The sequence below is a fragment of the Musca domestica genome, unplaced genomic scaffold (genome assembly GCF_030504385.1).
Source record: "Musca domestica strain aabys unplaced genomic scaffold, Musca_domestica.polishedcontigs.V.1.1 230, whole genome shotgun sequence".
In the NCBI taxonomy this organism is placed as follows: domain Eukaryota; kingdom Metazoa; phylum Arthropoda; class Insecta; order Diptera; family Muscidae; genus Musca; species Musca domestica.
In genome coordinates, this window is record NW_026712268.1 from 68,648 (window position 1) to 357,005 (window position 288,358).

Sequence of the window (288,358 nt, forward strand, 5' to 3'; positions counted from 1 at the left end):
ATATTTGTAGAAATTTCTTATTTCCTTTGGACCATAGCTACATTTGTTCGAATTTTATTTCTTCTGCATACAGTTTGCATTGTTTTTTGCTATAAATCTATTAATAAAATGTCGATCACTCCGTTCACACATTTTTTCTAGAGCTGACATTGTTTTGCGCAGAGTAGAATTTTTCAAACATATTAATTCCACGAAGTTCGAGAATTCGAGAATTGTGGAAAAAGATTCTGAGTGTAAGTGGCATTGGGGACTGCACAGGCTGACCATTTTGATGTCGTTGAGGATAAATACGATAATGCATTTATTGCATACCATTGGTGTTTGACCACCATAAAAAGCACCTTGACCGCCTAAAATTTCCAATCTGTGATAATTGTTCCCCTGCTGCGGCTCATCAGTCCTTACCTCTTGAAAATAGCACTATTTCACTTAATAATGATAATGTGACACCACCTTCAGGTTTGCTTTCGAGCGTATCTCTCTTATCGGTTCATGTGCAGTTTGCTTCTGCTTGTTGCAGAGTCATGTTCAAAATCATTTCTGGTATCTACCAATATTAAAACTCGCGAATCTTCAATGTTTTCACAAAAAGTAGTTTTGAAATCTAAGAATTCACCTTTGGTCTTTAGCAAAGTCAAAAGTCGAGGCTCAAACTCCCCTCCGGCCTTTAGCAAAGTCAAAAGTCGAGGTTCAAAGTCCCCTCCGGCTTCTACGAAGTTTAAAAGTCCAGGTCCAAAACCCTCTAAAACGCACCCACTCTCTGCAAAAATAATTCGAATGACCAGTCTCCCAACACCGTTCAAGAAAATGTGCTCTTGGGAACTGCACTAGTAAACATTTTTCATAATTGTAAATCGTACACTACTCGTGGAATTGTAGACCCTTCTTCTAAAGCATCAAATGTTAAAAATAAACTTGGTATTTGAACTCTAAAGCTGTTGCACCAAGAGAAATCGGTGCCCGGACATAGCCCCCAGAGACATAACCCCCATTTTTTGGGGGGCTTAAGTCCGTTTCATAGCGCGGACATAACCCCCAATTTGACTGGGGAATATGTCCGACGTATGGGACGGACTTAATCCCCAAAAAATATACGGACATAATTTTGGGGGTTAAGTCCGCGCTGAAAAACGGACATAACCCCCAAAATTTGTTTTTTCAATATTTCACGAAATATTAGTTTATTCATAATTTAACAATTTACCGTTATAATTCTGCATGAAAGAATTAGATTTCGAGTATTATTTACGTTTTTTTATCACAATTATTTAGTCGTTGACGAGATAACATGAATACAGAAATGGACTTTGAATACCTTACGGGTGCGCGTAAAGGTAGCGTTTTAGTGTATTTAAAAAACGAAAAGCAGATTTTTGCGTTCAAATCTAAGTATTTTAATAAAAAGACAAGTGAAAATATTAAAAGATGTGAATGCTATCAAAGTAAGTGTAAAGCTTCAATCCTAATCTTTGAGGTAAATGGAAAATGCACTGTGCGAACTATCAAAGAAGTTCATCTGGAACACGGAGATCAATTAAAATCAAAACTGAAGTTGCTCAACCATCTTTGCAAGCTAACAGAGTTAGAGAGGTATTCAATAGTGCATGCCAGAACAACGATACTGCAAAATCGCTGGTTTTTAGTAAAATGCAGCGCCACTTACGTAGGATTGAGTGTGAAAAAATGCCAAGGGTACCTCAAAGTCCACAAGACTTCATAAAATTATTTAAAAATCCTACCATATTTAATGAATTCGGAATGTGTGCGAGTAATAATAAAGAAAAACTTTATCAAACAACTGTGACAGAAGACGATTTTTCATACACGCTCTTTTTGTCAATTCCTATGCCGAAATTGATAAATGATAATATTAACTGCGATGATCGACATTACTTAATGGATGCAACATTTGCGTTAGTTCCAGGATGCGGATACAAACAGCTACTAATAATACATATTGCCCAGGATAGACACGTAAGTAAAGTGTATAAACAAAAGCTAAGTGAATAATTTTTACAATTTAGAAATGCAGATATGTTATGAAAAATTCTCATAACAATAATTTTAACAGTTTTCCTATGAAAAATTTTTCATATAAAATCGCGCGATTGTAAAAATGAAAAATTTTTCATAAAAAATCGCGGGATTTTTTTTTTTTTTTTCGCCTACGGCGCTTCTTTTACAATTTTGAAATGCAGATATGTTAAGAAAAAATTTTCATAACAATAATTTTAACAGTTTTCCTATAAAAAATTATTAATAAAAAATCGCGCGATTTGCAGATATGTTATGAAAAAATTTTCATAACAATAATTTTAACAGTTTTCCTATGAAAAATTTTCGATGCGGCGTCGTCGTTTTGTTTACTTATAGGAACAATTATAAATTTGAAATTAGAACGTATAAATATATTGCATTATTATTTAAATATTTACAGACTTTTCATTTTGCTTTTGTTCTTATGTCAAATAAGAAACAAAAAGCATATGAACACGTGCTGCAATACATTGATTCAAATATTTTCAAATTTGATGCCATCCTTTCTGTTTTTCCACATACAAAAATTAAGGGCTGTTGGTTTCATTTTTGTCAAGCTGTAAGAAGAAAGGCTTCTAAAATAAAACAACTCTCAAGATTTATGCAAACATCAACAGAGGCAAAGCGAATTTTTCAAAAAATTCTTGTTTTGCCACTTCTGAAAGATGTTATAATTGAAGAAGCCTTTAATATTTGTAAAATGGAAGCATATGCTAACCCCTTGTTTGCTACAGCAAATGAAAATGTATTTGAACCTCTTTTTAAATATTTTGAGGTACAGTGGTTAAAAAAGGTATATTAAAAAATAAATAAAATAATTCCATAAACATTAATATACAACATTTTATTTTGATAGGAAACTCCCAAAAATATGTCCCTTTACAAGGAACATATTAGAACGACAAGTGCATTAGAAGGGTATAATAGCTACTTATCGACGCGATTTCCAACACATGGAAACTTCTTGGAGTTTTTCAAAGTTTTGAAACATGATGAGAGTCGACAGTTTAATGAATTATCGCAAACCCTGGATGGATTTTATGAAATTTTTGAAAGGCCAAAAAAGAGGAATAGGGACCGACATGATTTAATAAATGAATTAGTTTCGAAGTATGATTTGGGCGAAATTACTCTTAAATTTTTTTTTATAAAGTATGACAAATAAAAGCAACAACATAATGCGTGATAACGAAAATATTTCCATTAACTTGGACTCGGAAGCATCAGAATCCGAAGAAGAGGACGAAAAAATTGCAGATGGACTTTTGTGTGAAGTTTGCTTTACAAATAAAAAGAACATAATTCTTAAACCATGCAAACATGGAAAAATTTGTCGGGCATGTTTTGATGAAATTAATAAAACAGTGTTTGGCTTGCTTGTTTGGGATACCATAGTATTTTGTTGTTGCAAAAATCGTCAGGCAAAATCCCATTATTGTTGTTTTTATAAAAACAACGTTTGTTTATTAGTGGAGAACGATGGTAATGTTTACCAGGGGGTAAGGCAGGGAATACCTAGGTTTCGGAAAGAGCCACCAATCCTCATCAGTTCCCTTGTTTCTTGTCTGGGATATTCTCCCCAGAAGTTATTTAAAAAATAACTTCTATGACAAAAAACATTTTTTTACCCAAGTGACGAGATCGTAAGCTCAATAGAAGAGGAACAAAAGAATTACATAAAACTAAAATTCTTTTGGAAAATCTTCTAAATCTTACAACCGCACTTATAAACATTTACATCTTTCTCCACTTGTTATGTTTTCGTTCAACCTGAACGAAGTAACATAACCATGTAAGTTTGTTTTGTCTGTTACAACAAAAACCCCTTCGTCGACCGTGCCTGTGTCTATTAATAGAACAGTGTTTGGCTTGCTTGTTTGGGATACCATAGTATTTTGTTGTTGCAAAAATCGCCAGGCAAAATCCCATTATTGTTGTTTTTATAAAAACAACGTTTGTTTATTAGTGGAGAACGATGGTAATGTTTACCAGGGGGTAAGGCAGGGAATACCTAGGTTTCGGAAAGAGCCACCAATCCTCATCAGTTCCCTTGTTTCTTGTCTGGGATATTCTCCCCAGAAGTTATTTAAAAAATAACTTCTATGACAAAAAACATTTTTTTTTTACCCAAGTGACGAGATCGTAAGCTCAATAGAAGAGGAACAAAAGAATTACATAAAACTAAAATTCTTTTGGAAAATCTTCTAAATCTTACAACCGCACTTATAAACATTTACATCTTTCTCCACTTGTTATGTTTTCGTTCAACCTGAACGAAGTAACATAACCATGTAAGTTTGTTTTGTCTGTTACAACAAAAACCCCTTCGTCGACCGTGCCTGTGTCTATTAATAGAACAGTGTTTGGCTTGCTTGTTTGGGATACCATAGTATTTTGTTGTTGCAAAAATCGTCAGGCAAACTTACATGGTTATGTTACTTCGTTCAGGTTGAACGAAAACATAACAAGTGGAGAAAGATGTAAATGTTTATAAGTGCGGTTGTAAGATTTAGAAGATTTTCCAAAAGAATTTTAGTTTTATGTAATTCTTTTGTTCCTCTTCTATTGAGCTTACGATCTCGTCACTTGGGTAAAAAAATGTTTTTTGTCATAGAAGTTATTTTTTAAATAACTTCTGGGGAGAATATCCCAGACAAGAAACAAGGGAACTGATGAGGATTGGTGGCTCTTTCCGAAACCTAGGTATTCCCTGCCTTACCCCCTGGTAAACATTACCATCGTTCTCCACTAATAAACAAACGTTGTTTTTATAAAAACAACAATAATGGGATTTTGCCTGACGATTTTTGCAACAACAAAATACTATGGTATCCCAAACAAGCAAGCCAAACACTGTTCTATTAATAGACACAGGCACGGTCGACGAAGGGGTTTTTGTTGTAACAGACAAAACAAACTTACATGGTTATGTTACTTCGTTCAGGTTGAACGAAAACATAACAAGTGGAGAAAGATGTAAATGTTTATAAGTGCGGTTGTAAGATTTAGAAGATTTTCCAAAAGAATTTTAGTTTTATGTAATTCTTTTGTTCCTCTTCTATTGAGCTTACGATCTCGTCACTTGGGTAAAAAAATGTTTTTTGTCATAGAAGTTATTTTTTAAATAACTTCTGGGGAGAATATCCCAGACAAGAAACAAGGGAACTGATGAGGATTGGTGGCTCTTTCCGAAACCTAGGTATTCCCTGCCTTACCCCCTGGTAAACATTACCATCGTTCTCCACTAATAAACAAACGTTGTTTTTATAAAAACAACAATAATGGGATTTTGCCTGACGATTTTTGCAACAACGAAATTAATAAAAGAAATCTTAATAACGACACACTCACATTATGTCCATTTTGTAAACAAGTAGTTGGTCATGTGGAAGAGTTCTATATTTAACATAATTATATATAAATTTATTATCTAATGAAATCTAGTTTTTTTTACATTAAAATATTCATTTTTTGTTGAAAAATAATAAAATTATTTACATTATCTTACCTTTCTATAACGTTTAATGCTAAAAATAAAATCGGTCATAACCCCCATTGGGGATTATGTCCGCCAACTACGTCGGACATAGCCCCCAGTCAAATTGGGGGTTATGTCCGCGGTATGGGACGGACTTAAGCCCCAAAAAAATGGGGGTTATGTCTCTGGGGGTTATGTCACGGCACCGAGAAATCTGTTCTCTAAAGTTATCTTCCCCTAAAAATTCATTTAGAATTGTCAAAACTAAAGCGTTAGTCTTACCTAAAATCAAGGAGAAGTTGTTCTCGTCACCATCTTTTTGTAATTAAAAGACTTAGCCGATTCTTTCGATTACAGCCCTATGGACTTGGTACTTGCGCTAACCTATATCCTAAGATACTCGAGCTAATACTTCCCAAATGGTTTTGGATTGGTTGTTGGACCAAAAATTTTTTTCGAGTTATCCTCACCGGTTCTGTACCTCCCTCGAATGTTACATAATTTAGCACACAGTATTGATCGACCAATCAAGAAAACCATTGTATCTTTAAAACCCATTTTTTTTTTTTTTTTTTGAAATAGTCACTTGCGCTAAACACGGAAAGAGAAATCTGAATTTACGTTCTTTCCTAACTTTATATTATCTGCTAGATTCGTAGTTCTAACAAGGGTCCGGAATATACAAGTTCGATACGTTCCACCATAACTTCCCTTGCTCGATCAATCACGGATTGGCGCACTGGCATCTCCTCTACAACTTCCTTGGCGGAGACCGTAGCAGATGGCAGCTGGGCAGTTGTTGTTGTCGGTTTGCTCTCATTGGAAGTAGTTGTAGTTGTAACTGTAGACAGACAGGAGACCCTTAGCGGTAACTCAGAACCATTGCGATCACTTGTCTTGTAGAAACGAAAGCAGACGGCCTCTGTCGCCATCCTAATAACTAAAGGTAATTTTTTAGTTGTGTTTTATTTTCTTTTGTGTGGCATTCGTAATTCACCACTGCACAGTGGGAACGTATATAAAAATTGTGAATTTCAAAAAAAAATTCTTAAATAATATTTTTTTTTTCAAAAAATTATTGCTCAAATTGAGTTTAGAATATTAGAGAAAAAAAAAATACCCTACTTTTGGCCGCTAAGCAGCACATTTAAATTAGTAATTTGTTTTACTATAAACAATTTGTCACTACAATTTATTAATTTTCGGGAAAAATGATAATATTATATAGTGGCGATTGTGACTCCTCGAAATACTCATGCCTATGACAGGAAATTGTCTGTGCAGGTCCAAGTATTCGTATACACCCCATATAACGGTACCTCCCAATATTCGGTATTTTGACGATTTTTGCGTCATTATTCACCGGAGTGGTTTCTAATTACATATTTAGAGTTCGTAATGTGAACTGCAGTCTGTGACAGAAAATTGTCTATGCAAATCCAGGTCTTCGTATAGGCCCCATATATCAGTTCCAATACTGGCAATATGTCGAGTCATAGTTTAAATTTGTCTTCTTTGTCTAACTCTGGTCACCAAGATATTCAGAACCCTATTGATATATCGATTTCTAATTGGAGTTTGCCGTTTCCAATATAATGAACAGTCTCAATCTACCTCCGTGTGATGTCGATATTCATCTTTCGGGACCTTTTTTCGCAATGTATATCAATAATTCTCGGTTAAGCGATATTGAGAGGTTATTACACTTAGTACAAAAAAAGAAAGGCGAAGCTAATCTTAATTACCACCAACGCAAAAAAGTCTATCTCTGGCTTGGAAATCGCTTCAAGATACGTACGACAACAAAAGAGCTCTTGTAAATAGCCATTTGAAACCTTTTTGAACTTCAATCTCTATCAAGTGAAACGAGTTATGGGTTGAAAACTTTACAAATGGGAATAAATGGCTATTTGTCTGCTATGTCAGTTTATGACATTGTTTCGGATCATTGGGATCCCATTCTTGTTTTTATTTGTCTGCCAAACCTTACCGTGACACTCTGAGAACAGAGCCTCAAAAATAAGTCGTCCTTATCGTTATGGTCCGAGCTCGATTCTTTCCTAACAGAGAGAATTCAAACGCTGGCCTGTTTGCGTGATATGCGAGGTATAGGGGATTCTAGGCCAACTTCAGCAATGTTAAGACCCACTTGGCGAAAACTTCGACTGATACCATAAAACCATATCCTAAACAACGCTGTGTATGCTGCCCCAATGAAAATCATGCTCCTTACTCTCGTCCTCGTTTCGAAACACTGTCCTTCGATCAGAAACTAGTCATTGTAAAAGAGAACAATTTGTGTTTTAACTATTTATCTAGAGGTCATTCGTCAAATAGGTGTCCTAGTACATTTAAATGTAATATATGCCGTGCAAGGCATCATACCCTGTTAAATAAGCCAACTAGAACAGCGTTCACAAGTAGTAGCGTTTCCAACACAACTCCTTCGGCTTCCAGTACTCAATTGAGTTCAAAACTAGATAACGTTTCGTCTACGTCCTCCGTTGCAATCCCTACAACAGTCAATCATCAAGTTTTCCATACTTCACACAGTGCCAAAGTTCTTCTAGGTATTGCTAAAGTAAATCTTCTTCACGAGGGTACATCTTATCCTGTGCGAGCCCTTATTGACCCTGCAGCAGAGCTATTTTTAACAACTGAGCACCTCCAAAACAGAATCAAATTGTCTTGTCGCTCACCCTTGCTAACATTTCTGGGGTAAATGGTTCTACTTCAGTCACCTCTAAGAAAAATTTTCTTATTTGTGTTACTTCCCGATTTTACTCCTCAATCTTGTTGAATACTGAAGATTTTGTTCTCCCTAATATATCTGGTAATCTTCCCTCCTTTTCGGTAGATCCTTCTTGCTCACGAGCATTGCCTAACCTTCGCCTAGCAGATCCACATATATTTGATTGTCGTCCAGTGGATTTGTTGTTGGGTGCGGACTTATATCCACAAATTTTGTTGTCTGGGGTACAACAAAACATCTTCGGCTCATTACTGGCGTAAGATACTGTCTTCAGATGGATCCTTTAGGGTCAACTTCCCTGCTCACCTTTGCAGGTCTTTACAACTACCTTGAGTGTTAGTGAGGAAGACAGTCTCAACAAAACTCTTTTGCAGTTTTGGGAACTTGAGGAGGTTACTAAAAGCAAAATTCTTTCGCCATCGGACAAGATCTGCGAGGAGAACTATCGGTTCACCACCTTGAGGAACTCGGAAGGTTGTTATATTGTCACCCTTCATTTTCGTGCCGAATTTCTTCAGTCATTGCAACTTGGTGGTTCCCGTCAGAATGTCTTAAAACAGCTTGTTCGAAATTAAAAGTCACTACTATGCAAACCTTTCTTTAAGGAAATGTATGACGCAGTAGTACGCGAATATCTTGATTTATGTCACATGCGACTTGTTTCCCCCTCACAAGCGCCAAATGTTTGTTATTTACCCCACCACCTAGTAGTTAATATAGAAAAACGAACTTCTAAATTACGAGTAGTATTTAATGCGTAAATAAAACATCTACAGGCGTAAGTCTAAACGATATTTTGCATGTTGGACCAACTCTCCAAGCAGACTTAGTTCCCTTAGTTCTACGATGGCGCCTATTTTGATCTGTGTTTAATTGTGACATCTAGTGAAAAGTCTATTCTTCCTTGTTTACCCCATAGTCATTTAGTTGACGCACAAGTAATATCCTTTGTAGAAGCAGGTAGCTCTAAACCATTGGGCATAAGGTGGAATGCCAGTTTAGATTCTTTCTATTTTTTGAGTGAATCTAATTCCTATTAAATCTGACTATTCCAAGTGGGAAGTTCTTTCACATATAACAAAATTGGACAGATTCAACTATTGTGTTAGCGTGGTTGCGTAAAACCCCCACTTCATGGACTACATTTGTGGCAAATAGAGTTTGTCGAATTCAATAATATGTAGGAAGTGCCTATTGGTTAGGTCTGGGGATAATCCGGTTGATTTGGGATGTCGTGGTATTTCCCCTTTAGAGCTTGCTAATTCCTCCCTTTGGTGAAAGGGTCCTAGTTGGTAGATTTTATATAATTCTGCTTGGAATATTTCGGACCCTGATCACATTGAAGCAGACCTTGAAGCTCGTAGCGTCGAAACTCATTTTTCATTCTTCTCGAGTCATGAGGATCTCCTCGAACTCTTTTCATCTCGTTATAGGGCGTTGCGAGTATTATCGTATGTCGTCAGATTTTATCATAGAACTCACCCAAAACGGCGTGGCCAATTTGTAATTGAATCTGCTGAAATTTGTAGAGTGAAAACTCGTTTAGTTATATTAGCGCAAAAAATTCACTTTGCCAATGAGTACAAATGCTCCTGGAAAAGCGATCCTTGCCCTCTAATAGTCTTTTCTATCTTTAAACCCTGTTTTAGACGAATTAGGTGTTATGCGATTGCATGGACGTTTAGTAAAGTCTGCTATTTTGTCCTACGCAGAAATATATCCAATTGTTTTCGTTTTATACGCCACTTTATTGATTTCACTCACACCAAATCAGCCCATGGAGGAAACCAACTTATGCTATTGGATACCTCGGGTAAAAATTCTAATTCGAACTGCGATCAGTCGTTGTAAGGTTTGTCGGGCAGGTCCTCCACTCATGGCTGCACTTCCACCGGAAACAACTTCAGTTAATCGACCTTTCACTACCACTGGTGTGGACTTGCGGGTCCGTTTGATATTAAGTCCTCTTCTGGCCGTGCTTGCCGTATTTCCAAAGGGCACGTTTGCGTCTTTGTTTGTTTTGCAACCAAAGCAGTCCATTTAGAAGCAGCGTCTGATTTATCAACTGCCACTTTTCTGGCTATATTTCAACGATTTCTGATAACGGAATCAATTTGTTGAGACTTCGTGTGAAATTGAAAATAACTTTAGAATCTTAATTCGTGAATGTCGTAATACAGTTTGTTCAGCTTAAGGTTATCAGGAACTTACTTGGCAGTTCATACCTGCTGGGGCTCCCACATGGTTGGTCTTTGGGTAGCGGCTGTCAAAAGTTTTAAAGTGCATTTTGATGGTTTCGCAAGAGCTCTGTTCTTCGAAGAGTTTTTTGCATAAGGTGAAAAGAAGAATACTTATTATACCCTCAAAGAAGAGTTGAGATCGGTGATTTAGTTGTAATTCGACATGAAAAATTGCCACCCACTTCCTGAAAACTAGGTCGTGTTGTTGGTATTCATCCCGGTGATGACGGTCGTGTTCGTGTAGTGCATGTACGAACGGACCAGGGTATTGCCAAGCGACAATTCGTTAAGTTGGTCGTCTTACCACACTAAGCATCCCAAATTAACTATCATCCTTGTGTGTTATCGTGTTTATTTGTAATAGTTAGGGCATCGCAGGAACTTTTTCCAGAAGTTGTCTTGTCTGACTATGATGATGCAATGATGTCCGACCGCGAGGTAGAAGCGGAATTGAGGGCAACCAGTCAAAATAGTTCTGTGCCAGATAGTGATCCTGTGGTGAAACTTGTTCCAACCACCTCCGCTGTTGACATTCGTGCGTCCATTACTGAACCCCTCCAAACAGTGGCTACAGCAGTCCTGTGTCGGCTGTGAACCCAACCTCACTCGCTTCAGAAATGTTCGGTATTCCGAAGGATGGCGTTAGCAAAATGTATTCGGACTGTAACATAACACCGTTGCTGCTATAACAGTCTACGACCGGAATGTATCAAAATTCTGCCCAAATACTTAAATGTTGTAGAAAAAAGCACCACCTACTCTTGCATAAAGTTCCGCGTACGAAGAACTTAGTCACGGCACAATGCACCAACAAATCCATTGTTCCGCGAGGTACATTTCCAGTACCACCAAGCCACGTTTTACCCACATTGACGTTACCGATAGGTCGCATTAAAACCTCTGTTCCCCACTGTTATTGTTTGTCTCTGTTTGCCATAGTCAACCGTTGCTGTACGGGTGTTATTAGATCCGTGTTGTACCGTAAGTCAAGTCTGTGTGTCACTTGTTATTGATCTTCGTTGGCCTACCACGACAGTTAATCATATGACTTACGCGGATTTTATGATTATGTCACGTTTCGCAGAGATAATTCGTAACCGCTAGCGTCGCAAACATAACACGTAGCGTAACACCTTCCTTTTCGGCTCCTCCTAACATACGCGAGGTCTCGAACGCGCTGGCCCAATCACTATTGTACTAGGGCCAGAAATTTATTATAAAATCGTAGCACCTCGCGTTATTTCCAACCCAGGGTTTCCTACAGCCATATATACTAAATTTGGATGGATAATATCGGATCATGTGCCATTATCAGTATAGCTTTGTTTAAACTGGCATTTTTGAAAAACCAAGAATGATTAAAATATGAATTATATCTTAATAAAATGCTCAAAATGAACTGGACTTACGTCAAACGTGTTTATATGAATGTATTTATTTAAATGTATATATAGTTGTGTACTATCTCTACGCATATGTTGTTGATTCATATGGATGTATGAACTGTCTAATATAAGTTGTTGTTTTTGTTGTTCATCTCGATACACTCAAATAGTTGTAAATGTACTAAAAATGAGACAAGGGATCCTCACCGATCACTTAGAACCTCTGCGTTGTCTGTATTTGCATATGTATTATAAATAGACAAGGGATCCTCTGCGATCACTTAGAACCTCTGCGTTCACATGTCTTTTAGTATGGAAAGCTTAACCATCAAGGCCTCTGTCGCCATTTCCCATACCAAGAGGTAATTATTTGTTGAAAATAAATAAATCTGAATTGAATAAACCAGCAAATTTATTTGGATTGAAAACTAACCCTTTTTTTTAATTTTTTGTCCCTTTTATTAGAAATTATTAGTAGGAATTAGAATTGTAAGGGTAATCCACGGCTAGAAATGTTGCCGTGTCGTCTTTAGCCACTTAAATCTTCTGGCTAATTGAAGAATTATTGTTGGGTCCGTTCTAGAGAATGAAGAAATATCGTGTGACAGTTGTTCGTCCACTAAGCTGTGTTTCACTTTAATACATGCTGGTGGCAGAGAAAATTTTCGATCGTCTCAATTCCTCTTCTTGACAGATTCTGCAGTAACCAATACCATTGCTGTCCCATTTCGAAGTCATTGCCCTCACATTGCAGTTACCTGTAATAATGCCCACTACAAGTTTTAAATCAGGTTTCGACAAGGACATTAGCGATTTTGTTCTCTTGTCAGAGAGTATGGGCCAGATTCTCTTGGTTGGATATTACGTCCCCTTTCATCTACACATTTTTGTTGAATTCTCCCAGAGTAGTGCCTATGAACTACCGTGAAGAAGTGGCACAGGAGTGGTTTATCCAATGATAGGTGATTCGGAACTCAGCCTAGCCAATTAGTCTGGAATATTATGTAAACAGGAACCCATCACAGCTTAATGGACAACCCAGTGCTTTTCAAAGATCTTCTGTATTCCAAAACAGCCATAGACTTAATAGTAAAAGTGTATAAAGTTTTCAGTGCCGCTGGGTTATCGACGTATATAGTCATCGAACCGTTCTTCGTTATTCCTCGTGACCAATAAGTCTATGGCTTTTTTGACCGCAAAGATTTCCGCTTGGAACACGCTACATTCGTTTCTGAACTTGTAGGATTCACGTCACAGTAGACTCCAGCACTCGTTCCGCATTCCATCTTTGAAACAGCTATAAATAGCTATGCGGAAAGGTGGGTTGCTATTGGTCAGGTGTTCTTGTCGGGAATGTGGATTTGAGGTGGGTCAAACTCAACCGTGTTTATATGAATTCTCTTGGGTTGCCTTCCCCTCCCACATTCCTTACACGACCTAAAACCGCAGAATGTCCAAAGGATTGACTGCGCCATTGATTTAGTTCTCTGAGTCGAAGAGCCTGTCCGTTTATGCGTATGCTTTGTGGGCTTAAGCACAATGGGGTGTCTAGTACAGCCAGGTACAGGTGTGCTATTGAAGGCACCTGTTATTAGTAAGGATGCAGATCTTTGAATTTTGTCAATGCAGCGGAAATAAGATGACTTATTCAAGGAGTGCCACCAGACTAGAGCTCCAATGAGATAGGGCAGGGCGAACAATTGACGCATACACCCATTTAATTAAGTGTGGTTTGTGGCCCCAACTTTTAACTATAGAGTTCTTACAAGAATAGAGTGCAATTAAGCATCTCCTTGCACGTCCCTCAGAGTTACTCTTCCAATTTAGTTAGCGGTCGAGGATGGTGCCGAGGTACCTGGCTTTAGAGGAGAGGTTAAGTCAAGTGTTACATTGTTGATGGCTCCCTCAATATCGAGAAATGCTGCCAAAGTGAACAATGAGTCATTCATGTTTTTCTCAATGTATCCGAAGATGACGTACTACACTGTTTTAACGGATTTACTTTTCATATAGGCCTGTTGAGCAGTGCTGATGGCAGTCGGGGTAGTAAAGATCTGATTTATATGTCGATCAACCAGTATTCAATAAAAACGATGAGAGACTAATTGGTCTGTAGTCCTTAGTGAGCGAATGACATGGTTTCCCTGTTTTTGCGATGTTAGTATCGGTGACTTCCCTCCGCAGTACCAGGATGTGGGAAAGGCACAGACTAGCTTTGAAAACTTTGAAAACTGTAACATGGCGGGAATGATGGTATTCTGGTCCGGGTGCTTTAAGATCGAACGTGTCGATCGCGCACCTAATTTTGGAGATGCTTGCAATTCTGTCAATCAAACCGCTTTATACTTCCTATGGATTTCGGATGCTTCGAAAGAGCTTTACGGAATATGGCAGTGTCATTGACGCCTTCTATTAACTCAGTGATGCATGTACGCCTGACCTGCTTGATTTCACTGTTGTACTTGTTGAAGAATGCTTTATAGGCATCCCATTCTGTACATTGTTTGGTCTTGTTGGCACTATTGTATGAACGCCTACTATCCCTCTTTAAATTGGCATTTCTTGCCTGGACGAGTAAGCGGACAGATTTTTCATAGCACTCAAGCAAGGTGCTCGTTATCGCATTTACGGAATTTTCTATATCAAGGGTTGAGGTTAGGACTAAATTATCGGGCCGCTCATACGGCAGGTAGAGAGATATGAAGATGAGGACCATAAACTAAAATTACTAAGGAGGACTAATTTTAAACTCTTTTTAGCAGCAATGGACGTCCTTACCTAATCACCATTGGTGGCTACATAAGAGTCGTACTGCCCACTCCCTAGCCGGTCACCTTATTGTTGTATATATGGTTTCGGAAACAGCGCTATGTTGACTTCAGCTTCCGAGAGGAATAGATGGAGGTCAGTAACAGTAGATTTTTTAATGATCAGGCACCCCCTCATTTTTTAGGGTCCCCTTCTCCCACAAAGACCATTTTCCTCAGACGATCTTAGATTAGTAGCCATCAACTCTCTCTGATTTTACCTTCCAGTTCAGCCTTGTCGATGATGAGGTAGATGGTCTGGGAATGCTTCATCTGCTGACTCTTCCCTTTCTCTTCATTAATTTGAAGAAATCCGTCACGTTATTTCTATGAATGGGTAAAGATGCCAAAATGAGAGTTTTGATGTTTCGAAGCTCGTTCAGCAATCTTTGTGGGGTTAGTAGCATTAGACTTATACGATCATGATGAGCATCCGTTAAAATATCGATGATGTTATCCTCTAAATATTTCAACCTTGATGAAAGTAGCATGAGCTGCGATGTGAGGAGTATAATTAATTTAATTTTCCTTTTTCTTCACTTTATTTCATTAATTTCTACTTGCATGTTGGCGAAGGTTCTTTGACTCATATCTTCATTCTTTCTGATTATGTTGATTGTTGCATCAATAATAGACGAAAGTATAACCCAACTTTTATTGCCAACAGCACAACTCCTGAAAGGTTCCTATCCCGGTAGAAAAATCTATAATAAATTTCTTTTAAACTCGTGTTTGTTGAACGACTGACACGAACATAGAGGTAGGAATAATAAAGCCACAAGCTGTATCGATATTACCTTACTGCTTTTTACACGGGCTAAAGTTTTTCAAAAGACCTTATGTTCTCCACATGATATGGAATTGTTTGAAATTCGGGTTGTATTTTTTTCGAAGTCTAAATACTCCTTCCTGTAGTAATGTATTAAGCTGTTACTGCGTCTAAGTTGTCATTGCTAAACTGTCAGACCGCACATGCAATCGTCAACGAAATAATTCTTTCGAAGTACCAGCACCCTCAACCATTTTTTTGTTTGTTTGCTTCTGCTAGCCTTTTCAGACATCTTGTAGCAAGATATGGGGTGCATGTCGTACCAGATGTTAACTTATACAACGTGTAATGACATTTACGATCCCTTTTGCCGACTATCACTCATCTATACATCTTCTCAATGTGAGTTGTGAAGATAAATCTCGGTAGTATGAACCGCAACAACTTTCCAAACAGATGTTCTTGAACCATCGGACCTGAATGCAAAATATCATTGAGTGACCACCCGGTGACCAAGATGCTGATTTTTGGGCGTAGGACACAATGATGTGGAATGTAGTAAAGGTTAATACGCACCGCTCTTAATTGTATTTTTGTCATGTGTTCCAGATCCTTAAATACCTTCATAAATTTAGCATACTGCTTGGGAAAGCTTGCTTTCTTAGATAAGCGACGTTCCAACGCAAAGAATCTGGAGGCTGTAATATTTAAGGAATCAGATATCTACTCAGTACCATCTGAAAACGGTAATCGCACCTCAAACGGCCATTCTCATTGATTGTTGTATTTTGGTTGAAGTGATTTGCATACTGTCCTTCAGCTATTGTCAACTTCTAATCACCAGAACTTTTTTACTAAGCCTTCCATAGTTTCTGATTCTCCCCGAATTCTTTCACTAGCAATCCACCCTAGCTTCGAGCTCTTCAATATAGGAAGCTCCTTGGACATTCGAATTTCTTGTGATAGAATCAGATTGAAGTAGATCACTGCTCCAAGTAGTACGACAATCCTGGTTGCTTAACAAAATTGGGGATCTGCTTGTTTTCTTGAATTGGCCATAATGTAATGTCGTTGTCAGCGCTTGGTTAGGGTGGCACTATATTTAGTAACACAAAATCTTCTAGGCGTATTCTAAATTTGCTAGTAAGTGACTGAATTTCCACGTTGACACTGTCCTTCGATACAGAAGGATGCTTGAATGAGTTCGATACCCAACCTCTGCACAAGTCGTTCTGACAACAAATTAATCTGTGAGCCGGAATCCCGAATCGCTTAAAACTCATATCTTCTTTCATTTTTGGCCTTGATAGTAACCCGTGCAGTTGCAAGGACTACGTATATTCGCCGATGCCACTGCTGTCGGTTTCTGATCTGACACGACTGCTGAATGGTTGTCTGCTTGTAGCCTTGTGGGAAAAATGAAAAAGTTTTTTGTGCTTTTATTGACACTTCCAGCACGTCCCATCTGTACACATTTTTACCTGATGATAATCCTTAAAGAAATTCAAACATATCTTCTTTCTAGAAACCTATTTCTGTTCTTCGGGTGCTGTCATTGCCAAGAATTGCTTGCAGTGCAATGGGGGGTGATCACCGTTGCACATTTGCCATCTACGGTTTGTTATGGAAGCAACCGTCGCTACTGATTTACTTTTCTGAATCTCCTTATGAGCTTATCGGCTATCCCAGATACGTTGGCCTTGATATACCATGATGATAATTTTCTTAAAATTGTCAGCAAACGTTTGCCACTTCAAAAAAACCCCATTGAATTGAGGGATTGTTATTTTTCGCAGAATAACTTTAGTTGCCAAGTTCCCGCTCGATTTTCGCTGGGATGATGTAAGATCGACCTTTGTTAACGTTGATATTTTTCTTTGAATTTTAACGTCTCTTCCTTTAAAATAATATGTGCTATTGCATTGTTCCCCCCCAACGTTGGGTCATCAATATTCTCGAACATATTGAAGTGGATGTCTTCCACTTGTGAGCTCACGTAAACCCATTGGATTACCTATATATCCCTTCCACTGTTTCTGAGGAATTTGTTCATCGTTTTTTTTTTTTTTTTTTTTGATATGTGCCTCGATGTTGTAGATTGTAGCTCTATATTCTTTTCCAAGAGTGCTTCCATCTTCTTTAACTTTTTGCTGTGGAACACTACCGTTCTTCTATCCAATGGAGCCTTTTTCACAGTAGCAATCGCCTTCCTCAAACTCGGCAATTGCTGCTTGTTGTTGCTCTATTATTGTAGGTAGCAATATATTGAATATGTGTTACGCTGGTAACCTTCCTCACAAATTTGATCTTTGTCAAGTTCAAGTCGTGGTCACACAGAATTATTTATTAATGTAAAAGAAAATAGATGTACACAACACTCGAATTGTGTATTCTATATTGGCTTACAAGTTCTCGCAGTCTATCAAGAATATTTATTTTTTCATGCTATTTATACATTTGAGTGTCATTTGAGTTGGCATTTAACGTAAAATAAGCAATAAATTACTTCAGTCAATAACCAAACCAATAGAAGCGTTTCTTTATTTTGGTTTATTAGCCTGCTTGAAAATCATTTAGGCCGGTTATTTATTAAAAAGTAAAAATATTTATGAACAAAAAATCATGTTCTTTTGAACACAAGAGTTCAAGTGCTTCATCATCAGGAAAAGGAGATTTGATAACAACAAAAGAATATCGAGATATATTCCTTGCTAATTTATTAAAACTAGAGAACATAAATCTAAAACTATCTAAGAAACGAAGCTCTAATCTTTTTTATACACTTCTTGCTGCAATTCTTCAGAATTTTCATTACTTGAATCTTCCTCTTCACCTACAACAATCATAAAAAAACAATTGTCGGTTGTATCGTTATCCATATTAAAAAAAATCAAATATTGTAATTTACTTATCTTTGTCTTTAGGGCTGACTCTTATTTCACCACCAAATTCAACTAATTCTTTAAAGATGTGGCGAAGAGAAGTTGTGACAAATATCGGAATAAATTTAAGCCGCTCCACGATATTGTCCCGGTAAGTGACAATGACCTTTAACCCTATCAGTACCTAAAAAATCGCTACATATCCATTATAAAAGCTGTTTTTTCGGATGTTAAAGTATTTATAGGTTGCATCTTGGTGTGGTAAATACCCATTGTTGTCATCTTCTGGTACGTCTTCATGTATGCCCTCATAGTCAGCATTAATAACAAAAGCACTTTTTTCTTTTACTTTGAACTGTCAACTAGATTATCTTCATTATTTGCCAACAAAGCTACTGCTTAAATTTGTATTTAGAACAAAAACTATTATATTTTATTTTATTTTTTATTTCTTACTTCATTTTATTTATTGGAGCCCAAATTCGGTGCATTTACATTTTGGTCCAGTCGAACCGTACGCGAGCCTTGGTAAATATTCTCATTCGTTTTCGTTCCCTTTATATTTTCGCTGCATAATCAACAACGACACAACCATCATCTATAAAAAATAAAAAAACATCAGGTTTTATTCGTGAGATCTCATTTCAAAAAAAAAAAAAAAAAAAAAAACAAGTTCACGTTTGGCCTTAAATCCGTTTTTATATTTGAAAGGCATCATAAAAGCCAATGGAAGATTGGTACAATTTACTGACATAACATACAGTGAACGTCATATGGAGCAATTTTTAGTTGTTGGTGGACTTTGTTCATAAACTCACTTTGCATGGCGGAAATCAGTTGATGACTCGAATAATAAGGTCCGAATTCTGGATGAAAGTCGCTGGTCAAGAAAACTCTTCGTCGCTGTAAAATATGTATTTTACATAAATAAAGTAAAAGGCAGTCAGTTCGGCCTGGCCGTAGCATCCAATTCGAATTTCAAATACGACATCCCAAACAATTTCGGTGGGTACTGTACCTAAACTCGTCAACATACCGAATAAAGGGAGGTACTGATATATGGTGCCTATACAAAGACTTGGACCTGCGTAGACAATTTTCTGTCACAGACTGTAGTTCCCATCACGTACTCCAAATAAGTAATTTGAAACAAATCTGGTGATTAATGACGCTAAGATTGTCAAAATTTCGAATATAGGGAGGTACTGATATATGGGGCCTATACAAATTCCGTGAGTAATGTCGCTAAAATCATTAAAATACCTAGTATAGGAAGGTACCGTTATATGGGGGCTATAAGAATACGTGAATTTGCACAGACAATTTTCTGTCTTAGGCTGTAGTATCCACTACGAACTTCAAATACCAAACTTGAAACAATTCCGGCCAATAATGTCGCTAAAATCATAAAAATACCTAATATCGGGAGGTACCGATGTAGGGGGCTATACGAAGACGTGGACTTGCATAGACAATTTTCTGTCCTACATAGCCCATTTACGAACTTAAATTGCCTACTGGAAAAATAAACATATGTGCAAAATTTTAGCTTTCTATCTTATTTCCTTTGAAAGATAGCGTGATTACAACAGAAAGACGGACATGGCTAAATCGACTAAGAATTTTACGCTGATTAAAAATATATATACTTTGTTGGGTCTGACATGAGTATTTCCAGGAGTTACAAATGGAATGATAAACTTATTATACCCTCCATAGTATGGTGGAGGGTATAAAAACATTAAGTTTCGGCTGGTCCGAATTCGAGCGTGTTTCACTTTAAACTTCATATACCAGTAAGACCGTTTGGCTAATGCAGTTTAACTTATAAAGAAAAAAACATGAGGAGGGTCAGGGCGTTATATTGGACCATACCAAAACGGGAACCTCTATAGATAATTTTATACTTCTAGCATTGTCATCTATCAAATCTTCCAAAATACCAAATTTGAAACAATTATGTGGGTAAATGTGACTAGGATTATCAATACACCGAATGTCGGTGGGTACAGCTATATGTGAGATATAGGAAAATGTCGAACTAAATATTCAATGTTTTGCCACCGGGCTATAACCCATTATGAACTACAAACACAAATTTTTAGAAAAAATCCGTGGAAAAATGTAGCAAAAATCTTCAAAATACCGAATATCAAGAAGTACCGTTATATGGAGACTGTACCAAAACGTTGGCCGATATATCTCATTTTCAATACCAACCATCCTGGACACAATACAAATTTTTCTGCTAAATTTTGGAGCTCAACGTCAAATAATGTGGGCTCAATCGTGATTTCAACAGAAAGACAGTCGGACATCGTGAAATTGAATTTGAATTTTATGCTGATTATGAATATATATACTTTATAAGGTCTACGACGAATATTTAGGGATGTTATAAAGGGAATGACAAAGTTAGTATATCCTTTCCAAGGTGGACGGTATAATTAATAATAATAAACAAATAACAGGTAAAAAAGCAGATAAAATGTAAATGAAAACTGTTATATGGAGACTATACGAAGACGTGGACCTGTTTACGGAATTTTTTGTCATAGGCTTTAGACCTATTACGAACTGCAAATAGCAAATTTAAAACAATTCCGTTGAATAATGTCGCTAAAATCATGAAAATACCGAATATCGGGATGTACCGTTATATAGGGGTTATACGAAGACGTGGACCGGCATAAATTTCTTTCCATAGTTTGTAGTACCCGTTAGGATCTTAACATGTGAAATTTCAAACGATTTCGGTGAAAAATGTAGCTGAAACCATCAAAGAACCGAATATCGGGAACTACCTTTATATGGGGGCTATACGAAGACGTGGAACCTGAACCAACTCCGGTTAATAATGTCGCTAGAATCATCAAAATACCGAATATCGGGATGTAGAGTTATATGGGGGCTATACGAAGACGTGGAACCTACATGACCCATTTACGAACTTAACCTGCCTACGGACAGACAGACAGACAGGCAGAAAGACGGATATCTCTAAATCGACTTAGAATGTTACGCTGATCAAGAATATAAATACACTTTGTTGGTTCTGACACGAGTATTTCGAGGAGTTAGAAACGGAATTACAAAGTTAATATACTATCCATAGTATGGAGGTGGAGGGTATAAAAATACCGAATATAGCCGTTATATTGGGGTCTATACAACGTGAACCTACAATTTTCTGTAATAGGCTGTAGTATTCACTACGAACTTCAAATACCGAATACCAATCAAAATACCGAATATCGGGAGGTAGCGTTATATGGGGGCTATACGAAGACGTGGATCTGCATATACAATTTTCCGTCTTAGGCGGTAGTGCCCATTTCGAACTTCAAATACCAAATTTGAAACAATTCCAGTAAATAATGTCGCTAAAATCATCAAAATACCGAATATCGGGGGGTACCGTTATATGGGGGCTATATGAAAACGTGGACCTACATGGCCCATTTACGGACTTAACCTGCCTACTGGAAAAATAAGCATATGTGCAATATTTTAGCCTTCTATCTCATTTCGTTCGAAAGATAGCGTGATTACAACAGACAGACAAACAGACAGACAGACATACCTAAATCGACTTAGAATTTTACGCTGATCAAGAATATATATACTTTGTTGGGTATTTCGAGGAGTTACAAACGGAAACTTAACCTATATTGGACCCTCCTTTCCAAGGTGGAGGATATAATAAGAAAGTTGCTTTACATCGCACTGCGTACTCCTTTTCTCGTCACTTCATTTTTTTCGGTTCAAAGTAATTATTATTGACTAGCTAAGATAAATATTTATTAGAAGCGAGTTAAAAATACAGTAAGTTCGGCCGGGCCGAACTTTGAATACCCTCCACCAGTTGGAAAAAATTTAGACATTTTCAAAATATGAAATCCGTTAAAAAAATACAGAATACAGCCGTTATATTAGGGTCTATACGACGTGGACCTACATAGGCTTTGTTTGTCATAAGCATTACCATATTCAAATTAGAAACTTGAAATAAACGGTGAATAATGTAGCTAAAATCATCAAAATACCTGGACCTGCATAGACAATTTTCTGTCACAGGCTGTAGGATCCTATTCGAACTTTAAATACGAGATCCCAAACTATTTCGGTGGGTATTGTACCTAAACTCGTCAACATACCGAATATAGGGAGGTACTGATATGGGGCCTATACGAAGACCTGGACCTGCATAGAAAATTTTCTGTCACAGACTGTTGTTCCCATCACGAACTCTAAATACGTGATTTGAGACAATTCCGGTGAATAATGACGCTAAGATCATCAACCAACTTATAGTTAGTTCATGAAGGTGTTATTCTACAACTAACTACACATTGGTTAAAATGTCATCTGTAGATCAACCAGTTGTGGCCACTTAAATGCATACAGATGAAAAAACTGCAACCAACTTCAGACTGCTGTCATTTCAGAGCCACTTGTCCGAAAGCTGTTAAAATTATCCTACTGACAGCTCATTATATTGTTTACAAGCGTACAAAAGCATTTTGGTGAGAATTTTTTCAGAAAAAAAAAGTTATTTGTGATTTTGTGATGGCTGGAAAACCACAAGTGATTATCGTTACAGCAATTCAGCATTTAAATGTGAATAAATCTTTTGTGTCTCGTGCCATCGCTCGTTACCGTGATACTGGTTGCGTAGCCTGACGTCAAGTAAGTGGACGGAAGAAATTCCAAAAGTACAAGAACTTACGCCGCAACAGAAAGAAAATAGACCTAAAACATAATAACAATCGTAGCCAAATTTGCCATATTTTTCACAATATTACACCTTCATATTTAATATTTTTGAAATATTATTACTTATATTCAGAATTTTTGAATTATTTCGTGATTTTGAAATTTGTATACATTTTTTTGGCGTTTTTAGGGGAAAATAGCTTCTTTCCAGATCTTCGTATAGCCCTCATACAACGGTACCTCCCGATATTCGGTATTTTGATGATTTTAGCGATATTATTCGCCGGAATTGTTTCAAATTTGGTATTTGAAGTTCGAAATGGATACTACCGCCTAAGACAGAAAATTGTCTGTAAAGGTCCACGTATTCGTGTAGCCCCCATATAACGATACCTCCCTATATTAGGTATTTTGATGATCTTAGCGTCATTATTCACCGGAATTGTTTCAAATTACAGTCTTTGACAGAAAATTGTCTATGCAGGTCCAGGTCTTCGTATAGGCCCCATATAACAGTACCTCCCTATATTCGGTATGTTGACGAGTTTAGGAACAATGCCCACCGAAATTGTTTGGGATTTCGCATTTGAAGTTCAAATAGAATGCCACAGCCTGTGACAGAAAATTGTCTATGAAGGTCCAGGTCTTCGCACCTATATACGATATTTTGATGATTTTAGCTACAGTATTCACCGTTTAATATGCTAATGACTTATGACAAACAATGCCTATCTAGTTCCACGTCGTATAGACCCCAATATAACGTCTATATATTTGGAATTTTTAAAAATTTAACAGAAATTTTCAGGGCTTTTATTTTTTGAAAATTTCCAAATTCGTTCCAAATGATGGAGGGTATTCAAAGTTCGCCCGGCCGAACTTACTACTTTTTAACTTTTTGATCTTAATTTTTTTACAAAGGCTCACTAAAATTATAAAAACTTTATGGGCATAGAAAGCTTTTTGTCGAAACGAATTTAGAACGAATTCATGTACCTACATCATATTTGAGGAAATTATCAGGACGAAAATTCTAATGTGGAAAACTCTCATAATCACATGGCTAGTATTAATTATTTTCGTTGTCCTCATCTTCGGCAAAATAACTGTTGTTTCCTGTGTCTCTAAAATGTCTCGCCTGGGTTTTCTATAGTGAAACATCGTAAGTTATGTGTAAATTGTTTGCGTAAGAGATATGTCAAGGGCAAAAAATTGTATTAGTCAGCATCGGTGTTTGAAATGTAAGCGAATTCATCACACCTTGTTACATCGGAGTGACTCTTCCCCAAGTCTAGTTTCGTCGGTTAGCCAGAATCCGACGAATCCAAAATATCGGAATCATCTTTTCTGATTTACGATTTTCAAAAGAAGTTCACATTTCTGGCATGTCCAACTGATGCCATTATTTCTGTGTGACGTATATTTCCCAAAAAAAAATCCCTCGTTAACTGTTACCTCAGATTTAAGAGTTCAAATGCCAAATATTCCCCTAGCAGATCCTAAATTATTCGACGATTCCATCGTCGGAAATTCGCATAATTGCCACTACGGTTGACGTAGCGGAAACTTATACAAAACGTTTGTTGCGCTTTTGGGAACTTTGAGAGATTTATAAACGGAGAATGATGACTACAACATATCTTACCAGTGAGGAAAATTATGTCAGGTGCACGCGATAGGACTCGGATGGTAGATATGTGGTGACACTACCTTAGCGACCTGAGCTCAATAAAAAAATTTGGGCGAATCTCTCCCGAACGTCCTAAGACAATTTATTCGTAATGAATAGGGTGAATGCGCCTAAGTTCGGCATGTCCCAGTAGTCGGCAGTTTTGAAATTTAAGCTTAAATAACTGAGAATAGAATTGACCAAATAATGAAATAATTGCACAAAAACGTCAACAGTGTTCTCTGCTCTCTTCCTGTAAAAAAACAATGAGCTCCGATCATTTATTACGAGAGAATAATGGTTTTCGTCAGTGAGTGTCTTCCAACGTGTGGGATAGTGCTTGTTTGTAAAGAAAACAAGTAAAAAAGCTGTAAGTTCGGCCGGGCCGAACTTTTAATACCCTCCACCATTTGGTACAAATTTGGCAATTTCCACAAAATAAAACCCGTTAAAAATTCTGTTAAAATCTTAAAAATACCGAATGCTTATACGACGACGTGGGCCTGCATAGGCAACTTTTGTCATAAATTATTACAATATTTAAATGCGAAACTTGAAGAAAAATCTGTTTATAATGTAGCTAAAATCAAAATACCGAATATGGGGGATACCGTTATATGGGGGCTATACGAAGACGTGGACCTGCACAGACAATTTTCTGGCATGGGCTGAAGTATCCATTACGAACTTCACATACGAAATTTGAAACAATCCCTGTAAATAACGTCGCTAAAATCATTAAAATACCGAATATCGGGGGGTATATGGGGGCTATATGAAGACGTGGACCTACATGGCTCATTTTTTGATTTAGGATGTAGTATCCATTACGAACTTCAAATACCAAATTTGAAACGATTCCGGTAAACAATGTCGCTAAAATCATCGAAAAACCGAATATCGGGGGGTACCGTTATATGGGGGCTACAGGAAGACGTGGACCTACACAGATAATTTTCTGTGTTAGGCTGTAGCATCCATTACAAACTTCAAATGCCAAATTTGAAATAATTCCGGTGAATAATGTCGCTAAAATCATCAAAATACCGAATATCGGGAGGTACCGTTATATGGGGGCTATATGATTACTTGGACCTACATGGCCCATTTACGAACTTAACCTGCCTACTGGTAAAAAATACATGTGTGCAAAATTTTAGCCTTCTATCTCAATTTGTTCGAAAGATAGCGTGATTACAACAGACAGACAGACAGACAGACAGACGGACAGACAGACAGACAGACACACAGACAGACAGACGGACATGGTTAAATCGTCTTAGAATTTTACGCTGATCAAGAATATATATACTTTGTTGGGTCTGACATGAATATTTCGAGGAGTTACAAACGGAATGACAAAATTAATATACCCTCCATAGTATGGTGGAGGGTATAAAAATAGGTGGCGTCAACTTAATAATCGATTTAAGTAAATTAAATTTAATACTTTTTGGATCAGAAATATTATATAATAGTAAATAACAGTCAGAAGATCATTTTATAACTTAAAAACATACAAATCAATATTTTTCTGTTATATTATTTAATGCCGACATTAGGAACAGAAAAAAAGATATTTTCCAATAGTCGGCAGGGGGTGCCGATTACTAGAAATATATCATTTTTGACCAATTTCACCAAAACTTGAGAAAAGTATAAAAAAATTATCCAAAAACTACTCTAATAAAAAAATAGTTTTGAGTCGGCAGTTGCTTTTATTTGTGCTTTTTGACCAACTTTTCTAAATTAAGTAAGTTTTTTTCAAATCAGCTATAGTTTTAAAAAGCGGTGGCATTTTTGAAAAAATGTTGGCTATCTAAAGGAAGAAAATCAATTCACAAATTCCAAATGTGAGAAAGGTCCTTTTTTTCTTTTTTTTATTTAAACTCATTTTTATTTTAATTGAAAATCCATACGTTACTAAAGGTAACCATACTATTCTTGATTTTCTACCTATATTTGGTTTAGAATATTAATTAAATAAAATACTTTTTAAAAACGAAATTAATTGAAAATTTTGGATTAAACTGTGAATTAGTAATATAGCATTGTTTTATACTATTTGAAATAAAAAACATGCAAAATAATATTTTTTTAATGAAATACCATACACCGCCTACTGGCAAATAGACATGTCGAGCATTGGAAAATGGTAAAAACTACTATTTTAGTAAAATTTCAAATTTTGCCAATTTAATAAAAACAAATTTAATTTTTGTTTATTAGTTCAAAAACTAAACAAAATTTGGAATCTGAACAAATGTATTTTTCTGTAATTGAAAGATTTCGCTCAGAATGTTGAAAGATTGAAAATCCTTAAAGTGCCGACTACTGGTACACTTACCCTAGTCGTTATCTTAAAAAACATCATCCATAGTTTGTATCAGCCGTTTGGATCTTCTAAAATGAAATTTGAAACGATTTCGGTGAAAATTGTTGCTTAAATCATCAAACAACCGAATATCGGGAGCTATCGTTATATGGGGGCTATACGAAGACGTGGACCTGCATACAAATTTGTTTGTCATGTTATTGTCATATTCACTATATATTCGGTTATTTGCCTAAAATATTTATGTACACACAGTCATGTTCTATTGAACACAAGAGTTCAAATGCTTCACCATCAGAAAAATGAGATTTGATAGCAAAAAAAGAATATCGATATATATTCCTTGCTAATTTATTAAAACTAGAGAACATAAATCTAAAACCATCTAAGAAACGAAGTTCTAATCAATTCTATTTCTTCTTTTTTACCCTCTTCTTGCTGCGATTCTTCAGAATTTTCATTACTTGAATCTTTCTCTTCTCCTACAACAGTCATGCTGTTTAAAAAAACAAACGTCGGTTGACTCGTTTTCCATATTAAAAAAATCAGATATTGTAATTTACTTATCTTTGCCTTTAGGGCTGACTCTTATTTAACCACCAAATTCAACTAATTCTTTAATATCGGAGTAAATTTAAGCCGATGGTATTGCACATTGAAATGGTTATTTACCGCTCCTCGATATTGTCCCGGTAAGTGACAATGACCTTTAACCCTATCAGTGCCTAAAAAATCGCTACATATCCATTATAAAAGCTGTTTTTTCGGACGTTGAAGTATTTATAGGTTTCATCTTGGTGTGGTAAATACCAATTGTTCTCATCTTCTGGTACGCCTTCATGTATGCTCTCATAGTCAGCATTAATAACAAAATCACTTTTTCCTTTTTCTTTGAACTGTCAACTAGATCATCTTCATTAGTTGCCAACAAAGTTACTGCTTTAATTTGAATTTAGAACTAAAACTATTGTGCGTTTTTATTTCTTACTTCATTTTTATTATCGGAGCCCAATTTCGAAACGTACGCGAGCCTTGGGAAATAATCTAATTTTGTTTTCGTTCCCTTTAAATTTTCGCTGCATCATCGACAACAACACAATCATCAACATCATCATCATCTATGAAAAAAAGCATCAGGCTTTATTCGTGAGCTCGCGTAGCTAAATGTAGCTAAAATCATCAAAATTCCGTATACAGGGACGTACCGTTATATCGGAGCTATACGAAGACCTGGACATGCATAGTCACACGCTGGAGCATCCATTACGAACTTCAAATACCACATCTCAAACAATTTCGGTGGGTATTGCACCTAAACTCGTCAACATATCGAATATAGGGAGGTACTGATATATGGGGCCTATACGAAGACCTGGACCTACATAGACAATTTTATGTCACAGACTGTAGTTCCAATTACGAACTCTAAATACGTAATTTGAAACAATTCTGGCGAATAATGACGCTAAAATCATCAAAATACCGAATATACCAGTTTACGAACTTAACCTGCCAACTGAAGAAATAAACATATGTGCAAAATTTTAGCCTTCTATATCAATTCGTTCGAAAGATAGCGTGATAACAACAGACAAACAGACATGGAATTTACGCTGATCAAGAATATATATATATATAATTTATTGGGTCTGACATGAGTATTTGGAGGAGTTACAAACCGAATGACAAACTTAAAATAACCTCCATGGTATGGTGGAGGGTATAAAAATACCGAATACATAGGCATTGTTTGTCTTGAGCCATTACCATATTCAAATCATGAAAATATCGTATATAGGGAGGTACCGTTATATCAGAGCCGTGCGAATACCTGGACCATCATAGGCAATTTTCTGTCGCAAACTGTAGTTCCCACCAAAATCATTAAAATACCTAATATAGGAAGGTACCGTTATACGGGGACTATACGAATGCATGGACCTGCACAGACAATTTTCTGTCTTCGGCGGCAGTATCCATTTCGAACTTCAAATACCAAACTTGAAACAATTCCGATTAATAATGTCGCTAAAATCATCAAAATATCGAATATAGTGAGGTGCCGTTATTTGGGGACTATACGAAGAAGTAGACCTGCACGGACAATTTTCTGTCATAGGCTGTAGTATCCATTTCGAACAAATAACAAATTTAAATAATTCCGGTGATAATGTCGCAAATACCAAATATTGGGAGGTACCATTATATGGGGGCTATATGAAAACGGTAGATGGTATAAAAACACCGTCAAATTACTATAGTCATTGCTTGTAATATTCTTTTGTGTTTCTCTGTTGAATAAACATAATTATACTTAATTATTAATTACTGCGATGTTCCAGGAAGAATCAACTCTGTATTGCTTTTAACTAATTAAAAACAAGTTACTTTTGACCAATTTATAGTCAGTTACTTTTAACTAACTATAAACTAATTACATTTAAACCAGTCATCTTAGTTTTAGATGCATGATGTTCTAGATGATTTTTCAACCAACTTATAGTTAGTTCATGAATATGTTATTCTACAACTAACTACAAATTGGTTAAAAAGTCATCTGTAGATCAACCAGTGGTGGCCACAAAAATGCATACATACAGGGTGAGATGAAAAAACTACAACCAACTTCAGACTGCCATTTCAGAGCCACTCGTCCGAAAGCTGTTAAAAGTATTCTACTGACAGCTCATTATACTGTTTACAAGCGTACAGTAGCATTTTGGTGAGAATTTTCCAGAAAAAAAGTTATTTGTGACGGAATTCATGATGGAAAACCACAAATGACTATCGTTAGAACACTTCAGCATTTAAATGTGAAAAGATCTTTCGTGTCTCGTACCATCGCTCGTAACCGTGATGCTGGTAGCGTAGCCCGACTTCAAGGAACAACATCAGCAGAAATGCTTCGGAAAGTAAAGAGGCGACTTGGTCGAAACCCGCGTCGCAGTGCCCGAAAAATGGCTCGCGAGCTCAACGCAATATTTCATTCGGCAAATATTGAAAAATGAGCTCAGGGGAAAAGCCATTGAATTTTCAAAACGTACAAGAACTTACACCTCAACACATATTCAATATTTTTGAAATATTATTACTTATAGGCAAAATAACACCTTTTTGCAAGTTTCTACACCTGTTCTCTAATTTTGTTGCTTTTTTTAACATTTTCGATTTTCTAATTGAACATTCGACTTTTTTTTAAATTCTTGTTGTTTGTATGGAATTATTTGGCTGCTTTTATCTATTCGCAAGACTTTAACTATTTTATCACATCGTTTATTGGAGTATTCAACTTTTTTAAAAAAACGTTTGTATATTTTCTAGGTTTATTTATTGTATTTGTATTAATCTCAGCATCATGGTTATAAATTTATTTTATTAATTTATTTAAAAATCCTCTCAATAACTTTACAAGAGTGTCAGATAATATGGTCAAAATTTTGTGCAAATCTTGAGGACGCGAAAGAAGAAGATTTAGATGTGATTGTGTTAGAAGTGAAAATACCGAGTTGAATTGGCAACCGTTCTAGCCTCTATGTCCGAAGTCTGATAGTTCGTATGAACTAATAGCTTTGACACGAAGTGATTTATTGATTCGTTCTCCTCCTCGTTCTGTATTATCTGACTAAACTTTGTTGCTCGGGAATAGGTTTCGAAAAGTACAGACCCTTGATCATTTATTTAAAAAACTTGCAGATGCGATATAAGTGAGGGCCTTTGAGTCTGAAAGTGGAGTGTTAGATTGGTGCTACACAGGTGTTTGTAGTTAATAGAGCTATTATATTTTTAACTCGAATATTCAGAGTTGCTCCAAAGACGCCTTCCATCGCATCGCAGAATTCATAAATCTAAACTGGAACCTCTAATGTAAATGTTATCTTTACTATTTTTCACAAAATTGTTCTATTTCATCTGGATTATTGGCTTCAATTGATAATCCCAGACAGCTTTGGCTGCAACGACTACTGGCGCCAGCCATCTACATGGGTTAAACAATTTGCTGTTGCTGATAAAACTTTTCATTTTAAAGATCATTTTTTTGTTTTTCATTAAATGTGGTGCAAAAGAAAAATATTTATTCTATCGTGTTCCCAACGTCTTGGTGGACGTATCATCGGAAATGTTTAACCATTCGATTTTTTTTTCGATCGTTCAACCGAGAAGGCCACATCCCCATAACGTAGGAAGCACGTACACACCATAGTTCCGATTATAGGGTGTTCATAGACCTGGGGAACAGGCCACATTGATGAATCAACCGGTTAACAACTAAAAGATTAAATTATCTAAACTAAACTACAGTACTTACTAAGTTCTTATAAACAAAGTCTGGCAACAGTTTTACATACTAAGAACGTAGGATAGAGTTTTTTATGACATGGAAGGGTTCATACAAAGAAATCATCTTATATAACTTGTTATAATCAGCACATAAATTTAAATTGAATGTAATTATGCGTACTTTGCAAAGGGACATTGACTTTCATTTCACGGGTTAAAAGCTCAGAATCAATTTGGCCGCAAAAACGTTGATGATAAAAATACATCTAAGCATCTAAACGTATTTTCTATAGTGTAGGATAATCAATAAGTTTAAGGCGTTTCACATATGGTAGAATAAGTTCATTTGAATTCCATCCTAAGCCTCTAAGAGAAATCAGAAGAAATTTAACTTGAACAGATTCTATCTTTTTTGAGTATATTTAATAGAAAGAACTCCAAATTACGCATCCGTATTCTAATGTAGGTCGAACAATGCTGATAAATAAGCGCATTGTAGAAACTATTGTGTATTTGTAGAATACATGGTATTACGTTATTATCATTTGATGCTCATTTCCTATGTATAAATCCAGCGGAGTCTAAAGCGGCTATTAATTCTTTAGTTAATGGATTTCTCTTCCGTGTGGCTATCACGCACGTATAAATGGTTCATTTCTATAAAGTTCAAACTTATGTTTGTAACTCTTAGATAAACATCTTTTATGTCTTCTGCTAGGTTAAGAAGTGCGTGGACATGCACAGACAATTTTCTGTCATAGGCTGTAGTATCCACTACGAACTTGAAATACCAAACTTGAAACTACTCCGGTCAATAATGTCGCTAAATTCATCAAAATACCTAATATAGGGAGGTACCGTTGTATGGGGGCTATACGAAGACGTGGACCTGCACAGACAATTTTCTGTCATTGGCTGTAGTATCCATTTTGAACTTCAAGTACCAAATTTGAAACACTTCTGGTGAATAATGTCGCCAAAATCATCAAAATTCCGAATATCCGGAGGTACGGTTATTTGGGGGCTATATGAAAACGTGGACCTACATAACCTATTTACAAACTTAACCTGCCTACTGCCAAAGAAACATTTGTGTAAAATTTTAGCCTTCCATCTCAATTCGTTCGAAAGATAGCATGATTACAACAGACGGAGAGACGGACATCTAAATATCGACTTAGAATTTTACGCTGATCAAGAATATATATAATTTGTTGCCGCTCAGTACAATTATTGTTTTCCAAATAATTAATAGAAGAAAGAAAAAAAATTGGGAAAAGTATGTTCCTAACAAGAAAGTAGAAGGTATACATATATGAATAGGTGAGTAATAACAAGTTAAAAAGCACCACCATTTGGAACGAATTTGAAAATTTACAATAAAAAAAATCATTAAAAAATTCTGCTAAAATTTTAAAAATGCCGAATATAGCCGTTATATTGGGCTCTATACGACGTGGACCTAGCTAAACTCATTAAAATATCGTATATAGGGAGGTACCGTTATATCGGAGCTTTGCGAAGACCTGGACGAGCATAGACAATTTTCTGTCACAGGCTGTAGCATCCAATTCGAAATTCAAATACGACATCTCAAACAATTTCGGTGGGTATTATACCTAAAATCGTCAAAATACCGAATATAGGGAGGTATTGATATATGGGGCCTATACGAAGACCTGGACCTGCATAGACAATTTTCTGTTACAGACTGTAGTTCCAATTACGAACTCTAAATACGTAATTTGAAACAATTCTGGTTGATAATGACGTTAAAAATATCAAAATTCCGAATATCTGGGGCTATAAGAAGACGTCGACCTGCATAGACAATTTTCTGTTTTAGGCTGTAGTATCCATCACGAACTTCAAGTACCAAATTTTGAACAATTCCGGTTAATAATGTCGCTAAAATCATCAAAATACCGAATATCGGGAGGTACCGTCATATGGGGGCTATACGAATACGTGGACCTGCACAGACACCTTTCTGTCTTAGGAGGTAGCATTCATTTCGAACTTCAAATACCAAATTTGAAACAATTCCGGAGAATAATGTCGCTAAAATCATCAAAATGCCGAATATCGGGAGGTACCGTTGTATGGGGGCTATACGAAGACGTGGACCAGCATAGACAGTTTTCTGTCGTAGGTAAAATACATTTCGAACTTCAAATGCCGAATTTGAAACAATTCGCGTGTGTGGTGTAGGATAAAAAGAAAGATAAATGCAAGAAACAAAACACAGAAATATAATTAGTGTAATTCAATATATGATTTCATAGTTTTATTGGTGTTCTTTTTTTTCAACGACAAATTACCTTCAGTAATTGGGGTGGCGACAGAGGCCTGTGTGCTTTCGCTTTCGTTTCTCCAAGACAAGTGAACGCAGAGGTTCTAAGTGATCGCGGAGGATCCCTTGTCTATTTTTAATACATATGCAAATACAGACAAGTGAACTCAGAGGTTCTGAGTGACCGCTGAGATCCCATGTTTGTATATTATTACAACTACTTCCAATGAGAGCAAGGTGAGCCTACCGCCAACAACCAATACCCAGCGGCGAATCGCTCACTACGGTATCCGCCAAGATGTTGTAGAGGAGATGCCAGTGTGCCAATCAGCATCCGTGATTGACGAGTATTGGAAAGTTGTGGTGGAACGTATCGAACTTATACAATCATCAAAATATCGAATATCGGGAGGTACCGTTATATGGGGGTTATATGAAAACGTGGACCGACGTGGGCCATTTACAAACTTAACCTGCCTACTGGCCAAATATACATGTGTGCAAAATTTTAGCCTTCTGTCTCAATTCGTTCGAAATATAGCGTGATAACAACAGACAGACAAACGGACATGGCTAAATCAACTAGAATTTTACGCTGATCAAGAATATATATACTTTGTTGGGTCTGACATGAGTATTTCGAGGAGTTACAAACGGAATGACAAACTTAATGTACCCTCCACAGTATGGTGGAGAGTATAAAAACGATATATGTATATTTAATATTCAATTCCATTTGAATGTAGTTAATATTGGTTTTTAGGCCAGTCTTATGTACCCTAGGTATGCATTCAAAATCTATTCTATTTTATTTATTTCTATTCAATTTTATATATTCTATTTTTTTCTACACAGGATGATCTGCTATGTATTCGGAAATTAACTAAACATGATTAAATAAGTGATCAGGATGTCCTGTATATACCTTTTACTTTGTATAATCATTGTAAATCAAACTTCAGTTCACTGCAACATTTCGAAATATAAAAGCAACTCCACTTCTATTCCAACAACGGCATCAAGACGACAAAGTAAATTTTTATTTGACTCCATTTTTCGGATTGGTTCTGGTATTTCGAATGTATTTGGTGAGGAAACAGCCGATGTTGAAGATTACGAAGATATTTATATAGAACAGTGCGAATGCGGTAAGTTAATTATTTGTAATCTGCTTTGTGTAGCTAAAAAAATTAAAAAAAAATTTCAAAATTCCCACTTTTTTCAAGTAAGAAATATGTTATGAACTTTATTAAATTGTACATCGCATAAATCTACATATTTATATTTAAGTTTTTGCAAAGTTAATATTTAGAACTTATTTATAAATCCAAAGTGCGATAACACTTTTCCTAATATCATCAAAAAAAATCCACTACAATAGCACATACCAAATTATTCGATGTTCGTTTGCAAAAAAAAAAAAATATAAAAAATGTTTGCATAATAAATTTGCCGCTTTAGAAAAACTAACAGTTGTAAGTTATATTCATATTCAATTCATATATAAGAAAAATGTAGGAAATTTTAAAACAATAACACCATAACTAATTCAGACCAAAAATCACTTTGCTCAATTGCAAAGGGTGGACGGCGATGATCCAAGTGCAGTCAAACCACCTGTTCCGCCAATAGAAATAACACTTTGAAAATGCAAAATATAAGAACTTTGTGAAATATGTAGTCACTTCATCATCATCATCATCAGGTATATTTGGTGTGGATAAGGGCTATCAAGGTCCGTTCTTTAAAGAATAGTATTTATTTCGAAGTTATTGAATTAGAGCACAAGTGAATAAAATACCAGAAGTTCAACAAATCTTTTTCAGAGCACTTCTCATTACTTCCTTTGGGCGATGGACCTTTTTCCCGTGGTAAATAATTGCTTCCAGTCATTTACATTTTATTATGCTGTTGTAGGAAGGCGGGTTGACGACTTTTAACTTTAAGATGACAACGAACTAATTTCAGCCAGGCTAGCTGAACAATTTATTTTTTTGCTTTGGTAATGTTTTTTGTTAATTGCATTACTCCTTAATTCTTCACACAAAGGTGAGAGTGCGTAAGCAGGGCCGCACTCTAATCCTGCAGTCGTTTCCCTTAGTATTTTCTTTTAATTAAGAGAATACTCCTGGGCATTTGATCGATGACGCCAAAAAATACACTATGTATTCATTAGTTACCCGATTGGTGCTTAATGATGTATATGATATCTGTTCCATTGTTCGCAATCAAATAGCTCACGTGAGTGATTTTTTGACGAACTAATGTTGAATTGTTCTTAACGGGCGATCATCTATGGCGAGTATGATCGGTTTGATTCATCCTTGTAAAGTGTGTGATTTGATTAAAACACAAAAAATGGAATCGGAGCAAAATCAGGATTTTAATTTTATTAACTATTTCATAACTAAAAACAGTACCCATTGAATAAGGTGGTATAAATTGTATTTAATGATATATTAGACTTCAGTGACTTATATCTAAAAAATAAAGAAATATATTATTTATTATTCTTTATTTATTATTATACCCTCCTCCTATAAACTTTGTCATTTGAGTATTTAATAGATAAAGATCGTTGTAATATAAAGTTGTCTGTATAGGCATTCGTTTTGGTATAGCCCCATATTACGGCTTCACTCACTTTATGGTTTTTTTTTGATAACTTTAACTGCATTATCCAAACGGTTTTACTGGTATATGGAGCTTAAAGTGAAGCACGCTTGAATACAGATACATTTATATATAAAATGTTACTTTTACCAGAAGGTGGGGGTTATTTAAATTTCGACCCGAATAATTTTGAAATATATATATATATATATATATATATATATATATATATATATATATATATAAACTGGAAATATATATATTTGATTTTAAAATATCGATAAAGGTTTTTGACCTTTTTGTTTACCAGCCAGTGTGTAGTTTCTTCCTGCAACACTTGTGGTTGCATTATCACTCAATTTTGTTCAATTTCAATTATTATAAAAGTCAAAACCGTCTTGATTTAATCGTTGAATAAGCAACGATGCTGAGAAAACTCGATTGTAAGAAACAATTGTAAGAAAAATTTCAGTTGTGATTTTCACTTTAATTCACATATTTGACAAGCAACTAATGCTATAGAACACTCAAAATATTATGTAAAAAATTTATATTAAAAACTTAATGTGTTTATTCATACTGGCGATTGTTTGCAATGAAAATAATGCATGTATCTGATTTTAAGTTATTATCACGTTTTTAATGAATTACCATATTTTGCATTTTAAGCTTTTTTTGTTATTGTTCGAATGCAAAATGTAAACAATGACTTTTCCGAAATATTTGCCACATTCGACCATTTAAGAGCTTGACCTGCCTATTCACAAAATACAACGGAGGGACAGACAGACGAATATCGCCAAATAGCTGATGAAGAATATATACATATATTTTTTGGGGACTAACGAGTGTACTTCAAGGAGTAACAAATGGATTAACAAACTTAATAATCCTTTATATTATGGTGGAGGGTATAAAAAGAAAATAGACTAAACTGGAAATAGATTGTAAAAGAAATGAATAATTTAACAAACTAAACTAAGACAGGAAACAATTGTGAGCTAACTTTGATGTTAACATCGGTGCCTTGCACAAAATATATTAATGTACAAAAATATTTATTTTGATTATATCTGTAATTTGCAAATATGAGCTATTACATTTTTCCTTGTGATAGCGCTCATTAATTATGTCGAATCCAATTGGCGACATGACCAACACATTTGCGTATATCCGAATCAGAGCAGGGATTGATGGGCAGGCGAGCATGGAAATAATGAAATGTTTTCTTAATGAAAACCTAGGAAACTCCTGGTCAATACGCACTTCCATCCTTTTACACCGGAATAATAAATACAACAAAAAGAAGATAGAATTTTTAATTTATACAAAAAATTAAACCTTAAAAAATACTTATCATTAACTTTATTTTATTTTTTTTATAACATTCTCGATTAACACGTAACTGAACGTTCAATTTGTTTGTTATAATATTCGTCCACTGTGTGTTGAAAATATTGCGAGAAAAATAGTTTCCGTTCCCTATAAATATGAACATTTGTTTTCACATAGCAGAAAATGATTTTTAATAATTTTTTGTGATTTGTCAATGCGAGCATCAGTGGTTATGATTTGATTTGTTTATTTTAATGTGGATGGTATACAAGTGGCTTAGGCGAATGACTGCAACATGCTGTTAAACGTGACACCTAGGATCTTGGGGCAGCTCGTGGTCGGTATTATATTTCTCTCGAACTGCACATTCAGCTCTAATCTCATCTCTGCAGACCATGTGGCGGATATTTTCATATTCCTCGTGTGGAAGTAGACGGCAAGCTCCGCAAAATAGGTGTTAAAATCTACACATATATCGTCAATAACATATATCGTCCCGACGCCGTGATCGTATAACCATATGTTACGATCTCTATACCAAGCATAACCAAGGTTCGTCGATTTCTTCGATCCCGGCAGGGGCCAAAAGAAAATTTGGAAACATAAACTTGTATACACTGAGGTGGCAGCCGATTACCGAAAAAGAGTTGTTGTTGTTCTGGGTCTATTCGGCATCGTAGAACCCGCTTCCGTGGAATTATCGCCTGATTGTGAGGTGAACTGCTGATTTTCAGTTGGTTCGTTGAGCACACCATAACGTCAGCCACTGTTACGAACATTATGCATCGGCACACTCTTCTTATTTCCTTACTACATCCATACCCTAAAATGGAATGTAAGTTAAATGTGTCATGTTGTTTGCAACACCAACGACATCGGACAAAGGCCACTTCTACGCATAGATTTTGACAAAAGATGATGGCTGATCACTGCTAGCGCTGACGCCGCCAGCCTGAACTTGAGGGCTTGTTGTCTTATGTACTGACTTCTGCTGTTGTATTGACTGTTAGTCGAACCCACCATATTTGCCAGCATAATGGTCTATTTTATTATTACGATTATCAAACTGTCTGAATCGCCTTTAAATAAAAGTTCTAGTTCCCGCAAAGTGTATTATATATTCTGGTTCAAAACTATGTCGATTTAACTCTGCCTGTCCGTCAGTCTGCGCGCAAACGAATGCAGTACTGTCCGCCGACGGACTTGAATTATTTATTTTTCAACGGAATTTAATGTTTGAGTTGATATTAGAGGGAAATGGAAATTTCCTAAGAGATATAGAATATAAGACCGTCACATTTTCAATGCGTTTGAGCTCGTGAGAACTGTTTAGAATTTTCTCCAAATGGTTGTCTGGACTGTTTATTTTGTTATTCGTTTGTTTATGTTATTCAAATCAAAACTAATTTTAACATGATTTTTTTAGATTCTATAACAACAATGTTGTTATTGTAAGATGTTAGTTATTGTTGTAGCAGTAGTACATGCAAGTGTTTGCGTTCTGCTAATCTGGTTCCAGCTCCAGGTTTAGAAATTCGGCCACGTTAATAGGCTGTAGCCAGAGATCTTCTGGAGTGAGTTGGGTAGGTTTGGCTGTGCAATTAAAGAGGTGCAGCGTATTGTGCGGGTCTGTATCACATGCCGGACAGGCATAACGCACATCTTCATCAATTCGTGCCCAATACGAATTGAGACGACTACACCATCCTGATAATTGCCCCAAAACTACCCTGGTTTGTCTAGGCAGCTGACGTTCTTCAGCTGCAATGGATGGGGTGGACTCCGAGGACGGCATTCATTTTATAGCTGTTAATAGCATCCGCGACTGCATCGGTATGAATGCCACTCAGACCTGCCATATAGACGCCTTGAGGACCTTGTTCCTAATTTTCCTCTTGTCGCAGATAGCTGTGGCTTGCGCGGACGACTTGAACATGCTGTCGAATGTCACTCCTAGAATCTTGGGGTAGTTCGTTGTTGGTATAAAATTTCCCTCGTCCTGCACATTCAGCTGTGTTCCCATCTCCGCAGACCATATGGTTAAGAGTGTGGCCGTTGATTTCGTGGCGGATATTTTCATATTCCTCGCGTGGAAGTATGCGGCAAGCTCCGCGAGATAGGGGTTCAGCCTTTCACATATTTCATCGAACACTGGGCCCGACGCCATGATCGTTCAATCATCTGCCGTCAGGAGGGCGAATAATTTCGGAAAGATAGAGGTTAAACAGTTCCTTAGATATCACCCACCTTGGGGAACTCCCTGTTTCACGCTACGGGCTTTGGACTTCTTGTTCCGGAATTCCACGGTTTTCCTCAATCCCGGAACGGACCTGAGCAAGTATTCCGGGATATGCTGCTCCCAATGCAGAAAAATAAACAAACACAAACATATACATACTGGATTGGCAGATGCTGGCCGAAACTGGGATCTTGTTTCTTTCGGGTCAATCCAGTATCGTAGAACCTGCTGCCGTGGGATTGTGAAATATTAGTTGTTGTATCTGATGCATAATTCTTATTAATTAACCTTGTATATGAGCATATATCGGTCTACGTTTTCATATAGCCACGATATTGATCATTTTTTTAGAAACGTCGGATACAACGTGGAATTGAGTTATATGAAATGTCAAATTCGCTGCTTTACAGGTTTCACTTTTACTCTCCCAAATTTGTAGTGCTAAATGTTTCTAAATATAAATTGAATTTTACGTCGCTCACCTTGTGCAAAAATTGAAATTGTAAAATTGATGAGTAATAATAAAATCAAGAAACTAACTCATAATACTCTCCACCATTTTGAGGGATCTTGAAAAACCTCCACAAAATCCGCTAAAAGGGATACCGTAATATGGGGGGCTTTACAAAGACGAGGTCCTGCATATGTAACTTTTTGTCATTGGCTGTAGTACCCATTGCGAGCCTCAAATACAAAATTTGAAACAATTTTTGTGATAGGTTGTAGTAACCATTACGAACTTCAACTGCGATAAACAATTCCGGTAAAAAACGTCGCTAAAAACATCAAAAAACCGAATATCGGCAAGTACTGTTTTAAGGAGGATATACGATATCGTAGACCTATATATACAGTGGGTAAAGCATTCGCAAAGAATTCATTTTGAACAATTTTAAAAATATGGCTAAAACCATCAAAGTACCGAATTTCTTCGAACTTTTCCTGCATGCATACAAGAGACTGAACTGTGCAATATTTATTAAGTTTCGTATCTTAATTAGTTTTGACTCCAGCGTGATAACAACAGACAGACGGACAGAGCTAAATCGCTGATCAAGAATCTCTCTGGCAACTCTGCTCGATTGAAAGTGTTTATTTTCTGTGTCTTCGCTTAACAAAATAAAAATTCATTTTTTTGTGTGATTAAAGCGTCAAAAAAAGTGTTAAATTGTAATATTTAAATTAACACTATTTATCTTTTTTCCAAAAGTGTGATGTTTTTGTGAATAAAGTGTTTTTTCCTGCTTAATAAGTTTATTTAATATTTTCCGCGTAAAACATCAGTGTTTTGTTTTATTTTGTGCTTACATTTTTGTTTTATTTTCGTCGTGTTTTTGTTTTTGTTGACGTTTGTAGCTGATTCCCCTTTAGCAGTTCTGTACGTAATAATAGATTTTTAGCATACTTTTAGGCACTAATAGTATATTGATTATTACACCGTATTCACAGTACACAGTTTACCTTCTTATTTCATATACAAAATTATTTAACTGATATTTTCATCTAATTTGTTATTTTACAAAAATGGCTTACTCTTTCAAAGACTGTTCAGTTAGAGACATCAATGAGAGTCTTATTTCTTGTTTTATTTGTGATCATTTTATGCATCTTAAATGTGCTGGTTTTAATGGTATACAGTATGATTTTATTACTGACAAGACTAAAGGTCTACGACGGTCTTGTTTTGATTGTAGAGATCTTCAAGTTGATTATCATTGCCTTTTAAAGAAACTAAGGCAGAAATCGATAAGCTAAAAAAAGTTTTAATTTAACTTTTAAAAAATTTGAAAAAATTGAAAAATTGGTTAACAGATTTGAATTATCTGATTGTTCTCCAAAGAGGAAAAAAGCTTCAGCTGTTGTTAACAATATCGAAACAAACAATTAAGATCTCGATAATTTAATCAGCTTAAATTCTCCGATTTCGCCAAATCCTCCTCCTAATAGTAATAAACTAGTTTCTCATCATAATCGTAAAGACTTGGATGTTACTTCCAACGCTACAACCTTAATCTCGAATTGTACGACTTCCAAAAGAGCATTTTCTAACCCACCTGCAATTGTGGTGCAAGCTCCTCCAAACCCTTCGGCTGCTGTAAATGTTGATGATCCATCAACTTCTAATCAGCTTGTTGTTGTCGCACGTCGCAAAACAGATTTTATATCCAGACTTCATCCGAAACTTCTATCGTTAATATCCGTAATTATATGAAATCTAAGTTACGTGACGTAAGCGATAATGACACTGTTGTTAGTAGTTCGTTTTGGCCCGATGATATATTGGTAAAAGAATTTGTTTTTAGAGAACGCTCCAATGTAGATAAGTCTGTAAACATCGTAACTGCGCCAAAAAACTAAATGACGTCTGTCCGATTCTTTATCAAAATGTAAGATGATTAAACACTAAGCTTAGAGATGTTTTCCTTAAAAGTTTATTTTCTGAATATAAAATAATTGCTTTCACTGAAACGTGGTTAAAACCTGGACACTGAGTTATTCTCTGATAATTATCAAGTCTACAGAAAAGATAGATTATCGAAAGAAGGTGGTGGAATTCTAATAGCAGTTCATAACTCGATTCCTTCAGAAATGATTGATGTCTCAGCGGATCCTAATATCGAATTTATCTGCGCAAAATTAAATATCATTGGTAATACCATTTTCTTAACTTATTCATATATTTCACCTTATTCTGAACTTGAAATTTATCTTAACCATGCAGATTTATTTGCAAAGGTGTCTTCGTTGCTTACAGATAATTCTGCATTAATTTGTTAAGGGGATTTTAACCTTCCTTGGGTATCTTGGACCTCAGGTGACAATATTCTAGATTACATACCTCTGACTTACCCAACAAGTTTTGATAACTTTTGGGATAAGATATTTGAGTTTTGTCTGTACCAAGTAAACCATGTATTAAATGTTAAAGACAGGTTGTTAGACTTAATTTTTTCACCTTCATTGAATATTTCGATTTCTAGATGCTCTCCCTATGTACTCCCTGAAGACAGTTATCACCCTACACATTCGATAAACCGCGAATTAAGAAACGCTTCCCTGAATTCTAAATCTGTTAATGCTTCTATTGATAGGCTAACTTTGGGAATACAAACCTTATTAAACTGCGCTCTATTTTATCTAACATTATATGGCATCTAAGTGATGACATATGTGTCTCAAAACTTTATTAGCAACTTAATTTTGCATTATCTAGCTCTGTACCTATAGCAAAACAAAATTTAGATCAGGGTCCTGCTTGGTTTACCCCTTCACTGAGACGTTTATATAATTTGAAAAGCAGATTATTCAAAAAATTTAAAATGTCGAATACTGCACTGAACTATTCAAAGTATTCTTCCGCAAGGAGTAGATACAACTCTGAAAACTGCAAATGTTATTCCCAATATTAAATAAAAATGAAACAAAACCTGCTACATAAACCCAAAAACTTTTTTAAATTTGTAAATTCCAAAAGGAAGGCACATAAATTTCCTAGTAGTATGAAACTTGGCAGTAGTGAATCTTCTGACAACTTATTGATTTCTAATTTATTTGCTGAGTTTTTTCAATCTTCTTATACCCAGAATACTTTTAATGGTTCTTACAGATATAATATTGAGAAATTTAATCATTTTCCCCGTATTATCCTGACAGATGACGAAGTTTTCTATGGGTTAAGAACACTACGCTCCTCATTCTCTCCAGGTCCTGACGGCGTTCCAACGTACATTTTAAAATCTTGCGCTAGTGAAATTTCTGTACCTCTCACTTAATTTTTTATTTCACCCTATCTAAAGGATATTTCCCATGCTTTTGGCAATCGAGTTTTGTTATTCCTCTGCATAAATCAGGAAATAGGTGTGTCATCAGTAACTATAGGTGTATCGCTAAATTAAGTGCCATTCCTAAACTCTTCGAACTTTTGGTATCACTAGGAATATTACACTACATTAAAAGCATAATTTCACCTTGTCAACACGGTTTCATGAAAGGTAGATCTACAATTAATAATCTATTAGAATTTGTTTGTCAAGTTCAAAAAGTTTTTGTGAATAAGCAACAGACTGACGTTATTTACACTGATTTTAGCAAAGCTTTTGATACGGTAGTTCATAAGCTCTTGCTTCAAAAACTAGACTTAATGGGTTTCAACATCACTTTTAAACTGGATATCCTCCTACTTACATAATCGTACACAAAGAGTTATTTTTAATGATGTCTCATTGAGGAATATCATTGTTTCATCAGGTGTACCCCAGGGAAGTCACTTGGGCCGATTACTGTTTGTTCTTTACCTAAATGACCTTCCAAACGTAGTTCGTTTTTCCAAAATTTTAATGTACGCTGATGATGTGAAGCTTTTTCTTCACACAAATTCACTTAGTGATCAAATCTCTTTACAATATGATTTATACTCACTCGTAAACTGGTGTAGTACAAATGGTATGACCCTTAATCTAAAAAATGTAAAAAGTTGTCTTTCCTTCGATCCCAACCTTTATTATCTAATTACTTTATTGGCTCCCACAAATTGGATAATGTTGATTCGTTCGTTGATTTGGGCGTAATATTAGATCCCAAGCTTCGGTTCCATTTGCATATTGACTCTTGCGTTAATAAAGCGAAATCTTTACTAGGATTCATCAAGCGCTGGTCTAAAGAGTTTGATGATCCTTACGTAACTTAAAGATTATTTGTTAGCTTAGTCCGTCCAGTATTAGAATATGGCTGTATATTGTGGAGTCCATTTTATAAATTTTACTCTGATAAAATTGAATCAGTACAAATTCAGTTTTTAATTTTCGCTTTACGTGGTTTAAACTGTAACGTTTCCGAACCTCTTCCTCCTTATGAGAGTCGGTTACTGTTAATTGACCTTCCATCACTTGAAAGAAGACGTTTTATGTTAAGAGCACTATTTATCATTAAATTGATTCTCCATTTCTTATGGGTGAAATATACCATAATGTTCCTTCTCGCAGAACTCGTAATTTCGAACCCTTAAAATTATCGTTTGCGAGAACCAACTATGAGCTTAACAACCCTATGAGGTCACTTTGTGTTATTTATAACAGTTTATTTAACACTATTTGCTTAAGTAATCCATTAAATACAATAAAGAACTATATTCTACATATGTAATTTTGTTTGTTTAATGAGTATTCGTTAATTGTTTCATGTCTTTATTCTTAATTCTCCAAACTCATTTTACGGCAACTTATCTACATCTCCCCAAACGGAACTAGTAGAACTCGCCTTTGAGTAATAGTTGTAAACAGTAGATTGAAATTCTGTTATAAATTACTAAGCTGCTTGATCATCTGGCACTTGATCTACATTTCCCTTTGCGTTACAGTAGACACAGCCAATGAGCAGTGATTTTTAAAATCTGTACCTTTTTAACTTTGTTTACTAATCTGTGTGTGTCTGTGATTTTTATTATTTTATTTACTGGCTGATGTAGTTTCTGTAGCCAGTGTGAAACCATTGCTAACCCGCCTTAATCCGGACTTTGGTGTGTACGCGCTCTCTACGTATAGGGAGGTGGCCCCCTCGATCGGCAGGGGCGGGTGTGAGAGGCGTGGGAACGAACGAAAAAAGAAATCTATAATTTATTCATGTCCTTTTTGTGATAAAAATATTGGAAAAGTCTACATTGTTGCTCTATTGTCTCGATTTTTTTCATCCGGCATGTATTGGTAAGAGCAGCAATGAAGTTAAATTAAAGAAACGATTGGTGTATAAAAGCAATAAATGTTCACAAAATATAACACATAACATAAACCATGTTACTGCTGTTGTGAATGATATAGCTTCAGTATTGAAAACTAAAATTTAACAACAAAGGCAAACATATGTTGGCGATTTTCAAAGGGCTTTGTCGTTGCATCTTTTCGGGAGGAGTTGCTGGATGGGTTGCGCAAAGTTTCGGATGATGTTAAGAAATGTGAAGACAGGATTGGTTCATTATCTTCAATGCTAAACAACATGGAGTATTAATACTCCTTGTCCTTTTGAGAGACAATATTATGGATAATTACCGTCGATGTCCTCCCATTAGTTTGAATGCCGTTACTGGTGGTAATAATCAAACCAATGTACGACGAGCCTGGATTTAATGTTTTGCTCCCAGATGGCAATGAACGATATCTTAAAATTGATGATTGTGAGGCATTATGCAATAATAGCTAAATTGTTTAATATTTGAATGGATTTTATAATCTTTGAGTAGTTATTAATGATTCTTCCTAAGGCGAACGTTATATTATTTTTTCTTTTGTTTTTGTTTTTATTTTCATAATATTATTATTATTTTGTTTCCTTTGAATATGTTTTTTGTCTTTTTTAATAGATAATTTCATTATGGTCTCAATTAGATTCCCCAGTATATTATTTATCTTTATTTCTAATGATTTCAAACAACCTCTGTCATAAACAGATTGGGTCAATATTCAAATTGTATGTCAATTGGTCGTCTAAATTGTCAAAGTATGCATACTTCTATTTATAACACCACCCTTAGTGAGCTTCATAATCTTATTTGTAATAGTGGCTTTGGCCTTTTCGCTGTTTCCGAGACTTGGTTGGAACCTTATGTTTCGTCGAAAACTGTTGCGATTCCGGGCTACTCATTTGTCCGCAATGGCCGACCTGGCGCTGGTTGGTATAAGTTTTTTTTTCGCTCTGAATATCCTGCTGTTTGTGAGTCGTTACTTATAGAACTTATTTTTGGTTTTGGTTTTGGTCCTTTTTGGTGATGTTTATCTGCCACATAGTAATATTCACAAGTTTGAGGAGATACGATTACAAATACGATTCTATTATTGCTGTGGGCGACTTTATTGTAACTTGTTCGACATTTCCAATTCGTCTGAAATAAGAAATGTTTATTTCCGTCTTGATGTATATCTACGAGTATTACACATAACTCGTTGCATACCCATTTGAATATTGCTACCGAATCCGTTTCTCTGTTCTCTTATCTCTTTTGATTAAGTAGAATGTCCTTCTATTTTTTGGCATCACTAATATAAATTTCACATCTGCGGAACATTTTTTGAGTTTCGGGACTATAATGATATTAATTGGGACGGTCTGCTTGATTATCTTGTCTATGTTGACATATAACTCGTCTGATATTTATTTACTCTTAGGAACCAATCTAAGTCTATTCTAGAAAGTAGCGAAAAAAATATTATGAAATGGACTAGATGCTACTCAGGTCTGAAAGCAACTTCATACCGACGGTATCATTGACAGGCACGTTAATTTTTAATTTTTTGAATGCATATTCTACTCAAAACAATGGTGAGGGTAGTGCTGTTGTTGATGTCCCAGATATTGATAGACAATGTCATACATTTTCATTTAATTGTGTGTTTCGGGATATATGTTTTTGAAGCCTTTCAGCAGGTTGAATCGAGGTCTGTAGGTATTGATCTATTTATATATTTCTAGACATTTCACCTTTATTTTTACTATCAAGTTTACAACATCGACCTTTTCGCACGACTGGAAGATTGCTAGAGTTTCCCCCATTAACTAAACTAAAGAAATTAACATTTATTGAGAATTTGAGAATTAATTATCATTTAGGCGTGAACTCAGCACTACTTCAATTTTATTAGACTTAACCGGCCTGATTAGACCGACCTGTTGCGCTGGATATATCCAAAGCATTCGATTGTGTGGATCATTCAATGCTGATAGAGAAACTGTTCTCTTTATATGCATTTGACAGTAAGTCATGTAAATTACTTGATTCTTATTTATCTGGACATTCTCAGTATTTTTCTGTAACGGCAAGGCTTCTAGCTTACGTAATATTTTCAGCGGGGTACCTCAAGTTAAATTTTAGGTCCGCCTCTTTTTGTATTACATAGTAATGATATGATCAGCATCCTACCTAATTGCGGTTGCGATCCGCTTATGTGCGCGGACATTCATTCCTTTATTTCTCAACGGAAAATCAAGCTTTCAATTAGAGAATAGCATAAATACAACATTAGGTTATATTTCACTTTGGTTTAGTAACAATAATCTAGTTATAGCTGTTTCTAAGAAAAAAGCAATGATGTTTGTCCAACTATGCCGACTAAATATTATTAGGTTATATTTCACTTTGGTTGAGTAACAATAGTCTAGTTATAAGAAAAAAGCAATGATATTTGTCCAGCCTTGCCGACTAAATAGCAGTATTAATATAGCAGTGGATTTTGTTGAAGGCATAAATTGTTTATGTGTTGTCCTTGATGCTAAACTTAATTTTTCTTTCCATATTTATGCATTGTACCATAAAGTTATAAATATGCTCCGAAAATTACACCCAACGGATTTCTATTTGCCTTTCTTTGTAAAAAGAAATCTTGCCTTTTATATGTTATTTACGGTAATTTACTATTGTATTGAAGTGATTTCTGTTGTATTGTGTTGTATATGAGAATTTTATGAAAATAGAAAAACTTTTTAACATATAATCTGCGTCGCTTTGACCATATTTCTGCGCATGCAGTCCCCTTTCTAGGAGTGTCACTCACTACTTTTTTAAACAGCGCGTGGTTTTATTTCTATCTAAGTCTATCTCTTTAAATCCTCCCCGGTCGACTTGTGTTCTCTTGGTCTACTGGGAATACGCAAATAATTTTTCTACATATCTATATGCAAGATCTTTCATGGTGCTTTCCGCACGAATCTAAAATCAGCTTCAGCTGAGCCGAGACATTTTTCGTATTTCGCTGCATATTTGAAAACATTGCAGAGACAAATGGAGGTTAACGATTTGTTTCTTTGCATGTTAACAATTTGTTTGTTAATGATGTATGACGATACTGTATTGTTTGATTCAATGTGTGTTTTCTATTACCAGCAAATTTTTTTTTGGACTGGGGAGCCTTGTTGGCCATATTTTTTTATATATAATTACATATGCTACTTGAAGATATGCTATGCACAAATTTTAAGATATGTTTTTTTATTTTTATTATGGAGTACACACTTGTATTTTTTCCGCTTGTTGTGATACTTATTGGCGTTTTCATTACAAATAAATGAAAAATGATGTGGTATAAATGCCACCTATACATTTCATTGGGAAATATGGCCTCAAACTTAAGCATGATTCAATTCTTAATAGAATAAACAATTTGCAACATATAAGAGCTGCTTTCCACAGACCACCATTACGTCAAGGACCAACAGCAATGGAATTCCATGAGATTTCTTGGCATTGCACTTCGGAACATACCCGCTCACAAATGCAGTGTGGTAACAAATTGGAAGGGGTTTGGGTCGGAGTCATAAGACTTCGAAATTTGACCTATCACGATACAAAAGAGTGTGACACTTGTCACAGCTATGTTTATTGACACAGTTCTTAATATCGTGTCCTACATGTCCAACATTTAAACAGCAGTTGTATTCACGAAGTACTGAACAACGATCATAGATGGCCTGACAGAAATTGTGACGTATATGACATACTTCTCCGAAGTATTATATATACGTCAAATAAGTCGTAATCCTAGGCAAATAATAAGAGTTCTTGACTAAAACGCGGTGAATGAATGTTTGTCAAGGATATTATAATTGTTTATGCCCCCATGTCTATCATCTGAGCAATCATTTCGTGTATTTCAAACCTTCTGTCTGGATGCAGGGAGAAATGCACATAATCAGTCTTATTTTGCAACAACAAAATACAGGAAATCTGAAAAGAAAATCATAATAAAAAATTGGGTTCATCCCATATTTTCAGCCTCCGGTTTAAGCCCCTAATGTGTCTCTGCCAGATTTGGAAGATTGACTCAAGGAAACTACAATCATGGTATGGAGGTTTCAATAATACGACCTTAACATTTATCAACAATCTTGGGATGTATTATGTATGATATAGTAATATTATAAATGTTTATGGCGTTTTATATTTTTTCTACGCTTTATACAGGACGTTTTAATTTTCGACACTCGCAAACATAAATAATTACGCCTTCTCATGACACCAGTGGACAATCCACATGAGAAGGCCAAGGTCCCGTATTCCGTACGACAACATAGCCATATGCTTTCATTCCAGTAGCTGTTTCGATGTGGTAGATAATACTCTCCCACCCAGGCGTGTCAGGAAGGAAATTCATTATCTAGAAAGGGAGGTACAATGTTACAAGAGAGAGCGTCTAGATTAAAAAGGCAGCTCTGAGAGCTCTGGAGTTTGAACCAGATTAGCAAAACTGTTACAATAACATAAATAATTGCCAAGCGGACCATCTCTGATGACGATTCTCTATTGGAAATTTTATAAACTACAGACACAAGGGAAACACGTGAACTATTTTATGATAAACAAGTAAAAAAGGCTTTTTAAACCCTCCACTACTATGTCTATCAAAGTGATGAAAAGAATAGAATATGTTAACTCTGAATAACAATCCCATTTAATTTAAATAAAAAAAAAAATTGCCCCAATGTCGAAACCCCTATTATCATCTAATTTGGTTAGAAACTGTGGGAAAAACTTTCAAAATGCAAAAAATTGGGAGGTACCGTTATACGGGGGCTATACCCATTAGTGGACCTGTAGCGAATATATTTTGCAGGGATTCGAACTCAAATTGCCAAGATTAATCTGATTTTGTGTGAAATTTTGAAGGTTTCTGCTTCAAAATACCGAAAATTGGGAGGTACTGTTATACGGGGCTATACCAATTTGTGGAACTGAATCGAACATATTTTGCAAGGATTGAGCAAAATTTCACAGGTCTTAATTAAATAATTTTGACTCCAACGCGATTTCAACAGACAGACGTACATCGCCAAAACACCTTATAATTTTATTCTGATCAGGAATTTTTCGAGGTTTTGCAAATGGAATGACAAATTTAATATACCCTCTGAAAACACCAGGGAGCCGTCGGTAAGTTTCCTGTAAAAGATAAAAGCGCTTAAAACCCGAACCAAAGAAATATATCTCTCAGATGTATTTCGGGATGAATCATAAAAAAGGAAGAAATAAAAACTGAAAAATCTTTGAAAAAGAACAAGGAAAACCTGAGTTTCCAGAAGCAAGGATATTTTCCTTCCATCTAAAATTTTGACATCAACATCGCCGCCCACCTTGCAGTTACACTGCAATGATAGTGTCGGCAGTTTACCTCTCAAAGAAGTTTGGATCCGCCAAGCATAAATTAATAAAATTTTTCTTGACGTCGGCGGGCAGATTTATAGTCTGGGGGTTGATGTTTATCCGACTGTTCCACCGTAGCATTACCTCGACTGAACGCTCGGGATCAAAACTACATTTTAAAGTTAAGGACATAATGACTCGTTGTCTCAAATCAGCGTGGTGAGTTTCAAAGAGTCTGTCAAAGAGTCTGATAGTAGAACCCGAGGAGACATTTATCGGTCGATTTTACCTTCCCATCAGTAATGCACACCCTAGACAAATGAAAATATAGACAACGAAATGCTCTCACCGTTTATCTTCGATAAAATCGGATCAGCAGATGTCGTCTATATCGTTTCAGGGGTTTGAGTGAGGATATTGAAGCCACTCAATTCTAAAACGTTAAAAATAACAAAAACTGTAGGATATTTTTCAGTTGAAAATTGTTCCATAATAAAAGAAATGTGAAATGTACGTGATGACATCGGAAAATCCCGAAATAATCATTCGAGTCGAATGGGTTGAGCGCGTAAATCAGCATGTTGACTATGCAAAACATGATGAGAGCCACCTGGATAAAAAAAAGCTTTTCGTTGTCTATATCTTCATTTGTCTATGTGCACACTTCCACCGTGGGTACTAAAACGACAGTGTTTTGGCGCATGAAGGATGATAATGTCTGGCTGAAAATGCATCTGGAAGTCGATGCGGTAACTTCGGGACATTAACTAGATTCGAACTGGGAATGACCTTCGGGTTTCAACCGACCTTTCGGATTGAAGAAGTCGTTGATGTTGGTTGCGTTTAGTCGATGGGTGAAGAAAAGTGTGGTGTGGTGTATGTGGCACATTTTGCAGCCCTGCGATGAAAAGCAGTGTGCTTTGGTTCGGGTTTTAAGCGCTTTTATCTTTTACAGGAAACTTACCGACGGCTCCCTGGTGTTTTCAGAGGGTATATTAAATTTGTCATTCCATTTGCAAAACCTCGAAAAATTCCTGATCAGAATAAAATTATAAGGTGTTTTGGCGATGTACGTCTGTCTGTTGAAATCGCGTTGGAGTTAAAATTATTTAATTTAGACCTGTGAAATTTTGCTCAATCCTTGCAAAATATGTTCGATTCAGGTCCTCAAATTGGTATAGCCCCGTATAACAGTACCTCCTAATTTTCGGTATTTTGAAGCAGAAACCTTCAAAATTTCACACAAAATCAGATTAATCTTGGCAATTTGAGTTCGAATCCCTGCAAAATATATTCGCTACAGGTCCACTAATGGGTATAGCCCCCGTATAACGGTACCTCCCAATTTTTTGCATTTTGAAAGTTTCTCCCACAGTTTCTAACCAAATTAGATGATAATAGGGGTTTCGACATTGGGGCAATTTTTTTTATTTAAATTAAATGGGATTGTTATTCAGAGTTAACATATTCTATTCTTTTCATCACTTTGATAGACATAGTAGTGGAGGGTTTAAAAAGCCTTTTTTACTTGTTTATCATAAAATAGTTCACGTGTTTCCCTTGTGTCTGTAGTTTATAAAATTTCCAATAGAGAATCGTCATCAGAGATGGTCCGCTTGGCAATTATTTATGTTATTGTAACAGTTTTGCTAATCTGGTTCAAACTCCAGAGCTCTCAGAGCTGCCTTTTTAATCTAGACGCTCTCTCTTGTAACATTGTACCTCCCTTTCTAGATCATGAATTTCCTTCCTGACACGCCTGGGTGGGAGAGTATTATCTACCACATCGAAACAGCTACTGGAATGAAAGCATATGGCGATGTTGTCGTACGGAATACGGGACCTTGGCCTTCTCATGTGGATTGTCCACTGGTGTCATGAGAAGGCGTAATTATTTGAATATAATGCATTTTGACACAACTGATTTAGCTCATCGCTAGTCAAAAGGCCAGATTTAGGTAGGAACTTAGTACGAAAACTCGGATGCGCACGAGAAATGAATCGATAAACCAGAGCGAGGGCAGGGCTTTACTAAAGCATGAGAACACTTCTAAGACATCTCGGAAATCAGAAAAATAGCCAAAGTTGATGTGAATTGACCTCTTTTCGAGACTTGTGTCCAGAATTGAAGCACCACCTGCTCTATGTTGCGCGCAGCCAATTAGGTCCCCGCCACCATAAGTCATTACAAATAAAGTCTGACGGGAGAACGCCTCTGCTTGCCAGATCTGCTGGATTTGTCTCAGAAGAAACATGACGCCATTTGCATGAATCAGCAATTTGAGTAGTGTTGGAAATTCTATTTTCCACGAAAGTTTTTCAGGCACAAGGTGGTTTAGCCAACTACGAAAAAAACAATTTATGAGTCCGTCCAGCAGAATATGGTATAGGACGGGACATCCAATGACGGATGAAGACTATCGATCATCCCATCGTATGCCTAACATTTTGTCCGTACTACTTTCTTCAAATTCAAGAAAGTCCTGTCGAAGGAGATGCTCAGGCGCAATATCGGCCAGAAATGTTTTCAAATTGGATGTCCGCTTTCGTAAAGAAAATCCAGTGGACTTCAAAGCTGATTGCACTTCTGAATAGAACGTAAGGCTAAAGGAATAGAATGAGCTCCAGGGAGTACATCGTCAACGTACATGAAATTGCAAAGAATGTCGCTAGGTCTTGGAAGCTCTGAAAGAACATCCTCAGTTAACTGATGCAGAATTCAAATCTCCAGATAAGGTGCGGAATTGACACCAACATTAACGTCACTGTCTGTAATTGAAAGTCTTGAATTTCCTCATCATGGCTGGAACGATATAAGATCATCTGGAAGTTAGCATGATCTGGATGAATTAGGATTTGCCTATACATTTTCTCAATGTCGGCATTAAAAACGAAGCGAAAGAATCTCTACCTCAACATTAACGTGGTTAAGTCTGATTGCAGAATTGGACCCGTATGAAGAATATCATTGAGACTCAACCCGCTGGAAGAAGTAGAGGAGGCATTAAATACTACTCGAATCTTTGCAGATACGCTTTTAGGCTTCATGACGACATGGTGGTGGTAAAAAACAAATAGGACCGGATGAAAGGGTCAGCCAACGAAATATTTGGAAGATCTTTGATAGAAGTAGTCGGAATAGAATGACTTGGCAGCTTCCCCGAAAGTTTTTACGAAGGCAGTAATTATTTATTCAAAACTGTGGTCAAATTGAAATAATAAAAGTGCACTGTTTACGAACACTGGCAGAATTAGAATTATTCAAAACGGAAATTTGAACACTCGTGCGACTATAAGGCAGTTTACTTTGTAGGTACACTTTGTCATTTTACTTTACATTTAGTTAATTATATGCATCCTAGTTCACATTGCTTCAATTTTGACATTTGTTTAGTTTGTAAAAACATTTTCATTCATTCCAATTTTGAACTTAAATAAAATATTATTCATTTTTATATAAAACAAATTGTGTCACCACAATTGGCGATCCTGCTAGGAGCAGCTTTGGAAAGCGATTATTTTCTTTAAACATCTTAAAGGACTACAAATCTGTGGAAGCGATTGAAAGAATCTAGTTGAAAGAATTGTCTGCAATTAAGAATTTTGAACAAAATTGAGAAACAGCCACAATTGCAGAAATCTGCTCTGTGTCCTGGATATAGAATATGAATATGCAAATTTGTATCTATTTGGAATCCTATCGATTAACGATTGTATCAACAGTATAGAATTTAAATCTGCAATCAATTATTCGCGCCTGGTTGGAATCATAACAACAATAAACCATTCGTAAGTTTGCAGAATTTGGAGATGTGCTGAATTGTATTCCTTACTCTCTGTATCTATTATTTGGATTAGTATTTTAGTAATTATTTTTAACATTTCTTCTGTTATTGTTCCATATTTTTTTTTCCATTTCTTTATTGTTGTGTAAACTCCTTCCCCGAAGCATCATCATGTTAAGATCACCTCAACGAGCAGATGGTCGGGTTTCGAGCGAAAATGATACATCGGATAGTAATGGCACGTTAGACAATAATCCAAACGCACAATCGGTGTTATCAAATGGTTTTAATATGACAGGTCAATCGAATAGGTTTGAGGTTTCTGCTGCTTCTATAAAATTGCCAGGGTTTTGGACAAATTGTCCGGAGGCATGGTTCGTTCATGCTGAAATGCAATTCGCAACTAAAGGGATATCTTTGGATAAGACGAAGTACGAATATGTGGTTACAGCTTTACCTCAGAAGGTTATTATGTCTGTTTTGGGTGTCATTAAGAATCCAACAAATAACAACTACTATGAAGATTTAAAAAGTGTGTTGATAAAACGACATTCTTTGAGCGATAGCCAACGTATAGATAGGATGTTAGCTGATTCTGAAATGGGAGATCAGAAGCCATCAGAATTTTACAGATCCATGTTATTAACGGCTGGAACTCAGTTTAGTCAGGATGTTTTAAGAAGACTCTGGTACGAAGGTTACCAAAAAAATCTCAATGTTGCATTAATGGGATCAAATTTGTCTGACATGAACCAGCTGATTCAGTTAGCGGATAATATTTGGGAGGTACTTCAGAAAGAGGAGTTATCTGCGCTAGGAGTATCCGCTGCATCGGGAAATGCATCGCAAGTTATAGACATGGGTAAGGTAGTAGAAGGCTTGGTTCAGGCTACGAGTAATATTTGCCAAGGGTTTGACAAACTTTCGTTTGAGGTTTCCACAATGAAGCGTCAGTTTGAGGCATTGCAACATCGGGGAGGGATTTAGAGGAAACAGGCTTACGAAGATCAATATACGAATTTACTCCTCATTGACATCAGAGCCCGACTATAGAAAGCCGGTCAAACATTCGACTATGCATAAGATTGTAACTAATGGGACGTTACCCTACACAAAACCCAGGCGGTTGGATCATATGAAGTATAAAGTGGCTATGTCTGAATTTGAGTATCTAGTTAAATGCGGTGTTTGCCGACCTTCTGATTCGAGCGTGGCTTCTGCTCTGCATTTGGTCCCCAAGAAGGACCCAGATGATTGGCGTCCTTGTGGTGACTTTAGACAATTAAACGCCGTCACAGTCCCGGATAGATATCCTATACCACATATACACGACTTAAACATGAACTTAAACGGGAAACGAGTGTTTTCAACTATAGATTTAGTTAGTATCATCAAATTCCAATGGCTCCAGAAGATGTACACAAGACAGCAATTACGACACCATTCGGTATGTTTGAATTTGTTCGAATGCCCTTTGGGTTGAGAAACTCGTCTCAAACTTTCCAGCGCTTCATAAATGAGGTTTTCAAGGGCCTAGATTTTGTATTTGTTTACATTGATGATGTATTAGTTTTTAGTGAAAACGAAGAGGAACACTTAAAACATCTGAGTGTGGTATTTAGTAGGCTACAGGAATACGGATTGAACATCAAGCCAGGCAAATGTGTATTCGGAGCAACAAATGTCGATTTTTTAGGACACAATGTTTCAGAAAAGGGAATTAGGCCACCAGACGAGAAGGTCTCTGCCATTCGCGATTTTGAGAAACCAAATACAGTTAAATTAATGCAGAAATTCATGGGTATGATCAATAATGTATGAATCAATAATGCATTGAATAATAAGAAGAAAATTATTACGTGGGATGATAGAGCTGAGAAAGCATTCGTCGACATAAAGAAAGCCTTCGCATCACGAATAATGTTGAGTCATTTTGATGGTAAATCGAGACTAACATTGACGGTCGATGCATCAGGCACTGCCATAGGAGGGGTTTTACAACAAGAACGTGGTAGTGTTACGGAGCCTTTAGCATTCTTCTCAAGGAAATTGTCCGATACAGAAGCAAAGTATAGTGCATTTGATCGCGAGTTACTGGCGATTCATGACAATATAAAACATTTTCGCTATATGCTTGAAGGAAGATGTTTTACTGTGTATACTGACCATAAGCCATTGATACGTGTTTTGGAGTCAAAAACAGAGAGGAGTCCTAGACAGATCCGACAATTAGAATACATTTCCCAATTTACGAATGATATTCAATATGTGCGGGGGACCTCCAACGTAGTAGCTGATACGCTTTCAAGGACATTTGATATAGGTGCCTTGAATAGCTCCGATTTGAATTTACAATTATTGTGTGCTGAGCAGCAAAAAGATGACAATCTGGCAGAGATTACACGAAACAAGGAGAAATATCATAATTTGAAGTTGATTGAAATTCCGTTATTTAACGTCAATGTTTGGTGCGAAGTGTCGCAAGGGACACCGCGACCATACGTACCACTAGCGATGCGTAGAATTATATTCGATAAGATGCATTCTGTTTCCCACCCAGGTGTTAGAGGTACCCGTCGGATGATTTGTAAGAGGTATTATTGGCCAGGCATGAGCAAGGAAATAAACGTTTGGGCAAAGGAGTGTATAAGTTGTCAGAAATCGAAGATTACTAGGCATACAAAATCGCCAGTGACAAAAATTGATATTCCGAAGGGTAGGTTTGAACATACACACGTCGATATTGTAGGTCCATTGCCACCGTCACGCAACCATCGTTATCTGTTAACCGTAATTGACAAGTTCACACGTTGGCCTGAAGCATATCCGCTGAGGGATATTTCGGCTGAAACAGTAGCTCGGGTATTATTTACTAAATACGCTTCTCGTTTTGGGGTGCCTCTCAGAATAACAACTGACAGAGGTACTCAATTCACGTCAAAAATGTTTACAGAATTGACAAATTTACTTGGTAGTCACAGAATTACTACTTCAGCATATCACCCTCAAGCAAATGGCATGGTTGAGAGGTTTCATCGGCAGCTTAAGGCTGCGATAATGGCAAGCAATCAGCAAACAAAGTGGTCAGCTCAGATGGTTTATGGACAAGGCTTACGGTTGCCGGGGGAGTTAGTAGTGCCAAGCTCGACGGAGTACAGTACCGAATTTGTAGATAAGTTGAAAGGATATTTCAAAGACATTCGACCCAATATATCTCATCATAAGAATACTACTAAGGGTACTTATATATCCAAGGATCTTTCTAGTTGTAAATATGTTTTTGTTCGGGAGGAAAACGGTCGATCTTTACAGCATCCATATGAAGGACCGTATAAAGTAGTAGAAAGAGATAAGAAATGTTTCAAACTAGAAATTGACGGGAATATTAGAACTATATCGATAGATAGGATTAAACCGGCCTTTATCGAGAATACCGAAACTCAGAATGAGATTAAAAAAGTCAAGCGAGTTACCTTTAATTTGTTGGACATTAATGCTTCAGGAGGGGGAGTAGTGTAGGTACACTTTGTCATTTTACTTTACATTTAGTTAATTATATGCATCCTAGTTCACATTGTTTAAATTTTGACATTTGTTTAGTTTGTAAAAACATTTTCATTCATTCCAATTTTGAACTTAAATAAAATATTATTCATTTTTATATAAAACAAATTGTGTCACCACAACTTTTATTAAACAATCGTTCTGAAATAAAAGTTCCCTCAGAACCAGAGTCGAAGGTCGCACGAGCAGACTATGTCCGCCATTATGAACAATTTGTACCATCGCAGTACCTATCAATACCCCCTGAACACCAGTAGAAAAATAATTTTGTACAGTCCCCACTCTGCTGCTAGCGGACTGTAATTCAGAATGTGGAAATGGAGTGGAGTTGGGATTGAGGTTCAAATTTGGAGCAGTGTTAGATGTAGGTGTTGCTGAAGAGGAAGAAGACTGAACAGAGTTTCAATGCAGAAGAGTATTGCATGTGTAGCAGCTATGTTTGCTAGGACAATCCTTTACGGAATGTGTTTTTCAAAAGCAGTCGACACACAGACCCTGCCCTTTGATCGCAGAAATGGGTGCATCATAATTCATCTTCAAGAACTTCGGACATTTGCGAATTATGTGAGCCTCGGTTGAAATTTGGGATCAGAGACCTAACTCTGTAACGAACTTAACATTTCGGACGAACTTTCCCTTTGACTCGAACCTGAAAGACCTTTTCGCATCTCTGAAACAGACTCTTCAGTTCGATATCTATTTGTTAGGAATGTGTCCAATTCTGCCAACCGTGGATTACTGGACTTGTCAGAGAGTAAATGTGGAATCAGGTAGACGGCTAGAACAGACATAGACGAAAATGGGATCCTAGATAGCCACGTCAATATCGTAGGTCTTCAGAATACAAAACTAATTGGCGACCCCTATATTTAGTGAAATACTAAGATGTACTAAAGGTCGACACATAGGAAGGAGATGTGATAAATAGAACGGGAGAGACAATAACAACAATCACACACTGCAATATCACCAAACAGCGGGAATGGACACAATGCGAACGCAAAATATTAATTGTTTACTTTCTATTTTTAGAAATATTTATTATAAAAGTAATAAAAGAACGAAAGCGCAAACTTACCTTAATCTTGAAGAGAAAAAAATGAAGTTGTTAATCCAAACTGGAACAGAACTTTCAGTTTAAACTAGAATCCGGTTCGTGGAGGACCAAATGAAATCACGAGAGAGTCGTCGGTAATTTTCCTGTAAAAGATGAATTAGTAATAATACATACATATATGAATAAGTGAGCGGCAATATCAAGGTGTATGTGAGGAAAATCTTTGAAAAAGAATCAGGAAAACCTGAGTTGGCAGAAGCAATGATATTTTCCTTTCACATACATTAACACCCTCCATTGTATGGTAGAGGGTACAAAAATGGAGGATTTACCTGGAGAAGAAGGCGATGTCTTTGTAAAGATAGTCTTGGTGAAGTTGGATGGAATAATTGTTGTTATGAGTCGATGGCCTGAATATATCTTAGTCTTGTAAATGTCTGTATTCTCTCTGAAAGTAGTCCAACAACTTCTTCTAAATAGACGATGCGGATTTATCATTTACTGTTTGTTCCCATAGTCTTGATCAAATAGATCTTAATATAAGATCCAGTTTGTTTTTTTTAATTGCCATTTCCTATATACACCCATCTACTATTTGTTTTATATGTTATATATGAACACGTTTGCGAACATTGTCATATGTTGCCTTGAGTTAAAAGTTATTGGTTTAACTAAGTTTCGAAAGTAGTTTTTGGACCCTTTCGGAAGTCATCAAGTTTCCCAGTAATTAAAGCTGGACTCTTAATATAAACTTCGAAACCTGTTTGATATGTATTTACCCCCCGCCATCAAAGGTTTGCATATGATTGAAACATTTATCAAGTATCTCCGTTATTGCATGCCACATTTCTCAACTTCACTGGCTTGAAGTTAAATTGAACAAATATTAAAATCTTCAATTCGCTTCAAAATAAATTACGAAATAAAATAAATATGTATTTTTGACTATGAATGTAATAACAAAATGTTGTGACAGCCTGAATATTTATATATTTAAAAAAATAATAATAATACTAAAGTTTCGAGACGAATTTCAATTGAAACGGAGTTATTGAATGGGAATATTTCTATTTTGTTTAAATAACTCAGTAATTTTAATATTGTTTCAATAAGCCCGCTTACAGATTTGCGGTCTGTGTTATCTGAAGCCCAATCGGCATCTACGAAAAAAATAAGCTCTTCATCACTAAAATTATCCTGGTAAACCATGTCAAGTTCTTTAGATCCTTTAATGTAGCGAACACTTCTTTTTAATGCAGACCAATGTATCTCGCCTGGACTGTTGGCTTCCCAGCATTTCACGAAAAGTTTTGTCCGTTAACTTTTAGGTTTCTATTGGAAACTCCTTTTCCATTGGGGTTTTTGTAGGATTGCACTCTTTCATGAAGAAATTTTCTAAAATCTTTACAATGCGATTTTTCTGATTCAGTTTCATTGTGCTTTTAGTTCTATCATATTCAATCTTCGTTCCCAAGTAATATTGTAGGGGTCCACAAACAGATATTGTGAATGATGCACGCATATTGGACTTTGTTTAAGTCCATAAAGCGACTTTCGTAACTTAGGTTTTAGGACTATTAATCCGTCAGGAACTTTCATGTAAATATCTTCTTTTATATCCCCATAAAGAAGTACAGCCTTTACATAAAGCTGGTGCAAATGTAAATGTCTCTTAACACTCACCTACTAAGTTTCGCCACCGGTGAATAGGAATCTTTAAAGCCAATTCCGGCTCTCTGAAGGAAGCCTTTCGTTACTAGTCGAGCTTTGTATCGGGATTACCATTTGCATCCTCTTTGATGCGAAATACCCATTCGGACTTCAATACCTTACGGTTGACAGGGCGTGCAACCAAATCCCAAACACGATTTTCTTCAATAGAGCTAAGCCTTTTCTTCACAGCTTTCATCCAATTATCTTTAAAGGAATCCATCATGAGTTATTCATATGCTATACAATGGGAAATTGCAGAAATGGCATTTCCTGTTATATAACCTATTAATTTCGCCCTTAATCTTTCGCTTCTTCTTGGCTCCAATGAAACAGCTTCAGAGTTTGGTGGTACAGATTGCGATTCATTCCACAATGTTTGGAGAATCTCGTTCCTGCTGAATATTTCAGTAATGATGAAAGTAATTCAAATGATGCATAGATTTCTGCAGAAAATGATAACTATATCGTTTCAGCTGATTAAGGAACTACTATTAACTAAACTTAAGCCACGGCTACGCAAGAATGATGAGTACATTTGCAAATACTGCACCGAATTTGTGTGGGCAGAGAGAGCAAAATAATTACATATGGGATTTTGAGTGAACCAATTAGTGAAGTGTGACTTTACCCTATTTTGATCAGATCTGGACTATGAATCCGATCCCTTAATGTCCCGTAAACAATCGAGAATCTGAATTCTCTGTCAAAAATGTATCTAAATCTCAGCATAAGGATAATGCTGATTTATTCCATATGTATTGTTCCACAATGTGACAGTTACCCTTGGCAAACGTTAAAGAGATACCAAAACCGTTTGAATATCATAAACAGCCATTGCCGACAAACAAGCGCTTATATCCCGTTGAAGCATTTTTATATACTCCACCATACAATTGAGGGTATATTAAGATTGCCATTCCGTTTGTAACTCCTCGAAATACTCATGACAGACTCAACAAAGTATATATATTCTTGATCAGCGTAAAATTCTAAGTCGATTTTTTCATGTCCGTCTATCTGTCTGTCAGTTGTAATCACGCTATCTTTCGAACGAATAGAGATGGAAGCCTAAAATTTTGCACACATGTTTATTTTGCCAGTAGACAGGTTAAGTTCGTAATGGGCCATGTAGGTCCACGTTTTCATATAGCCCCCATATACCGGTACCTCCCGATATTCGGTATTTTGATGATTTTAGCGAAATTATACACTGGAATTGTTTAAAATTTGGCGTTTGAAGTTCGAATAGAATACTACTGCCTAAGACAGAAAATTGTCTATGCAGGTCCACGTCATCGTATAGCCCTCATACAACGGTACCTCCCGATATTCGGTATTTTAATGACTTCAGCGACACTATTCACGGTAATTGTTTCAAATTTGGTATTTGAAGTTCGAAATGGATAAAACCGCCTAAGACAGAAAACTGTCTGTGCAGATCCACGTCTTCGTATAGCCCCCATATAACGGTACCTCCCAATATTCGGTATTTTGATGATCTTATCGTCATTATTCACCGGAATTGTTTCATTCATCGGAATTGTTTCATCATCATATATCAGTACCTCCCTATATTCGGTATGTTGACGAGCTGTATTTGAATTTCGAATTGGATGCTACAGCCTGTGACAGAAAATTGTCTCTGAAGGTCCAGATCTTCGCAAAGCTCTGATATAACGGTACCTCCCTATATACGATATTTTGATAATTTTAGCTACATTATTCACCGTTTAATATGGTAATGACTTATGACAAACAATGCCTATGTAGGTCCACGTCGTATAGAGTTTATGAACAAAGTCCACCATCAACTGGCTAAAAATTGCAAAATTATTTGATAACGTTCACTGTATGTTAAAACATTAGAATGTACCAATCTTCCATTGGCTCTCGAATCTAAAAACGGATTTAAGGTCAAACGTAAACTTGTTCAATTTTATCTAGTCTCCCGATCTACCGTAGTAAGGTCAAATAAATTTCTTAGATGACAATTCACAATAACCCTTAAACCGTCCTAAGCTAATGTGAAACTAAGTTAGATGAGTGGAAAATGTTTAAAATGTTTTATGTTTATCGGGAGAAGATACCCCGGATGTTTTCTGTACTAAATGGCAAAGTTTGTCAATATCATACAAACGGGAATTGTTTATGTAAACCGTAATATACAAATCCCAAAAAAAAGGTCATAAAAAAACTTCTTTAAAAAACTCAATATCGAACGGAGTAAGGGTAGGGTGGTGAACATTTTCCAAAGGAAACCATCCTGAGACGTTGTATCAACTTCAGAAGTAATTGTTTCGACCTGCGTTCCCACATCCTTATATGCTCGAGACGACGAACTCAAATTGGAAACTGCGTTTCACGAGTTTCGACTTTCGATACAATAGAACCACTTACGGTAGAATGGGAAGGTGGCGGCGGGTGTTTGCGATATTTGGTAAGTCTCCGCTTAATGGCCGAATAATATTTATTATATATCTAATGTGAAACCTCACATTTGCTGTCTACTGAATCGACATCCTTTTTCTGTGAATATATCGACGACATCAAATACTCCGGGCATTTATCAAACATTTCGAATCTCTAGCCCAAATTATCTATTTCCTCATCGCGCAAAAAGTTAAAGCATGCATTAAATTTAATAAGAGCATCCGGAGCTTTAAAACATGTCTAAACACGTCCAATTTTGTGGATGGCATGGTGCATAATTAGAACCAAAAAAGAAAAGAAAATATTTAACATTTCAGCGTAAAAAGTATACAAAACACTTATTAACTGCAACAAGTCAAATTGGCTTTTTTATACCCTCCACCTTTATGTTTATCAAAGTAAAATAAAACAATGAACAGAGTAGTAAATGTTAACATATAATATCAGCCCGATTTAATTAAAATACAAAAATAACCTGATATTATCTAATTTGCTTGGGAGGTAACGTTATATGTGGGCTATAGGAATTAGTGAACCTACATCGAACATTTTTTGTAAGGAGCCAAAACGTAAAGTTCAGTTTATTTGGTTGGAAATTCTGGCGATGTCCTAAAATACCAAAAATCTGAAGGGACGTCTATATGGAGGCTATACCTAAACGATAACCCATATAGCATATTTTTAGTATAGTATCAGCCTGCATATAATATAAACATTGCGCAAAATTTCAAAGTCTTATATTAAGTAATGTAGATTCTATCGTGATTTCAACAGACAGACGGACATCGCTAAATCGCTTAAAACAGCTGATCAGGAATATATGCACTTTTTGGGGTCCCCGACAAATAAATGTTCGGTATTAAAGAATAGATTTGAATCACCGCAACTACGTAGTGTATCAGATAATTTTATAAACAAATCATGAATTTTACTACTCCAAATTCTCTTAAGCATAACAGAATCAGAATGACTCAGCGTGTGCCACTGATTACCACCGAATTACATTTTTGTTGTCAAACTCTCAATTTGATTCATTAGTAAATGAGGTTGATCTACGAAGTACTATTGAACTTTGCTGAATAAAAACAAACACCAAATGAATAGAGAGAATAAAAATAATACTGAGTATAGAGAACGGGAGAGCCGAATAAAAGCAAATGCAAAAAAAAAACAAGTTAAAAGCAGTAAGTTCGGCCGGACTGAACTTTAAATACCCTACACCAATTGGAAATTCTCAAAAAAATAATAAAAAAATAATAAAATAAAAATAGAATCTGTTAAAGATTCTGTTATAATCTTAAAAATACTGAATATATGGAGCTACAGTTATTTTGGGGTCACAGGCTGTAATCTGCACTTCGCAAATACGAAATTCGGAGAATAATGTAGCTAAAATCGTTAAAATTCCGAATATAGCTAGGTACTGCTATTTAGGGGCTAAACGAAGACCTGGACCTGTTTGGAATCTCCAAACAGGCAACTTGAAATAATTGCTGTGAATCATGTTGCCAAAATAATCACACACTGTTTTACACATTATTAACTTCAAATAAGAAATTTGAAACAATTCCGGTGAATAATGTCGCTAAAATCATAAAAATGCCGAATGAATGGAGGTGCCGTTATATGGGGGCTATACGAAGAGGTTATATGGGGGGAAGACGAAGACGCAATTTGTGTCATAGGCTTTAGTACTCATTAAGAATTCCAAATACGAAGTTAAAACAATTCCTGAAAACAATGTCTCTAAAATCCTATAAGAATGCCCAATACCAGGGGGTACCGTTGTATGGGTGCTATACGATATCGTGAGCCTATGTAGACAATTCTCTTCCAGGGTATAAAGTGCTTAAAGAAATTCTTTTGTTGATTTCAGATAATTTCATTGAAAATTTTGGCTACAATCATTAAAATACCGAATATCGGGGGTAATATTATATGGGGGCTATATGATATCTTGGACCGATACTTGGACTGAACTTGTCCTGCCTACAGACAAAGGACTGATCTGTTGAAAATTATTATGATTACAACAGACGGAAAGACGGACAGGTCTAAATCGTCTAAGAACTTTGCGCTAATCAAGAACATATATACTTTGTTAAATTATTAATTCTATGGAATAACGGAATAACGAACTTAATATTCATTCCATACTATGTATGGTAGAGGCTAAAAAACGAGCACTAGATATGTCAGAAATATCTGTTTGTGTCGAAATGATGTTTGAAGACCGTGAAAAATAATTCCAACAATTATATTTTTAAACTTTCGATATGATCGTCTGTTTTCATGCGATCCACTGTGCGGCGAAATAACGGAAATAGAAAAACTTAAAAAAACACAGTCCATACTAAGCGAACGTAGGCTCTCCGGATCTTGTAGCAATATACAATTCTAACTTAAACACCGGGTAATTATTATTTTTTCTACCTTTCCTTATTCATACTATCTTATACATTATCGTGTGCGACACCGCACAAAGTCACTAAATAGTAAACTTTTATTTTTATTGTATGAAATATAGCCTTTATACCTTATTATTAGTTTTCCCTATTGTCTGAACCAAACTCAATAATATGTATAAAGTATTTTGAGTATTCTACCAGGTGGCTTAAATGTATGTTTGTAGTGGTCTGCTTTAAATTGAGAAATAATAGTTTGAATGCAATAACTATGTTCATGAATTGACCATTCGGAGGGGGCGAGGATAAAATGATAAAAATCTTAAAATTGGTCCAATAAAAAATAATTAATATTTAACATTTTATTAAAGTTTAGATTTTTATTCGAGCATTGGTATATTTGTGGGTACAAGTCTGAGGTAACAGCAACCCTAAAAGTCATTTCTATATCGTATCTCTCAGACATAACCAACCACCTTAATTTTTCACTAAATATTCATCTACACGATCACAAAAATCTATTAGTTCCTCATGAAGTGCTTTTCCATAGGTCAAGGTCGATTTGTGCTGGAATTCATGTCTTGAACTCGTACCCCAAGATGTGAACTTCTTCAAAATGTCATAAAAAAAACTAAACTTCATTTCGATTCAAGCTTACATTTGGTATCTTCTGTAGTTTAACGAAGCTATCCAATTTATCACTGATATTCCCTAACATGGATTTCATATGATACTCTTTATTTTCCTGGATACGTTGTTTTCTTCAGGAACCCTTCCTCTTATTCTCTGTTGTAATCTTCCCTTTTTCTACGTACGTTAATTTCTTCCAATAGTTCTTCATGTGTTAGATAATCAATTTAATCGGAAAGCATGTATCCTAACGGGGGCTTTTCTCTCCCCTATATTGCCGATAATAGGCAAATATCGATATTTAGCTTTCGCATGGCTTGGTAGATAGTTTTAGTAGTTCCTTACGCACATTAACTGGTACTTCCTACACCTCTTCGCTGTTTACCCTTTTAAAGCTAGATGTCGACGTTAATAGTAGAAGTAGTTTGTCAAAATGTTGACAACCTCCTCCACGTATTTATTAAATTGAGAGTTTAAGAGATTTGTGTCTACGGCGTGTTAACACATCGTCTTTGGTCATTTTAGTCGTCTGGCAAACTGAAGGATAACTGTTGGCTCAGTGTCGGAGAGGGAAGATAAATCCGACAGTATTTGCCCATCCAGTAGTCTATGTCTTGCTCCTGTGAGAGGTTTCTTCTTCGTCCTGACAAAGCCTGCAGTATTCAGTATCGTCATCCCCCCTCCCCATTTGGATGTCATGGCCTTAATGTTGCAGTGTCCTGTAATTAGGCCTACCACAAGTTTCAAGTCCAGCTTCGTCATGGATAAAAGTGACTTAGATCTCCTTTCGGAGATCACTGGCCACATCTTTTTGGAGACATTACATCCCCTTCCAGATAGCCAGTTTTGTTGAAATTTCTCATATTAATGCTTATGCAGAATTGTGAAAAAGTGACATAAGGGTGGTTTCACTTAGCTCTCAATCTCTAGATCAACGGAATCAGATCCACGCCTGGCCAATTCGTCAGCAGATTCATTTCCAGGTATGTTACAATGTCCAGGGACCCAACATAGTTTAATAAACGATTTAGTCTTTTCCAGAGCATTCCTGCAATCCAGAACCGCCTTAGATTTGATTGTAAAAGAATTCAAGGCCTTCAGGGTCGGTGGACTATCGACATATATAGTCACCGGTCCGTCCAGTTAATTGACTCTACTTGCCAGCAACTCTATGGCCTTCCTGATAGCGAAAATTTCTGCCTGAAAAACACTACAGTCGTTGTTTAATTTGAAGGATAGTCGGATATTTAGACTTTCACTGTAGATTAGGCCCCCGTTTCACTTTCCATCAGTATAAACAGCTATACCGTTAAAGGTGGAGTATCACGAGTCCAAATGTCTCTGTTAGGTATGTGAATATCAAGTGGTTCAAAGCTGTGCCTAGGTGATATATAGTCACTAGTTATAGCCTTAATGACTGCCTCCATTTCAGTTGAAATGTGTAAGTACTTCTCCAGTGCTGATAAAGAATACCGAGAAGCTATGTATATCATAAACAAAATGAACTTTCTTATTCTTTGCACCCACAAAAAAGAACAGAAAATTTAATAATTTGTATTATCTTATAATTAGTACTGCCTTATTTTTGGACCTATTGTCATCACTATGAATTTAAAGTTTTACGTAATTGTTTTGATTAATTGAATAAATTTTTATTTTGACTTTTTGCTAAAAACTTTACAAGTACCTGTTAATTGAATTATTGATATTAATAAATACATTCATAAATACATATATTAAAGCTAATTTTTCTGTATTATTTTCCGATATAAGTGTGAATATGGTAAAACTGTTAAATTTGCGTAGCAGTAGCATTTCTTATGATAAAAATTTATGCATAATAATCTATAAATTATTATTTATCGCGATAAGCGCTAAATAATAACAGTATTAACAACAAGCATGCACAATGTTTGCTTTGAAAAATGAAAGTGTTGGAAATGAACAAAACACAAAATAATTGGGCTTTTATGTCAATGCAGTCGTGGACTATATATTTTATTTACAGTTATTCGTAAAATATCTAAATTTAAGTTTCTTACAGGACTTAGGGATTCTGATCCTTGTAAAAAAGCTCGAAGCTAATTTTGTTTCTACGTTTGTCTTTGTCTAAGAAGTATGCTACCGTTATCCGTATCATCGCCGTTGGTACAAAACCAAACCTCGCGCTAAGGCTAGGGTGGTGACAGCTTCCATGTTGAGAGACACATCATGTAACTGAGACGCGTCATGCAGTAGCATAAGGTGCCGGTCGTTGCATAAAATAACCACTTTTTATTTTGCTCATTTATTATTATTATTATTATTATTATTATTATTATTATTATTATTATTATTATTATTATTATTATTATTATTATTATTATTATTATTATTATTATTATTATTATATTATTATTATTATTATTATTATTATTATTATTATTATTATTATTATTATTATTATTATTATTATTATTATTATTATTATTATTATTATTATTATTATTATTATTATTATTATTATTATTATTATTATTATTATTATTATTATTATTATTATTATTATTATTATTATTATTATTATTATTATTATTATTATTATTATTATTATTATTATTATATATTATTATTATATTATTATTATTATTATTATTATTATATTATTATTATTATTATTATTATTATTATTATTATTATTATTATTATTATTATTATTATTATTATTATTATTATTATTATTATTATTATTATTATTATTATTATTATTATTATTATTATTATTATTATTATTATTATTATTATTATTATTATTATTATTATTATTATTATTATTATTATTATTATTATTATTATTATTATTATTATTATTATTAGAACAGTGTTTGGCTTGCTTGTTTGGGATACCATAGTATTTTGTTGTTGCAAAATCGTCAGGCAAAATCCCATTATTGTTGTTTTTATAAAAACAACGTTTGTTTATGAGTGGAGAACGATGGTAATGTTTACCAGGGGGCAAGGCAGGGAATACCTAGGTTTCGGAAAGAACCACCAATCCTCATCACTTCCCTTGTTTCTTGTCTGGGATATTCTCCCCAGAAGTTATTTTAAAAAATAACTTCTATGACAAAAAACATTTTTTTACCCAAGTGACGAGATCGTAAGCTCAATAGAAGAGGAACAAAAGAATTACATAAAACTAAAATTCTTTTGGAAAATCTTCTAAATCTTACAACCGCACTTATAAACATTTACATCTTTCTCCACTTGTTATGCTTTCGTTCAACCTGAACGAAGTAACATAACCATGTAAGTTTGTTTTGTCTGTTACAACAAAAACCCCTTCGTCGACCGTGCCTGTGTCTATTAATAGAACAGTGTTTGGCTTGCTTGCTTCCCAGACAAGAAACAAGGGAACTGATGAGGATTGGTGGCTCTTTCCGAAACCTAGGTATTACCTGCCTTACCCCCTGGTAAACATTACCATCGTTCTCCACTCGTAAACAAACGTTGTTTTTATAAAAACAACAATAATGGGATTTTGCCTGACGATTTTGCAACAACAAAATACTATGGTATCCCAAATAAGCAAGCCAAACAAATTCCGTTCGAAGTTGCAAAGGAATTCAATGGCAGCGTTTAATTCAATGTCAAATTGAGTTCCTTTTTAATACTTTCATCCATTTAAGAGCGTTTTTAGTTTCATGTCTTCCTACTTATTAAAAACAAAGTCAAACAACACATCAAATTCTTCGCCTCTTCGTCTAATACCTAATGTTGAACTAAATGTTAAATAAATCTGCGTTTACACAAATACGTGATATTTTCCTGGTATTTCTTTTTTCTCTATAAAATCGATAATTTATTTTCCTTATTCCGTGAGCTTCTTCTGATATATTTCCTATTGGAACTAAATTAAGCTTTATGACGTCTGCTCCATGGTATACGGTCTGTTGCACTGTTACACGCATATTTTTCCATCCATGTTTTGATATATTCCTAAAATTTTATTGTATTAATTTTTTCTGGGTATATTGCGACTTAAGAGACCTACAGACATTCACCACACGTACTACAAAATAAATTTGGAGGTAAACGCTCACGTGAAGAACTTTTTGATGAATTACGAAGCGTGACGTTTAGAACAAAAACATTAGATGGCAAAAAACAGGCTGCATAGACTAAATAACAATTTGGTAGTTATTCTATGAAAAATCGAAGCAATTAGACTAAGAGCGAAGAGCAACAAGGGCACAGCTGTCGTCTTTCAAAACAAGAACCTTGAACCAATGAAATCCATTTTTATTCCGTGGGAACCCAGAACAACCAATGAACATACGGTTTTAAGCCCGATACGCACATATAGGGCATAACATAAAAATCATTTAAAGCGTTGGAACCATAAATATAGAAACAATACACAATACAATATTATAATAGGAATAGAAATCAATGTGGGAACCCAATGCCTTAAAATAACAGAAGAGATTACCAACAGCCTCGACCATACCAAGAACCACCCCAACCATACCAAAAACCATTCCAACAACTCCAACCATACCAACAAGAAAACCCACAAAGCCCCAGTACTCAAGCTCCAAAGACCAAATTTGAGAAAATAATCAAGGCCCATGGACGTAGGAAAAAAGTTGTGGCCGAACATGTTCAGGAATCAGCCTCAGAAATAAATTAAAATCTATAACAATAAAGATAAGAATAGTTTTTTAACTATGCGAACCCAGAAGATCTCATAGAACAGGCTAACTCTTAATTGACATCAAATTTACACCGAAGAAAAAGCCATAATACCTATGTTCAAAGAATTTAGCGACAACGGAACACTACAATTCTATATAATAAGATTTCATAACTTCTTTGACAGTTTAATAGATAACGATATATTGAGGCCATTAAATGCCTGTATTGACTATAGAAAGAGGGAAATAAACATCGGTAAAAAGATACTCCCTATGCACTTCGACCGATTTTAAATATTTGATGCATCCAACGCGACATGTATGTACGATTCCAATAGAGACGAAAGAGAGACGAAATTTAGTACCAAAAAAATTGAAATCGGTTGAGATTTGGGTATAGCTCCTATATACATATATTTCGGCCGATTTCATGTATGTTATGTACCAAACACGATATGTATTTCCGATATATATATATATATATATATATATATATATATATATATATATATATATATATATATATATATATATATATATATCTTCTCGCCCGATTTCACAGCAAACAATTAAAAAAGCTGTAAGTTCGACCGGGCCGAACTGTGAATACCCTCCTAACCATCGTTCTCCACTAATAAACAATCGTTGTTCTTATAAAAAGAACAATAAAGGGATTAAGCCTAACCATCTTGCAACAACAAAATACTATGGTATCCCGAACAAACAAGCCAAAACTGTTCTAATTCTGTTAAAATCTTAAAATAAACCGAATGTAGCAGTGAATAATGTCGCTAAAATCATCAAAATATTGAATATCGTGAGTTACCGTTATATGAGGGCTATACCAAAACGTGGACCTACATGGTCCATTTTCAATAGTCCTGCATACATAACATACATTTCAGTAAAATTTTATCAATCTACTTCAATTCGTTCAGAAGCGAGAGTGATTTCCAAAGCTGGACGGACAGACATAGCCAAATCGACATAGAATTTTATGCTGATCAAGAATATATATTTTGTGTGGTTTAAAATGTATATTTTTAGGTGTTACAAACGGAGTGAAACACTCAATATACCCTCCATACTATGGTGGAGGGTATAAAAACTACAGCTACAGCTGTTCCTGGCATGTTCACGCGTTGGTAGAACGAGCTGTTTGTTTGTTTAAGCATAAAAGTTTATAACACAATAATTAATTTTTTTTGAAATTTTTGAATTTGTCTTTTTTTTTGTTAAATAAACAAATATTCGTATAAATGCATACCAAATCAAAACGGCTAGCGAAGCGCACCGGGTTCAGCTAGCTGTAATATATTTTACCAAGAAAGCGATAGAGTTCCATTTACTTCCACAATAAAACATAGAATTAGAAACAAACAATGTAGCCATTGTTTCCAAGTCAAACAGATATTCGAACATACATAAAAATAAGTTACAGATCAAATCCACGAAATGTTGAAGAATGGAATATTATCTCTCTCACTCTTTCTATTCCGCCCCAATTTTGATAGTGCCGAAGAAAGCCGATACCAGCGGGAGACCAAAGGTTTCCACCAGATCGAGATAGAGGAAAAGCAATGCTTAGGGCTTACCGGTTACTACTTGATAAAGGCTACTATAAAGGATAAAAAATAAATATAAATGGCCCAGAATACAAAAAAATATTATCACCATTGAGACCCTCCTAATGCATGAACCAATTTTAGCATACTCAGACTTTTCTAGAACACTTACATTGACAACAAACGCAGATAATTACGATTTAGTACTTTCCCAAGATAATCACCCAATATGCTAAACAAATCTTACCTTTAACCCACAAGAAATAAATGATAGTACTATAGAGAAGGAATTATTATCTTTGGTCGCAAAATTATAATTACAACTGATAACATGTCATTAACATATTTTCTGTAAAGGAACCCTATTCAAAACTTGTTAGATGAATACGATTCCGAAACCCGACGCGTTGTCGAGAATTGAAACCCAACATTAATACACTAGAGTGCGACAGTATGACAATAAAAAGTTCTACTTCACCAATTAATATGTTCAAATCAAGTAGTCATTACGAAAACAACCTCTGGATTATTAAAGATAAAAAATAAATCCATTTTCCAAAAGAATATAGAACAGCATTACAATACTGAAATTATTAAAAATAAACACCTGCGCGAAAAAATTTAGTCCTAAGTTGAAGCAAAGAATAACACAGTTTAAAAATAATTGTGAATTCTGTAGCTTAGAATAATATGAGAAGAAACCTGCAAAAATCTCCGAAAACAAAAACAACTCTAAATATTGCAAATAGACGTATTTTATACTCTTTATGACAGTAATCGACACATTTTCAAAGTTCGCCTTGGTTTAAAAAAAGGTAGGAACTGAACGGAAGGCTGTTATAATAATACAATACATAGCACGACGGGCATTAAACCAATCGATTTTGTAAATGGCAAAATACATGAGAATAGATATAAGTATGGAAATTTATGACATTATGAGCGCAGAAAAGGAAAAATATATCCGAAAATTAAATGAAAATAGGAGGAACCAAATAACCACTTTAAACTAAAACACTTTTGGAAAATCTTACAACCGCACTTATAATCATTTTCTTCTCTCTTCACTTGTTATGCTTTTGTTTACCTGAATAAACTAACATAACCATGGAGTTAGTTTTGTCTGTTATAACAAAAACCGATTCGTCGATCGCGACTTGTCTATTAATAGAACAGTGTTGGCATGTTTGTTAGGGACACTGTAGTATTTTGTTGTTGCAAAATAGTTTGGCTTAATCTCATTGTAGTTGTTATTGTAAAAACAATTTTTGTTTCTTAGTGGAGAAAGATAGTTATTCGGAAAGAGCCACTAATCCTCATCAGCTCCCTTGCTTTTTGTCTGGGATATTCTCCCCATAAGTTAATTTAAAAAAAACTGATTTACCCAAGTGACGAGATCGTACATATCGTAAAATCACTAAGGATACAAATTTACATCAAAACACAATTCGAAATTATTTAACTAAATTCAAAAATATCATAGGAAGTACAATTTCAACCAAGGAAGGAGATTAAATTTTAAGAACACATATATCAGATTAATAATGATATCACACTCTTACATCAGCATTTATTGACATCGGACAACTTATCTTTTCCTAAAAACTGGGAGCTATCTTCACAAATATCCTTACTAAAACCGAACTTAACCTTATCTCAGACTTCGAAAATTATTCCAACATTAGAGAATTTTATAGACTGCAAAATCAATATATTTATTACATATTTATTATATGCATATTTTCCAATGAATCGTAATTTGCAACATACAGCAATATAATATTATTTAAGAAGATAGAAAATAAAGATTTTTATTATTGGGTTTTTAAACATCAAACAAAGTTATTTTTTGTGTGATCCTCAGTTCGGTAAAGTGTAAAGCAGATAAAGATAAAGTCAAAGCACATCAAAGTTAGGAAAAAATACCGGTAAAAAATAAAAATTAACATTCCTAACTTTATGACATACACAGCATCGCTGTATGTGCATACTGGTAAAACGTAAGAAAATAACTAATTACACATGTTAAAAAGTGTAAACAGGGCGGAAAAGTATACATAGGCTGAGAGCGGACATCATCAGGAACGAAAATGAATATTTCTCAACATTTTGGTATCTGAGGAAAAATGAAATAAATTGTCATGTAAGTATTACCGCAATTAAAAAAAATATTTATAAAGGCAACAATTCTACCTACCTATCAATGAACGCAATACTTGTCATAGTTCTCGAAAATTAGCAGAAATGACTTGTCAGTATTTTGAGCTAATTAGGTTTCTTACTCTCAATATGTTCACTATCAAATCTCATATAGAAATTCAAAGTCGTTGACAAAAAAATATGGGGTTTTGGATAGAAAAAACGATTTCTGAGCTTTTGTGCGTCGTCGACGTACATGCACCTACGTAGTATGCGTAATTGGAGACCATATCGTCAGACTAGTGGAGTATGTGCCGCGTCGACATGGATTTGAAATTTTTGTTTATTATTTTTTTTTTGTTAAAACCTAAGTCTAACTGAGGCCGTTTAACACAAATAAATAAAATGGAGAACAATTACAAATAGTAATGGAGGCAGGATCCATTAATGCTCTGGCAGTGTACGTGATACCCTAATGAATGATGTTCACCATTGACGTGCCTATAAGGACATTTTGACTTTGGGCGGCATTTAATACCTGTCTATTAGACGAGCTGGAAGTTTTAAATGAAGAAGGAGAAGGATAATTAAATGAAACTACGTTCCTAGCTTTAGAAGTTGCTGCAGTTAAAGGCCTGGAATACACTCAGGGTTACAGAGTATGACGTCTTGTATTACATTTACTACAGTTGTATGGTTTGCTGGAAGTCTTTTCAGGAAGAAAAACTGACTTATCTTGATGCTTTGGTCCCTAAGTGTGACACTATATTTCGGAGTCTTTGAAGACAGGGCCCCGACTTCAGTAGGCACATCATAATAACAGTAATACACTTATTTATACCCCTCTGTAGCTCCTTTAAACCTGTGCTAGTCTCACTGTCTAATACTGACAGATCAAAAAAGGTTTTTGTGGGTAATTAAATCCAGTGGACGTCGCCACTTGTCTTATTGTTTAAATTGCAAAGTTAATGTACACTAAGTCTCAAAAGGTAGACCAAGAAAGAAAGACACCATTAAATATTTCTATGTCACAAGGCGGTAGATTCAACCTATGAGCAGAACTATCACCACCACAGGATGTGAGTGGTGAGCGGAATGAGCGAAATCTTCAAAATGGGAGCTCTATACTCCTAACGAAGACTGTATTAATTTCGGAAAGAGATATAGTCTTATTACCTACGCTATCCTGAGGAAACGATGTCACCATTGATGACTTAGCCGGAGCCCGAAGGTCATCTAACTTTCTTTTCAAATGTTCCTTTATCAAATATGGTTTTCACATTTCCCCATAATGTTCTGACCTCAACTCCCTGTAAATCTAAAATATAGACATCGAGCATTTCATCCCATTGAGAACTGAATTTTGCATGAAATTTAACCAAAGCATCAGTAGCATCGGATTAAACAAATGAACGTAATTCAGCAAAAAAATTAAGAAACGTCTGAAATTTTCGTCGAGAATTGTGTTTTATTTTAGAAAAACTATCGGAATTTTAGCGGTAAATTTTTTTCAATATCAAATGTTCGCTCAAAATTACTCCCATTTCAAAGTTTCGGCAAACGTTTACAATGTATCGTTGACTTAAACTTTGACAGAGTATCAAAAATAACAATTGCCAACGGACAATTAAAAATGTCATAAGGTGGCAACAACCCGAAATAGAGAAAAAAAGAGGTGGCGGTATTGCAATGTTCGTCAAAAATGACATTTAATGTGAGGAAATACAACATAAAATGGAATCGGAGTTAATTCTATTTAATTTAACAAAAATAAACAAGTAAAAAAGCTGTATGTTCGGCCGGGCCGAACTTTTAATACCCATTTGGTACAAATTTGGCAATTTCCAAAAAAAAAAACCGTTAAAAATTCTGTTAAAATCTTAAAAATACCGAATGCTTATACGACGACGTGGGCCTGCATAGGCAACTTTTGTCATAAATTATTACAATATTTAAATGCGAAACTTGAAGAAAAATCTGTTTATAATGTAGCTAAAATCGTCAAAATACCGAATATGGGGGGTACCGTTATATGGGGGCTATACGAAGACGTGGACCTGCACAGACAATTTTCTGGCATGGGCTGAAGTATGCATTACGAACTTCACATGCGAAATTTGAAAGAATCCCTGTAAATAATGTCGCTAAAATCATTAAAATACCGAATATCGGGGGGTACCGTTATATGGGGGCTATATGAAGACGTGGATCTACATGGCTCATTTTTTGACTTTGGATGAAGTATCCATTACGAACTTCAAATACCAAATTTGAAACGATTCGGTAAACAATGTCGCTAAAATCATCAAAATACCGAATATCGGGGGGTACCGTTATATGGGGGCTATATGAAGACGTGGACCTGCACAGATAATTTTCTGTCTTAGGCTGTAGTATCCATTACGAACTTCAAATACCAAATTTGAAATAATTCCGGTGAATAATGTCGCTAAAATCATCAAAATACCGAATATCGGGAGGTACCGTTATATGGGGGCTATATGATAACTTGGACTTACATGGCCCATGTACGAACTTAACCTGCCTACTGGCAAAATATACATGTGTGCAAAATTTTAGCCTTCTATCTCAATTTGTTCGAAAGATAGCGTGATTACAACAGACAGACAGACACACAGACAGACAGACGGACATGGCTAAATCGTCTTAGAATTTTACGCTGATCAAGAATATATATACTTTGTTGGGTCTGACATGAATATTTCGAGGAGTTACAAACGGAATGACAAAATTAATATACCCTCCATAGTATGGTGGAGGGTATAAAAACAAGAAAACTACAATCGTTCTTATAAACATTTTTAAAGGAATGGGAAAATGTGATCAATGGTATAAATATAAAAAAATAATTTTATAATAATGGGAGACTTAAATATCGTCACGACGAAACAAAACACAACCACATCAAACTACTTACATCCTACATAGTAATATCAATAATGTGACTAGGGAAGACAAAACTAAGCAATCAATTACTTGTATTGACCACTTATTTGTCAGATGGGATAAACCAATGCAACAATGTTTTGGAGCAGTAAATAAAACTTATATATCTGATCATTTCGCGAAATTTTGTAGTGTAGAAGAAACTGAATTATCCTCGAATCAAAAACAAAATACATACTATTGTGAAAACCACCTATTAAACAATCACAGTGCTAATCAGTTGATAAATAATTTTAACTGGGCAAAAATAATTCTTACATCTGGTAGCACAAATGAACTCTTTAATAATGCATACAACAAAGTTAATTACATATATAAAAATTACAACACACATAAATCAAAACTAAAAAAGACAAACCAATATCCATGGCCTAGTGACCACATTCTAAAGTGATGTGCAATAAAAGACCACTGGTATAAAAAGGGGATACAGAAACAAAGCAATAGAGTTAATAAGAAAATATTCAAACATTTTAATATTAAATTAAATAAAACAATTATTGAAGCAACTCATAAACAAAATCACATGCAAAAAATTTGAGAACGTAAATGAATAGATTAAAAAATAATGAAAACGACCACTAAAAAATCGCCGATAAAACTTGAAGTATTGCAAATAGACGTATTTTATACTTGCGACAAAAAAATCTTTATGACAGTAATCGACACATTTTCAAAGTTCGTCTTGGCTTTAAAAAAGGTAGAAACTGAACGGAAGGCTGTTATAATAATACAAAACATAGCACGACGGGCATTTAACCAATCGATTTTGTAAATGACAAAATACATGAGAATAGATATATGGAAATTTATGACATTATGGGCGCAGAAAGAAAAAATATATCCGAAAATTAAATAAAATAAGAGGAACCAAATAACCACTTTAAACTAAAACACTTTTGGAAAATCTTACAACCGCACTTATAATAATTTTTATCTCTCTTCACTTGTTATGCTTTTGTTTACCTGAACGAACTAACTTAACCATGGAGTTAGTTTTGTCTGTTGTAACAAAAACCGATTCGTCAATAGTGCCTTGTCTATTAATAGAACAGTATTGGCATGTTTGTTCGGGACACTGTAGTATTTTGTTGTTGCAAAATAGTTTGGCATAATATCATTGTTGTTGTTTTTGTAAAAACAATGTTTGTTTCTTAGTGGAGAAAGATGGTTATTGGAAAGAGCCACTAATCCTCATCAGCTCCCTTGCTTTTTGTCTGGGATATTCTCCCCATAAGTTAATTTAAAAAAATTGATTTACCCAAGTGACGAAATCGTACATATCGTAATATCACTAAGGATATAAAATTACATCAAAACACAATTCGAAATTATTTAACTAAATTCAAAAATATCATAGGAAGAACAATTTCAACCAAGGAAGACGAGATTTAATTTAAAGAACACATATATCAGATTAATAATAATATCACACTCTTACATCAGCATTTAGATGACATCGGACAACTTATCTTTTCCGGAAAACTGGGAGCTATCTTCACAAATATCCTTACTCAAACCGAACTTAACCTTATCTCAGACTTCGACAATTATACCAACATTAGAAAATTTTAAAGACTGCAAAATCAATTAAATTTATTACATATTTATTATATGCATATTTTTCCAATGAATCGTAATTTGCAACCTACAGCAATATAATATTGTTTAAGAAGATAGAAAATAAAGAATTTTACTATTGGGGTTTTAAACATCAAGCAAAGTTATTTTTTGTATGATCCTCAGTTCGGTAAAGTGTAAAGCAGTTAAAGAAAAGACACAAATTTGTAATGGTTTGCTTTTTTCAAAGCACATCAAAGTTAGGAAAAAATACCGGTAAAAAATAAAAATTAACATTCCTAACTTTATGACATACACAGCATCGCTGTATGTGCATACTGGTAAAACGTAAGAAAATAACTAATTACACATGTTAAAAAGTGTAAACAGGGCGGAAAAGTATACATAGGCTGAGAGCGGACATCATCAGGAACTATTTCTCAACATTTTGGTATTTGAGGAAAAATGAAATAAATTGTCATGTATGTATTACCGCAATTAAAAAAAAATATTTATAAAGGCAACAATTCTACCTACCTATCAATGAACGCAATACCTGTCATAGTTCTCGAAAAAACACCTATTTCTTTCTTCCGAAATTAGCAGAAATGACTTGTCAGTATTTTGAGTTAATTAGGTTTCTTACTCTCAATATGTTCACTATCAAATCTCATATAGAAATTCAAAATCGTTGACGAAAAAATATGGGGTTTTGGATAGAAAAAACGATTTCTGAGTCTTTGTGCGTAGTCGACGTGCATGCACCTACGTAGTATGCGTGATGGGAGACCATATCGTCAGTCTAGTGGAGTATGTGCCGCGTCGAGACGGATTTGGCGGTTCAACTGTGAAATGACGCAGTTTATACATATTAAAATAATCTCCACCTAAAAATAGGGAATTCTTATTTACCCACCCGAAGTGCTTGTCGTAATTTATAACTGGATGGTGCGGGAGGTAAAAAACCGAAGAGTTTGTTTGTCGACAACAACCGCCTTATGTACATCAAAGCTATGCCACTTGGTCGTAGACTGCCTTAATTTTAAGTTTCTGAAGAAGAGTTAGGAGGAAATTTCGTTTATTACTATTTTGTTAAAACCTAAGTCTAACTGAGGCCGTTTAACACAAATAAATAAAATGGAGAACAATTACAAATAGTAATGGAGGCAGGATCCATTAATGCTCTGGCAGGGTACGTGATACCCTAATGAATGATGTTCACCATTGACGTGCCTATAAGGACATTTTGACTTTGAGCGGCATTTAATACCTGTCTATTAGACGAGCTGGAAGTTTTAAATGAAGAAGTAGAAGGATAATTAAATGAAACTACGTTCCTAGCTTTAGAAGTTGCTGCAGTTAAAGGCCTGGAATACACTCAGGGTTACAGAGTATGACGTCTTGTATTACATTTACTACAGTTGTATGGTTTGCTGGAAGTCTTTTCAGGAAGAAAAACTGACTTATCTTGATGCTTTGGTCCCTAAGTGTGACACTATATTTCGGAGTCTTTGAAGACAGGGCCCCGACTTCAGTAGGCACATCATAATAACAGTAATACACTTATTTATACCCCTCTGTAGCTCCTTTAAACCTGTGCTAGTCTCACTATTATTAATTAAATCCAGTGGACGCCGCCACTTGTCTTATTGTTTAAATTGCAAAGTTAATGTACACTAAGTCTCAAAAGGTAGACCAAGAAAGAAAGACACCATTAAATATTTCTATGTCACAAGGCGGTAGATTCAACCTATGAGCAGAACTATCACCACCACAGGATGTGAGTGGTGAGCGGAATGAGCGAAATCTTCAAAATGGGAGCTCTATACTCCTAACGAAGACTGTATTAATTTCGGAAAGAGATATAGTCTTATTACCTACGCTATCCTGAGGAAACGATGTCACCATTGATGACTTAGCCGGAGCCCGAAGGTCATCAAACTTTCTGTTTATGAAAGCCAAATCTTCAATATAACATGTAAATTTCGACATCGTATTGGTGTCAGCGGCAGTGATCGTCTCTCCTGAAATGTCTTCTTGAACAAAATGATTTTCAAATGTTCCTTTATCAAATATGGTTTTCACATTTCCCCATAATGTTCTGACCTCAACTCCCTGTAAATCTAAAATATAGACATCGAGCATTTCATCCCATTGAGAACTGAATTTTGCATGAAATTTAACCAAAGCATCAGTAGCATCGGATTAAACAAATGAACGTAATTCAGCAAAAAATTAAGAAACGTCTGAAATTTTCGTCGAGAATTGTGTTTTATTTTAGAAAAACTATCGGAATTTTAGCGGTAAATTTTTTTCAATATCAAATGTTCGCTCAAAATTACTCCCATTTCAAAGTTTCGGCAAACGTTTACAATGTATCGTTGACTTAAACTTTGAGAGAGTATCAAAAATAACAATTGCCAACGGACAATTAAAAATGTCATAAGGTGGCAACAATCCGAAATAGAGAAAAAAAGAGGTGGTGGTATTGCAATGTTCGTCAAAAATGACATTTAATATGAGGAAATACAACATAAAATAGAATCGTCGGAATTAATTCTATTTAATGTAACAAAAATAAGGAACAAGAAAACTACAATCAATCTTATAAACATTTTTAAAGGATTTGGAAAATGTGATCAATGGTATAAATATAATACAAAAATAATTTAATAATAATGGGAGACTTAAATATCGTCACGACGAAACAAAACACAACCACATCAAACTACTTACATCCTACATAGCAATATCGTATAAAACTGATGTATCTGATCATTTCGCAAAATTTTGTAGTGTAGAAGAAACTGAATTATCCTCGAATCAAAAACAAAATACATACTATTGTGAAAACCACCTATTAAACAATCACAAAGTTAATCAGTTGATAAATGATTCTAACTGGGCACAAATAATTCTTACTTCTGGTAGCACAAATGAACTCTTTAATAATTTATTATATATTTAAAAATCAATTATATATTTAAAAATTGCAACACACATAAATCAAAACTAATAAAGAGAAACCAATATCCATGGCTCGGTGACCACATTCTAAAGTGATGTGCAATAAAAAACCACTTATATAAAAAGGGGATACAGAACAAAAGCAATAGAATTAATGAGAAAATATTCAATTATTTTAATACTAAATTAAATTAAACAATTATTAAAGCAAAAAATGAATATTATTATCACCAATTTGTACAAAACTATGGATATATACGAGGTACCTGGCAACTCATAAACAAAATCACATGCAAAAAATTTGAGAACGTAAATGAATTGATTAAAAAATAATGAAAGCGAGCCACTAAAAAATCTCCGATAAAATTATGGAAATACCAAGGAAATAACATGAAATATTGCAAATAGACGTATTTTATACTTGGGACAAAAAACTCTTTATGACAGTAATCGACACATTTTCTAAGTTCGACTTGGCTTAAAAACGGTACAAACTGAACGGAAGGCTGTTATAATAATAGGAAAATACATGAAAATAGATATATGGACATTTATGACATTATGAGCGCAGAAAAGGAGACATATATCCGAAAATTAAATGAAAATAAAAGGAACCAAATAACTGCATTAAACTAAAACTCTTTTGGAAAATCTTACAACCGCACTTATAATCATTTTCATCTCTCTTCACTTGTTATGCTTTTGTTTACCTGAACGAAATAGCTTAACCATGGAGTTAGTTTTGTCTGTTATAACAAAAACCGATTCGTTTATCGTGCCTTGTCTATTAATAGAACAGTGTTGGCAGTGTAGTATTTTGTTGTTGCAAAATAGTTAGGCTTAGAATTTTTATAAACAAGAATTTTTAAGAACAAGAATTCATGTCTATTTTATTAAATCAAATATATAATGCTTGTGATATTCACATTTGCTTTGACCAGTAAAAAATGTTTGTACGCGCTAAAGGGGAATTCACTTAAATCTTTAAGCTAGTGTTCGCAAACTATTGATACTATCGATGGTTTCAGACTTTTTTCTTTCATAAATACTTTTTTGTGATATGAACATACTTCGCAAAAATTAAATTTGACAAAAAAAATTAAGTACATAAAATTTCAATTCGTGCTAAATGGAATAAAATCGTGTAAAAAAATTAAAAATATTCAATTTTCAAACCGTGTTATATCAAAACCGTGTACAAAAAGACCGTGTAAAAACAGACTTAGGTGTACAACAATATAGAGTGCCTGCGCAAAGGCAACAACCGCCAGAATCAGCAATACATTGACAACTGCACCTCGAAACTAAAAATGGTAGAACACAAATAACTTGAAATCCCTCTCGACGATAACTTAAATTGGAAATCACATATCCAATATCTTCAAAGTAAACTGCGACAATACGCATACACATTATACCATCTCGGCAACTGTGCTCCTTATAATATAAAAAAACAAGTTTATTTATCGCTAGTTGAATAGGATCTCAGGCATGGAACAGCTTGGGGCAACGCGAGTAATTCTTGACTCCTCCAAATCGCCCAAAAACGGATTTTGAAAAATATTAGCAAAAAAATGCAATGTAAATGGCCAGAAAACAACATAAGTTAAACGGATTTCTCAACTATTCAAATAGTTAAAACTGTAATTAAGTCTTTAAAACTATAGCGAAAACACAATGAAATAGGAAATCTCTGTTATTTGGCGTGTGTTGTTTTCAGTGTGAAAAAATGAACGACACACACAATTGTTCAGAATAGTGTTTTTCTGGTCAATATTCAGTTACTTTCGAAAGAAGACTGATATTTTCATATAAGGTAACGCAATTAGATTTCAGAATTAAAAACGATAAGGTCACAGTATATCTTTAAATATTTTGCATTAACTATTATTTTTGTGTTTATATCTTCCTACTTATTACAAATAGTTAAAATCAATAACATTATCTATAATAAATAAAAAAAATAAATTTTTTCAATTAAAAAAAAAAAAACAATTAAAAAATCATTTAAAAAAAAATAATTTTTTAATTAAAAAATACTGCTTGGTTCCTGGTATTTCCCTGGTATAAAACTAAAATAATCACATAACAGCGGAGGCACGCGCAAGGGGTTTTAAAACAAAATACCAACAAACTGACACACAGGTGACTGTTTGGATGTTTCTTCGATTTACAGATGATGAGTTCTTAATTGAAAATGTGCTTGTAGTCAATGCAATTTTCTGTTATGAAGTTTATTGGGAAAAGCAAGAAGTGGCTGTGATTCTCATTCACATATGAATGATCGACACTTGCTTTTTGCCAAAGGCATCACATTATATTTCATTAATTTTTCTTACATTATATTTACAAAAACTTGTTTTACATTTGGTTTGAAGATTTCCTACATATATTGATACGCTTTTTTCCTGAGCTTCTTTTGATAGAATCTTTATGACGTATTTCTCTCTCCATAATTTTATTTCAGATGCTTTTGTCGGATCTGAAAAGAACCATCTAGCTTTATAACCATCATTTGTATTGTTCGTTCTTTATTCTGGTTTATCTCTAATGAGATAGTCAGTCATTATATGTAATTTTTTTCTGCTTCTTAACTCCTTGTTAGAGTCACTGCTTCTCATCGAGCATATAGATCGAAATACCAAATCATAACTAATTTAAACACTATCACAATTGAATAAGACGATTCTTATAGGCAACAATCCTAACTACCAATGAACGAATATCTTTTTTAACTGTCGAGAAATAGCTATTTCTTTCTCCCGAAATTAAAAAAAAAATATTTTTCAATATTATGAGCTAATTTTTTTTAGTTTTTTTACTTTCAATACGTTTATCTCATATAGAAATCTTATATAGGACTTAAAAGTTGGTGATGAAAAATATGGGTTTTGGCTACGAGTGCAGAGGATATTCATCATCAGTGTCGTCATCTAATTGTAAAAGCGTTCAAATAATAACAGGGCGCAGTTTTCGCTGCGCCATGCAACTCAAAATCCGGGTTTTGAGGAGAATTTGTTTTTAATATTTTGCACCTATTAAAGAGCGTGTTTCTGTTTTTTATATCCTTCTGCTTATTAGAAAAAGTCGAACGACAATACATTAACAATAATAAAAACAATATATATTTTTATAACATAAACATGTTCAAAAAAATGCAATTAAAAAAAAAATACTCCATGGTTCATGTCCTTATCATTTTTATATAAAAACTCAGAAACAAAAATACGTGTGCGTAAAATCTGTTATTTTTTCTTTAATTTAGATTTGCAGAAAATTTTTTCTGATATTGCATTTACAAAAACAAATTTATGTTATGTTATATCTGTAAAAACAAGAAGAAATATCCGGCTAGTAAGTCGGAGAACAGCTTAACAATATTGGTTAAAAAGTTATGGCGTTGCCAGATGGGTCCGTCGAATATGGGCAACCCTGTATACCATCGAATGAAATGTTACACTAATTAAAGAATAACACAGCATTCACGCATTTTGTTGTATGTGACAAATTTCTTAAAACCACAGTTAAACGTTCCAAACGAGCTGAATGTAATCACAAGATGGTGCGACAGTGGCTTAATCATAAACGCTTCCAAAACGAAAATAATGCATATAAGACCAAGAAGCAAACCGAAATCTTCTATCAGAACCATATACAACAACATATAGTGCCTGCGCAAAGGCAACAACCGCCAGAATCAGCAATACATTGACAACTGCACCTCGAAACTAAAAATGGTGGAACACAAATAACTTGAAATCCATCTCGACGATAACTTAAAGTGGAAATCACATGCCCAATATCTTCAAAGTAAACTGCGACAATACGCATACACATTATACCATCTCGGCAACTGTGCTCCTTATAATATATAAAAACAAGTTTATTTATCGCTAGTTGAATAGGATCTCAGGCATGGAACAGCTTGGGGCAACGCGAGTAATTGTAGACTCCTCCAAATCGCCCAAAAACGGATTTTGAAAAATGTTAGCAAAAAATGCAATGCAAATGGTTAGACGGATTTCTCAATTTTTCTTTGTTCAAAAACATGGAAATATTAAATATAAAGGAACTACTTTCTACTACCATAGTAAAAGTATTCATTATTAATGGAAACCTAGCGAAGAAAATCAGTCAGAACACTAGAAGCAGATCGCAAGGCAAGTACATCATCCCGAAATGCCGTAATGATTATGCTAAACATTCGATAATTGTCAAACTATGTAAAAACTTAAATGAGTTGCCGAAGAAAGTTTTAAATGAAAGAAAAAGTTATGTCAAGAGTAAATAAATTAAAAAAACACTATTCAAATAGTTAAAACTGTAATTAAGTCTTTAAAACTATAACGAAAACACAATGAAATAGGAAATCTCTGTTATTTTGCGTGTGTTGTTTTTAGTGTGAAAAAATGAACGACACACACAATTGTTCAGTATAGTGTTTTTCTGGTCAATATTCTGTTACTTTCGAAAGAATACTGATATTTTCATATAAGGTAACGCAATTAGATTTCAGAATTAAAAACGATAACATTTGATAGTTCAGTAGTTGCAGAGGAATTTAAGGTCACAGTATAACTTTAAATATTTTGCATTAACTATTATTTTTGTGTTTATATCTTCCTACTTATTAAAAATATTTAAAATCAATAACATTATCTATAATAAATAAAAATATATATATTTTTTCAATATAAAAAAAATTAAAAAAATCATTTAAAAAAAAATAGTTTTTTAATTAAAAAATACTGCTTGGTTCCTGATATTTCCCTGGTATAAAACTAAAATAATCACATAACAGCGGGGGCACGCGCAAGGGGTTTTAAAACAAATACCAACAAACTGACACACAGGTGACTGTTTGGATGTTTCTTCGATTTACAGATGATGAGTTCTTAATTGAAAATGTGCTTGTAGTCAATGCAATTTTCTGTTATGAAGTTTATTGGGAAAAGCAAGAAGACTGTGATTCTCATTCACATATGAATGATCGACACTTATAGAGCTTGCTTTTTGCCAAAGGCATCACATTATATTTCATTAATTTTTCTTACATTATATTTACAAAAACTTGTTTTACATTTGGTTTGAAGATTTCCTACATATATTGATACGCTTTTTTCCTGAGCTTCTTTTGATAGAATCTTTATGACGTATTTCTCTCTCCATAATTTTATTTCAGATGCTTTTGTCGGATCTGAAAAGAACCATCTAGCTTTATAACCATCATTTGTATTGTTCGTTCTTTATTCTGGTTTATCTCTAATGAGATAGTCAGTCATTATATGTAATTTTTTTTCTGCTTCTTAACTCCTTGTTAGAGTCACTGCTTCTCATCGAGCATATAGATCGAAATACCAAATCATAACTAATTTAAACACTATCACAATTGAATAAGACGATTCTTATAGGCAACAATCCTACCTACCAATGAACGAATATCTTTTTTAACTGTCGAGAAATAGCCATTTCTTCCTCCCGAAATTAAAAAAAAATATTTTTCAACATTATGAGCTATTTTTTTAGTTTTTTTACTTTCAATAAGTTTATCTTATATAGAAATCTTATATAGGAATTAAAAGTTGGTGATGAAAAATATGGGTTTTGGCTACGAGTGCAGAGGATATTCATCGTCAGTGTCGTCATCTAATTGTAAAAGCGTTCAAATAATAACAGGGCGCAGTTTTCGCTGCGCCATGCAACTCAAAATCTGGGTTTTGAGGAGAATCCAAGAAAAGTTTCTGTTTTTTAATATTTTGCACCTATTAAAGAGCGTGTTTCTGTTTTTTATATCCTTCTGCTTATTAGAAAAAGTCGAACGACAATACATTAACAATAATAAAAACAATATATATTTTTATAACAAAAACATGTTCAAAAAATGCAATTAAAAAAAAATAGTCCATGGTTCATGTCCTTATCATTTTTATATAAAAACTCAGAAACAAAAATACGTGTGCGTAAAAATCTGTTATTTTTCTTTAATTTAGATTTGCAGAAAACTTTTTTTGATATTGCATTTACAAAAACAAATTTATGTTATGTTATATCTGTAAAAACAAGAAGAAATATCCGGCTAGTAAGTCGGAGAACAGCTTAACAATATTGGTTAAAAAGTTATGGCGTTGCCAGATGGGTCCGTCGAATATGGGCAACCCTGTATACCGTCGAATGAAATGTTACACTAATTAAAGAATAACACAGCATTCACGCATTTTGTTGTATGTGACAAATCTCTTAAAACCACAGTTAAAACGTTCCAAAACGAGCTGAATGTAATCACAAGATGGTGCGACAGTGGCTTAATCATAAACGCTTCCAAAACGAAAATAATGCATATAAGACCAAGAAGCAAACCGAAATCTTCTATCAGAATCATATACACCTAAGTCTGTTTTACACGGTAGATTGGTTCCAGAAGAAGCCGTGTAAAAAATAAACCGTGTAAAAAAGACATTGATTTTATGGGTGATTTGTTCCTAATTTCTAAAACCTATTAAAATTAGTGAAAAACAAGAATTTTTAAGAACAAGAATTCATGTCTATTTTATTAAATCAAATATATAATGCTTGTGCTATTCACATTTGCTTTGTACGCGCTAAAGGGGAATTCATTTAAATCTTTAAGCTAGTGTTCGCAAACTATTGATACTATCGATGGTTTCAGACTTTTTTCTTTCATAAATACTTTTTTGTGATATGAACAAACTTCGCAAAAATTAAATTTGACAAAAAAATTTAAGTACATAAAATTTCAAATCGTGCTAAATGGAATAAAATTGTGTAAAAAAATCAAAAATATTCAATTTTCAAACCGTGTTATATCAAAACCGTGTACAAAAAGACCGTGTACAAAAAGACCGTGTACAAAAAGACCGTGTAAAAACAGACTTAGGTGTACAACAATATAGAGTGCCTGCGCAAAGGCAACAACCGCCAGAATCAGCAATACATTGACAACTGCACCTCGAAACTAAAAATGGTGGAACACAAATAACTTGAAATCCATCTCGACGATAACTTAAAGTGGAAATCACATGCCCAATATCTTCAAAGTAAACTGCGACAATACGCATACACATTATACCATCTCGGCAACTGTGCTCCTTATAATATATAAAAACAAGTTTATTTATCGCTAGTTGAATAGGATCTCAGGCATGGAACAGCTTGGGGCAACGCGAGTAATTGTAGACTCCTCCAAATCGCCCAAAAACGGATTTTGAAAAATGTTAGCAAAAAATGCAATGCAAATGGTTAGACGGATTTCTCAATTTTTCTTTGTTCAAAAACATGGAAATATTAAATATAAAGGAACTACTTTCTACTACTATAGTAAAAGTACTCATTATCAATGGAAACCTAGCGAAGAAAATCAGTCAGAACACTAGAAGCAGATCGCAAGGCAAGTACATCATCCCGAAATGCCGTAATGATTATGCTAAACATTCGATAATTGTCGAACTATGTAAAAACTTAAATGAGTTGCCGAAGAAAGTTTTAAATGAAAGAAAAAGTTATGTCAAGAGTAAATAAATTAAAAAACACTATTCAAATAGTTAAAACTGTAATTAAGTCTTTAAAACTATAGCGAAAACACAATGAAATAGGAAATCTCTGTTATTTTGCGTGTGTTGTTTTTAGTGTGAAAAAATGAACGACACACACAATTGTTCAGTATAGTGTTTTTCTGGTCAATATTCTGTTACTTTCGAAAGAATACTGATATTTTCATATAAGGTAACGCAATTAGATTTCAGAATTAAAAACGATAACATTTGATAGTTCAGTAGTTGCAGAGGAATTTAAGGTCACAGTATAACTTTAATTTTGCATTAACTATTATTTTTGTGTTTATATCTTCCTACTTATTACAAATATTTAAAATCAATAACATTATCTATAATAAATAAAAATATATATATTTTTTCAATATAAAAAAAATTAAAAAAATCATTTAAAAAAAATAGTTTTTTAATATTTCCCTGGTATAAAACTAAAATAATCACATAACAGCGGAGGCACGCGCAAGGGGTTTTAAAACAAAATACCAACAAACTGACACACAGGTGACTGTTTGGATGTTTCTTCGATTTACAGATGATGAGTTCTTAATTGAAAATTTGCTTGTAGTCAATGCAATTTTCTGTTATGAAGTTTATTGGGAAAAGCAAGAAGTGACTGTGATTCTCATTCACATATGAATGATCGACACTTATAGAGCTTGCTTTTTGCCAAAGGCATCACATTATATTTCATTAATTTTTCTTACATTATATTTACAAAAACTTGTTTTACATTTGGTTTGAATTTCCTACATATATTGATACGATTTTTTCCTGAGCTTCTTTTGATAGAATCTTTATGACGTATTTCTCTCTCCATAATTTTATTTCAGATGCTTTTGTCGGGTCTGAAAAGAACCATCTAGCTTTATAACCATCATTTGTATTGTTCGTTCTTTATTCTGGTTTATCTCTAATGAGATAGTCAGTCATTATATGTAATTTTTTTCTGCTTCTTAACTCCTTGTTAGAGTCACTGCTTCTCATCGAGCATATAGATCGAAATACCAAATCATAACTAATTTAAACACTATCACAATTGAATAAGACGATTCTTATAGGCAACAATCCTACCTACCAATGAACGAATATCTTTTTTAACTGTCGAGAAATAGCTATTTCTTTCTCCCGAAATTAAAAAAAAATATTTTTCAATATTATGAGCTAATTTTTTTTAGTTTTTTTACTTTCAATACGTTTATCTCATATAGAAATCTTATATAGGAATTAAAAGTTGGTGATGAAAAATATGGGTTTTGGCTACGAGTGCAGAGGATATTCATCGTCAGTGTCGTCATCTAATTGTAAAAGCGTTCAAATAATAACAGGGCGCATTTTTCGCTGCGCCATGCAACTCAAAATCCGGGTTTTGAGGAGAATCCAAAAAAAGTTTTTGGTTTTTAATATCTTACAACTATTAAAGAACGTATTTCTGTTTTTTATATCCTTCTGCTTATTAGAAAAAGTCGAACGACAATACACTAACAAAAATTAAAACAATATATATTTTTATAACAAAAACATGTTCAAAAATGCAATTAAAAAAAATACTCCATGGTTCATGTCCTTATCAGTTTTATATAAAAACTCAGAAACAAAAATACGTGTGCGTAAAAATCTGTTATTTTTTCTTTAATTTAGATTTGCAGAAAATTTTTTCTGATATTGCATTTACAAAAACAAATTTATGTTATGTTATATCTGTAAAAACAAGAAGAAATATCCGGCTAGTAAGTCGGAGAACAGCTTAAAAATATTGGTTAAAAAGTTATGGCGTTGCCAGATGGGTCCGTCGAATATGGGCAACCCTGTATACCATCGAATGAAATGTTACACTAATTAAAGAATAACACAGCATTCACGCATTTTGTTGTATGTGACAAATCTCTTAAAACCACAGTTAAAACGTTCCAAAACGAGCTGAATGTAATCACAAGATGGTGCGACAGTGGCTTAATCATAAACGCTTCCAAAACGAAAATAATGCATATAAGACCAAGAAGAAAACCGAAATCTTCTATCAGAACCGTATACAACAATATAGAGTGCCTGCACAAAGGCAACAACCGCCAGAATCAGCAATACATTGACAACTGCACCTCGAAACTAAAAATGGTGGAACACAAATAACTTGAAATCCATCTCGACGATAACTTAAAGTGGAAATCACATGCCCAATATCTTCAAAGTAAACTGCGACAATACGCATACACATTATACCATCTCGGCAACTGTGCTCCTTATAATATATAAAAACAAGTTTATTTATCGCTAGTTGAATAGGATCTCAGGCATGGAACAGCTTGGGGCAACGCGAGTAATTGTAGACTCCTCCAAATCGCCCAAAAACGGATTTTGAAAAATATTAGCAAAAAATGCAATGCAAATGGTTAGACGGATTTCTCACTTTTTCTTTGTACAAAAACATGGAAATATTAAATATAAAGGAACTACTTTCTACTACCATAGTAAAAGGATTCATCATCAATGGAAACCTAGCGAAGAAAATCAGTCAGAACACTAGAAGCAGATCGCAAGGCAAGTACATCATCCCGAAATGCCGTAATGATTATGCTAAACATTAAATGAGTTGCCGAAGAAAGTTTTAAATGAAAAAAAGTTATGTCAGGAGTAAATAAATTAAAAAACACTATTCAAATAGTTAAAACTGTAATTAAGTCTTTAAAACTATATCGAAAACACAATGAAATAGGAAATCTCTGTTATTTGGCGTGTATTGTTTTTAGTGTGAAAAAATTAACGACACGCACAATTGTTCAGAATAGTGTTTTTCTGGTCAATATTCTGTTACTTTCGAAAGAATACTGATATTTTCATATAAGGTAACGCAATTAGATTTCAGAATTAAAAACGATAACATTTGATAGTTCAGTAGTTGCAGAGGAATTTAAGGTCACAGTATAACTTTAAATATTTTGCATTAACCTTTATTTTTGTGTTTATATCTTCCTACGTATTACAAAATAGTTAAAATCAATAACATTATCTATAATAAATAAAAAAAAAAAACAAAAATTTTCTATTAAAAAAAAAACAATTAAAAAAATCATTTAAAAAAAAAATAATTTTTTAATTAAAAAATACTGCTTGGTTCCTGATATTTCCCTGGTATAAAACTAAAATAATCACATAACAGCGGAGGCACGCGCAAGGGGTTTTAAAACAAAATACCAACAAACTGACACACAGGTGACTGTTTGGATGTTTCTTCGATTTACAGATGATGAGTTCTTAATTGAAAATGTGCTTGTAGTCAATGCAATTTTCTGTTATGAAGTTTATTGGGAAAAGCAAGAAGTGACTGTGATTCTCATTCACATATGAATGATCGACACTTATAGAGCTTGCTTTTTGCCAAAGGCATCACATCATCACATTATATTTCATTAATTTTTCTTACATTATATTTACAAAAACTTGTTTTACAATTGGTTTGAAGATTTCCTACATATATTGATACGCTTTTTTCCTGAGCTTCTTTTGATAGAATCTTTATGACTTCTACTCCATTGTATAGTACTATGTGCACTGTTGCAGACGTATTTCTCTCTCCATAATTTTATTTCAGATGCTATTGTCGGATCTGAAAAGAACCATCTAGCTTTATAACCATCATTTGTATTGTTCGTTCTTTATTCTGGTTTATCTCTAATGAGATAGTCAGTCATTATATGTAAATTTTTTTCTGCTTCTTAACTCCTTGTTAGAGTCACTACTTCTCATCGAGCATATAGATCGAAATACCAAATCATAACTAATTTAAACACTATCACAATTGAATAAGACGATTCTTATAGGCAACAATCCTACCTACCAATGAACGAATATCTTTTTTAACTGTCGAGAAATAGCTATTTCTTCCTCCCGAAATTAAAAAAAAAATATATATTGTTCAATATTATGAGCTAATTTTTTTTAGTTTTTTTACTGTCAATACGTTTATCTTATATAGAAATGTTATATAGGAATTAAAAGTTGGTGATGAAAAATATGGGTTTTGGCTACGAGTGCAGAGGATATTCATCGTCAGTGTCGTCATCTAATTGTAAAAGCGTTCAAATGGTTAATAACAGGGCGCAGTTTTCGCTGCGCCACGCAACTCAAAATCCGGGTTTTGAGGAGAATCCAAAAAAAGTTTCTGTTTTTTAAGATTTTGCACCTATTAAAGAGCGTGTTTCTGTTTTTTTTATATCTTTCTGCTTATTAGGAAAAGTCGAACGACAATACATTAACAATAATAAAAATAATATATAATTTTATAACAAAAACATGTTCAAAAAATGCAATTTAAAAAAAAATACTCCATGGTTCATGACTTTTTCATTTTTATATAAAAACTCAGAAACAAAAATACGTGTGCGTAAAAATCTTTTATTTTTTCTTTAATGTTGATTTGCAGAAAATTTTTTCTGATATTGCATTTACAAAAACAAATTTATGTTATGTTATATCTGTAAAAACAAGAAGAAATATCCGGCTAGTAAGTCGGAGAACAGCTTAACAATATTGGTTATGGGTCTGCTTATATTGCCACCAGAAGTCCGTATATCCATTACCCGGGTATTTTGATCCGAGCCCTGATAAAATTTTTCAACGCGACCCAACTTCCACTCGTTTGGGGCGAGTCTGTCATCCTTAACCACTACTTAATCGCCCTCTTTACGTTTTCTTTGTGATATTTCCATTTGGTTCTTCGATGGAGTTCGTGCTAATATTCTTACTTCCATCTGTTACAAAAATAGTGGGAAATCACTCTGTTGTAAATTCCTCATACGTTAAGTTCATTTTTGGTAGACTTTTTTTAAATGAAGTTCAAATGACTTAACTCCTGCTTCCCACAGGCCACCCATGTGCTGCGCAGCAGGTGGGATGAATTTCCAATTAAGATTTTGGGAAAAATTGCTGTCAATCGTATTTGATTGGAGGCTTTTGATAAGCGCAATTCTATATCTTTTTATTAAATCGACAGCACCAACGAAATTGGTTCCATTGTCGGAATAAGTTCAAAACGGACACCCTCGGCTGCTAACGAATCTTGAAAAAGTGCAAGAAATGCGTGAGTTGAAAGGTCGCTTGTGGGGTCTAAATATATTGCCTTGGTCGCAAAGCATGTATTAAAAAAACACAGATTCGCTGCATTATCAGTTTTGCTACATCCGCCATCCACAAGGGTCAAACAATTTGGCTATTGTTAATAGGACTTCTCTTTATGTATATCTTTCTCGATTTTCCATTTGTGGTGGCGTAAGGCCCCCACTCAGTACATCAAAGTATATATTATTCAATAATATATCCGCTGCTCAGGGTGCGAATGATTCACATCCTCTGCTAATTTAATGAGAGTTCTCAATGCCAAAAAAGGCGAGCAATATACTCCAAATGACACTGTTAGTAATTCGTAATCCTCTACATGGTCTGATTGTGATTTCCTGATATTTTGTTTGACTTGCGTATAAAAGTATTTGCCGATACATCTTAGTAATGTCGGCGTTAATTTCAAAGTGTAAGTATTTTCTCAATAGATGTTGTGTTTAACAATGCAATATGTTTTCGTTGGATAGCATTTCCAGGTATGGATAACAATTCATACAAATTTTGGAATTGGAATCCCAAGCGTAAATATAAAAGGTCCTATTCCATACCGATGAGTAAATCATCGGTCATCATGTCTCCACTCGAGATAGGTATGTATTTGGTATTTGGGTTTCCGTTCTCTTGTGTAACAAATATGATGTCTCATTGTGCAAGTTCGACATCCAAATCGACTTTTACAGTCCTTTACACCATGATGCGCTGACAAGCAATTATAGCATAAATGAGATGTTTTCACGATATGAATTCTATTATTTACATTTCTTCCTAAAAACTCCGTGCAATCTCTGACAAAGTGATAAGCTTTGCACACTTGATGCTGTTTAGAACTTGATCATCATCCCAAAAACTCCAGGTAGATTAAAAAGTGTTTTTATCTTTTCATTTACATGCATCCGTTTATTTTCATACCTCTCAGTAAGATTTTTCCATGCAAGTTAAAATCAATCATTTGTCAATGGCACGTGAATAATAATTTCCTTTGCTTCCCCAGTGGTTTTTTGTTTTAAGTGAAATAGTTTTTCTACATTTATGTATACGTAGTGACGGCAACTTTCCAAACAAATTAGCATATAGAAAACTGTATGTACAAATATGGCAAAGTTAAATGCCTGAACTCCACGTTCAGCTAATTTCCAAGAAAAAAATGACGTTTACATATTTGTAATGACGCCAACTTTCCCAAAAAAAATTCCACAAACTATTTTGTGTGAGTCTTTTATACTAATGTCCGTCCGACCAAAAGGTCACAAATGTAATTTTTTGTCAATTTTTAGATTAATATTCCCGAAAATTCCCCAAAAAATGTCAATGAGGCAAGCAGCAGATTCCATAAAAGGGTCAAAGAAATTTACACATATGGCTCAAAACAAATATATTAAGTGATTTGACAGAGCCAAAAATGCTTTTTGTCTCTTTAAAAATACAAAAAAAAAAAAAAAAATCCACAAGTACTCACTTTGACGAATTTCTGGGTCCCTTCTTGGCTTTTTCGGGACTTTCTCCTGAAATATGCTGGGTCTCTTTTTTGTTTTTTGTAAAAATGTTCTTTTTGAATGTTTGTGGGTGTTCTTGTATTTTGTAGTTTTATACCACTTTGCACTGTTCGCTGTTTGTAGGTATTTGTATTTTCTGTAAAAAATTGTAATGTTTTTTGTTTGTAATTTTAAATATATTTCATATTTTTCCAACTGTGTTCCACTATGAAAGGTCCGTTTTTACACCACTGTGAAACGACAATTCGTTTTGTAGTATTATTTTTAGCAATAACACTTTTTCCACTTTGCGCCTCTGTTCTTTTTTTGTACTATTTTACCCCGGTTACCACTATTCAATTTTTGTTAATAATCTTTTTTTTATATTTTGTAATTTGTTATAAAATGCTGATAAAGGAAAAAAGACGGTTGCAATGCACAAGATGGACTGCGACATGAAAATAAAAACTATTTTAAATGATATGTGTACCTATACAAGGTTAAAGCAGGATCCAACTACGACATTACAGAAAAAAACAACAAATTAGTAGATAAATTATATCAAATGGGAGAAATTGATATGATGGAGAAAAATAAATTGACAATCAATACTGCAAATGCGCCAAGAATCTACGGGCTAATATAATACATAAAAAATTTCACCTCTAAGACCAATATGTTCTTCAATAAATTCACCAGCTCACGGACTTTCCAAGTATATTATATATTTTAGAACACTTGACTGGGGATTCAACACATAACATTAGGGATGCAATTGATTTTAAAACAAAGATAATGAATTTGGAGATTGATGAAGATGATACCGATTAACCTAGCTTTAAGAACAATAGATGAAAAGTGGAACATTTTACAAAAGGACACGAAAATACCTAAATATTCTTTTAAAGAAATACTTTTGTATAAAGGACTGTAGATATTTCATATACTCGAACAAGTGTACGAACAATGAAAAGGACTTCCTATGGGTTCACCAGCGTCACCGATCATTGCTGACACCGTAATGGAGGAATTATTGGACGCTTCTTTAGAAAATCTGATGACAAAGCCGAGAGCAGTAACTAAATACGTAGACGAAATTTTTGGTATAATGAAGAAGTCGGAGATCAACACCACATTAAATATTCTAAACGCATTCAAACCAACCATACAATTTACACACGAACTGGATAAAAATTATAGGCTACACTATTTGGACGCAATAATAATCAGGCAAGGAAGAAAACTTAAACGACGAATAAAAATAAACACAGCGACTAATTTTATCAAAAGAATTTACAATGTAAGTGATGAACCATTCCACTTAGAGAACGAAAGAAAAATACGCCACATATTAAGCCAAAATGATTTTCCAAGAAGCACCATTGACGACCTAATTATACACGCAAAAACAGACCAACAAAAGGAGGCAAGACAAGAAAGGATATAAAGATATAAAGCTGTTACTTACATCCCGGGATTCTCAGAAGGACTTTGTAAATCAAACATCTTTAATAAGGACCACTATCAATTAGCGTTTAAATCATGTAATTATATCGAAAATCTAAAATAAAGAAGTAGTAGTTTATAGGATAACATGTAATGGGGACGACGCTGAAGTATGCCAAAAGGCATATGTCGGCACGACAAAGACGTAATTAGAAACTAGACTTTCCGGACATAAGTCTTAACAAAAAAGTGACAAGCCTCCCGAACAGAAAACTGCTCTAGCTGTCCATTGCACATTGACAGGACATAAACCCAACCTTAAAGCCGTCGAAATATTAGCACAAGAAAATAATTACAAAAGACGATTTTCATTGGAAATGTTACATATTATAAGTTTACCAAATGACATACGAATTAATTATAAAACTGATACAGACCATTGTGCTCGCATTTACAGAAGCCTAGTTCATAAACACCGACGAAAGATAGTGTCTTTTAAACTGAATAGGCGAGCTTTTACTTTAAAAATGTTTGTTATTTATTGTATTATATATTGCTAAAATCAGTTTGTAATTTGTGTGTGTTTTTTTTAAACAGATCCCTGAAGATGATTTCCGGAGGAAATCAACATATTCAAAAATAAAAAATTTAGTTCCTCCTTCAGCATTTGGCATTCGGCGTTTTGAAAAGAGATTTCCGCCATAGGAGCCGATATTCCATCCTTTACTTCTTCTATATCCTGTTTTCTTCCAGTATCTCATTCATCGTAGACTTCATGATTTCCATCAGTTCATATATGTCCATATTTCCTACAAGTTTCATTGCAATGTTTCCCATCTCTGGAGATGTTTCAAATAATTTCCTTTTCATTTACTGGAGACGTTGCATACTTTAGGGTATTAGTGAGTGGAGACTATTGTTTATTCAGTTCACAAACTCAGTACGTCAACTTCTAGCTTGATAAATGCAGGGTTATCAGGCTAATCTAATGCCAGAACTTGGCACCAGTGTTTATTATCGGAAAACCAAGACAAAACAAAACACGGAAATGACAAAAGAAGCGAAACAGCAGTTATTACTTAGTACAAAGTTCTGAATAATTTAACATTTGCCGGTTAGCAGCAAAAAACTACCTTCCAGTGATTATTGGATTTTTTTTTGCCAAACTCACAAACTAAAAAAAAAACGCGTAGGTTTTTTTAACCGCACAGTTCGAAAGAAATAAATATTTGTCTAAAGAATCGAAAAAAATTTAAAAAAATAAAAAACTTTCAAATATTTTTCTCAAAATTTAATATACACTAGTAAAAAAATATAATTTGTTTTCTGTTCTGTAATGTGTTGATTTTACACCCACCATGCTTTAATTCTTAAAACAAGTAGCATGTAAGCAGAAAAATTCAGTCAATATTCAATTACAGATCACAACATAATATGGTGCAGACGAAGAACAGGACTCGGAATAACATTGAAGGAAAAAATGAAAAAGAGAAACATTGTGAGCTCTAAGTACAATACAGAAAAATATTGCAAAATAAACAAATACTTGAAACCTTTCCATGCATATGAGACCATTACCTCTTCCATTATTAAAAATAGTTTATTCATATACTTATAAAGCAATGAATTTGCATCCAAATCGTTGCTTACACTTACGTATACATCATCGACAAAATGGGTAAAACAACATATTAAATATGCTTAATCAATATGAATTTAGATTTTTTTCTAGACTATAAGCACGACAAATCTTTTTTGTCACTTTTTGATGAACTCTTCGTGTTTTTATCAAACAAATAACACTCATATTTCCTAGAAAGGAATGAAATAGTGTTTCAAAATGTAGTTCAGATTAAAAAGTATGAAGGGTATTTTAAGTTCGACATTCCGGTTGTAAGTCATCGAATTAATAATTTTAGACCCAATAATGTATATATATTCTTGATCAGCGTAAAATTCTAAGATGAATTCGTCCTGTAATCACGCAAAACATATTAATATAGGATGCTAAATTTTGTACTTTACTCCCTGAAAGAGAATTTTCTATATAGGTCCACGACATCATATATAACCCATATAACGGTACCCCCGATATTCGTCATTTTGATGATTTTAGGCACATTTTTCGATGTAATTGTCTGAAATTCTACACAAGGATTTCTTCGTGGTAATTTTACTCATATATCGCATACCCCCGATATTGGTCATTTTGATGGTTACCTCCCGATATGGGGTATTTTGATGATTTAGCCACATTTTTAAATGGAAGTGTCTGAAATTCTACACAAGGAGTTCCCTGTGAGTACTTTAAAAGAAAATGAATGAGAATTGTCTGTATAGGTCCATGATATCGTATCTCCCCCATATAACTGTACCTTCCGACATTGGGTATTTTGATAAGCTTAGTCACATTTTTTAATGGAATAGTCTAAAAATCCATGCAAGGAGTTCTCTCTGAGTACTTTATTCCCTGGAAGAGAATTGTCTATATAGATCTACGTTTTAGTATAGCAATCATACAACGCTACCCCGAGATATTCGGTATTTCTACGATTTTCGCAACATTATTCACCAGAATTGCGTCAAATTTCGTATTTTCGTAATGGGTACTACAACCTATGACGGAAAATTGTCTATGCAGATCCACATCTTAGTATAGCCCCCATACAACAATCTATGTATCTATTCGGTATTTTGATGATATTAGAGACATTACTCAACGGAATTGTTTCATATATGGTAATTCAAGTTTAGAATATATACTATAGCCTATGAAAGAAAATTACTTATCCAGCATCACGTCTTCGTATAGAAATTAAAAAGGACAAGGCGGGAATGTATCCATATCTTAATGGTCACGAATATCATAAGTTACAACAAATTATAAGTTTCTAAAATGGACAGGGTTTGCTAGGAATATTGAAAATGAGGATGAATCGAATACGAATTTAATCCATAAAATTAAAAACTGCGAAATATGCAGTGGTGGCAACTATGATCACTATCCCGTTCGTTCGCAAATTTGTTGGGAAGAAATTAAATTTTGATATTCATTTTACTTATTTGGTTAATTGCTTGGCTTAAGGTCATTAAGAAACTATGTTTTATTTTTGAATTTTTCCTTTTTTATTCATCCAATATTTCTATTTCCTCCGGAAATCATCTTCAGCGATCTGTTTTACAAAAAACACAAATTACAAACTGATTTTAACAATATATAACACAATAAATAACATACATTTTTAAAGTAAAAAGCTCGACTATTGAGTTTAAATGTCACTATCAAACTAAGTTTTCTTTCGTCGGTGTTTATGAACTAGGCTTCTGTAAATGTGAGCACAATGGTCTGTATCGGTTTTATAATTAATTCGTTTGTCATTTGGTAAACTTATAATATGTAACATTTCCAATGTAAATCGTCTTTTGTAATTATTTTCTTGTGCTAATATGTCGACGGTTTTAAGGTCGGGTTTATGTCCTGTCAATGTGCAATGCGCAGCTAAAGCAGTCTTCTGTTCGAGAGGCTTGTCACTTTTTTGATCCGATTTATGTCCGGAAAGTCTAGTTTTTAATTTCGTCTTTGTCGTGCCGACATATGACTTTTGGCATACGTCAGCGTCGTCCCCATTACATGTTATCCTATAAACTACATTGCACTTATCCTCATTCTTAATTTTAGATTTTGTTTTACTAAACAGACTGTCGACATTATTACGAGATTTAAACGCTAATTGATAGTGGTCCTTATTGTAGATGTTTGATTTTCCAAGTCTTTCTGAGAATCCCGGGATGTAAGTAACAGCTTTATATTTCTTTTCTTGTCTTGCCTCCTTTATTTGGTCCGTTTTTGCGTGTATAATTAGGTCGTCAATGGTGCTTTTTGGAAAATCATTTTGGCTTAATATGTGGCGTATTTTTCTTTCGTTCTCTGAGTGGAATTGTTCGTCACTTATATTGAAAATCCTTTTGATGAAATTAGTCGCTGTGTTTATTTTTATTCGTCGGGGGTGTTTAGAATAAAAGTTAATCAATCGTCCTGACGCCGTTGGTTTTTGGTACCAATCTAATATAAGTTTTCTTCCTTGTCTGATTATTATTGAGTCCAAATGGGGTAGTCTGTCATTTTTCTCCAGTTCGTGTGTAAATTGTATGCTCGGGTTGAATGTATTTAGGATATTTAATGTGGTGTTGATATCCGATTTCTTCATTATACAAAAAATGTCGTCTACGTATTTAGTTACTGCTCTCGGCTTTGTCATCAGTTTTTCTAAAGAAGCGTCCAATAATTCCTCCATTACGATGTCAGCAATGATCGGTGACGCTGGTGATCCCATAGGAAGTCCTTTTCGTTGTTCGTACACCTTGTCCGAGTATTTGAAATATCTACAGTCCTTTATACAAAAGGTCAGTATTTCTTTAAAAACATCTTTATGTATTTTCGTGTATTTTTGTAACATGTTCCACTTTTCATCTATTGTTCTTAAAGCTAGGTTAATCGGTATGCTGGGAAACAACGAAACTACATCAAATGATATTAATACCTCGTCTTCTTCAATCTCCAAATTCATTATCTTTGTTTTAAAATCAATTGCGTCCTTAATGTTATATGGTGAATCCCCTGTCAAGTGTTTTAAAATATTTACAATATACTTGGAAAGTCCGTGAGCTGGTGAATTTATTGAAGAACATATTGGTCTTAGAGGTGTGCTTTCTTTATGTATTTTTGGAAGCCCGTAGATTCTTGGCGCATTTGCAGTATTGATTGTCAATTTATTTTTCTCCATCATGTCAATTACTCCCATTTTATATAATTTATCTATTAATTTGTTGTTTTTATTCTGTAATGTCGTAGTTGGGTCCCGCTTTAACCTTTTGTAGGTGCAAATATCATTTAAAATGGTTTTCATTTTCATATCATAGTCCATCTTGTGCATTGCAACCGTCTTACCCCCTTTATCAGCATTTAATATCAATATATCTTTATTTTCTTTTAAAAATTGTTTTGTTCTACCCACTGTGTCCATTATTAGTTTATCTCTTATACTCAATTTTGTCTGTTGTAAGTGGTCGTCAATTAGAGAGACTATTGCATTTCTCGCGTTCTCTTGATCCTCTTTGTCGTCTAAGTAAGGGGAATGCCGTTTTTGTTGTTGGCAAAGCATATTTGGGTCCCATCGACAACAGCCACTGAACGTCGTTTGGTATGCTTACGTTGGTGTTGTTGGTGAACCATTGGCTGTTGTGTTGAATATTCAATATTGATAGTTGTTCTTGTTTTAATTTTTGGTATTTGTTGATGTGTCTTGTTTTGTTTTTGTTGTCGTAGCTGCGACGGAGAACATTTTCGCTCTCAATGTATTTGTTGTAATCTTCTTCGTCCATTACCTGCTGCAGTTTCGTTTTAGTTTTTTTGAGTATAGTTTTGTTGTTGTGGAGTTCTTTATGTTTTTGTTGTATTATAAGCTTTAATATTTTTATGTGGAAATTGTAATTGTATTTTTCGAGTGTTGATAATAAATTTGGCGGGATTTTCTCATTTGTTTGGAATATGTTGTTGGTGTTTTTAGTAGTGTTAGAGATGAACTTTGGAACTACTCCTAGCTGTCTGCATTTTATTAAAAAGGTTGTTGATGCTGTCAAAGTTGCTGTTTGCCGGTTACGTTTGGAATATTGCTTGATGTTATTAATCGTGTTTGTGTCATATTTTTGTTTAATTTCTTTGTATAAATGCATTTTTAACGTATTTCTCTTAATTATGATGCGGTGTGCCTTCCGTGTTAAATGTTGTTGTTGTATATTGTTGACCTGTTATATTTATTTTACTTATTTGGTTAATTGCTTGGCTTAAGGTCATTAAAAAACTATGTTTTATTTTTGAATTTTTCCTTTTTTATTCATCCAATATTTCGATTTCCTCCGGAAATCATCGTCAGGGATCTGTTTTACAAAAAACACAAATTACAAACTGATTTTAACAATATATAACACAATAAATAACATACATTTTTAAAGTAAAAAGCTCGTCTATTGAGGACTTCCTATGGGATCACCAGCGTCACCGATAATTGCTGACATCGTAATGGAGGAATTATTGGACGCTTCTTTAGAAAAACTGATGACAAAGCCGAGAGCAGTAACTAAATACGTAGACGACATTTTTTGTATAATGAAGAAATCGGATATCAACACCACATTAAATATCCTAAATACATTCAACCCGAGCATACAATTTACACACGAACTGGAGAAAAATGACAGACTACCCCATTTGGACTCAATAATAATCAGACAAGGAAGAAAACTTATATTAGATTGGTACCAAAAACCAACGGCGTCAGGACGATTGATTAACTTTTATTCTAAACACCCCCGACGAATAAAAATAAACACAGCGACTAATTTCATCAAAAGAATTTTCAATATAAGTGACGAACAATTCCACTCAGAGAACGAAAGAAAAATACGCCACATATTAAGCCAAAATGATTTTCCAAAAAGCACCATTGACGACCTAATTATAAACGCAAAAACGGACCAAATAAAGGAGGCAAGACAAGAAAAGAAATATAAAGCTGTTACTTACATCCCGGGATTCTCAGAAAGACTTGGAAAATCAAACATCTACAATAAGGACCACTATCAATTAGCGTTTAAATCTCGTAATAATGTCGACAGTCTGTTTAGTAAAACAAAATCTAAAATTAAGAATGAGGATAAGTGCAATGTAGTTTATAGGATAACATGTAATGGGGACGATGCTGACGTATGCCAAAAGTCATATGTCGGCACGACAAAGACGAAATTAAAAACTAGACTTTCCGGACATAAATCGGATCAAAAAAGTGACAAGCCTCTCGAACAGAAGACTGCTTTAGCTGCCCATTGCACATTGACAGGACATAAACCCGACCTTAAAACCGTCGACATATTAGCACAAGAAAATAATTACAAAAGACGATTTACATTGGAAATGTTACATATTATAAGTTTACCAAATGACAAACGAATTAATTATAAAACCGATACAGACCATTGTGCTCACATTTACAGAAGCCTAGTTCATAAACACCGACGAAAGAAAACTTAGTTTGATAGTGACATTTAAACTCAATAGACGAGCTTTTTACTTTAAAAATGTATGTTATTTATTGTGTTATATATTGTTAAAATCAGTTTGTAATTTGTGTTTTTTGTAAAACAGATCCCTGAAGATGATTTCCGGAGGAAATCGAAATATTGGATGAATAAAAAAGGAAAAATTCAAAAATAAAACATAGTTTTTTAATGACCTTAAGCCAAGCAATTAACCAAATAAGTAAAATAAATATAACAGGTCAACAATATACAACAACAACATTTTGATATTCCAATCAAGTGTTTTTTTCTGTCAGTAATATACACACGAAAGCTTTAGTTCTCCTTGTATTTTTAGTTTTTGATGGTTAGGTTTGGGTTAGGTTAGACAATGCGAGGTTGCTTATAAAAACCGCTCCACTCGGAGACCTGCTTGTCGACTATGTTTATCCAATTTTAGAGAGAAGAGAAAGGAAGAAGAAAAATTGAGAAGGAATATTATTAATATTAGTATTGAAATGAGGAGTTTCCAAGAAGAGATTATCGTGTCGCCTTTAACCACTTTAGTCTTCTGCCTAACCGAAGAATAACTGTTGGCTCAGTTACGAAGAGCGAAGACAAGTCATGAAGAATGTGCTTACCCATGAACCTCTGTTTGACATCCCCCCACCACTTGAAAGTCATGGCCAAAATATTATAGTCACCTGTGACTAAACCTACTACAAGCTTTAGTTAGGATAGTCGGCTAAATTTTCTTGGAGTTATTACATCCCCTTCCATTTAACCAGTTATGTTGAAAACCTCCGGAGTAATATTTATGTATTACTTGGAGGAAGTGTCCCATGGGTGGCTACGCCGAGCTCTTAATATCTAGACCATTTGACTCGTAACCACATCTTGCCAATTCAACTGCCGATTCATTTCCAGAGATCTTCAGTGTCCAGGAACACAACAAAGCTTGAAGACATAACTTTTTCAATTTTTTGTAATTAAAGTATATGAAAGAAAATGTCAGAATGAAACGATTGTAAGAAACTTAAAGTTTTGAACGGAAATTGACTGCTACAAAATCAATCAAAAATTATATTTTAACAATGGGATTAGTTTTTTTTAAACATCAGCATTCTTCTAGCGAATAATACAGGACAACATTCTTCAAATGTTATCTAGACATTTCTTAATCTTAAAATTTATTGTGGTTGCCAAAAGCAGCACAATTCCTAATGGAATGTAAATACTCACATATAAACTTTTCGGGAACGAACACAAGCTTTTAAATTTTTTATATTTATATTTTATATTTATTTTTTTTATAAAAAACAGCCTATGAGCACGTGGCTAACTAAAAATATATTTTGATATAACGTCTTTACTAATCGCAAAATCTTTCGTATATTTCTGTGTTTACTTTGGAATCGGATGTTTGGTTAGGTCTTCAAATTATGCAGGCTGTGGGTTAGTTTCATTACGGGTTAATCGAAAAATTAAATAAACTACATCGGATTTTAAGCAACTGCATGTATTAATATAGATTACCAAATTGTATTTATTGAGTTTACCAAATACTTGAAGGAATTTTTGTTATTATGGTGTACAAAACTTTAAACAGAAACTATCTTGTCTTCTACATAAAGCAAAACTTCAGAAGAAATTGCTATCCTCACCGCTCGAGTTGAAACTACAGTTCAAAAATATTTTGTTTTTCCAAGTCTTTATAAAATATAGTCTAATCGTGATAACGCCTGTTTGGTACTAACAATTTTGTCATTTAGCTTCTAAAATCAATAACCAATTTTCATTCTAATATTTTTCTTTCCAAAAATTCTTGTACTTGAGAATTTAGTGAGTATGAGTGAAGATCATTGTATAATTTTTAATATATACTAGATAAGGAATAATACTACTTTTTCGTCCATGGGTAAGGTACTCACAACTTTCAGAAGAAACAAAGTCCGTTTAAAAAGTAGCCGAAAAAAACAATTCAATTAACTAAAAAGTGAAATACTTGGCGATCAGAAAAATTATAAAAGTACCAATTAAATGCATAAAGAAAGTATCAAACTATTTCAAAACAAAGAGAACAAAAGTCACCAAAACAAAAGTATTTATTATTTTAAACGTTGACGCCAAGGAAGTAGAAAGCCGTACTATCACTGTAGTCCTTGCTCGGTCTTGGCCAAAATATTATAGTCACCTGTGACTAAACCTACTACAAGCTTTAGTTAGGATAGTCGGCTAAATTTTCTTGGAGTTATTACATCCCCTTCCATTTAACCAGTTATGTTGAAAACCTCCGGAGTAATATTTATGTATTACTTGGAGGAAGTGTCCCATGGGTGGCTACGCCGAGCTCTTAATATCTAGACCATTTGACTCGTAACCACATCTTGCCAATTCAACTGCCGATTCATTTCCAGAGATCTTCAGTGTCCAGGAACACAACAAAGCTTGAAGACATAACTTTTTCAATTTTTTGTAATTAAAGTATATGAAAGAAAATGTCAGAATGAAACGATTGTAAGAAACTTAAAGTTTTGAACGGAAATTGACTGCTACAAAATCAATCAAAAATTGTATTTTAACAATGGGATTAGTTTTTTTTTAAACATCAGCATTCTTCTAGCGAATAATACAGGACAACATTCTTCAAATGTTATCTAGACATTTCTTAATCTTAAAATTTATTGTGGTTGCCAAAAGCAGCACAATTCCTAATGGAATGTAAATACTCACATATAAACTTTTCGGGAACGAACACAAGCTTTTAAATTTTTTATATTTATATTTTATATTTATTTTTTTTATAAAAAACAGCCTATGAGCACGTGGCTAACTAAAAATATATTTTGATATAACGTCTTTACTAATCGCAAAATCTTTCGTATATTTCTGTGTTTACTTTGGAATCGGATGTTTGGTTAGGTCTTCAAATTATGCAGGCTGTGGGTTAGTTTCATTACGGGTTAATCGAAAAATTAAATAAACTACATCGGATTTTAAGCAACTGCATGTATTAATATAGATTACCAAATTGTATTTATTGAGTTTACCAAATACTTGAAGGAATTTTTGTTATTATGGTGTACAAAACTTTAAACAGAAACTATCTTGTCTTCTACATAAAGCAAAACTTCAGAAGAAATTGCTATCCTCACCGCTCGAGTTGAAACTACAGTTGAAGAATATTTTGTTTTTCCAAGTCTTTATAAAATATAGTCTAATCGTGATAACGCCTGTTTGGTACTAACAATTTTGTCATTTAGCTTCTAAAATCAATAACCAATTTTCATTCTAATATTTTTCTTTCCAAAAATTCTTGTACTTGGGAATTTAGTGAGTATGAGTGAAGATCATTGTATAATTTTTAATATATACTAGATAAGGAATAATACTACTTTTTCGTCCATGGGTAAGGTACTCACAACTTTCAGAAGAAACAAAGTCCGTTTAAAAAGTAGCCGAAAAAAACAATTCAATTAACTAAAAAGTGAAATACTTGGCGATCAGAAAAATTATAAAAGTACCAATTAAATGCATAAAGAAAGTATCAAACTATTTCAAAACAAAGAGAACAAAAGTCACCAAAACAAAAGTATTTATTATTTTAAACGTTGACGCCAAGGAAGTAGAAAGCCGTACTATCACTGTAGTCCTTGCTCGGTAACTTAAAAGGAGAACTATAAGTCATCGAATGGAAAAGCGTATACAAAGAATGTGCCAGAACGACTAAATAGAAGAAGCAAACCCCTCATGAATTAAGAAGTTTTTGTATTTGAGTGATGACGGTCAGCAGTGGCGAAAGTATAAGTTACAAAGATGGTTTATGGTCTGAAAGGTAAAGCCAGCTGACAAAGAAGTGGAGTCATTTTGTGGTGAACGTTCTCATCGTTTTGAAAATTAAAAAAATACAAACACTTACATGTACTACGGCTAGAACAACAACGAAAAACTTTTGACTTTGAGAATATGAGAGTATTAGAGAGTAAGCACATCACAGCAAAAACAGAACATGATGGAGATGCTGAATATTTTACATATACCAACAACAAAACATATGAACTTTAAAACTGACGTTGACAACAGCGCTTTAAGCTACAGACGATTGATAGGCAAGGCAAAGAATATATATAGATCGCAATCCAAACGAAACAACAGGGCAATGTTTACAACACATGACGATGGAAGTGATGCTACTCTATTTTTAAGTAAATGTTTTAAATTTAGTAATAGCAAGCGATGCTTGCTATGTTTCAAATTCGAAAGATAAAAATTGCAAGTACCAAACTGATTGTATTGGAATCAAAATTATAGCAGGATGGATGAGAAATTAAAGTTTCATTTCGAAGAAATGTTTGATCTTATCCTACAAAATTCTGTACAAACATTAAGTTATTAGAAGCCCTAGTTGGAATTGATACCTCGATTTTTATAGAAGAGGTCAAGCCGAAGAAAGAACGTCAAATCTGCTGAACTATTACAATCGCATGTTTATTTTGCCAGTAGACAGGTTAAGTTCGTAAATGGGCCATGTAGGTCCATGTTTTCACATAGCCCCCATATAACGGTGCCTCCCGATATTCGGCATTTTGATGATTTTAGCGTCATTATTCACCGTAGTAGTTTCAAATTACGTATTTAGAGTTCGTAAAGGGAACTACAGCCTGGGACAAGAAATTGTCTATGCAGGTCCAGGTCTTCGCAGAGCTCCGATATAACGGTACCTCGCTATGTACGGTATCTTGATGATTTTGGCTACATTATTCACCGTTTATTTCAAGTTTCGAATTTGAATATGGTAATGGCTTGTGACAAACAATGCCTATTTAGGTGCACATCGTACAGACCCTAATATAACGGCTTTATTCGGTATTTTTAAAATGTTATCAGATTTTTTGCGAATGTTATCTTTTCCGAAAAATTTAAAATTCGTTCAAATTGGTGGAGTATATCAAAAGTTCGGCCCGGCCGAACGTACTGCTTTTTACTTATTTCTATTTTTATTTAAAATGTATAATATTTCTATAGTTAAGATTTGAACATTTAAATTTTGAATAAATATTCACAAAAAAATCAGGATATAAATGCAAAATCCTGAATTTAGTAATACCTGATTAAAAATCCTGCTCATGTCTATGGACATTCGATAAATTGAAAGTGTACAAAGATCGATAACAAAGCTGCCAATTAGAAAAACATGTGGAACAGCCAAATCAAAAGCAAATCCAAACCGACGAAAATTCTCTTTGTTTACTTTTTTCGTAAGTCTGCTATTTTATAATTTTAGTTTGGTATTTCTTGCATGCTTGGTGCTCTTTGCAGCTGCGTGGTGATGATGAGTTGCAATAAGGGGAGTTGTGTTTTCGGGTCAATATCAAGTTAAAATAATAATAACAATAATCTTTCTGCGAAAATTTAGAACCCTAATATTTCAATTGTATTTAAGTGAGATATAAATTTGTGATTTTTTAATTCCAATTTAAGACATTCGATTTCAAGAGGTTGGATTTTAAGTTTCAAAACGAGGAGAACGTTTACCACAAAATGACTCCACTTCTTTGTCAGCTGGCTTTAGCTTTGTAACTTATACTTTCGCCACTGCTGACCGTCATCACTCAAATACAAAAAATTCTTAAAGCATGAGTTGTTTGTTTCTTCTTTTTTGTCGTTCTGGCACTTTCTTTGTATACGCTTTTCCATTCGATGACTTATAGTTCTCCTTTTAAGTTACCGAGCAAGGACTGCAGTGATAGTACGGCTTTCTACTTTCTTGGCGTCAACGCTTAAAATAATAAATATTTTGAGTTTTGCCTTGTTAAGGCGAAGATCATATGTTTTATGATTTATGTGTTTGTTTTCTCTTTCGAGACGAGCTTAATGATCTGAAATTTGCAGTGAAAAGGAAAGCCAGATAGACACTATCACACACTCACCACTATGCGACGCGTTTCGCCGTTGGTTAAGCGGCTCATCAGGCATATTTGGTGTGGATGATGGCTTACAAGGGCCGTTCTCTGGAAAGTAGTATATATTTCGAACTTATTGCAAATTAGCATATGCGAATTATACACTAGAAACTCTCCAGGTTCGACTCAAGTTCTATTGGCAGATCTTTTTCACAGCAAAGTTTTTGTTTTTGTAGTGATGGATTTTTTGTCCACAACAACTACATTGCTTCCAATGCATACACTTGTTTTAGTGCTGCTTTAGGAAGACGGGTTAATGGCTCTGAACGTAGAGACGGCAACTTCTAGTTGGCTGCACACCGAGGTCCGCGGTTCAAATCCCACAGCCAGGCTCGGCTGAATTTTTGAGTTTTGCCTTGTTAAGGCGAAGATCATATGTTTTATGATTTATGTGTTTGTTTTCTCTTTCGAGACGAGCTTAATGATCTGAAATTTGCAGTGAAAAGGAAAGCCAGATAGACACTATCACACACTCACCACTATGCGACGCGTTTCGCCGTTGGTTAAGCGGCTCATCAGGCATATTTGGTGTGGATGATGGCTTACAAGGGCCGTTCTCTGGAAAGTAGTATATATTTCGAACTTATTGCAAATTAGCATATGCGAATTATACACTAGAAACTCTCCAGGTTCGACTCAAGTTCTATTGGCAGATCTTTTTCACAGCAAAGTTTTTGTTTTTGTAGTGATGGATTTTTTGTCCACAACAACTACATTGCTTCCAATGCATACACTTGTTTTAGTGCTGCTTTAGGAAGACGGGTTAATGGCTCTGAACGTAGAGACGGCAACTTCTAGTTGGCTGCACACCGAGGTCCGCGGTTCAAATCCCACAGCCAGGCTCGGCTGAATTTTTGAGTTTTGCCTTGTTAAGGCGAAGATCATATGTTTTATGATTTATGTGTTTGTTTTCTCTTTCGAGACGAGCTTAATGATCTGAAATTTGCAGTGAAAAGGAAAGCCAGATAGACACTATCACACACTCACCACTATGCGACGCGTTTCGCCGTTGGTTAAGCGGCTCATCAGGCATATTTGGTGTGGATGATGGCTTACAAGGGCCGTTCTCTGGAAAGTAGTATATATTTCGAACTTATTGCAAATTAGCATATGCGAATTATACACTAGAAACTCTCCAGGTTCGACTCAAGTTCTATTGGCAGATCTTTTTCACAGCAAAGTTTTTGTTTTTGTAGTGATGGATTTTTTGTCCACAACAACTACATTGCTTCCAATGCATACACTTGTTTTAGTGCTGCTTTAGGAAGACGGGTTAATGGCTCTGAACGTAGAGACGGCAACTTCTAGTTGGCTGCACACCGAGGTCCGCGGTTCAAATCCCACAGCCAGGCTCGGCTGAATTTTTGAGTTTTGCCTTGTTAAGGCGAAGATCATATGTTTTATGATTTATGTGTTTGTTTTCTCTTTCGAGACGAGCTTAATGATCTAAAATTTGCAGTGAAAAGGAAAGCCAGATAGACACTATCACACACTCACCACTATGCGACGCGTTTCGCCGTTGGTTAAGCGGCTCATCAGGCATATTTGGTGTGGATGATGGCTTACAAGGGCCGTTCACTGGAAAGTAGTATATATTTCGAACTTATTGCAAATTAGCATGAGCCGCTTAACCAACGGCGAAACGCGTCGCATAGTGGTGAGTGTGTGATAGTGTCTATCTGGCTTTCCTTTTCACTGCAAATTTCAGATCATTAAGCTCGTCTCGAAAGAGAAAACAAACACATAAATCATAAAACATATGATCTTCGCCTTAACAAGGCAAAACTCAAAAATTCAGCCGAGCCTGGCTGTGGGATTTGAACCGCGGACCTCGGTGTGCAGCCAACTAGAAGTTGCCGTCTCTACGTTCAGAGCCATTAACCCGTCTTCCTAAAGCAGCACTAAAACAAGTGTATGCATTGGAAGCAATGTAGTTGTTGTGGACAAAAAATCCATCACTACAAAAACAAAAACTTTGCTGTGAAAAAGATCTGCCAATAGAACTTGAGTCGAACCTGGAGAGTTTCTAGTGTATAATTCGCATATGCTAATTTGCAATAAGTTCGAAATATATACTACTTTCCAGAGAACGGCCCTTGTAAGCCATCATCCACACCAAATATGCCTGATGAGCCGCTTAACCAACGGCGAAACGCGTCGCATAGTGGTGAGTGTGTGATAGTGTCTATCTGGCTTTCCTTTTCACTGCAAATTTCAGATCATTAAGCTCGTCTCGAAAGAGAAAACAAACACATAAATCATAAAACATATGATCTTCGCCTTAACAAGGCAAAACTCAAAAATTCAGCCGAGCCTGGCTGTGGGATTTGAACCGCGGACCTCGGTGTGCAGCCAACTAGAAGTTGCCGTCTCTACGTTCAGAGCCATTAACCCGTCTTCCTAAAGCAGCACTAAAACAAGTGTATGCATTGGAAGCAATGTAGTTGTTGTGGACAAAAAATCCATCACTACAAAAACAAAAACTTTGCTGTGAAAAAGATCTGCCAATAGAACTTGAGTCGAACCTGGAGAGTTTCTAGTGTATAATTCGCATATGCTAATTTGCAATAAGTTCGAAATATATACTACTTTCCAGAGAACGGCCCTTGTAAGCCATCATCCACACCAAATATGCCTGATGAGCCGCTTAACCAACGGCGAAACGCGTCGCATAGTGGTGAGTGTGTGATAGTGTCTATCTGGCTTTCCTTTTCACTGCAAATTTCAGATCATTAAGCTCGTCTCGAAAGAGAAAACAAACAAATAAATATTTTTGTATTAGTGACTTTTGTTGTCTTCTTTTTGAAATAGTTTGATACTTTCTTTATACATTTAATTGGTACTTTTATAATTCTTCTGATCGCCAAGTGTGTCTTCTTAACTTCTTGCCCATAGAATGAATTTTACTTTTTAGTTAATTGATTTGTTTCTTTCGGATACTTACTCGTTAACTCCCAAGTACAAGAATTTTTGGAAAGAAAATTATTAAAATCAAAATTGGTTATAGATTTTAGAAAGCTAAATTATAAATTAGTATCAAATATGGGTTAACACGATTAGACTATATTTTATATAGATTTGGAAAAGCAAAATATTCTTCAACTGCAGTTTCAACTCAAGCGATGAGGATAGCAAATTCCGGATAAGAATCTGAAGCTTTTCTTTATGTAGAAGACAAGATAGTTTCTGTTTATAGTTTTGTACACCATAATAATAAAAATTCCTTCAAGTATTTGATAAACTCAATAAATACTATTTGGTAATCTATATTAGTAAATACAGTTTCTTAAAATCGGAAGTAGTTTATTTAAGTTTTCGATTAACCCGTTTGTAACTAACCCACAGCCTGCAAAATTTTAAAACCTTACCAAACATCCGATTCCAAAGTATACACAGAAATATACGAAAAATTTTGCGATTAGTAAAGACTTTATATCAAAATATTTTTTATAAAAAATTTGAAAGCTTTCGTTAATTTCCGAAAAGCTTATATTTAAGTATGTACATTCCATTAGGAATTGTGCTGCTTTTGGCAACCACAATAAATTTTAAGATTAAAAAATGTCTAGAAAACATTTGAAGAATGTAGTCCTGTATGCTTCGCTAGAAGAATGCTGATGTTTTTAAAAAAATCTAATCCCATCATTAACATACAATTTTTGAGTGGTTTTGTAGCAGTAAATTTCTGTTCAAAACGTTAAGTTTCTTACAATCGTTTCATTCTGACATTTTGTTTCACATACTTTTATTAAAAGAAGGGGGAAAAGTTATGTTGTGTTTGTTGTGTTCCTGGACACTGCAATATCTCATCTGAATCGGCAGTTGAATTGGCAAGACGTGGTTACGAGTCAAATAGTCTAGATATTAAGAACTCGTTGAAGCCACCCATGGGGCACTTCCTCCAAGTAATACGTAAAGTTTGCTCTTGAGGTTTTCAACATAACTGGTTAAAAAATTTGGCTAATTATCCGACCTAAAACTTGTATTAGGTTTAGTCACAGGTGACTATAATATTATGGCCATGACTTTTAACTGGTGGGGGATGTCAAACAGAGGTTCAAGGGTGAGCAAATTCTTCATAACTTGTCTTGACTCTTCGTAATTGCGCCAAACGTTATTCCTCAGTAAGCCAGAAGACTAAAATGGTTAAAAGCGACACGATAATCTCTTCGTGGAAATTCCTAATTTCAGTACTTATATTAATAATATTCCTTCTCCATTTTTCTTCTTCCTTTCTATTCTCTCTAAATTTGGATAAACATAGTGGACCAGCAGGTCTCCGAGTGGAGCGGTTGTTATAAGCAACCTCGCATTGTCTAACCTAACCCAAACCTAACCATCAAATTTTAAAAATACAAGGAGAAATAAGGCTTTGGTGTGTATGTTACTGACAGAAAAAAAAAAACACTTGATTGGAATATCAACATTTAATTTCTTCCCAACAAATTTGCGAACGATCGGGATAGTGATCATAGTTGCCACCACTGCATATTTCGCAGTTTTTAACTTTATGGATTTTGGGGTTTAGATGTGGCTGCAATGTAAGTTTTGATTTTTTTGAAAAATGTCTAGAATTCTTCCTCATTTTCAATATAACTAGTGAACCTTGTCGATCTTAGATACTTATACTTTGTTGTAACTTATGATATTCATGAGCATTAAGGTATGGATATATTCCCGCCTTGTCCTTTTTAATTTCTTTACGTAGTATGTCGAGGGTTAATAAGTTATAAATGTCATGTTTATCTATATAAACAATACTCGTTGTGAGACTGTGTCTAAAATCCGTACGCTGTAGTTTAAGTCCTCCGTCAGCTGTAGTTTCGTTATCCGTCAGCTTTTATTCTGCTTAGGATTAGATTTTCTTTAATATAACTGAGGGAATGGTTGTACTCTCCCAGAAGTATTAACCATCCCTGAAGTCATGAACTAATACCCTGCTGGAATTTTTGATCATTATCCAACAAGAGGTTACTGGTCGCCTCCGATTTCAAATTCGCCAATACATATATCGCAGTTAATAGATTTATGGGATTGGAGTTTGTAATGTTCAAAAAAGGTTGAGTCAAGCTTAGAATTGAATTCTTTTGTTTGTCAAAACCCAACCGTTGAAATAATGATTGTATCAGAAGATGTTAAAGTTCGTTAGTTTGCCATATGTTTAAAAGAGACGGTGGGGGCCATTTAAATTAGCTATCAGTCGGATATGGGTAGGTTATTGTCCCTCTCAACACAACGAGTACAATCACCACATAAACAAATTATATTTTCAGACTCCCGAGGTGAAAGCTGTGTTCCTACCCATCAGACTAATGTGGCGTTTCCACTGCACTTGATTCGCTCTCTATTCGTTGTTTGACCCTTAACTATGAAAAAACTACTTAATTCTTCACACAAAATTTCCTGAGCGAACACTCATATTTGTACATTGTTCAAATCAAATCACTCTCAGAACAACGAAAAAATATGTCCCATCCCTAACAAATGAGAGCATTTATCGAAAAAATTAATTATGACATTTAAAAATTGAAAATAGAAAAATTTAATGAAATTTTGAAAAATTTTGGGAAGACTGAAATTTATGAATGAAAACTACAATGTAGAATAGCGTATGTACACTCAAACGAAAGTAAATTTTGTTTTCTCTCTCATCCGAGGTACGCATTTTGTGCACGAGTTGAAATTGCCATAGAAAACAGGAAACAAAAGAGGCAATATTTTCAAAATGTTTGTATCGGCAGAAAAAATGTTTGACAAGTGTCTCTCCAGCAGAATTTAAAAATAGAAAAATACAAAAATATGTTCAAAATGTCAACATTCACACAAAAAGTTGGAAACGTGAATGAAAATTATAAAATTAATGTTTTAATAAATCTTTGGGAGAAAAATAATCATTTCTTCTACTCATATTACTGAGAATTAAATGTATTTTAGTATAAATTCCCATTAAAATCAACAAACAAAATTTTGAAAAAAATGAATTATTTTACTATGAATTACGAATCGTGCCGTATGAACGGGTTAATTCGTGTACCTAATTCTGAGAGCGAACAACGTTGTTCGGTTTCCAATGGAAACATGCTATAATTAATTATAAAGCGAAATTATAAACTATATCTCAGGTATTTATCAATTGATATTCATATGTTATTAAGCAAAAACTCTACTTACCATATTATTGTTGAGGTTTCTGCTGTTGAAACGGGAGAAGATATCACGTTCTTATTGTCCAGTTGTCTCCGATAATTTTGGAGAAACAAGGTTAGCTTCTTTGTTCAGGCCAGAACTCTTAGACGTACAGAATAGCTTTGTGAACTGGTGACATCTTTTATGAAAATTTGCTTTACTTATCGCAATTAAATTCAATTGTTGGAGATCATTCTTTAAATATATTCAACATTTGTTGAAACTTTACATTTTTATATCAAACCGTATATTGACCAAAATATTGCGCAGTGATAGCAGTAAACAGTTCAGTATTAAAAATGGAAATGAATGTTTTGTCAAAGTTAAATTATAAGAAGCCGTTCTTAATAAAAGCAGACAAAATTCACTACTAAGATTTTAGATGAAGCTCTCGTACTACAAATTGATCTCGGCTACAGAATAACATTACATTCCTTTAGCTAACCCTTCTACCTAATAAAAAGTGATGATATGCATTAGGCTGTTTTATGGATTAGCAGACAATGAGGTTGTTGGTGGTTGATTGTAACATTAAAAAATAAGGGCGTGGAATATTGACCTTGCTCAACTAGTTTATACCCCTGTGGTGCCCTTTTATCCTTTGATTAAACATTATTATAGAGGTTATTCGTGACTTTCCATAGGTTAAACTTGCAATGTGGTAGGGGTTTTAATAATCTTATACTTAAACGCTTCTGGTTTCGTACAATTTCCTTGTCAAATGTTACAATAAGAAGTTTACTGACGCAATTTGCTATGTAACCTTTGCAAGATCAACAGCTAGATGTTCTTGGTTCAAGCAATGAAATACCGAACTGAGCCTATGTTTCTCAGTTAAGAACAGTAAAAATAACCAAAATAAGAAAATGCTTGAGGTAGGAAACGAACAGAGAACTTCTGAAGCCTGGGTCCGATGACTATGCCCTAGTCTACTGCAGGTCTGCTATTGGGTGGGCAAATCTTATTAGTTATTACCTTCGTTTACTTCCACACAGTTTTAGATCACAGGTTTAGTTTGCATGTTCATCCATGCACTGACACTGACAAAAGAGGGCAAAGACAAAATATGTGTAAAGCAAGAATATGTCTGTCTGCCAATAACAAGGTTACAACTGATAACAGCTTTACAACCTTTTACAAGAATGTTACAGTGGGAACTCTATATTACAAGCTGGTAATATTAATAAATTTATGCAAATATTAACAGGAGATACATTTTATTAGGACCTAATATCTTAAGATTGTAGTAGTTACTTCCAATTTTGGATAGTACTTTAGCTTTAATGAACACTGGTGCTAACTTGGCGTTAAAGTGATTAATATCATTGCTCTGGGCAATGTTCCGACGATAAACAATTTGTCCCTGATTGTAAGTTGTGGTCTGGGTCTAATATCGTAGCGCCTTTTATTGATATCATGGCTAACTAATATGTTATTTCTAATTTCTTTTCTTATTAGTGCCTGTTTAAAGATATAGTAGGTTCGTCTAATAGATTCTCACTTCTTAATAACTTATATGACTCGCCATGTGTCATAGGAAACCACAAAGTAGAAAAATATGGGGAGCAGTTAATAGTGGTGTGTAGTGAATTTCATAGGGCGCAACTTATGGTGCTTATATGCTCATCCCACATTTTGTGATCGCTTTTCCGGTATGAACGAGTTCCTGCAATAATAGAACGATTAACTCCTTCCGACGCGTTGGCTTGTGGTGAGTATAATGATGTATTCACATGCGTTATACCATGTTTGGTAAGAAAAGAGTTGAAATCGTTCGATTTAAATTGGGAACCGTTGTCGCTCACAATATGTTAGGGCACCCCAAAAACATGATAAATGTCTTTGAGTAGGAATTCTTGTATGGGCTTCGATGCTAACTTTTTCAACGGACATAAGCAATAAAATTTGGTAAGATGGTCCAAAACTATTAACAAGCCAATATAACCATACTTTGACCTTGGTTATGGACCTAGGATATCCACATACTTCCGTTGGAATGGACGTACAATTGCCACTGGTTTTCTCATTTCCGGACGAAGAATAGTAGTTGGGTGTTTGGACCCTTTGCATACTTCGCACTGCTCTACATATTTTCGGACGTCGGATAATATACCAGGCTAGTAAAAATTATCCCGAATCAGATCGACGGCCTTACCCACTCCGCCATGTGCAGTGATTGGGAATTTTTGTATATTATCCTTTATTTTTGTTTTTAGATCGGTGTAGTCTGGATCAAAAAAAAAAAAAAAAATAATAAAAATAAAAACAGCTAGAAGATAAATCTTTTTATGGTTCCACTAATTCCAAGCTAGATATCTCGTCAATTGGTATTCTCGAAAGCGTCGCAATGTAAATAATTTTTTTAGACAAGGACTGTTGCGGTGGTCAGCTGCTTCTTGACCTTAACAAAATCCGCTTGAGCCTCCTGTGTCCAATTAAACTTTCTTTTAAAAGACAAAGTCTGCGATTGGAAACGCCTGTACCACCCAGCCAAGCCTAAGAAACCTAGGACTTGTTTAATGGTTTTGGGTATGGGCCAATTTGTGATGGAGAGTACTTTATCGGTGTAAGTTTGTATACCCCCATGACCCAAGATACTTCACCTGGGTTATGCAAAATTGGTATTTATCAATATTGCGGGTTAGATTTGCCTTCCTAAACTCTGCTGCGATACGAACCATGTTTAACTGGCCGTTATTATCCAACGTCAATATCGTGTTCTATAAGCTTAGTTCTTCCCAAGCCTTGTACAGAGATATCGGGAATAATTTTATAATTGCATTTAGCTGAGCGATTTGTGTAGACATTAAGGTATATTTTACATTGTCATTATCTCTGATGATACTTAGGTTGATTCTGAATTGAATTCAATATTTATATTTTATTTATATATATCACCATCCGATATGAATGCTGAATGGAAAACGTCGGCGGCCAAATTGAAAGCCTTCCAAAAAATCGAGTCCAGTATTTACGAACTCCTTTACGTTTCTTATTGTACTTTCTCAACCTTAGTGTTGGTCTTTTGGGCCGTTTTTGTAATAGCTATCAAACTCCAAATTGCTGCTTCCTTTTAAGAGTATATTCCTTCCATCTTTCATGGTAAGATTTAATACGATATAACCTCTTAGGGACAACTGAGTAATCATCAGACTCACGTTGTAGTATTTCAACAGTACGAGTTATATTAGGAGTTAATGCACTTACAGGGATTACAGATAAGGGTGTTACGATGACGATTCTGATGGGGATTTTGACTCAGTAAGTCTTTTGAAGCAGATAATTTTTGGTTTGATCAAGAACATTGAGGCTTGAACACATTTTTGGTTCCGCAATCATGGCAAAATATTGTACGATCACGCAAGCGGTCGTCCCAAAAACGTTTATCCTCTTCACAATTCCAACATTTGGGTATGTTACTGCTGTGGCTAATAGCATGGATTATAGAATCTGTGTTCGATTCTGTAGTTATATCTTCCGGATTTTGGATTTCCCCGATATTTCTACGAAAACAAGCATTACCTGCGAGAGTCTGTCTACTAGCGTACTTACAGCATCTTAGAACATTTCAAATGTCTCACCAGCTTACATATTCCTCCATCGAATTTCTCCCTTAATGTCAAAACCAGATCGCATATCCTTGTATTGACATTTAAGAGCGGCACAGAAGGAATACCAATGAAGGAAGTCTACCTGCTTGTGGTATCTCCAATACCATTATCTTGCCTTACCAGTCAATAGCACTGGTAGATTCTGGTAAATAACCTTAAAATTATTGTCGAGTTGTTCAGCAGTCAAAGATTAAAGGAATTATGCCTGACCATTTTGCAACAATAAAAGACTAAGGTATCCCGAACAAACAAAACCAACACTGTTCTGATTTTGTTCTATATAGGAATTCGTCTACTGTTTTCACGATGGCTGTAATTTTTTATGGACGCCTGATGGAGTCTTGGTTATTGTGAATGGATACGTTGGAAGTGTTTCCTACAAGTGAAGGGATTTCCTGATTTCTTCCGGAACACTGGGAATTTAGTTGTTGTGAATTTGATGATATTATAGGACGATTGGACTGGAAATTTGTTGATAATATCAAATTCGCCAGAATTTTAAATATGTTGCTCTCTATTATAATATTAATTCGAGAGTAATTAATTTCTATAGTATTTTGAAAAGGTTGTTCCACAACGGTTTTGTTGTGTGAAGGAGAATAATTTCTTTGAGGCAATGGAGCAATTGCTATCCCAATGTCAAGCAAATTACGGTCATTTGAACAAGCCGTATTTCCCCGATTATTCAGTTTGTTAAGAAATAAGGTTTTACTTATACTTCTTGTGTTTGGTCGGAAAGATAATGCTCAATGAGCCTTTCCTCCTTTAGGCGGATTACGTGGTTTTTAATAGGTTCATCTTAATGGTTCTCTAATAAAGCATTTTTACTTTCATTGTATTTTCTTGAATCTGAAAGTTCTCATGGAGTTTCGTAATGTGGGCACTCCGAAGAGGAGGATAGCGATTGTTACACACATTGCCGATGAAAAATATGATCACAAGTAGAAATAATATAACATTCTTGTGATTCATATAATAAAACTTGATCACATATCGATCACTGGTCTTCAGTCGATGTGAAATTAAGCGAGAAGCTCTGAAGCTACCGATGTAGGTGGAGTTCTCTATGCCATTTTTTCTGAATATAGGTTTATAACCATAAAATGTTTTAAATTTTTAATAGTATTCATTTATAGCTTCTCATAAGAGAATAACTGATGTGTTTTATAAAAACGCCAGCTGCATTTTTTAATGAATAAAAATACATTAGGGGAATTTGGAGAGTAGGGAATGTATGGCAATTCATTTAGATACAGAGTTTATTTCAAGAGTCTGTTAAGGTATTAACAGTTGTAAAAAACATCTTGATTCGAACATCATATATATTGCAATGTTTAACAAAAAATGTTATAAACCAAACATAACTAAAGTTAATTTAATTTTTTTATTATTAACAATTCTAGCAGATTTGTACTATCCCTATTGTTTGTTTAGATTATTAGAATTTTTCAAAAGCAGTCGTGGACTGTAGATTTTATTGTACATTTGTTCGTGGAACAATTAATAATTACCTTTTTTACATTTCTACGCCCTTAAACGGACACATTTATATGTCTAATGGTATTGGGCTTTGATGCTAGCTTCTTGATCAAAGAACTAAGAGTTTGTTATATATGCACTAAGTGTTAAAGGGGGAATCAGTATGTGATTGTGTTAGATCACAATTATTTTTTGATATTACATGAAATATTATGTTTTTTTTTTGATATTAATGACGTTCGAGTTCAGAGAATATAGTCGTTTTTGTAATAAGCTGGTAAGGCTTAATATCTAGTATTATTTAACAATTTTCATCAATTCTTGGGTTTGTATTCTTTTTGTTGTAACAAAGAAATTAAAATTTTCTGTTACTTTGATTGATATTCATATGTTATTGAGCAAAAACTCTACTTACCAAAATATTGTTGAGGTTTCTGCTGTCGACAAGACCTTGTAAATCAGGATAGCTCAGCAATTTGATCATACATTAATCGTGGTGTAACCTTTAAAATTATAATTAAAGTAGTCGATAATGTTGCTGAAATTTATGGGTATAATTTAGTTTGAATTCACAGAATTGCGACGTTTTACATGATGAATTTTTTCTTTCCTAAAGCTCTTAATGAAATTTTAGCTTCCACGACTTTGAGAGTTGTTCTGCGCTTGGAGATAGAATGACGTACAAAATGGCGATAAGATCCTCCGATTACGTTAGTAATGTGAACTCTGCCAGAACTCTTAGACGTACAGAAAAGCTTTGTGAGCTGGTGACATCTTTTTTCAAAATTTGCTTTACTTATCGCAATTAAATTCAGATGTTGGAGATAATTTTTTAAATATATTCAACATTTGTTTAAACTTTACATTTTTTATCAAACCGTATATTGACCAAAGTGTTGCGCAGTGATAGTAGTGAATAGTTCAGTATATATATTCTTAAAATAGAAAATAATGTTTTGTCAAAGTTAAATGTATACGAAGCCGTTCTTGATAAAATCAGACAAAATTTACCACTAAGATTTTTGATGAAGCTCTCGTTATACAAATTGATCTCAGCTACAAGATAACATTACATTTCTTTTGCTAACCCTTCTACCTGTTTTATGGATTAGCAGACAATGAGGTTGTTGGTGGTTGATTGTAACATTAAAAAATAAGGGCGTGGAATATTGATCTTGGTCGACTAGTTTATATATAGAGGTTATTCATGACTTTCCATAGGTTCAACTTGCAATCTGATACTTAAACGCTTTTGGTTTCGTACAATTTCCTTATCAAATGTTACGGTAAGAAGTTTACTGACGCAATTTGGTATGTAACCTTTTCAAGATCAACAGCTAGATGTTCTTGGGAACGGGAACCTCTATAGACAATTTTATACTTCAATGATATATAAAATTATATATTAACTCCTTTAAAATGCCAAATTTGAAACGATTATGTGGGTAAAGGTGACTAGGATTATCAAAATACCGAATATCGGTGGGTATCGCTATATGTGCACTATAGGAAAACGTGAAAGTAAATATTCAAAGTGCGGCCACCGGGCTAGAACCCATTATGAATTAAAAATACCAATATTTATCAGAAATGTGAAAAAATCATCAAAAGACCGAATTTCGGTAGGTACCGTTATATGGTGCTATACAAAAACGTGGTCGTATACATGCAATGTTTCGCCATAAGAGCTAGAACCCATTATAACCTGCAAATGCCGATTTTTAGACAAATCCGTGAAAAAATGTGCAAGTATTATAAAAATACCGAATATCGGGAGGTACCGTTATATGGGTGCTATACCAAAACATGGACCTATACATACAATGTTTCGCCACACAAGTTAGTATCCATTAAGACCTACAAATACCTACTTTTGGAAAAATCCATGAAAAAATATGGCAAAAGTCAACGAAATACCCAATATCGAGAGGTATCGTTTTATGGGGACTATACCAAAACGTGGACCGATATATCTCATTTTCAATACCAACTACACTAGACACAATACAAATTGTTCTGCTAAATTCGTTCGTGATTTCAACTGACAGACAGAGAGACAGAGGCACAAAGCTAAATTGACTTAGGATTTTATGCTGATTATGAATATATACACTTTACGGGGTCTAAGATGAATATATATGTTACAAACGGAATGTCAAAGGGTATACAAATCTGCTTGAGGTAGGAATCGAACGAAACTTCTGAAGCCTGCGTCCGACGACTATGATCTAGTCTACTGCAGGCCTACTATTGGGTGGGCATAACTTATTAATTATTACCTTCGTTTACTTCCACACAGTTTTAGATCACAGGTTTAGTTTGCATATTCATCCATGCAGATTTCAATGGCAAAAGAGGGGCAAAGACAACAACAGGAATATGTATGTCTGTTAATAACAGCAACTAATAACAGCTTTACAACCTGTTACAAGAATGGAACAGTGGGAATTATAGGTTTAGATATAGATATAGACAATACATTATTCATTTTACTTTCTCATATGTAGTGTCAATGTCACTTTTTTGTTTTTGTGAATGATAGAAATTTGAGCTTTCACTGCGTCCTCAGTTTCAATATTATTCCTAGTAAAACTTGAACATTTTACAAACTTAATGTGGGGATTTTCGCAGTATGGGATATGGGAATATTCCCACCTTGCCCCTTTTAATTTCTCTACGTAGTATATCGAGCTTGGGTTTTTTTATACCCTCCACCATACTATGGAAGGTATATTAATTTTGTCATTCCGTTTGTAACTCCTCGAAATACTCATGTCAGACCCAACAAATTATATATATTCTTGATCAGCGTAAAATTCGAAGACGATTTAGCCATGTCCGTCTGTCTGTCTGTGTGTCTGTCTGTCCGTCTGTCAGTTGTAATCACGCTATCTTTGGAACAAATTGAGATAGAAGGCTAAAATTTTGCACACATGTATATTTTGCCAATAGGCAGGTTAAGTTCGTAAATGGGCCATGTAGGTCCAAGTTATCATATAGCCCCCATATAACTGTACCTCCCGATATTCGGTATTTTGATGATTTTAGCAACATTATTGACCGGAATTGTTTCAAATTTGATATTTGAATTTATACTACGGCCTAAGACAGAAAATTTTCTGTGCAGGTCCACATCTTCATATAGCCCCATATAACGTACACCCCTATATTCGGTATTTTGATGATTTTAGCGACATTATTTATCGGGATTGTTTCAAATTTCGCATGTGAAGTTCGTAATGGATACTTCAGCCCGTACCAGAAAATTGTCTGTGCAGGTCCACGTTTTCGAATAGACCCAATATAACGGTACCCCCCCCCCCCCCCATACTCGGTATTTTAATGATTTTAACTACATTATAAACAGATTTTTCTTCAAGTTTCACATTTAAATTATTGTAATAACTTATGACAAAATATGCCTATGCTGGCCCACGTCGTCGTATAAGCACTCGGTATTCTTAAGATTTTAACAGAATTTTTAACGGATTTTATTTTTTGGAAATTGCCAAATTTGTACCAAATGGTGGAGGGTATTAAAAGTTCGGCCCGGCCGAACTTACAGCTTTTTTACTTGTTTCATCTACAAGAATGAGCTGTGTTTTCAATCTATTCACACTGTGTACGCTGTAACCTATGTCCTCTTTCAATAATGGGTACGTCTTGGTTATAGTTTTTCGATAGCCAACAGTGTATTTCGTTTTCTCGAATTCAGCTTAGGAAGACAGCTATATAATAATTTTCCCTTTTCTATAACTGAGGGATAAGTTGTGCTTTCCAAAAGTTATTAACCGTATCTGAAGTCTTGAACTACTATCCTTGACTGTGTATTTGTCATTAACCACAAAGGTTGAGGATCACCTTCTAGATGAAATTTTCTACCAAATTGAAACATTTATTTGTGAATGGACAAGCACCCGAGTCATCTGGAGCACTCAATCTAAACATTTGTGACGAAGATTTGACGAAAATACAATCATGAGAGTTGCGTGGAAATCATTACTACATCTTACGTCCAAATAACAGCACAACAAAGCTTAGAGATGTATTCGATGTGTCATGCAAGTAATCATTTGTGTGGTCACTCAATGATATTTTGCACTCAGATAACAGGGCTCAAAGAGATATGTTAGGAATGTTTTTGCGGTTCAGACTACAGAGATTTGTGTTCACAACAGACATTGAGAAGATGTATAGACAAATGCTAGTAGACAAAAGGGATCTCTAATATCAACTAATACTAAGAGAAACACCTTGATAAGGAACTCGAACATTACATGTTGAACATGCTCCCCATATCTTGCTACAAGATGTCTGAAAGGGCTAAGACAGGTACGAACATACAAAAATATGCATTGAGGGCGCTGGTACTTCAAAATAGATTTTATGTTGCATGTGCTGGCAGTTCAGCAACGGCAATTGAGATGCAGAAAAAGCCTAAAACTTAACTACTGGAAGCAGGATTTAGACTACGAGTTCATCCAGAAGATAGAAAATTAGATATCAGTTTTGACAAGTCACCAACCAGGGTTGTGGGATAAACATGGATTTTCCAAGCAGACCGATTTTGTTTGAAGAGTGATGTGAATAAATGTACGGTGGATACCTTATAATACGACTCAAAACACACGATGTTGTTACTATACAACGACCCAATTGTAAAACTCATCTTTGGCATGATTCATTTGGAAAATAAGCACTGTGGTTCACAATTGCTACCCGCAACCTCAAGACAGAAATATAGGATGAGACGTTGGTCTACAGAATACGTATGTACTCTTCAAGAAAGAAGGAAATGGAGTACACCATCGTCAAACTTTGAGCCTCGTCAATTGGTCATCATTTAGGAAGACAACATCCGTGGTTGCAACCCTTCTCGCATAGAAGTATTTTTTCTGCGTGTCGTTAATCGAATTTAAAAAATAATAATTCTTTCATAGTTATTGTTTTCTTAAGTCTTAAATAGTGATTCTTCAACTACTACTACTTTAACACTTCATTAATTTCCCAAAGTGTGAAGATTTCGTGAAATAAGGCCTTTTGTACTGCTTTTCTAAATTCAATATATTTAATATTGTGTGCATAATCATTGTTGTTTATATTATTTTATTTTTGTTATTTACGAGCAGTGTTGGTTTCCTTGTTTACTTTTAGGCACTGAACAGTGATTATAATAAAAAATATAAAAACTAATACCGCCCAAAAAAAATTAAAAAGTGATTGTCTCAACTGAAATGTTAATTAAGTTCCCAGATGTTCAGGGAAATTGCCTCTATACCCTCGACAACCTTAGACCAAAATGGCATATTTTGATATGGACCCCAAAAATACATTTCAACTTATTTCTATTTTGGCATCCCTATAAGCATGAAAACGTCCTATTAAGACACTACCAATTCATTTTGAATTCACTATAAACATTATTCAAATCATAATATTTAAATAGAATGTTTTAAATCTGTATGCAATTTGTTATATATAATCCACCAACTAATAAACTATTTGTAAGTAATCTAATTATAACCGCGATTGCAATGAAAATAAATAAATATATAAAAACCTTTAGAGGGTTAATAAATCAATATAAAAGTAATCTCAGCAGATATAAATATCACCACTATACATTGGAATACATTGCTGAGTATACCGTTCGTTTATGAAAAGAGCACATAATTATTAAGAGAGAGAGAGAGAGAGAGAAAGAGCATTTTTCATATATTTTGTTTTAGACAATTCTTAATACAGTGGTGAACTCTCACCATCCAAAAATCAAGTAAAGAGATTATATTACTTTTTCTCCATCTTCATGGGTGCTCTTTATAGTAAATAAAAGAAATTAAGAACAAGATTTACCTTACAATTTGCGAAGCTGTCCGGTATTGATGAAGGCCTTCTCCAATTCTGGAAGTTGCATTTTTCTTTTTATGTTGGGCTTTCTTACTGTACGATTTTATAAATGTATATCATGATACGCAATTATGGGGTTTTTCAGGCAATAACATTATTATGAATACAATTATCTTCTAATGAGCATGACAATATAGATGTTATGATCTAAGACAAATTCATTGAATGTATTTAAACAGAAATATTCAACTAGAATCATTTTTAGTTCAATTGACTTTAAAATCCAAGAAAAATGTATATAAAAAAATATTGTATATCGTGTTCACTGTTACCATATGTAATTTTAATATTACACTTAGTAGGAAAATCAGGGTATCATCATAGACATTTGTTGATAATCAGCATGAACAGAGCCAAAAATGTTGTATTGTGGAAAGTAGGTACAAGTTCCAGGTTTAGTGAACCCTTCAAGGTGCCCTCTTCAAACAGGTGTGCCTGAACAGCGATCTGGATATTTTGATATTTATGTCATGTCATCTATTCATTCCTTAGATGGAGTTGGGAAAAATAGAATTGTCCAGATAACTCCCCGGATAACTGAATCTCATCGAATTTGGTATGATCATTCACATTGTAGGTTATGGTGTTGGAAAATTTAGTTCATCATAGTTGGAATAGCAGAATTTATAGATGCACGACTACACTGTGGGTAGAGTGATCTGGAACTTGAAAACAGTATAACCAAGACTTCCTCGATGTTGGGTACGGAATAATTTTTTGAGTAGATGAATCGCAGTTTGGACACAGGGAAATATGATGTATTGGGTCCTCGACTTTTTCAGAATTGTGGGTTTGAGATTAGACTTCCAAGAAGAAACAATTTGGTGTTGACTTATTTGGCAGTGATCCACAACCACGAGGGTTGTTTTAATAGGAATAACTATGCGGTATATTCTCCACAAATTTCCCTTAAATTTACTGGGTTACACGAATTTCACTTTTTTACCATAAAAACATATTACCTTTTTGAAATATATATCTATTTAACGTAGAATTGGTTTTTTTTAATAATACAAATTTCACTATCACTTTATAATAATAAGTGATTGGTAAGATTTTTGTCGATTTTAACTATGCAATCTCGATCTTTATTCTCTGAAAGTCTTAAATGAAAAGAAATAATGTTTCTGGAAGATATGATACTAGGGTTAAGTTGGCTGCAGCGAAAGAACAGAACAAAGTAAAATGTTAAAATCGATATTTACTTATGATCAAAATGTTGCCAGCACAAATTAAGTGTTATCGAAACACATAAAAAATATTAAATTTTCAAGAAAATTTATCTTGTCTACCAAAAAAATTGTTGTTGAATTCAAAAATTACATTTGTTTATGTACCTGGGGACTAGATAGGGAATTAATTGCAATTAATTTATTTTTGGAGCACTGTGAATGTTCATAACCCAAGACATAAACCTTTCGATTACTAGTGTGGTGAAAATAAAATGCTACTGATTAGAAATTATGAATAAAAGCGTAACAATAAATGAATGTCAATGAAGATCGAGAATTGCAAAAACAAAACAAAAACTTGTTTTCGCCATTATTTTCCTTCTATTCTATTGAACTCGTTCTCAATATGGTAAAGAGATTTTAATAAAAAATAATAGTGAGATATTACAAAATAAAGAGATATTTCTCTATTGCTGAATTTGGTGTGGAAGCTGCAATCTCTATGACAAATGTCCACCACAAACGCTATAATTCGACAAGGTTTCCGCAGGAAAATTAGAGTGACAAAGGACGTCTTAACTATTTATCTCCTTTCCATGATACGTTCCAATAACTTTGCCGTCCATGTCTTTTAATAAATAATAGTGTTGGCCTAATTCTAATATATTATGGTGCAAGCTTAGCTTGGACGCCTTTTCCTGATTACTTTGAACGAAATTGCGTCTATATACAAGTTGGCTAATTGTAAAATATTGAGGTCTTGTTCGTAAATTATATGAAGCTTGATTTTTGTCATAAGCTTTTTTAATGTGGTCTCGTAGGTCATGACGAATTAGTTGAAGACCATCATCTCTTGACAAAGTGAATGTTGGTTCGTTTAGTAATTTCAGTTGTCGGGGGAGTCCATACGAAATTGCGTGGGTAACCATATCAAAGCCGTATAATGCTCGATAAGGGGAACATCGTATAGACTGGTGGTATGAATTCCTTAGTGCACAGCTAATGTGGCTTAATTTGTCATCCCACTGTTTGTAATCCTTATCCAAGTATACCTGTATTCCCGCAATCAATGAACGATTGACTCATTCCGAAGCGTTCGATTGGGGAGAATAGAGGACAGTGTAAATTTGGTTGATTCCGTATGAATTGGGGCCTTTGTGGATTTGCATACATCACAATTGCGAACGTATTCGCGGACCTGGCCAGAAAAAGGTTCTTCTTAGAAGGTCAAGGGTATTTGCCATTCCACCATGAGAAGCTTCAGGGAAGTCATGGACCTTGGAAATAAGTTGAGTTCGCAACTTCTGGCGAATCCACATTTCCAACATAGTTGTTCCTGGGATTCATCGCCAGAATAATATTCAGTCCGGTAGTATACATATTTGTCTACGATTTTAATATCAGGGTACTTATTGAGTAATTTCACAATGGTGTCTTTTAACTCGACGTAGTCACGGTCATCAAAGTGGGGTGAATTAAAGTCAATTAGGGGGTCAACAATTTGGAGGGCGGAAATATCATTGGACCATATGATGTTTTCCTTTACGGCGGCTGATGGTGAACCTGTAGGGTTGCAATTTGAACACCCATCGAGCCAGTCTACCACTGAGATCAGGTTGGCTCATGAGCCAAACCAAACGCGAATGGTCCGTAATAACTTCAAAATCCTAAAAACGCAGTTTGATAGGAGTGGCATCGCCCACATCGATTGTGTGCTGAATGAGATCTGTTCTGCCGAGACCCTGCTTTTCGAAGTTGGGAAACAATTCAATTACAGCATTCAACTGTTTGCGCTCTTGACAGGTTAATGGAAAGAATGTGTCATGTGACTCCTTAAAATTCTATATATCAGTAGGGATATCTATAGAGGATACGTCTGAGTACAAATTCCATTAGAACCTGTACCAACAATGTCCGTCACTCCTAATAATTTAAAAACTTTCCAAAGAGCAATCCCTAAAATCAATCTTTGTGAAATAGTGGAAATGATGAATAGTTTAAGGACTTCGGTTCTGTTCATGAAAGAAACATTTACTTGTAACCAACCCACTACATGCTGACGACTGCCATCAGCAGTGTTAACATAGGATTTGAACTCGAAAATGTTCGGAAATTTAGAAAAATTGTTCTTTGTCAAATCCCCGCCAATACAGCTGATGTTAGCCGCTGTATCTAGGGGACCATATTCATTAAAATCAAGAAATGATACTTTCGCGTAGTTCCGCACATCTTGTGGGTTAGATACTATCGTTGACACCTGAATTTTAGAGCAAAGTTTTTTAATTTTGAAATACTTTCGTAAACGTAGGGTAGATCTCTTGGTGTGCTTACGAGATTCTAGAGAAGAGACGTTAAATATATTTCCCAACGCCTATGGAGAGGAAGCTTGGGGTAAATGACATTTTCCAGTTCATTTTCAGTTGTATTCTGACAAAATATTGGGTCTTTTAAGGATGGTGATCGATTTTGAGTCGGCATTTTTATGATTTTGATTTTGGCTATAACTAATGTTTGGAATTGTATATTCAGGTTTTGGATTTGCTGATATTACTGAGGGTCCCTCGTTAAGGCATGGTCGTTTTGAGGGCCCACGGGTCTCAAGTTTTTTGAAGTATTTTGATTACGTGAGATGCATTTTGTGCATTGGGGCGTGTACACGTTCTTAGTGCCACATCCATAGCAAAATATGGACCTTGTCTCGAGGCAATCTTACCAATGGTGTCCAGAGCTGTCACAATTCCAACATTTAAAGTGGGAATCACTATTTTGGACCGCGTCCACTATTTTATGGAACTATTTATGATGGAAGAGACTTTATCTGCAGGCATACTCTTAAAATTAGTAGCGCTGGACGACAGATTGACAGGTTGATTTGCGGTGGGATATTGATTAAATTGGTGGTTAACATTGTCATTATTGTTGGGAATAGGATCCTGATTGATGGTCTTGTTTTGATTGTGGCTAATGTTAGCGCTAGCACAAGGGTGTGGGGGATTAATAAGAGGATTGTTGTTGTCCTACTATTATTGTGAATAAAACGTTGCGTCTCTGCATTATTTACCCTTGAAGTATTTTGAGAAATATTTAAATTTTGTAAAATCCTTGATATAGAGATTTTAATCTTCCTACTTATTTCCGTATAATCAACGGCAGGGGGATTTACGGTTTGACTGGCATTAATAGGAAAGGGTGATAAAACAAAATTATCATTATTCAGATAATTATAATTTTGGGTTGAAACTTGAGGTTGTTTTGGGTGTGGATTTACATCATTACTAAAAGATGTGTTCTGCATATCTAGAAATCAGTTTCTACTGACATCCTAGTATTATAGGTACAAGCTATTGCTCCTCTACCTTTTCCTCTTTTGCTCTGCTGAGGTAAAGGGATTTTGCTCTGCTTGGACAGATGTGACTCAATGCAGTCTCTGTGAAAAGAGTGTAAACATTGGCTTATAATCAAGCAATCTTGTCATTCACTCATTACAAACCTGACAACCATTTGATAATGCATTAGCAGGAGCTGAGGGCTCTTTTGGTAAGCAAGATGCTTGTTCTGCCATTTTTTCTGCGAAAATACTTAAATTTTTCAGAAAAATATATTATTTTTTTTAATGTATATAAACAGTCAGTTACCGTAAATATATAAGAAAATGCTTGGAGGGGATATTAGAAAAAATAAAATGTATATATTTGAAATAATAAAAATATTATTAGTATTAGAAAATATTCATATACTTAAAGTATTCGATGTCGATTTTTCATAACTATCTGGACGTTTCTTTCTAGGTAATGTTCAAAATAAAAAGAGTGTATACAAAGCTTGCAATTGAGACAAGAGGGAAAAATATAGGTCTATGGATTTTGTATATCTATTGTAATATTATTATAACTAACACACCAGTTTAGAATTTTAGTTAACGTACCCTAATATCTCTCTTCTTTCCACCAGTGGTCACTAAATCGCTAAGTGGTCACTAATGCAATTCCAGCTGAATAGAAAGGTGCTGATTTCTAAATCAGAATTATAATAACTCATAGAAAATATATCAAAATGAAAGGGAAGGGAAAGGGGATGTTATACTAGAAATACATAGGAATAGAAAATATTTCATTTATATCTTCGGTCATTCATTCGAAGTAAACTTCAAAGGAACGAAAATCCAGAAGAAAGCATGCAAGTATTCTATATCAAGATTTCTTGATATAATACCAAATTTAAACTTCTAAAAAAATATTCAAAATTAAAATAAAAACGGATTAAGAGCCGAGATTTAAAAGACTTCCAGGCCCACGTTGGGCGCCAAATACTGTAGTGTACGGGTAATATTTATTTTACATCATGGATGTATTCTGTCCTTTGGTTGTATGGAGGACTTTTGGGAGCCATTAAGTGGTAGCTACAGTCGGGAATCGGGGGGTTCTTGTCCTCCTTCAACCAATGCAATACTCCTTTACAGATATTAAAAAAATTATATAAGGTATTGTCTCAACTGAAAGGTTAATAATTAAGTTCCCAGATGTTCAGGGAACCTTAGACCATAATGGCATATTTTGATAAGGACCAAAAAATACATTTCAACTCATTTCTATTTTGGCATCCCTATAAGCAAGAAAACGTCCTATTAAGACACTACCAATTCATTTTGAATTCACTGTAAACTTTATTCAATATGCAATTTGTTATATACAATCCATCAACTAATAAACTATTTGCAAATAATATAATGATAACCGCGATTGCAATGCAAATAAATAAATACAATGATCCCTTAAAGGGTTAAAACATCAATATAAAAGTAATCTCAGTAGATATATATCACCACTATGTGGAATACATTGCTGAGCATACCGTTCGTTTATGAAAAGAGCATATAATTATTAAGAGAGAGAAAGAGTATTTTTTTCATATATTTTGTTTTAGACAATTCCTAATACAGTGGTGAACTCTCACCATCCAAAAATCAAGTAAAGAGATTATATTACTTTTTCTCCATCTTCATGGGTGCTCTTTATAGTAAATAAAAGAAATGAAGAACAAGATTTACCTTACAATTTGCGAAGCTGTCCGGTATTGATGAGGCCTTCTCCAATTCTGGAAGTTGCATTTCTCTTTTTATGTTGGGCTTTCTTACTGTACGATTTTATAAATGTATATCATGATACGCAATTATGGGGTTTTTCAGGCAATAACATTATTATGAATATAATTATCTTCTAATGAACATGACAATATAGATGTTATGATCTAAGACAAATGCATTGAATGTATTTAAACAGAAATATTCAACTAGAATCATTTTTAGTTCAATTGACTTTAAAATCGAAGAAAAAAGTATATAAAAAAATATTGTTAGTAGGAAAATCAGGGTATCATCATAGACTTTGTTGATAATCAGCATGAACAGAGCCAAAAATGTTGTATTGTGGAAAGTAGGTACAAGTTCCAGGTTTAGTGAAACCTTCAAGGTGCCCTCTTCAAACAGGTGTGCCTGAACAGCGATCTGGATATTTTGATATTTATGTCATGTCATCTATTCATTCCTTAGATGGAGTTGGGAAAAATAGAATTGTCCAGATAACTCCCCGGATAACTGAATCTCATCGAATTTGGTATGATCATTTACGTTGTAGGTTATGGTGTTGGAAAATTTAGTTCATCATGGTTGGAATAGCAGAATTTATAGATGCACGACTACACTGTGGGTAGAGTGATCTGGAACTTGAAAACAGTATAACCAAGACTTCCTCGATGTTGGGTACGGAATAATTTTTTGAGTAGATGAATCGCAGTTTGGACACAGGGAAATATGATGTATTGGGTCCTCGACTTTTTCAGAATTGTGGGTTTGAGATTAGATTTCCAAGAAGAAACAATTTGGTGTTGACTTATTTGGCAGTGATCCACAACCACGAGGGTTGTTTTAATAGGAATAACTCTGCGGTATATTCTCCACAAATTTCCCTAAAATTTACTGGGGTTACACGAATTTCACTTTTTTACCATAAAAACATATTACCTTTTTGAAATATATATCTATTTAACGTAGAATTGTTTTTTTTAATAATACAAATTTCACTATCACTTTATAATAATAAGTGATTGGTAAGATTTTTGTCGATTTTAACTATGCAATCTCGATCTTTATTCTCTGAAAGTCTTAAATGAAAAGAAATAATGTTTCTGGAAGATATGATACTAGGGTTAAGTTGGCTGCAGCGAAAGAACAGAACAAAGTAAAATGTTAAATTCGATATTTACTTATGATCGTAATGTTGCCAGCACAAATTAAGTGCTATCGAAGCACATGAAAAATATTAAATTTTCAACAAAATTTATCTTGTCTACCAAAAAATTGTTGTAGAATTAAAAAATTACATTTGGTTGTTTACCTGGGGACTAGATAGGGAATTAATTGCAATTAATTTATTTTTGGAGCACTGTGAATGTTCATAACCCAAGACATAAACCTTTCGATTCCTAGTGTGGTGAAAATAAAATAATACTGATTAGAAATTATGAATAAAAGGGTAACAATGGATGAATGGAATGCCAATGAAGATTGAGAATTGCAAAAACAAAAAGAAAACATGTTTTCGCCATTATTTTCATTATATTCTATTGAACTCGTTCTCAATATGGTAAAGAGATTTTAATAAAAAAAAATAATAATAGTGAGTTTACCAAAATAAAGAGATGTAATCTCTTGGTGAATTTGGTGTGCTTTTTATTGCAGCTTCATGAATTTTATTAAAATAAGTTGAAAGGGTAGTGTCTGCTGAAAGCGAACAGTGGAACCTAATTAGAAATAACACTGGGTATAATATTATTTGTCTATTTCATCTCTCTGACAAATGTTTACAACGTCTTATGGACTACCATCGCATAGTAATTCAGAATCGTTTTTTCTTCGTAAAAATTGTGTAATATTGGAACAAATGCATACATGTTCATAAGTCTTTTGTCCGAAATGTAACACAACCGGCTCTCCGCTGAACCAAAAACGATAATATTCGGGTCAGTAGTTTCAGAGTAATTCAATTCCACAGTTAAGTTTTGAGTTTTTATATCCTCCACCATACTATGGAGGGTATATTAAGTTTTTAATTCCGTTTGTAACTCCTTGAAATACCCATGTCAGACCCAACGAAGTATATATATTCTTGATCAGCGTAAAATTCTAAGTCGATTTAGCCATGTCCGTCTGTCAGTTGTAATCACGCTGTCTTTCGAACGAATTAAGATAGAAGGCTAAAATTTTGAACATATGTTTATTTTTCTAGTAGGCAGGTTAGGTTCGTAAATGGGCCATGTAGGTCCACGTTTTCATATAGCTCCCATATAACGGTACCTCCCGATATTCAGTATGTTGATGATTTTAGCGACATTTATTACTGGAATTGTTTTAAATTTGGCATTTGAAGTTCGAAATGGATACTACCGCCTAAGACAGAAAATTGTCTATGCAGATCCACGTCTTTGTGTGGCCCCCATACAACGGTAACCCCGATCTTCGGTATTTTGATGATTTTAGCGACATTATTCACCGGAATTGTTTCAAATTTGGTATTTGAAGTTCGAAATGGATACTACCACCTAAGACAGAAAATTGTCTGTCCAGGTCCACGTCTGTCTGTCCAGGTACCCACCGAAATTGTTTGGGATGTCGTATTTGAAGTTCGAATTGGGTTCTAAAGCCTGTGACATAAAATTGTCTATGCAGGTCCAGGTCTTCGCACAGCTCCGATATAACGGTATCTCCCTATATACGATATTTTCATGATTTTAGCTACATTACTCAACATTTAATATGGTAATGACTTGTGACAAACAATGCCTATCTAGGTCCACGTCGTATAGACCCCAATATAACGGCTATATTCCGTATTTTTAAAAATTTAACAGAATTCTTTAGGGACTTTATTTTTTTAAACATTTCCAAATTCATTCCAAATGGTGGAGGGTATTCAAAGTTCGGCCCGGCCGAACTTACTGCTTTTCTTTAATTTTGCATCAATTAATGAGTGAATTTTGCATCAATTAGTGAGTATAAAAGATCAATTAATTTGATGTTCATAATAGATAGCACGGTCAATGACAGAAAATTGTTGGTGCAGGTCCACGTCTTCATATGGCCCCTCCCGATACTCGGTATTTTAATGAATTTAGCGACATTATTCACTGGAATTGTTTCAAATTAAGTATTTGAAGTTCGTAATTAATACTGCAGTCAATGACAGAAAATTATCTGTATAGCTTTACGTCTTCGTATGGCCCCCATATAACGGCACCTCCCGATATTCGGTATTTTGATGATTTTAGCTACATTATTCACTGAAATTGTTTCAAAATTGGTATTAGAATTTCGTAACGGATACTATAGCCTATGACGGAAAAATGTCTGTGCAGGTCCACGTTTTGGTATAGCCTCCATATAATGGTACCTCCCTATCTTTGGCATTTTGATGATTTTAGCGATATTATTCACCGGAATTGTTTCAAATTTGGTATTTGAAGTTCGCAATGGATACTACAAAAAAACCAATATTTGAGTCAAATCGGCCAAGCAGTTCTCAGCAGATGTATTACTATACTTTTTTAAACTTCGTACATGTAGCTTTAAATAAGTATGTATGGCCAGTTCCTCTGACCCTAAACAGAGGGAGCGTCAATAGTACTTCATATGATACCTACGAAACTGATATCTTCATTATTTTGGCAAATATTAAGATCTTAGGAAAATCGAAAAAAAGTGCGCGAAAGTATGCGTGGTCATTTTTTCTGTACATAAAAACCTAACTCGGGGTAGGAGGAACATTTAAAAAAATATATATCCAAATCGGTCCAGCCGTTCTCAATTGATTCAATTACCAACAAACAACAATTGATTTTTATACATATAAATTAAGAAGTAGGCGTGGTCAGTTCCTCAGCCGCCAAGTAAGTACTTAGTGTTGGATGGAAAGGCAACAGTATGTCGTGTAATAATTTTCAAACCGATATCTTCATAATTTTGGCAAATATAAGCATTTCAGATAAATCGAAATAGTGGGCGTGAAAGTCGGCGTGGTATATAGTATAGTAGTATTATTCTAAATCTTGTAAATTTAGGAAGCAGGACATATAAGACTTATATAACTAATGTTGTATCGCTGTTCTAACGACGAATTTATCTGTTATTAGGCAAAAATGTGTTCATATCGCCCTTACATTGAAATTGTATATGAAATGTAATGTAATGTAATGTAAAAAAATATCTGCAATAATGAATATATATATATATATATATATATATATATATATATATATATATATATATATATATATATATATATATATATATATATATATATATATATATATATATATATATATATATATATAAATTTACAAAATTTAGAATAATACTACTATACTATATACCACTCCGACTTTCACGCCCACTATTTTTTTCTTTTATATATATAAATCAATTGTTGTAATGGAATCAGTTGAGAACGGCTGGGCCGATTTGCATAATTTTTTGTACAAACGTTCGTCAAAACCTGGGTAAGGTTTTAAAAGAAAAACAAATATTGACCACGCCTACTTTCGAGCCCACTATTTCGATTTATCTAAAATGCTTATATTTGCCAAAATTATGAGGATATCGGGTTGAAAATTATTACACGACATACTGTTGCCTTTCCATCCAACACTAAGTACTTACTTGGCGGCTGAGGAACTGACCACGCCTACTTTTTAACCCGCCAATGGTGACGCTAATTTGACTTTGATTAATGGTGACGCCGGTCTCATACACCGGGGTTTTCAACTGAAGTTTTTTTCGAAACGTATGACTAATAGTTAATATTTTTTTTTTTTATTATCTATCCCCTTTGACAATAAAATAAAGATATTTAATCAGTTTAAGCTCTTTTATTTCAATATTAAAGCTCACAGACATTTTTAAATAGAGCATTAAAAATAACAATGTATATATGTATTCATTTTTTAAAATAAAGAAAAAATAAAAAAATCACATATTAATTCAAGAAAATAATGTTAATTGGTCTTTCGACAATAGGAACTTTTATAAAATGAACAAAATTGGTACCCTTTCAAAAAAATAAAAAAAAAAAAAAAACAAAAAAAGCAAATACATCTTAAAAACGCTGGAAGCTTTCATAAGACATGCTGTAAAAAAATTTATATTATAAAACACATACATACATACGCATGTAAACACACAAGTACACATATATTTACAATAAAACAGCAACAAATTATAATAAACTTAATAAAAACGCTAATAGTAAAAAATAATTCTTGATTATTTTACTTACACAAACGGTGACTCACGGTCTCACACACCAGGGTAGAACAAAAATACACGAACTTGTGTTCACCAAGCAGTTTCGTCATGAACTGACGATGGGGGCTGTACTTAGCTACAGCTACTCGAAATCGCAACAAAAACGAATAACGGTGAAAAGAGTTATACGAATTTTTTAACACAACCGGTCTCACAGACCAGTGCGTCACCATTGGCGGGTTAATATATAATACAAATCAATTGTTGTTTGTTTGTAATTGAATCTATTAAGAACGGCTGGACCGATTTGGATATATATTTTTTTAAATGTTCGTCCCCGCGTTAGGTTTTTATGTAAAGAAAAAATGACCAAGCCTACTTTCGCGCACATTTTTTTCGATTTCCCTACGATCTTAATATTTGCCAAAATAATGAAGATATCAGTTTCGTAGTTAGTATATGACGTACTATTGACTCTCCCTCTGTTTAGGGTCAGAGGAACTGGCCATACATACTTATTTAAAGCTACATGTATGATGTTTAAAAAAGTATAGTAATACATCTGCTGAGAACTGCTTGGCCGATTTGACTCAAATATTGTTTTTTTTTTTTTTTGTAGCATCCATTGTGAACTTCAAATACCAAATTTGAAACAATTCCGGTGAATAATATCGCTAAAATTATCAAAGTACCGAATATCGGGAGATACCGTTATATGGTGGCTATACGAAGACGTGGACCTCCACAGACATTTTTCCGTCATAGGCATCATCTTAATACCGAATATCGGGAGGTGCCGTTATATGGGGGCCATACGAAGACGTGAACCTATACAGATAATTTTCTGTCATTGACTGCAGTATTAATTACGAACTTCAAATACTTAATTTGAAACAATTCCAGTGAATAATGTCGCTAAATTCATTAAAATACCGAGTATCGGGAGGGGCCATATGAAGACGTGGACCTGCACTAACAATTTTCTGTCATTGACCGTGCTATCTATTATGAACATCAAATACCAAAAAAAAAATGCATTATACCCTGATACTACGGGCCAGCAACTAATTGTATTTTTTTACGCACATATTTTTTTCTTAATTGATCTTTTATACTCACTAATTGATGCAAAATTCACTCATTAATTGATGCAAAATTAAAGAAAAGCAGTAAGTTCGGCCGGGCCGAACTTTGAATACCCTCCACCATTTGGAATGAATTTGGAAATGTTCAAAAAATAAAGTCCCTAAAGAATTCTGTTAAATTTTTAAAAATACGGAATATAGCCGTTATATTGGGGTCTATACGACGTGGACCTAGATAGGCATTGTTTGTCACAAGTCATTACCATATTAAATGTTGAATAATGTAGCTAAAATCATGAAAATATCGTATATAGGGAGATACCGTTATATCGGAGCTGTGCGAAGACCTGGACCTGCATAGACAATTTTCTGTCACAGGCTTTAGAACCCAATTCGAGCTTCAAATACGACATCCCAAACAATTTCGGTGGGTATTGTACCTAAACTCGTCAACATACCGAATATAGGGAGGTACTGATATATGGGGGCTATATGAAGACGAGGACCCTCACAGACAATTTTCTGTCATAGACTGTAGTATCCACTGGGAACTTCAAACACCAAACTTGAAACAATTCCGGTTAATAATGTTGCTAAACTCATCAAAATACCTAATATAGGGAGGTACCGTTATATGGGGGCTATACGAAGATGTGGACCTGCACAGACAATTTTCTGTTTTAGGGGGTAGTATACATTTCGAACGTTAAATACCAGATTTGAAACAATTCCGGTGAATAATGTCGCTAAAATCATCAAAATACCAAATATCGGGGGGCACGGTTGCATGGGGGCTATACGAAGACGAGGACCTGCATAGACAATTTTCTGTCTTAGGCGGTAGTATCCATTTCGAACTTCAAATGCCAAATTTAAAACAATTCCAGTAATAAATGTCGCTAAAATCATCAAAATACTGAATATGGGGAGGCACCGTTATATGGGAGCTATATGAAAACGTGGACCTACATAGCCCATTTACTAAACTAACCTGCCTACTGGAAAAATAAATATTTGTTCAAATTTTTAGCCTTCTATCTCAATTCGTTCGAAAGATAGCGTGATTACAACTGACAGACGGACATGGCTAATTGTACTTAGAATTTTACACTGATCAAGAATATATATACTTCGTTTGGTCTGACATGAGTATTTCGAGGAGTTACAAACGGAATGAAAAACTTAATATACCCTCCATAGTATGGTGGAGGATATAAAAACTCAAAACTTAACTGTGGAATTGAATTACTCTGAAACTACTGAACCGAATATGATCGTTTTTGGTTCAGCGGAGAGCCGGTTGTGTTACATTTCGGACAAAAGAATTATGAAAGTGTCTGCATTTGTACCAATATTACACAATTTTGACGAAGAAAAAACGATTCTGAATCACTATGCGATGGTAGTCCATATGATGCATTTGGTTCTAATTCCCTTATGTAATTTCCTGTTGGTCCAAGGATTTTTTTTTATTATTATAATGGAAGTGGACAATTCGGATCATTGTAGTTTATCCGTGGGTTTTAAAGCTAATATAGCCTCTACGGGAACTGCGAACGCTGTGACCGAATGCCCCTTGTCTAATATATTTAATTGGCGATGATGTGTTTATTGCATTTGTTTTAACCCTTGTTGTTGTAGTTTTAATTGTAGGAGTTTGGTTAATTACAACAAATGAAAATCCCTCATACTAAAAAACTATAGGTAAATCCAAATCCACAAAGAATATATACCAAATATATTTTAGTTAGATAGATAGATAGATGAAATAGAAATACTTCAGCCAATACCCAATGCAATGTGAAACCTATCGAGGTATTTCTGTATTTAGGTTATTGGCCTGCTTAAAATAAGCAATAATTATTTAGGCCAGTTATATGCTGTCATAAAATAAAACTATTAGATAATAAAAAAATATGTTCTTTTGAACATTCTCCCACATTATAAACAGGAATTTTTCAAGAAACTGTTTGGTCAGTGCCGTATAAAGATGACACTGATTGCCGTGGTATAGGTGTTGATTTGAAAGGTTTTGGAATTTTTAAGTTGTGTTGTGGCGAAACTTGACTGTGACGTATATGGTAATTTCAATTCCATGACAAAGAGCTAGATAGCTGATGTTAAGATGGTGAATTGCGGTCGATTTCATTAGTTGTGGAAGGCTTCCAATTTCAACTTTTCTAGCTAGATGGCCCTTTACCTCTACACTATCTATGCATCAGTTGTGGGGATTCCTTTTCATTTTCGCATAAAGGAGCTAATATGTTCTCATATAGTGGAAGAATTCCATTCGAGTTCCATCCTAAGCCTCTGAGAGCAAATAGAAGAAATTGAACCTGAAAAGATTCTATCTTTTTTGATTATGCTTTATAGAAAGGACTCCAAAGTTCGCAACCATATTCTAAAGTAAGTCGAACAATGCTGCTAAAAAACCGTTTGATCACATAAGTATGATACTTAGTTCCTTAGACCAGCGTTTTATAATTCCAAGTAAAGATTTGGTTTCGTTAACATAAAACTCCATATGTCAGTTAAAACTTAATTTATTTTCTAATATGACACCATGATCAAGAAACGAATCAACATTATTCAATTTGTAGGAACCAATAAAATACCTACAGGTCACATGCTGAGATCTGTACAAAGACATTTTTTAAATTTAACGACATTCCAATTACACTACTCCAATTCGCAAGGGAATACAAGTCATTTTGCAGATTAAGTGATTGGTTGTAAAAGTACAGTAAGCTAAACATCATCAGCAAACATTAATATTTTGGAATGCGAAAAAAATAGATGGAAGGTCGTTAAAATAAAGTGCAAAAATGAGCGGACCTAAACGGCTACCTTGAGGAACACGAGAAGATACTGCAATATTTTTTGAGAGAATATCGTTAAATTATTTTAACGATTTGGGTACGGTCATTTAAATAAGATTATATCCATTCTAGAAAAGCTGAAGAGAACTCCAATGAATTAAGTTTATATATTAATGAATTATGCAAAACCGTATTAAAAGCTCTACTGAAATAAGTAACTATAATATTAGTTTGGGGTTTACTTGAGAATCCGGCGTGAACATGACAGTTCTAATAAATTTATCAAAGTTGATCTTCCCTTGACAAAACCATGCTAATGTGGTGATACTATAGATGTAACAAAATGAGTTATTCTGTATGTAATCATCACTCAAAAACTTTGGGAATTGCACTCAGTTCAGCAATACCTCTGTAATTCTCACTAAAACAGTTACGAAAGAAATTGATGTTAAAAAGTTTTCGACATTTTATCGGCGCACTTGATCCATTCGCTATAAATGCAAGTTGTACAATTCTTGAAGAAAATCAGGATATTTTCCATTTGTCTGGATCGTAGACTTCCGCAGACACAGTTGGAAAAAATAAATAAGCAAGTCGATCAGTAATGGGTTGAATGCATCTTCATTCCTCTATGTGAATGAGGTAACCTTTTCTGGATTTGGACTGGTAGAACACAAAAAGAACTTGTGAAATTTTTTAAAAAAATGCGTGAAATTTACCTAAGACAGTTTTTAGAATTTTTATTGTTATTCTTTAAGGATAGCTTACAGTAACAAAAACAAAACCAAAACAAGCCTGCCGAGCACAGTCTTGTTATGTTTTTCATATCGCACATTCTATCATTTATAATAATGAACTATTTGCCGGCATTGTTAATGGAATATTGCCCACATTCTGCAATTGCAAAATTAGTACACTGTCCTTCCATAGATCGACGCAAATTGCTGATTAAATTGGTAAGAAAGCACGAAGCTATATAATTTCTACATTGCAGGTAGTTTTCATTGATTGTGGATGAAACAACGGTCCGTGTTGTGAGTAATGGAAGTTGTCGAAGGAAATGTTGTGTCAATTTATAATTTAGTTAATGATTTTTTTGAATCGTTCGACGTTGACGTCTTTATTAAGCCTCGAATTGTATCTTTTTACATAAAATGTACTTGCCATACAATACATCTTTGTACCTATACTTGCAAACATTTAACAGGATCAAGTTTTTCTCCCACAGACAAAAAGAAGTTAACCAGCTCAAAGAATTGCTAGATTATTATTCAGTGAAACCTCACAATATTCTAGGTATATGTAACACATTTTTACTAGAGGCAGTGATTTTAAGAATAATAGAGCAGTGGAGTACTTTAAAATTATAATTTATTTCTTGCTTTTTAGAATTTCAGGGAATACGACGTGTATATATTGCAGAAAGAATGAGTAGCAAGACCAAATGTTAGTTCTAATTTTTAGCTTACATTCTACCCATTAATAACAATCTAAATAAAGTTTTTCAATTCGAGAGTTCGCGCTTGACCTATTTATAATCGAGCATGAAGTCGAATTATCTTTAAATTTTAAGCAATTTTATTTGAAGAAAACCTGAAAAGTGTCTAAAAACAATTTCAATGGTTGTTAGTATCTTTTCATAATAAAAAAGCGTACACAGTGATTCAATAACAAAAGAAAAAAAGGCTAAAGCACAGGCACTCGTCGAGCCGCACAGCAGTGACCATTATTGTTGTTATTGATGTTGGATGGTCTTCTCACTTTTCCCACTCACCACCAGTTAAACACACGAATAGGGTTGCCATCGCGTTTTGATAAAAATTGGTATATATAAAATTTTTGGTGGGAAATTTTTCGGTTGGATTTTCGATAATATATTATTCTAATATAAACGCGAATAATATTTTTGATTTTTTTGGAGGAAATATTTCTTCTCTCAGGAAAAGTTTTAATATATTTGGACACTTTAGTGTTATAATTAAAACTTTGTATATTACGTATACACTGAGGGAAATTTCTGGTATTTTCAATACACTTTGAAAAATTGGTTTTTGCTTTTTTATCAAACTTTGAGCAGCTTTCGCTACATTTTGACAAAAAAATCTGTGTTGTATTTACGATACGTAACACAAATAGATAACTTTATTGGTTTACTAAAAGAATTTCGTTCTCTTACAAGATTTTTATCTTTATTATATACACTGGTGGCCAAAACTAAAGCAACTGAAATTACAAGGAGAATGAATGCCCTGTAACTTTTTCAAAAATTAAGAAAATGAGAAAGTTTTTCTTGTTTTAAATTAGGTACTTTATTCACTTTTTAAAAACCTAAAACATAAAACCAAAATTCATTTTTATATAAAAAATAATGTTTGGTAAAGTCAATTAACCCGATTTTGGCTTGGACAAAACAAAAGCAACTCTGTTGTACATTCATATAACCGCTGCAATTTCAGTGGTTTTTACTGTGATATTTATCGCTTTTTGCTTCCTTCGACAATTTTGCTTGTCATAAATCCTTTTTGAGAAGTTTTTTACAACAGTATGTGTTTTTCTTTTCGTTTTTTAAGTACTGCCAAAAAAAATTTTAAAATGGCTAGAAGCAAATACTGTACCTGAATAAAACAGCAAATTATCAGTGATTATCAAAACAACATATCACAGAAAATGATTTCCGAGAAATATTTCATAAATATTTATGTGATTTCATAATTATGTCTGTGCACTAAGTCGGTTTTTTGAAACTGGATCAGTAGTAACAGTCCATAACGGATGAAGGCCGTGAAGAACTTCAGCCCATACTGATCCACAAATTGTGAGAGAAATAAAAAACAACTATTTAAGAGTTCAACAGGATTGGTGAGAGAGCAATCATTGGATATAAGCTCGAGATCAGTGCGTAGGCGAGTAGTGGCAGCTGGTCTGCATGCCCGTAAGACATCAAAAAAACCATTTATATCTGAAAAAATCAAAAAGGCTTTCGGAAACAAAAATATTAAGTGGAATCAAGCTCAATGGAAAAAACATTATTTCTGGGATGAGTCTACGTTTAATATTAAAGGCTCAGACGTGAAAAATTTTACGGTGAGAAGACCAAAAAATGAAGGACTCAAGCCGCAGTGTTGCAAAGGTACAGTGAAGCATGGGGGAGGGTCAAAAATGGCGTGGCGCTATTTTTCTTTCTATGGACTTGGGTCTATCCATAAAATAAAGGAAGTTGTGGATCCGTTTGTTTACAAAGATGTGTTGGACATCACGTTGTTCCCTTACGCTGAGTAAAATATTGGGCTGATTTGTGTGTTTCAGCATGACAATGATCCCAAACTTGTATCAAAACTTGTCAAATATTGGTTGCGGGAGTCAAAAATTCATGTTTTGTTATGGCCGGCACAATCACCTGACCTAAACTCCTTAGAAAGCCTTTGGAGTATCGTAGATAGGAAGATCAAGAGAGATTCGGAAATAAATAAGCACAACATTTTCTAAAGAATTCGGGGTGCCTGGGAAAGCACACCCAAGGATCAAATTGAGCGTGTTATAGATTCAATGCCTCGTAGGTGTGCAGCTGCTATCAAAAATAATGGTTATGCTATCGACTACTAGCCAAAATTTAATTATTTTAAAATAAAAAATCAAAAGTTGCTTTAGTTTTGACCAAGCAAAAATTGGGTCATTTTAGTTTTCCACATATTATTTTTCGTTCAAACTTATTTTTGTATTTTTATTTTTAGTTTCTTGAAAGTGAATTAAACCCCTCATTTAAAACTGGAAAAATAATTACGATTTGTTCATTTTTGTAAAAGTTACAGGACATTTATTGTCTTTGCGATTTAAGTTGCTTTAGTTTTGGCCACCAGTGTATCTTATTTTTGGTTTATTTTAGCATTTTCATTTGTTTTTTTTTTTTCTTATTCTATTAACTTTTGGTTGTTTAATTTTGAAAGCTGTTGCTTATTTTTTGCCATTTAAGTTTTTATCTACGATAGTTAACTTGTTTTTTCGATTTTTTTGAGATTTTTTACACAAATCACTAAATCTTCCAGATGTTTCCACTGGTTTGATGAATGATAGTTTTCTACATAGTATCAACCTTCCTCCATGTGATATTGATGTTTTCGATGGTGATATTCTTACTTGGCCAACATTTAGATATCTCTTTTCTGCGGTCTACATTAATAATTCTCCCCTCAGTGATATAGAAAAATTGTTCCATCTTCTGCAAAAACACAAGTGGTGACGCACGAGAAAGTGTGAAAAGATTTCCGCTTACTCATAAAAGTTTTAGCTTAGCCTGGAAATCGTTAAAAGATACTTATGTTCGTATTCTGGTTAACAACCAACTTAAGGCTCCTTTTGATCTTCCTGTGCTCGATATCGAAACTAGCTCAGGTTTAAAAGATTTGCAAAGAGGTATTAATGGTTGTGTCTCTTCTATTTCAATTTATTATGTTGCTACAGACAATTGGGACCCAATTTTAGTATTTCTTTGTTTACAAATGCTTCCCAAAAATACAGTTACGCTGTGGGAACAAGGTATGAAAGATAAATCAGCGTTGTCCTTCTGGAACGACTTGGATCTTTTTTTGACAGAAAGAATTCAGACGCTCACCTGCCTTAAAGATATAAAGGGAATAGATTCCACTCAAAAATCAGAGAAAAAGAAAGTTAGGACACATTTTACGCATGCTGCTCCATCTAAGCCTTCAAAATCTTCCTCTGATAAGTTCTGTATATTCTGTCCTAGACAAATCCATCATTTACGTGTATGCCCAAAATTTAGAAAGCGCACTTCAGCAGACCGGTAATGATGTTAGGAACTGCACCAGTTCCCATAGTTGCTCAAAATGCTACTTCACCATGATACAGTGCAAATAAATAGTTCTACGACTACGTCACAACCGTCTTCTCAACTGATTAATTAACGTTCCAATCAAACTAACCAATCTAATTCTAATCCAAATATACCTTCTACTTCATCAGGTCAAACGTCTAATGCCTTAACTAGGCAGGTATTCCTCCCAAAACAAGTCGGTTCTATTGGGCACAGCAATAGTCAATATTATTCATCAGGGTGTTACGTACCCTGCTCGTGCTCTTTTTGATCCTGCTTCTGAAGCATCATTTGTCTCAGAAAGGTTACAGCAGCGTCTTGGTATAGCCACAATATCGACAGTTTCAGGAGTAAAGCAAGCAGTTTCAATAATGTCACGAAAATTATGTTCTTTATGTGTGGGATCTCCTATAGATAGTACTCTCTTCATGGAAATTACAGCTTTAGTAGTTCCAACAATCTCTGGCAATCTTCCTTCGTTTTCTATCAGCAGGGAACTTGCTTCAAATATGTCAAATCTACGTTTGGATGATAAGAATTTGTTTGGCTGTCGTCCAGTAGATATGTTAATAGGGGCAGATTTATACTCTAAAATACTTCTTCCGGGAATACAATCCCATAGTTTAGGATCCTTTGTTACCCAAAGGACTGTTTTCGGCTGGGTTATTACAGGTCCAGTCCCTACTCGTGACATAACTTCCACTAACGTTACTTATTCCCCTGAAAGTAAGCTTAGTCGAACACTTCTTCGTTTCTGGGAACTAGAAGAAGTGCCCAAGTGCAATTTATTGTCTTCGTCAGACCAATATTGTGAAAATAATTACAAACGAACCACATATAAGGACTCTACTGGTAGATATGTTGTATCTCTTCTCATAAAGCAAGAGTTTATAGGCCAAACCGATCTTAGACACTCTAGGACAAATTGTCTATGACAGTTTCTTCGTAATGAGGCGTCACTACTTAAAAAACCTCAAATAAAGGAAATATACGATGGCGTGGTTCGTGAATATCTAGATTTAGACCATATGAGGCCAGTTTCGACTACGACGGCAAACTCTACAGTTTGTTATCTGCCTCATCACCCGGTTATAAACCTTGATAAATAAACTACTAAATTTCGGGTGGTCTTTAATGCTTCCAACCAAACATCTAATGGGAAAAGCCTCAATGACATTCTTCACGTCGGTCCGACTCTACAACTTGATTTGGTCCTCCTCATATTACGATGGAGATTATATAAATTTGTTTTTAATTGTGACATCACCCAAATGTGTCGTCAGATACGGAGAGACCCAGCTTATACTTTCCTTCAAAGGATTTTATTTCGGGATTCTCCCAATAATCCTATTAAAGATAATGAGCTGCAAACTGTAACTTTTGGAGTTAATTGTGCTCCTTATTTAGCCATTTGGACATTATTACAGTTGGTCGATGATACTCAATTCGATTTCCCCCTAGCTGCACACATCCTATGGAAGTGCGTGTAAGTTGACGACGTGCTAGCGGGATACCACGATTTGGAGACTACACATAGGTCTAGAGATCAACTTATAACTGCCTTAGGTTCCGCCAAATTCGAATTGCGGAAATGAACATCTAATGTCCGCTCTATCCTATGGAATGTTCAGTTAAATATGTTCTATTTTAATGGCAAGCCCCTTGTTCGCAAAAATAGTTATACAAAACGGTTGGTTGGTTAAGGCCAGTAATTATAGTGGCAAATATTATGATGCAACGCATGTGGCTAGGTAAGGTTGATTGGGACGATTCTCTTCCGCATTCGACGGAATTGAATGGAACAAATACGTTGACACATATTAGGATCTAAATTCGATTCAAATACCTGGTTGGATTAAATATGTTCCTGATTGTAAAGCTGAACTCCCCATTTTTTATGATGCCTCTGAAATGGCATCAGCCGGGGTAATGTACATCCGCATAATGAAGAAATATTTACTAATTTGCTTTTCAGCAAAACTAAGGTGCACCCATCAAATCAATTTCACTTCCTCGACTAGAATTATGCGGTGCAGTTTTAAGGTCAGAGTTGTATAAAGCCATTGCCGATGAAATCGACGTTGTTTTTTCAAAAAAAAAAAAAAAAATACTGTTGGACCGATTCTACGATCGTCCTTTCCTGGCTAAAGAAAATCCCTTCTACTTGGACAACCTTCGTTGCGAATAGGGTTTACAGAATTCATGAAAATTCATGAATAATTGGTATCATGTGCGTTCTGAAGACAATCCTGCCGACTTAGCCGAGGTCGTTCACCCTCAGAACTGTTATCGTCACAAATTTGGTGGCATGGACCACAATGGCTACGTCAAAATAGTTCGCAATTGGATATTCAAAATCTAGCTCCTTTAGAAACCGATATTGAAAGGCGTCCTATCAAGTGTCATGTCTCTTTCTTTTTGCAATATCAGGATGTGTTAAATAATTACTCTAATTTAGACACAGCATTACGCGCTATAGCTATGGCCTTTCGTTTCTTTTATAAAACGAATCCATCTCATATACATTTCAAGAGATATACCTTACGTACACTGAAATCGAAAGGACTAGATTATGCCTTGTCAACATAGCTCAGAAGCTTCATTATGCGAAAGAGTACGATTGTTTGATGAATAACAGGCCGTTAGATCCAAAAAGTTCGCTTTTACCCCTGAATCCTTTCCCAGATGATATAGGAGTTATGCGACTTAATGGCCGTTTATCTCAATCACAAACTCTTTCATATTCAGAAAGACATCCGATTTTACTACCCTACCATTCAAAATTTTCGCTTCTATTGGTACAAAACTTACATATGGTTTCCATTCACAGTGGAATTCATTTCGTTTTGCGCATGTTACGCATGCAATATTGGATGACCAGAGCAACTTCGTTGATTTGTAAGGTAATTAGAAATTGTAAACCATGCATTTTAGAGAGAGAACAGTAGAGAACAGTCACTTCAAGACCATTCGACACTACAGGCATAGATTTCGCAGGTCCTTTCGATCTAAAATCCTTTACAGGGCGTTCTTGTAAAATCACAAAGGGCTACGTATGGGTATTTGTTTGTTTTCTACGAAAGCAGTACATCTTGAAGCTACCACAGATTTGTCGACGGCAACATTCTTAGCAGCTTTTCAAAGATTTATTTCTCGTCGTGGTTGCCCTCAAACTATATTCTCTGACAATGGTACCAATCCGTTGCCGCTTCCAGAGAATTAGAGCGTGAGTTTAAAAAAATACTTCGTGAAAGTCGTGATAGGGTTTGTTCGCTGTATAACTTCCAGAGCTTTCATGGAAATGTATCCCAGCAGGAGCACCACATATGGGCGGGCTCTGGGAAGCTGCCGTCATTTTAGATACATTTTAAGATACATTTTAGAAAACACGCTAGCAACTTTACATATACTTTCGAAGAGTTATTAACGATACACGCTCGAATTGAAGCGTGCTTGAATTCAAGACCTTTACGTCCAATGAATGATTGTCCAGAAAATCATGTAGCATTAACACCAGGTCATTTTCTTATAGGGTCTCCTTGCTCCTCCTGAGACTTTAATAGAAGAATCTCCGTTGCATATCGTGAACCGGTATCGTAAATTAAAATCGCTTACTCAGCAATTCTGCTTACAATGGAAAGAAGAGTACCTTAGAGTCTCTATAAACGATATAAATGTCAGCGCGATATACAAACGGATGATATTGCAATAATTCGTCGCGAACAATTACCTCCCACAGCGTGGAAATTAGGTCGTGTAACTCACGTTCATCCCGGTACAGACGGTTGCGTCCATGTTGCTGATGTTAAAACGGAAAACGAAATTGTAAGGCGACCAGTAGTCAAGTTAATCATTGTGACCAATTAGAATATAATTTTTAATTCTTCTCACTTCGCGTCTCTATCATTTCACAGAAAAGAAAATATTGGTTAGATAACCGCTACTCTGCCCAATTATTCCCATGTCCGACGAAGAGAGAAAACACAAGAGCACAAGACCATCTCAGGATTCACCAAATACAAATATGAAAATGACCCCATCTACCCCAAGTCTTATTGAAGTGAAATCAGCTGCTGACTCTCCCATGGAGGGGATACCACCAGCGCCCTTGTTCCAACATATAGAGGAGCCAAACCAGGCCGGGAGCACTGGACCTGCCTCTCTTTCAGAGGTAGAAAAAATGCGAAAACGAGCCACCAATATATATATATATATATATATAATTTTTGGTGGCACGTTTTCCCATTTTTCATTTTTCGTATTTGTCGATTCCATTATATAATTGTTTGAATTTAGTTTTAATTTGCCAATATTGACTTAGGTTTTATTGTGTAATTTTAAAGATATTGTCGGAGATAATATTGTTACCTGTTTTAATTTAATATTGTTACCTGAATTAAAAGCACAAAGTTGTACTCAACCGTAGTACAATGCTTAATTGAACATTGCCGCCAGCCTTGCAACATCTACTTATGTTGCAATAATGTAGTATAAAATAATAAATTAATAGGTGTAACCTTTATAAATAACATATATACTTGGAACTGATGGGGGCCACTGACAGACTAGAGGAAGCTGACGGACGTACTCGATGCTGAATTCTTTTTTGTTTTCCTTTCGCGATGAGCATTGATGCAGAAGGGTGTTGTGTTTTTCGTTGCACTACTTGCACATCTGCTCACTCGTGCACTCTCTTAAAGGAGTGGGATGCGCCAAGGCAGTTGGAGCAGATGTTGCGGGAAAGCAAGTTCGTATTTTCTTCTCTAGGGACATGTGACGACAAAGAGGGCACCCTGATGCTTTCAAATCAACATATGAGGCTGAACTGTGTCGAAGTTGAAAAGCCTGTGGTACCTCAATATGCACACCCACAGAGAAGGCTGAACTGTGTCGAAGTTGAAAAGCCTGTGGTACCTCAATATGCACACCCACAGGTATTACACTGGGACCCGTTTCTACCTCTGAAAGAGAGGCAGGTCCAGTGCTCCCGGCCTGGTTTGGCTCCTCTATATGTTGGAACAAGGGCGCTGGTGGTATCCCCTCCATGGGAGAGTCAGCAGCTGATTTCACTTCAATAAGACTTGGGGTAGATGGGGTCATTTTCATATTTGTATTTGGTGAATCCTGAGATGGTCTTGCGCTCATGTTTTCTCTCTCCTCGTCGGACATGGGAATAATTGGGCAGAGTAGCGGTTATCTTACCAATATTTTCTTTTCTGTGAAATGATAGAGACGCGAAGTGAGAAGAATTAAAAATTATATTCTAATTGGTCACAATGATTAACTTGACTACTGGTCGCCTTACAATTTCGTTTTCCGTTTTAACATCAGCAACATGGACGCAACCGTCTGTACCGGGATAAACGTGAGTTACACGACCTAATTTCCACGCTGTGGGAGGTAATTGTTCGCGACGAATTATTACAATATCATCCGTTTGTATATCGCGCTGACATTTATATCGTTTATAGAGACTCTAAGGTACTCTTCTTTCCATTGTAAGCAGAATTGCTGAGTAAGCGATTTTAATTTACGATACCGGTTCACGATATGCAACGGAGATTCTTCTATTAAAGTCTCAGGAGGAGCAAGGAGACCCTATAAGAAAATGACCTGGTGTTAATGCTACATGATTTTCTGGACAATCATTCATTGGACGTAAAGGTCTTGAATTCAAGCACGCTTCAATTCGAGCGTGTATCGTTAATAACTCTTAGAAAGTATATGTAAAGTTGCTAGCGTGTTTTCTAAAATGTATCTTAAAATGTATCTAAAATGACGGCAGCTTCCCAGAGCCCGCCCATATGTGGTGCTCCTGCTGGGATACATTTCCATGAAAGCTCTGGAAGTTATACAGCGAACAAACCCTATCACGACTTTCACGAAGTATTTTTTTAAACTCACGCTCTAATTCTCTGGAAGCGGAAACGGATTGGTACCATTGTCAGAGAATATAGTTTGAGGGCAACCACGACGAGAAATAAATCTTTGAAAAGCTGCTAAGAATGTTGCCGTCGACAAATCTGTGGTAGCTTCAAGATGTATTGCTTTCGTAGAAAACAAACAAATACCCATACGTAGCCCTTTGTGATTTTACAAGAACGCCCTGTAAAGGATTTTAGATCGAAAGGACCTGCGAAATCTATGCCTGTAGTGTCGAATGGTCTTGAAGTGACTGTTCTCTCCGGAGTTGGAGATGCCATAATTTGTGAACACGACCTTTTCTTTCTCTAAAATGCATGGTTTACAATTTCTAATTACCTTACAAATCAACGAAGTTGCTCTGGGCATCCAATATTGCATGCGTAAGTAAGTTTTGTACCAATAGAAGCGAAAATTTTGAATGGTAGGGTAGTAAAATCGGATGTCTTTCTGAATATGAAAGAGTTTGTGATTGAGATAAACGGCCATTAAGTCGCATAACTTCTATATCATCTGGGAAAGGATTCAGGGGTAAAAGCGAACTTTTTGGATCTAACGGCCTGTTATTCATCAAACAATCGTACTCTTTCGCATAATGAAGCTTCTGAGCTATGTTGACAAGGCATAATCTAGTCCTTTCGGTTTCAGTGTACGTAAGGTATATCTCTTGAAATGTATATGAGATGGATTCGTTTTATAAAAGAAACGAAAGGCCATAGCTATAGCGCGTAATGCTGTGTCTAAATTAGAGTAATTATTTAACACATCCTGATATTGCGAAAAGAAAGAGACATGACACTTGATAGGACGCCTTTCAATGTCGATTTCTAAAGGAGCTAGATTTTGAATATCCCATTGCGAACTATTTTGACGTAGCCATTGTGGTCCATGCCACCAAATTTGTGACGATGACAGTTCTGAGGGTGAACGACCTCGGCTGCCTAAGTCGGCAGGATTGTCTTCGGAACGCACATGATACCAATTATTCATGAATTTTCATAAATTCTGTAAACCCTATTCGCAACAAAGGTTGTCCAAGTAGAAGGGATTTTCTTTAGCCAGGAAAGGACGATCGTAGAACAGTATTTTTTTCTTAAAAACAACCTCGATTTCATAGTTATTACACTATTTAAATGCGAAACTTGAAGAAAATCTGTTTATAATGTAGCTAAAATCATCAAAATGCCGAATATAGGGGGTACCGTTATATGGGGGATAAACGAATACGTGGACCTGCACACACAATTTTCTGCCTCAGCCTGTAGTATCCATTTCGAACTTTTAATGCCAAATTTGAAACAATCCCGGTATATAACGTTGCTAAATTCAAAATACAAAATATCGGGGGTACAGTATATGGGAACTATACGAAGACGTGGACCTACATGGCCCATTTACGACTGGCAAAATATACATGTGTGCAAAATTTTAGCATACTATCTCAATTCGTTCGAAAGATAGCGTGATTACAACAGACAGATGGACAGACACAAAGACGGATAAGGCTAAGTCGTCTTAGAATTTTACGCTGATCAAGAATATATAAACTTTGTTGGGTCTGACATAAGTATTTCAAGGAGTTACAAACGGAATGACAAAATTAATATACCCTACATGTAAGGGAATAAAAGGTCGTGTTCTCAAATTATGCATCTCTCCCTCCGTGCAGAACAGTAATTTCAAGACCATTCGTCTACCCGTATCTGACGATACATTCGGGTGATGTCACAATTATGGAATCGAAAAATACGCTAGCAACCAGGTGAACTTCATGCCATGGCAATGTCGAAAAACGTGAGACGATTCGTGTGCGGCTCTGAAATCCCATTATAATATATCAAGAATATGCCACCAACAAAATTAAAATTATTTATTTAAACAAAAAACTAAAAATTGTTTGACCTGTTTAACACGTTTAATACTGTGGGAGAAAAATTTGATCCTGTTAAATATTAACAAACGTACCTACAAAGATGTATGCCAAAATGAAAGCCAAGTACATTTTATTTAAAAAAAATAAAATTAGATGCTGAATGAAGACGTCAATCCAACAAACCTTCAATCAAGCTATAAGATTCATCATCTACTGTTAGAACAATAAAATTGCTTAAAGGAATGTTGAACGGTTCAAAAAATCTTTAACTATATTATAAATTGACTCAGCATTTCCTTCGATAACTACCACTTAGGACAACAAATTATCTTGAATCCTAAAAAAAGGGATCAAAATAACGCACTAAACGGATTGTTGTTTCATCCACAATCAATGAAAACTACCTATTTTAGTTGGCAAAACTAACCAATGTAATCAGCAATTTGCGTCGATTTTGTCCTTCCACGGTGTAATAATTTTTCAATTGCAGAATCGTTGCGCAGATTCAGATTCCATTAACAAAAATGATAGATTGTGATCATTAGTAAAAATGATAGATTGTACGTTATGAAAGACCTAACAAGAGTGTACTCGACAAATTTGTTTCGGTTTTGCTTTTGTTGGCAATCATTAAAAAAAACTTCTCAACCTTTATATGTTTTTTCTGTCGGTCGTAGTTTTAAATTAGCAATGTGGTTTTTTCGTGATCCTTTAAATGGGCAATACAAAACAAAAGCCGACCCATCATCTTCTTTACGCCGTGTACAACAAAAGAATTCACACAGTACATATGATTTTTTCAAAATCATGTATCGACTTTCGCAAAAATTACAATTAATAATCTTGGCTGTTTAAAATTAATGTTACAACAGAGCCTAAAATCGACAAATTTAGTTTGATTGCCCTTCCAACCTAATAAAAGTTTTTAAAAGATTTCCGACGAAATTTGATCGGTAATTACCAAAACAGCAACACTGTAGGCTATCCTTAAAGAATAAAACTTCTACAAACTACAAATGTTAATCAGCTGAATAGGGTAGTTCTCATGCACTCATTTATCGTTACATTACACAAATAAAATAAGTTTTGCTTATGTAAAAATTATTTTGTTCAATATATATTAATTAATTAGAATTCTTCTTTTATCAATTTACCATTTACATCCATTACAACATTTATATATGTCGAAATATGATGATTGATTTCTATTGATTAATGCTAATAAAACTAAACAATCTTCAATTACTTTTTGTTAATTTGGAGATTTGGGTTTAGATTTTTTTTTTAATTTTTGATTTTTCACAATATTCAAAATCTAAGTCCTTGTTTCATTTCATTACAAAAATCTTAAACATTATACCAAAACTCTTTTTTAATTTCATTATTGAGTAAATATGGTAATTTACCAAAAATCATCTCATAAGGAGAAAGTAAGTCTATGGATTTGAAAATCATCAATCACCATCATCATCCTTGTTTCCAGGCTCTTTTTTGGTTTTTTTTTTCATAAATCAACACCATGTGGATCGAATTATCGATGTTGTCCAATCTCAATTCTTGATTTCCTCTTTTTTTGGTGCAGTGTAAATTTAAGTTCTCTTTTATTCTTAATATAAGTGATATACATTTCAACTCAAAACCGGATTATGACTTTCGCGACGATTGCCATCATGTCTGTTATTATTACCCCGGTTGCTCTTTGCTTCGATAATGGTATGAATTACACGGTCACATTCGGGTTCGGGCATTTAACTGTAAATAATCTGCACAAGTCCTCATTGTGATCTCTCAGTCCAAAGCCAAAAACGGCTGTCTCGTCCACTTAGAGGAATGAAGGCGCATTCAACCCATTACTAATCCACTTGCTTAATTATTTCGAGTGTATAATTTTTTCGCAGCTACCAACGATCCAGACAAATGAAAAATATCCAGATTTTCTTCAAGAATTGTTCTACTTGCTTTTACAGCGCATAGATCATTTCTGCCTATGCATTGTTGAAAGCTTTTTGACATCAGTTTCTTTCGTAACTTTACAGTTACATATATGTGTTAATTTTTTAAAGAGTTTACATATTCATCGATTGTATTTTATATCTTATTTTGTTTGTTTCCAAAAATACGTTCCTCCATCCAGACCTCAATTTTCCATGGTCGTTATACCTCTTTGGGTCGCCTTATTAAATTTCGTCGGCAATCGGAAGACACTTATACTATAATAAAGGCATTATCTCAATTTGAGTGTTTAAGTCAATCTCTGCTTTTTGTTCCTAAAAATGCAACTCTTGTAGTCTGTCCAAAAAATTTCAACAGTGCTTGCATACTGTTTACTTATATTTAAAAATGGCTGTAGACAGAAATAAACGAACACAAGTCTTTGTGTAAAAAATTAATTTTATGAATGCAGAAAAGAAAACAAAACAATACTCATCTGACGTTTAAAGTAGTCTAAATTCCATAGCTTTAAACCTACCAACAATAAATGTTGTAAATTGTAAAATTTTCAAATTACAAACACTCATGGTTTTTGTATTATTTCTTTCTATTTTTAATATAAATGTAGAAATTTTTCAATTTTTCGATTTTGCACGCTCGACCTTTTTTGGTACCACTCATATGAATACAAGTGTTTTACTTGTTAAGTGGAAAACGTCTAACGAATACCTCGAATTTTTGGTTACGCTCATGGTACAATGATATCAAGGTAGGGCTATGAAACCATATGATTTTAATTTTTTATTTTCTTGGCTTAATATGTCATCTTTATTTGTTTATGTATGTGTTTTCTTTTCAATAACAGAAAAATTGTTCAGAAAATACTCAAATTCGGGCATTTTCAAAATGTTTATTTTAACGTATGCATCGACAGAATCTAGAGTTTTTGTAGCGAAATAATAATTTAGAGATATATAGTATATGATTTTAAAAAGAAGTGTTGAACTTTAATTCAGTTATCGCGTTTTTCAATTATTTATTCAAAATAAATGCAACAAGTTGTTTGGTTTTTCGATTTTTTTGATAGTAATTCTGACATTACAAGCCAAACAGGTAGACCTCTATACTTGCAATTTTTTCAATGTTGGCCTACCTTCTCTTCATTGTACCATGGTTACGCTGTTACAAATCATTATTAGCATTGTTTCATTTATTATTACATTACAGTACTTTCTAATTTTGATAACAAAATATATTATTCTAATACCGGTAACAAAATATATTATTGGCATACTTACAGATTGCGGATTTTCTAACGAAGAAATACGTATTGTGGGAGGAAGACCAACAGGAATTAATCAGTACCCATGGATGGCTCGCATTGTGTATGATGGAAAATTTCACTGTGGTGGTTCTCTTTTAACAAAAGATTACATATTAACGGCGGCTCATTGTGTAAAAAAATTGCGAAAGTCTAAAATTCGTGTTATATTTGGTGATCACGATCAAAAAATAACTTCAGAATCTAACGCTATACAGAGAGCTGTTGCGAGTATAATAAAGCATAGAAATTTTAATCCGGATACATATAATTATGACATAGCTTTGTTGAAACTGCGGAAACCAATAGTATTTTCGAAAATAATAAAGCCCATATGTTTACCCCGTTTTAATTACGACCCCTCAGGTAAGCTAAATAAATACAAAATCCAAACAAATTAGAGTAACTTATCATTGTTGGTGCATTAGTTTCATAAAATACCCTATAGCCAAATCTGAAAAGATTAAACATTACTATATGGTTCAAACAAACACGCAAATTTCTAAATCGGGCAAAGAAGCAACCTATAATATACTTGAATACTGGAATTAGTTGTAATAAAAAGAGACAAGGTCACTTAGAATCTCTGCGTTCACTTTTCTTCTAGTACCGAAAGGGAAAACATAAGGCCTCTGTCGCCACACCTAATCACTTAACGTAATTTCGTGTATTAAAAAAAAGAATCACCAATGAAATATTTCATTTTATTTCTTTGCACACCATTGCATGAAGAAATTATTATTATCTTTCACCACCACCAACATATTCGACTAAGAAACAGGTGCGTAAATTCAGATTTATATTTGAAACTGTTTCGGTTTGGTCTAATATCAGTTGCTGTACGCGAGTGTATTTGTTATATATCATACAGCCCACTCACGGTTTTTGTTCGTTCTACATTTTCTTTTCGAAACAAGTCAGTGAAAACAAGTCAATGTATTATATTGCTTTCTACTGACCAACCTTCGTTGTGTTGACCACACAAAAATTGATACATGCTATTGTTGCTACTTATCAACTGGACTTTTTAGTTACCTTTCTCTAATTCGAAATAATAGCAGAGCCTATATTTGGTTTTCTGCTGCACAATTTCTCGCCAACCAAACATATCCAGTGTTTTCATATTTTGATTCGATCATTTCTCCAAGTCCTTTGCATGGTAACATAATTGCAATGACAACGTATTTGTTTTAACAAGGCGTCCCTTTTTCCATACTCCTCTTCAACCATACTTGCTTTGTTGAATTTCACCTTTATTTTCTAAACGTATAAATTTTCTCTTGAGAATTTATATTGCAGAAAATTGCAACAACGACACTCCCTTTTAAGGGTCGGTTTGATAATTAGTTAAAACTCCAACAAATTGTTATTATCTGCAAATGTCACTGTTGCATCGTTTGTGGCGTCAGTTCTTGTGTAAGTACGTAGCTGCATAATCGTTTCTCAGCTGGCGTTACTTGAGTTTTCTTCCTTGAAAAAGTGCGTAGGGTTGTTGTATTTTTGGACAATATTTACTTTATGGGAGCAAAGTATCAAAAATAAGTCGTTGTTGCTCTTCTCACAGAAAAAATACAAATTTGGCAATGATGTCAACATATGCGTAAAAAGCTGCTCACAAATATTGTACACCTCCCAGATCTGCTATTTCAACTCGATCTATGGCTAACAAACACAAAGCTACTGCTCACAGAGAAGTTTTTCTCTGAAATTGTCTTCCTCTAAGAACTGCCTGAACTGTCGAAACAAGAGTGTTAGTTAAACCTAATTTCAAAAGAGAACTGCTTTCCCTTCCCCAATGAATAACTGAAAGACTCGAATTCCAATCCTGGATTTAGAGGATTCTTGCGATGGAAGCTTAATAGACTGGCAAAATACTAGAGGCTGAACATCCTAAAATCGTTTTAGATTCGTCGATTCTGGTTCAGTACCTAATCGAATGTAACATAATCTTTCACCATCAATTGAAATCAACCAATAAAGAAAATATTCGTATATTTTATGCTGTAAGCTGTGTAATAACCTAAATAAAACAGACACCTCCATCGATTTCACATTGCAAGAAATTGTTGGCCTATGAAGATTACACAATTCAAGAGTTATGTAAATTTACTTTGCTTTATATTAATAAATTCTTTTGGTGACCTGACGTGACCCTGATAAGCATCAAAGTCCCTGATAAATTTTAATTTCACCCACACCAGCAGTGTAGCTGCATAAGACGCCAGAGGGTAGTCGATTCAAAGTTTTATAAGGGGCAGTTCATGTCAAGCTACTCCCTGTCAGATAGTAACTGCAATTGAGAAATTGCGCTCACATGTGGAAGACATCCACTTCTATGAGTAGGTTTTTTGGTATATCAAGGCAACGTGACTGGATAAGCTGAAAGCTCATAAAGTACCTTCAGTTGAATGAGGCCAATTACGACATTTCTTGGAAAACACTTCAAGATACATACTTGAAAAGATATTAGTCCTGCCTAAGTGAAAAACTTTCACGAAAGTCTTAATGAAATGTTTTTGGCACTAGAAGGTCTGGGAGTAAAGCCATAAAGCTGGAAATACATAAAGCGCTTATCTGGCTGGCTTAAGTCATCGGCAGGCTTCTTCGTAGATGAACAAAGGAGTTTTAGGTTGACCTAGTTCGATTTTGGCCCTAGGCTCCTTTGTTCATTTCCAAAGAAGCCAGCCGATGACTTAAGCCAACGAAATATGCTCTTTATGTATTTCCAGCCTAAGAATGGGATCGATTGTGGATACCAAAGTTTGAGTTTGACCAAATGTTTGAGGAGTTGCTTCGAATCATCACGAAGCAGTGAACGGGATTCAGAAGAGCAAATCAGAAGAAACAATTCTTTGCAATAACAGAGCCCGAAAAAATAAATGAGTTTCAGAAACAAGATGTGTTTTTGGATTGATTTAAAGATGTGCAGGAAGTGGCAACAAAAATGCTATAAACTTTTGAATTTTTTCACAAGAAGGCATTGGAAGACTTATTAAAGAGGTTCCGCGAAAAAGATGAAGTTTTTGAAATTCAGAAGTTGAAAATAGTTGAAGAACAGTGTAAAAATCACGTCAACGAAAGTACAACTGTCAATGAGAATAACCGTTTTGTGGTGATGCTAGTGATAGCAGACGGTCTGGAGAAGATATGCGAATCTTTAAATATTGCAGACTCCAGATTCTTAGCGTTGGAGCGTTGCTTATAAAAGGATATAGGGCTTCGCGTAAAGTATGCTAAATTTATGAAGAAATACGAGGATCTGGGACAAAACGAAAATAAAATTGTATTTTCGTGTTGCGTCATATGTTCAGATAGGAACACGACAAAAGTCAGGTTGTATTCCCAGTGATATTTTGTACTCAGGTCCCAGGGTTCAAGAAGATCTGCGGAATCTTGTTGCGCTCAGATTGGTGTTCACAACAGACATTGAGAGGATGTATAGACAAGTGCTAGTCAACAAAAGGGATCGCAAATATCAATTAATCCTATGGAGAGACAACCCAGACAAGGAAATTGAACGTTACATGTTGATTATCTTAACATATGGGCGCTGGACAGTTTAGCAACGGCAATTGAGATGCAGAAACAGCTAAATGCGACACTTCTGGACCGATTTTGTTTAAAGACTAATGTGAATGAAGTCACATCTGATTTGGCAAGATTCTTCGACGCACCAGGAATTGCAGGTCCTGTGGTGTCAGTATGGAAGATGATTATTTAGCAGCAGTGGTCGAAAAAAAATTAGCTGGGAAGAGGAACAGCCAGCAGAAAATGCAGTATATTGGTGGTCGTACCAAGAGTGTTCAATGGAGAAAAACTATCAAAAATTGAGATACATACATTTGTGGACACTTCATAAAAGGCATATGGAGTTGTGAAATATCTTCGGGCTATGCTATCAGATGAAAGGCTTATAGCCCGACTCATTTGTTTAAAATCGAAAATAGCACCAAAAAGGCTCTCTATCAGATTTCAAATCCAGAGGCATGAAACCGGATCGGCTGGCAGGATGTCTGGTGTGGTTTTATGGACCCACATTTATACATGGAAATGAATCTCTCTGGCCGGATCCTTTGATCTTGAATTTAAGACGAAATGCACTGTGTCAGCAACTGCAAGGACAAACATAGAACCTCGACAGAAGTATTGACCCCTATGGAGCTGTCTCAGGTTACATAACTAATAGTCAAGATCATCCAGGTGTCGGATTTCGCGAAAGAAATACAACAGTTGAGGAAACATGGAGCATTGGACAAATCAAGGTCTATACACAGATTAACTTCGTTTCTTGATGGTAGAGCGATACTTAGAGTCGATGACAGGTTGGAAGAGGCAACCATACAACCAATAGTAAAACTCATCCTTGGCATAATTCACTTGGAAAGTAACTAATGAAATCAACAGCCATTCATCATCATACCATCAGCTATCTAGCTCTCTGTGCTGGAATTGAATTAGCCATATATATCACAGTCAAGTTTCGCCACTACACATTTTGCAACAACAACATCAACCCAACACCTACCTTCGGCAGTCAGTATCATAATTATACGTCATTGTCCAGACAGTTTCTTTAACGATTCGTTCCGCTCAATGAGAATGTTCAAAAGAACATATTTTTATAAATATTTTTACTTTTTCATTATTTAATAGTTTTATAATGCCAGGTGCAACAGACATAATAAATGTTATTGTTTATTTTAAGTAGGCCAATAGCATAAATAAGGAAACACCTCCATTGGTTTCACATTGCATGTGTTATTGTCTGAACTAATTTATTGATTACTTTACATTTAATGCTAGTATTAATGATATTCAAAATCTATAAATAAATATTCTTCTTATATTGCAAAAAATTACACAATTCAGATGTAGTGTACACCTACTTTCCTTTACATTAATAAACTACGTCTGTGTTCACTTGTCTTTTAGTAACGAAAGCGAAAACATACAGGCCTCCGTCGACACATCCAATTACTTAGTGTAATTTTGTGCATTGAAAAGATAGAATCACCAATAAAACTATGAACTACCCAACATACCAAAAATACAATGCAACTTAAGAATAATATTATAAAAATAGTTTGGCATAAGAATTTTTCAACTTTGCTGGAGAAACACTCATGTTGCACAAAATTTTCTCAAATCTGACCTTAGCTGACAAATTAGTTTCAGTTTTTTTTGGGAAAATTGTCATCTAAAACTAGTTTTCTTTGGTAAAAAGCAATATCACGCGAATTCAAGACCCATTTCCGGACCGAATTCTTAAGGTAATGATGGAAAACAAATCTGGGAATCTGTGGCATATATTATTTCAATCTCATTTCAGACTGGAGGCATCAAAAAAGTTGTAGGAATTCAATAGAATTGTAGTCTTAGTGGAAGAGATGCACAAGCTCAAATAAGGGAGAAGAAAACTTCAGGCTATCAAGGCCACTGGAAACAATGACAACTGGGATGCCCATCGATGAAATAAAATGTGTAAAATGATTAAAAATTAACAAATAAATGTTTTATACTATTACAAAAATAAGCTTAATATAATATTACTTCCCTAAGCTTATTCTACAATTATAATTACATGCTTATAAATATGTGTTGAAACGGACAAACAGAAACATTTTTCTATGTTTTCTCAAGCTTAAGGCCGATGTTCATATGCTTATTGTAATATTATTCTCAATCCATTTTGGTAAGTTGCGTAATGTACAATTATTCTAATTATTCTTGTATTTTGAACTGTGTGGAGAGAACTGGATTATATGCAATCAGAACATAATTCTATGCATGTTCCCAAAAGGAACCAATTGTCTATCGCGTTTCCTTTTGCATATGAACAAATGCACGAAGACATAACACTGAGTACCTTTCCACGGCGGACATACACTGTTATGTTGAATTTGATATGTAAATAAATACATTGTTCACCAATTGCTTATATTAAATTTTGTTAAACTTATTTCTCTCCGTTTTAAAACTCATAATTTGTTGATTATGAATTAAACATTTCTCAGTAACACGATTGTCGAAATTGCTCTATCGATATCCTTACGGTCTATAATAGTATTTTAATTTTTTTATTATACTTTCTGTATTAATTTGTCACGCAATTTGTCTAACTCTAGGCCTGATTACGTTTAGTGTTTGACCATATCCATTAAATTTAGAGTTTATTATTATTATTATTATTATTATTATTATTATTATTATTATTATTATTATTATTATTATTATTATTATTATTATTATTATTATTATTATTATTATTATTATTCTTTATATATATAATTCAATTGCAACGGACTCCAAGGTCAAGGACTCCAACGTGTCATATTTCTTAGGTCAGACCATCTCCCAATAATCGACTCCATTGGCAGATCGCCCGAATTCATGATCTTTAAACGCCGCACTTTTCTTAACCAAGCACACTGGCTAGAATTCGCTTCAGAGAACTGTCTAACTCATCTGTAGTTCTTGTAACAGGAAGTATGTTTAGAATTATCATCAACACTGCAGCGCTTGCTATATTCCTGCTGAAATACCAAATGTTAATATGAATCGGACCTAGTGGGATTCAGTTCAAACACATAAATTTGAACTGGCACTTACAGTCCTTAAAATTCTCCTTACAAGCACATAAACTTGAAGGAAAGACGATGTTTATTAAACAAACCCAAATTGGTTATGATCGCTTCATAAAAGACAACTCTTCATTATTTTCATTCTTTTATACAAATAATTTCTTAGAATAATTGATGAATTGCATAAAGTAAAACTATATCAAATATTATTAATACAAAGTGAATAAATGAAATTATTAAATATTGCAAATAGTCAATGAACCTAAATAAACGTTAATAAATTACTTACATGAAAATGCTGAATTAACAGACTAGAATAAAGCTGTAATTACGTCACAACTAAAATACAACTTAAATATAAATATGTATGTAGATACGTATGTGTTAACATTCTCCGCCGCGTTGACAGTGCTCAAGCAGAAACGGAGCCATTTGTCGCTGCTTGGTGAGTTCTTACAGCTGGAGTAGGTGTAAATTGAGCTGGTTTGTTGAACCTTAAATGCATTCTCCAACTCAGCAGAACAAGCAGAATAATAATGCAGCAACATAACGGGGTGTAGCTAACTGCATGATGGTGAAGACTGGTGGAGTAAATAAGTTGTGGCAAATGCTTAAGTTGATTAGCCTTGATTACGTTCATTTCTTCTCTCAATTGATGAGGAGACAGTAAAATGGACTTATTGTGCCATTATGTGTATCGGTAAGTACACTAATGATTCCCGACTCTACTCTCTGCAGGTTCTTGCGGAGAATACCAGGTACGTTGATAAGAGTCCGACAAGCTGTGAGTTTTTTAACTGGGAAGACTCTTTAGCCACATAATTATTTATTTTCTCAACCATTTCTGAGATCTCTTGTATCTTTTGTTGACTGCTGATTTCATCCTGTTCCAGCATCAAGGACACCAAAAAGTGAACGCGCAATTTTGCCGACTATATTGAATGGAGATCTTTTAAACCGTCTGTTGGTAAATAAATCCTTTTCCTGTAGTAGTTCATTTTTTATGTGTTTGAGATTGCTCACGAACATGTCACACATCTCGTGTTGCTAAATTACAGGACACATCTGCTGCAGCGATTGTAAACCGGTTGAAAGCGACTTTATTTCTGATGCAAAAGGCGTTGAATCATAATACACCAACATTTTCCATTCTGCCGTGTTAAGTTTCACTGTTCCCAAGCCTTCAAAATATAATCGCGGAACATTGTGAAATTGAGTTATTTTCAGCATGTCGCATAAGACCACAGGCATTAGAAGCAAGGCTAATATTACTGATAGCATTATGGGGCTATTTGCGATTTTCATTCTTTTCCTCGGGATGGTATCTTTCCCATCTTCCTCTTGCCTAGCAGAGACGATGTCACCCTGCGTTGTCTGGTCTGTGGATAATTCACTATGCTCATCTGGAAACAGTAGAGCCAGCCTCTAAATGGCCCGTTTGTATACTCCAGTTGATGTTTTCACATTAGCAACTCGTACACCTCTATCATCACCAGCGAACGCATTGAGAAATCTTCCCAATGGCCACTTCATCGGCGGTAAATTATCTTCCTTGATGATGACCATATCACCTTTCCGAAGATTGTTCATTTCTCCTCCATTTGTTCCGTTGTTGCAGTTCGTGGAGGTATTCATCCGACCATCTTCTCCAGAACTGCTGCTTGATATGTGAGAGCAGCTGTCTACTTGTGTAGTTAAAACCTCCCCGATTAAAAAGTGTCATGGTGTCAGTGCTTCAAGACAATCAGGATCGTTTGACAAAGGCGTGAGCGACCGGGAATTATGATAGATTCCAATTCCTTATGTGTTAGGTTTTCCGTTGACACGCTACGTACCAAGAGGCGTTTCACGGACTTCACTGCTGCTTCCCATAAACCTCCGAAATGCGGTGCTCTTGGTGGGATGAAATGAAAGTGAATGCCTTTAGCGCTTGAGATTGAAATAATTGATTCTTGCGCTTTATCCGAATATATATTTTCAGATAGCTCCGCTAAATTATTCTTGGCTCCAACGAAGTTCGTAGCATTGTCGCAATATATGTTTTGGCAGTGTCCACGCCGCGCAATGAAGCTTCTGTGGATAAATCAGACACAAGTTCTAGGTGAACTGCCTTTGCCGCAAAGCGGCAGAAGACAGCTACATAAGCCTTGGTTGGTCGCTTACCCCTCACTTTGTAATGTATCCAAAATGGCCCACAATAGTCAACTCCAGAGTTTATAAATGGCCATGCGGGAGTTACTGTAGTTGCTGGCAGCTGTCCCATTATTTGTTGATACAGCTGGGGTCGTGCTCTGGTGCACCTTATACATTTTTGAATCGTTGATCTGGCAGTTATTTTCCCTCTGATTGGCCAAAATCGTTGTCTTATTGTGTTTAACAGCGCTTGAGGTCCAATTTTACTAATGGACCGTTACATGGAAATATTATTGGACGTTTTGCCTCCGGTTGAAGCATAGAATGTTCCAATCTTCCACCTACGCAAAGGACACCTTCTTCATCCAAGTACGGCGGCAGGCTGCATAGAGAGCTGTGTTTGCTAATTTGCTTCTCAGCTTTCAACTCTTTTATTTCAGTTGCGAATTCTGTCGATTGTATAGCATGAGTAATTAACCGGAGGGAGTCATCTAACTCCTCAGGGTTAAGGGCCTTACTTCTGGGCCGCTGAGACCTTTGCATCCGCTGAGACATTTGCATCTGAGGACGTATGACACAATCCTTTGTAGTCTCCTGAAGGAATTTTTGTGATCGATTCCATCTATGAAGTGGATGTCAGAGGTTACTATGGCAGTCGTAGCGGCAACCTTTAGCTCCATGTTATTTGTAAGAGCATTTTGAGGAGGCCATTTAGCACGCCACAACTCCTCCTTTCCGTGAAGAAAAACTGGACTATGAAACCATAATCGGCTCTTATATAGGTCTACTGGTTGCAGGCCTCGAGAAAGCATGTCGGCAGGATTCTCCTTTGACGGAACGTGCTTCCATTGCTCTGGTAATGACAATGTTTGAATGACAGACACCCTATTGGCCACAAATGTCTTATATAAGGTTGACTGGGATTTTATCCAGGCAAGGATAATTTCCGAGTCGGTCCATAAAAACATGGGATGACCTTGAAGCTTTAAGTCAATCCTTACTCTATTACCCAGTTCAGCTGCTACCACTGTGGCACAACGGAGCAATTCTGAATTTAGCGCAGATCAGGCGTACAGCTACGAGACCATCCTTTGTAACAAAGCGAATGTATACAGCAGCGCCAAACGCTTTCTTCGACGCATCGGCAAACACATGTGATTGCACCTTTGCCGGAATCTGCCCACCGAATACATGTCGTGGTATTTTGTAATTGTTGAGACCTTCCAACATGCTTCGAAATGTTTTCCAAGTAGAACAAAGTTTTTCGGGTAATGGTTCATCCCATCCTAATGCAAGTTGCCACAGCTGCCGGATAAACATCTTTGCTTTTACAACAATTGGTGCAAACAGACCAAGTGGATCAAAGAGTTTCGCTAGCTCAGACGTAACTGATCGTTTCGTTATTACTTGACAATGATCAATATTTGCCTTCACGCAAAAATGGTCGGTCTGAGGCATCCAAAATAGTCCCAAAGTCTTTATCGTTTTGCTTTCATCAAAATCTAGACTGACTTCCCGATCACTATAAGGTATATCCTTTAGCAATCTTGGACTGTTTGACGGCCATTTTCTTAAGTTGAAGCCGTGCTTTTTCAAAGCTCTCTTTTAGCATTTCTAAACCAAGGGGATAGCGATCCAAGTTGTCGTCTGCGATTTTCTGTAGACACTTTGTGGCAAGGTACGGTGCTGCACGAGTTCCATATGTAACAGTATTGAGCTTGTAATAGCTAACTGGGTGCGATGGGTCTTCCCTCCAAATGATTAGTTGCTATTTCTGATCATCGGGCTGAATTAAGATTTGTCTATACATTTTTTCAATGTCAGTTGTGAAGACAAACTTTGGTAATCGGAACCGTAGCAGGATAGAGAACTGTTCGCTTTGCACAGTTGGTCCTGTGTACATTAAGTCATTTAACAAATAACCCGATGACGTTTTCGTGGATGCATCAAATACCACCCTTAATTTTGTCGTGGTACTATCCGGTTTAAGCGCACAGTGATGCGGAATGAAATATTTAGGGTTCGACACTATATTCACGTCAATTTTCTGCATGTGTCCTAGCATTTCATATTCCTGCATGAACTTGATGTATTGCAAGCGGATATCATCCTTCTGAAGAAGCCGACGTTCAAGACTCATGAACCGGTTATACGCCATCGCATGAGATTTTCCCAATGTTGTTGGAGATTCTTGAAAAGAAAGACTAACAATGAATCGACCGTTCTAATCCGTCTGGACATGCTGATTATAATGAGACTCGCAGCGGGTTTCCAGCGGAGACATTACCCTTTCTGTTGATGCTACTTCCTCGAGTTTCCATACTTCTCAATAGCTTGTGCCAGTGAAGTTTCACTATCGAAAATTGCTAATGTTAGCGCTGCTGATGTGACGTTCGTTGATGATTGTTTTATTAAGTCGCCTACAATCCAGCCAAGCGCTGTATTCTGCAGAATTGGTTGATTATTATTCATTTTTATTGTACCCGGTTGGATTAGGCTGAAGTAAAACTCCGCCCCGAGTAGGATGTCAATTTTTCCTTGAATATTAACATTTGGATACGCCAATTTAATGTTCGTTGGAATCTGCCAGTTAGATATGTCCAAATCGTGATTCGGTTGTGCAGGTATAATCGTTGGTAAAACGAATGCTTCCAAATAAGATGAAAATCCAGAATTGTTAGACAACATTTGCATGTTCACACGATAATAAGCCTTCTTCTGGATTTTTCCAACTCCGTCAATAGACAAAGGGGTCTCTGTTGTTGCAATTGATAACCTTTTAATCAGCCGTTCTGTAACAATACTTACCTGTGAACCGGAATCAAGCACAGCTCTGAACTCGCCTGACATACCATTTGCAGCTTTTATTTTGGTTATTATGGTGACTCTCGCAGTGGCAAGAATTACGTTCTACTGATCTTCTGCGGATGCCGAAGAAATTACAACAGTATTGACTGGTTGATTGCTACTTGTGGTTGACGTTTAAATGTAACAACGTATTGTGTTTATTATTACATTTCTTGCAGTTATCAGATGTGCAGTTTTTCGCTATATGATCAGCCTTAAAACAGTTCACGCACATTTTATGTTGTTGTACCCATTGGAGTCTTTCGGATTCCGACATCGCCAAGAATTGCTTACACTGATAAAAACGATGTTGACCATTTTTGCATAGTTTGCAATTACTGTGATTCTCCATTGATGTTATGTACGAAAGATCTTTGCTTGAACCTTTGTGAGCAGTTGCCACTTTCCCAATCGATTCCATCGACTCAAACTGCAATTCCAAAAATGCAAACAGTTCTTTCATGGAAGGGACCTCCTTCGGCCTTTTTAACGATTGCATAAACCGTATGTACAACGTATGATCCAACTTCTTCGTAATCAATTGGATCAATAGCGCGTCCCTCGTCGTATCATGCAAAGCTTTGATAGAAGCGGTTGATGAGGTTCCTGTTGGCTGGTTCAGAATACGTTCTACCAATGTTGAAACAAGAACCCGTTTCTTATTGTACCGTTCTTGGAGCAACATCCATGCAGTTGCGTAGTTGTCCTCTGTCAAGACTAAGTGGCTTATGAGTTTTCCAGCTTCACCCGACAAATTTGTTCTTAAGAACCACATCTTTTGGACATTAGGAAGATGCTGCTTTTCCACCATCTCCGGAAAGTGTTCATAGAACTGACGCCACTTCAGACAATTCCCATTGAATTGAGGGATTGTTACTTTCGGTAGTGGAAGTGAGCTGTGTGCTACCAAGTCAGTTCCCAATTGAGGTGTGCTTGTTATATTGCCACCGCATTTCTCTTTCAGTACTGCCAGCCTTATCAAGTTGCTTTGAACCGCATCTTCTAGGCTATCGTAGTTGTCTTGATTCAGCCCGATTCTTGAAGGATCCTCGACCTGTTGCCAAATTTCATCATACAGGCCTGTAATTTGACTCCACAGCCCTTTAATCGACTCTTCTTTTATCACATAGACTTGGTTTGACTGTCCCGTCTCTATATTTTCCAAACTCTGCAGAAGGCGACCGAGGGCTGTCATTCTCGCTTTTACCCATCGGGCCAGTCCCTCAACTTGAGCAGACGCAGGTTCCTTAACCTGGGCTGATGCTTGGGGTTCTGAATCATTTTCTGGTGATCTTGCCTTTGCGGGTTTATCTGGATTGACCTTGGCAGACTTCAGCTTCTCCAACTCCGCCTTTATATAGTCCACTGTTGCATTTAACTTTTCTCCTATGGCCTTGTGCAGATTCTCCGCTATATACGGATCTGCCAATGATGGATCTTTGCGGATCTGGTTTTCTGCCGTTTCAAACGTCTGCCAAAGCTGCTCTAGCTGCTTACGCTTGCCAATGTAGAATTCCTCAGTTCTTCTTTTATGCGGTGCCTTCTTAATTGTAGCTATGAATTGTTCGAAATTACTGCCCCTTACTTCTTGTTGGACTATAAGGTCTTGAAGCGATGCCATTGTTGATATTTAAATTTTTTCCAAAGAAATTTGTATACAAGATGCGTGTGTATTACGTCTTACAGAACCGGATATATGTTGCCAAGTCCTTTACCACTTGTGGGACAGAAGGCTGTGTTTAACGACATGTATCTCGATCAAACTCTTTTACCACTTGTGGGGTAAAAATAATGTGTGTTAACGAACGCGTATAACGGCCAAAATCCTTTACCAATTGTGGGGTAAAAGGATGTGTGTAAACGAACGCGTATTACGATTCAAATCCTTTACCATTTGTGGGGTAAAAGGAGGTGTGTTAACGTACGCGTATTACGATCAAAATCCTTTACCACTTGTGGGGCAAAAGATGTGTGTAAACGAACGCGTATTACGATCAAAATCCTTTACCACTTGTGGGGCAAAAGGATGTGTGTAAACGAATCGGGGTCACCAAAAAATTTTAATATAAATCGGACCTAGTGGGATTCAGTTCAAACACATAAATTTGAACTGACACTTACAGTCCTTAAAATTCTCCTTACAAGCACATAAACTTGAAGGAAATACGATGTTTATTAAATAAACCCAAATTGGTTATGGTCGCTTCATAAAAGACTATCTCTTTATTATTTGCATTCTTTTATACTAATAATTTCTTAGCATAATTGATGACTTGAATAAAGTAGAACTAGGTCAAATATTATGAATACAAAGTGAATAAATGAAATTATTAAGTCAATGAACCTAAATAAACGTTAATAAATGGCTTACATGAAAATGCTGAATTAACAAACAAGAATAAAGCTGTAAATACGTCACAACTAAAATACAACTTAAATATAAATATGTATGTAGATACGTATGCGTTAACAGTATGCTTGTAAACAATATAATGACAGCAGTATGAAGTTGGTTGCAGTTGTATATCGTGGTTCGATTTTCGTGATTTAATCACGGCAATTAATTTAAAAACAAAAGGCTCAGCTTGGTAAAGAAGTAGAGCTTCTCATGTTTTTCAAAAAAACGAGCGGAAAATCGAGAGAGATAAATCGCCATACTCCTTTATCGGCGGAAGGTTTTACGATTGCCTGGGACAACCTACGTAAAAAAGAATCTCGATAAATTATCAGATAAGAATCTTGTTTAATTTGGCTCAATTCGGGCAAAAAAAAAAAACTGCAGCGAGATGTGACAAATTGTACTACGATTCTGTAGCTATACAATATTGACGTAAAGTCATGGGATCCAATTTTTGTTTACCAATGTTCTTCTAAGATGCCCAAGTTTACTCTGTCTCTATGGGAACAGTCATTGGCAAAGAAAACTGTGTTGCATCGTTGCGAGGATTTAAATACATTTCTCAAGGAGAGATTTCATACTTAGGAGCGTATCAGATATGACTTCCTCAAATGTGGCTCAACAAAATCAGGGACCTCGGCAAAAGTTTACCCAATTCGATAAACCAAAGAATTTAAATTTTCATCATAATAAAGTAAATGAGAACAAATGTAATTTGTGTAGAGGGTCTCATTATCTGAATTCTTGTCCAAGATTATTTAGCATGGATTTTAGGGGCAGGTTAAATGTGGTAAAGTGAGAGAACAAATGTATGAATTGTTTTACTCAGGGTCAAAGAGCAGCAGAATGCAAAAATCAAGGTTTTACAAAGTGCAAAGCAAAATATCATATACTTTTGCACAAGTAAAGAAACGCTCAAAATATTGGCTCTTATTTAAATGAAAGCCCCAGTTGTATATGTCGATTCAAAATTCTACAGGAATTACAGGCACATCTGCTGCAGCGATTGTAAACCGGTTGAAAGCGACATTATTTCTAATGCAAAAGGCATTAAATCGTAATACACCAACATTTTCCATTCTGCCGTGTTAAGTTTCACTGTTCCCAAGCCTTCAAAATATAATCGCGGATCATTGTGAAAGGACCACAGGCATTATAAGCAAGGCTAATATTACTGATAGCATTATGGGGCTATTTGCGATCTTCATTATTTTCTTCGGGATGGTATCTTTCCCATCTTCCTCTTGCCTAGAAGAGCCTGTAATAAATTGAGACTTTATGTTTTGTTGGCTTTGCTAATAGAGCAAGCTTGATGGTTGTCAGCACAAGTCTGACCTCTTTATTTTTGCCTTTTCGTATTTATAATAAAATTCTTAATTCTAACAAAAATTCTTAAATCTAGATATCACTCAATACTCTTTTCTGTTAACCAATCAGAAAAGAGTTCTTACAAAACTATTTTACAATGAAGTATATTTGTATGTGTGTATGTGATGTTTTTACATATGTTGTCATGCATTTCATATTTTCATTCATATTCATATTTTGGAATTTCACTCAATCAAATTTACTATTGGGATATTCTTCATTCCCATTGGCCGAACTCTGATTCATTACAATAGTATTTGAGTTTCCAATTGGAAACTCTAAACTGTCGCCCAACATATGAGTAAGCATAAAGCAATGAACTTCATATGAGCAGCGCTCTGAAAAACAAAGAAACAATGAAAGCAATGAACTCGTTGTGGCACTGACCAACTCAACAAAACAAAATACTGAATATCAAAATGCATGGCAACATAATGTGATGGTGACACACTACACCCTCACCCTTAAAAGAAATGTATACAATTTTTTTTTTTGTGTGCATAAACAAATTGTGTACATTTTATGACAAATTGTTCAGGTTTCAAGTAACACATAATTTTTGTTTCTTTTTCTCTTTTTTTTTTATAAGTAGTTACATAATTATTTTCATTGAATATGATCTTAAGTGGGCTAAGTATTTTTTTTTGTTCCTTTTTTTTTTTTTTGTATCTGATAATAAAATTTTTTTTTGTTACATTCATACATATTAAGTGTTTTGTTTAAAAATATTTTGGCTTAAGATTAGTTTTGATATTTCTTTAACAAATTCTTATGAAATATTTTCTCTTTGTTATTAATTCTTATAGTTACATTTAAATTTTCAATATTGATTACTTCATATGGACCATGATAAGGTGATTCATTTTTTCTTCTATTCTCCTTTTTAACTAAAACTAAATCTCCTATTTTAATATCTATTATATTTGTATTACTTAATGAATTTAAACTTCTCTTAATTTTAGTCTGTTCAATTATATTCCTAGCATTCTTTAATGAAATTCTTAACCTAAGCTTCATTTCCTTAGCATAATTTTCTGTATCATATATTTGTTCATTATTCATTACTTTTTCGCCTGGCATTGTTGGTAATTTTCCGAAAATTAATTCAAATAGTGAATACCCTGTGTCAACATGTGGCGTTATGTTGTATGCAAAAGCATAATACGGTATCCATTCACTCCAATTATCATTATTAACAAAAGTAAGAAAATATTCATTTAGGACTCTATGATTTCTTTCTACTGAACCTACTGTTTCATGATGGTAAGGTGTGGAAAATTTCTGTTCAATATTCAACAGTTTACACATCTCATCCATCAGTTCATTAACAAATTCTGAGCCTCTGTCAGATTTTAGAGTCTTAAATATTCCGTACTTTAATATTAAATGTTCATTTAAACTTCTAGCTATTGATTTAGCTTCTTTTGTCTGCATTGGTACTGCTATTATATATTTCGTTAATTCACATTGCATAGTTAAAATATATCTATAATTATCTGAGGGTCTCAACGGTCCTACAGTGTCAATTACCACTGTATCAAAACTGCTTAATGGCGTATCAGTTTTCATTAATGGTTCTTTGGTATGTCTAATCTGTTTATTTCTTTGGCACAAATCGCATGAAGATACGTATTTCTTTACCATTTTGCACATATTTTTCCATATATATTTTTGTTTAAGTTTTAATAATGTTTTTCTTACTCCAAAATGACCTCCGCATGGTGTATCATGATATAATTTTATCAATTCATATTTTTCTTTTTCATTAAAGATTTTCCGAGGATTTTCATATAAAAGAATTCTGACGTCACTATTTTTCAAATATTTATTCATTTTTTCTTTCAACTTCCCATGGGTTATTATTTCAAATATTTCGTCACTTTTACTAAGTGCGAAATTCTTAATACTCAATCTGCTTAACTCAGATGATAGTTTCTCCAAAATATTATCTAGATAATAAGGATTATCGCTACATCTTATGGCCAATTCGTTCACAGAATGATTATCAAGAAAAGTGAATTCTTTTGTCGACTCATTAATTATAAATTTTAATTTTTTAGCTAGCTTTATATCTTTAATGGATGTACATTCCAATACTTTGAGTTGATCAGGCTCATCAGGATATGTCATCTCATTTTCTTTATTTATAATATTGCGCAATTTATTTTTCATTCCTCGTGTTATCACCAGCGATTTCTTAATTTTTTCATCAATATTCTGAGGTATCATTGTTTTTAATATATCGGAGTCTATTTTTATACGTGAAAGTGCATCAGCATTAGTATTATTAATTCCTTTTTTATACACAATTTCAAAATCATAGTCTGATAGTTCTAATCTAATTCTTGTCAATTTGGAACTTGGATTCTTATGAGAAAACAATGAGACTAGTGGACGATGATCTGTAACCACTATAAATTTCCTACCGTAAAGATAGGGATGGAAAAATTGAATTCCCCAATGTATACCTAATAATTCCTTTTCAATAACCGGCTTATTTTTCTCATGCTTGTCCAAAGAACGACTCGCATAAGTTATTGGTCTATCGTTTCCTATCTCACCTTGCGATAGTATTGCACCCAAAGCGAAATCAGAAGCATCAGTAGTTAAAATAAAAGGTTTATCGAAATCTGGATACTGTAAAATTGGTGGTGTTATCAACTTATTTTTAAGTGTCTCAAATGCTTTTTGACATTCTTCTGTCCATTCAAATTTAGTATTTTTCTTGGATAATGAATTCAAACATGTAGTTATTTCTGCAAAATTTTTAATGAAACGTCTATAGTAATTACAAAATGCAACGAATCTTCTAACATCATCCGCGTTCTTCGGAACCGGATATTTTGTTATCGCGTCATATTTTGAAGGATCTGGTCTAATTCCATTAGGCGTTATCAAGTGACCTAAATAAACTACTTCTGATTTCAGAAAACAACACTTATTAGGGTTTAGTTTCAAATTGTATCTATTCAGCCTATCAAGTACCTTAATGAGATTCTCATTGTGGTGTTTGAAACTACATCCAAAAACTATTATGTCATCAACATAAAGAAATGCTTCAGACTCTAAACCAGATAAAGCTATAGTCAACATGCGTTGAAAACTGTTAGATGATATTTTGAGACCAAAGGGTAATCTTGTATATTGATAATGACCATTAGGTGTTGAAAATGCTGTTAGTGGCCTCGACTTACAATCAAGTTCAATCTGATGAAAAGAACTAGTCATATCTAACGTTGAAAAATATTTCGCTCTACCTAATCTATCCAAAATATCGTCCAAACGAGTTAATGGAAACTTGTCATTAACAATCTTATCATTAAGTTTCCTAAAATCAACAATTAATCTCCATTTCTTCAAATCTGTTTGCCCTTTCTTTGGAACTAATAGCAATGGTGCATTATAAGGACTAACTGACGGTTCAATTACTCCACTCTTCAAAAGATCTTGTACTTGAGCATTTATTTCTTCTATATGTGCTTGTGGTAATCTATAATTCTTTATATAAACAGGACTTTTGTCTTCTAGGTTAATTTTCTGCTTATAAAAATTGTTCGTCGTTATATCTTCATCTTCAAGATGGAATGTCGACTGATATTTCTTCAATATAGTTACAATTTCTTTCTTATGACTTTCGCTTAAATCATCCAAATTAATTTTGTTTATTAACCTCTCAAAACGTTCGTCAGTATAACTACCGTGTAGGTAACAATGGTTGACTGTAAGTATATCATAATTGCTCAAAGGAACTGTTTCTAATTTCATATGATCTATCGTCATGTCTTGGTCAGTAACGTTCAGTAATTTGATATGCTTATTTCCATTTTTCGGAATTATAGAGTTAGCTAAAAACACACCTTTCGTAATTTCCCTATTTAATACTACTGCGTCTTCTACCAAATTGATGGTAAAAGGTAGAATGATTTCACTCCTCTTTGGCACAACTACCTGATTAATTTTGAAAGAACTATCATGTATAGGAATTGTGATGCTTTCACTATTTAAATTAAAGGTTAGGATATACCTGTCATAATCAACATTACATTTATACTTTGATAGAAAATCTCTACCTAAAATCCCATCTGTACTAAGTGGAATATCATTTGATACTAGCTGGATACTATGTTCAATAACCATACCATTTATATCTATTTTAACTTTAGTTGACCCAAAAGATTTAATAACTTCTCTCGAAATGCCTGTTAGATTGCAGTATTCATCTGGATTTTCCTCATATCGGTACAAAAATTTTTCCTTACATAAAGAAATATCTGCACCTGTATCTATCAAGAAAGTGAGTGGATAATCTACATCTATTATATTCAATCTCACGTAATTTTTGAGGTTAGATGATATACTGAAGATGTCTCTGTTTTTTATTGTGTGTTCTCCGAAGACGAAGGTCTTAGGGTCTCCGGAACCTGAAAGTTTCCCTGATCTTGTACCTGGTTTACATTATAATCCCTACTATTGTAGTTTTTGTTGTTTCTGTAATTGTTGCCATTATTATTATTATTCCTCCAATTCTTATTATTATTGTTGTTATTACGTCCATTCTTGTTATAATTTTTGTTGTTTTTATACCCTTTATTTCGGTTGTAGCCATTATTATCGTTATTGTTACCGTTATTGTAGTTGTATCGTTTGTTATTATTATTGCCGTTATTGTAATATTTCTTTTTACCATGTTTATTATCCCTAATAGCTTGTGCATTATGGTACATCACATCTCTCTGTTTTGTACGAGATACGTATCTTTCTGCAATTCGCAAAGCATCGGCAAATGTCGATACACGACTAGCCTCAATAGTTGAAACAATCTGTTGATCCTGAAGTCCATTCAAGAACGTATTGAATGCTGTCAGGTTATTAGTAGCTATTATTGCATCCCTACATTGCTCACCTAAATCAGAAATTTGAATCTCGTTGAGCTCAGAAACAAGACTTTCTATTTTATTAGCGAAACCTTGCAAATTGTTGTTTCTTTGAGTTAAACCGGACAACTCTTTAATGAAATTCTTAACCTAAGCTTCATTTCCTTAGCATAATTTTCTGTATCATATATTTGTTCATTATTCATTACTTTTTCGCCTGGCATTGTTGGTAATTTTCCGAAAATTAATTCAAATAGTGAATACCCTGTGTCAACATGTGGCGTTATGTTGTATGCAAAAGCATAATACGGTATCCATTCACTCCAATTATCATTATTAACAAAAGTAAGAAAATATTCATTTAGGACTCTATGATTTCTTTCTACTGAACCTACTGTTTCATGATGGTAAGGTGTGGAAAATTTCTGTTCAATATTCAACAGTTTACACATCTCATCCATCAGTTCATTAACAAATTCTGAGCCTCTGTCAGATTTTAGAGTCTTAAATATTCCGTACTTTAATATTAAATGTTCATTTAAACTTCTAGCTATTGATTTAGCTTCTTTTGTCTGCATTGGTACTGCTATTATATATTTCGTTAATTCACATTGCATAGTTAAAATATATCTATAATTATCTGAGGGTCTCAACGGTCCTACAGTGTCAATTACCACTGTATCAAAACTGCTTAATGGCGTATCAGTTTTCATTAATGGTTCTTTGGTATGTCTAATCTGTTTATTTCTTTGGCACAAATCGCATGAAGATACGTATTTCTTTACCATTTTGCACATATTTTTCCATATATATTTTTGTTTAAGTTTTAATAATGTTTTTCTTACTCCAAAATGACCTCCGCATGGTGTATCATGATATAATTTTATCAATTCATATTTTTCTTTTTCATTAAAGATTTTCCGAGGATTTTCATATAAAAGAATTCTGACGTCACTATTTTTCAAATATTTATTCATTTTTTCTTTCAACTTCCCATGGGTTATTATTTCAAATATTTCGTCACTTTTACTAAGTGCGAAATTCTTAATACTCAATCTGCTTAACTCAGATGATAGTTTCTCCAAAATATTATCTAGATAATAAGGATTATCGCTACATCTTATGGCCAATTCGTTCACAGAATGATTATCAAGAAAAGTGAATTCTTTTGTCGACTCATTAATTATAAATTTTAATTTTTTAGCTAGCTTTATATCTTTAATGGATGTACATTCCAATACTTTGAGTTGATCAGGCTCATCAGGATATGTCATCTCATTTTCTTTATTTATAATATTGCGCAATTTATTTTTCATTCCTCGTGTTATCACCAGCGATTTCTTAATTTTTTCATCAATATTCTGAGGTATCATTGTTTTTAATATATCGGAGTCTATTTTTATACGTGAAAGTGCATCAGCATTAGTATTATTAATTCCTTTTTTATACACAATTTCAAAATCATAGTCTGATAGTTCTAATCTAATTCTTGTCAATTTGGAACTTGGATTCTTATGAGAAAACAATGAGACTAGTGGACGATGATCTGTAACCACTATAAATTTCCTACCGTAAAGATAGGGATGGAAAAATTGAATTCCCCAATGTATACCTAATAATTCCTTTTCAATAACCGGCTTATTTTTCTCATGCTTGTCCAAAGAACGACTCGCATAAGTTATTGGTCTATCGTTTCCTATCTCACCTTGCGATAGTATTGCACCCAAAGCGAAATCAGAAGCATCAGTAGTTAAAATAAAAGGTTTATCGAAATCTGGATACTGTAAAATTGGTGGTGTTATCAACTTATTTTTAAGTGTCTCAAATGCTTTTTGACATTCTTCTGTCCATTCAAATTTAGTATTTTTCTTGGATAATGAATTCAAACATGTAGTTATTTCTGCAAAATTTTTAATGAAACGTCTATAGTAATTACAAAATGCAACGAATCTTCTAACATCATCCGCGTTCTTCGGAACCGGATATTTTGTTATCGCGTCATATTTTGAAGGATCTGGTCTAATTCCATTAGGCGTTATCAAGTGACCTAAATAAACTACTTCTGATTTCAGAAAACAACACTTATTAGGGTTTAGTTTCAAATTGTATCTATTCAGCCTATCAAGTACCTTAATGAGATTCTCATTGTGGTGTTTGAAACTACATCCAAAAACTATTATGTCATCAACATAAAGAAATGCTTCAGACTCTAAACCAGATAAAGCTATAGTCAACATGCGTTGAAAACTGTTAGATGATATTTTGAGACCAAAGGGTAATCTTGTATATTGATAATGACCATTAGGTGTTGAAAATGCTGTTAGTGGCCTCGACTTACAATCAAGTTCAATCTGATGAAAAGAACTAGTCATATCTAACGTTGAAAAATATTTCGCTCTAACTAATCTATCCAAAATATCGTCCAAACGAGTTAATGGAAACTTGTCATTAACAATCTTATCATTAAGTTTCCTAAAATCAACAACTAATCTCCATTTCTTCAAATCTGTTTGCCCTTTCTTTGGAACTAATAGCAATGGTGCATTATAAGGACTAACTGACGGTTCAATTACTCCACTCTTCAAAAGATCTTGTACTTGAGCATTTATTTCTTCTATATGTGCTTGTGGTAATCTATAATTCTTTATATAAACAGGACTTTTGTCTTCTAGGTTAATTTTCTGCTTATAAAAATTGTTCGTCGTTATATCTTCATCTTCAAGATGGAATGTCGACTGATATTTCTTCAATATAGTTACAATTTCTTTCTTATGACTTTCGCTTAAATCATCCAAATTAATTTTGTTTATTAACCTCTCAAAACGTTCGTCAGTATAACTACCGTATAGGTAACAATGGTTGACTGTAAGTATATCATAATTGCTCAAAGGAACTGTTTCTAATTTCATATGATCTATCGTCATGTCTTGGTCAGTAACGTTCAGTAATTTGATATGCTTATTTCCATTTTTCGGAATTATAGAGTTAGCTAAAAACACACCTTTCGTAATTTCCCTATTTAATACTACTGCGTCTTCTACCAAATTGATGGTAAAAGGTAGAATGATTTCACTCCTCTTTGGCACAACTACCTGATTAATTTTGAAAGAACTATCATGTATAGGAATTGTGATGCTTTCACTATTTAAATTAAAGGTTAGGATATACCTGTCATAATCAACATTACATTTATACTTTGATAGAAAATCTCTACCTAAAATCCCATCTGTACTAAGTGGAATATCATTTGATACTAGCTGGATACTATGTTCAATAACCATACCATTTATATCTATTTTAACTTTAGTTGACCCAAAAGATTTAATAACTTCTCTCGAAATGCCTGTTAGATTGCAGTATTCATCTGGATTTTCCTCATATCGGTACAAAAATTTTTCCTTACATAAAGAAATATCTGCACCTGTATCTATCAAGAAAGTGAGTGGATAATCTACATCTATTATATTCAATCTCACGTAATTTTTGAGGTTAGATGATATACTGAAGATGTCTCTGTTTTTTATTGTGTGTTCTCCGAAGACGAAGGTCTTAGGGTCTCCGGAACCTGAAAGTTTCCCTGATCTTGTACCTGGTTTACATTATAATCCCTACTATTGTAGTTTTTGTTGTTTCTGTAATTGTTGCCATTATTATTATTATTCCTCCAATTCTTATTATTATTGTTGTTATTACGTCCATTCTTGTTATAATTTTTGTTGTTTTTATACCCTTTATTTCGGTTGTAGCCATTATTATCGTTATTGTTACCGTTATTGTAGTTGTATCGTTTGTTATTATTATTGCCGTTATTGTAATATTTCTTTTTACCATGTTTATTATCCCTAATAGCTTGTGCATTATGGTACATCACATCTCTCTGTTTTGTACGAGATACGTATCTTTCTGCAATTCGCAAAGCATCGGCAAATGTCGATACACGACTAGCCTCAATAGTTGAAACAATCTGTTGATCCTGAAGTCCATTCAAGAACGTATTGAATGCTGTCAGGTTATTAGTAGCTATTATTGCATCCCTACATTGCTCACCTAAATCAGAAATTTGAATCTCGTTGAGCTCAGAAACAAGACTTTCTATTTTATTAGCGAAACCTTGCAAATTGTTGTTTCTTTGAGTTAAACCGGACAACTCATTCAAAACAGCATTGGATGACTTTACGGGCTTATAGGCCGTCTTCAAGGCAGATATTAAATCATTAATATTCTTTGGTATTCCTTTCTGTTTAATTCTATTCTGGACCCGACTATCTAACCTTGAGCAAAAAACATATTTAAAGAAGAATTCTTTCTTGTCATTAGGAATTGTTTCGTATACTAACTCTAGGTTAGCAGTGAAACTTTCCAAATCTTCTTTTTTGCCTGTAAAAACCGGTACTAGGGCAACGATAGTCTTTAAATCATTAGTCTCCATTTTGTTTTCTTGTTTTAATGTATCCTTTTCTTTAACCTGTTGAGTTAACTCGGAGTGTTCTAACAACAAACTTAAAACTTCTGCTTTTAACTCGCTAAATCTTGTCTTATATTTAACTGAGTCTCCCAATTTTTCCTTTTCTACTAACTCGTTGAAATCCGTCTGTAGGTTCACAATTTCTAATTTCTTTTTCTCTATTGTTTCCCCCGTATAAGGCTTGCCTAATGATTTTTTAGCATTCGACAACAAAATTTCTAACGATTGTAAAACCTTATCCATGGTACCAAATCAGTGATGTGTGAGTGGACTTATTGCTATTACTATTTTACAATATTAATCTTTTTTTTTTTTTTTAAATTATTACAACGCGCTTACTCGAGCTTGTTGCTTACGTGCTTGCTTCTTTACATATTTTTTTAAGTACTTAACAATAACCACCAAGGTTATTATAATGCAAACTAATATTAGTACCTCAATGCTAATACTAACGGCTGTTGGTGCATTGGCCGTAGCCTGTATCACCTCGCTTATTTTTGTTTGGGTACTTCCCATGATTATCAAAATATATTTTTGTTTTCATAAACTCATAATATTTTTCTTTTTTGTTTTTATTTAATTTTTAATGAAGTCATATTATATTTTTTTTTTTGTTATTGGGTTTTTTTTTTTCAAAAAAAAAAAAAAATTATAGTCTGTTGACCACGAGCGCAACGCGCTTACTGGTCCTAACGTCTGCAAATGGATGCAGCGTTTTATTTATTCTTCTGATTTCTGGTGCTGAGATAGTTCCTTAAGAGGAAATCTATCTCATCGATGCGTGCCCAGAGCCTGGAAGCACGTTCCCAGGGAGGTGGCGGATCAGCATTTATCTCCCGTATCAGGAGAGCTCTTTCTCTTTTTAGTCTCCACGTGTAGCCTCCTCTCGTCCTTGGTCTGCTCACCTTCGGGATCTTTATTTCATCCTCTGTCCTAATCAGTCTGTTTCTCTTCCTATATTCATCTATGGTTAGTGGCTGCGGTCCCGACATTTAAGTGTTTTCAAATCCACGATCCACGGCTTGGATCGGACTGCCCGGACAGTATGGCAGTGTCTTCAAAAAAAAAAAATAAAAAATGTTTTTTTTTTTTTTTTTTTTTTTTTTTTTTTTCAACTGCGGATAGAACGCAGGAACTGCGGATGGAACGCAGGATACTTGCTGACTAAAGAGCAAGATTTGGCAGGATCGCCATGTAATAAATTGAGACTTTATGTTTTGTTGGCTTTGCTAATAGTGCAAGCTTGATGGTTGTCAGCACAAGTCTGACCTCTTTATTTTTGCCTTTTCGTATTTATAATAAAATTCTTAATTCTAACAAAAATTCTTAAATCTAGATATCACTCAATACTATTTTCTGTTAACCAATCAGAAAAGAGTTCTTACAAAACTATTTTACAATGAAGTATATTTGTATGTGTGTATGTGATGTTTTTACATATGTTGTCATGCATTTCATATTTTCATTCATATTCATATTTTGGAATTTCACTCAATCAAATTTACTATTGGGATATTCTTCATTCCCATTGGCCGAACTCTGATTCATTACAATAGTATTTGAGTTTCCAATTGGAAACTCTAAACTGTCGCCCAACATATGAGTAAGCATAAAGCAATGAACTTCATATGAGCAGCGCTCTGAAAAACAAAGAAACAATGAAAGCAATGAACTCGTTGTGGCACTGACCAACTCAACAAAACAAAATACTGAATATCAAAATGCATGGCAACATAATGTGATGGTGACACACTACAAGCCGATGTCTCCCTGCGTTGTCTGGTCTGTGGATAATTCACTATGCTCCTCTGGAAACAGTGGAGCCAACCTCTGAATGGTCCGTTTGTATACTCCAGTTGATGTTTTCACATCAGCAACTCGTACAGCTCCATCGTCACCAGCGAACACATTGAGAATTCTTCCCAATGGCCACTTCATCGTAAATTATCCTCCTTGATGATGACCATATCACCTTACCGAAGATTATTCATCTTTCTCCTCCATTTGTTCCGTTGTTGCAGTTCGTGGAGGTATTCATCCGACCATCTTCTCCAGAACTGCTGCTTGATATGTGAGAGCAGCTTCCAATGAGATGTGCTGGATGTCTTAACAGATTCTGCTCTGCTGTCTACTTGTGTAGTTAAAGCCTCCCCGATTAAAAAGTGTCCTGGTGTCAGTGCTTCAAGACAATCAGGATCGTTTGACAAAGGCGTGAGCGGCCGGGAATTAAGGATTTCTTCTATCTCGATTATGATCGTTTCCAATTCCTCATGTGTTAGGTTTTCCGTTGACACGCTACGTACCAAGAGGCGTTTCACGGACTTCACTGCTGCTTCCCATAAACCTCCGATATGCGGTGCTCTTGGTGAGATGAAATGAAAGTGAATGCCTTTAGCGCTTGAGGTTGAAATAATTGATTCTTGCGCTTTATCCGAATATATATTTTCAGATAGTTCCGCTAAATTATTCTTGGCTCCAACGAAGGTCGTAGCATTGTCGCAATATATGTTTTGGCAGAGGGAGTCATCTAACTCCTCAGGGTTAAGGGCCTTACTTCTGAGCCGCTGAGACCTTTGCATCCGCTGAGACATTTGCATCTGAGGACGTATGACACAATCCTTTGTAGTCTCCTGAAGGAATTTTTGTGATCGATTCCATCTATAAAGTGGATGTCAGAGGTTACTATGGCAGTCGTAGCGGCAACCTTTAGCTCCATTTTATTTGTAAGAGCATTTTGAGGAGGACATTTAGCACGCCACAACTCCTCCTTTCCGTGAAGAAAACTGGACTATGAAACCATAATCGGCTCTTATATAGGTCTACTGGTTGCAGGCCTCGAGAAAGCATGTTGGCAAAATTCTCCTTTGACGGAACGTGCTTCCATTGCTATGGTAATGACAATGTTTGAATGACAGACACCCTATTGGCCACAAATGTCTTATATAAGGTTGACTGGGATTTTATCCAGGCAAGTATAATTTCCGAGTCGGTCCATAGAAACATGGGATGACTTTGAAGCTTTAAGTCAATCCTTACTCTATTACCCAGTTCAGCTGCTACCACTGTGGCACATAGCTCTAGTCGAGGATATGTTTGCTCTTTCAACGGAGCAATTCTGGATTTAGCGCAGATCAAGCGTACAGCTACAAGACCATCCTTTGTAACGAGCGAATGTATACAGCAGCGCCAAACGCTTTCTCCGACGCATCGGCGAATACATGTCGTGGTATTTTGTAATTGTTGAGACCTTCCAACATGCTTCGAAATGTTTTCCAAGTAGAACAAAGTTTTTCGGGTAATGGTTCATCCCATCCTAATGCAAGTTGCCACAGCTGCCGGATAAACATCTTTGCTTTTACAACAATTGGTGCAAGCAGACCAAGTGGGTCAAAGAGTTTCGCTAGCTCAGACGTAACTGATCGTTTCGTTATTACTTGACAATGATCAATATTTGCCTTCACGCAAAAATGGTCGGTCTGAGGCATCCAAAATAGTCCCAAAGTCTTTATCGTTTTGCTTTCATCAAAATCTAGACTGACTTCCCGATCACTATAAGGTATATCCTTTAGCAATCTTGGACTGTTTGACGGCCATTTTCTTAAGTTGAAGCCGTGCTTTTTCAAAGCTCTCTTTTAGCATTTCTAAACCAAGGGGATAGCGATCCAAGTTGTCGTCTGCGATTTTCTGTAGACACTTTGTGGCAAGGTACGGTGCTGCACGAGTTCCATATGTAACAGTATTGAGCTTGTAATAGCTAACTGGGTGCGATGGGTCTTCCCTCCAAATGATCAGTTGATATTTCTGATTATCGGGGTGAATTAAGATTTGTCTATACATTTTTTCAATGTCAGTTGTGAAGACAAACTTTGGTAATCGGAACCGTAGCAGGATAGAGAACAGTTCGCTTTGCACAGTTGGTCCTGTGTACATTAAGTCATTTAACAAATGACCCGACGACGTTTTCGTGGATGCATCAAATGCCACCCTTAATTTTGTCGTGGTACTATCCGGTTTAAGCGCACAGTGATGCGGAATGAAATATTTAGGGTTCGACACTATATTCACGTCAATTTTCTGCATGTGTCCTAGCATTTCATATTCCTGCATGAACTTGATGTATTGCAAGCGGATATCATCCTTCTGAAGAAGCCGACGTTCAAGACTCATGAACCGGTTATACGCCATCGCATGAGATTTTCCCAATGTTGTTGGAGATTCTTGAAAAGAAAGACTAACAATGAATCGACCGTTCTGATCCGTCTGGACATGCTGATTATAATGAGACTCGCAGCGGGTTTCCAGCGGAGACATTACCCTTTCTGTTGATGCTACTTCCTCGAGTTTCCATACTTCTCAATAGCTTGTGCCAGTGAATTTTCACTATCGAAAATTGCTAATGTTAGCGCTGCTGATGTGACGTTCGTTGGTGATTGTTTTATTAAGTCGCCTACAATCCAGCCAAGCGCTGTATTCTGCAGAATTGGTTGATTATTATTCAGTTTTATTGTACCCGGTTGGATTAGGCTGAAGTAAAATTCCGCCCCGTGTAGAATGTCATTTTTTTATTGAATATTAAAATTTGGATACGCCAATTTAATGTTCGTTGGAATCTGCCAGTTAGATATGTCCAAATCGTGATTCGGTTGTGCAGGTATAATCGTTGGTAAAACGAATGCTTCCAAATAAGATGAAAATCTAGAATTGTTAGACAACATTTGCATGTTCACACGATGATAAGCCTTCTTCTGGATTTTTCCAACTCCGTCAATAGACAAAGGGGTCTCTGTTGTTGCAATTGATAACCTTTTAATCAGCCGTTCTGTAACAATATTTACTTGTGAACCGGGATCAAGCACAGCTTTGAACTCGCCTGACATACCATTTGCAGCTTTTATTTTGGTTATTATGGTGACTCTCGCAGTGGCAAGAATTACGTTCTACTGATCTTCTGCGGATGCCGAAGAAATTACAACAGTATTGACTGGTGTATGATTGCTACTTGTGGTTGACGTTTAAATGTAAAAACGTATTGTGTTTATTATTACATTTCTTGCAGTTATCAGATGTGCAGTTTTTCGCTATATGATCAGCCTTAAAACAGTTCACGCACATTTTATGTTGTTGTACCCATTGGAGCCTTTCGGATTCCGACATCGCCAAGAATTGCTTACACTGATAAAAAAGATGTTGACCATTTTTTGCATAGTTTGCAATTACTGTGATTCTCCATTGATGTTATGTACGAAAGATCTTTGCTTGAACCTTTGTGAGCAGTTGCCACTTTCCCAATCGATTCCATCGACTCAAACTGCAATTCCAAAAATGCAAACAGTTCTTTCATGGAAGGGACCTCCTTCGGCCTTTTTAACGATTGCATAAACCGTATGTACAACGTATGATCCAACTTCTTCGTAATCAATTGGATCAATAGCGCGTCCCTCGTCGTATCATGCAAAGCTTTGATAGAAGCGGTTGATGAGGTTCCTGTTGGCTGGTTCAGAATACGTTCTACCAATGTTGAAACAAGAACCCGTTTCTTATTGTACCGTTCTTGGAGCAACATCCATGCAGTTGCGTAGTTGTCCTCTGTCAAGACTAAGTGGCTTATGAGTTTTCCAGCTTCACCCGACAAATTTGTTTTTAAGAACCACATCTTTTGGACATTAGGAAGATGCTGCTTTTCCACCATCTCCGGAAAGTGTTCATAGAACTGACGCCACTTCAGACAATCCCCATTGAATTGAGTGATTGTTACTTTCGGTAGTGGAAGTGAGCTGTGTGCTACCAAGTCAGTTCCCAATTGAGGTGTGCTTGTTATATTGCCACCGCATTTCTCTTTCAGTACTGCCAGCCTTATCAAGTTGCTTTGAACCGCATCTTCTAGGCTATCGTAGTTGTCTTGATTCAGCCCGATTCTTGAAGGATCCTCGACCTGTTGCCAAATTTCATCATACAGGCCTGTAATTTGACTCCACAGCCCTTTAATCGACTCTTCTTTTATCACATAGACTTGGTTTGACTGTCCCGTCTCTATATTTTCCAAACTCTGCAGAAGGCGACCGAGGGCTGTCATTCTCGCTTTTACCCTTCGGGCCAGTCCCTCAACTTGAGCAGACGCAGGTTCCTTAACCTGGGCTGATGCTTGGGGTTCTGAATCATTTTCTGGTGATCTTGCCTTTGCGGGTTTATCTGGATTGACCTTGGCAGACTTCAGCTTCTCCAACTCCGCCTTTATATAGTCCACTGTTGCATTTAACGTTTCTCCTATGGCCTTGTGCAGATTCTCCGCTATATACGGATCTGCAAATGATGGATCTTTGCGGATCTGGTTTTCTGCCGTTTCAAACGTCTGCCAAAGCTGCTCTAGCTCCTTACGCTTGCCAATGTAGAATTCCTCAGTTCTTCTTTTATGCGGTGCCTTCTTAATTGTAGCTATGAATTGTTCGAAATTACTGCCCCTTACTTCTTGTTGGACTATAAGGTCTTGAAGCGATGTCATTGTTGATATTTAATTTTTTTCCAAAGAAATTTGTATACAAGATGCGTGTGTATTACGTCTTACAGAACCGGGTATATGTTGCCAAGTCCTTTACCACTTGTGGGACAGAAGGCTGTGTTTAACGACATGTATCACGATCAACCTCTTTTACCACTTGTGGGGTAAAAATAATGTGTGTTAACGAACGCGTATAACGGCCAAAATCCTTTACCAATTGTGGGGTAAAAGGATGTGTGTAAACGAACGCGTATTACGATTCAAATCCTTTACCATTTGTGGGGTAAAAGGAGGTGTGTTAACGTACGCGTATTTCGATCAAAATCCTTTACCACTTGTGGGGCAAAAGACGTGTGTAAACGAACGCGTATTACGATCAAAATCCTTTACCACTTGTGGGGCAAAAGGATGTGTGTAAACGAATCGGGGTCACCAAAAAATGTTAATATAAATCGGACCTAGTGGGATTCAGTTCAAACACATAAATTTGAACTGACACTTACAGTCCTTAAAATTCTCCTTACAAGCACATAAACTTGAAGGAAAGACGATGTTTATTAAATAAACCCAAATTGGTTATGGTCGCTTCATAAAAGACAACTGACTAACTCTTTATTATTTTCATTCTTTTATACAAATAATTTCTTAGCATAATTGATGACTTGAATAAAGTAGAACTAGGTCAAATATTATTAATACAAAGTGAATAAATGAAATTATTAAGTCAATGAACCTAAATAAACGTTAATAAATGGCTTACATGAAAATGTTGAATTAACAAACTAGAATAAAGCTGTAAATACGTCACAACTAAAATACAACTTAAATATAAATATGTATGTAGATACGTATGCGTTAACAGTATGCTTGTAAACAATATAATGACAGCAGTATGAAGTTGGTTGCAGTTGTATATCGTGTTTCGATTTTCGTGATTTATTCATGGCAATTAATTTAAACAACAAAAGGCTCAGCTTGGTAGAGAACTAGAGCTTCTCATGTTTTTCAAAAAAACGAGCGGAAAATCGAGAGAGATAAATCGCCATACTCCTTTATCGGCGGAAGGTTTTACGATTGCCTGGACAACCTACGTAACCAGTACGAGAATAAAAGAATCTCGATAAATTATCAGATAAGAATCTTGTTTAATACTTAGGGAGCGTATCAGATATGACTTCCTCAAATGTGGCTCAACAAAATCAGGGACCTCGGCAAAAGTTTACCCAATTCGATAAACCAAAGAATTTAAATTTTCATCATAATAAAGTAAATGAGAACAAATGTAATTTGTGTAGAGGGTCTCATTATCTGAATTCTTGTCCAAGATTATTTAGCATGGATTTTAGGTGCAGGTTAAATGTGGTAAAGTGAGAGAACAAATGTATGAATTGTTTTACTCAGGGTCAAAGAGCAGCAGAATGCAAAAATCAAGGTTTTACAAAGTGCAAAGCAAAATATCATATACTTTTGCACAAGTAAAGAAACGCTCAAAATATTGGCTCTTATTTAAATGAAAGCTCCAGTTGTCTATGTCGATTCAAAATTCTACAGGAATTACAGGGCACATCTGCTGCAGCGATTGTAAACCGGTTGAAAGCGACATTATTTCTAATGCAAAAGGCATTAAATCGTAATACACCAACATTTTCCATTCTGCCGTGTTAAGTTTCACTGTTCCCAAGCCTTCAAAATATTATCGCGGATCATTGTGAAAGGACCACAGGCATTATAAGCAAGGCTAATATTACTGATAGCATTATGGGGCTATTTGCGATCTTCATTCTTTTCCTCGGGATGGTATCTTTCCCATCTTCCTCTTGCCTAGAAGAGCCGATGTCTCCCTGCGTTGTCTGGTCTGTGGATAATTCACTATGCTCCTCTGGAAACAGTGGAGCCAGCCTCTGAATGGTCCGTTTGTATACTCCAGTTGATGTTTTCACATCAGCAACTCGTACAGCTCCATCGTCACCAGCGAACACATTGAGAATTCTTCCCAATGGCCACTTCATCGTAAATTATCCTCCTTGATGATGACCATATCACCTTACCGAAGATTGTTCATCTTTCTCCTCCATTTGTTCCGATGTTGCAGTTCATGGAGGTATTCCGCTAAATTATTCTTGGCTCCAACGAAGGTCGTAGCATTGTCGCAATATATGTTTTGGCAGAGGGAGTCATCTAACTCCTCAGGGTTAAGGGCCTTACTTCTGGGCCGCTGAGACCTTTGCATCCGCTGAGACATTTGCATCTGAGGACGTATGACACAATCCTTTGTAGTCTCCTGAAGGAATTTTTGTGATCGATTCCATCTATAAAGTGGATGTCAGAGGTTACTATGGCAGTCGTAGCGGCAACCTTTAGCTCCATGTTATTTGTAAGAGCATTTTGAGGAGGACATTTAGCACGCCACAACTCCTCCTTTCCGTGAAGAAAAACTGGACTATGAAACCATAATCGGCTCTTATATAGGTCTACTGGTAGCAGGCCTCGAGAAAGCATGTCGGCAGGATTCTCCTTTGACGGAACGTGCTTCCATTGCTCTGGTAATGACAATGTTTGAATGACAGACACCCTATTGGCCACAAATGTCTTATATAAGGTTGACTGGGATTTTATCCAGGCAAGGATAATTTCCGAGTCTGTCCATAGAAACATGGGATGACTTTGAAGCTTTAAGTCAATCCTTACTCTATTACCCAGTTCAGCTGTTAAGACTGTGGCACATAGCTCTAGTCGAGGATATGTTTGCTCTTTCAACGGAGCAATTCTGGATTTAGCGCAGATCAAGCGTACAGCTACGAGACCATCCTTTGTAACAAAGCGAATGTATACAGCAGCGCCAAACGCTTTCTCCGACGCATCGGCTAATACATGTCGTGGTATTTTGTAATTGTTGAGACCTTCCAACATGCTTCGAAATGTTTTCCAAGTAGAACAAAGTTTTTCGGGTAATGGTTCATCCCATCCTAATGCAAGTTGCCACAGCTGCCGGATAAACATCTCTGCTTTTACAACAATTGGTGCAAGCAGACCAAGTGGATCAAAGAGTTTCGCTAGCTCAGACGTAACTGATCGTTTCGTTATTACTTGACAATGATCAATATTTGCCTTCACGCAAAAATGGTCGGTCTGAGGCATCCAAAATAGTCCCAAAGTCTTTATCGTTTTGCTTTCATCAAAATTTAGACTGACTTCCCGATCACTATAAGGTATATCCTTTAGCAATCTTGGACTGTTTGACGGCCATTTTCTTAAGTTGAAGCCGTGCTTTTTCAAAGCTCTCTTTTAGCATTTCTAAACCAAGGGGATAGCGATCCAAGTTGTCGTCTGCGATTTTCTGTAGACACTTTGTGGCAAGGTACGGTGCTGCACGAGTTCCATATGTAACAGTATTGAGCTTGTAATACCTAACTGGGTGCGATGGGTCTTCCCTCCAAATGATCAGTTGATATTTCTGATCATCGGGGTGAATTAAGATTTGTCTATACATTTTTTCAATGTCAGTTGTGAAGACAAACTTTGGTAATCGGAACCGTAGCAGGATAGAGAACAGTTCGCTTTGCACAGTTGGTCCTGTGTACATTAAGTCATTTAACAAATGACCCGATGACGTTTTTGTGGATGCATCAAATACCACCCTTAATTTTGTCGTGGTACTATCCGGTTTAAGCGCACAGTGATGCGGAATGAAATATTTAGGGTTCGACACTATATTCACGTCAATTTTCTGCATGTGTCCTAGCATTTCATATTCCTGCATGAACTTCATGTATTGCAAGCGGATATCATCCTTCTGAAGAAGTCGACGTTCAAGACTCATGAACCGGTTATACGCCATCGCATGAGATTTTCCCAATGTTGTTGGAGATTCTTGAAAAGAAAGACTAACAATGAATCGACCGTTCTGATCCGTCTGGACATGCTGATTATAATGAGACTCGCAGCGGGTTTCCAGCGGAGACATTACCCTTTCTGTTGATGCTACTTCCTCGAGTTTCCGTACTTCTCAATTGCTTGTGCCAGTGAAGTTTCACTATCGAAAATTGCTAATGTTAGCGCTGCTGATGTGACGTTCGTTGATGATTGTTTTATTAAGTCGCCTACAATCCAGCCAAGCGCTGTATTCTGCAGAATTGGTTGATTATTATTCAGTTTTATTGTACCCGGTTGGATTAGGCTGAAGTAAAACTCCGCCCCGAGTAGAATGTCAATTTTTATTGAATATTAAAATTTGGATACGCCAATTTAATGTTCGTTGGAATCTGCCAGTTAGATATGTCCAAATCGTGATTCGGTTGTGCAGGTATAATCGTTGGTAAAACGAATGCTTCCAAATAAGATGAAAATCTAGAATTGTTAGACAACATTTGCATGTTCACATGATGATAAGCCTTCTTCTGGATTTTTCCAACTCCGTCAATAGACAAAGGGGTCTCTGTTGTTGCAATTGATAACCTTTTAATCAGCCGTTCTGTAACAATATTTACTTGTGAACCGGAATCAAGCACAGCTTTGAACTCGCCTGACATACCATTTGCAGCTTTTATTTTGGTTATTATGGTGACTCTCGCAGTGGCAAGAATTACGTTCTACTGATCTTCTGCGGATGCCGAAGAAATTACAACAGTATTGACTGGTGTATGATTGCTACTTGTGGTTGACGTTTAAATGTAACAACGTATTGTGTTTATTATTACATTTCTTGCAGTTATCAGATGTGCAGTTTTTCGCTATATGATCAGCCTTAAAACAGTTCACGCACATTTTATGTTGTTGTACCCATTAAAGTCTTTCGGATTCCGACATCGCCAAGAATTGTTTACACTGATAAAAACGATGTTGACCATTTTTGCATAGTTTGCAATTACTGTGATTCTCCATTGATGTTATGTACGAAAGATCTTTGCTTGAACCTTTGTGAGCAGTTGCCACTTTCCCAATCGATTCCATCGACTCAAACTGCAATTCCAAAAATGCAAACAGTTCTTTCATGGAAGGGACCTCCTTCGGCCTTTTTAACGATTGCATAAACCGTATGTACAACGTATGATCCAACTTCTTCGTAATCGATTGGATCAATAGCGCGTCCCTCGTTGTATCATGCAAAGCTTTGATAGAAGCGGTTGATGAGGTTCCTGTTGGCTGGTTCAGAATACGTTCTACCAATGTTTAAACAAGAACCCGTTTCTTATTGTACCGTTCTTGGAGCAACATCCATGCAGTTGCGTAGTTGTCCTCTGTCAAGACTAAGTGGCTTATGAGTTTTCCAGCTTCACCCGACAAATTTGTTTTTAAGAACCACATCTTTTGGACATTAGGAAGATGCTGCTTTTCCACCATCTCCGGAAAGTGTTCATAGAACTGACGCCACTTCAGACAATCCCCATTGAATTGAGGGATTGTTACTTTCGGTAGTGGAAGTGAGCTGTGTGCTACCAAGTCAGTTCCCAATTGAGGTGTGCTTGTTATATTGCCACCGCATTTCTCTTTCAGTACTGCCAGCCTTATCAAGTTGCTTTGAACCGCATCTTCTAGGCTATCGTAGTTGTCTTGATTCAGCCCGATTCTTGAAGGATCCTCGACCTGTTGCCAAATTTCATCATACAGGCCTGTAATTTGACTCCACAGCCCTTTAATCGACTCTTCTTTTATCACATAGACTTGGTTTGACTGTCCCGTCTCTATATTTTCCAAACTCTGCAGAAGGCGACCGAGGGCTGTCATTCTCGCTTTTACCCTTCGGGCCAGTCCCTCAACTTGAGCAGACAGAGGTTCCTTCCTGGGCTGATGCTTGGGGTTCTGAATCATTTTCTGGTGATCTTGCCTTTGCGGGTTTATCTGGATTGACCTTGGCAGACTTCAGCTTCTCCAACTCCGCCTTTATATAGTCCACTGTTGCATTTAACTTTTCTCATATGACCTTGTGCAGATTCTCCGCTAAATACCGATCTGCCAATGATGGATCTTTGCGGATCTGGTTTTCTGCCGTTTCAAACGTCTGCCAAAGCTGCTCTAGCTCCTTACGCTTGCCAATGTAGAATTCCTCAGTTCTTCTTTTATGCGGTGCCTTCTTAATTGTAGCTATGAATTGTTCGAAATTACTGCCCCTTACTTCTTGTTGGACTATAAGGTCTTGAAGCGATGCCATTGTTGATATTTAAAATTTTTCCAAAGAAATTTGTATACAAGATGCGTGTGTATTACGTCTTACAGAACCGGATATATGTTGCCAAGTCCTTTACCACTTGTGGGACAGAAGGCTGTGTTTAACGATATGTATCACGATCAACCTCTTTTACCACTTGTGGGGTAAAAATAATGTGTGTTAACGAACGCGTATAACGGCCAAAATCCTTTACCAATTGTGGGGAAAAAGGATGTGTGTAAGCGAACGCGTATTACGATTCAAATCCTTTACCATTTGTGGGGTAAAAGGAGGTGTGTTAACGTACGCGTATTACGATCAAAATCCTTTACCACTTGTGGGGCAAAAGATGTGTGTAAACGAACGCGTATTACGATCAAAATCCTTTACCACTTGTGGGGCAAAAGGATGTGTGTAAACGAATCGGGATCACCAAAAAATGTTAATATAAATCGGACCTAGTGGGATTCAGTTCAAACACATAAATTTGAACTGACACTTACAGTCCTTAAAATTCTCCTTACAAGCACATAAACTTGAAGGAAAGACGATGTTTATTAAATAAACCCAAATTGGTTATGGTCGCTTCATGAAAGACAACTGACTAACTCTTTATTATTTTCATTCTTTTATACAAATAATTTCTTAGCATAATTGATGACTTGAATAAAGTAGAACTAGGTCAAATATTATTAATACAAAGTGAATAAATGAAATTATTAAGTCAATGAACCTAAATAAACGTTAATAAATGGCTTACATGAAAATGCTGAATTAACAAACTAGAATAAAGCTGTAAATACGTCACAACTAAAATACAACTTAAATATAAATATGTATGTAGATACGTATGCGTTAACAGTATGCTTGTAAACAATATAATGACAGCAGTATGAAGTTGGTTGCAGTTGTATATCGTGTTTCGATTTTCGTGATTTATTCACGGCAATTAATTTAAACAACAAAAGGCTCAGCTTGGTAGAGAAGTAGAGCTTCTCATGTTTTTCAAAAAAACGAGCGGAAAATCGAGAGAGATAAATCGCCATACTCCTTTATCGGCGGAAGGTTTTACGATTGCCTGGACAACCTACGTAACCAGTACGAGAATAAAAGAATCTCGATAAATTATCAGATAAGAATCTTGTTTAATACTTAGGGAGCGTATCAGATATGACTTCCTCAAATGTGGCTCAACAAAATCAGGGACCTCGGCAAAAGTTTACCCAATTCGATAAACCAAAGAATTTAAATTTTCATCATAATAAAGTAAATGAGAACAAATGTAATTTGTGTAGAGGGTCTCATTATCTGAATTCTTGTCCAAGATTATTTAGCATGGATTTTAGGGGCAGGTTAAATGTGGTAAAGTGAGAGAACAAATGTATGAATTGTTTTACTCAGGGTCAAAGAGCAGCAGAATGCAAAAATCAAGGTTTTACAAAGTGCAAAGCAAAATATCATATACTTTTGCACAAGTAAAGATACGCTCAAAATATTGGCTCTTATTTAAATGAAAGCCCCAGTTGTATATGTCGATTCAAAATTCTACAGGAATTACAGGCACATCTGCTGCAGCGATTGTAAACCGGTTGAAAGCGACATTATTTCTAATGCAAAGGCATTAAATCGTAATACACCAACATTTTCCATTCTGCCGTGTTAAGTTTCACTGTTCCCAAGACTTCAAAATATAATCGCGGATCATTGTGAAAGGACCACAGGCATTATAAGCAAGGCTAATATTACTGATAGCATTATGGGGCTATTTGCGATCTTCATTATTTTCCTCGGGATGGTATCTTTCCCATCTTCCTCTTGCCTAGAAGAGCCGATGTCTCCCTGCGTTGTCTGGTCTGTGGATAATTCACTATGCTCCTCTGGAAACAGTGGAGCCAACCTCTGAATGGTCCGTTTGTATACTCCAGTTGATGTTTTCACATCAGCAACTCGTACAGCTCCATCGTCACCAGCGAACACATTGAGAATTCTTCCCAATGGCCACTTCATCGTAAATTATCCTCCTTGATGATGACCATATCACCTTACCGAAGATTGTTCATCTTTCTCCTCCATTTGTTCCGTTGTTGCAGTTCGTGGAGGTATTCATCCGACCATCTTCTCCAGAACTGCTGCTTGATATGTGAGAGCAGCTTCCAATGAGATGTGCTGGATGTCTTAACAGATTCTGCTCTGCTGTCTACTTGTGTAGTTAAAGCCTCCCCGATTAAAAAGTGTCCTGGTGTCAGTGCTTCAAGACAATCAGGATCGTTTGACAAAGGCGTGAGCGGCCGGGAATTTAGGATTTCTTCTATCTCGATTATGATCGTTTCCAATTCCTCATGTGTTAGGTTTTCCGTTGACACGCTACGTACCAAGAGGCGTTTCACGGACTTCACTGCTGCTTCCCATAAACCTCCGATATGTGGTGCTCTTGGTGGGATGAAATGAAAGTGAATGCCTTTAGCGCTTGAGGTTGAAATTATTGATTCTTGCGCTTTATCCGAATATATATTTTCAGATAGTTCCGCTAAATTATTCTTGGCCCCAACGAAGGTCGTAGCATTGTCGCAATATATGTTTTGGCAGAGGGAGTCATCTAACTCCTCAGGGTTAAGGGCCTTACTTCTGGGCCGCTGAGACCTTTGCATCCGCTGAGACATTTGCATCTGAGGACGTATGACACAATCCTTTGTAGTCTCCTGAAGGAATTTTTGTGATCGATTCCATCTATAAAGTGGATGTCAGAGGTTACTATGGCAGTCGTAGCGGCAACCTTTAGCTCCATGTTATTTGTAAGAGCATTTTGAGGAGGACATTTAGCACGCCACAACTCCTCCTTTCCGTGAAGAAAACTGGACTATGAAACCATAATCGGCTCTTATATAGGTCTACTGGTTGCAGGCCTCGAGAAAGCATGTTGGCAAAATTCTCCTTTGACGGAACGTGCTTCCATTGCTATGGTAATGACAATGTTTGAATGACAGACACCCTATTGGCCACAAATGTCTTATATAAGGTTGACTGGGATTTTATCCAGGCAAGGATAATTTCCGAGTCGGTCCATAGAAACATGGGATGACTTTGAAGCTTTAAGTCAATCCTTACTCTATTACCCAGTTCAGCTGCTACCACTGTGGCACATAGCTCTAGTCGAGGATATGTTTGCTCTTTCAACGGAGCAATTCTGGATTTAGCGCAGATCAAGCGTACAGCTACAAGACCATCCTTTGTAACGAGCGAATGTATACAGCAGCGCCAAACGCTTTCTCCGACGCATCGGCGAATACATGTCGTGGTATTTTGTAATTGTTGAGACCTTCCAACATGCTTCGAAATGTTTTCCAAGTAGAACAAAGTTTTTCGGGTAATGGTTCATCCCATCCTAATGCAAGTTGCCACAGCTGCCGGATAAACATCTTTGCTTTTACAACAATTGGTGCAAGCAGACCAAGTGGATCAAAGAGTTTCGCTAGCTCAGACGTAACTGATCGTTTCGTTATTACTTGACAATGATCAATATTTGCCTTCACGCAAAAATGGTCGGTCTGAGGCATCCAAAATAGTCCCAAAGTCTTTATCGTTTTGCTTTCATCAAAATCTAGACTGACTTCCCGATCACTATAAGGTATATCCTTTAGCAATCTTGGACTGTTTGACGGCCATTTTCTTAAGTTGAAGCCGTGCTTTTTCAAAGCTCTCTTTTAGCATTTCTAAACCAAGGGGATAGCGATCCAAGTTGTCGTCTGCGATTTTCTGTAGACACTTTGTGGCAAGGTACGGTGCTGCACGAGTTCCATATGTAACAGTATTGAGCTTGTAATAGCTAACTGGGTGCGATGGGTCTTCCCTCCAAATGATCAGTTGATATTTCTGATTATCGGGGTGAATTAAGATTTGTCTATACATTTTTTCAATGTCAGTTGTGAAGACAAACTTTGGTAATCGGAACCGTAGCAGGATAGAGAACAGTTCGCTTTGCACAGTTGGTCCTGTGTACATTAAGTCATTTAACAAATGACCCGACGACGTTTTCGTGGATGCATCAAATGCCACCCTTAATTTTGTCGTGGTACTATCCGGTTTAAGCGCACAGTGATGCGGAATGAAATATTTAGGGTTCGACACTATATTCACGTCAATTTTCTGCATGTGTCCTAGCATTTCATATTCCTGCATGAACTTGATGTATTGCAAGCGGATATCATCCTTCTGAAGAAGCCGACGTTCAAGACTCATGAACCGGTTATACGCCATCGCATGAGATTTTCCCAATGTTGTTGGAGATTCTTGAAAAGAAAGACTAACAATGAATCGACCGTTCTGATCCGTCTGGACATGCTGATTATAATGAGACTCGCAGCGGGTTTCCAGCGGAGACATTACCCTTTCTGTTGATGCTACTTCCTCGAGTTTCCATACTTCTCAATAGCTTGTGGCAGTGAATTTTCACTATCGAAAATTGCTAATGTTAGCGCTGCTGATGTGACGTTCGTTGGTGATTGTTTTATTAAGTCGCCTACAATCCAGCCAAGCGCTGTATTCTGCAGAATTGGTTGATTATTATTCAGTTTTATTGTACCCGGTTGGATTAGGCTGAAGTAAAATTCCGCCCCGTGTAGAATGTCAATTTTTTATTGAATATTAAAATTTGGATACGCCAATTTAATGTTCGTTGGAATCTGCCAGTTAGATATGTCCAAATCGTGATTCGGTTGTGCAGGTATAATCGTTGGTAAAACGAATGCTTCCAAATAAGATGAAAATCTAGAATTGTTAGACAACATTTGCATGTTCACACGATGATAAGCCTTCTTCTGGATTTTTCCAACTCCGTCAATAGACAAAGGGGTCTCTGTTGTTGCAATTGATAACCTTTTAATCAGCCGTTCTGTAACAATATTTACTTGTGAACCGGAATCAAGCACAGCTTTGAACTCGCCTGACATACCATTTGCAGCTTTTATTTTGGTTATTATGGTGACTCTCGCAGTGGCAAGAATTACGTTCTACTGATCTTCTGCGTATGCCGAAGAAATTACAACAGTATTGACTGGTGTATGATTGCTACTTGTGGTTGACGTTTAAATGTAACAACGTATTGTGTTTATTATTACATTTCTTGCAGTTATCAGATGTGCAGTTTTTCGCTATATGATCAGCCTTAAAACAGTTCACGCACATTTTATGTTGTTGTACCCATTGGAGTCTTTCGGATTCCGACATCGCCAAGAATTGCTTACACTGATAAAAAAGATGTTGACCATTTTTTGCATAGTTTGCAATTACTGTGATTCTCCATTGATGTTATGTACGAAAGATCTTTGCTTGAACCTTTGTGAGCAGTTGCCACTTTCCCAATCGATTCCATCGACTCAAACTGCAATTCCAAAAATGCAAACAGTTCTTTAATGGAAGGGACCTCCTTCGGCCTTTTTAACGATTGCATAAACCGTATGTACAACGTATGATCCAACTTCTTCGTAATCAATTGGATCAATAGCGCGTCCCTCGTCGTATCATGCAAAGCTTTGATAGAAGCGGTTGATGAGGTTCCTGTTGGCTGGTTCAGAATACGTTCTACCAATGTTGAAACAAGAACCCGTTTCTTATTGTACCGTTCTTGGAGCAACATCCATGCAGTTGCGTAGTTGTCCTCTGTCAAGACTAAGTGGCTTATGAGTTTTCCAGCTTCACCCGACAAATTTGTTTTTAAAAACCACATCTTTTGGACATTAGGAAGATGCTGCTTTTCCACCATCTCCGGAAAGTGTTCATAGAACTGACGCCACTTCAGACAATCCCCATTGAATTGAGTGATTGTTACTTTCGGTAGTGGAAGTGAGCTGTGTGCTACCAAGTCAGTTCCCAATTGAGGTGTGCTTGTTATATTGCCACCGCATTTCTTTTTCAGTACTGCCAGCCTTATCAAGTTGCTTTGAACCGCATCTTCTAGGCTATCGTAGTTGTCTTGATTCAGCCCGATTCTTGAAGGATCCTCGACCTGTTGCCAAATTTCATCATACAGGCCTGTAATTTGACTCCACAGCCCTTTAATCGACTCTTCTTTTATCACATAGACTTGGTTTGACTGTCCCGTCTCTATATTTTCCAAACTCTGCAGAAGGCGACCGAGGGCTGTCATTCTCGCTTTTACCCTTCGGGCCAGTCCCTCAACTTGAGCAGACGCAGGTTCCTTAACCTGGGCTGATGCTTGGGGTTCTGAATCATTTTCTGGTGATCTTGCCTTTGCGGGTTTATCTGGATTGACCTTGGCAGACTTCAGCTTCTCCAACTCCGCCTTTATATAGTCCACTGTTGCATTTAACTTTTCCCCTATGGCCTTGTGCAGATTCTCCGCTATATACGGATCTGCAAATGATGGATCTTTGCGGATCTGGTTTTCTGCCGTTTCAAACGTCTGCCAAAGCTGCTCTAGCTCCTTACGCTTGCCAATGTAGAATTCCTCAGTTCTTCTTTTATGCGGTGCCTTCTTAATTGTAGCTATGAATTGTTCGAAATTACTGCCCCTTACTTCTTGTTGGACTATAAGGTCTTGAAGCGATGTCATTGTTGATATTTAATTTTTTTCCAAACAAATTTGTATACAAGATGCGTGTATATTACGTCTTACAGAACCGGGTATATGTTGCCAAGTCCTTTACCACTTGTGGGACAGAAGGCTGTGTTTAACGACATGTATCACGATCAACCTCTTTTACCACTTGTGGGGTAAAAATAATGTGTGTTAACGAACGCGTATAACGGCCAAAATCCTTTACCAATTGTGGGGTAAAAGGATGTGTGTAAACAAACGCGTATTACGATTCAAATCCTTTACCATTTGTGGGGTAAAAGGAGGTGTGTTAACGTACGCGTATTACGATCAAAATCCTTTACCACTTGTGGGGCAAAAGACGTGTGTAAACGAACGCGTATTACGATCAAAATCCTTTACCACTTGTGGGGCAAAAGGATGTGTGTAAACGAATCGGGGTCACCAAAAAATGTTAATATAAATCGGACCTAGTGGGATTCAGTTCAAACACATAAATTTGAACTGACACTTACAGTCCTTAAAATTCTCCTTACAAGCACATAAACTTGAAGGAAAGACGATGTTTATTAAATAAACCCAAATTGGTTTTGGTCGCTTCATAAAAGACAACTGACTAACTCTTTATTATTTTCATTCTTTTATACAAATAATTTCTTAGCATAATTGATGACTTGAATAAAGTAGAACTAGGTCAAATATTATTAATACAAAGTGAATAAATGAAATTATTAAGTCAATGAACCTAAATAAACGTTAATAAATGGCTTACATGAAAATGTTGAATTAACAAACTAGAATAAAGCTGTAAATACGTCACAACTAAAATACAACTTAAATATAAATATGTATGTAGATACGTATGCGTTAACAGTATGCTTGTAAACAATATAATGACAGCAGTATGAAGTTGGTTGCAGTTGTATATCGTGGTTCGATTTTCGTGATTTATTCACGGCAATTAATTTAAACAACAAAAGGCTCAGCTTGGTAGAGAAGTAGAGCTTCTCATGTTTTTCAAAAAAACGAGCGGAAAATCGAGAGAGATAAATCGCCATCGCCAATCTCCTTTATCGGCGGAAGGTTTTACGATTGCCTGGACAACCTACGTAACCAGTACGAGAATAAAAGAATATCGATAAATTATCAGATAAGAATCTTGTTTAATTTGGCTCAATTCGGGCAAAAAAAAAAAAACTGCAGCGAGATGTGACAAATTGTACTACGATTCTGTAGCTATACAATATTGACGTAAAGTCATGGGATCCAATTTTTGTTTACCAATGTTCTTCTAAGATGCCCAAGTTTACTCTGTCTCTATGGGAACAGTCATTGGCAAAGAAAACTGTGTTGCATCGTTGCGAGGATTTAAATACATTTCTCAAGGAGAGATTTCATACTTAGGAGCGTATCAGATATGACTTCCTCAAATGTGGCTCAACAAAATCAGGGACCTCGGCAAAAGTTTCCCAATTCGATAAACCAAAGAATTTAAGTATTCATCATAATAAAGTAAATGAGAACAAATGTAATTTGTGTAGAGGGTCTCATTATCTGAATTCTTGTCCAAGATTATTTAGCATGGATTTTAGGGGAAGGTTAAATGTGGTAAAGTGAGAGAACAAATGTATGAATTGTTTTACTCAGGGTCAAAGAGCAGCAGAATGCAAAAATCAAGGTTTTACGAAGTGCAAAGCAAAATATCATATACTTTTGCACAAGTAAAGAAACGCTCAAAATATTGGCTCTTATTTAAATGAAAGCCCCAGTTGTCTATGTCGATTCAAAATTCTACAGGAATTACAGGGCACATCTGCTGCAGCGATTGTAAACCGGTTGAAAGCGACATTATTTCTAATGCAAAAGGCATTAAATCGTAATACACCAACATTTTCCATTCTGCCGTGTTAAGTTTCACTGTTCCCAAGCCTTCAAAATATAATCACGGATCATTGTGAAAGGACCACAGGCATTATAAGCAAGGCTAATATTACTGATAGCATTATGGGGCTATTTGCGATCTTCATTCTTTTCCTCGGGATGGTATCTTTCCCATCTTCCTCTTGCCTAGAAGAGCCGATGTCTCCCTGCGTTGTCTGGTCTGTGGATAATTCACTATGCTCCTCTGGAAACAGTGGAGCCAGCCTCTGAATGGTCCGTTTGTATACTCCAGTTGATGTTTTCACATCAGCAACTCGTACAGCTCCATCGTCACCAGCGAACACATTGAGAATTCTTCCCAATGGCCACTTCATCGTAAATTATCCTCCTTGATGATGACCATATCACCTTACCGAAGATTGTTCATCTTTCTCCTCCATTTGTTCCGTTGTTGCAGTTCGTGGAGGTATTCATCCGACCATCTTCTCCAGAACTGCTTCCAATGAGATGTGCTGGAGGTCTTAACAGATTCTGCTCTGTTGTCTACTTGTGTAGTTAAAGCCTCCCCAATTAAAAAGTGTCCTGGTGTCAGTGCTTCAAGACAATCAGGATCGTTTGACAAAGGCGCGAGCGGCCGGGAATTTAGGATTGCTTCTATCTCGATTATGATCGTTTCCAATTCCTCATGTGTTAGGTTTTCCGTTGACACGCTACGTACCAAGAGGCGTTTCACGGACTTCACTGCTGCTTCCCATAAACCTCCGATATGCGGTGCTCTTGGTAGGATGAAATGAAAGTGAATGCCTTTAGCGCTCGAGGTTGAAATAATTGATTCTTGCGCTTTATCCGAATATATATTTTCAGATAGTTCCGCTAAATTATTCTTGGCTCCAACATTGTCGCAATATATGTTTTGGCAGAGGGAGTCATCTAACTCCTCTGGGCCGCTGAGACCTTTGCATCCGCTGAGACATTTGCATCTGAGGACGTAAGACACAATCCTTTGTAGTCTCCTGAAGGAATTTTTGTGATCGATTCCATCTATAAAATGGATGTCAGAGGTTACTATGGCAGTCGTAGCGGCAACCTTTAGCTCCATGTTATTTGTAAGAGCATTTTGAGGAGGACATTTAGCACGCCACAACTCCTCCTTTCCGTGAAGAAAAACTGGACTATGAAACCATAATCGGCTCTTATATAGGTCTACTGGTTGCAGGCCTCGAGAAAGCATGTTGGCAGGATTCTCCTTTGACGGAACGTGCTTCCATTGCTCTGGTAATGACAATGTTTGAATGACAGACACCCTATTGGCCACAAATGTCTTATATAAGGTTGACTGGGATTTTATATAGGCAAGGATAATTTCCGAGTCGGTCCATAGAAACATGGGATGACTTCGAAGCTTTAAGTCAATCCTTACTCTATTACCCAGTTCAGCTGCTACCACTGTGGCACATAGCTCTAGTCGAGGATATGTTTGCTGTTTCAACGGAGCAATTCTGGATTTAGCGCAGATCAAGCGTACAGCTACGAGACCATCCTTTGTAACAAAGCGAATGTATACAGCAGCGCCAAACGCTTTCTCCGATGCATCGGCAAACACATGTGATTGCACCTTTGCCGGAATCTGCCCACCGAATACATGTCGTGGTATTTTGTAATTGTTGAGACCTTCCAACATGCTTCGAAATGTTTTCCAAGTAGAACAAAGTTTTTCGGGTAATGGTTCATCCCATCCTAATGCAAGTTGCCACAGCTGCCGGATAAACATCTTTGCTTTTACAACAATTGGTGCAAGCAGACCAAGTGGATCAAAGAGTTTCGCTAGCTCAGACGTAACTGATCGTTTCGTTATTACTTGACAATGATCAATATTTGCCTTCACGCAAAAATGGTCGGTCTGAGGCATCCAAAATAGTCCCAAAGTCTTTATCGTTTTGCTTTCATCAAAATCTAGACTGACTTCCCGATCACTATAAGGTATATCCTTTAGCAATCTTGGACTGTTTGACGGCCATTTTCTTAAGTTGAAGCCGTGCTTTTTCAAAGCTCTATTTTAGCATTTCTAAACCAAGGGGATAGCGATCCAATTTGTCGTCTGCGATTTTCTGTAGACACTTTGTGGCAAGGTACGGTGCTGCACGAGTTCCATATGTAACAGTATTGAGCTTGTAATAGCTAACTGGGTGCGATGGGTCTTCCCTCCAAATGATCAGTTGATATTTCTGATTATCGGGGTGAATTAAGATTTGTCTATACATTTTTTCAATGTCAGTTGTGAAGACAAACTTTGGTAATCGGAACCGTAGCAGGATAGAGAACAGTTCGCTTTGCACAGTTGGTCCTGTGTACATTAAGTCATTTAACAAATGACCCGATGACGTTTTCGTGGATGCATCAAATACCACCCTTAATTTTGTCGTGGTACTATCCGGTTTAAGCGCACAGTGATGCGGAATGAAATATTTAGGGTTCGACACTATATTCACGTCAATTTTCTGCATGTGTCCTAGCATTTCATATTCCTGCATGAACTTGATGTATTGCAAGCGAATATCATCCTTCTGAAGAAGCCGACGTTCAAGACTCATGAACCGGTTATACGCCATCGCATGAGATTTTCCCAATGTTGTTGGAGATTCTTGAAAAGAAAGACTAACAATGAATCGACCGTTCTGATCCGTCTGGACATGCTAATTATAATGAGACTCGCAGCGGGTTTCCAGCGGAGACATTACCCTTTCTGTTGATGCTACTTCCTCGAGTTTCCATACTTCTCAATTGCTTGTGCCAGTGAAGTTTCACTATCGAAAATTTCTAATGTTAGCGCTGCTGATGTGACGTTCGTTGATGATTGTTTTATTAAGTCGCCTACAATCCAGCCAAACGATGTATTCTGCAGAATTGGTTGATTATTATTCAGTTTTATTGTACCCGGTTGGATTAGGCTGAAGTAAAACTCCGCCCCGAGTAGAATGTCAATTTTTTATTGAATATTAAAATTTGGATACGCCAATTTAATGTTCGTTGGAATCTGCCAGTTAGATATGTCCAAATCGTGATTCGGTTGTGCAGGTATAATCGTTGGTAAAACGAATGCTTCCAAATAAGATGAAAATCTAGAATTGTTAGACAACATTTGCATGTTCACATGATGATAAGCCTTCTTCTGGATTTTTCCAACTCCGTCAATAGACAAAGGGGTCTCTGTTGTTGCAATTGATAACCTTTTAATCAGCCGTTCTGTAACAATATTTACTTGTGAACCGGAATCAAGCACAGCTTTGAACTCGCCTGACATACCATTTGCAGCTTTTATTTTGGTTATTATGGTGACTCTCGCAGTGGCAAGAATTACGTTCTACTGATCTTCTGCGGATGCCGAAGAAATTACAACAGTATTGACTGGTGTATGATTGCTACTTGTGGTTGACGTTTAAATGTAACAACGTATTGTGTTTATTATTACATTTCTTGCAGTTATCAGATGTGCAGTTTTTCGCTATATGATCAGCCTTAAAACAGTTCACGCACATTTTATGTTGTTGTACCCATTGGAGTCTTTCGGATTCCGACATCGCCAAGAATTGCTTATACTGATAAAAAAGATGTTGACCATTTTTTGCATAGTTTGCAATTACTGTGATTCTCCATTGATGTTATGTACGAAAGATCTTTGCTTGAACCTTTGTGAGCAGTTGCCACTTTCCCAATCGATTCCATCGACTCAAACTGCAATTCCAAAAATGCAAACAGTTCTTTCATGGAAGGGACCTCCTTCGGCCTTTTTAACGATTGCATAAACCGTATGTACAACGTATGATCCAACTTCTTCGTAATCAATTGGATCAATAGCGCGTCCCTCGTCGTATCATACAAAGCTTTGATAGAAGCGGTTGATGAGGTTCCTGTTGGCTGGTTCAGAATACGTTCTACCAATGTTGAAACAAGAACCCGTTTCTTATTGTACCTTTCTTGGAGCAACATCCATGCAGTTGCGTAGTTGTCCTCTGTCAAGACTAAGTGGCTTATGAGTTTTCCAGCTTCACCCGACAAATTTGTTTTTAAGAACCACATCTTTTGGACATTAGGAAGATGCTGCTTTTCCACCATCTCCGGAAAGTGTTCATAGAACTGACGCCACTTCAGACAATCCCCATTGAATTGAGGGATTGTTACTTTCGGTAGTGGAAGTGAGCTGTGTGCTACCAAGTCAGTTCCCAATTGAGGTGTGCTTGTTATATTGCCACCGCATTTCTCTTTCAGTACTGCCAGCCTTATCAAGTTGCTTTGAACCGCATCTTCTAGGCTATCGTAGTTGTCTTGATTCAGCCCGATTCTTGAGGGATCCTCGACCTGTTGCCAAATTTCATCATACAGGCCTGTAATTTGACTCCACAGCCCTTTAATCGACTCTTCTTTTATCACATAGACTTGGTTTGACTGTCCCGTCTCTATATTTTCCAAACTCTGCAGAAGGCGACCGAGGGCTGTCATTCTCGCTTTTACCCTTCGGGCCAGTCCCTCAACTTGAGCAGACGCAGGTTCCTTAACCTGGGCTGATGCTTGGGGTTCTGAATCATTTTCTGGTGATCTTGCCTTTGCGGGTTTATCTGGATTGACCTTGGCAGACTTCAGCTTCTCCAACTCCGCCTTTATATAGTCCACTGTTGCATTTAACTTTTCTCCTATGACCTTGTGCAGATTCTCCGCTATATACGGATCTGCCAATGATGGATCTTTGCGGATCTGGTTTTCTGCCGTTTCAAACGTCTGCCAAAGCTGCTCTAGCTCCTTACGCTTGCCAATGTAGAACTCCTCAGTTCTTTTTTTATGCGGTGCCTTCTTAATTGTAGCTATGAATTGTTCGAAATTACTGCCTCTTACTTCTTGTTGGACTATAAGGTCTTGAAGCGATGCCATTGTTGATATTTAAAATTTTTCCAATAAAAATTTGTATACAAGATGCGTGTGTATTACGTCTTATAGAACCGGATATATGTTGCCAAGTCCTTTACCACTTGTGGGACAGAAGGCTGTGTTTAACGACATGTATCACGATCAACCTCTTTTACCACTTGTGGGGTAAAAATAATGTGTGTTAACGTACGCGTATTACGATCAAAATCCTTTACCACTTGTGGGGCCAAAGATGTGTGTAAACGAACGCGTATTACGATCAAAATCCTTTGCCACTTGTGGGGCAAAAGGATTTGTGTAAACGAATCGGGGTCACCAAAAAATGTTAATATAAATCGGACCTAGTGGGATTCAGTTCAAACACATAAATTTGAACTGACACTTACAGTCCTTAAAATTCTCCTTACAAGCACATAAACTTGAAGGAAAGACGATGTTTATTAAATAAACCCAAATTGGTTATGGTCGCTTCATAAAAGACAACTGACTAACTCTTTATTATTTTCATTCTTTTATACAAATAATTTCTTAGCATAATTGATGACTTGAATAAAGTAGAACTAGGTCAAATATTATTAATACAAAGTGAATAAATGAAATTATTAAGTCAATGAACCTAAATAAACGTTAATAAATGGCTTACATGAAAATGTTGAATTAACAAACTAGAATAAAGCTGTAAATACGTCACAACTAAAATACAACTTAAATATAAATATGTATGTAGATACGTATGCGTTAACAGTATGCTTGTAAACAATATAATGACAGCAGTATGAAGTTGGTTGCAGTTGTATATCGTGTTTCGATTTTCGTGATTTATTCACGGCAATTAATTTAAACAACAAAAAGCTCAGCTTGGTAGAGAACTAGAGCTTCTCATGTTTTTCAAAAAAACGAGCGGAAAATCGAGAGAGATAAATCGCCATACTCCTTTATCGGCGGAAGGTTTTACGATTGCCTGGACAACCTACGTAACCAGTACGAGAATAAAAGAATCTCGATAAATTATCAGATAAGAATCTTGTTTAATACTTAGGGAGCGTATCAGATATGACTTCCTCAAATGTGGCTCAACAAAATCAGGGACCTCGACAAAAGTTTACCCAATTCGATAAACCAAAGAATTTAAATTTTCATCATAATAAAGTAAATGAGAACAAATGTAATTTGTGTAGAGGGTCTCATTATCTGAATTCTTGTCCAAGATTATTTAGCATGGATTTTAGGGGCAGGTTAAATGTGGTAAAGTGAGAGAACAAGTGTATGAATTGTTTTACTCAGGGTCAAAGAGCAGCAGAATGCAAAAATCAAGGTTTTACAAAGTGCAAAGCAAAATATCATATACTTTTGCACAAGTAAAGAAACGCTCAAAATATTGGCTCTTATTTAAATGAAAGCTCCAGTTGTCTATGTCGATTCAAAATTCTACAGGAATTACAGGGCACATCTGCTGCAGCGATTGTAAACCGGTTGAAAGCGACATTATTTCTACTGCAAAAGGCATTAAATCGTAATACACCAACATTTTCCATTCTGCCGTGTTAAGTTTCACTGTTCCCAAGCCTTCAAAATATTATCGCGGATCATTGTGAAAGGACCACAGGCATTATAAGCAAGGCTAATATTACTGATAGCATTATGGGGCTATTTGCGATCTTCATTCTTTTCCTCGGGATGGTATCTTTCCCATCTTCCTCTTGCCTAGAAGAGCCGATGTCTCCCTGCGTTGTCTGGTCTGTGGATAATTCACTATGCTCCTCTGGAAACAGTGGAGCCAGCCTCTGAATGGTCCGTTTGTATACTCCAGTTGATGTTTTCACATCAGCAACTCGTACAGCTCCATCGTCACCAGCGAACACATTGAGAATTCTTCCCAATGGCCACTTCATCGTAAATTATCCTCCTTGATGATGACCATATCACCTTACCGAAGATTGTTCATCTTTCTCCTCCATTTGTTCCGTTGTTGCAGTTCGTGGAGGTATTCATCCGACCATCTTCTCCAGAACTGCTGCTTGATATGTGAGAGCAGCTTCCAATGAGATATGCTGGAGGTCTTAACAGATTCTGCTCTGCTGTCTACTTGTGTAGTTAAAGCCTCCCCGATTAAAAAGTGTCCTGGTGTCAGTGCTTCAAGACAATCAGGATCGTTTGACAAAGGCGTGAGCGGCCGGGAATTTAGGATTGCTTCTATCTCGATTATGATCGTTTCCAATTCCTCATGTGTTAGGTTTTCCGTTGACTCGCTACGTACTAAGAGGCGTTTCACGGACTTCACTGCTGCTTCCCATAAACCTCCGATATGCGGTGCTCTTGGTGGGATGAAATGAAAGTGAATGCCTTTAGCGCTTGAGGTTGAAATAATTGATTCTTGCGCTTTATCCGAATATATATTTTCAGATAGTTCCGCTAAATTATTCTTGGCTCCAACGAAGGTCGTAGCATTGTCGCAATATATGTTTTGGCAGAGGGAGTCATCTAACTCCTCAGGGTTAAGGGCCTTACTTCTGGGCCGCTGAGACCTTTGCATCCGCTGAGACATTTGCATCTGAGGACGTATGACACAATCCTTTGTAGTCTCCTGAAGGAATTTTTGTGATCGATTCCATCTATAAAGTGGATGTCAGAGGTTACTATGGCAGTCGTAGCGGCAACCTTTAGCTCCATGTTATTTGTAAGAGCATTTTGAGGAGGACATTTAGCACGCCACAACTCCTCCTTTCCGTGAAGAAAAACTGGACTATGAAACCATAATCGGCTCTTATATAGGTCTACTGGTTGCAGGCCTCGAGAAAGCATGTCGGCAGGATTCTCCTTTGACGGAACGTGCTTCCATTGCTCTGGTAATGACAATGTTTGAATGACAGACACCCTATTGGCCACAAATGTCTTATATAAGGTTGACTGGGATTTTATCCAGGCAAGGATAATTTCCGAGTCGGTCCATAGAAACATGGGATGACTTTGAAGCTTTAAGTCAATCCTTACTCTATTACCCAGTTCAGCTGTTAAGACTGTGGCACATAGCTCTAGTCGAGGATATGTTTGCTCTTTCAACGGAGCAATTCTGGATTTAGCGCAGATCAAGCGTACAGCTACGAGACCATCCTTTGTAACAAAGCGAATGTATACAGCAGCGCCAAACGCTTTCTCCGACGCATCGGCGAATACATGTCGTGGTATTTTGTAATTGTTGAGACCTTCCAACATGCTTCGAAATGTTTTCCAAGTAGAACAAAGTTTTTCGGGTAATGGTTCATCCCATCCTAATGCAAGTTGCCACAGCTGCCGGATAAACATCTTTGCTTTTACAACAATTGGTGCAAGCAGACCAAGTGGATCAAAGAGTTTCGCTAGCTCAGACGTAACTGATCGTTTCGTTATTACTTGACAATGATCAATATTTGCCTTCACGCAAAAATGGTCGGTCTGAGGCATCCAAAATAGTCCCAAAGTCTTTATCGTTTTGCTTTCATCAAAATTTAGACTGACTTCCCGATCACTATAAGGTATATCCTTTAGCAATCTTGGACTGTTTGACGGCCATTTTCTTAAGTTGAAGCCGTGCTTTTTCAAAGCTCTCTTTTAGCATTTCTAAACCAATGGGATAGCGATCCAAGTTGTCGTCTGCGATTTTCTGTAGACACTTTGTGGCAAGGTACGGTGCTGCACGAGTTCCATATGTAACAGTATTGAGCTTGTAATAGCTAACTGGGTGCGATGGGTCTTCCCTCCAAATGATCAGTTGATATTTCTGATCATCGGGGTGAATTAAGATTTGTCTATACATTTTTTCAATGGGTTCGACACTATATTCACGTCAATTTTCTGCATGTGTCCTAGCATTTCATATTCCTGCATGAACTTGATGTATTGCAAGCGGATATCATCCTTCTGAAGAAGCCGACGTTCAAGACTCATGAACCGGTTATACGCCATCGCATGAGATTTTCCCAATGTTGTTGGAGATTCTTGAAAAGAAAGACTAACAATGAATCGACCGTTCTGATCCGTCTGGACATGCTGATTATAATGAGACTCGCAGCGGGTTTCCAGCGGAGACATTACCCTTTCTGTTGATGCTACTTCCTCGAGTTTCCATACTTCTCAATTGCTTGTGCCAGTGAAGTTTCACTATCGAAAATTGCTAATGTTAGCGCTGCTGATGTGACGTTCGTTGATGATTGTTTTATTAAGTCGCCTACAATCCAGCCAAGCGCTGTATTCTGCAGAATTGGTTGATTATTATTCAGTTTTATTGTACCCGGTTGGATTAGGCTGAAGTAAAACTCCGCCCCGAGTAGAATGTCAATTTTTTATTGAATATTAAAATTTGGATACGCCAATTTAATGTTCGTTGGAATCTGCCAGTTAGATATGTCCAAATCGTGATTCGGTTGTGCAGGTATAATCGTTGGTAAAACGAATGCTTCCAAATAAGATGAAAATCTAGAATTGTTAGACAACATTTGCATGTTCACATGATGATAAGCCTTCTTCTGGATTTTTCCAACTCCGTCAATAGACAAAGGGGTCTCTGTTGTTGCAATTGATAACCTTTTAATCAGCCGTTCTGTAACAATATTTACTTGTGAACCGGAATCAAGCACAGCTTTGAACTCGCCTGACATACCATTTGCAGCTTTTATTTTGGTTATTATGGTGACTCTCGCAGTGGCAAGAATTACGTTCTACTGATCTTCTGCGGATGCCGAAGAAATTACAACAGTATTGACTGGTGTATGATTGCTACTTGTGGTTGACGTTTAAATGTAACAACGTATTGTGTTTATTATTACATTTCTTGCAGTTATCAGATGTGCAGTTTTTCGCTATATGATCAGCCTTAAAACAGTTCACGCACATTTTATGTTGTTGTACCCATTGGAGTCTTTCGGATTCCGACATCGCCAAGAATTGCTTACACTGATAAAAACGATGTTGACCATTTTTGCATAGTTTGCAATTACTGTGATTCTCCATTGATGTTATGTACGAAAGATCTTTGCTTGAACCTTTGTGAGCAGTTGCCACTTTCCCAATCGATTCCATCGACTCAAACTGCAATTCCAAAAATGCAAACAGTTCTTTCATGGAAGGGACCTCCTTCGGCCTTTTTAACGATTGCATAAACCGTATGTACAACGTATGATCCAACTTCTTCGTAATCGATTGGATCAATAGCGCGTCCCTCGTCGTATCATGCAAAGCTTTGATAGAAGCGGTTGATGAGGTTCCTGTTGGCTGGTTCAGAATACGTTCTACCAATGTTGAAACAAGAACCCGTTTCTTATTGTACCGTTCTTGGAGCAACATCCATGCAGTTGCGTAGTTGTCCTCTGTCAAGACTAAGTGGCTTATGAGTTTTCCAGCTTCACCCGACAAATTTGTTTTTAAGAACCACATCTTTTGGACATTAGGAAGATGCTGCTTTTCCACCATCTCCGGAAAGTGTTCATAGAACTGACGCCACTTCAGACAATCCCCATTGAATTGAGGGATTGTTACTTTCGGTAGTGGAAGTGAGCTGTGTGCTACCAAGTCAGTTCCCAATTGAGGTGTGCTTGTTATATTGCCACCGCATTTCTCTTTCAGTACTGCCAGCCTTATCAAGTTGCTTTGATCCGCATCTTCTAGGCTATCGTAGTTGTCTTGATTCAGCCCGATTCTTGAAGGATCCTCGACCTGTTGCCAAATTTCATCATACAGGCCTGTAATTTGACTCCACAGCCCTTTAATCGACTCTTCTTTTATCACATAGACTTGGTTTGACTGTCCCGTCTCTATATTTTCCAAACTCTGCAGAAGGCGACCGAGGGCTGTCATTCTCGCTTTTACCCTTCGGGCCAGTCCCTCAACTTGAGCAGACGCAGGTTCCTTAACCTGGGCTGATGCTTGGGGTTCTGAATCATTTTCTGGTGATCTTGCCTTTGCGGGTTTATCTGGATTGACCTTGGCAGACTTCAGCTTCTCCAACTCCGCCTTTATATAGTCCACTGTTGCATTTAACTTTTCTCCTATGACCTTGTGCAGATTCTCCGCTAAATACCGATCTGCCAATGATGGATCTTTGCGGATCTGGTTTTCTGCCGTTTCAAACGTTTGCCAAAGCTGCTCTACCTCCTTACGCTTGCCAATGTAGAACTCCTCAGTTCTTCTTTTATGTGGTGCCTTCTTAATTGTCGCTATGAATTTTTCGAAATTACTGCCCCTTACTTCTTGTTGGACTATAAGGTCTTAAAGCGAAGCCATTGTTGATATTTAAACTCAGTACGATTGTTGACATTTAAATTTCCAAAGAAATTTGTGTACAAGATGCGTGTGTATCACGTCTGACAAAACCGGATATATGTGTTACGATTCAAATCCTTTACCACTTGTGGGGTAAAGGATCACGTCGGGTCACCCGACTAGTGGGATTCAGTTCAAACACATAAACTTGAACTGACACTTACAGTCCTTAAAATTCTCCTTACAAGCACATAAACTTGAAGGAAAGACGATGTTTATTGAATAAACCCAAATTGGTTATGGTTGCTTCATAAAAGACAACCGACAAACTCTTTATTATTTTCATTCTTTTATACAAATAATTTCTTAGCATAATTGATTAATTGCATAAAGTAAAACTAGGTCAAATATTATTAATACAAAGTGAATAAATGAAATTGTTAAACAAATAGTCAATGAACCTAAATAAACGTTAATAAAAGGCTTACTTGAAAATGCTGAATTAACACACTAGAATAAAGCCGTAAATACGTCACAACTAAAATACAACTTAAATATAAATATGTATGTGGATACGAATGTGTTAACACCAAAAACAATACCAATTTCGCCAGAAGAGGTAGTGTGACTTGCGTATGAACGTGAGGAGGTCCGGCGAACCAACCCTACTAATACAAGAGTTAGTGAACTGACAGTGAAAGTCAACAGGTTGGTACAGGAGCACTAGCGAAAAGAGTGCGGTATAACATCTGAAGTTGAGGTGCCCTGAATATTTTAATCGTCAGTTTGTCGAGAACCTCCAGACTGATTGAGCGAACAGCAGAGTTCTATGTCGTATAAGACTTCTTCCCATCGACCTAAAATGTATGCTGATAAAAATTATATTTACTTTGTAGTGTCGAACATGAGTATTTCGGAGAGCAACAAAGTAAATATACCCTCCATAGTTGGAGGATATTAAAACAAGTAAAACAGTGTTATGTGCTGTTATATGGCGGCTATACTTCAATAGCATTCATCGATATCTAGGCACGTACAAAATTAAAGAGCTATGTATTTAATATAACGAGCTGTTTTGGGGTATCAATAGGCGCATAGTGTGAAATCTCATAAAATATAATAACAATTCATTAATTATATTATTGGGTAATATTTAAAACTGCAGTTGGCAAAACTTACATGAATATTATGGCAAAAATGGTGAAAATAATTTTTAATTGTTTATTTATTTTTTGGAAATGCGTCCTCTATTTATATAACTAAATGATACTAAATATACCAGGGAGTCGTCGGTAATTTTCCTGTAGAAGATGAAAGCACTTAAAACCAAAGAAATATTGTTTGAAACACAATATTTCTCCCAGATATACTTCGGGTTGAATCAAAAAAAAGGGAAGAAATAAAAACAAAAGTAGAATTAGAATTTTCTTTAACAAATTCGAAATAAAATTTTCTTTATTAAAAGGAAGAATTCTTACCGCTTGTAATAATGGTTAAATGGTAAGTAAGTGCGAAAAGAAAAGTTCGTGAAAGCACAGACGACATGTTTCGAACATAAAAGCAGAACGTATACATATATGAATAGGTGAGCGGTAGTGTCAAGGTGTATGCAATGAAGAGCAGATGCCGTGGGAATGCTCGTGTGCAAGACAATTTTTGCATTTTGCATTTGTATTTCTCCACGACACTGAGACGGCCAGATGTAGTCACTCCATAAATTTCCGGCATAAACGCAATGGATGGCGGGTGTGACACATATGGCAAGAATATGCTGAATGGAACGAGCACGGGATGGCGATCGGTTGGACATATTGTTCTAGTTGGCGTAGAAGGAACGAATATTGCGGATTATTACAGATTAAAAATCAGGAACAGGTTGGATGTAAGAAAGTATTAGTTTTGGGCGGATAATACGACGAGTATTTCGTTACTGGTCGGGTAATAGTTCCTCATTGGGTATATATCCACGTCTCGTACACGTCCGTCTGAACCCAGATATACTTTCGAAATGCGTCCTAGACGCCACGCGTTCGGTGGAAGATTTCCTCGATGACAGCTACTAAAGAATCGACAGTGACGTTAGGTTTGGAAGTTTGCAATTTATGGCGTTTTTGAAGCTCATGCAAGTATTCGATCTTCCATCGTGAACAGAAAATCTGGTGAATGGCTGAAATGGGATGAATGAAGAAATATCGATTTAAGGATCGACGGGAATCAGAATAGGAGTCCCAATAAGGAAATGTCCGGGAGTTAAGGCAGCAAAGTCAGTAGGATCCTGACAAATTTGGTGATAACGGTCTTGAATTAAGGCAAGCTTCTATGCGGGACAACAAAGTGGAAAATTCTTCGAATGTAAGCTTCATGGTACCTGCGAACTTACGTAAGTGAGCCTTGAAGCTCTTAACTCCAGCTTCCCACAATCCACCCATATGGGGGCCCCAGGAGGTATAAAATGCCAAGTTAGTCCTTGTAGAGCATAGAAGGTGGTGACTACGTTACGAGATGCTAGCAGGAAGTTTCGGTCTAACACCTTTGAAGCTCCTACGAATGTTGTGCCATTGTCGAAATACAAATGCAATGGACAACCTCTGCGTGAAACAAAGCGATGAAACGCTGTAATAAATGTAGACATTGAAAGATCTGAAGTGAATTCTAAATGGATGGCCTTCGTTGCGAAATACACGAAGACGCATACGTATCCTTTGGTGACCCGACAGGACCGACCATTGTATGTTTTTATATCGAATGGCCCAGTAAATTTAGAATATGGAATAGGGCAGGACATCCAATGATGGAAGAAGACTTTCGATCATTTCACCCAAAGGAACTGCCCCACATAACTGAAGTCTCGGAATGGATAGTGTTTTAATGGAGCTTAGCATGATCTGGATGAATAAGAATTCGCCTATACACTTTCTCAATGTCGGCATTAAAAACGAAGCGAAAGAATTCCCACCTGAAGTTAAATCTGATTGCAGAATTGGACCCGTATGAAGAATATCATTGAGACTTAACCCGCTGGAAGAAGGAGAGGAGGCATTGAATACTACTCGAACCTTTGTAGATACTCTTTCAGGTTTGATGACGGCATGGTGAGGGAAATAATAAATAGGACCAGGTGAAACGTTGAAATGGGGAATAAAGTGCATGAGTAGAGCTTCGTTCTTAATGAACTGAGCCATAGCACTGGACCTGGAATGCCCTAAACCTTCGCCATTAACACTGGTCTCCTTAAAGGGTAAACGAACAATGAATTTACTGTCAGTAGTTTTTGTTGTAGTTGATTTGAAAAAATCGTAGCAAAATTTATAGGGTGGAGACAAGAAGTTCTTCCTTGGAAGATTCTCCACCTCCCAAAAGCGTGAAATCTTTTTATGCAAAGAGCTTTCGCAAAAATTAGAAATAATATTGACGACCCTGGACGAATTCTTTCTTATGGGACCCGTCAAGATCCATCCGAAGATCGGCCAGAAGAGGGCCACATATGTCTGATCTTGAATTAGCATTAGGCCTGGCAGCACATCGCTACCGAAAAGTAGGTCAACTTTTGAGCTCTTGTAGAAGTTAGGGTCAGCCAACGAAATATTTGGAAGATCTTTGAACGAAGAAGTCGGAATAAAATGACTTGGCAGATTCCCCGAAAGTTTGGGAATTACGAAGGCAGCAATTGTGGTCAAATTGCGAAGAAATAATGAAAGTGCACTTTTTACGTACACTGGCAGAATTAGAACTATTCAAACCTAAAATTTGAGCTCTCGTGCGCTTATAAGGCAGTTTAAATGTATTAAACAATCGTTCTGAAATAAAAGTTCCCTCAGAACCAGAATCGAAGAGCGCACGAGTCAAATATGCCACACCATTATAAACCATTTGTACATCGCCGTACCTAGCAATACCCCCTGAACACTAGTAGAAAAATAATTTTGTACAGTCCCCACTTCGCAACTAGCGGACTGTAATTTAGAGTGTGAAAACGAAGCGGATTGAGGTTCGAATTTGTATCAGTGCTAGATATAGATGGTGCTGAAAAGGAAGAAGACTGATCAGAGTTTCTATGCAGAAAAATATTATGATGCTTATTGCATGTTTAGCAGCTATGTTTGCTAGGAAAATTATCAACGGAATGTGTTTTCGAAAAGCAGTTGAGACACAGACACAGATTCCTCTGAATTGTTGTTTTATATTGTTTTCAAATTAGACCAATTTCTACATATTGCGCACTCAAATCTTACTTTCATATGAACGATCCTCCGATGGATCACTAAATTTGAAGCCTTAGTATATTTCTTATTTCATTTCTTATATTCAAAAAGATTGATTCCATGTTGAATTCTCGACCGATGATTTATATTCATTCGATATTTATCAGATATAAGATATGACTCCTATCTGACCAATCATTCATTCTTGTAGATCACTTAACAGATTTGAATAATATATATTAGGTTGTAACATAAAGAAAAAAATCCACTGCCTCTACAAGTTGTTGTTGCAGCTCATACTGCTGTGCTCGCGTTGTAAGAGGTCATTAAGGTTTCCTTATCAGCTCCCCAAGTGCTGCCTACCAGACATATGAGAACCTTGTTCCTACTTCTTATCTTATCGCAGATAGCTGTGGTATGGGCGGACGACTTAAAGAGGCTATTGAATGTGACCCCTAAGACCTTGGGGTAGTTGGTGGTCGGAATTACAACACTATCGACATGCACTTTCAAAGATAGCCTCTTTTCCGCAGTCCATGTGGTGAAAAGTGTGGCCGTCGATTTACTGGCGGATATCTTCATACTCCTCGCAGTGGAAAATGCAGTTAGATCAACTATGTAAGCATTTAATCGAAAAATGCAGTTAGATCAACTATGTAAGCATTTAATCGAAAAATGCAGTTAGATCAACTATGTAAGCATTTAATCGATCGCATATGTCATCTATGATGGGTCCGGATGCCACGAGCATACAATCATTTTCATATGTTATTAATTCAATACCGTCTGGAGGGTGTGAAATGCCAGAAAGGTAGAGGTTAAACAGTACGACTGGCATCCACACATGAAGTGTACTATGCAACGTTTCAAACTTGGCAGGAGGGTGGTGCGTACAATGTCTTCGAACAGTGTGGCATGATTCACTGTATCAAAAGCTTTTGATAAGTTAAGTGCCACCATAACTGTTCTGTCACACGGCCCGTTCTGGTTGAGTCCTCTGCTGACATGTGTAGAAATGACGTGTAAAGCTATTGTTATACTATGCAATTTCCGGAATCCATGTTGATGATCAGCTACTGGGAAACACTCTCTTATGCTGGGGAGGAGTACTGGTGACAAAAGTGATATCGGCCTGTACGAATCAATTTTGCTAGCAGCCATGCCTGGCTTCAGTAGCGGGACCACCCTGCCCATGTTCCAGGTATGAGAACTATAAGGGTGGCTATCTGCTACCTGAACATCATATGGTTTGGGCAGTTCTCTGAAGCAGCGGTTCGTATATTCTCTGAAATCTTGCCAGTTAGCTTTCCCATATATAAGGAAAGTGCGGCGTTCCGAGTCTATGGAATCAGGTGGTCTGTTGATGGCGACAATTATGCTGAGGTGGTCAGAGCCTAAAGAAATGACTGATTGCCACTTTACGTTATTCGTCAGACCTGGGGACACGCTGGATGTGTCCGCGAGCTGTGGCTGTCTCCCCCTTAATCTGGTGAGGGCGTCCTCATTTATTGTGCAAAACGTGGAGCTATCGATTTGCTCAGTGAGCGCCATGCCTCTCTAGACATTACCTAGGACGGAATGCCAAGCTCGGGCGAGATGTACTGGATAGTGGTACAATAGTGTCAATTGAGTGTCCTTGTTTTAATAAGTATAATTTACCCTGACCATAATTGTAAAATTTCAAAATATTGCCTAGTTATTGTAAATTGTTCAGAAGGGGGCAATCCTCTGAAATTGGTATCCAGCATCCTTTTAATATCTGTTCACGTCGCTAGGTGTGGGTACAATTTTAAAGCTACCTTAGATCTTCCCTTCAGTTAACCTTTTATGATATGTTGCTTTTACGGGTATTATGTATTAATGCTAGTTGTAAATGAATTCAAGCCCTCCCGCGGCCCATGGTATTGTTTTCAATTTTAAAGTTTATAATATTATTTAATTTTTCGTAATTTGTTTTCTTGTTAATTTTTTATACTCTCCGCCATACAAACTTTATCATTCCATTTGTAACTTCTCAAAATACTCATGGTAGACTGAGTATATACATATATACATGTCTTCGATTTATCCCTTAAAAATATAATCGTCGATTAGTTCCTATTGTGATGCCCACGAATCTGGGAAGTTATTTTTAGGCCTGCCTAATATTTTACCCGGCGCTTAAAAACGCCACGGACTGCAAAAATTGTGTTTTTTTTTTGTATTTTTGCCGGCACAAAACAGTGCCAGGGACAAAATGTTTATAAAGCACTTTATTTAGTACTGAAAGGAAAACACGTTTTAATTTTGTGCCAACAGTTCGGCAGTTAAAATTTAATTGACTCTTTTCCAGAATTATGTTGCCTTATAAGTAATTGTAACGGTATTTTTTAATTCTAATATTTATCATCTAATATCCTTAAAAATAAACAACAAAGCAAAACTAAGATAACAGCTGTTTGGAAATTAGGAAGATAGGGATCTCTAGGTCAGTGTATCGATAACAAACTATTACAATACACCCTCACCCTTTAAAAAAATAATTTTTATGCAATAAAAATTATGTAACAATTAAATAATTAAACAATATTCCTTTTTTTAACATGTTGTTGTGATACAGTTTAACCTTACCAGCTATAGATATTAATGGATTATCACCATTTCTTTCAATAATCGCGTATGGCCCTTGATATGGTGCCTGATTTTGCTTTCGATTCATTACCCTTAACAATACCAAATCACCAATTTTTAGATTAGGTGAGTTGATGTTCTCTTTATGACCAATTCTTTTTTCTTTTGATTTATCTAAATACTCTTTTGCTTTAGTTAGAGAAAATTTTAATCTTTGTTTAAGCTCCGTGACATAATTATCGGCATTATAAAATTGGGTTTTGGACAGAACTTCATCATTGGATAAGTAAGGTAATTTACCAAATACTAACTCGTAGGGTGAATAACCCGTGTCTACGTGGGGCGTAGCATTGTAGGCGAAAGCAAAATAAGGTAATCAGGTGTGCATTCATTATTCTTAGAGTAGTTTAGAAGGAATTCGTTTAACACTCTATGATTCTTTTCTATCGACCCCAGGGTCTCATGATGGTAAGGTGTACTAAAGATCTGTTTAATATCCAGTAATCTACAAATTTCTGACAATAATTGATTAATAAATTCAGTTCCCTTATCCGATTTCAACGTTTTAAAATTCCCATAAATCGATATAAAATTTTCCACTATAGTTTTCGCTACAGTCTTTGCATCTTTCATCTCCACAGGAAAAGCTACAATATATTTTGCTAGTTCGCATTGTGCTGTGAGAACATACTGGTAGTTCCCGGATATTGTAAGGGGGGCTACAGTGTCTACTGATACGATCTCAAAGCTTGTCGTTGGTGTATCAGTTTTCGTAAAACGTTCTTTCGAATGTCTAACCGGTTTATATAACTTGCACTGTTCGAGACGTAGTTCTTCAGCATTCTGTGCATATTCTTCCACGTATATCGTTGTTTTACTTTTAACGATGTTTTCCTTACACCCAAATGACCACCATGCGTGTCATCATGATATTCCTGAATTAGCTTCACCTGTTTATCTGTACAATCTATTCTCATTGTTTCACTTTATGAAATAATTCTCAATCTATCTCTCCTACTTACTTGTATATTGTTGAATATACGTTGCAATGACTCAATGTCTATAATATCAAATATTTTATCATTTTTACTCAATGCCAATTCGCCCGTTCTCGAATTGCACATTAAACATGTCAGCTTTTCCAAGGCTACCTTAATAGTTGATGGATTTTCACTGCACTTTACAACTACACTATTGGATAAACATCTAATGTGTGTACTTTTCGCCTTAGCATCAGGTACAAATAATACCTTGTTCATTCCTCTAAAGTCAGAATTTGAAACACAATCCCATATAAATACTTCCTGCGTGACTTTACTCTCTGTATCTATAGCCTTCCTTAGCATAGTTTTTCCCATACTTCTTGTTATAGCTAATATTCTGTTTACCTCATCCCTTGTTGGGATCATTGCTTTTAAACGCTCACTTTTCAGTTTTATCTTCCATAGAGCATCTGCATTAGCGTTCATTTTTCCTTTTTAAAAACTATATCGAAGTCATAGTCACACAAGCCCATCCATATCCTTGTCATCTTTGACGATGCATTTTTTTGAGAAAATAATGACACCAAAGGTCTATAATCTGTTACCACAGTGAATTTTCTCCCACAAAGATATTGCCTGAAAAAAATTATTCCCCAATGGATCGCAAGCAATTATCGGTTTATTGGGATCATGTTTTGACAACGTCGAGCTGGCGTAAGATACAGGAAAATCACTTCCAACTTTCCCCTGCGATAAAACAGCCCCAAGGGCATAGCTCTATGCATCTATGGTCAATAGTGGGATTAATAATTTACTCTTCGGTGTATCGAATGCTTTCTGGCATTGATTATTCCATTGAAAAACTGCGGTTTTCTTCGCAAGACCATTCAGACTTTTCGCAATATCGGCAAATTACAAAATGCCACAAGTCGTTTATCTTTGTCAGCGTTCGTAGGTGTCTGGTAATTCTTTATGATATCATCTTGTGCGGGTTCTGTCCTGATACCTTTACCTGTAATAAGATGTCCCAAATTGACAACATCTGGTTTCAAAAAACAACACTTAATCGCATTCAACTTTAGGTTGAGTTTTCGTAGTCGGAGGAATACATCAATAAGGTTATTATTATGATGCCTCAAACTTCATCCATAAACAATGTATCGTATGGACAACTTTCTTTGGAAACTATTGGATGATACTTTTAATCCGAATGGCCGTTTCTTAAATTGATAATGGCCCTTTCCTGTTGAGAAGGCAGTTAGAGGATGTGATTCCTTTTTGAGGCCTGCTTGATGGAACGAACTGGTCATGTCCAGCTTTGAGAAATGTTTGGCCCTTCCCAGCATATCTAAAACGTCTTCCAACCTTGTCAACGGAAACTGTCATTGAAAATTTTTCATTCAGTCTTCTGTAAGCAACAACCAGGCTTCTTTTTTGGTACTGTTAATAATGGCGAATTATATGGACTCACTGAATCTATCTATTATATGGACTCACTGAATCTATCTATCTGTAGTTTTTATGCGTTGTTCATAAAATTGTTGACACTTAACTTTCACCTGTAATGTGAAAAATATCCTGGAACTCATTTATAACGTGTAACGACTCAGATTCCTCCGTTTGCTGAGGTTAGCTCACGGTGGCCAGAGTTCGTCACAGAAATTTATTTCTGTCAGCGACGGGAGTAAGGAAAATACGACTCTTTATTAATATGGGATCACCCCCGGTTTATTATTCTTCGGTTAAATGTATTTACAACCGGGATATTACACAGAGTCCTTGGAGTGATCTCGAATATTCGTCCGGCTCCGAGATAAGTGGACTCCTAGCAGCTTCCCCGGTTTCTTATCCCAGTGGCTTCGGCAACTCACTGGACTTGACCCAGGTGTTCTTGAGCGGCTTTGACAACTCGCTCTTCCCCTTGCTGGTGGCTTTACTAACTCACTCAGGTATATCGTTGTCCTGGGCTTCTTTCGCTTCGGCGGTCGCGTTTCCAAGATCTTTGGTTTCACTTTACTCACCTGAAGTTGCAAAAATAGGCTGCTTCGTTGATCTAGACTCCTGTTTGCCTAGTGACTCTCAATCGACTGTCCCCCCTGCAACTTTCTACTTTCCTTTTATAATCCGGTGTCAACAACTTACCGAAGTCCTTTAACTGCATACGCAGGCGCATTGTTGCTAGTTGTTTACAATGCAGTCCCTACGACGTGCCTTTTTGTTGCTAGTGGTTTACATGTTAGCAACGCATTGCAGTCCCTGCAACGTGAGTTTTGTTGCTAGATGTTTACGCATCACAGTTCCAGAGACTTGCGTATTGTTGCTGGTTGTTTTCGAGCCAGTAACGCATTACCGATCCAACGACGTGCGTTTTGTTGGTAGTTGTTACAAACAAGCAGCGCATTGCAGTCCCTGTAACGTGCGTTTTGTTGCTACTTGTTTACGATTTAGCCACGACGTACGTTTTGTTGCTACTTGTTTTGAAGTTAGTATCGACGTGCGTTTTGTTGCTACTTGTTTACAAGTTAGGATCGACGTGCGTTTTGTTGCTACTTGTTTACAAGTTATCATCGACGTGCGTTTTGTTGCTACTTGTTTACGATTTAGCAACGACGTACGCTTTGTTGCTACTTGTTTTCTTAAGTTAGGATCGACGTGCGTTTTGTTGCTACTTGTTTTTCTTAAGTTAGGATCGACGTGCGTTTTGTTGCTACTTGTTTTTCCCCCGATAAGTGGTCAGTGGCAACAATCAAAAATAAAGGGAAATATAAGTTTTCTTCCAATTAATCCAGAATTGCCATATATTTACTAAAAAAGGATTCATAAAATATAAATAATTTCCGCTAATTACCGGAACTAGACACGTTTGTGTGACCGGAAACGAGCCTGCGACTTCCGCCATCACACTTCTCCCTCTCCTCGGGTTCATCGAAATCAACGGCTTTTGACGAAAACCTTCCCTTGTCTGTTAATCAGCAGTCTATAGGAGCGTCCACAGACTTCCACGATACGTTTGTACTGTTTACGAGGTACCCGTAACGCCATGCCCATCCGAATGTGTCTCTGCAGTCCCACCTGAACCTCACTGGAAAATTCCTCTCGGCATGAAAACCGGCACCATGAGTTTCTGCCGTCGGGAACCACTACCACGCTACGCATTCTTCTAGGGTCCCCATCGCTACTAGAACCGCTTTCTTCCGCTTCAGACTCTGTCCAATCAGCATACCTTGGTGACGTGCTAAGCTCGGCCTGGTACCCATTGTCCGTACCTTCCCTGACCTCGAGGTCGGAAACTATTTCGTTTCCCTGGGAATTATCCTCTGCGGACGAAGCTTCAGATTGTGAAACGATGCTGGTCGGTATCATTTCTGGGAGGGATTCTTCCTCAAGGGTGATTATTGAAGATCCCGGGGACATTATAGGTGCTGGCAAGGATTCATGCGACGTTACACTAGACAGGGAGTCCTCGTCGAGAATGATAATCGACGATCCCGGCGACATAATCTGCGGTGGCGTAGGGGAATTTGCGGACCCATGTCTCGGCCTGGGGGGTGTGGGCTGGTCATCGGTATTTGGGGCGAATGACCCGTTGACTGGAGGCCACATAAAACCTGGGTTTGCCGCGTTCTCTTCATCCGAAATCTCGATTATATCGAGCGAACTTGGCTGCTGCTGCACTCTAAAGGGACGAACAATAGCCACTGGTCGTGGTACGTCCCCTATGGTCGTTCTTCCCAGCCGGACTGGGTTGGGCTGCGTAACTCCTGGTACGCCCTGGCAAATACGTTTGCTGGACGTTGGTGTAACCTCATCTTCCTGGTTCTGCCACTGTTGTTTGTAATAGGCTTTGGTCTTTAGTACAGGCGATCGGTTTTCCATGTTGCCGTCGAGACTCTTTTTTACACCTGAAGAAGAAACAACAGAAAATGTATTAGTGGCCGCCTCCAATACTGGTGCGTTAACGCGTCCAGAAGAGGAAGTCTCTGCCGAAGCGAAAGGTTTCAGTTCACTTAGGTGTGCCCTGCGCACATCGTTTCGTTGTTGACCGCGAACGTTTACAATCACGGGGGAAGTGTAGCCCATCACTTCATAGGGTCCATCATATTTTGGGGCCAACTTTGCTGCAAAGCTTTCAATCGCCTTTGACAAGGGGTGTTGTCGTACCCATACCCAGTCGCCCACAGCGGGTTTCCATTGCCGCCGTCTCAGATTGTAATATCTCCTCTGCTGTTCTCCGGCTTGACCTATTCGTTGACGAACCATTTTAAAAACGTCGCGGAGTTCTTCCGCTCTTTCCTCAGAGCTTTTCCCAGTTGTACCAGTCCCATTCGTTACTTCATCGTAGAGAGTGTTTGGCAACCGCGGTTCCCGACATTGTATTATATAGGCAGGACTATGCCCCGTGGTTTCGGATATACACGAATTCATGGCCAAGTTTATCTCTGGAAGAAATTCATCCCATTTATTATGCTGATTCTGACAGACCTGTGCCATCATCGTCTTAAGAGTCCGGTTCGCCCTCTCCGTTGGGTTCTCCTGTGGACAGTAAGGTGCGGTGAACTGCTGTCGAACTCCAATTTCTCTAAGGTATCTTCCTAATTCGCGACCCGTAAATTGACTACCATTATCCGAGAGAAACACTTTGGGAGTACCGAACCTAGACAAAATCCGCTCTCTAAATGCCTTGATCACGGCACCCGTGGTGGCTTTACGCAACGCCACCAGTTCCACCCATTTTGAAAAACGATCAATAAATACGAGAAGCATCGTGTTGCCATGTTTTGTCCTGGGTAGAGGTCCGACGAAGTCTGCACAAACCATGGACCACGGTTCCTCGGGGATTGTTAGTAACATCTCTCCAGCTGGTGCCAACTGACTAGGCTTGTACTGTTGACAAGAAATGCAACTTCTCACATACCTAGCAACATCCCTCATCATTCCGGGCCAATAGTATCGCTCAGAAACTCGTCTCGCCGTCTTTCTTATCCCAAGGTGGCCTGCGGCTGGCTGGTCATGGTTTTCGCTAAGTACGCGGTTCCGAAGATTGGTGGGTACACACAGCTTCCAAGTATAATTTTCTCCATCACTCGAGTGTCTTGGTATATGGCGGTAGAGCTGGTCCCCAACGACAGCATAATCGGGGAATTTCTTGGGATCCTTGTTGATCTCCGCCAGTTTTAAGCGAATCCAGGGACACACATCCCATGTTTCAGCAACCGCCCTTTGCAACGATTCTACTGGCTGCCTAGACAGAGCGTCGGCGACTACATTTAGACCTCCTTTCCTGTATCGTATAGTGTAGCGATACTGCTGGAGCTCTAGTGCCCATCTCGCCAATCGGCCGGTGGGGTTTTCGATCGAATTCAGCCACTTCAGCGCCAAGTGGTCCGTTAAAACTTGGAACTCGTATCCTTCCAAGTATGGCCGCATCTTTCTGATGCCCCACACAATTGCCAGACACTCCTTTTCAGTTGCGGAATAATTCCTCTCCGCTCCATTCAGAGATCGGCTCGCGTATGCAATGACCTGTTCACCGTCAACAAATTCTTGGGTCAACACTGCCCCAAGACCAACATCACTGGCGTCGGTCTGCAACAGGAACGTTCGACCGAAATCTGGGCATGCCAATACTGGAGCTTGAGTCAACCTAGCTTTGAGTAGTTCGAACACAGTATGCTGTTCTTCCGTTCATCGCCAGTGTTTACCTTTTTTAAGAGGGATGTCAATGGTTGAGTAAGTGTCGCGAACTCGGGCACAACTCGGCTGTTTCATTTCCATGATCGCGGCAACCTTGTCTGGATCAGTTCGGATGCCGTGCTCGGAGACAATGTGACCCAAGTATCTCGTCTCTTTCTGGAAAAACTGGCACTTGTCATCCAGGTATGCAAACGCAAAAGACTCCAAGTCTGGTCCTATTACGCGATCTAAAGCCCGCTGGAAGGTCGCAGGAGCTGAATGCAGACCAAACGGCATTACCCGCCATTGAAATAATCCTCTTCCTGCAACCGTAAATGCAGTGTACTTCTTGCTGTCCTCCTCCAAAGGAATCTGCCAGTATCCATCCTTAAGGTCAATACTACCGGTGTAGTTTGCCTCTCGAAGTCGGTCCAAAATCGACTGGATTCGAGGTAGGGGATAGGCGTCGGGGTCGGATTTGGCATTAAGGTGACGAAAATCCATACAGAGTCTCCAAGCTCCGTTTTTCTTTCGCGCAAGAGTAATTGGAGAACTGTAAGGACTATGTGATGGTTCAATAAATCCGTTCGCCAATAACTCACTGATTTTGGCATCGATCACTTCTTGCATAGCCGGGTTACGGGCCGCATAACGTAATTTAAATGGACGATCGTCTGTCATGACTATACGGTGCGTTGCGGCCGTAGACGGTCCATGAATATCTCTGAATTTCTGTAGTTCCTGGTCTAGGAAGCTCTGGATCCGTTTTTGCTCCTCTATGGTCGGGAGCTTTGCCGGCACAGAAGCCTCTGGGACGTTCTGGCCGTCCAACGTCCTCTGACACCGTTGATCGGGTATTCCGCAATTACACGAAATGCTGGTGTTCAAATGCTGCTTTGACTCTGATGCTTCTCTAGTCGTTGTAAAAACGCAGGATAGCCCAGCTATCGTCAGGCGAGCCCCGATCTTTGCCAGAAGATCAAGCCCGATGATTAGGTCTTCCGTGGCATCTGGCATGATCAAGAGACGAGCGGGCACAAGTTGACAGCCTAATTCAATAGTTGTTTCGACAGCATGTTCCACATTTCGTTGGGATCCATCTGCCAAAGTCACCAGAGAAGAGCAAGGTATACGTTCGACTCTAAGTACCGCTGCAAGATATTCCTTAATGAACGACGTGGTGGCTCCTGTATCTACCGTGGCAGCGATTTTTCGTCCAGCGATCCCAACGGTGGCCACCAACCTGTTGGGTTCCATGTGGAGTGTCGTGTCTAATTGAGGGGCTCCTTTTCGAACTGCGGACCCGTCTCCCCTCTTTCCTGGCGAGTCCGGTGCCCATTTCCCGCTGCTCGTTTCCGACAGCACTCTATGGAACGGATACCTCTTCGTCCGCACTCCCAGCAGAATAAAATTCCCTCATTTCGACAGCCTGCGGCGAAATGACCGTCTTGTCCGCATCTCCGACACGCCGTTCGTGGATTGATCGGGGACTGGCGGGGTATGTTTGGTGGGCTGTCAGCGGGATCTAAACGCCGGTGTTGTTCCTTGGATGGTGTCATTAACGGTGGTAGACTCTCCAAGTCTTCGGCCATCGATATCAGTTCGTGCAGGCTCTGGAAGTCACGCCGCCGGATGTAGCACAGGTATTCTGGCAGCGCGTTCTTGAAAATCCGCTCCAACTTTTGCTCCTCGGAGTAGTTGCTGTGTCTCATCATGTTCTGCATTCCGAGCGAGTAATCGCGAAATTTCTCCCTTGGACGCTGGCGCCGTTTCCGAATGTCGTCTTCCAAGCGCTCGAAATAGCGAGTTGGCAGGAAGAACCTCTGGAAATCCTCTCGAAAGTCTGCCCATGTCTGCCATTGACGGTTATTGTTTCTGAACCATACCAGTGCCTTACCCTTCACTATTTCTGGCATCATCTTGGGTAGAATATCAATATGTAGCGCGTACATTCCAGCTAACTCCTCAGCTCTTTCGAGAAATTCTAATGGGTCCTGCTCACCATCAAATCCCAAGTTCCACTTTCGCACTTGATCCGCCACCGCCCGGAAATCGATGTTGGTAGGAGCTCTGATTCGGCCAATCGGGGACGTTGGTCGTGTTGGGCTGTTACCCGGAACCGGAACTGTAACTCCACTGGGGCTCGTAATAGCCAAGCTTGGAGTTCTTTTCGGGGAAAGGCTGGCCTTGCTGTCTTTACTGGACGTATGTTGATCATGGTAGTCCTGGTACCGAAGTAACTTTTCCAACTCCTCTGGTTCATGTTCCTCCCCCAAAAATTTGCCGAATCTCCTTCGAAGCTCGTCTACCGTTCCATTTACGTCGAGGCCAAATTCGGTGAGGTAGTTCCCCAGCTCTTCTTTACGTAGGCTGTAAGCCCAGGTGGTCCGCAGCGTTGTTGTCATACCTGTATGCCGATGGTGACCCCCTTTCTTGTTGGTACTGATTTTTTTCCCTTACTCAGGTCCCTGCTCGGGCGCCACTGTAACGACTCAGATTCCTCCGTTTGCTGAGGTTAGCTCACGGTGGCCAGAGTTCGTCACAGAAATTTATTTCTGTCAGCGACGGGAGTAAGGAAAATACGACTCTTTATTAATATGGGATCACCCCCGGTTTATTATTCTTCGGTTAAATGTATTTACAACCGGGATATTACACAGAGTCCTTGGAGTGATCTCGAATATTCGTCCGGCTCCGAGATAAGTGGACTCCTAGCAGCTTCCCCGGTTTCTTATCCCAGTGGCTTCGGCAACTCACTGGACTTGACCCAGGTGTTCTTGAGCGGCTTTGACAACTCGCTCTTCCCCTTGCTGGTGGCTTTACTAACTCACTCAGGTATATCGTTGTCCTGGGCTTCTTTCGCTTCGGCGGTCGCGTTTCCAAGATCTTTGGTTTCACTTTACTCACCTGAAGTTGCAAAAATAGGCTGCTTCGTTGATCTAGACTCCTGTTTGCCTAGTGACTCTCAATCGACTGTCCCCCCTGCAACTTTCTACTTTCCTTTTATAATCCGGTGTCAACAACTTACCGAAGTCCTTTAACTGCATACGCAGGCGCATTGTTGCTAGTTGTTTACAAGTTAGCCGCGCAATGCAGTCCCTACGACGTGCCTTTTTGTTGCTAGTGGTTTACATGTTAGCAACGCATTGCAGTCCCTGCAACGTGCGTTTTGTTGCTAGATGTTTACGCATCACAGTTCCAGAGACTTGCGTATTGTTGCTGGTTGTTTTCGAGCCAGTAACGCATTACCGATCCAACGACGTGCGTTTTGTTGGTAGTTGTTACAAACAAGCAGCGCATTGCAGTCCCTGTAACGTGCGTTTTGTTGCTACTTGTTTACGATTTAGCCACGACGTACGTTTTGTTGCTACTTGTTTTGAAGTTAGTATCGACGTTCGTTTTGTTGGTAGTTGTTACAAACAAGCAGCGCATTGCAGTCCCTGTAACGTGCGTTTTGTTGCTACTTGTTTACGATATAGCCACGACGTACGTTTTGTTGCTACTTGTTTTGAAGTTAGTATCGACGTGCGTTTTGTTGCTACTTGTTTACAAGTTAGGATCGACGTGCGTTTTGTTGCTACTTGTTTACAAGTTATCATCGACGTGCGTTTTGTTGCTACTTGTTTACGATTTAGCAACGACGTACGCTTTGTTGCTACTTGTTTTCTTAAGTTAGGATCGACGTGCGTTTTGTTGCTACTTGTTTTTCTTAAGTTAGGATCGACGTGCGTTTTGTTGCTACTTGTTTTTCCCCCGATAAGCGGTCAGTGGCAACAATCGAAAATAAAGGGAAATATAAGTTTTCTTCCAATTAATCCAGAATTGCCATATATTTACTAAAAAAGGATTCATAAAATATAAATAATTTCCGCTAATTACCGGAACTAGACACGTTTGTGTGACCGGAAACGAGCCTGCGACTTCCGCCATCACAAACGGTTTTAACTGCCTCTCTGGCATATGTGTCAACCGATCGTATATCTAGGCATCCAAATAGTGCATTCGCTCGTGCTTTGGTATATCTCTCATATTTATTGTTAGCGTAATACACATCGTACTCTCTTAAATTCCTGATATCCAAATTTAGACCTTGTAATTCAACAGATATACTATTAGTGTTCAAAAATTTTACGTGTCCATTCTGTGGTATTAAACAACCAGCTATGAAAACTCCATCCGCCACTTCCTTATTCAGTATCACGCTATCCTCTTTTATCTTGGGCAGAACAATGTTATTTATTTTTTGTTTCGAATGTAATGTTAATATTAAATCGTTTAAATTTATCGAAAAAGTCACAGTGAAAGTCTCAAAATCAATCTTACACATGAATTTTGACAGAATGTCTCTCCCTATTGTTCCATCTCCGGGGATCGGGAAATCTTTCTTGACAACAAGGAAATTGTGACTAATATGTTCTGTGTAATTGACAAGTTTAACACTGATTCACCCAAGCACTATACCGCTGCCTCTGTGATACCTGTTAATCTCGCTGTTTCGTTTGAATTCACATTACTGAAAGCGAAGTCTTTGTAGATTGAGACGTCCACCTCAGTGTCTATCAGAAATGTAAAATTCTTGCCTAAGGTTGTGCACCATTGATTTCAGTGAAATATTGTAAATCTTTATATTTGGCCTTCGTGGAAAACTTCTTCCGTCATCCGGCCCTCTTAGTTTTCATGCTCTTCGACAGGAAGTGTTCTGAAATTGTTACTATTATTATTGTTGAATCTCGTGTTCCGTTTGTGTGTATTCCCTGCATTATTCTCAAACTGGCCATCTCTAAAGTTGGCGTTATTATTGTAATGACCTCTACCATTATCTCCCCATCGCCTTTCGTACTTGTTGTATCTCCTATTATATCCATTGGAATTACGACCACCTCTACCATCGTTATCGTAATTACTGTTGTTATTGTAGCCGGGTCTGTAATTGTACCTTTTACCATTACTTGAGTATTTATTCTTTTTCTGATTGCGACCTCTCTCATTAAAAGCAAAAACGATTCTGTTTTGAAGATCTAACGTCCTCTGTGTTGCAGATCATCTTTGGGCTGCTTCATTCAAAGTGTGAGGTGGCTTTGGCAAACTATTTATTTGGAATGTACTCAACTGATCCGCTAAATCAGCTACCTTTTCCCTAAACAGATTGACCGAAGGATTCCCTTGGACCTCTGACCCCAGTTCTGATAGAACTTGTTGTATCGTTTTGGGGTTTGGATATGCATCAATTAACAACTTCTTTAAACCTTCAAATGTAGTTGGGTTATTTAGCCTACCTAAAGTACACCATACCTCACTCGATAGCTTAAAATTAAAAAGATATTTTATAAAAATTTCTTGATCCTCATCTCCTCAGCAATTCAACCTGCGCTATAAACTCTTCTAAGTACCTGAATGTCCCTTTAAAAATCTGGAGATTCTTGCCCACAACCAAAATTGTTGTTAAACTCACTTCTTCCAGTAATTCTTCTTTTATCGTTAGTTTATTTAAAATTTCCTCACCCTCTTCACAAAGGTCTCGAAATTTTGCTTCTAATACTATTAATTCATTAGTATCTGTAGATTCAGCTGTTTTACATTTAACAAATTCAGTTTTCAGTATATCTAGCTTATCTAACTTATCATTCACGTATTTTTTTGTAAAACTCCTTTTTATACTTTTCTTCAAATTCACCTTCAATGTATTTAATTAATTTATAAATTCATTAATTTTTGCCATCTATATATTATAATTACTAAAAGTATATTCATTTATTACAAAATTATATATTACAAAATATTTCTTCAAATATATTTACTAGTGTGAAGCCCCCTTACGAAATCACAGCATTGCCATCACCCAAGAGTGGTCTATCTCATGCGAATCAACTCTGTGTTTTCTGATTATTATTATACCCGACTTGTTTCTACTTCATAATTCTTCTTCTTTTTCTTATGGTTTTTCACTATTTCTTGTAATTCTTAAATTTTTATTATTTTAGTGCAATAATTATAGCTTAATTTCCCATAATTTTAAGATTTTAATATTTAAGTGCAATAAGTAATAGTTTTTATAGTGTAAAAACGTCTATTTAATAAAAGAAATTTTTATTTTCTACTTCGTGTTCATTGTTGTGTTTATTTTTACTTAATTTATTTTTTCTTTTTTGCATTTGTGCTCCATAGCTCGGATGCAATGTGCCACGGTGGTGGAGGATCAGCGTAAATATCAGTCTTCAAATCGGCTTTGGCTTCTCTGTTGGTGGAATCCGCGTCAATATGTCATCCTTCTTCCTTTACTGTCTATGGACAGACGGGATGGACCAGGGGTTGTTGTCGCTGGAATCTCGGCTTCCACTGGTAATCTTTCCAAGTCTGGCAGGATCGCCACAACTCTGGGAAGTTATTTTTAGGCCTGCCTAATATTTTAGCCGGCGCTTAAAAACGCCATTGGCTGCTATAATTGTTTTTTTTTTTTGTATTTTTGCCGGCACAACAGTGCCAGGGGCAAAATATTTATAAAGTACTTTACTAAGTACTGAAAGGAAAAAAAAACGTTTTAATTTTGTGCCAACAGTTCGGCAGTTAAAACTTAATTGACTTTATTTCAGAATTATGTTGACTTATAAGTAATTATAAGGGTATTCCTTAATTTTAATTTTTATAATCTAATATCCTTAAAAATAAACAATAAAAATAATATCAAAAACATACGACATCAAAGCAAAACTAAGATAACAGCTGTTTGGAAATTAGGAAGATTGGGATCTCTAGGTCGGTAGCAAACGATTACACTACATAGTATTCACTTATATATATTGTTACAATAAACGAATACATATTTCTAAGCTCATATAAATGAATATCTTTGCGTCCTCATAAATTCACTTTACTTTTATAAAACTTAAAAATTTAAGTAAAACATTAATTGGTTGAATTTATTGATATCTTTATAACTAATCTTTCTTATTTTAGGTCGTATTGGAACTGTTGTTGGTTGGGGGAGGACTTCAGAAGGAGGAGATTTGCCAGCAATTATTAACCAAGTGAAAGTTCCGATAATGTCAATAATGGAATGCAGAAATCAGAAATATAAAAGCACTCGAATTACATCTACAATGCTTTGTGCAGGACGAACTAATATGGATTCCTGCCAAGGTGATAGCGGCGGCCCACTTATTCTATCTAATGGAGTAAAGTACTTCATAGTGGGTATTGTATCATGGGGTGTGGGATGTGGCAGAGAAGGGTATCCAGGTGTTTACACAAGAGTTAGTAAATTTATACCATGGATAAAATCTAATTTAAAAAATACATGTCTATGTTCTTAAACTGCATTAACTTGAATTTTGCATTAAGTATAAACGAAATAATATAAAATAAATAATAATGTTTGGCTCATTCCAAAAAAAAAAAAACATTGTTTTGAGGTAACATGTTTATATTTGTATGGGTACCCATTAAAAATCAAAGACAAAACGCCGTCTTCATAATTGAAGCATAAGTACATTGAATGGGACATTTACTTACTTAAAATAGTGATTATAGTTCTAATTTTTAACTTCACGATAAAAGTTTTTGACTTCAATAATAAAATGTTAAGGCAAAAAAGTACAATTATAAATTTTAAGAAGATCAGTCGGAAAAAGAGATATCAATAAAATTCACTAACAAAAGCGCATATATCAAACAACAAATTTTAGGTAGCTTTAGAATTCAAGAATACGATTATTTTAATCGTACAGTACCTCTACAGACGAACATAACATATATGATCGTGATCTACATTTGACACTAAAGACAGACTTCTTGATATAATTTCAAAATATAAAATAAACGAAATCCCGTTAAGAGCCTTTCCAAATCAAAATGCGTAGATTTTTATTGTTATTTGACGGAGATAAATGCTCACACCAGCTTTTAGCTGTCAACATAGCAATAAACAAATTAAACGGACATACTATTGAATTAACAGCAAATAAAACAAGACTCAAAGAAATACAGGATAATCCAAAACAATATTCAAAGAATATTCTGTTGTGGTACTGACGGAAAAAATGATGAACATAACGCACAGCACCAAATCAACAATTGTATATTGTAGAAGCTCTAGCAATTTAAGTATAAAGACCGCGTGCGTCAGGAGGTCTACGATTTGATTTAGTATTTTAATTTGAAGAATTGATTTTACCAGCAAACTCTTAAGTTATAGGACACATAAAACTAACGACTATGTATGAAAAAAAGTTTTAATACTTTTTTAGTTATTTATATTCAATTAACACAGTTACCGAGCCCATAGGGTCATGGACATATACATGACTACCCTAATCATACCAAATCATAAACCCCCTTCAAATGTATTCGTAATTAACATTGTAGTAAAATCGGACAGAGCTATATTCGAAATCTAAACAATAATAAACACATTGTTAAATTGATTTATAGAAAGGTGAAAGCCAGATTAATGTAAATAAATTAAAAAATGCAAAACAACTGCCGAATATAAGAAAAAAGGTATTCCCTTTTGTGACTACTGAACGGGACATTCTGAATATTGTTATTAACGAAAAGTATGTCAATTCAATTGTGATAGAGCACTTAGGTACATAATTTGTATCCCATTTTTATAGGATTAATATATAACCACATACATATCTCCTAGCTTCAAGTTCAAATGATTGCCTGTTGGAAGTCTTAAGACGTTACACCTTTTGCAATAAAAGTTGAATTGAAGTTAAGTGAATTTTAATTTAACAGTTATTTTCACTTAATTCTAAATATCCAAACTGTTGAGTGTGCGCTTTTGTGTATGTTGGCTGCTTGCTGTAGGCTACTTGCTGGAGTCGCATGTTGGAGTATCGAGCTGCAAATATTTCATCGTATGATGTCTGCAATAAGTGATGCATAGCATCAACATCAAGCCAACATGGGAGACTTTGTTAACTCCTCCCTCGCTTAGATGAAGGACGTCCGCGGACTTCTTGAAACTGTCAATAACAACTTGAAGCTCCCGTTGTAGACTCTGACGTTTTTGGTAATATTTGAATAGAGCATAGCAACTGATCAAGAAGGTTACAGTGGTTAATCCAGATATAATTGATTATAATTGAATTCAAAAGACCAATCTCCATTTCGCCAACACACCGTAAAGTATTCATATTAAGTTTTTGTAATTATGGCAAACTCGGAATTTCTTGATCTCCCGTTATGTTGAGGAGCGTTGACACGGCTGGTACTGGAGATTTTTTAACATAGTTTTTAAAATTCCGGTATATGGAGTTATTAATCGTTACTTCTTCATCGAACGTAATGAGAGTTGTGCCGTTCACTGGTTAGCCATTTATGGTAACCATTTTATTATTAATTATGATAACGCCATCATCAATAACTGTTAACGGTACGAGGTGGCTTGACGAGTGGTGTACTGTGCGATCTCTCCAGATTGAAGTTGTTGTGCACAAGTTGTATTGTGTTGTTCTCTACAGAAGGTTGCAAGTTATCAAACTAGTTATTGTTTCTGATAATTCGTTTATTTTTTCTTGGGTTTTAGTGTTAATGCTTATCTGCTTATGTTCTGATTCAATGAGCACTTTCTGTGCAAATTTAATTTTTTCGAAGTCGTCAAAATCTGGAGTGCCTGCTACAACTTTTAACGCGGTACCCGGAAAATGTAGACTTCAAGCAGGCCTATGATGAATGTTTAGTGTTTCTATAAGCGTCTTCATATGTATATCCGAGTCCAATAGCTGTCTGATGTGTGACCTGGGAAAATGTATTCTCATTTTCTCAGTCTCTTTTACAATCACTGAGTACATGGTTAAATTTGTTGAGTGTTTTAGATATCCGACTTCCTCTCAAATAGCGGCATTTCCATCCATAATTGGTATGTAATTCGAATTCGTGTAATCAGCCATTTTTGCAGATATTGTCACCGTAAGAAGAAGCATTGTCCATTGTCTGACGAAAAAGAAAAGCAAAAGTAAAATTTATGTTAATTACCTCAAATTGTCCTTATGGATCACCCTCCCTTTTATTAAGACTGTGGTCCCCAAGTCTGCTTCTTCGGTTTCTTCAGCATACAAATGCGTAATTTATTTCCTAATCGTTTATTTGATTTTACGAGGAAGATGTCCCCTACATTGAAAAGTCTGTTTTGCCTTGTCTGGTTTAACCTGAATATTTTGTGCATTTAAAATGTTTTTCCTAATTTCTGTGTTAAGTTCACTAGTCTGCGGATGAATTATGTCAATGGGTCATTTATCCGTGACTGAATGAATTGTCCTATTGTATTCTATAGTTGCTTGATATATTAATTCGGCTGTGTCTTCAATGTTTCTTTCGATCTTCAGACATCGTGCTATTTCACGTCATAATTATTCAGGAATCGATTAATTGGACGATTGCGAATTTTGAGAATTTATCAACGCAAGTGAGAAGGTATTTCTTGTCAGTCGAGAAAATATCGATATTCAACATTTCCCCAATATATGAAGGAATGGGCGGTGGTCCAAGAATTTGCCTCTTGGGGTGTCGATCGTACTTCGCTTTTTGGCATACTTTACAGTTTGAAACCACCTGCAATCAGTGTAACGGAATGTAGTTGACGGGAATGTTTCCACTAATCTGTGTTGAATGAATACCATTACTTTTAAATCACAAGAGATTGCATTCACCACATCACTTTTAACTACATCGCACATTCTTTGAAAAAGTCTTTCTCTATCTGAGAAACACAAGAAATATCGAGTTTTCTTAACAAACATAATGGTTGTTCTTACTGAATCACTTCCGCTTTCTTCTATTATTATTTGATTCCGAAAGCAGTTTACTGGTTTCTCTGTCTTTTCGATTGTGTATCTGAGCGACAACTCACTATGCACTGTTGCAATATCCGACTGTACGTCTTCTTCTAAGGCGTGAATGTGTTGTCGGGACAGGGCATAAGCTACATAGTTAATAAAAGATTTTTGCATTGTGCTCATCAATGAACGCTTTCCGACGTTAAATTTTCGGATTGCGATCCGAAACGGAAAAAGTCAGAGGCTGGTGGTCCGTAAAAAATATTCAAATTTTTCAGACCGTATAAATAGTTCCTGAGTTTCTTTAAGGCCCAGTAGTTCCTTTCCATTTGAGGCGATATTTAATTCTCGATCTTTTAAAGCTCTTGAAATCATGGCTATTGGTTTTCCGTCTTGAGACAAGACTGCACCTAAACCAGCAGACGAGGCGTCCGTTGTCAAATCAAATGGTTTTTGTAATATGGGTGTTGTAAAATCACATTTTCAGATGCAAGTATTTTTTTAAGTTTTTCGAATGTCTGGAGTTGCTTCTCATTAAGATTTATGTTTATCCTTTTCGATTGGGAGGCACTAATTTTGCCGTTTCCGCCTTTTAGAATATTGTTTAGTGGCTTGGCAATAGACGCAAAATCTTTAATAAAGCATCTGTAGTAGCTTGCCAATCCCAGAAACGACCTTACATTAAAGAGTGTGGCAGATTTTTCATACTTGAGGATGGCCTCTACCATTTCTGGATTCATGTTTATGTCATTTCTAGAAACTATAAAGCCAAAATATTCAACGCTTTCTTGAACAAAATGTGATTTCTCTCTGGAAATTCTCATATTGGCAGCATATAATTTGTCTAATACCCATTCAATATGTTTGACGTGATATTTCTCTGTTTCAGAAAAAATGATGACATCGTCAACATAAACATAACATGATTTCCCAATTTGCTCCCTCAGAACATAATCAATGGCCCTTTGGAAAATACGTTTTTTTCCCGATCTTGTTCGGTTAGTGTTATTTGGTGAAAGCTTCTAGCTTTACCAAGATTTGAGAAAATAACGGTTATTTCAGATAATGGGTATTTGTCATCGACAGTGACCCCGTTTAATCTTCTGAAATCTATAACTAATCGTTTTTTTAGTGTTGCCGTATTCATCTTTTCCCTGCATCAACAACCGAAACGAGATTTTTATAGGGTGAACTAGAAGGCCGTATTATGCCATTCTTCAGAAGATATTTAATTTCGTTGTTAACGAAGTCAGCTACACCCATTGGATATGGGTATAGTCTTGAGTAGATGGGAACACTACTATTGGTGAGAATACAAGCTGCAATATTCGTATTGTATGGGAGTAATTCTTTGGGATTTGCAAAAACGCCCAAAATTTTTCTTATCATTCCTCTAAATTTTCCTGCGATAGATGGGGGCACCTTTATGTCCTCCACTCACGTAAAATTTACATTTACGCATTTTAAAAATAGTATATTCTCGATGCCAGCTATAATTTTCAATTCCCTACTCTCGAAATTTAAGGCCAATGATACCGTAAAACGTTGAGAGTGAAGGTAGGATAAAAAAGGACTATTGGTGTTGAAAATATTCACCGTGCACTTTTCTTTAATTGCTGCGAAGCCGTGAATTGACTTCACCATAAACTGATTGCTTACTGGAACTATGCCTCTTAAACCTATTATAGGTTTAATATAATTCTTCGAAGCACCCTTATCTAGAAGTAGTTTAATGATTTTCCCTGCCACTTCTCTTTCTACAAACGGTAGCAAAGAACTGCTCCTAAAAATATAATCTGGTCGAATTCGCCCTGAGCATAAATTTCAACATCGTCTGCTTCGGTCCCAGCAACTTGGTGGTAGTTTTGTGAGCGTTCGGACTCAGATTGGTAAAGATGATTTATTCTTTGATGTTTTGGCCCAGTATATTTGGTAGTACCGCTATTAGGTCTTTTTCCCATCTGCCAATTTGATCGATTTTGAAATGATTGTGACACGTTCTGATTTTGAGGTAAGCTCTGCGCAGACGGCTTGAATTTTGATGATTGTCTGAATTGAATGGATTCGTCGACCTCCATAGGTTCTACCGAATAATTTTCATTCCTATTTTCACGATTTTGAATTCGCTTAATAAAATGTGGATTTTTATTATAGATTGTGGATTGTGCTAAATGTGGTTCGTTTTTAATCTTGTCCCTATCTTCGTGAAGCTTGAGGCAAATTAATACCTTTTCCGATTCGACCTCTAGGGCTAACGCCAAGTCTGAGGTAAATTAGACGGGCGAGTACGTAACTTAAATTTTTTTGATGCCGGAAATGAAAACGTATGAAAACAAATATTTTTAGTGCATAGAATTTGCAACAGCACCTTGGTATATCAGTTTTATTTACAAGTAGAGTCAATTTTTTCTCTACTTCGTCGTAGTATTTTAATAGTGTCATACTACCCTGACGAAGAGTGGATAACTCTTGTTCAATTAAGTATATCGGATGTTTGTCCGAGTACGTGAAATCCAGGCGGGCAATTATGGTTTTAAAGTTTAAAGCGGTATTAAAATATGACAATACCATATCGGCTGAGCCTTATATTTTATTTCGAATGATTGCCACAGCCTGGTAGTGTTGAGAACTGCCGTTGTATGACTCAAATGCCTTGTAGGCTGTGTGAACAGTCTGGCGCCATGAAACATACGAATTATGTTTGCCTTCGAATTCAGGTAGGTATTTAACGACGTCAAATGATTCATCGCACCGACAATGTGGGTTTATTTCAATTTCTTTGTAAGACACAACTTCAGGGGTCGATATTGAAAATTTATCGAATTTATCGTTAATATCAGAAATTTGTTTTTCAAACTGGTTTCTTTGGGGCCTCAAGGCTGCCGAGGTGGCAGAGTCAAAGAGGGCACGTATGCTTTCTGCTTTCGTAACCATAATGTTGTTATTGTTAGGCTTTCTGTCCACAGTAAATTGGCTAAATAAATTTGTTAAGAGTTCAACTTCCTGGTCAAAATCTCGATTATTCATTAACAAAAAACCCCGAGCATAATTACGTAAGTGATCGAATTTGTAGCTTCGTGCACTCAATTATGTTATAATTTAGCCAAAGAGAACGAAAATAAACTTATTTTTGCCACTAACTTCAAATATTTTTCCTACAAATCCTACACTCTTGTTATTACTGGTATCTCCATTTGGATTTTTTCTGTTGTTGTTGTTGATGTGGTTGCTGCTGTTGTTACTGCTACTGTTGTTGATACTGCTGTTGTCGCTGCTGCTATTCTTAATGCTGCTGCTATTGCTGATGCTGTTGTTGTTAATGTTGCTGTTATTTCTTCTAATTCTTCGCAGCCCAGACTATATCTAAATCTGGTGCATTTTTTTCAATATTATTCCCCTCGCAGCCCAGACTATTTTGTGGGCAAGAAATGTTTGTCGTTGTTATTGCGATTAACACTCCGTATTTTTTAATGCCAGTTGGGCGATATTTAAAATTATTACCTGTTGTAAGTCTTAGACGTTGCAACTTTTGCAATAAAAGTTGAGTGAATTTTAATTTCACAAGCCGTTGGGCGTTGTGTTCTTTATTAATGTCAAAATCAAACTAAACTCTAGCAAATAATTTTAACTTAATTCCAAACATCCAAACTGTTGACTGTGCGCTTTTGTGTTTGTTGGCTGCTTGCTGTAGGCTACTTGCTGGAGTCCCATGTTCGAGTATCGGGTTGCAAATATTTCATCGTATGATGTCTGCAATAAGTGACGACTTAGCATCAACATCATGCCACCAACGTGTGTTTTATTCGACGACGAATTATTGATGGGAGACTTTGTTAACACCTCCCTCGCTTAGATGAAGGACGTCCTCGGACTTCTTTAAACTGACAATAACAACTTGAAGCTCCCATGGTAGTCGGACTCTCTGACCTATTTGGTAATATTTGAAAAGAGCGCAGCAACTTATCAAGAAGGTTACAGTGGCAAATCCAGATATAATTGGTCTTTTCAAAAGAACACTCACCATTTCGCCAAAATACCATAAATTATCGTCCAACCCGATTTCTCATTATAATTTTAGCTGTGTTAAATTGGTGTTAATCAACCTACGAAATCAAAAAAGTAAAAAAGTTTTAAGTTCGGACGGGCCGAACTTTGAATACCCTTCGCCATTTGGTACAAATTTGACAATTTTCAAAAAAATAAAATCCATTAATAATTCTGTTAAATCTTTAAAATACAGAATGTAGCCGTATATTAGGGCCTATACGACGACGTGGTCTTGCATAGGCAACTTTTGTCATAAGCTATTATAATATTCAAATGCTTAACTTGAAAAAAAAATCTGTTTATAACGAATATAGGGAGGTACCATACGTGGACCTGTACAGACAATTTTCTGGCATAGGCTGTAGTATCCATTACGAACTTCTAATACCAAATTTGAAACAATTCCGGTAAATGATGTCGCTAACATCATCAAAATACCGAATATCGGATGGTACCGTTATATGGGGGCTATACGAAGACGTGGACCTACATGACCGATTTTGTGTCTTAGGCTGTAGTATCCATTACGAACTTCAAATGCCAAATTTGAGACAATTCCGGATATCGGGAATACCTAATATCGGGGAGTACAGTTATATGGGGCTATACGAAGACGTGGACCTACATGGCTCATTTTCTGTTTTAGGTTGTGGTATCCATTGCGAACTTCAAATACCAAATTTGAAACAATTCCGGTAAATTATGTCGCTAAAATCATCAAAATAAAGAATATCGGGGGTACCGCTATATACATAGCCCATTTTCAATACCAAAAGTCCTGCAGACATAATACATATTTGAGTAAATTTTTATCAACTTACTTCATTTCGTTTGGAAGCTAGAGTGATTTTCACAGACGGAAGGACATTGATAAATCGACATATAATTTTATGCTGATCAAGAATATGTATATTTTGTGGGGTCTAAAATATATATTTCGAGGTGTTACAAACGGAATGACAAACTTAATATACCCTCCATATTATGGGCGAGGTTATAAAAATGTTCCTATATGAAAAAGATGTTCCGCTTAGAGTAAGTAAGTACATATGAGATTTACATAAAAGTAGAACGAATCTTATACCTCATTCAACCTTATGCCCAATAGTTTTGCACAACTTGACTTTACAAAGCTTAAAACTTGAGCGTCTACTAAATGACTAGGCAGAAGGCGAGCACGTACTGATTTCTCATTTAGGGGTTCAGTTAAATTAAATTTAATATGATAGCGTAGCGATAAGCTGGTCACCAGCGGTCAACGAGGTCTCTATCTGGTTTGCACAGCAAGAACATACGATAATCATACATACTCACTCGGATTCATAACCATCAGCAAGTTGAAGCAAAATATGAATGCCAGATAAGGTGCACAGTTTACACCAAATGTGAGCGTCTTCAACCGGTGTCACAATTCAACACGATTGATACAAGCGCCAACGCAAATTATGATTATGATTCTAAGTCAGCTTAGAGAGTTTGTCCCACATGAAGAATGTGGTTTAGACGTATACCGGTAGAAGCTTCTGATTTTGGAGGTCTAATTTTCGAAATTGATGACTGGTTGATGGAGTAAATAAAAGTGGTATAAATCAAGGTATCCGCGAACAACTGCATCATATATATATTTTAGGCAGTGCTTACGAATAAGTGTATTTTCATTCCGAACGTACTGACCTAGTGCATTCGAACGAGTATCACACAAACAAATAGGAAGTGTGACAATTTCTCGTTGTAATGGACCTGTGGTTGTAATTTGGTGAACTTATTTTGCGTTTTATATAGAATGTCGTCTTCCACACAAAATTCTAAAGTGATCATAGAGACCTGCACAGGGAAACAAATTATTGGACTTGATAAATTTCAACAAAAAATAGGATTTTAAAAATCCGCATCCAACAACATATACACGGAATAACAATCCAACAGGTGTGTGTCAGCTAAATATGTACTTGGCAAAGAGTACGACGAAGAAGGCTTAACTGAAAAAGAGTGAAGCTACCCAAGATTGAATTACGACAATTTTTTCTAGACAGAACCGAAGAGTATTAACATACATTAGAAATAATCACTAAAATAGATTGGGAATATTATTTTAATCTAGTTTTAAGATGATCCGTAATGAAGATAGCTTTGGAACAAGATTTATCATAGCAGTATTGACGAGAATATTGGCATTGCGAGAAGTGTTAAAAACTTGACGATTCAGTACATTCGGATTGGATTTAGAATTTGATTGAGTACCGGGGCTGAAGGTATAATCTTTTGAGTCGTGATAGTGGTCTGCGTTCTTCTATTGGGTTTATGCAAACGTGAGCTAGAACAGTTACCAATGGAATGACCTTTTGAGAAATATTTAAAACAATACTCTCACTGCAGATAGGTTTTGATCGAAGGAAACAACGATGCACAGTACCCAATTAGAAATGAAAATATAGGCAGGATTGGGGGCATCTGTTTGCAAACTTAAATTGCGACTAGAAGAATTTCAAGACCAAGTATAATTAGGCCAGTTAGACGTATTAGCGATTTTTTATGATTTTGAACTGTAGTGTTTTGTGGTGTGCTAACGCTAATAACAGTGAAGTGGTTGGAGGATATTTCACAAAATTGATTTCCTACAACCAATCAATGTAACTCTGACATAAAGACTAATACTTTCATAGGTAGAAGATATATAATATGCACCAAATAGCATAGACACTTGCCATAAATCTCCTTTATTTGACTACGTTATCAAAATCACAAATGAACTGAGATAATGGCGAAATAGAAAAATAAGATATCAATTGAAATAATAGTAATGTCGCAAATTGTAAATTAATTTCTACACAGAATAACAAATTAATGAATTCCTGATAATTCACAGGCGATAAGTGAAAGAATAAGAGCAATTATTTTCAAATTCAAAAATGTAATGAGATGGGCGAACGTAGATCACTAAGAACACACACCACATACCAGACCAACGACCACGAAGCAGCAGTGAGAACTGGGCAGATAAAAAAATTACTGGTTTGATTGTAAATCAAAGAACAAATTATCGAAAAAATAGAATAGAAAAAAAAAAAATAATGGAACACTAGCTAAGGAACCACCGCCCGGTGGCATCTGTACTCTCGTTGGGCAAACAGTAACGTCAAACTAACTAAGGCAGCGCAAGGTATATCGGATATACTTTGCACAGATCACAGTCTCTCTTTATTATGAACTGGATTGTTTTAAGGTAGTTTTTTTTTTTAAATTCCGGTATATGGAGTTATTAATCGTTACTTCTTCATCGAACGTAATGAGAGTTATACCGTTACTGGTTTTACATTTATGGTAACCATTTTATCATTAATTATGATAACGCCATCATCTATAACTGTTAATGGTTCGAGGTGGCTTGGACGAGTGGTGTACGATCTCTCCAGAATGAAGTTGTTGTGCACAAGTTGTATTGTATTGTTCTCTACAGAAGGTTGCAGTAAGGGTGGCAATGCAGTTTACGATTGGAATTAATCTGTCACCGCAATCAGCCGAAATGATCAATTAATAAATCTTGTTCATTGGAATTTCTAGGAAATAATAGGAAGCTTATGCAGCCCCACACAATTCCAAACGAAACCAATTTTGTGGGAGCAACTCTTGTCTTGGAAGCCATAAGATATACATGTATTATGCCATTCGATTTTTTACGGATATACTGCGCATATGCCTTCTTAGTAGCATCTGACAAAGAACTTGTATCATATTGAACATAATATAAGCGGATCGTCCAAGCCAATTTCTCATTACAATTTTAGCTGTGTTAAATTGGTGTTAATCAACCTACGAAATCAAACAAGTAAAAAAGTTTTAAGTTCGCCCGGCCAAACTTTGAATACCCTCCGCCACTTGGTACAAATTTGGCAATTTTCAAAAAAATAAAATCCATTAATAATTCTGTTAAATCTTTAAAATACAGAATGTAGCCGTACATTAGGATCTATACGACGACGAGGGTCCTGCATAGGCAACTTTTGTCATAAGCTACTATAATATTCAAATGCTTAACTTGAAAAAAATCTGTTTTTAACGTAGCTAAATAAAATACCGAATATACGCAGGTACCATACGTGGAATTTCACAGACAAGTTTGAAGTTTCGTACGAACTTCAAATATAAAATTTGAAATAATTCAGTTAAATAACGTCGCTAAAATCATCCAAATACCGAATATCGGATGGTACCGTTATATGGGGGCTACACAAAGCCCTGGACCCACATGACTCATTTTCTATCTTAGGTTGTAGTATCCATTACGAACTTCAAATACCAAATTTGAAACAATTCCGGTAAATAATGTCGCTAACATCATCAAAATACCGAATATCGGATGGTACCGTTATATGGGGGCTATACGAAGACGTGAACCTACATGACCGTTTTTCTGTCTTAGGATGTAGTATCCATTACGAGCTTCAAATGCCAAATTTGAGACAATTCCGGATATCGGGAATACCGAATATCGGGGGGGTACCGTTATATGGGGCTATACGAAGACGTGAATCTGCACAGACAATCGCCTGTCATATGCTGTAGTATCCATTACGAACTTTACATACCAAATTTGAAACAATTCCGGTAAAAATAACAATTTCGCCAAAATAATCAAAATACCGAATATCGGGGGTACCGCTATATGGGGGCTATACAAAGACTTGGACCTACATAGCCAATTTTTAATACCAAAAGTCCTGCAGCTTGACTTTACAAAGCTTATAACTTGAGCGTGTACTAAATGACTAGGCGGAAGACGAGCACGTACTGATTTCTCATTTAGGTACAGTTAAATTAAATTTAATATGATAGCGTAGCGATAAGCTGGTCACCAGCAGTCAACGAGGTCTCTATCTGGTTTGCACAGCGAGAACATACGATAATCATACATACTCACTCGGATTCATAACCATCAGCAAGTTGAAGCAAAATATGAATGCCAGATAAGGTGCACAGTTTACACCAAATGTGAGCGTCTTCAACCCGTGTCACAATTCAACACGATCGATACAAGCGCCAACGCAAATTATGATTATGATACTAAGTCAGCTTAGAGAGTTTGTCCCACATGAAGAATGTGGTTTAGACGTATACCGGTAGAAGCTTCTGATTTTGGAGGTCTAATTTTCGAAATTGATGACTGGTTGATGGAGTAAATAATAGTGGTATAAATCAAGGTATCCGCGAACAACTGCATCATATATATATTTTAGGCAGTGCTTACGAATAAGTGAATTTTCATTCCGAACGTACTGACCTAGTGCATTCGAACGAGTATCACACAAACAAAGAGGAAGTGTGACAATTTCTCGTTGTAATGGACCTGTGGTTGTAATTTGGTGAACTTATTTTGCGTTTTATATAGAATGTCGTCTTCCACACAAAATTCTAAAGTGATCATAGAGACCTGCACAGGGAAACAAGGCATTGGACTTGAGATAATTCAACAAAAAATAGGATATTAAAAATCTGCATCCAACAACATATACACGGAATAACAATCAAACAGGTGTGTGTCAGCTAAATATGTACTTGACAAAGAATACGACGAAGAAGGCTTAACCGAAAAAGAGTGAAGCTACCCAAGATTGAATTACGACAATTTTTTCTAGACAGAACCGAAGAGGATTAACATACATTAGAAATAATCACTAAAGTAGATTGGGAAGATTATTTAAATCTATTTTTAATATGATCCGTAATGAAGATAGCTTTGGAACAAGATTTATCATAGCAGTACTGACGAGAATATTGGCATTGCGAAAAGTGTTAAAAACTTGACGATTCAATACATTCGGATTGGTACCAGTGGAAGTCGAAGCAACGTTATTCAAATTAGAATTTGATTGAGTACCGGGGCTGAAGGTATAATCTTTTGAGTCGTGATAGGGGTCTGCGTTCTTTTATTGGGTTTATGTAAACGTGAGCTAGAACAGTTACCAATGGAATAACCTTTTGAGAAACATTTAAAACAATACTCTCACTGCAGATAGGTTTTGATCGAAGGAAACAACGATGCACAGTAACCGATCAAGTTTTAACTAAATTTGCTCTAATGCCTATGCCTTTTATGTCACTCAAACATGCAAGAGTCTGACTTATCCTTAAGACTCTGTTCCCAGAGATTGAATACCGGCATTGGATCCCAATAATCCGTGATTTTTAAACCGGAATCGTTTCGTGTATCGTGTAGAGACTTCCAAGACAAGGAAAACTATTCCCTTAGCATCATCCTTTGGTTTTTACTTAGTGACTTAGCTTCTCAATGTCACTTAACTAATAGTTATTAATATTCATGGCTAAGAAGAGGTCACAAAATGTGGTCCACGATAAAAAGTATTCATTGAAATTATCGATATCACGTGGCGGCAGAGGTTATTCATAGCATTAAAAACCTTCGGCAGTAAACTCCAATTAAAAATTAAAATATAGGCAGGATTGGGGGCATCTGTTTGCAAACTTAAATTGCGACTAGAAGAAGTTCAAGACCGAGTATTATTAGGCCGGTTAGTATTAGCGATTTTGTTATGATTTTGAACTGTAGTGTTTTGTGGTGTGCTAACGCTAATAACAGTGAAGTGGTTGGAAGAAATTCCATAAAATTGATTTCTGACATGAAGACTGATACTTTCATCGGTAGAAAATATGTAATATGCAGTTGTACACTCTTATGTTACCAAATAGCATAGACACTTGCCATAAATCTCCTTTATTTGACTACGTTATAAAAATCACAAATGAACTGAGATAATGGCGAAATAGAAAAATAAGATATCAATTGAAATAATAGTAATGTCCCGAATTGTAAATTAATTTCTACATAGAGTAACAAATTAATGAATTCCTGATAATTCACAGGCGATAAGTAAAAGAATAAGAGCAATTATTTTCAAATTCAAAAATGTAATGAGATGGGCAAACGTAGATCACTAAGAACACACACCACATACCAGACCAACGACCACGAAGCAGCAGTGAGAACTGGGCAGATAAAAAATTACTGGTTTGAATGTATATCAAAGAACAAATTATCTAAAAAAAATAGAATAGAAAAAAAAAAAAAAAATAGAAGACTAACTAAGGAACCACCGCCCGGCGGCATCTGTACTCTCGTTGGGCAAACAATAACGTCAAACTAACTAAGACAGCGCAAGGTATATCGGATATACTTTGCGCAGATCATAGTCTCTCTTTATTATGAACTAATCAATTGTACGGATAGTAATAGACATAATAGGCACTAAAACATCCTAATGGAATAATCGCAACGTAGAATACTGCATACATTGTTAGGATTGTCCACTTGCATAACTATTATGCCACTATCCTCTTTTATCATGGAAGATTTCGAACTTTTTGTGAATATTTGATTCAAAATCTCAGTATGTATTTATATACAGAACTCAATCTTAAGGCTACATGGCGCCGGAGCGCCCCAAGCTTCTACTTTTCTACCAACATCTATTACATTTAATTCTTCCTCCACTTGTTTGTTGCCTTCTTCCTCACTCTTTCCCTATTTTTCTTTTTACTCGGGATGATTACAATGGATGGAATGTACTCTAACCTTACCTAATGTGTGTTTAAACCTTTAGCTTTAATGGGGGATAAGCTATATATAATACTCCTGAGTTATCGTGTGCACCTGTCGAACAGTCGGACTGATACTTATAGATCGACTCCAAACATCTTATTCGGATTTCCTCAAAAAGACATAATATATAAAACGTCTCGCCTACATTGTTATCAAAGCTAATTACTAAAAATGCTGTATGGAAGCAAGGAGTGCCAGATAAGTAGACTTTAAATAGTTCTGGAGATATCACCCACCTTAGACAACTCCATGTTTTACTAATCGGATATTTATATATGGCCGTAACTGCAAGCCTTTTCAGATATCTTGTAGCATGATATGGGGCGCAGGTCGTACCATGTGTTAATGTATTCAACATGTCATATTCGAGTTCCTTTTCTGGGTCGTTTGTCTACAGGATTAGTTGATATTTTCGATCCTTTTTGTCGACTAGCATTTGTCTATACATCTCCTCAATATCTGTTGTGAACACAAATCTCGGTTGTCTGAACTGCACAACATTCCTAACAGATCTCCTTGAACCCTGGGACCTGAATGCAAAATACCATTGAGTGACCACCCAGTTGATGTTCTGCAAGACGCATCGAATACAACCCTGAGACTTGCTGTGCTACTATTTGGGCTCTCTTTATTGTATTTTTGCCATACGTCAACTCTTTATCTTCAGTATTGGATTTAAGTAAAACTCTGCGTCATGTAGTACGTAAATCCTTGTACTTGATAAAAATAGTGATCTACTAACTTGATGTTTTCTGAAATTGGCCATGATGTAATGTCGATGCCAGTGCTTGGTTATGGTGGCACTATATTTGGTAACACAAAAGCATCTAGACCCGTTCTGAATTTGCTTGTCAGCGAGTACGTACGTAGTACGTAAATCCTTGTCGCTTGATGAAAGTAGTGATCTACTAACTTAATGTTTTCTGAAATTGGCCATGATGTAATGTCGATTCCAGTTCTTTGTTATGGTGGCACTATATTTGGTAACACAAAAGCCTCTAGACGCGTTCTGAATTTGCTTGTCAGCGACTTAAGTTCAAAGTTGACTCTGTGGTTTGCGGTTCTTGACCTTCCCCCAACGCCTTCGATACAGAGAGATGCTTGAATGGGATCGATCTTATGTTACCAAATAGCATAGAAACTTGCCATAAATCTCCTTTATTTGACTACGTTATAAAAATCACAAATGAACTGAGATAATGGCGAAATAGAAAAATAAGATATCAATTGAAATAATAGTAATGTCCCGAATTGTAAATTAATTTCTACATAGAGTAACAAATTAATGAATTCCTGATAATTCACAGGCGATAAGTAAAAGAATAAGAGCAATTATTTTCAAATTCAAAAATGTAATGAGATGGGCAAACGTAGATCACTAAGAACACACACCACATACCAGACCAACGACCACGAAGCAGCAGTGAGAACTGGGCAGATAAAAAATTACTGGTTTGAATGTATATCAAAGAACAAATTATCTAAAAAAAATAGAATAGAAAAAAAAAATAGAAGACTAACTAAGGAACCACCGCCCGGCGGCATTTGTACTCTCGTTGGGCAAACAATAACGTCAAACTAACTAAGACAGCGCAAGGTATATCGGATATACTTTGCGCAGATCATAGTCTCTCTTTATTATGAACTAATCAATTGTACGGATAGTAATAGACATAATAGGCACTAAAACATCCTAATGGAATAATCGCAACGTAGAATACTGCATACATTGTTAGGATTGTCCACTTGCATAACTATTATGCCACTATCCTCTTTTATCATGGAAGATTTCGAACTTTTTGTGAATAATTGATTCAAAATCTCAGTATGCATTTATATACAGAACTCAATCTTAAGGCTACATGGCGCCGGAGCGCCCCAAGCTTCTACTTTTCTACCAACATCTATTACATTTAATTCTTCCTCCACTTGTTTGTTGCCTTCTTCCTCACTCTTTCCCTATTTTTCTTTTTACTCGGGATGATTACAATGGATGGAATGTACTCTAACCTTACCTAATGTGTGTTTAAACCTTTAGCTTTAATGGGGGATAAGCTATATATAATACTCCTGAGTTATCGTGTGCACCTGTCGAACAGTCGGACTGATACTTATAGATCGACTCCAAACATCTTATTCGGATTTCCTCAAAAAGACATAATATATAAAACGTCTCGCCTACATTGTTATCAAAGCTAATTACTAAAAATGCTGTATGGAAGCAAGGAGTGCCAGATAAGTAGACTTTAAATAGTTCTGGAGATATCACCCACCTTAGACAACTCCATGTTTTACTAATCGGATATTTATATATGGCCGTAACTGCAAGCCTTTTCAGATATCTTGTAGCATGATATGGGGCGCAGGTCGTACCATGTGTTAATGTATTCAACATGTCATATTCGAGTTCCTTTTCTGGGTCGTTTGTCTACAGGATTAGTTGATATTTTCGATCCTTTTTGTCGACTAGCATTTGTCTATACATCTCCTCAATATCTGTTGTGAACACAAATCTCGGTTGTCTGAACTGCACAACATTCCTAACAGATCTCCTTGAACCCTGGGACCTGAATGCAAAATACCATTGAGTGACCACCCAGTTGATGTTCTGCAAGACGCATCGAATACAACCCTGAGACTTGCTGTGCTACTATTTGGGCTCTCTTTATTGTATTTTTGCCATACGTCAACTCTTTATCTTCAGTATTGGATTTAAGTAAAACTCTGCGTCATGTAGTACGTAAATCCTTGTACTTGATAAAAATAGTGATCTACTAACTTGATGTTTTCTGAAATTGGCCATGATGTAATGTCGATGCCAGTGCTTGGTTATGGTGGCACTATATTTGGTAACACAAAAGCATCTAGACCCGTTCTGAATTTGCTTGTCAGCGAGTACGTACGTAGTACGTAAATCCTTGTCGCTTGATGAAAGTAGTGATCTACTAACTTAATGTTTTCTGAAATTGGCCATGATGTAATGTCGATTCCAGTTCTTTGTTATGGTGGCACTATATTTGGTAACACAAAAGCCTCTAGACGCGTTCTGAATTTGCTTGTCAGCGACTTAAGTTCAAAGTTGACTCTGTGGTTTGCGGTTCTTGACCTTCCCCCAACGCCTTCGATACAGAGAGATGCTTGAATGGGATCGATGCCCAACCGATGCGCAAGGCGTTCTGACACCAGCTTAATCTGTTAGCCGGAATCCAGAATCTATTCGCCAATGCCACTGCTGACGACCTCTGAGCTGACACTACTGCTGAAAGTTTTATGCTGGTGGCCTTGTGAAAAAAAAGCAAAAGTGGATTGTGTTTTTTGTTGACACTTACTGCACGTCTCATTTGTACACGTTCTTGATTGATGGTTATCCTTACAGCAATTCAAGCACATATTGTTTCTAAAAACCCATTTCTGTCTTTCGGGCGCTGTCCTTGACAACTATTACATGCAGTAATATAGGGTGATCACCTTTACACATTTGACATCTACTTTACTCTCCTGAATCCCGTTGACTGCTTATAATGATTTGAAGCGGCTCCTTCATGAAATGCTCCATAGTTTGAAGGTCTTTGGTCTCCACAATCGACTGTTCATACAACACATGAGTAGTCCATTCCATCCTCGTTGTTAGTATGTGGAATCAGAGTGGATCCCATTCTTTTGGCTTTACTAGAATACCATCCAGTGCCAATAACACTTGATGAAGACTGTCATGAAAGTTTTTCACTTATCTGATCGCAGACATATTGGTTGGGTTTAATATCCTCTAAAGTATAGTTGACACTTTAGCTCTCTAGTTGTTGTCTTTCAAGAAATGTCGTAATTCGCTTCAGTGAACTCGAAGTGACACCACATTTTTTCACTTGCCACTAGCGCCTGCTTGTGTATAATTTCCTAAAAATGAATTGAGGGATTGTAATTTTTACCAGATTGACCTGAGTTGCAATGTACCCTCCTGAACTCTGCTGAGATGATGTACGACCGAACTGTGTTACCGTCGATGTTTTTTCCTCTTATATTAACGGCTCTTCCACGAAGAGAACATATGCTGATGCATCGTACCCCACCAACGTTGGGTCATCAACTTTTTCCACATATTGAAGTGGATGGTCACACGTGGACTACAATTTCACAATTGCAGCCACTGTCTGACAAGGAGTAGCTTGGTCTTATTAAAGTTTGAATTGACCCTTTGATGTCTCACAAATGCAGCCGCACTACTGGTTGCAGTTGATTGCTTCTGTACCGCCTCCCTTGTTGCGGGATGTGGTTTCTGAGGCATTTGTTCGTTGCCTCTTTTGATGTCTGCCTCGATGTTGTCGATTGCAGCTCTATATTCTTCTCCAGTTGCTTGGCAGTCGTTACTAATAATATGAGGATGCGATTCTGCCGCAGGATCCGCTCGAAATAGGTTTTCATTGCAGTCGATATCCGCCCAGATTGCTTCCTTTCACTTCAGCTTTTTGCAGTTGAACTCCACGGTTTTTCTACCCAATACAGCCTATTTGACATTAGCAATCACCTTCCTCAACTCAACAATTGCTCCTTGCTGTTGTTCTAGTATTGTAGGTAGGTTCATATTGAATCTGTGTTATGTGGGCTACCATACTCACAATTGTTTTCTGGCTTTGATTTTCGTTTCTTCCTTCTCCAGATGGTTTCTGGCTCTTAAAACTGGCTACTATTCTGCGAAACTAGTTTTCTTCCTTTCACAAATAATTGATTCAAATTTCTTTCCTGTTGTAGGTGGCAAATTGAAATTTATCAGTGAGTTTCTTGAATTTGGTCCCTGTGAAAAAAACACGAATGTTTATTAATCTAAAGGAAAATTAGATGTACACAATACATGAATTGTGTAATCTTGAATCTACGAAGAATATTTATTTTTGCGTGCTATTTATTGTAGCATATAATATTTATTTTTGCACTTAATGATACCTTAATTGGGTTTTAATATAACTAACATTAAAGGTAAAGTAAGCAATCAATTACTTCACCCAATAACCAATGCAATGTAATACCAATCGAAGTGTTTTTTTATTTTAGTTATTGGAGTACTTAAAATAAATAATTAAATCCGGCCAGTTCTATAATAAAAATTAAAAATATTTATGAACAAAAAATTATGTTTTTTTTTTATTTGAGCATTCTCACCCACATTGAACGTAAAAATGCAAGAAACTATCTGGTCAATGAATTATGATGATGATACTTACTGCCGTGGGGATAGGAGTTGGGTTGAAATTGACATTGTTGTTGGAAGTTGTGTAGTGTCAAACATGACGGTGACGTATATGGCTACTCCTACACAAAGAGCCAGATAGCTGATGGCGAATGGCTGTCGATTTCATTAGTTGGCTTCCAATTCCTACCGCTATGGAAGGCTTCCAATTTCATAGCGGTAGGAATATCAAAGCCATAAGCATTATCGACATTAGCATGATGCTTGACATCTTGTAGAATAAACAGGTTGTCAATAACTTCTCTTGAGCATGTCTCGGCTTGAGTTTTCTGATATTCTCTCCAAATACTATTTGATGTCGCATTTTCTGAATGCAATGTTTGACATTTCCCCTGACGGGCGATAAATCAATGCGTCCATTGTCAAGTCTGTAACTATTCCCTTCGCTCCGACGTAGACAAACAGAGCAAGTAAACCTTGTGTAGTATCTTGAATCGTATTTTGTAGTGGGCCGTCACTAATCAACGCCGGACACAGTAAATGGCTTTTAGGCGTGACTCTGCTAGGTGAAGGATTTCCCTCAGGAAATCTCAGGTGCACCTTACACAGTTTTGCACAGTGTTGCCTGATGATGATGAAATATTTCTGTGTTGATGTTGCGAGTAGCAATTGTGAGCCACAGTGGTTATTCTTAAAATGAATTATGCCAACGATGGGTTTTAAAATTAAGGTCGATAAAAGGTTGCCTCTTCCAACCTGCCACCGACTCTACGTATTCCTATGTCTTCAAGAAACGGAGTTAAACTATGTATTTAAGTTGATTTGTGCAATGCTCCATGTTTCCTCAACTGCCATATTTTTTTTCTTAAAATCAGACACCTGGATGGTCTTTACTATTAGTTGCGTTGCTTGATTCAGCTCCATACGACTTGTTTAACTGTCAGACCCACATATGAATAGTCTACTTCTATATTTTGTTGTGTTCGTATCTGCAAGATATTCAGATATCTTATTAATGTATTTAACACTTCATATTCGATTCCCTTCTCTGGGATATTTCTCCATAAGATAAGGTGATATTTGCTATCCATTTTGAAATTTTTCTATACATCTTCTCAATGTCTACTTGATCACAAATCACGGTAGTCTGAACCGCAACAATATCCCAAACAAATCTCCTTAGACCCTATGATCTGAATGCAAAATACCATTGAGTGACCATACATATACACAAGGCTCATCGAACACAATTTTTGTTGTGCTGCTATTTGGACACCTCTCTTGATTGTATTTTCATCATATGTCAACTTCTGATCTTCACAAGCATCATCTTGTTCCCAAAACTCCTTCAATAAAACTTCCAGAGCGCGTTCATCTTCTCCTAAAACTGTGCACGTCACAGTTTCTGATTGTACCTGAATTCTTCCATTAGCAATCCACCCTAGCTTCGAGTGCTTAAATATAGGAAGCTCTCTAGACATTCGAATTTCTTGTGATTGAATCAGATTAAAATGGAACTCGTCTCCAAGTAGTGCGTAAATCCTTTTCGTTTAATAAATGTGGTGATCTGTTATCTTGATGTTAATGTCGATGCCAATGCTTGGTTGCGGTTGCACTATATTTGGTAACACAGAAGCTTCTAGACGCGTTCTGACTTTGCGTGTCAGCGACTGAAGCGCTACGTTGACTCTGTCGTTTGCGGTTCTTGACCTTCCCCCAACGTCTTCCATACAGAGAAATGCTTGAATCGGATCGATACCCAACTTCTGCACAAGTCGTACTGACATCACATTAATCTGTGAGCCGGAATCCAGAGTTGCCTTAAATTCATAGCTTCTACCATTCCATTAACCCAAGCGATTACAATGAGTACATTGATTTGGCTCTATTCGCCAATGCCACTGGTGGCGACCTCTGAGCTGACACTTGTGAAGAAATGCAAAAGTGTATTGTGTTTTGTTGATACTTCTGCACGTCCCATTTGTATATGTTTTTGTTTGAGGGTTATCCTTAAAGCAATTAAAGCACATATTGTTTGTAGTAACCCATTTCTGCCTTTCGGGCGCTGGCATTGAGTACAATTGCATGCTGTAATATAGCCGGCGATCGCTGTAATGTAAATGTAAATAGAGGGAGATATGCACAACACTTGAATTTCATTAAAACTAGCATTAAATGTAAAGTAATCCATAAATTACTTCAGCCAATAACCCATGCAATGTGAAACTAATCGAGGTGTTTCTTTATTTATGTTATTGTCCTGCATAAGGTAAATAATGATTATATAGGGTGAGATATAAAAAGCTGCAACAAAGTCAAACGCCATAATATTTACAATTTTTTAAATCTTATTGAATGAAAGCAAAAAAAAAAAAAATCGGAAATAGCGTCAAATTTTAGAATAAGTTTTGATTTGTTTGAATTGGTCACCTTCGGCACGAATAATGGCCTTCAAACTGCCAATGAAACCGTCACACACTGCCCGAATGCTGTTCTGCCGTATTTTGGCCCATTCCCGGCGAAACGCTTGCTTGATGATCGATGCTTTGGTACTTTTCAGTGCCAACCTTGCTTTCTAAAATATTGCAGACACAATATTCTAACTGATTGGAATTAGATGTTGGTGACCAAACGTTTGCGTGCCCAAGGATTTAATACACCCTCCAGAATATTTTCGCGATAATATTCGGAATTTATTCTGATGCCACGGTCGATTAATACGAGCGGAGAGCGACCATCGGTTGTTATGGCTTCCCACACCATCACCATGGCCGCCGCTTGAGTTCTGGTGGCCAACCGAAAATGCACATTTTCAGCTGCCCACTTTGGCAAGTAAATAATTAGTTTTTTTGTTTACAAATTGCTCAATAACGAATGTTTTCTAATCTGTGAACAATGCGACAAACATTGCCGAATTTGGCAGTTCACAACTTTTGGCCGATATTAGCATAATTTAGTTGCCCTTCACTACTACTCTCTCTATGTAAAATTGGTAGAGATTTCTTCTCATTTTGGCAAAAAGGAGCTAATCTGTTTATGGCTATTTTAACTTCGCCATTTTGTGTCTTTACGTGAACTACAGGAACGTCTCCATCGTATGACACAAGCATAGCAGTAGGAATATTAAAGCCATAAGCATTATCGACATTAGCATGATGCTTGACATCTTGTAGAATAAACTGGTTATCAATAACTTCTCTTGAGCATGTCTCGGCTTGAATTTTCTGATATTCTCTCCAAATACTGTTTGATTCAATTCATCGAGCTGATTTTTTGCTTCTTCAATGTTTGTCCATTGTCTGAATGCAAGGTGCGAAATTTCCCCTGACGGGCGATAAATCAATGCGTCCATTGTCAAGTCTGTAGGTTAGGTTAGGTTGAAAAAGAGGGGCGAACCGATTTCGCCGCAAGCCCTGTTGGCATACACTTAAGCCAGTGTAGGCCTGTTGTGCGTTCTAGTCAGAGGGGATTTACCGAGGAAGACGCGCAGTTAACAGTCTGTTATAATTGAAATTATGTTGCCTTTATGAAATTCTTTAACTGTTTTATATCATTTGCCATGATCCGACTAAAGTCTGGTATAGTGTCGCTCCCTAAGACTTGGGCTCTGATATTAGCAAACGCTGGGCATATACGGAGAAAATGTTCCAATGCTTCGTCATCTTCCCTGCACGCCCTGCATATGCTGTTATCTGTGCAACCTATCTTGTATAGATGAGCTGGTAGGCCCAGGTGCCCCGTAAGGATGCCTGTCACCTCACTGATCTCCTTCTTGCCTCGCAATAAAAGATTCTTCGTTTTTATCGAATTTGGGTCACCCCACAGGATTTTGGTGGTTTTCCCTACGCCCTCTTCGTTCCATAAGGATATATGGTCGTTTATTGTCCATGTCTTTAACATTAGATGTAACGCTTTTAGCGGCAGTGGATTGTCTAAGTTTACTGCTGCTAATTCCCTGCCTGTTCTAGTGAGAGAGTTTGCTATCTCGTTACCTCTAACTCCGTTATGACCTGGTACCCATATAATGCGAACTAAGCCGTGTTGAGAGTAGTTGTTGATTGAGTTTATACATTCCAATCCGATCCGATACAAAGTTTTCTATTGATTCTCCCGTTGTTACTTGTAAGATTTTTTGATGGTATGTAGCGTGGCCTTTGCTTATCCACTCATCCGTCGCCCTAAGCCTTAAGGCCGCTACGGTTGCTTCATACCGAATCTGAATGTCTATCGGGTGAAGAAATAGTAATGTCTCTAGTGCCCTAGTTGGTGTTGTCCTCATTGCCCCACAGATGCTTAAGCAGCACATTCGTTGGACTTTCTGTAGTATTTTAGTATTACACTTTCTATCCATGACTGTCCACCAGACTATTGACGCGTAAGTTAGAACAGGTCTAATCACGCTTTTGTATAGCCAGTGTATCATGTTTGGATTGAAAAACCATTTAGAGCCTATAGCTCTTTTACATGTTGCCCAACATCTATGAGCTTTGTTTGCTCTTTCCTGGATGTGGTCCCTCCAATTAAGTTTTCTATCTAGAATCACACCCAGATATTTAATATTATTGGAAATATTGATTGTCCTGTTCAGGAAAGCCGGTTCCTCGAAAAGAACCAGTTTCCGTTGTAGACATATCTCATTTTTTCCGGGTTGACGTTAAGACCTCTCGGTCTAGCCCAGTTGTATGTAAGTTTCAGAGCCGACTCGGCCCTTCTACACAGTAAGTTAGGGTTCTTTCCCCTCAGAAGTATTATAACATCGTCTGCATAGCAGACTGGTTCAAAACCTTCGTTGGTTAAAGTCCTTAGGAGACTGTTTATGGTAGTGACCCATAGGAGGGGTGATAATATCCCTTCCATGTGGAGTTCCTTGACCAACTTTGTCCCTTATGATGACGTCACATAGCCCACAACCTATCCATCTATTCCTTAGCATATGGTTTATCCAGTCCCTTAGGGTCCTGTTGACCTGAAAGCTATCTAAGGATTGGATTACTGTATCCGTGCTGACGTTGTTGAAAGCGCCTTCGATGTCAATGCATACTGCTAATGTGTACATCTTTTTAGTGCTCTCGATGTGGTGTACAACCTCATGTAGAGCGGTTTTCACTGAACGCTCTTTAACGTATGCGTGTTGTTTATATTTAAGCATATCGTTTGCAGTCCTGCTCTTGATCATGATATCGATTATGCGTTCCATGGTTTTGAGTAAGAACGATGTTAGACTTATCGATCGATAAGACTTGGGTATTGCGTAGCTTGCCTTCCCAGGTTTGGGTATAAAAATACCCTGGACTTAAGGCACGAAATAATGTCCACTTCCTTTTGGAGCAGAGCCGGGAAGACCATATCTAGTCCCGCTGCCTTAAACGCTTTGAAACTTTCGATGGCTTCTTTTACCATCGATTCGTCATTTTTTGGTGCTTCCTCCGGCACATTCCTTCTATCGTCCGATGTATCCACGTTTGTCGTGACGCTCGGTGGGAAGTATGTTTTCATCAGTAGCCCTAGGGTTTCTTCTATTGTTTCCATCTTGTTACCCATATCATCCACCATTGTCTTGGCTTGTGTATGGGTTTTTGAAAGAAACTTTTTTACTTTTGAAACATCATTCACGCTTTCAACCTGTTCACAGAAAAGCTTCCAGGAATTTCGAGTTTTGCCTTGTTAAGGCGAAGATCATATGTTTTATGATTTATGTGTTTGTTTCTCTTTTGAGACTAGCTTAATAATCTAAAATTTGCAGTGAAAAGGAAAGCCAGATAGACACTATCACACACGCACCACTATGCTACGCGTTTCGCCGTTGGTTAAGCGGCTCATCAGGCATATTTGGTGTGAATGATGGCTAAAAGGGCCGTTCTCTGGAAAGTAGTATATATTTCGAACTTATTTCAAATTAGCATATGCGAATTATACACTAGAAACTCTCCAAGTTCGACTCAAGTTCTATTGGCAGATCTTTTTCACAGCAAAGTTTTGTTTTTGTAGTGATGGATTTTTTGTCCACAACAACTACATTGCTTCCAATGCATACACTTGTTTTAGTGCTGCTTTAGGAAGACGGGTTAATGGCTCTGAACGTAGAGACGGCATTTTCTAGTTGGCTGCACACCGAGGTCCGCGGTTCAAATTCCACAGCCAGGCTCCGCTGCATTTTTAAGTTTTGCCTTGTTAAGGCGAAGATCATATGTTTTATGATTTATGTGTTTGTTTCTCTTTTGAGACGAGTTTAATGATCTGAAATTTGCAGAATTTCGTTTAGCTGTTCTGACTACTTTGTTGTATTCTTTAAGTTTAAGTTTATTATTAAGTTTATTTCCCAGAATACTGCCAATTTTTTACGTCGAGCTCTGTTGTAAAGCCTACGGACCTCCTTTCCTTTGTTACGAATATCCCCTGTCATCCAGGGTTTTTCATAGGCGGATTTCCTCTCTGGAAGTGGACAGCATTCCTCGAAAGACTTTACTAGGGTCTCAGTTAAGCTATTAACATCTCTGTCTATGTCATCTATGCTTAGGCATTCATTGTTACTCTGCCCTAGCCTTCGTCTAACTAGTCTCCCATACTTCATCCAGTCTGTCTTGGATTTGTTCCGGAGACGTATTGGGTTCGGCGGCGGCCGTGTTAGTTCAAATCTTATATACCTGTGATCCGAGAAAGAGTGCTCTTCCGAGACTCTCCAATTCTGGATCTCGTTTATAAGATTCCCTGCACAAAAAGTGATGTCTAAAACCTCCTCCCTAATTTTGTTTACAAAGGTCGCTTTATTCCCAATGTTAAGAATTGTTAGGTCATTAGTATTTAGATAATTTAGTAGGGACTGACCCCTTTTGTTAGTGTTAGTACTACCCCACGCAATGTGGTGTGAGTTAGCATCGCTACCTACTAGTACTTCGTTACCTGTTTGCCCCTGCCTCAGTACTGTTGCGTCCGATGATGACAACTCTGGGGAGAAAAGAAAGCATAAATTTTTGTGACATATTATACAAGTTCTCGGTCGAGACCCTGTGTTAGCATAAAACAGTTGATAGTTAATATGGTTTAGTCCAGAGACCTTGTTCTGAACTGTCCAGGGTTCCTGAATTAAACCAATGTGTATCTTACTTGTATTTATGAATTTCATCAGAGCTATTGTTGCCGTCTCGCTCCGATGAAGATTGATCTGGATGACCTCAATCATTGGTCAAGTCAAGTCAAGTCTGTAACTATTCCCTTTGTTGCGAAGTAGACAAGCACACCAAGTAAACCTTGTCTAGTATCTTGAATCGTATTTTGTAGTGGGCCGTCACTAGTCAACGCCGGACACATTAAACGGCTTTTAGGCGTGACTCTGCTAGGTGAAGGATTTCCCTCAGGAAATCTCAGATGCACCTTACTCAGTTTTGCACAGTGTTGCCTGTCCCGCGATGATGAAATATTTCTGTGTTAATGTTGCGAGTAGCAATTGTGAGACACAGTGGTTATTCTTCAAATGAATTATGCCAACGATGAGTTTTAAAATTAAGGTCGATAAAAGGTAACAACATCGGGTGTTTTTTTTTTTTGTCGTATGCCAAGGTTGCCTCTTCGAACCTGCCACCGACTCTACGTATTCCTTTGTCATCAAGAAACGGAGTTAAACTATATATGGAAGTTGATTTGTGCAATGCTCCATATTTTCTCAACTGTCGTGATTCTTTCGTAAAATCCGACACCTTGTTGGTCTTGACTATTAGTTGCGTTGCGTGATTCAGCTCCATAGGAGGTGCTTAACTGTCAGACCCACACATGAAGAGTCTACCTATATATTTTTGTATGTTCGTATCTGCAGGATATCAGATATTAAGATATCTTATTATGTATTATGTATTTAACACATCACATTCGATTCCCTTGTCTGGGATATTTCTACATAGGATAAGGTAATATTTGCTATCCATTTTGAATTTTTTCTATACATCTTCTCAATATCTACCGTGAACACAAATCACGGTAGTCTGAACCGCGACAATATCCCAAACTGTTCTCCTTGAACCCTGGGATCTGAATGCAAAATACCATTGAGTGACCACACAGATACACAAGGCGCATCGAACACAATTTTTGTTGTGCTGCTATTTGGGCGTAGGACACCTCTCTTTATTGTATTATCGTCATATGATCATCTTGTGCCCAAAACTTCTTTAATAAAACTTCCAGAGCGCGTTCATCTTCTCCTAAAACTGTGCACGTCACAGTTTCTGATTTTACCTGAATTCTAGCAATCCACCCTAGCTTCGAGTTCTTAAATATAGGAAGCTCTCTAGACATTCGAATTTCTTGTGATTGAATCAGATTAAAATGGATCTCTGCTCCAAGTAGTGCGTAAATCCTTGTCGTTTAATAAAAGTGGTGATCTGTTATCTTGATGTTAATGTCGATGCCAATGCTTGTTTGCGGTGGCACTATATTTGGTAACACAAAAGCTTCTAGACGTGTTCTGACTTTGCTTGTCAGCGACTGAAGTTCAACGTTGACTCTGTCGTTTGCGGTTCTTGACCTTCCCCCAACGTCTTCCATACAGAGAAATGCTTGAATCGGATCGATACCCAACTTCTGCACAAGTCGTTCTGACACCACATTAATCTGTGAGCCAGAATCCAGAGTTGCCTTAAATTCATAGCTTCTACCATTCCATTAACCCGAGCGATTACAATGTGTACATTGATTTGGCTCTATTCGCCGATGCCACTGTTGGCGACCTCTGAACTGACACTTGTGGAGAAATGCAAAAGTGTATTGTGTTTTTGTTGATACTTCTGCACGTCCCATTTGTATATGTTTTTGTTTGAGGGTTATCCTTAAAGCAATTAAAGCACATATTGTTTGTAGTAACCCATTTCTGTCTTTCGGGCGCTGGCATTGAGTACAATTGCATGCAGTAATATAGCCGGCGATCGCTGTAATGTTAATGTAAATAGAGGGAGATATGCACAACACTTAAATTTCATTAAAACTAGCATTAAATGTATAGTAAGCCATAAATTACTTCAGCCAATAACCCATGCAATGTGAAACTAATCGAGGTGTTATTTTATTTATGTTATTGGCCTGCATAAGGTAAATAATGATTATACAGGGTGAGATATAAAAAGCTGCAACAAAGTCAAACGCCATAATTTTTACAATTTTTTTATATCTTATTGAATGAAAGCAAAACATGTCGGAAATAGCGTAAAATTTTAGAATAAGTTTTGATTTGTTTGAATTGGTCACTTTCGGCACGAATAACAGTCACACGCTGCCCGAATGTTGCTCTGCCGTATTTTGGCCCATTCCCGGCGAACCGCTTGCTTGAGGTGATCGATGCTTTGGTATTTTTTTGTGCCAACCTTGCTTTCTAAAATATTGCTGACACAATAGTCCAACTGATTGGAATTAGATGTTGGTGACCAAACGTTTGCGTGCCCAAGGCTTTAATACACCCTCCAGAATATTTTCGCGATAATATTCGGCATTTATTCTGAGGCCACAGTCGATTAATACGAGCGGAGAGCGACCATCGGCTATTATGGCTTCCCACACCAACACCATGGCCGGCGCTTGAGTTCTGGTGGCCAACCGAACATGCACATTTTCAGCTGCCCACTTGGCAAGAAAACACGATTATTTTGTTTGTTTCATAGTGCTGGAGAGTTCACCACTTTTGGCCGAGCAAAGCAACTCTTTAGCTATTTTTAGTCTATTTTATTTTTGTAGCGGTGTAAGTTCTTGCACCCTTTGAAGTTTCAATGGTTTTACCCCAAGCTAATTTTTTAATATTTGCCGAATATTGCGATATGTTCAGCTCACGAGCCATTTTTCGACCACTGTGACGCGGGTTTCGATCAATTTGCTTCTTTACTTTTCGAACTATTTCTGCTGATGTTGTTGTTTCATCCGTCCACTTCCTTGCTGTCGGGCTACGATACCAGTATCAGAGTAACAAGCAATGGTACGAAACACAAAAGATTTATTCACATTTAAATGCTGAAGTGCTCTAACGATACCCACTCTAACTGTTTATGGTAGTGACCCATAGGAGGGGTGATAATATCCCTTCCCTGTGGAGTTCCTTGACCAACTTTGTCCCTTATGATGACGTCATATAGCCCATAACTTATCCATCTATTCCTTAGCATATGGTTTATTCAGTCCCTTAGGGTCCTGTTGACCTGAAAGCTATCTAAGGATTGGATTACTGTATCCGTGCTGACGTTGTTGAAAGCGCCTTCGATGTCAATGCATACCGCTAATGTGTACATCTTTTTAGTGCTCTCGATGTGGTGTACAACCTCATGTAGAGCGGTTTTCACTGAACGCCCTTTAACGTATGCGTGTTGTTTATATTTAAGCATATCGTTTGCAGTCCTGCTCTTGATCATGATATCGATTATGCGTTCCATGGTTTTGGTATAAAAATACCCTGGACTTAAGGCACGCGTTGAAAATTCCGGCTAAGTTGGACGAAATAATGTCCACTTCCTTTTGGAGCAGAGCCGGGAAGACCATATCTGGTCCCGCTGCCTTAAACGCTTTGAAACTTTCGATGGCTTCTTTTACCATCGATTCGTCATTTTTTGGTGCTTCCTCCGGCACATTCCTTCTATCGTCCGATGTATCCACGTTTGTCGTGACGCTCGGTGGGAAGTATGTTTTCATCAGTAGCCCTAGGGTTTCTTCTATTGTTTCCATCTTGTTACCCATATCATCCACCATTGTCTTGGCTTGTGTATGGGTTTTTGAAAGAAACTTTTTTACTTTTGAAACATCATTCACGCTTTCAACCTGTTCACAGAAAAGCTTCCAGGAATTTCGAGTTTTGCCTTGTTAAGGCGAAGATCATATGTTTTATGATTTATGTGTTTGTTTCTCTTTTGAGACTAGCTTAATAATCTAAAATTAGCAGTGAAAAGGAAAGCCAGATAGACACTATCACACACGCACCACTATGCGACGCGTTTCGCCGTTGGTTAAGCGGCTCATCAGGCATATTTGGTGTGAATGATGGCTAAAAGGGCCGTTCTCTGGAAAGTAGAATATATTTCGAACTTATTTCAAATTAGCATATGCGAATTATACACTAGAAACTCTCCAAGTTCGACTCAAGTTCTATTGGCAGATCTTTTTCACAGCAAAGTTTTGTTTTTGTAGTGATGGATTTTTTGTCCACAACAACTACATTGCTTCCAATGCATACACTTGTTTTAGTGCTGCTTTAGGAAGACGGGTTAATGGCTCTGAACGTAGAGACGGCATTTTCTAGTTGGCTGCACACCGAGGTCCGCGGTTCAAATTCCACAGCCAGGCTCCGCTGCATTTTTAAGTTTTGCCTTGTTAAGGCGAAGATCATATGTTTTATGATTTATGTGTTTGTTTCTCTTTTGAGACGAGTTTAATGATCTGAAATTTGCAGAATTTCGTTTAGCTGTTCTGACTACTTTGTTGTATTCTTTAAGTTTATTATAGTAGCTTTCCCAGAATACTGCCAATTTTTTACGTCGAGCTCTGTTGTAAAGCCTACGGACCTCCTTTCCTTTGTTACGAATATCCCCTGTCATCCAGGGTTTTTCATAGGCGGATTTCCTCTCTGGAAGTGGACAGCATTCCTCGAAAGACTTTACTAGGGTCTCAGTTAAGCTATTAACATCTCTGTCTATGTCATCTATGCTTAGGCATTCATTGTTACTCTGCCCTAGCCTTCGTCTAACTAGTCTCCCATACTTCATCCAGTCTGTCTTGGATTTGTTCCGGAGACGTATTGGGTTCGGCGGCGGCCGTGTTAGTTCAAATCTTATATACCTGTGATCCGAGAAAGAGTGCTCTTCCGAGACTCTCCAATTCTGGATCTCGTTTATAAGATTCCCTGCACAAAAAGTGATGTCTAAAACCTCCTCCCTAATTTTGTTTACAAAGGTCGCTTTATTCCCAATGTTAAGAATTGTTAGGTCATTAGTATTTAGATAATTTAGTAGGGACTGACCCCTTTTGTTAGTGTTAGTACTACCCCAAGCAATGTGGTGTGAGTTAGCATCGCTACCTACTAGTACTTCGTTACCTGTTTGCCCCTGCCTCAGTACTGTTGCGTCCGATGATGACAACTCTGGGGAGAAAAGAAAGCATAAATTTTTGTGACATATTATACAAGTTCTCGGTCGAGACCCTGTGTTAGCATAAAACAGTTAATAGTTAATATGGTTTAGTCCAGAGACCTTGTTCTGAACTGTCCAGGGTTCCTGAATTAAACCAATGTGTATCTTACTTGTATTTATGAATTTCATCAGAGCTATTGTTGCCGTCTCCCTCCGATGAAGATTGATCTGGATGACCTCAATCATTGGTCAAGTCAAGTCAAGTCTGTAACTATTCCCTTTGTTGCGAAGTAGACAAGCACAGCAAGTAAACCTTGTCTAGTATCTTGAATCGTATTTTGTAGTGGGCCGTCACTAGTCAACGCCGGACACATTAAACGGCTTTTAGGCGTGACTCTGATAGGTGAAGGATTTCCCTCAGGAAATCTCAGGTGCACCTTACTCAGTTTTGCACAGTGTTGCCTGTCCCGCGATGATGAAATATTTCTGTGTTAATGTTGCGAGTAGCAATTGTGAGACACAGTGTTTATTCTTCAAATGAATTATGCCAACGATGAGTTTTAAAATTAAGGTCGATAAAAGGTAACAACATCGGGTGTTTTTTTTTTATCGTATGCCAAGGTTGCCTCTTCGAACCTGCCACCGACTCTACGTATTCCTTTGTCATCAAGAAACGGAGTTAAACTATATATGGAAGTTGATTTGTGCAATGCTCCATATTTTCTCAACTGCCGTGATTCTTTCGTAAAATCCGACACTTTGTTGGTCTTGACTATTAGTTGCGTTGCGTGATTCAGCTCCATAGGAGTTGCTTAACTGTCAGACCCACACATGAAGAGTCTACCTATATATTTTTGTATGTTCGTATCTGCAGGATATCAGATATTAAGATATCTTATTATGTATTATGTATTTAACACATCACATTCGATTCCCTTGTCTGGGATATTTCTACATAGGATAAGGTAATATTTGCTATCCATTTTGAATTTGTTCTATACATCTTCTCAATATCTACCGTGAACACAAATCACGGTAGTCTGAACCGCGACAATATCCCAAACTGTTCTCCTTGAACCCTGGGATCTGAATGCAAAATACCATTGAGTGACCACACAGATACACAAGGCGCATCGAACACAATTTTTGTTGTGCTGCTATTTGGGCGTAGGACACCTCTCTTTATTGTATTATCGTCATATGATCATCTTGTGCCCAAAACTTCTTTAATAAAACTTCCAGAGCGCGTTCATCTTCTCCTAAAACTGTGCACGTCACAGTTTCTGATTTTACCTGAATTCTAGCAATCCACCCTAGCTTCGAGTTCTTAAATATAGGAAGCTCTCTAGACATTCGAATTTCTTGTGATTGAATCAGATTAAAATGGATCTCTGCTCCAAGTAGTGCGTAAATCCTTGTCGTTTAATAAAAGTGGTGATCTGTTATCTTGATGTTAATGTCGATGCCAATGCTTGTTTGCGGTGGCACTATATTTGGTAACACAAAAGCTTCTAGACGTGTTCTGACTTTGCTTGTCAGCGACTGAAGTTCAACGTTGACTCTGTCGTTTGCGGTTCTTGACCTTCCCCCAACGTCTTCCATACAGAGAAATGCTTGAATCGGATCGATACCCAACTTCTGCACAAGTCGTTCTGACATCACATTAATCTGTGAGCCAGAATCCAGAGTTGCCTTAAATTCATAGCTTCTACCATTCCATTAACCCGAGCGATTACAATGTGTACATTGATTTGGCTCTATTCGCCGATGCCACTGTTGACGACCTCTGAACTGACACTTGTGGAGAAATGCAAAAGTGTATTGTGTTTTTGTTGATACTTCTGCACGTCCCATTTGTATATGTTTTTGTTTGATGGTTATCCTTAAAGCAATTAAAGCACATATTGTTTGTAGTAACCCATTTCTGTCTTTCGGGCGCTGGCATTGAGTACAATTGCATGCAGTAATATAGCCGGCGATCGCTGTAATGTAAATGTAAATAGAGGGAGATATGCACAACACTTAAATTTCATTAAAACTAGCATTAAATGTATAGTAAGCCATAAATTACTTCAGCCAATAACCCATGCAATGTGAAACTAATCGAGGTGTTATTTTATTTATGTTATTGGCCTGCATATGGTAAATAATGATTATACAGGGTGAGATATAAAAAGCTGCAACAAAGTCAAACGCCATAATTTTTACAATTTTTTTATATCTTATTGAATGAAAGCAAAACATGTCGGAAATAGCGTAAAATTTTAGAATATGTTTTGATTTGTTTGAATTGGTCACTTTCGGCACGAATAACAGTCACACGCTGCCCGAATGTTGCTCTGCCGTATTTTGGCCCATTCCCGGCGAACCGCTTGTTTGAGATGATCGATGCTTTGGTATTTTTTTGTGCCAACCTTGCTTTCTAAAATATTGCTGACACAATAGTCCAACTGATTGGAATTAGATGTTGGTGACCAAACGTTTGCGTGCCCAAGGCTTTAATACACCCTCCAGAATATTTTCGCGATAATATTCGGCATTTATTCTGAGGCCACAGTCGATTAATACGAGCGGAGAGCGACCATCGGCTGTTATGGCTTCCCACACCAACACCATGGCCGGCGCTTGAGTTCTGGTGGCCAACCGAACATGCACATTTTCAGCTCAATTTGCTTCTTTACTTTTCAAACTATTTCTGCTGATGTTGTTGTTTCATCCGTCCACTTCCTTGCTGTCGGGCTACGATACCAGTATCAGAGTAACAAGCAATGGTACGAAACACAAAAGATTTATTCACATTTAAATGCTGAAGTGCTCTAACGATACCCACTCTAACTGTTTATGGTAGTGACCCATAGGAGCGGTGATAATATCCCTTCCCTGTGGAGTTCCTTGACCAACTTTGTCCCTTATGATGACGTCATATAGCCCATAACTTATCCATCTATTCCTTAGCATATGGTTTATCCAGTCCCTTAGGGTCCTGTTGACCTGAAAGCTATCTAAGGATTGGATTACTGTATCCGTGCTGACGTTGTTGAAAGCGCCTTCGATGTCAATGCATACTGCTAATGTGTACATCTCTTTATCGAAGGTGCTCTCGATATGGTGTACAACCTCATGTAGAGCGGTTTTCACTGAACGCCCTTTAACGTATGCGTGTTGTTTATATTTAAGCATATCGTTTGCAGTCCTGCTCTTGATCATGATATCGATTATGCGTTCCATGGTTTTGAGTAAGAACGATGTTAGACTTATCGATCGATAAGACTTGGGTATTGCGTAGCTTGCCTTCCCAGGTTTGGGTATAAAAACTACCCTGGATACCTGCCAGGCTTTTGGAGTGTACGCAAACTTTAGGCACGCGTTGAAAATTCCGGCTAAGTTGGACGAAATAATGTCCACTTCCTTTTGGAGCAGAGAATGTTAAGAATTGTTAGGTCATTAGTATTTAGATAATTTAGTAGGGACTGACCCCTTTTGTTAGTGTTAGTACTACCCCACGCAATGTGGTGTGAGTTAGCATCGCTACCTACTAGTACTTCGTTACCTGTTTGCCCCTGCCTCAGTACTGTTGCGTCCGATGATGACAACTCTGGGGAGAAAAGAAAGCATAAATTTTTGTGACATATTATACAAGTTCTCGGTCGAGACCCTGTGTTAGCATAAAACAGTTGATAGTTAATATGGTTTAGTCCAGAGACCTTGTTCTGAACTGTCCAGGGTTCCTGAATTAAACCAATGTGTATCTTACTTGTATTTATTAATTTCATCAGAGCTATTGTTGCCGTCTCGCTCCGATGAAGATTGATCTGGATGACCTCAATCATTGGTCAAGTCAAGTCAAGTCTGTAACTATTCCCTTTGTTGCGAAGTAGACAAGCACAGCAAGTAAACCTTGTCTAGTATCTTGAATCGTATTTTGTAGTGGGCCGTCACTAGTCAACGCCGGACACATTAAACGGCTTTTAGGCGTGACTCTGATAGGTGAAGGATTTCCCTCAGGAAATCTCAGGTGCACCTTACTCAGTTTTGCACAGTGTTGCCTGTCCCGCGATGATGAAATATTTCTGTGTTAATGTTGCGAGTAGCAATTGTGAGACACAGTGTTTATTCTTCAAATGAATTATGCCAACGATGAGTTTTAAAATTAAGGTCGATAAAAGGTAACAACATCGGGTGTTTTTTTTTATCGTATGCCAAGGTTGCCTCTTCGAACCTGCCACCGACTCTACGTATTCCTTTGTCATCAAGAAACGGAGTTAAACTATATATGGAAGTTGATTTGTGCAATGCTCCATATTTTCTCAACTGCCGTGATTCTTTCGTAAAATCCGACACCTTGTTGGTCTTGACTATTAGTTGCGTTGCGTGATTCAGCTCCATAGGAGTTGCTTAACTGTCAGACCCACACATGAAGAGTCTACCTATATATTTTTGTATGTTCGTATCTGCAGGATATCAGATATTAAGATATCTTATTATGTATTATGTATTTAACACATCACATTCGATTCCCTTGTCTGGGATATTTCTACATAGGATAAGGTAATATTTGCTATCCATTTTGAATTTGTTCTATACATCTTCTCAATATCTACCGTGAACACAAATCACGGTAGTCTGAACCGCGACAATATCCCAAACTGTTCTCCTTGAACCCTGGGATCTGAATGCAAAATACCATTGAGTGACCACACAGATACACAAGGCGCATCGAACACAATTTTTGTTGTGCTGCTATTTGGGCGTAGGACACCTCTCTTTATTGTATTATCGTCATATGATCATCTTGTGCCCAAAACTTCTTTAATAAAACTTCCAGAGCGCGTTCATCTTCTCCTAAAACTGTGCACGTCACAGTTTCTGATTTTACCTGAATTCTAGCAATCCACCCTAGCTTCGAGTTCTTAAATATAGGAAGCTCTCTAGACATTCGAATTTCTTGTGATTGAATCAGATTAAAATGGATCTCTGCTCCAAGTAGTGCGTAAATCCTTGTCGTTTAATAAAAGTGGTGATCTGTTATCTTGATGTTAATGTCGATGCCAATGCTTGTTTGCGGTGGCACTATATTTGGTAACACAAAAGCTTCTAGACGTGTTCTGACTTTGCTTGTCAGCGACTGAAGTTCAACGTTGACTCTGTCGTTTGCGGTTCTTGACCTTCCCCCAACGTCTTCCATACAGAGAAATGCTTGAATCGGATCGATACCCAACTTCTGCACAAGTCGTTCTGACATCACATTAATCTGTGAGCCAGAATCCAGAGTTGCCTTAAATTCATAGCTTCTACCATTCCATTAACCCGAGCGATTACAATGTGTACATTGATTTGGCTCTATTCGCCGATGCCACTGTTGACGACCTCTGAACTGACACTTGTGGAGAAATGCAAAAGTGTATTGTGTTTTTGTTGATACTTCTGCACGTCCCATTTGTATATGTTTTTGTTTGATTGTTATCCTTAAAGCAATTGAAGCACATATTGTTTGTAGTAACCCATTTCTGTCTTTCGGGCGCTGGCATTGAGTACAATTGCATGCAGTAATATAGCCGGCGATCGCTGTAATGTAAATGTAAATAGAGGGAGATATGCACAACACTTAAATTTCATTAAAACTAGCATTAAATGTAAAGTAAGCCATAAATTACTTCAGCCAATAACCCATGCAATGTGAAACTAATCGAGGTGTTTCTTTATTTATGTTATTGGCCTGCATAAGGTAAATAATGATTATACAGGGTGAGATATAAAAAGCTGCAACAAAGTTAAACGCCATAATTTTTACAATTTTTTTATATCTTATTGAATGAAAGCAAAAAATGTCGGAAATAGCATGAAATTTTAGAATATGTTTTGATTTGTTTGAATTGGTCACTTTCGGCACGAATAATCAAACTTCCAATGAAACAGTCACACGCTGCCCGAATGTTGCTCTGCCGTATTTTGGCCCATTCCCGGCGAACCGCTTGCTTGAGGTGATCGATGCTTTGGTATTTTTTTGTGCCAACCTTGCTTTCTAAAATATTGCAGACACAATAGTCTAACTGATTGGAATTAGATGTTGGTGACCAAACGTTTGCGCGTCCAAGGCTTTAGTACACCCTCCAGAATATTTTCGCGATAATATTCGGCATTTATTCTGATGCCACAGTCGATTAATACGAGCGGAGAGCGACCATCGGCTGTTATGGCGTCCCACATCATCACCATGGCCGGCGCTTGAGTTCTGGTGGCCAACCGAACATGCACAATTTCAGCTGCCCACTTGGCTGGAGAGTTCACCACTTTTGGCCGAGCAAAGCAACTCTTTAGCTATTTTTAGTCTATTTTATTTTTGTAGCGGTGTAAGTTCTTGCACCTTTTGAAGTTTCAATGGTTTTACCCCGAGCTAATTTTTCGGCCACTGTGACGCGGGTTTCGATCAATTCGCTTCTTTACTTTTCGAACTATTTCTGCTGATGTTGTTGTTTCATCCGTCCACTTCCTTGCTGTCGGGCTACGATACCAGTATCAGAGTAACAAGCAATGGTACGAAACACAAAAGATTTATTCACATTTAAATGCTGAAGTGCTCTAACGATACCCACTTGGGTTTTTTCAGCCAAATAAAAATAAATCATACTATCACGCTTAAATTCCATCACGAATAATTTTTTTCTGTAAAATTTCTGGAAAATACTTTTGTACGCTTGTAAGAATATAATAAGCTGTTACTGGAATAATTTTAAGAACTGTGGTACGAATGGCTTAGAAATGAAAGCAGTCTTAATTTGGCTGCAGTTTTTTCATCTCACCCTGTATGTGTCAGCTATATGCTGAAACAGAAAAAAAAACTATAAAATAACTACAAAAATAAAAAAATGTATATGCAAAAAATATTTTCTTTTGAACTTTCTCCCCCACGTTGAACAGGGGACGTTAATTGTTGACCGTATATTGTATACCTTTTTTCCTTTAAAATACAATGTGGCCTAATTTCCAATGTTCCAGCCCCTTGCATATCCTGAAGGCTTCTTATCCCGGTAGAAAAATCATTCATATCAGCTCAAACCAGGGAAAGATCTTGATACATGGCCAATATATAATACGCTGTCACTACATTTGAGACTGCACTTCCATCAAAGTAGATGCTGGGCTTATTCTCAAACTTGAGTATGTTGAACGACTGACTTAATCAAAGTGGTAGAAATAATAAAGCCACAAGCATCATCGATATTAGCATGATTTAGTTGCCCTTCACTACTACTCTCTTTATGTAAAAGTGGTAGAGATTCCTTCTCATTTTTGCATAAGGAGCTAATCTGTTTATGGCTATTTTAACTTAGCCATTTTGTGTAATTACGTGAACTACAGGAACGGCTCCATCGTCATCTTTGTACGTTCGGGTTATTCTGCCTAGGGCGCCACTGCATTAAAGGTATGTTGTCTTCCTTAATGATAAACAATTGACCAGGCTCAACGTTTGCTGATTGTATGCTCCATTTCCTTCTTTCTTGAAGAGCACTTAGGTACACAGCAGACCAACGTCTCCAGAAATCATGCCCAACCTCGATACGACTTTTCATCTGCCTGTCAATGATGATGACGATTGGTTCGCAGATGGATCACCTTGTATCGTTAAAGGTTCATCCACAAGAAAATTACCAGGTGTTAACGCTCTTAGATCGTACGAAGCAATAATTGCATCGACGACTTCACCACAGCTTCCCATAAACCACCAAATGTGAAGCTCTTGGGGGAATAAACTGAAAATCAATACATTTTCTTGAGCATGACTCAGCTATTTCCTTTCTGCTATTCTTTCCAAATACTCAATTCATTGAGCTGATTTTTTGCTCCTACAAAGTTTGTCGCGTTGTCTGAATGCCAGGTTTAACATTTTCCCCGACAAGCGATTCCATTCTCCAACGCTACATACACAGCAAGATAAACCTTGTATGGTCTCTTGCCTCGTATTTTGTAGTGGACCCATAACAGCCCTCAATAGCCTTATACGCGTGACTGTGCTAGGTGGGAGATTTCCCATAATTTGATTGTATCACTTCTGCTTCTGGTTATTATTTAAACGAATCATGCCAAGGAAAAGTTTTACAATTGGGTCGTTGTATGGTAACAAAGGGTGTTTTTCTTTGTCGTATGCTTAGGTTGCCTCTTTTTCTTTCCTGCCACTGACTCTTGAATTTTAGTTCCATTGCTTGATCCAGCTCCATAGGGGCCAATAAATCTGTCGAGCTTCAATGTTTGCGTCCATTTATCCTTTCGACAAAACGCAGGACATAACCGACAACTAGTTAAAGTCGACTAAATGATTTCCTGTGGTGGATAACCTGTATCCCACTCTTTGAGGCAGGGGAATTTCGTCTGAAGTTCAAGATCAGTTCGATTTCACCAATCTTTTGGGAAAGGTTTCGGCCAGAGAGATTCATATCGGTATAGAAATGTTTTTTTGTCCATGAAACTACATCATACCTAACAGCCGATCCGGTTTCATGCCTCTGGATATGCTGCTAGATTATCATTGCCTTGTCTTTTTTTGCCTTACACATTTTTAACCTTGTTTGTAACGAAGGTCTTGTTTTCTTTTATTGGTGCTATTTTCGATTTTTAAAAAAGGAGTCTGACTATATGCCTTCAATCAGGTAGCATAATCCGAAGATACACCACAGCTCCATATGCCTTTTATGAGACGTCCACAAATATATTTATTTACCATTTTTCTCTCCTTCGAACATGTGTCCGGCAATATGAAATCACCTAATATTTTCTGTTTCTTTTCCGCTCTTCAAACACAATAAGTCTGTTTGGGAATACTTTTTATGTTACATATATATATTTATATAATGTTAATCCCAAAATCTTGGTTATTGACTTGTCAAAATTGAGATATACTTATCTATCCTCTAGAGGAACTCCATACAGCAGTTTCAAGTGGTTAGTACACCATTTTCGTACTCTAAATACTACTTCCCATAATAACGTATCAGGCTGTATCTGCATCTCAATGCCGTTGCTTAACTGTCAGATCCGCACATGCAATTCTCAACGTAAAAACTCTTTTAAAGTACCAGCGCCCTAATGGATATTTTTGTAGTTTCGTATCTGCAAGCCATTCAGACATCTTTTAGCAAGATATGGCGCGAACGTCGTACCATATCATATTCGCTGATATTTGCGATCCCTTTTATCGACTATTTGTGTATACATCTTCTCAATGTCTGTTGTGAACACAAATCTCGGTAGTCGGAACCGCAACTTCATTCCACACAGATTTCCTTCATCCCAGGGACCTGAATGCAAAATACCATTAAGTGACCACTCAGATTATATCTGCTATTTGGGCGGAGTACACCTCTCTCAAATAAACTTTTATCATATGTCAATATCTGATCTTCAGAAACATTGTATTGTTCCCAGAACTTCTTTAATAAAACTTCCAGAGGAAACTCATCTTCTCCTAAAAAGTTGCTTCAATTAGATCCAAGTCAGAATCATGACGGAGTCAACAATAAATGTTTATTATTGTAAAGGGAAATTAAATTTACGCAACAGTTGAATTGTGTAATCTTGATAAACTTATTTTTTCCAATCTACAGTGAGTATTTATTTTTACATACTAATTATACACTTTGGGTATCATGAAAACTAGCATTAAATGTAAGTTAAGCAATAAATTGCTTTAGACAATAACCAATACAATGTAAAGCCACTCGAGGCGTTTCTTTATTTTTATTATTGGCCTGCTTAAAATAATAATAATAAAAATAATTTAGGTCAGTTAAATGATGAGGTAAAACAATATTGTTCATTAATAAAAAGTAAAATTATTTATGAGCAAAAAATTATGTTCTTTCGAACAGAGTTATTTCTTAGGTTAAGTAACGTTAATGGGTGGAATTCACAGTTAATGTGGAGGTGGTTTGAGTCGTGAAAAATGATGGATTACCAGGATACATCATTCGTAAAAAATGGGGAAACGATGGATATGTCCGGTGAGCTGTGGCATTCTCCTCTTCTTCTGGTGGGTACAGTGCCCATTCACTGTGAAAAACGCGGACCTATCAATTTGCTCAGCTAGTACTTGTAGCTCTGGTTATAAGCTAGGACGGAATGCCGCAACTCATAGTGGACATTACAATTCCTCTCATTCCAGGCTCTTTTTGACATCCAAAAGCGACTTAGAACCGGCAAATACGTTGTAATCATAACAACGTTTTAGACTGCACTTTTCATTGCTTTTAGATTCATAAATGGCACTATCTCTTTTATTTTGTTTCGGATTTTGTTGCAATTACATTGCAAAAACTATTCACAATCCGGAGATGGAGAAGCAACATGTTATACAAGATTACGTACTCTGGCGACGACTTAAGTGCAGACGACAAAAATTTGGCCCGTTGGGAACTATATTGCTGCAGCATGTCACACCATAAAGTCATTCGTTGTCTCCCAGTCTTGTTGTATATTAACTTTACTTATTCTGAAACCACATTTTTTGCACTAGTGGCAAAGTCTGCTCGTGTATCATTTCCCAAAAATGTCAACAAACATTTTCCACTTCGAGTAATTCCCACTGAATTGAGAGATTGTAATTTTTGGCAGATTAACTTGAGTTACCATGTACCCTTCTGAACTATTTTGAGATGATGCACTACGGACCTGTGTTAGCGTCGATATTTTTTCCTCTAATGTTAACGTCTCTTCCTCTAAGAGAACATATGCTGATGCATCGTACCCCACCAACGTTGGATCATCAACATTTTCCAACATATTGAAGTGGACGTCTTCCACGTGTGACCACAATTTCTCAATTGCAGCCACTGTTTGACAGGAAGCAGCTTGACTTGAACTGCCTCTTATTAATGTTTTAATTGACTGTATTATGCCAGTTGACGTCTCACCAATGCAGCCACACTGCTGGTTGCAGTAGACTGTCTGAATCGTTTCTGCTCCCCTCCCTTGTTGCGGAACGTGGTTTCTGAGGCATTTGTTCGTTTCCTTTTTTTGATGTCTGCCTCGATGTTGTCGATTGCAGCTCTATATTCTTCTCCAATGGCTTGTTAGTCGTTACTGTCGATATGAAGATGCAATTCTGCCGCAGGATCCTAACTCGAACTATGCTTTGATTGCAGTCGATATCGGCCTAGAGTGCTTCCATCCACTTCAGCTTGTTGCTGTAGATATGCACTGTTCTATTATCCAATGCAGCCTTTTTGACGTTAGCAATCACCTTCCTCAACTCAACAATTGTTGCTTGCTGTTGCTCTAGTATTGTAGGTAGGTCCATAGTGATTCTCTATTACGCTGGCAACTATCTTCACAAATGGATTATGGCATTTGATTTGTATAGCTCTTAAAATGGCTTCTATTCTGCGAAACTAGTTTTCTTCCTTTCGTAAATAATTGTTTCAAATTTCTTACCTTTTGTGGGTGACAAATTAAAATTTATCAGTGAGTTTCTTGAATTTGATCGTTGTCAGAAACACGAAGCGCTCAACAATAAATGTTAATTAGCGTAAAGGAAAATTAGATGTACGTAACAAGTGAATTGTGTAATCTTGCAATCTACGAAGAATATTTATTTTTGCATTTGTTGATGACCTCAATGGGTAAAAAAATATTTTTCTGTTCATAAATATTTTTAATTTTTGTTATATAACTGACCTAATTTTTTTATGTTTTTTTTTTAAGCATTCCAGTAACCTAATTAAAAAAACATTTTGATTGGTATCACAGTCGTCACCAAATAATAGCTCCTCGTCTGCTTCAAATATGTTGAGTGTACTTGATTCCAACACCTTCTGTACATGAATGAGATTTTTTGAAAGTATCTCGTAGCTTCTACTCACATCAGCTACCCTGCACAACTCCTAAAGGCTAAAGGGTTCTTATCCCGGTAGAAAAATCATTCATATCTGCCTAAACCGTAGGAAGATCATTACATGTGATCAATTTCTATTCCGATGTCACTAACTTTGTAACTGCAATTCCAGTAAATGGCAGGCTTATTCTCAAACCTGTGTATTACACAAGCATTGCGGTAAGAATAGTAAAGCCATAAGCATTATCGACATTAGCATGTCGCTTGACGTCTTGAATTGCTTTGACGATGGTACTTCACTACTACTCCTTTTAATTTTTTCGACAAAAAAGCTAATTTGCTTATGGCTCCTTTAACTTTGCCGTTTTGTGTCTTTACGCAAATACAGGAACGCTACATCGTTACCCTTGTTTGTTCGGATTACTCTGCCTAGGGGTCACTGCATTACAGGCATGTTGTCTTCCAATTGACCAGGCTCAACATTTAAAGATGGTGTACTCCATTTCCTTATTTCTTGGAGAGTACATAGGTATTCCGTAGACTTATGTATTCCCTAGTACTCATGCCTTATGCGCGATACTAACTTCCACTTGCTTGTCAATGATGTTGACGATTGGTTCGTTGAAGCGTCAACCTATGTCCCACCAGAAAATTACCTCTTGGGGGAATAAACCATTTACCATTTCTTGAGCATGTATCGGCTATTTGCTTTCTGCTATTCTCTCCAAATATTGCTTGATTCAATTCATCGAGATGATTTTTTGATCCTAAAATGTTTATCGCGTTGTCTGAATACATGATTTTACTTTTTTCTCTGACGAGCAATAAACCTCTTCAACTCTCCAATGAATGCGTCCATTATCAGGCATGTAACTATTGCACAGCCTTTGTTGCGTAGTAGACAAATACAGCAATTAAACCTTGTGTAGTATCTTGCCTCGTATTTTGTAGTGGACCCATAACGGCCCTCTGGCCTTTGATTTTTGTTACAAAAAACTTTCTTCCTTCTCCAGATGGTTTCTGGCTCTTAAAACTTGCTTCTATTCTGCGAAACTAGTGTTATTCCTTTCACAAATAATTTTTTCAAATTTCTTACCTCTTGTAGTTGGCAAATTGAAAATTATCAGTGAGTTTCTTGAACTTGATCCTTGTAAGAATCACGAAGCGGTCAACAATAAATGTTTATTAATGCAAATGAAAATTAGATGTGCACAACACTTGATTTGTGCAATCTTGCAATCTACGAAGAATATTTATTTTTGCATTTTATGATACCTTAAATGGGTGTAATTAAAACAGCCAATACCAATGCTATGTGATACCAATCGAAATGTTCTTTTATTTAGGTTATTGAAATATTTAAAATAAACAAAAAATAATTAATTACAATATATAAATTAAAAATATTTATTAACAAATAATTATGTTTTTTTATTTGAGTATTCACGTTGAATCTCAACAAACTGTATGGTCAATGAATTATGATAGTGATACTTACTGCCGGGGGGATAGGTGTTGGTTGATATTGTTGTTAGAAGTTGCTGATGACGAATGGCTGTCGATTTCATTAGTTGTGGAAGGCTTCCGATTTCAATGGTTTTTAACAGCTGGTGTAAGGTAACGAGCTCAGAAGCCTGTATTTTATAGGTGCTGTTTGATGTTTGTTTAGTAAGACGAGCACACTGACTTAGGTGTGTGCATTATTATTTGGTTTTTGTAAAGGTTCGTATTGTAAAGGTGTTGTCTTTTAAGACACAATCTGGCATAATCTCAAAAATATCAGCCTTCTGCTCCGCTGTTAGCGATATGAACTCACTCCGATGGCCGTAGACTGCCAACATAGTTAAAGAATGAGTAGAGCCTTGTACGCGTGACTGTGCTAGGTGGGAGATTTCCCATAATTTGATTGTATCACTTCTGCTTCTGGTTATTATTTAAACGAATCATGCCAAGGATGAGTTTTACAATTGGGTCGTTGTATGGTAACAACGGGTGTTTTTTTTTTTTTTTTTTGTCGTATGCTTAGGTTGCCTCTTTTTCTTTCCTACCACCGACTCTTGAATTTTAGTTCCATTGCTTGATCCAGCTCCATGGGGGCCTGTATCCCACTCTTTGAGGCAGGGGAATTTCGTCTGAAATTCAAGAACAGTTCGATTTCACCAATCTTTTAAGAAAGGTTTCGGCCAGAGAGATTCATATCGGTGTAGAAATGTTTTTTTGTCCATGAAACTACATCATACCTAACAGCCGATCCGGTTTCATGCCTCTGGATATGCTGCTAGATTATCATTGCCTTGTCTTTTTTTGCCTTACACATTTTTAACCTTTTTTGTAGCGAAGATCTTGATTTCCTTTATTGGTGCTATTTTCGATTTTTAAAAAAGGAGTCATATGCCTTCAATCAGGTAGCATAACCCGAAGGTACATCACAGCTCCATATGCCTGTTATGAGACGTCCACAAATATATTTATTTACTATTTTTCTTCCCTTCGAACATGTGTCCGGCAATTTGAAATCTCCTAATATTTTCTGTTTCTTTTCCGCTCTTCAAACACAATAAGTCTACTTGGGAATACTTTATATGTTACATATTTTATGTTATATAATGTTAATCCCAAAACCTTGGTTATTGACTTGTCAAAATTGAGATATACTTATCTATCCTCTAGAGGAACTCCATACAGCAGTTTCAAGTGGTTAGTACACCATTTTCGTACTCTAAACACTACTTCCCATAATAACGTATCAGGCTGTATCTGCATCTCAATGCCGTTGCTTAACTGTCAGATCCGCACATGCAATTCTCAACGTAAAAACTCTTTTAAAGTACCAGCGCCCTAATGGATATTTTTGTAGTTTCGTATCTGCAAGCCATTCAGACATCTTTTAGCAAGATATGGGGCGTACGTCGTACCATATCATATTCGCTGATATTTGCGATCCCTTTTATCGACTATTTGTGTATACATCTTCTCAATGTCTGTTGTGTCTCAAATAAACTTTTATCATATGTCAATATCTGATCTTCAGAAACATTGTATTGTTCCCAGAACTTCTTTAATAAAACTTCCAGAGGAAACTCATCTTCTCCTAAAAAGTTGCTTCAATTAGATCCAAGTCAGAATCATGACGGAGTCAACAATAAATGTTTATTATTGTAAAGGGAAATTAAATTTACGCAACAGTTGAATTGTGTAATCTTGATAAACTTATTTTTTCCAATCTACAGTGATGTATTTATACATTTTGGGTATCATGAAAACTAGCATTAAATGTAAGTTAAGCAATAAATTGCTTTAGACAATAACCAATGCTATGTAAAGCTACTCGAGGCGTTTCTTTATTTTGATTATTGGCCTGCTTAAAATAATAATAATAAAAATAATTTAGGTCAGTTACCAGATGAGGTAAAACAATATTGTTCATTAATAAAAAGTAAAATTATTTATGAGCAAAAAATTATGTTCTTTCGAACAGAGTTTTTCCTTAGGTTAAGTAACGTTAATGGGTGGAATTCACAGTTAATGTGGAGGTGGTTTGAGTCGTGGAAAATGAACGATTACCAGGATACATCATTCGTAAAAAATGGGAAAACGATGGATATGTCCGGTGAGCTGTGGCATTCTCCTCTTCTTCTGGTGGGTACAGTGCCCATTCACTGTGAAAAACGCGGACCTATCAATTTGCTCAGCTAGTACTTGTAGCTCTGGTTATAAGCTAGGACGGAATGCCGCAACTCATAGTGGACATTACAATTCCTCTCATTCCAGGCTCTTTTTGACATCCAAAAGCGACTTAGAACCGGCAAATACGTTCTAATCATAACAACGTTTTAGACTGCACTTTTCATTGCTTTTAGATTCATAAATGGCACTATCTCTTTTATTTTGTTTCCGATTTTGTTGCAATTGCATTGCAAAAACTATTCACAATCCGGAGATGGAGAAGCAACATGTTATACAAGATTACGTACTCTGACGACGACTTAAGTGAAAACGACAAAAATTTGGCCCATTGGGAACTATATTGCTGCAGCATGTCACACCATAAAGTCATTCGTTGTCTCCCAGTCTTGTTGTATATTAACTTTACTTATTCTGAAACCACATTTTTTGCACTAGTGGCAAAGTCTGCTCGTGTATCATTTCCCAAAAATGTCAACAAACATTTTCCACTTCGAGTAATTCCCACTGAATTGAGAGATTGTAATTTTTGGCAGATTAACTTGAGTTACCATGTACCCTTCTGAACTATTTTGAGATGATGCACTACAGACCTGTGTTAGCGTCGACATTTTTTCCTCTAATGTTAACGTCTCTTCCTCTAAGAGAACATATGCTGATGCATCGTACCCCACCAACGTTGGGTCATCAACATTTTCCAACATATTGAAGTGGACGTCTTCCACGTGTGACCACAAGTTCTCAATTGCAGCCACTGTTTGACAGGAAGCAGCTTGACTTGAACTGCCCCTTATTAATGTTTTAATTGACTGTATTATGCCCGTTGACGTCTCACCAATGCAGCCACACTGCTGGTTGCAGTAGACTGTCTGAATCGTTTCTGCGCCCCTCCGTTGTTGCGGGACGTGGTTTCTGAGGCATTTGTTCGTTTCCTTTTTTTGATGTCTGCCTCGATGTTGTCGATTACAGCTCTATATTCTTCTCCAATGGCTTGTCAGTCGTTACTGTCGATATGAAGATGCAATTCTGCCGCAGGATCCTAAGTCGAACTATGCTTTGACTGCAGTCGATATCGGCCTAGAGTGCTTCCATCCACTTCAGCTTGTTGCTGTAGATATGCACTGTTCTATTATCCAATGCAGCCTTTTTGACGTTAGCAATCACCTTCCTCAACTCAACAATTGTTGCTTGCTGTTGCTCTAGTATTGTAGGTAGGTCCATAGTGAATCTCTATTACGCTGGCAACTATCTTCACAAATTGTTTATGGCCTTTGATTTTTGCTTCTTCCTTTCCCAGATGGTGTATAGCTCTTAAAAATGGCTTCTATTCTGCGAAACTAGTTTTCTTCCTTTCGTAAATAATTGTTTCAAATTTCTTACCTTTTGTGGGTGACAAATTAAAATTTATCAGTGAGTTTCTTGAATTTGATCGTTGTCAGAAACACGAAGCGCTCAACAATAAATGTTAATTAGCGTAAAGGAAAATTAGATGTACATAACAAGTGAATTGTGTAATCTTATTTTTGCATTTGTTGATGAGTTCAATGGGTAAAAAAACATAGTTTTTTGTTCATAAATATTTTTAATTTTTGTTATATAACTGGCCTAAATTTTTTTATTGTTTTTTTTAAGTATTCCAGTAACCCAATTAAAAAACATATTGATTGGTATCACATTCGTCACCAAATAATAGCTCCTCGTCTGCTTCAAATATGTTGAGTGTACTTGATTCCAACACTTTCTGTACATGAATGAGAGTTTTTGAAAGTATCTCGTAGCTTCTACTCACATCAGCTACCCTGCACAACTCCTAAAGGCTAAAGGGTTCTTATCCCGGTAGAAAAATCATTCATATCTGCCTAAACCGTAGAAAGATTATTACATGTGATCAATTTCTATTCCGATGTCACTAACTTTGTAACTGCAATTCCAGTAAATGGCAGGCTTATTCTCAAACCTGTGTATTACACAAGCATTGAGGTAAGATTAGTAAAGCCAAAAGCATTATCGACATTAGCATGTTGCTTGACATCTTGTGGAATAAACTTGTTATCAATAACTTTTCTTCAGCATGTCTCGGCTTTTATTTTCTGAAATCCTCTCAAAATACTGTTTGATGCATTTTTTGTACAGTGCCTGCCATAGCCTTCCCGCGATAATAAAATATTTCTGTGTTAATGTTGCGAGTACCAATTGTGAGCCAAAGCGGTTATTCTTCAAATGAATTATGCCAAGGATGAGTTTTAAAATTAAGGTCGTTGAATGGTAACAACATTGGGTGTTTTTTTGTCGTATGCCAGGGCTGCCTCTTCGAACCTGCCACCAAATCTACGTATTCCTTTGTCATCAAGAAACGGAGTTAAACTATGCATGGTAGTTGATTTGTGCAATGCTCCATATTTTCTCAACTGCCGTGATTCTTTTGTAAAATCCGACACCTTGTTGGTCTTGTCTATTAGTTGCGCTCCATAGGATTTGCTTAACTGTCAGACCCACACATGAAGAGTCTACCTATATATTTTTGTAAGTTCGTATCTGCAGGATATCACATATTCAGATATCTTATTATGTATTATGTATTTAACACATCACATTCGATTCCCTTGTCTGGGATATTTCTCCATAGGATAAGGTAATATTTGCTATCCATTTTGAATTTTTTCTATACATCTTCTCAATATCTACCGTGAACACAAATCACGGTAGTCTGAACCGCGACAATATCCCAAACTGTTCTCCTTGAACCCTGGGATCTGAATGCAAAATACCATTGAGTGACCACACAGATACACAAGGCGCATCGAACACAATTTTTGTTGTGCTGCTATTTGGGCGTAGGACACCTCTCTTTATTGTATTATCGTCATATGATCATCTTGTGCCCAAAACTTCTTTAATAAAACTTCCAGAGCGCGTTCATCTTCTCCTAAAACTGTGCACGTCACAGTTTCTGATTGTACCTGAATTCTTCCACTAGCAATCCACCCTAGCTTAGAGTTCTTAAATATAGGAAGCTCTCTAGACATTCGAATTTCTTGTGATTGAATCAGATTAAAATGGATCTCTGCTCCAAGTAGTGCGTAAATCCTTGTCGTTTAATAAAAGTGGTGATCTGTTAACTTGATGTTAATGTCGATGCCAATGCTTGTTTGCGGTGGCACTATATTTGGTAACACAAAAGCTTCTAGACGTATTCTGACTTTGCTTGTCAACGATTGACTCTGTCGTTTGCGGTTCTTGATCTTCCCCCAACGTCTCCCATACAGAGAAATGCTTGAATCGGATCGATACCCAACTTCTG

General features: G+C 36.3%; 1 protein-coding gene across 1 annotated transcript; it reads left to right on the forward strand.

Annotated features, from left to right (window-relative positions):
• Positions 1-18,384: 18,384 nt before the first annotated feature.
• On the forward strand, positions 18,385-237,255 carry LOC109613827 (trypsin-1-like). The gene is made up of 4 exons (XM_059123141.1): positions 18,385-18,501; positions 34,497-34,789; positions 159,452-159,838; positions 236,790-237,255. Exons 2-4 carry the CDS (start codon positions 34,552-34,554, stop codon positions 237,143-237,145), a joined length of 981 nt encoding a protein of 326 aa, XP_058979124.1. The 5' UTR covers positions 18,385-18,501; positions 34,497-34,551; the 3' UTR covers positions 237,146-237,255.
• Positions 237,256-288,358: the final 51,103 nt, after the last annotated feature.

What these genes read in the sequence shown, in the direction of transcription:
- LOC109613827 (XM_059123141.1), top strand. Translation starts at nt 34,552, where the DNA reads ATGTCCTGTATATACCTTTTACTTTGTATAATCATTGTAAATCAAACT. An exon ending in TATAGAACAGTGCGAATGCG is followed by an intron (nt 34,790 to 159,451) that starts GTAAGTTAATTA and finishes GCATACTTACAG; the next exon opens with ATTGCGGATTTTCTAACGAA. An exon ending in TTTTAATTACGACCCCTCAG is followed by an intron (nt 159,839 to 236,789) that starts GTAAGCTAAATA and finishes TTCTTATTTTAG; the next exon opens with GTCGTATTGGAACTGTTGTT.